At 40.5% G+C, this 225,530-nt stretch overlaps 8 protein-coding genes across 13 annotated transcripts; 5 read left to right on the forward strand and 3 right to left on the reverse strand.

Annotated features, from left to right (window-relative positions):
• The first annotated feature begins 72,266 nt into the window (after positions 1-72,266).
• Positions 72,267-76,798, forward strand: erlec1 (endoplasmic reticulum lectin 1). The gene is made up of 14 exons (XM_076077423.1): positions 72,267-72,587; positions 72,779-72,883; positions 73,319-73,399; positions 73,590-73,667; positions 73,767-73,830; positions 73,934-73,980; positions 74,087-74,310; positions 74,405-74,546; positions 74,626-74,787; positions 74,876-74,935; positions 75,187-75,311; positions 75,406-75,483; positions 75,618-75,693; positions 75,865-76,798. The coding sequence occupies exons 1-14, from the start codon at positions 72,450-72,452 to the stop codon at positions 75,934-75,936; spliced, it is 1,452 nt and encodes a 483-aa protein (XP_075933538.1). The 5' UTR covers positions 72,267-72,449; the 3' UTR covers positions 75,937-76,798.
• Positions 76,799-77,572: 774 nt separating this feature from the next.
• gpr75 (G protein-coupled receptor 75) lies at positions 77,573-81,542 on the reverse strand. The gene has a single exon (XM_076077422.1). The coding sequence runs from the start codon at positions 79,792-79,794 to the stop codon at positions 78,151-78,153; it is 1,644 nt and encodes a 547-aa protein (XP_075933537.1). The 5' UTR covers positions 79,795-81,542; the 3' UTR covers positions 77,573-78,150.
• Positions 81,543-81,679: 137 nt separating this feature from the next.
• psme4a (proteasome activator subunit 4a) lies at positions 81,680-104,151 on the reverse strand. Of its 2 annotated transcripts, XM_076077420.1 has the most exons (48): positions 103,494-104,151; positions 102,251-102,391; positions 101,920-102,036; positions 100,633-100,689; positions 99,149-99,193; positions 98,182-98,331; positions 97,647-97,710; positions 97,484-97,558; positions 96,972-97,094; positions 96,779-96,871; positions 95,511-95,776; positions 95,190-95,376; positions 95,008-95,097; positions 94,850-94,914; positions 94,503-94,653; positions 94,316-94,414; positions 94,160-94,229; positions 93,979-94,046; positions 93,656-93,871; positions 92,725-92,882; positions 92,533-92,628; positions 90,768-90,823; positions 90,600-90,656; positions 90,451-90,506; positions 89,908-90,006; positions 89,667-89,729; positions 89,491-89,586; positions 89,185-89,316; positions 88,871-89,080; positions 88,219-88,355; positions 87,929-87,982; positions 87,716-87,845; positions 87,515-87,596; positions 87,264-87,417; positions 87,076-87,145; positions 86,857-86,982; positions 86,615-86,767; positions 86,374-86,478; positions 86,183-86,274; positions 85,968-86,099; positions 85,654-85,862; positions 85,382-85,467; positions 85,156-85,284; positions 84,442-84,597; positions 83,328-83,490; positions 83,115-83,248; positions 82,861-83,001; positions 81,680-82,752 (listed from the first exon to the last, which is right to left on the reverse strand). In XM_076077420.1, exons 1-47 carry the CDS (start codon positions 103,691-103,693, stop codon positions 82,867-82,869), a joined length of 5,547 nt encoding a protein of 1,848 aa, XP_075933535.1. In that variant the 5' UTR covers positions 103,694-104,151; the 3' UTR covers positions 81,680-82,752; positions 82,861-82,866. The 2 variants fall into 2 exon arrangements, with proteins under 2 accessions (XP_075933535.1, XP_075933536.1); XM_076077421.1 differs by lacking the exon at positions 100,633-100,689.
• Positions 104,152-105,092: 941 nt separating this feature from the next.
• wdr27 (WD repeat domain 27) lies at positions 105,093-141,337 on the forward strand. The gene is made up of 24 exons (XM_076077240.1): positions 105,093-105,230; positions 105,516-105,657; positions 106,280-106,404; positions 106,723-106,836; positions 106,952-107,003; positions 107,261-107,331; positions 107,424-107,538; positions 107,707-107,809; positions 109,479-109,570; positions 109,773-109,837; positions 110,303-110,415; positions 111,424-111,497; positions 115,724-115,793; positions 116,002-116,070; positions 116,162-116,265; positions 116,842-116,931; positions 117,805-117,926; positions 119,410-119,543; positions 120,764-120,861; positions 121,765-121,886; positions 123,940-124,037; positions 128,966-129,068; positions 131,374-131,472; positions 141,165-141,337. The coding sequence occupies exons 1-24, from the start codon at positions 105,093-105,095 to the stop codon at positions 141,234-141,236; spliced, it is 2,385 nt and encodes a 794-aa protein (XP_075933355.1). The 3' UTR covers positions 141,237-141,337.
• A 13,792-nt stretch (positions 141,338-155,129) lies between these two features.
• On the forward strand, positions 155,130-169,986 carry thbs2a (thrombospondin 2a). 2 transcript variants are annotated; one of them, XM_076076895.1, is made up of 21 exons: positions 155,130-155,196; positions 155,499-156,052; positions 156,517-156,601; positions 158,856-159,055; positions 160,357-160,497; positions 160,583-160,680; positions 161,072-161,232; positions 161,963-162,139; positions 162,478-162,651; positions 163,100-163,227; positions 163,334-163,486; positions 164,764-164,982; positions 165,088-165,195; positions 165,283-165,442; positions 165,543-165,661; positions 165,745-165,979; positions 168,035-168,262; positions 168,386-168,657; positions 168,736-168,833; positions 169,071-169,210; positions 169,952-169,986. In XM_076076895.1, the coding sequence occupies exons 1-21, from the start codon at positions 155,130-155,132 to the stop codon at positions 169,984-169,986; spliced, it is 3,552 nt and encodes a 1,183-aa protein (XP_075933010.1). The 2 variants fall into 2 exon arrangements, with proteins under 2 accessions (XP_075933010.1, XP_075933009.1); XM_076076894.1 differs by having other exon boundaries at positions 160,583-160,676; positions 161,062-161,232.
• A 12,477-nt stretch (positions 169,987-182,463) lies between these two features.
• On the forward strand, positions 182,464-188,950 carry agpat4 (1-acylglycerol-3-phosphate O-acyltransferase 4 (lysophosphatidic acid acyltransferase, delta)). Its single transcript, XM_076076893.1, has 9 exons — positions 182,464-183,041; positions 183,706-183,887; positions 184,113-184,282; positions 184,878-185,039; positions 185,129-185,282; positions 185,412-185,514; positions 186,531-186,606; positions 186,871-187,069; positions 187,473-188,950. The coding sequence occupies exons 2-9, from the start codon at positions 183,710-183,712 to the stop codon at positions 187,553-187,555; spliced, it is 1,125 nt and encodes a 374-aa protein (XP_075933008.1). The 5' UTR covers positions 182,464-183,041; positions 183,706-183,709; the 3' UTR covers positions 187,556-188,950.
• A 244-nt stretch (positions 188,951-189,194) lies between these two features.
• Positions 189,195-206,159, reverse strand: map3k4 (mitogen-activated protein kinase kinase kinase 4). Of its 4 annotated transcripts, none has more exons than XM_076076891.1 (27): positions 205,956-206,159; positions 200,637-200,827; positions 199,065-200,506; positions 198,280-198,540; positions 197,859-198,011; positions 197,556-197,713; positions 197,219-197,335; positions 197,018-197,117; positions 196,784-196,867; positions 196,426-196,695; positions 196,185-196,334; positions 195,660-195,821; positions 195,331-195,464; positions 194,550-194,628; positions 194,356-194,434; positions 193,571-193,664; positions 193,101-193,223; positions 191,927-192,027; positions 191,753-191,833; positions 191,449-191,640; positions 191,304-191,374; positions 191,100-191,216; positions 190,852-191,011; positions 190,609-190,731; positions 190,197-190,303; positions 189,741-189,920; positions 189,195-189,582 (listed from the first exon to the last, which is right to left on the reverse strand). In XM_076076891.1, exons 1-27 carry the CDS (start codon positions 205,985-205,987, stop codon positions 189,562-189,564), a joined length of 4,782 nt encoding a protein of 1,593 aa, XP_075933006.1. In that variant the 5' UTR covers positions 205,988-206,159; the 3' UTR covers positions 189,195-189,561. The 4 variants fall into 4 exon arrangements, with proteins under 4 accessions (XP_075933006.1, XP_075933007.1, XP_075933004.1 ...); XM_076076892.1 differs by lacking the exon at positions 205,956-206,159 and adding an exon at positions 205,679-205,837; XM_076076889.1 differs by lacking the exon at positions 205,956-206,159 and adding an exon at positions 201,113-202,048.
• A 5,068-nt stretch (positions 206,160-211,227) lies between these two features.
• kcnk1b (potassium channel, subfamily K, member 1b) lies at positions 211,228-219,227 on the forward strand. Its single transcript, XM_076077173.1, has 3 exons — positions 211,228-211,738; positions 213,070-213,465; positions 215,945-219,227. Exons 1-3 carry the CDS (start codon positions 211,384-211,386, stop codon positions 216,202-216,204), a joined length of 1,011 nt encoding a protein of 336 aa, XP_075933288.1. The 5' UTR covers positions 211,228-211,383; the 3' UTR covers positions 216,205-219,227.
• The last annotated feature ends 6,303 nt before the right edge of the window (positions 219,228-225,530 follow it).

Raw genomic sequence — 225,530 nt, forward strand, 5'->3', positions numbered from 1 at the left:
AACAGCAGAGTGACTGAAAGGTCAGGCTGTCTGTTCATCTCACAGCATGAAAGAACAGCAGTCACAGCGTAATATCACGTGAACAAGCTGTGCTTCACACGTTACACAATAGACACACACACACACACACACACACATTAAAACATGTCAGGTCTTATCATTAATCGGTGAATGAATAGATAAGACTTAAGGGTCCTAAATGTTAGTCTACACTATCAAAACTGCTGAGCTTATGCATTGCTATACAGGTATAACAGGATACAATCTGAGAATATTCCTCCTGTTGCTGTGACATGCACTGAAGTAAACACGATTTTTTTTTTATTTGATAAGGAGTGTGTGATATCTTTATTATCTCTGACAGCTAAACGTGGTACGTTATTAAGAAATGCAGTTGCTCGGTTCACACATGCGTTGCTATTAAAGTGTCAGCATGTAACCTTTCATACTCAAAACCAGACGTGTCATTTTCATGCCACAGACAAAGAACCCTTTGCTCACTGATGGATCCTCTGTTTGCTGCTGGGAGAAAGGTTTAAAATAACAAAGCTATATTCACATGCTGTTCCGGCACACGTTGTAGACTTTGTTAAAAAAGCGGGCAATGAAAGCTCAGCCTTCCAGATCAATGCACAATGCAGTCAGATGGTGTTTGGAAAGTGAGGCATTTTTGTTGTTTGCAAATTGAATAATAAATGGTATTATTATGGTGATGAATCTGATTTTCCTCTTTAATTTCTGGGTGTTTACAAATACCTTTTGATTATCAATATTCAACACCTTAACATATATAGATGCCCAATTTAAGAGAACAGAAACTAATTTAAGAAATAAAGAAGGTAAATATAGACTTTAACGTGCAAATCCAGCCAGCGACAGATATCAGCAAACACCTGTCTTCCCTAGTGAGGCTCTAACAGGACTGTCCTCCAGCATTTTTTGCTTGTTTCATGTGATTATTGCTTTCAGTCTGGTCTGCAGCAAGTTGAATACATTCTCATCCTTTTTAAGAACGTTTCTCTGTTTTAAACCTTAAACTATCCCTTCCTCACCTTGTCTGTATGTTTAGGATCATTGTCCCACTGCATTACCTTAACATTAAGAAATGATGTTTAAAAGGGCTGCAGTTCCTACTCTGGTCACCCTATTTCGATGTGAGCTCCCTCAACAAACTGAGGTGAAACTTTCATGAGACGTATGAGTCATCAGTCTCGATGAGTCATTGCTGAACAATGCACCGTGTCTGTTTCAGCATCAAAAAGTCAGATAGGAGTACATCCTTAAGGCTAAACCTCTAGCACATGGAACTTCAGATGTTTGTTTAACGTTTAAACTACGAGTGCACAAAATAGTCCCAGATGGATTCATTTGTATTAAATGAAAACAATATATAATATATTATCTCTATTTTATAATAAAGAGTTTTTGTTCAGTTTAATCATCTTATTCTAAAAATAAATACCAAGAGTGATCTACTGTAGAGTACTGCTTGATTACAGTGGCTGTGGCACTGAAATCTATTAACATCACAAATTACATTAATCTCCATATCCACAATATTTATTCTTGTATAATGGATATTAAAAGACATAATAAACCAAGGATATCGATGTCTGTACTTTACCATTGTCCTATTCAAAGGATCTACGGGAGAACACAGAAGAACCGCATCAACCCTGAGAATAAATTGTCCCTGCCTCTCCATTTGCTCCTGACCAATTCCAAGAACTCAGAGAGAAGCGATGGCAATGCAGCGACATCAGAGTAAACCATTTACAGTTGAAGATTGGCTGATTCTCCTTGACAGAATCAAATTGCCATCTGAACAGTCTCTGACTGCAGCCATGCTCCTGTTACTTAGTTAAGGAGCTTCCCGTTTCTTTTTTGCTCACACAAACAGAACTCTTTACTGGCAGTGAATCCACTCAGCCTTCTTCTCCAGGGACAACCCGTTACTTTTAATGACAGCGGCTTGATATGAGCTGTGTATCAAGATATATTGGTCATTAAAGTAGGACAGAAGCGTGTGCCGAAGTAAGGTGATGTTTGTTCAAATTTACAGAAATGCATCTGCATGTACTCAGGGCAAAAGATGTACATTTTGTACGCAGTGGCATTCTCTTCTTTCTTTGTTCAGTTGGAATGGGGAAATTAAGCATTTGTAATTATTTTTAAAAAGTATCTCCTTGTGCTTTACATTCATTAAAACATGAATCACACTAATGAGTCTGAATTGACGCACACCCCTGTAATATAAAACATTCCATTTTTTACATTACTTCATTACTAAGGAGCGGGTTCCTTTCAGGTCATTAATAAAGCTATTAAACAAATTTCCATCAGCACCTCAGTGCGGGGATGATCTTATCAGAGCCTCACCAAGCTTGGTGGACAGAGATGTCTGTGTCTGTGTCTGCATGGGCCATGGTGAGGAGGGAAGGATATGAAAGAGGAAAAAGGAGTCGGTCAGAGAAACCTCCATTGTGCCTCGGGCTGTGCCCTCAGCTCTGTTCTGATGGCACCCTTTCTGCAACTATCACACACATTTCTTCTTCACACACTTCTCACACACTTCTCTTCAACAAATGTAAATAAACTTACATGGAATTTCAGATATCATGACTTTAAATACTATTGTATGCTTAATAAAAGTAGTTTATTAAAGACCTGCAGTCTTCCTTCCCACCATATACAGTGGGCAGTATATAGTTGTATATATAGTATATATAAGCATTAGATTGCTAACCTCTAAGTGAACCGGTGTGGTCCACACACAGACACACACATTTCCAAATTAATGTTAGCTAATTTTAGCTCTTAGAATGTACACTTCATCAGTAGTGGCTGAATTCATCTGCAAGTAAATGTTACATTAGCTAGCTCATGTGTCAAGCAAGTCAGAATAAGTGTGAATGAATGTGACGTAGATTCAAACAGTGATCGGACTGCAGAGCCTCTCTGCCGTGCTTATTGTGACAGGTGCTTGATAGAGTTAAATTAGACACATCATTTATATTAAATTATTTGGGATGACATGTTTCCCTGTCTCACCATAAAATTCCACTCTCATTAACAGGGCATGATTTATTCCTACTGATAAGGAAAAGCTGCTTAAAAGCAAAAGTTGCTGGAATATGATTTCCATACTCTCGTTGCACTTGTAAACAACACCTTTCTTAGACTTCCTGTCAATCTCCTATCAGCTTGTTGCTGAACAGCACTCCCCAGACCTATGAAACATCAGAGGAGACATATTTGTTTGTGCTCTTGCATCTGTTGGTTCTGTTACACGGTGCTGGATTTGGAATATTAACTAATGTTTTGGTATCGTTTCAGACATCAATTACTGAACATCTGTGCTAATGAGCTTCAGTTTCCTTCTGCTGAGAGAGTGTGCTGTGGAAGGTGTGATGAAAGAAAGAATTTATTGTATAAATGAACTAATATATCTGTTTATTTTGCCTAAAAGAATACTTAAAGCAGCCGTCTATAGGTAATCGCTGACTGATTTTGAAATGTGCCCTTTTCTACACCTACTCTGAAATCTAACATGCAGTGCGTTGGTACATTGACATGCTGGTGGACGATACTCTTAAGGTGTGTTTGTTCGGAATCCAGGTTTCGGATTTTCTGGCACTTTTCTGGCTGCTAGGTTAGCATATACTCGTAATGCATGCTGGGACACCATGGTCAAATTCGTCATTGTTTCATTTTCCTCTGGTATTCTGTCCAACATCAAACAAAAGCATTTTCTATTATATTTCACTTGACAGTAGGCTGGAGTCTTTCCCATAGACTTAATGTATTGGCATTGCTTTCTCCCACGTGTCATCTTTCCAAGGCTTTGATGGATCGCTCCTCTTGGTAAACAACAAAGTGTATCAAGGAGCAAAGAGAAGTAATAGATTGAATACAGTGGGAAGAGCTGATTACCTCTAATCTATCTCTTTCCGTGGCGTGAGAGGGCACCATTTGCCAAAGGCCCCTTAGACTCCTGTATTCCAAATCCCTAATAAAATTGCCACATTCTCAAAGGCTATCGAATATGGCGCCGGGTGGGTGCAATTACAACTTTACTCACCGTGACTGGAGCTTCCATGCCAGAAGTTGCAGTTGTAAGTTATATAAATGATGCCAATAAAAAATTTCCAGTGGTGAAAAGCAAAGAAAGCCTGAGCTCTGGAGATACGGCAGATTAATATATTAATATAGCAGAACCAAAAAACAACAACACACAGTGGAGACAATATGAGCTGAGGGAGGGTGTGTGCCAGCTGGTTTGGTGATCTTCATTTATTTCATTGTAAACACTTTTTTTCATGTATATCTTCACTGATCCATGCTCAGAAATAATGCAGATTACTGTCGATGTTAAAGTTGAACCCAATGGCATCACGTGACAGACCAGGAGGCTGTAATTCTACAGTTTGGCCACTATGTAGTATTTGCTTCAAAGCCCGGTGCTCTTCCTGGGGGCTTGGTTCAGTAACCTATTGTAGAACAAAGGGAGGTCTGTCTTTAATGGGTCCAGATGTGGTGATAGTAAATGAGCAGAGTGTCAAAGCTCATAGCAACAGGTAGTCCTGTAATAACAGCACTCTGTTTGATTACAAGAATCACAACACGTTAGTTACGTGCAGAGTAACGAAGGAAGTGCTCAGCCCGCAGATAGTTACCAGTGTGGCTGTTGGACTTAAAGTAAGATATGATACGAACAATACAGAGAAAATGCACAAATCAAATTATGAGTACTGATATGTTCAGTCAGTACCAAAAGTTCACATCCCCTGGAGAATACCAATGTAGTTGGTGGCCTAACTCACTAGGTAGCCCATCGCATGCAGAAAACATGTGGTTAAATTGTGAATTCAAACAAAAACACTTGCTTATAGGTTTAGTCTAATAATGACGCTAAAAAGGTTTACCTTGTAGATACTTGAACGCTTGGTGCGTCTCATACAGACGCTAAAGGGTTCCTTATGCATCGGTATCAAACGCCATGGCATGACAAAGTGTTGGTATTTGACTCCATGGGAATGAGAACGGGCTGATTAAATCAGTATACAATCGTTGACAGTCGCAAAAGTACAGTATTTATAAAAACAAAGACTGCTAAAAACGGAGTTACCATATGCATTGCTGTAATGTTTTTTGTCTTAGTGCATCCCTGTGCATTTAGTGGCTGACTCAGAAGATGGATTTCTTTCCACACAGCCAGAAAAAGTGATGTTACATTCACCAATGATGCGATTCTTTTGAACAGCTCTGTGGTACGAACAAATTTGGCGACCGAGTTTTATTTGAGAGCCGCTCTTTTTATTGCTGTGCCCAAATTTCACGGTCTGCCCGAGATCCGCAGCACCGGATTCCTTTCGGCGCCCATGTTAACCAACCGGGCTGTTCAGACAGAACGCAATCACAGAAAACAGTGATTTTTAAATCATGTACTTATTCCACATATTTGTCAGATGTGTCTAGAGCGGGAGAGTAGAACAGATATACACACACACACACACACACACACACACACACACACACACACACAAGCAGACAGAACAGTGAGGAAATGTGAGGAAATGTGAAATATCTACAGTGCAGATCATTGACATTAGGTCTGGCAATACGAGTAAGTTAGTGTACACATGCAATTATTTCACAGATACACTTAATAACCTCCCCAAAAAAATTATACTTGCTACAGATTCATATATACTGCATGACTAATTATAATACCTCCAGAGAGAGTACCAAGGATACATTTTATCAGCACTTCTGCAAAGAAAACCTTGCCCGATAATGTCGGATCCTCACCATGGCAGAGGTGTCTGCAGGTTTTATTCATACCTTGTATCACCTTTTACCACTACTTTGAAACCCCTTGTCAATACAGATTCCTAATGTATTTGGATACGTGCTATTACCAAAGGCTACCACAAAGAGAGAATAAAAAGATTATTTTTTTTTCCCCATTGCAAAAGAAAAATTAATCAAAGTGGATGATGTAATATCAAATCGTGACACAAACCCTGACACTTCTCTCAAAGTTTCCATTAATCATGATTAGTGGGGGAGTGAACCAATAGCCGCAGCTCTCTCTGCATGAGATGCCTATAAGGTGCCACAGGTCTGACCTGTTTACTGCCTTCACTGCGGCTCTGTCTGCCATGCCTAATGGAGTTATCCATCTCTCAGCCAGCATCCTGCACCCACTCTCCGATTTTCTTAATGATCGCCTCGCCTGAAGCGCTAACTCCCAATGGAGGGAGGTGGAAGTGGGAGCTGCCTCTTTCGTTTCTTTTTTTTTTCTCACTGCGTGACTTACAATTTTCACCTGCTCTATATGATACTATACGCAAAGGAAATTGTTCACATTTGCATTGACACAATAATGATATGTTAACCGAATTCCAGCTTCTGACCTGAAGCACATCAAATATCCTTGGTGACACAGATTAGGTTAAACTAAAGCTTTAAAAGAGCAGATACACACAGAGCATGTCTCTCTAACAGGCTTTATGTATTATAGCTCTTCTTTATTGGCTACATAGACTTTTTCCAAGCCCACTGCACAACTGCACGTCATCTGTGAGAACCCTTTTTGTTTGACGGTGTCATCTTATTGAATTGTGTGTCTCTCAGTCTCGTTCATTGACTTTTTTTCTTTTGCTCTTCTTTTGTGAATTCTACCTTTGTTGGTGGTAAGTCAATGTGACATGCGGGGTTCCTACGTGATGTCCTTCTGTGTTGAGGTGAGAGGCAAAGCCCAGAGCGGGCAGCGGTGCTGGTTGTCTAAGATTGCTTAGCTTTAAAGCTTTATCTGCATGAGGGAGAGTGGTTGTAGCTGTGAACTCAAAGTGCCAGTGCTGCCACAGTCACAATATAGATGAGAATTTTTGGCTCAAATCAATTTAATGACCATTACACTCTCAATTGCAGAGAAGAAAGTGTGTAGCTTAATGGACAAAGTATCCATTGGAGGACACAGATTTGTTCGTGCCATGCTGGTACCTTTTCCTGCAAGTATACTGAACTTGAATCATCGGTTAAATGCATAGTATAAATACTCCTGCTTGTGTCACATGGTCCACAGTGTGTGGCTTTCATTTGTGTACAGTTCACGGCAGAGGTGTTTTTTTCAGCCAGTATTCAGGTCCAGCATACATTTTTGGTTCAGTGATTTGCTGAGTGTGAAGAGGCTGAACAAGCAAGAAAACACAGTTACCAAAACACAGTTACCATGTTGGAAATTTGTTGGGGAATGCATCACTGATCATTTGTTTTATTTTTTTTGGAGTTGAATCAGCTTAGAAAACACCAATACAGCGTGGGAAGATTGTGGCAGCTTTTTGCAGCTTGACTCGTTGAGGAGTCGGATATGAGTCAGTCCTTAAGCCAGTAATGCTTTTCAGACTTGGTGCTGTTAAGCACAATATGTCCATAAAGCCCATCAAGATTCATGTTTTATGCCTAATTTTCTTTGTGATCATCTGTTTTGTAACAGCAGTCATTCCTCTTTGGAGCGACAAAGAGTGAGAAAAAGCCACTGTCGTAATAGTAAGTGTGGGCAATCATCTATTCCTAACACCAAACAATGTAATTGAAAATACGAATCATAATTACATGCTCAAGCTTTAAGAGTTTCTAATCATTACAGTGTATCATATGTGCATAAAAGTGCAAAACAGTTTGTGAACATTAACCCACCCGATCTATGCTACTGGAGGAGCAACGCTATTGTAAATAGCATGCAGCAGTTATGGTGACTTTGATTTGTTCACAACAGATGTTCACGCCTTGAACTGCCCCTTGATAATTCGTCCAACACTTACACACTACCATTCACCAGAGGCTTCGAGATACAGCCATGAAACCACAAATAGCTTCAGCTAAATAAACACCATGTTGAATGTCAACCTGAGTGTGTCTGAAACGTGTTTGCTCTGTAAATGGAATTTGGGAATTAGTGTGGCATTTACTGATTTGTAGCATGTTATTAGAGTTGTCTGAACAGTAAACTCTCACTTTGGATGGCACTAAACAGCAAGTTCTGAGGGGGATACAATTATATTTTGTCTTGCAAAAGATTACAATTGTGAATATGATTCATTCTCAGTTTGAAACTCTTGGATTTCTTCATGGATAAATCATAGGGTTGGTATAATGTTGCCCCACATTTAAATGCTGATGCAATCACAGTGGGGTTCAGAACATATCAAAAAAATACTAGATCCTGTATGGAGCTTCGTTTCGTCTTTGCAGCTTCAATGCTGTGTAATTGGGATCAGTCTTCAAAAAGGACCCATTGGGAGCGCCAGACATGAAGAAGCACACAGTCTGTGTTTGGCCAGGGGTCGGTGGGGTGGCAGATCCCCTGATCAAACCCTCTTTTAACCTAAAAAAGGGGCTATGAAGGGTGACCACAGGGGTGCCCATGCTGAGCTCTTGACCGCATGCCTTTGGAAGGCGGTTGTTATGGGATACAGGCCAGCGGAGTGCAATCTGCTCCAAAGGCACATCTTACACAAACTCTGCCTTGGTGATGACCTGATTTAAAGGCTGCCCTCCACTGTTTTTAACCTGGTAGAGTGCATGTTTTCCTTAACCCACTTTAGCCTCACAGTGTAAGACACAGAGAGGCTAATGAGCAAAATGGACCATATTAATGCAGTCTTTACATTTAAAGGGACAAATGGCTATCATTTGGATTTAAAAGGCTTTTGTCTCACACTGACAGACTACATAGAAAAAATACAACCATATAAGAATTTGGTCAATTCAAAACTATCTACCACAAACATACAAATAACTAGAGACTACTGACCGGTAGTCAGCAGTGTAATTCTGTTATTGGCCAAACAAAATAAAATAAAATAAATTGTGTCTCTGGGCGCAGAGTAGTGGCTAGTGGTCGTAGATGCTATCAGCTGAGTTATCACTATGCGGCCTCTACCAGCCGGGGCCAGGTTAAGAGTGGTGAGTGGGGTGTAAGCAGGCAGTCAATGGCTGTATAAAACCGGCTATAAAAGGTTTATGAGAAAGTGTGAGTGACTGTAACCATGAGAGGTCATTGAGCATGCAGGCAGCCATAACCAGCCACCCAAATGATTGTGCAGTTTGCTGCAGCAAAATGTGAGATTAGTTTTGGACAAAAACAGAGGTGCACACTCACTCAGTCACAGATGAACGGACTCTCGGCCTCACGGACGCACACAGTCAAACACACAACCTAACACATAACCTCTCCTCAGGCTTACGTCACGACAAGGTAAAAATGTATCTCCACACTGAAAAAAAATAGAAATGAGAACATTTACACATTCAGGTTGTTGTGGGAAGTAAAATGGAAATTATTGTGAGAAAATACATCTTAAACCTACACAGAAGCTCATCATGCAATACGTCGGTGCTGAGGGCGACATAGAAAACCATTTTTTGGAAGGGTGTTTTTTTGCCCTCAGGCAGGTTCCCAGGATCCAAAACCAATACAGATATTTTGTCATAGTTCGTAAAATTATAACGAAAATGATGGTATTCTGTTTACAGGGAGCCATTGAATTTTGCAATGCCAAGAAAGTGAGTATTGTCTTATTGAGTGATAAGATGAATACATTACATGATTATCTGGCTAGGAGTTTTTTAAATCTTTTGTTTATTTTGTAATCGCTTTTATAGTTTCTGTTTTTACCATGTAAAGTGCCGTTGAGTACCTTTTTGAAGCGCTATACAAAATAAAATTTGAATCTAATGTGTACACAGTAGGCCCTATATTATCCAGAAAGGCAATTGAAGCCAGTGACTGAACAATTTCACAATCACTGCTAAAGTCTGCTTATTTGCGAGTAGTTTGAGGTCTTTGGAAATACACTTATTGGAACTTCTTGCAAGTAAGTTATAGCCTGGTCTCTCTTCTATGGCATCATCTACCGACGCTTGGGCAGTAGACCACGGTGTCTTGATACCGATGCACAAGGCACCTTTTAGCGTCTGTATAATGTGCACTGGGCTTAAATTAACTCCTACGGTCGAAACTGTGACTGTTTCAGAATGTTAATCATGCGAGAACCTTTAGTGACAAGATACTACGCAAAAGTCTGCCCCCGCCAACGAGATGCCAGAAACTTCTGCCCAAACATTGTGAGTTGAATAAGATGAACAATACCTCTCTCATATTCTGTATGTCTGTTAAATTTGAAGCTAGAGGCAGCTAATGCTAAGTTAAGCAAACCAACCCTTGGCTTTAGCTTCATATTTACCACATGCGAGTGGTATTGATCTTCTTATCCATCTCTCAGTAAAAAAGTAATTTTGTCAATCATCCCTCCCTTTGGCATTGTCCCCTTTCTTTAATATAGAGATAGAGAGCAGGAATACAATGATCATACAACACCAGTGAGACTCTACTTCTAACTTCACGCAAAAACTCCCGCAAAAATGATCAGAACATGACGAGTAACCTTGGATGCCTTTAAAATCGTTTTCTCTTGATGCATGATAGATCGAAGTTAGATCAGTAGAAGAAAAACATAAATAGTGCCTTCCGTGTCCTTCCTTAGCATACAGCGGGCCTCTGGAGAAGGTGATCGTCTAGTTGCTCTCTCTCAGCTGTCATGAGGAAAGCATCGCTGCTGCTGCTGCTTTTGCTGCCTCCAGACTCCAGGCACGGCAGGCTGCCACCAAGTTGATAAAGTGAGCCATTTTGCACACAGGCAAGATTACTCTCAAGGACAGAGATTAAAGTGGCTTCTGTTTGAGTTCCAACCTCCCCAACACATGCATACACACACACACACACACACAGAGAGACAGAGAGAGAGAAGAGCACAAGCGCGTGCGTTGATACTGATACCCCTTTTGAAGTCATTGTTTGCACAATGATCACAGCATCAGAGCATACCAACTTCCAGCTCCAATGTGAGTTCCAAACAGTTGTCATGCTGGTGAAAACAGAAAACTTGCATTAAAGTAATTATTTGTAAAGAGCTTCTCTTTTTCGTACAGAAAACCCTGGTTTCAAGGGAATTTAGCGCCATGTGTGGCAACAGTTAGTGAGAGCATGGGTTACTGCTGTCGCAACTTTGGTCACTTCTATTAAATTATAATGTGTCAAGAGACACAAGGAGTAAGATGATGAGACAGCTCATAAATAAGCAGATTAGCTAGATTTTCTAATCCAATTTATGTAGAGGTAAAACAGCCAAAGTGTATCAAACAGGTCAAAGTAAAACCAAGACATAGGTGTGTAATGTTGTGTCTTTAAAGCTCTTCGGGTTAGAAAGAAGGTTACGATATTGTAACTATGCTATTCTACAGGTCTCTAACAGATATAAGCTACAAGCAAGTCTTCAGAATTTGTTACAGTTGCAATCAAACTGCATTATACTGAAATTCCCAATTCGGTGCATTCTGATCAGCCATGGCATGCATATTTTGCCTGAAGTTTAAGCTTTCTTGAGAGAGCCGACTTGATGAGTGAAATTTCCTTCAGCACAGAGTTAACAATTACACACTCTTAACCCTCTCTTCTTTGCTGGTACTTATCAGAGCAGAAAGCTTTAATTAATTCATGGCTGGCTTAGATTCTGCACATACTGGTTGAGTTTAAATTATTTTGCATTGTTGAATATGTAAACAGCTGGCAACCAGGCGTGTTTAGATACACTGAGAATCAAATGGAAGACCCTCTGGACTTTAAAAAATAAATTAATTGTCGTGCTGGAATTTATTTATTTTAGATTTTTTTAGATTCATATGATAAACCAAAACCACATAACTTTTAAATCAAAAAGTTGTCCATGGAAGAGGCATCTCTCTGTGAAATACCTCTATTAAAAATTCTCACATAAGATGCTGGCCCAAAAGGCCTATTGAGATATCGTAGTGTATGTGATATTGGTCACCACAAAAAAAGTTGACTTAAATCTGGACTTGTTTGCCACTTCTCACTGCATTACATTAAATTACAGTCATTTAGCAGACGCTTCTATCCAAAGCGACTTACAGTAAGTGTATTCAACACTCAACATTCAACATTCTCTGTATTTATATTGCCTTGAGATGCAGCAATGTGTTACTCTACATAGTTGGATGTAGCACACTAATTATAGAGCTTTTGCTGCACCATCCTCCAGCACTCTAAAGTATCTATAAGCGTTTGCCCGGTGGATGGCTGACGCCATTCAATGCATTCTATTCAAATCTTAAATTGGATGAATCTACTACGAATTCCCTTGACATTACTTCAGAATATCAAAGGACACCAGCCCACTCATCATCTGCAAACCTGAAAAGGAAATATTTAAATCAGTATGTCACATACATTCTTTCAAAATACAGATGTCACTTTGCTTTAAAAAACGGTTGCTACATGAAAGTTGAAATGATGTGACCTTTGTCAAATCTATAACATCAATGAGAGGGAAAATCGAGTCAGGGTTTTTCACATTAACCAGTCTTCCTGATGCTCATCAAATGTCATCGCTGCTAAAGAGGTCACCTTGTACCAAAATAACACTCTGTGCTCATTCCCTCTGAAAGAAGGAAGATGTAACCATGCATAATTGAGGCTTGAACCATATGCTTCAGCCTGAGTTCAAGACGGGGTCACTCTGAAATCTCTGTGGGAACTATGATCTCTTGTATGTAGGCAAAGTGCTGGAGGACACAATATACATCTCTACATACTTTAAAGATGTATATTGTACATACTATACTACATACTTCTACTGTATACAGTATGTAATAACCCCTTGTTTGTGCAGGCTGTCTGTGTTTGCATACGTTGCACACTTGATGATTGTCAGACCTGTTTTATAGCTGTCAAATGTAGTTTAGTTGGCAATAAGCCTAATATGATCCACCTTTGTAGCAGTGCTTGCAAGTGTGATTACATTACTTGAAAGCAAAATACCTTTCAGATTAAGTATGTAAGGCAATGTTATTTTGTCTACCCCCTGTATTTCATCACTGCAGGAGAAGGACAAAATCATAATGCATAGTGACAGAATGAGAAGATATTTTAGGCATACCATGGCAGGCTTGGTATTTTACAGGTTTTATCACAACTTGTGGCATGCCATTTAGTGTGGGTGTAATCATCAAACACTCTGCAATGACTTTAACATTCAGTGACGAGTAAATCATCAATATCAAAAATATATAGAGATTTGTGTAAAACTTGAATTTACTTGGAGCACCACGTTTTTACAGGAAACGCAATTTCTCATTCTATATTCTTCACTTGTCTGTAAACGTCCACCATAGAGAATGTATTATTAACATTGACAGTACAAGCCGTGGTGTGGGCATGTGTGTCCTGCTGAGAAGTATCTGACTCAATGTTTTGCATTTTCATATTCTATAAGAAATATCCAGCATAACTGGAAAAGCAGTTCCGTCACAAGAAGAGTAGAACTACTTATATACAGTACATACAATTTAATCTGATCACATCATTAACTGGTACTTCAGGATTTTGCTCACATTACCTGTGAGCCATTAAACCAGAACACATTGTCACACTAGCAATGATCAGTATTATGTCAAGAGTGGACGAGATTCACTCACACAGTGTGCAGTGCCCAGAAATAATCAGGGAGAGAGAAATAGAGTGAAGGTGTTATACTGTCATGGTTGGCGAGAAGTTGAAATGACGCATTTTCTTCAATTTTTTTTATTTATTTATTTTATCTTTTCTCATAGGGCAACAATTTATATGCAAGTCCATTCATTAAAATCAAATATTTATTTAAACTATAGAAACTTGTAACTTTTGGAAAACAAACAAAAAAAAAGGTCCCAGGAGACCATTAGTGTGCAGGCTTATTGTAACATGAGCACATTCAGTAATTAGGACAGAACATGCAGCATCTATATACATAATAAGATTTACTTCTTAATTTAGAAGGTAATTTGAATGTCCTCCTGCTGAAAGAATCCTGCAATAAACATGACATACTGTTGTTTTTGTGTTGTTGTAATACAGTGTGGCTGCTTGATACGTTGTACCAGCGTTGCAGTTTCACGGTATCAATTGAAACTTAAAATTAACATTTTATTACCCTCTCTGCTTATGTGCAAAGTCTATGTGAGCCAAACTTCATTTGTTAAAAAACTGTATTTTAGAGTCAACTATTTACCGCTGTGTCTTTGAGGCCTCTTTGCTGTTCGATACCAAACTAACCAAAACAAGGTCTTTCAAAGTACTGCGGCTGAGGGAGAATATCACAGTTTTTCTCCCTTCAGGACAAGTGTCTCTTGTGGAAACCTGTTATGTTCTGGGTAAGTGATAGAAAAACATTTTGAGGCCTTTTTAGAATTTGAGTGGATATCTCATAATGTGTGAGTTGCTCAAGGGGGATATTTCTTATTAGAGGCATGAATATTTATTTGCAATATACATGTGTCTATCAACAACATTCAGGTTGTTTCGGGCTTCTGGGAAATAATTGGATTCAGTAATGAACCCCAGCAACTCCCTCTGTTCTAGACATACACTGCAGTATGTGTCCTTTAAATTGAGGCACGTAACCAATATATCACTTTGTTATTGATTGTTACTAGTTATTGCTACATATTTGTGTGTATGAGTATATATTCTATTTTTAAAATTTTAACAAATCCCATGAAAACAACTAGCAATGCGTTCTTCTGTAATTGTTGAAGTCTCTACTGATTTGTTGTAGCCCATTAGTTCCTAATGAAGATGTATATCTTTAAAAACCAAGCACAAATACATAATTGTATTCTTCTTACATCAAATTCTTTTCCTATAACAGTTTGGCACTGTAGTTTTTGGGAAACTTTAAACAAAAAAAAATAATAAAAATGCAATAAAAATTGCTTTTGCCCAGTTCTATTTTCAGCTGTGGTTTGATACAATGCATAGAATTAGCGTAGTGCATTATTAAGCATTTATGGTACCAGGGCCGTGTCTATGGAATTGGCTCAAACAAAACTATAGTGTCCTGGTTCATCACAATGAAGGAACATATCACCTAGGACAACAGTGTGAATTATTGATGTGTTTTTAATATATTATTTGATATATATATATATATATATATTTTGGACAACAATGGAGCTCTATGGCACAGAGGAATACAATTTATTGGACTTTGGAAAGACAAAAAATAATAGTAGGATCAATTCATCGTCAGTATAGCTGGCCAATACAATAAACGTTAAATACCTGAAAGAAATGTCATCTTGTTGACGTGTGCTGACATGAATTGAATACGTTCACTAACAAAAGAAAGACAAATATTGATCGTAACCTTGTATGAATGCAGCCTTCAGAATCTGATTTAGTGAATGTGTTACTTACACCTGATAGATGGTCGCCAAGATAACAAAAACAAATCGAATGTTAAAAGGGTCGTGTTAAGGTTGCATTTAAGGAGCAATTGGAGGAGGAAAATTTGCACAGTCAGAATGCACTGACAGACGGTAAAGTTAAAGCCAAACTAGTGAATCGGGAGCTTGGAGAGACTTTATAGCATTCTGGATAAAGTGTGAGTGCCTGCAGAGTGATAAGAATCTCCAAACTCATTCAAGGTACCTCAAACTATTACATTATGCAAGTTATGTGCTATTTATACAGTTTATGTTCATTAGGCCTGTTTTGTCTTAAACTGAGATAAAACTAAGCTAATGACGGCGAGGATGATGATGTTGATGACTGCAACCAAAACATCCAATGAGCCCAAGTCTCATAGGCTGTTAACCAATGTGCAGAATGCAGATCTGTAGATGAGTCTGAGAAAACGTTTGAAATGTTCCACAAATGGCTTTTTAATGCTCTCAGTCAGTGTGTTATTGTATCAGCATCATGCAGATGCAAAAATAACGAGCTGCTCCTTTTTTTTTTTATCTCTCTTTCAAAATCACTGATTAAATGAACCCACCTCCAGGTGCAAGACAGGCACATCAACAAAAAACTTTAAATAGCAAGGTCATCTGGAGATGATTTTGGAGGAAAGTACCCTGCAATGCAGTGTCACAAAGATGGATGTGGTTCATTTACTATTCGGTCAGGTCCATTTAAAATATCATGGAGAATACTTTTCCATTAGTAATACAGAAATTAAAATTAGAGCGAGTTCAGGTCACCTGTGCTGCTCAGTGAACTGTAGAAGATGCTAAAGTAACTATCCATTTTCTGTGTTATGTAATTAATTACCTGAGTATTTATAAACATAAGCATCACATATATGTAATGCTCCAGAACATCTGAAGGATGATTGGGAAATGTGCAGTCTGTTGCAGATTCTGAACATGGCAACTGCTTTAAATGTAGACTAATTATGTAAGGGTGTTGTATGCAAAAGTGATACAAATATGTATAATCACAAATGCAAAAGGTGCTCAAGGGAGACCAAAATATTTTAGTTGTTTTCTTTCACAGGAACAGTTTACATATATTCTGTGTTTGGTTGGTAATAATAGAAGCATTATGCACTGACTTCTTGTGTGACAAAAGAAATTAGCATTCCTTTGTTTACCACAGTAAAATAGATATCTGTGTTCTTTATAGAGTTGTAAGGAGCGTTAGAGTAGATTACAGATGTAGAACTTCACTAGAATAAACATCATACACCTGCTACTGTCGAATGGCATTTTAATTTCCATTGGCTATTTTCTTTAATTCCACTATATTTCAAAGAGAAATATTGTACAGTTTTTCTTCACTACGTTTATCTGGCATCTACTAGTTAAATCATACATGAAAAACATGCTAAGCTTATTAATTACAACAGATATTTAAGGAATAAAAAAACCTTTTTGACTTGTCTCTCCTCGTAGATTATATACATTTTCAGATATGCGTTTTCAGCAGTCCCAAAGAGGTACATTTATCCAATATTTCAAAAAAATTTTAAAGATTTGGGAAAAATTCCAATGAATGAATGCAATTTCCTGGTAATATATTTTATTATTTGGGTAAGAGTTTGAATGCAGGGCTTTCACTTTTTTCACTTTGTTGCATTGCTACTTTTACATAAAAAAATGACTTAAATTCTTCTTCACCCCTGGCTTCCATAGACGGTGACATAACACTAATACTGAAAAAAGAATACATCAAATCAAGTCGCAATTTTCACAAAACAAACGACAGCCAGCAGTATTATATTATAGTTTGATATGAGGAGCTTTAATATTGTCCCTCAGGCACACAGAAGCAGCATTGTAGCTATTTCCTGACCAACTGTGAAAATCAAAAAGTGAAATTAGGTTACCAACATTTGGCTGCTATGGACTGGATGCTCACCCTCACACAAACGGCACATCAACACTGCCAATTCTTCAAACTAGGACACATACATCACGATGTGCTGTATTTGAACTACTCCTTTTACCACGAGACACTCAAACATGCATGCATGCATTACAGCGCTGTATGCATGTCATGACTGAAATTGGTTGAGATTTCTCTCCAGCACTGATCCTGTCTTCAAAGCTGTCACCTCTGGTTTCAATCTCCCGAAGAAGCAAAAGGGGTTATATCAACATCTTCCTGTAAAAAAAAGGACCTTGAAACTGTCCACATTGCCTCCTATATAATCATATGCAGCCTCTCAATCAAAAGAAACTGTTTTTGCATTCAGGTATCATTGTAGGAATAATCACAGATCCCAAAGGATACGCAGGGTCACACAAACCCAGGCACAGGCGTGGAAAATAAAAGTTATGGAAATGTGGACAAGTTCTGAGGAAGAGCCGTAATGTCCACATGGAATTCAGTGCAGGGTAGCCTTGATTGAAATCCATGCGGACAAAAGGACCCTCTGTCTTTCTTTCTCCATGTGTTCAAAAGGGAATATGTCTTATCACATGCAAGCTTAATCCACAAATGATCCTTCTACAGCAGTTTTAATTAGTAGCTGTCTGCTTCAGTGGAGAATCAGCATCTTCCCGTTACAGCAGTGAGGTGAACTCGACGAGGGTCAGTCATCAAAGCCACATTCCGGCAACTGACATGAAATATTTAGGCTGCAGATGAAGCACTAAATACACTTTTCCATTCTTGGATGTATAGCATGCGCAAACTGGGGTCATTACAGTATTCCTGTGCCAATGTTATCGCTTAATTACATAAAACAACATCTTGAGGACATTCCTTGCCGCCACATTTTATGTTTTTTTGTTAAGGCTGATCAGTGTGTAGCATTTAATTAAAGGAGAATCTTGCCGGACGCAAAAGGAAGGGAGAGACAAGGGAATGGGAAAAAAAAGGTAGGAGGTATGGCTCTAGGAAAGAGAGCAAGATCCACAGTGTTTTACCTTCAGCAGCATTTACGTAACAATACTGATGATTCAGGGCTGGATATTTTGGTGCTGGGTGAGGTAGTATTGCCTGGTGTTAATATTGTGACATCTAGTGGCAGCTACTGATGGACAGAGATGCAAACGTTGGTCATTTCTGACTCTGCAGTCTGCCTGTGAATATAAACACAATCCTAAAATGATGTAAGGACACGCATAGCCGATCCGCTAATCAAGCGGTACAATTTGTTATGTTTTTTCCCTGATCAAGCAGTGTGTGTGTGTGTGTGTGTGTGTGTGTGTGTGTTCTTGAAACAGAGGGGGGGGGGGGGGGGGGTATTTGTTGGAGATTAGCTGTGTAAAGGGTAAGTAGATTATTACTGTATTTGAATAGCCATCAAATTATCCATCCTCTAAACAAATTAAGAGGAAATTGCTGTCCATACACCTCCACCTGATGGAGCCCATTCACTAACTTTATTATTAGGCAATTAGAGCTCCCAGAGGCTATAGCATTTTTTATGACCACATACAGTTTAGTTGGTGGTTATTTTAAGCACCAGGTAACTGTTTTTGTTTTTTTTCCTTTTCCTGAGCACAAATGAACTTCACTTAAACACAACATGCTCATCTGCAGAATGAGGAGTATAAAATAGACAGGATCCTCCAGGGATCGTTTTTATAAGAGCGCCATCATTACTCACTATTCTAAGGCTTAAAGGATGCCAGTTCCCAAAGGATACTCTCGTGGAGATGTTTTGTTTTAATCACAAAAGCTTGCAGTTAAAATTTATGAAGGAGGGGGAAAAAATGAATAATTAACACTTAAATGGGCTTGTGTTATGGCCTCATAATCTGCTCTTCTCCTGGCATTTCCCTAGATTTATGGAGGCATTTCTGTTCTTTTCCGCTGCCAGACAGTGATGTCACACCGCACCAACTTCAAGTCAGATTTAAACTGTTCGCATAGTTCACCCTCTCTGCTCTGCTCTGGCTGCTTTTGTTCAGACAGCGATGACAAGAAGACCTACTATTGTGACACTCAATTTAAAGAAACAGTACCACATTTTGGAAAATATGTTTATTGGCTTTCTTTCCAAGATTTAGATGAGAGGGTCGATAACACTCTCATGTCTCATGAATGCTAAATACGGAGCTACAGCCAGCTGCTGATTAGTTTTGAATCAAAGTGCAAACATGGGGGAAACAACTGTATAGCTCTGTTTGATGTCAGCGATATGGCGGATGCTGATCCCAGCACTGCTAAAGCCTCAGTTATACTCCCAAATGGACATGTACACAGACAGCTGCAAATACCATGGATGTGTAGTAGTTCTGTTTATACTGGTCACTTGGAGGACGCGTTTCACATATGCGCAACACTATGCTACCACTTGTAGCATACTGGCCATACTGACTTCAATTGATGGTACGCGGATGTCCCCACAAAGTATACCCTCTGATGACAAAATTTAGGCTACACATGACCGGCCCCTTGCGTAGGCCTACTCCGGGACCCGGAAAGTATAACTTTGGCTTAAGACTCATTATATAAATATTTATATCTCGTTTGCTAAGCCAACTAAATATAGCTTTCATAACAGCCACAGTATTTGGACTCCTGGACTAGCTGTTTATCTGCAGAGAGCCACACTTGAGAAAAGAAACACCTGCTTTCATGGTCAAGCCCGCCAGCATACACAGCTCTTACACACCGATACAGTGCCAGGTCCTGTCTTTTAAAGCCTCTTCCAATGGAACAGACAGCAGAAGCACCTCGTAACTCCTCCATATTTCTCTGGCTTTAACTCACGCCGGTCTCTAAGCAATTCAGAGCCACAGGAATCATGCTCAGCTTTGTTGAGCTTGCCAGTCACACTTGTGCTTGTAGTTGTAAACACAGTGTTACACCCATTAAATAACTGTATGTTTGCCAGGAGGGACAACATTAAACCAGCTCAGTGATGATTACAGATCAAGATTGCGATTGGTCCTCTGTTGAATGTTGTCTATGTGACACTATCTTCAAATCTACGGTTCCAAACAAGTCAAATGAATGGGTTGCCTCAGAAACATTGTGTGCTTCAGGGACTATGAAGACTGATATTCCCTCATGTCCGTCATGTTTCTTATTTAAGAGACAGAAGACTGACAGAGGAGGAGAGAAAAAGAGAAGGGGGCAGTCTGGTTGTGTACTTAGTTTTCTGTTTAAATGAAGCCATTGCTCCAATGCTAACCTTTACACAAATGAAGTCAGACTTTCTAATTAATATCCTGAAATATAAAGTAGAAAGAGTGAAGACAATTAAAGCGATCGTATCCTTACCTCTCTTGCTGACAGTGAATAGATAACCCTCCCCACCCTCCGCAGGCAGGGATCCAGGGACAGCACAAGGTTGGTTGGACTAAGAACATTAAGAGGTTCGCAGAGAGAGGAAGACAGCGGGCTTCCATCGGTATGTCACAGGTCAATATGGGCCTAAATAACTTAGCCTATGGCGTATTAAAATGTGTGCAGGGAGGCAATTTAACAGAGTAGCGCAATTTATATTCCTTTCTTCTACATTACAGCCATAAATGACAGTGTACATATTTTGTTTAAGTTGTTAGTAATTACGGGGTACGAAAAGTATCATCCATTACCTTTAAATTCCTGCAGCCCTTTCTGCTAAAAATTACGTTCCCATACAACAAAATTGCATTATTAATTATATCCAAAGAAAACACATTTTGTTGTGGATTACGTTTGCTTATGACGTATCACAAATACATTTCAAATGAGTCTGCAGAACGCCCGCATAGGGAGGAGGTCAGGGTGGTGGATGGGCCACAAACACAGGGCTTTCACCCAGTCTACGGTTTGTATGCCATGGCACCCCCTTTGCCCATAAATAGCCTAATGACTGTTAATAACTGTAATGTTTTGTTCAGCAACATCAGTAAAACTATAAAAGAAATATATGAATTGAAAGAACTTTATATCAATATTTTTATGTAAGTATATCATTATTTTGAAATAAATGATACATAATGATAAATAATTTAATTTTAATCTTATCAAAACTCATTTTTCCTGCCTTGTTCATTTATTATTTGCAAATACTGTAAGTGTAACATATTTCCATTTCTCTCTCAAACACAAAGTTGTTACCCGCCTATTACCTCTCTTCTTCTCTTGTATAGGTACTCAAGTGATTTATTTATGTACAGTTGATAGTAAATCTTTACACTGTAAATTGTGGGCTTTAATCTAAAGAATTAGTGATATTTTCTCAAAAATACCGAAAGATTTGAGCATTTGACACTTTGATTTCTAATATACCAAGTCTGGCATTGTAAGGATTTAGTATGTAACATGCAGAGATAGGAAAAAGTGACAGGGACAGGATCTGATCCAGAATCCTACTGGGTCAGGAGGATGGAAGAGATCATAATGTGGAAAAGGAGTTTCCTCGGAGACAGGGTATGTACTGTATAGTATGGAAATAATAGGTGGCTTCGGGGTTCCAGAGTAAGATCTTTCCTTTGCCCCCAACAATCAGACCTGACACCTGTTTTCTGCAGGGAAACGCTGCACAGCAGACCCGCCAACGATAGTAGGTAGGGCGGGAGAGAATTGGGGCGAGATGGGCAAAGAGGTAATGTACTATACAGGTTTCAAAGTCTCATGAGACCAACGACTCCAAATATATATTGATAAGCTAATTGATAAGCTAATTGCCATCTCTGTGAGTGGTGGCAAGTATATTGGTCACGGTTGAGTTGTGAACGCAATCTAGTTTACAAAGCACTTTTTCCTTTATCGACAGAATTTTCATAACATCCAGATACTGTCACCGTTTCATGCTTTTAGTTGCTTAAGAGCAGAATCTGGCTTCTGCAGAGAAATCACGACTGAGTGGGGAAAGCCACTTCTCAACCTCTGCACCCCGACTTATCAGACGAAAATTACCATGTGAAAAAAGCTGCAGCAGCCTAAAAACTTAGATAATACTTGTAGAGTAACATCCATCATCTTCACTTTCCCTCCACAATTCTCTTTGTTTGGTTGACAGAATAAAAGTTCAGTGGTCGCATCAAAGAGGAGGGAGAGAACCACATCTCTTCTTTTGTATTTTACATCTTTAGTGCCTTTCTGTCAATACAAAAAGCTTTAAAATGGAAAAAGAAAATGAGCACCGTAGTAAATATGGCAATCTAATAAAAAGCACAACAAGTCAAGTGATATTAGTGATATTTTCTCAAAAATACCGAAAGATTTGAGCATTTGACACTTTGATTTCTAATATACCAAGTCTGGCATTGTAAGGATTTAGTATGTAACATGCAGAGATAGGAAAAAGTGACAGGGACAGGATCTGATCCAGAATCCTACTGGGTCAGGAGGATGGAAGAGATCATAATGTGGAAAAGGAGTTTCCTCGGAGACAGGGTATGTACTGTATAGTATGGAAATAATAGGTGGCTTCGGGGTTCCAGAGTAAGATCTTTCCTTTGCCCCCAACAATCAGACCTGACACCTGTTTTCTGCAGGGAAACGCTGCACAGCAGACCCGCCAACGATAGTAGGTAGGGCGGGAGAGAATTGGGGCGAGATGGGCAAAGAGGTAATGTACTATACAGGTTTCAAAGTCTCATGAGACCAACGACTCCAAATATATATTGATAAGCTAATTGATAAGCTAATTGCCATCTCTGTGAGTGGTGGCAAGTATATTGGTCACGGTTGAGTTGTGAACGCAATCTAGTTTACAAAGCACTTTTTCCTTTATCGACAGAATTTTCATAACATCCAGATACTGTCACCGTTTCATGCTTTTAGTTGCTTAAGAGCAGAATCTGGCTTCTGCAGAGAAATCACGACTGAGTGGGGAAAGCCACTTCTCAACCTCTGCACCCCGACTTATCAGACGAAAATTACCATGTGAAAAAAGCTGCAGCAGCCTAAAAACTTAGATAATACTTGTAGAGTAACATCCATCATCTTCACTTTCCCTCCACAATTCTCTTTGTTTGGTTGACAGAATAAAAGTTCAGTGGTCGCATCAAAGAGGAGGGAGAGAACCACATCTCTTCTTTTGTATTTTACATCTTTAGTGCCTTTCTGTCAATACAAAAAGCTTTAAAATGGAAAAAGAAAATGAGCACCGTAGTAAATATGGCAATCTAATAAAAAGCACAACAAGTCAAAAGGTAAAAGTAGTAGATGTACTAATACAATGCATGGTCAAAATAAATATGATTTTATACTATTTGCAGTATAAAAACACTTTGTTTAATAAATGAATAACTAACTTTAAACAGGGATGATATAAAAAATTGGGGGAAAGGAATAAGTACTGATTAAGAATGCTAAAAAAAATACTGATTTAAAGTGGATTCTTTCCTTGACACAAATTTCGGTAACAGATCATATGCTATTTGAAAATCAAGCCATGAAAGTTCATGCAACAGTTTTTGTTAAAATGGTGACAGATGCTCTCAGGTATCATCCACTCAGGTATCATTCCTCAGCCATGTACTAACTGCGCTGTTGCCCAAAGCCCAGGTATCAGTATCAGTATCAGGACTGTAAAAGTCAGAGCGGTGCACCCCTAATCATACTGTAGTAAATGAAAATGTGTTTTCTGCAGTTAACCAATTATGAGTTAAAAGTAGATGAAATGTGTGGTGTCTTTCTGCAGTTTATTATTTGGAAATTTTGGTTCTTCGAAAAACCAGAGAAGAGAGCACTGCAGGAATCAAACTTGCATATGGTAGAATCATGCATTAGCTTTTCAATATCTTCCTGTGAGAAAAGTGGCTGCCCTCTGGCAATATTGTTGAGAGTTATTTCTGGTGTTGGCTTCAAAGTTTCAGATTTGAAAAATACATCATATGATTCTTGGTGGTGGTTAAAGTTGGCCATAGATTTAAAGTGAGCAGTCAATCTTTTATTTGAGTCCCTGCACTTCAGTAATTTCAGCCCCCCTGCTATCTTTATCTTATCTGCACCAACTTGTATTAAAGGACGGTGTGATCATTTAACAGTGCTGGTAGTATTACAAGGTGAGTTAGAAATACAATTAGATATCTTTTGCAAATCTATGACAGTCAAACTCACGTTACCGATATTTGCCAGTAGCAGCATGTGAAAGCTGAACAGCACAAGTCCCAGAATGTAGCCTTGGGGAACCTCAAATATGAATGTTATGCAAGCCAAGAGATAGACTCCAAGGAAAACAGCAGTCTCTGCCAGAAAGTTAAGACCTAAACCACAAACACATCCAACACAGCTCGGCCGTTTGTGCCTCTTTAATTAAGTAATTGTTTAGAAAAACAAAACACTGTTTAGTGTTGGGGGATCAAGCAAGCAGGTGCTGCATTACTTCTATTGTATGCTCATAATAACATCCACATTGATTTGTCAGGCAGATAGGCTAACATCTTCCACTATACCTTGGTTTAAACCGCCTCTGATTTTTGTACTGATTGTCAGGAAAGGCCTTTTGGTATATTTTTAAGTGAGTTAATACAGAGAGCTTGAGAAGAATTCTGATTATTGGTTACCATTTGAGAAATAAGCTCATCGGGTATTTCTAATTACATTGTTAAAAAAAACGTGTGGTGCTATTTGATTGTAAGTTAACTAGCAGTTTTGTTTCTCAAATTACACTCTGCTTTCTTGCAGGTTCCCACTTTTCTCTTTCATAGAAATGACTACATTCAGAGCTCAGAGTGTGTACTGCAGGTCAGGCATAGCGCCCTGGGCCGTCGGTCCAGCCAAACTACTTTCACATAAATCTATAGAGAAAGATTACTGCATGATAGGAAATGACATCTTATACCTTTCACAGTTATCATTTTTTTTCTCTTCCACCTCACTCTATTATCTTTCCTCCCAAAAGAACCAGGGCTCTGTAAATAGTAAAGCCTTTGCAAGAGAGATTCATTGCCTTATATCCACAGAACCGGGCAGTGGTGCAAATAATATATGGATGTTCTCAAAACTATTACTAACCTTCTTGTATCTTTGTTTGGCTTTAGTGACCAAGTCAACCTCTCTAAAGCTATGCACGACAAAACATGTTTTACTTTCATTATCTATCAGTTACCCCGATATATAATTTGCAGCGCAGTTCTGGGAATCTGTCCCATCTAAAAAGCATCATCACTGACCTACAAAGAGCTTCCTGTCAGTGTAATGACGAGGTCAAAGCCACCTGGGCCATCAGTAGTTATATCAGCAACTCTTTTTTTACACAAGCAGTACAGGGTTGTTTTTTTTAGGGACGTTATAAAATCAAGTCAATAATAAATTAAGAGATAAGATCGTATCACCTTTGTTCTTGCCTCTCTAATCGCTGGTTACCAGTCAGTTTCAGAGTTTATTTTAAGATAAAATTCACAGCACTTCATGTGCTGGCTCTGATCTATATTGCAGATTTGATGGTCCCCTGGACTATCACGACCATAGGTGACTGCTTTTGAGTCAGACTTCCTCTGCTCTGGAACTTCCTGTCTGGGAATCAAAGGTTTGTAGACTCAGTAATGCTTGCACAGCTTTCTTGAATACTCTATTCTGAATGGTCAATTACGGCATTCTACTGTTATTTCTTTATAGCACACATACTGGTTTCTCAAGATTACCAACCCTAGCTATAAATAAAGTGTAAAATTATTAATTTAGTAAGTAGCCGTGTAATAAGTGGGATAATGTACAGCGAGGGTCAACAAATTCTCACACCAATTCATCAAATGACGTTAACTTTACTGACTAACAACTCACGTCACTACCAAGTGACTAATGACTCGAGTGTGTCACGTGACTAACGACACTGACCGCTAACTTTTTTTTATTCATCCAGTTCCTATTAGTCTTATATTTGATGTGGTATTATTCCTTTTTTCATCTCATTGTATTGTATTGTGTTTGTGTACTTCTTATTGCCCGGTTTTACTTGTCTCATTGGTACCATTTGTAGCCATGAAATCTTGATTTTAAAGCACTTTAAACTTAGTTCTGAAATGCTATGAATAGAAAAGATAATCATTATAATTCATAATACACATTATCACAGTTTCACAAAACATGCAGTAATGGCACCAGCTTCAAATACAATAGGAAATCATACTATGGTACAAAGGGATATAGAGGACAATGCATCATGTATGTACCAGGGGAATTTTGCGTAAACAAACAACAGATACATAAGGTATATACACTGCAAACAACTCTAGTAAATGTCAAGGACATGTGAGATGTGTATCAGGGTTTCTGGAAGAAGAATACAAAAACACGGATAATACAGTATACCAAAATGCAGTTATGCTTGAAAAAAAACAACGAAAGAAAGACACAGGATATAAATATATTAAAAAATGTATATAGGTGAACATAGGACATTGCAAGAAATGTAAACATTTGCTTTAATATTTAAACCATATTATGTCATGTTTTTTCAGATATGACATTATTGAGAGGTCAAAACTTTCACAAATGGTGCAGGTACAACATACAGTACTATAAGGAATCCATTGTAGAATGGCGTTCTTTATTTTTGGTTCTGATATTGTTTGTTTATTCCAAACAAACCACTGTTGTTACCTTCATTATCATAAAACACATAACTTTCGATATGCACGAGATATGTTCCATGCATCTTATCATTGGTGTTTTGAACATATAAAGGCTTTAATATCTTGGCTTAAACTATATAAACTATAGTCATCATTGTATGGAATTAAATGGTGATACAGAGTCAAAAACTATTTATTTAAAAGAGTTAGATCATAGAAATGTCATGCCCTCTAAAGTAAAGTGGATTTGCTTCGTTTGATTGAGTGTGGAATGGAAGATTTACTTAATGAGTGATCTCATGTCCAGGTCATGAGAAATCAAAGCCGTCCATACCTTTCAACCTGCTGCCACCATGATTAATGTTGATGACAACGGGTCACATGTCAATGCTAATTTGTTCAGTTAAATTTCTTAATGAACACTTTGAATGAATAAAGCCGGCAAATTAGCATTGATAAATTATCCATCAGCAATGTGGAGTGAAAAACTGGAGGTTGAAAATATGTTTTTTTTTAAAACTATCCTCTGAGCTTCTTCACCTGCACAGACGCTGCAGATTTTAAGAGCAAACCGGAAATCACCAAAACCAGAAAAATACCAGGTTCTATTAAACGCCTCGCACAGTCACATTGGTGTTCTTTTGTGGCAAAACAAACAGTTATTTAAATAGCAGTCATTAATCACAGTTACGTTCCCAGGGAGAGACCGAGCATACTGGCCCCGCTCTCCAGTGGTTATACTGAGCACCTAGAGGAAACTATTCTTTGCTGTTTCCAGATGCTTAGTTCTGCTCCATTTCACATCTCTCCAAGTTTTTGATCAAGTCTCGACTTCATTACACTCTGGTGTATGATTTTTGAGGAGCCGTGAAAAGTGAGGCACTGCATTCATGAGCTCTATCAACTTCCTTTTTTTTCCTTGTCCTTCATGATTTTGTACAAATAAATCAAATATTTTCACTGGATTAATGCCATTATGGTTATTATAGCTTTTCGGGAAAGCCTTAAACAATAAAGGACATCACGTCCTTCGTGTTTAGAGAGTGCGCATATCTTAGTTTCTGTTTGAAGAAAGGCACAATGTGTTAGCTCGAGTCTGGCTTTCTCTATTGTGTCTCTGATCGCTTTTGAGATGTGGCAAAAGTGACAGAAGTATGGATTGCCTAGTTGCATGAGCAATTTCTCTGTGGCCCATAATTGCACTATATTGATGCAAGAGAGGGGAGTTTTCATTTCAGATCTTACAATTCCACAGTTGGCTGAGGAAAATAGGGCACTCAGCTCTTTGTGAGCCATGACATTCTCTTTCCGCGGAACAGCCTGCCCTGCTTTGTGTATGTGTGGCAAAGGCTGAATTTAGTATCGTGTAGTGAAGATACACAATACCATTCTTGATTAGGTACAGCATGTTCCATTTTGCGTTCAGCTTTGATGGAAACACAGCTTGCTGTACGTCCTAGAAAGCTGCCTTCCGATAAAATATACAGGAATACATCAATCGTCGCTACATTATAGTATAGTAACGACTGTTAACAAATGCTCCCCTGTTACAAGAAGAACCATCAGATGAAATGTTGGGGGAAATGACAGCAACTCTAAACTGACAAAATAAGACACTGTGGAAATCCCAGAACTGCAAGACAGAACTAAAACACCCCATGTTTCATCAATTATTCACACACGTTATAAGCAGCGTTTTTAAATTTAGGGAAATAATGAACATGTATAGTTGTACTGCACATTATTCAGAGCCTGTGGTGTAAGTTTGACACTTGCTGTTTTTTTGACACCCTTTAACTGTCTGTTAGATAATGCCTCTGCTTTAATTCACATAGTTTTTGTTAAACAGGGGCAGCTCTCCAGCTGTGTTAATGGATGTCGCTCCTAATGAAACATGATGACATGGTAATTACTATTGTCATGTTACATTCAGTATTTCATGTCAATAATGGTCATCTTAGAGTGACATAATGAGGAAATGAAACCTTCATGCAGTCATATACTCTCATAGCATATTCAGGTGTAAATTATTGTAATGTTAGAGGAATTTGCCTCGTGGCAATCCATACCAGTGTTGAAGCATGTCGCTGTTTGAAGTGCCCATGACATAAAGCGAGAAATAAGGAATGGATTCCATTCACCATTTAAGTATGCTGCACCAAAGAGAGGAACGGCAGTTGAGGAGGAAAGTTTGATGATGGTTAGACTTTTGTGTTTTGCATATTTTCTGAACACTTAATTGTATAGCTACCATAAAGCAGTGCTATAGTTACGATAGCCCTGAGCTGTAAGAGCCACATGCGATCAGCAGTCATAGAGAGCAGCTGCTGTAAGCCATATGGCCCTTTGAGCTGTGGAGGGAGAATCCCCGAGTCCTCATTAAACAGCTCATGGACCATTGGCCCAAAGACCTGACTGCTTCTCTGATGGTCTGCATTATGCCTGATGTATTCCTACAAAGTGGCTGTTTAAGTGCCGCCCCATTTTGAGAAAATGGCTAACAATATTACATTTTTCTTGCATTTTTTCTGCTTAAGTAAAGCTGTAAAATCAACAGCAAAATAATCCATATGTGCTGGATTTTGTCTCACGGGCTAACTGCAGTTTGCACCAACCATTTGATTGTTGGAGCTGCACACAACCTGAGAGAAATATCTGCAGACACTACTCAGGGATGGAAACCACTGCTAGCTCCACTGCATGATTTTTTTTACCTCATGTTTTGTGCTTTACAGTTAGAAAATTAAAAACAGCTTTATCTCAGTCTGACTTGTACATCAATAACATTAACTTTGAATTGTTACATTTGTTCTATTGGACTTCTGAAAGCCAGAAAGACCATTGTCATTACAATGTGTTATTTGCCATTTATATATACTTCAATGTATGTAATGTGGGAGACTAATATTATTTTGGAAAGTATTGTGTCACAATAGTAGAGTTAAAAATAATGGTAGGGGAAAATCTCTACACTCCGGGAAACTGTCCAGATATTGAACCAGTCTTGGTAAAACATATTGCAAAAATGATGAAGACTCTGTACATTAGAAGAAAGAAGACATTAAACTGGACCAAATTTAACTCAATTTGTCAAGAATGGATTGTTACAAAACAAATTCCAAACCCAGATTCCAACCATCCTCAGTGTTATTTCCATTTAGCACACGTTAGAGCCTAATTTAGATTTTTGTGTCCTTGGAGCAACGTTGGGCAATTGCCTTTCCCTGCCTCAGACTGTTTAGCACAAACATCATTTATCAGGAGCTCATTGATATTCAGCGGCATGTTGACCAGTGAAGTGACAACGCATAACAATGAGTGCAATTAAATTTCCATGTTTTCGGTAATCAAACTGAATGCATCCTGAAAGTGTTGCATTCTCCCGTGATGTTGAGGACCAGACACTTTGACTGGAGCATCAGCGTTAAGTAACTTGAGGGCAAATGAATAGAAGAGACCACTCAGAACTACTTTAAACCAATTTTACTGTGAAAAATAGTAAACAAATATGTTAATATTTACGTGCGTGTTTATGATATGCAGTACATGGTACTTCATTTGTTCCATTGGTTGTTTTTTCTCATGAATGGCACTGTAAACATGGTTAATAGTGGAGAATGAACTGTGCATTTTGAGAGAGCGAGGCCATATCTGCAAGACATTCAAGAACTTTCAAATGCCTAGGCTGCTCAGTCAACCAAACCAATATGAGAATATAGCTAATACAAACTATTAATGACCATTACTGCTATTGATTAGCCATTACTCAAAGGAGTAGTATTGATAAATTGGATGAATTATGTAATGGCCATGAAGGGTAAACTTTCTTCATACAAGAAATGAAAATTAAATGAATGCATTCAGTCAGAGATGAAAATAAAATGTGAAATGTATTAAATTGCATTACTCATTGCAGAATGTCAGTTTGATGGAAAGTGATTTGATAGGTTTATTTGATATGAGAACATTTAAAGTCACCACTTTTGGGGTTTTAACCTCAGAATTCCCAAAAATGAAACACACATCATGGTATACAACTAAGAAATGGAGAGAGAGTGTATTGTGAACTTAGAATTGTTTACCAGTACAACTGAATACAGCAATTGGACAAATAAAGATTCAGTCAGAAACAACAGAGCAATCAACCAATCAGTAGCAACGGAACCATCATTGCTGAATTTTTGTTGTTTGTTATTTCTCCGTATTGACACTGCAATGGCATAATTAGGATGTCATTCTCTAATTACAGCTAATCGTCTTTTCAAGTGAGCAAACAACTGCCCTGAGACCAAAAGCTTTAACAGACACAGGCACGTTTCCCCCATCAAAGCACTGTCAATGACTGTGCTTGTTATATAATCCTTGATGTTAAACTTCACAAAGTATACTTTTATGTCAGCACTGTCCATTAACAGCATGTCTATGGAAATATTACTGCAAAGGTCATTGCCTCAAGGAGCGACGAGACAGAGGGGAGAGACATGTGCGTGAAATAGCTGTGGCAGAGCTCTCTGCTTTGCTTGCCATTTAAAAGCCAGTTAGCGTGGCTGATAATCCCTGTCAAAGGAGAGGGTCTGATCCCTGAGCTTCAGCCACTATTGATTCCCTGTTTTATTGTTCTTTGATTTCCATTTTAGTTATTTAACAAGCAGATGATGGATTCGTGACCTTCAGCTCTGCCCTGTCTGCCTTCTCTCCTATTCCCGAAACTTGTGTTTGTCTGTCCTGACCAAGAGTATTGCTCACCATCCTATTTTACCTCTCAGCTGGCATTTTAACTTCTCTGTTTGTCCTCTTTCTATTGAAAGCATTCATTTCAAAGGTAAATATTGCTACCTTTCTTATATAATTCCTGCATGTGTCCAGCTGAAAAATCTCCTAAAAATGGTGAGTTGCAAAGGCATCCATTTTGAAGAGCCCAAACGAGAAAGCTTGGCATGAATAGTAGAAATGAAATGAAGGTGATAAGAGATGTTTCATGCACCAATAGTCTCCACCATGATAGTGAGCTCAGGGGTGCAGGGGCCTAATCCGTTGGATTTTAGGGTGTGATGGAGAAGATTAGACAGAGAACTGGTTCTTTTTTTTTTTCTTAAGTCTTCCCCATGCTTGTTATTCCTCTCTTGTTTTCTCTGAGCTTATTGTGGTGTCAGAAAGATTGATTTGTTTTAATATACAAAAGATGAAGGAGAAATGAGCTCAGCGTAGCGTCACGGAAGCTACATGAACAGAAAAAAAAAATGTTTAGTATTCTACACCAGCTGGAGAAAATTCCCTTTTTAAAAGTAATGTCTGAACTTACAGCAAGCCGTATTGCACAGTCAGGATGAAACAGACAGTAATTAGTGGTAATCTGATTGATTTTGTTTGATTCTGATTCATGTTTACAGAGACGCTGGTGGTAGCAGACATAATTATGCATAAGGCTTCATTTGAGAGACAACTAATAACACATTAAAGGCATGCTGAGCACAAGTTTCCCAACATATGTATGGGATATTCATTGAGAGTGCTTCATGATTTATTCAAGCTGCCATTTCAAAATAACAGCCTTCTCTCTGTAGAAGGCTTTGACTCACCTGAAGGAAAGGTATTCTTTTGGGTTTAAGAGCTTGGAGGGGAAAGCCACAGGTGAAGTCAGAGGGAAAGTTTCATAGGTATTAAAATAATGACATGTGTGTATGAGCTCAAACGCATTGCACTTGTTGCCTTCAAAACAGCCTGCAGCGCAGCAGAAACAGAATATATTATATTTTACATAAAAACCTTCAAATTGAACTCTTGCAATGCCTGAATACAGACATTTTGTTGCCACATGTGACGCCTGTCGGTGAAACTGTGACCGTCTGACTCCTAGATATTGCCTGCAGACACGAGCATCATTCGGTTGGTGGTACTGCCAGATTTTTACAACCAAAATGAAAACATCTCATAATTCTTCGGGTGTCCCCACCCACAGCCTCCCCTGTCAACATCCTGCTGCTATACACCTCATTGCCTCCCCGTGGGAGCAGCAACAGGGCAGTCTCTGTCACATTTGATTACGGCCTTGAAGGCAAAGACCAGCAACATAATAGCCTTATCAGCACCAGATGATTGAGATCTTCAAAGCTCTGCCTCGGTGCCTGTTCATCTGACTGGCCAGGGACGCAGACTGATCAAAGGCCTCCAGAACATGGTGGTGCAGCAGCTCTCACAGTCCACGGCTTCTAGCCAGTCAGCTACTGACGCTGTTCATGCATTGCCACTGACAGGTGTCACATCTTAGCTTCCTGGGTGGTGCATTCTGCCTACTGATCAGGGAAAGTCATTGTTATTTGATCTAAAATGCCCTTTGTGTCAGATAAAAGTGGAGAAGTTCTGAGATGAAGGTATCACTGTTTGTATCTGTACATCTCACGAACCATGGTAAAACACAATGATGCATTTATTTTACTTCTATGTTTTATTACCTTAACAGTATCATTATTTCTCGACATATGAAGACACTTTGGTTAATGGTCAAATGGACTACATTATGTTTACACAATCAACAGTGATTTGCTACAGTGGACTGGCAACCTGTCAACTGGGGCTTTCCTTCCGTCTGCCCAATGCACAAAGGGATTTACTCCATTCCTACAGGACCATTAATAACAAGTAAAGTAATTATCAGGTAAAGACAGTGTGAATACATGAATAAATGAATGAGTAATGAACTGAAACCAAGTAATTAAAATTATTCGCACCACTGCGATTTGAAATAGTGTTTAAAGACATTCAAGGATTTTCTTTTTCTGTGCTATAATTGGAAAGACAACCATTCACTGGAAGTTGAAAGATGAAAACATTGACTCTAGATTGAGTCACAAGCCAGAAACTTCAAGATGGGGCAATTCAGTGATATGGTACAATAGCTGACTTAGACGACAGAAAAATTAGTTTAAATTGAAATTTAGAAATCATTGTAGATGTAGAAGCTACAAAGAAGTGGCATCGCGAACCAGCTTTCTTGCTCCTGGTTGCACATCAAAGAATACTTGTGTATGCTGATTTCAGATGTGAGAAATTGTAACTTCGTTTTTAAATAAAAAATGATCTAGAATTGATTTAAATGATGTATTACAAATGGTGTGAGAGCACATGCAAGTTGCTAATATAATAAACCAACTCATTTTACTGAATATTTTCTCACGTGTACCGAGCATGTAGGAGAACTACGGTGGCCAACGCAAAAACGTGAATGATATGATATGAAGGGCTCATTCTAAGGTAACACAAACACAATGATTCTTATTTTCAGGTGATTATACAAAAAAGAAAACATACTTTTTAATATAATATTCTATTTCTACCACTATATCCACCTAAACGCTACACACTGGCCCATTAAATTATTTGAAACTGTTAAAAGTCGCACAGTATATTTTACATTGCATACTATATAACTTAACAAAATATAAATATGTTTTTTAAAGAAAACTTGGCTCTCTAATTGCTGATAGTCACATGTGACCTATGACTATCTGATATGCAAGTAAAAGAGAGGAGTTGGAGTTGAGGATGACATTACTACAAGTACAGGGGCAAACATTTATTATACAAATAAAATCCCTTTATTTATGGAGTCTTTTAATTTTTTGCAAAGGATTATTGGCACTGTTCGGATGGTTACAGATTATTTTTTACACGGCTGCTAGATTTGTCATTTGATTGCCTGCCTAGTGCACCCTGTAATCCCTGTAATCTGCAGAAAAGGAAATCCTTTTATATTGAATTAGTAAATGAGCATCAGTGTCAGGATCCGGTGATCAAATTCAACATTCATTTTTTCCGACATGTCTTTATTACGCGTCACCGCACATGTAGCCATGTATTTGCTCTCTGCAGCCCACAATCCAGCAACTCTCTCCTTGCAAAAGCTGGTCTTTGCCAGCGGCTTCATCTCTCTGTGTCACTACACTTTACAGACATAAAGGTTAGTGCGCACGTTCGCATCCAAAAAGACAAATCCAGAGATCTACAGCTGCTCTGCCTAGCTGTTTGTACTTGTCTCTGTATCTCTCTGTATAAACACAAGTCAGTGGATTGATAGAGTTGCACTTTGCTACTTTGTGTATTGGTGGTAGCAAATAGCCAGAAGACGTAATTGTCGGTAGTTATTTTACTTTAGTCGTACTCAGTAATTGCGGCATGAAACTGAAATAGACTGAAACATGAAGATACATCAACACCATAGGGGTATACCTGTTTATACAAAAGGAGGACTCATCATTATTCTATTAACAAGGTAACAATAACATAAAAGAAATAAACAAACACTGGCATACATGAGTAACCCAACGTACAAGATGATAATCAATCATCACTGAAATCAATCAATGAAAAAGGATGCTTTAAAAAAATGTCAAATGTATGGAAAAACTGGAAACTCCTAATAAATAAAAATAAATAAAAAGCTTACATAAAAAGACTTTGTCTTAACCCCCACAAAACCAAAGTAAACCTAACATTTAACAAAACATTTGTCTTTAAAGTCTTTAAAGATGTGATTTATTGCTGTCTGATTCTCAGACGGACCTTCAAGCAGCCCTCCCAGCATCGAGCCCGCTCTTCCACAGTCATCTCACACGTCAGAGCTGCACTGATCTGAAGCTGTGAAAAGCAGTTATTGCTCTTCCATTGCCTGTGCGTCACTGGGGAGTTTCCAAGTCTCAAATAACAAAATACATGAAGAGATTCGGGCCCTCTGAGAGCCCATCAAACCATGAGCATTAATTAAGGTTATGCTAATTGTATTGAACCAAGCCTTCCATTCAAATTGAATTAATCATGATCTGTTGTTGTTGTCTCGCTGTTGTTTACAATTGCTTTTTGCATATGACACTACTACATTGTTCCTGTTTAGTCAGTTCAATTTGCACTTTGGGAAAACAAGAATGAATGTGCATGTGTATCTGTGTCTCCGTGCAACACATTTATATAAGATGTTTTCTATTTATAAGGAATTATTGGATATGGAGCTTCATGTCAGCTATACCTTTATGTTCTGGCAAATATGTGTGTCATCTGTGGCTATAAATCTGAGCCTACCACTGTATTTCAGCATCTGCTGTTTATTTCCCGTCTCAGCGTTTCATTGCTGGCTGCAGGGGACTAGCACGTTGGCCCCACACCCTCATGTTAACTGGAAGTCTTCTGCCCCCCCCTGTCTGCTCCTGAAACCTTGATCCAAACAGATGTGCCATGCTAAAGTGGTTGCATTAGCCAAGCCTGTGGACAGCATTTCTCTCATTCTTCTTGAAGCCCATTTCCTCAACCTGAACACTATGACCACAAGGAATGTGCAAAAGCTAAGATCTAGATTTAATTATGCAGAGTGCTTTGACTAAAAGTCAGAATCCCTCTAAATATATATATATATATATATATATATATATATATATATATATATATATATATATATATATATATATATATACATAAATGTTGGCATCGTCTACAAATAAATATTATTGAAGCTGCAATGACTGATTTTTTTTACCACTTGGGGGCAGCAGAAACAACTTGTGAACACAGCATTGACATATCGTCACCTTTTAAGCAAATAGCTTATTTACACAACTAGCAGCAGCTCTTTAGCTGCTAAAATACTCCACTACGTCCATCAGCTAGATGCTAACTGTGTCTGTCTGAATCATAAATATGTTAAAATATTTCTATATTTGAAAATATCACAAAAGTCACGAGTCTCACCAAACTCTATTTTCATTAAGTGGCAAGCAATTTCTTCATATCAAACATCAACTTAGTTTGTGAATCACAGCGGGGCCTTTTGATTGCTTATTTTTTATTTAATATCCCCTCAACATTATAACTGCAAAGCTGGTGTCTTTAAACTGTGGATTTAATTGGATGTAAAGTTTTCTCAAAGGTAAGTCACGGAGAACTTGACTGTCGAGGAGTATAATGACTTGTGACAACTTTCCTGAAAGTAAGAAAAAACTAAAACTACATTGGCAGTAATTGGACTTTCACCACTCCTGCATGATAACATTACTTTTCATTTTGACTTTTTCTATATTCATTTTGAATTTAATCTCTTACAATTTGCATAGAGCAGTCACATTTACCCTTTTGGACGGTTCACGACTAAATTACAAACTTTATCTATTGTAATCAAATGGAACTTCACCTTATGTAGAATTGAAGTGTGTTTTGAAGGAAGTTACAGTCTGTGTGTTGATTCTCTGTTGAGAATCAACACACAGACTGCGATCTAGTTCTTATGAATAAGACTTAGATAGAAAATCGTATTGGTGATTGAATGCATGTTGTTTATATGCAAGATGCTGCAGACCACCATCTTACTGTAAGCCTGTAAAAAAGACCCAATCCATCTGGGTGTTGCATGTTGCATAAGGTGCGTGATGCAGCATTGTTTCTCATTAGTATCGAGTGTGTTAAGATGCCAACTGACAGCAGTCCTGGGGGATAGCTTTGTGCTGCTCCCTTATTTATGTGCCCAGTGCAACTCAGGAACATCTCATCCTACATGCTCTCCACATCCCCCATCTTTATACATTAAGCTCAACCTCAGGAGCACCTCTGGCAATGCAGAGGTTGGGTATATTTGTCTACCCACTCAGAGAGGCGGCGGTGAGGTCGGAGAAGGTTTTCAGACATTTCAGTTTTATGTAAATGTAATTCATGACATGCAGAAACATTCATTTGAAGTTGTCTAAAAATAGCCGCAGACTCTATTTGAATAACACGTAAATCTACTTGAGCAGACGTGAACAAATTAGTAGTACATTCATCTGAAGGCTTTAGTCTCCTTGTAAGAAGAGGTGTTCCCAAACAGCTGGGTTGGTTCTGTTGCTGATTGCTGTGCCACTGGATGCTTGTATGTGATTGATGCTGATCAGGTATGCAGGTCGGTCGGCTTCATGGAGAGGGTAACAAATATGGTTGATTTATTCCTGATTGCCATCTGGGTTTCAGCTTCATTTCTTGCATTACCTTTGTATGTACCAAATGAAACTCTATGCTGCACAGTCAGTTGGCCTCTGCGTCCGCTGTCCTGTATTTTCTCTTTCAATGCTGCATTACTGATTTTCCTAATATTCCAGTGTTCCTTGTGGCTGTTGTACCAGCTACACAGCAGACAGGTGATTATACACATTCTATGTCAGCCTCGGGCCCATGGTATGGTAATTCCAGATGTCATGCACAGTAGTTTACTCATTCTGCTCTGCAAGCAACAAATGATACCAGAGATTGTAACTGTGATGGTTTGGCTTGTCTTAAAATTACATTATCAGCCAAGACCCACCTGAATCCTATTTATCATAAAAGATGGAGGCTATAATCCCAAACCATTATCAGCCAGTATGGGTTAAAAACACATAAACCCCCCTTGCACAAGTTAAGTAAGTAACGTTTTAGCAATGTTAGCAATGTTAACATTAAGGAAAATCCTGCTGTTTACCAATCAAAACATAGTAGGCATTGTATGCCAGATGTGTTGTATGCCATTGCTGCAAAACCTCATGTTGAATGACTGCAGTGTTTACAGTAAAAACTTGAAATCTTAATGAAATTGCTAGATGCTAATCGATAACTATGCATAGACGAAAGGGAATGTTTTCTTCCTGGGATATTGGTCATTTTCCAGCCGTTACTTTTCAAATATTTGTGCAGTTTAAGGAATGTTGATCATTCTGTAAGCTCTCAGTCATCCTGGTTTGTTTGTTTTATCACCCTGTGTGTGTGCGCATCTCACAATCACACACTCAAAATTTAGCGTCAAAGCGCGGCTCTCTTTCTGGGGCCTTGGACGGCGCAGATGCAGGGGACTCGGAAACACTGACTAATCAGAGCAGACTAGGCTTTTTTTTTTTGGAGGGTGGCTTAAAGAGGCAGCTGCTGAACTAGGGCCAGGATCTGTTCAGGCAAACAGTATGAGGAAACTATTGTGTTTGTGAACATTAAAGCATGTCAACCAGTTGTAGTAGAAATACGATTATGAACCTGAACCTAAAAAATGAGCATAATATGTTGTCTTAAATGTAGTTTTACAGTACAGTTGTGTGGCAGCCCTACCAGAACAGTGAAGGAGCCCATTTAAACAACTTCGTCAAGTATTTTTGTCCAGGGTCTCAGACAGACAAATACATATTTGATTCCAGTTCTTGATTGATCACTCTCTGTGAAACAGGTCAGGTTTCTGGTTCGTCGAGACTGCTCGTTGATCATTTTGATGTGGTGCGACTGGCTATCCAGATGCTCCGTGTTGAGACTGGGCACAGTCCATTGCTGCATTGTGGAGCTTTGAGGAAACTGCCAGTGCTGCTTGCTGGCCCTCTAAGCAGAGCAGATGATTGTACTCATTCTGTAATTCACTCAATTTAGCGTCTGTCAGAGGGCCTTCCACTCACCATTGGCTCTTCTCGGACTTTTAGAGACCCACTGTGGCAAGATAAATGTGACTACACACAGTCAACTATGGCTCATTAGAGTTTAAAGGGCACTCGTTTTACATAATGCTGTCCATGTACTATTATTATATAAGATATGAATACAATGTACAAAAAAGCATTCCCGTAATGTTTAAATGAAAGTAATTTAGCCTCCTGATATAATTAAGGCAAGGCAAGCATGCGCAAAAAAGGCTTGAATCATAGAGAATATAAATGTTGGTAAAGTTTTTGTGACATAGCATGTGTCCTAATTGTGACACCCAAATAAGCATTTGGGATGTTGAGTCTATTCTTTGCAGACTCCTCCTGTGCATTGCCGTAGGCCCTGTGTTTGGATCTGAAAGGGAGGTCCTAAGTTTATGTGGCGTGGCACCGGGGTAGACACACATCATTACTCTGAAGCCCCAGGTTCACGCATGAACATCACACACAGGCCTCATCCTGCCTCCCCAACTGATGGCCTCCTGGCTTGCCGAAGAGAGGGGCTGTCCTGCTTTCTTAGCCTCATTGATTCTGGAGGGTCTCCATCAATTAAATCGGAAAGACTTTCAACTCCACTGAACCCAGCACAGTGGCTATTTGCGAAAGCAAGAGAGTCAACCCGACCTGAGAAATTAGCGCACCGAAGGCTCCTTTACATGGATGTAGAGAGACAGATCATTGGCTATAAGCACATGCTGCCACAAGCAGGAGCAGGGCTCTTCATTTGATCTCACATAAATCATGAGCTGCAAATATAAAGGTGATATCCCCATGATTGCAAACAATAGGAATTGTTGTAAATTGCTGACAGCTATTTTTTATTTTTTTTAAATGAACTCTGCTGCCTGGAGGCCAGACAAGTCAAGATTCAGTTCACCGACTCTTCCTCATTTGAGATCAACAGGAATGTACAGCTCATGTGCTCATTTTTAATACCTACATTCTGCCATGTTGTTTTTCTCTGCATGTGTGCGTTTGCAAGTATCGACTGCCAATTAAAACTGTCATAGCGTTAAGGGCTGATGTTTGCTATCACCTACAGTGCTTGGTAACAGCTATAGATGTAATGTAGATTACAACACTGTTCCTCAAATAATTACTCTATATTTATAGCCATATTATTGCTAATTAACATACACAGTTCATGTACATTAGTGTTAATTAGGCCCTTATCAATTTACGCCCCACTGACACACAACATTCACTAAGTAATACTTTGTAGTAAGATCCCTAATAAAAAAGTGATTAATAGATTATTAACTACTTAATGCTTGTTTATATAATTTGATGCTTAACAGATAATTGAGGATTGGCTTATCCCATGATGTTAATATTTGATTATTAATCTATGATGTTAATATTTCATCACTTTGTCTTTTGATGTGTCAGAATCTTTGTCTAATGCATGATTTGTGGTTTCCTTAACTTGTTACTCTACTTACCAATGTATTCACTTTTAGATAGTTTGTACGTTTTTTTTATTATCAATAAATACCATCAAAAGCCTGAAAGCAATGAATTGATCCTGTGTTAGATCAATGCTTTATACATAGTGCTGTCTACGTATAAATGTCTGACGTAGCCAATTCCTCTTTGACATTGACCTCCACTGCTGTCCAAAAGCACATAAAGCCACATTGCTCTGAGTGACATGTTCCTTAATAGTTATAAACATGGGCACTGTAGTTTATTTTGAGTCTCAAACAAACACTATTCTGCTGCTGTAAATATGCACTAATGTGCTTCAATTCACAGCTGAAAATAGTCACCAATAAATCTCTCTTTACTCCTTTTTAGTGGCAACAGACAACGTTGCCCCCACTGGCGTTTCCAAGAAGCGTTATTTCCCCAGAACCTAGTACTGGGAATAGTTACTGTAAAGAACTTACATTGATGCTATTTGGTAAGTTGGGATGGCTACTGATACCTAGCAGAGAAAACAAAAGTGCTACCCTCTGCAGTGGTTGTGCCTTAAATTGAGCCTTCAATCTAGTGAAGCTATATGAAAACAATCTAAATGAATCGTTTTTTAAAGATGAATGTCTCAAGTAGGAACAAATGGGGTTGGGTCAGAGTACCACAAGTTGGAAAGCAAAATGGGCTAACACATTTCACGACATGTATGCCAAATATACACCAGCCTTATCCCTTAAGGATGCATGAATGACGAACAAAGTATTTATGAAAAAGGTAAATAAGTAGAAACAGTTAGAAAGTGGATTATTATTAAAGGCAAACAAAATAGATCAGGATGGAGCTGAACGGTGGGCTCAATTTCACATTGGTTGTATTTACGATATCCAAGCTTCACAGAATTAAGAGCGCTTCACTTTCCAGATGAGGAAAAACAGGTAGCAAATAACAGCAAAGGAACAACACAGTCTGCCTGAGGAGACACCAGACTCAGGCTAAGAAAAGAACAGAAAAAAACAACATCAGCCCAGGAATTTGCATATTAGCCAGTGGATGATTCATATCTAAGTCTAAAAAAATACTGTGGGACCAAAACAATAGAAAGCATTATACCTTACTGCAACATATTGTGACTCCTACTCATGTCATATGTGTAAGCAATGTATATATTATTATATTATATTATATTATAAAATAGCTCCATTAGCTGTTGTAGTTAAAACACCATTTGACAATGATTGATTTAAAATCACTTAATTTGTATGTTATTGGATTTTATAGAGTACCTGCTAGCAGTCAACTTGAATGAATGGACCATGTTGTTCAGACAGTATTCGTGCTTTTGTCTTTACTACTGTATAAATAAACAGTCTTTCCTGTATGCGGTATAACCTGTATGGTTCAATAGCCGGGGCTGTCGTCACTGACGTAGGGAACAGACATGTTAGTGATGGGTTATTCATGTGTAAACAAAACATGGCGTGTTTGCTCAGGGGCAATCTTTTGAGAGAAATGTCGTTCTGGATTGCAGCGACTGTAGATGACACGTGTATTCCCCTGGCAGCGGCAGACCACGGCTACGTTTTGATGCACGTATACTTAGAGGGAACCCTGTCATTCTGAGCTTCATGCAGGAGAGTGCAGAGAGTGGTTATGTGCTCAAAATAAGAAAGGCTGGAGGCTAAAACCAGCAGCTTACCAACACCTCACCAAAGCCATTCGTGACGGTTACAATTCAGATGAAGAAGCCTAGTTTCCCCCCCCTGGTGAGCTGAGGCAGGAGAAAAGATGGAAGGCGATCAAATAGGCATCGATCGGGTCTGCTGCTCCTGGAGCCCAGTGGAACGGAGCCTGCTTCTTCTCCGACCGTTCCCCAATGCTGGAATCGAGGCCAAGGCTCTCCTGACAATAAAACAACCGCAGTGGCTTCCAAATGTTCCCATATGGATTTATTAACCTTTCTTTAATTGATCATTGTTTTTTCTTCCCCTTAAGTTAGTCTTCGTTTGACAGAAAGTTCTTACAAATGAGTAAATTGCCCAACGACCTCTAATCAGTGCATGTTTAGAACTAATGTTTTGTTCAGTAGCTGTGCCACTGCTGCCTCACTCACAAGTTAGTGTCGCTGTAAGCCACATCAAACAGCTTTACGTTTAAACACATATTTTCTATATTAATATGAATATATGATGCTCTCACAAATTACTTTTCAGATCGTATAATGTGATTATATTTCCTGCATGGCTCATTAGTTTTCTCCATCTTGCGTTAGCACAGATAACAAAGCATCTTAGGAACGGGCCCTGGAGTACAAGGAGTTGCCAGGTGCGCTTGCACACTGCGAATTTTGAATTAAACAAATCACTACACATTGAATATCAAATTCTATCATTTAAACATTTCAAACGTGCATTTTTTCACATTAGATCAAAACATAGTGTATACTTTATTAGTATAGTTTAGAACTCTGGCTCACTGCTGGTGATTTATTTTTCTGGATGTTTAATTTATAGTTGTTTATTTGACTTTTTCAAAACTTCCCCTCATTCTTTGATCATGTTGTTGGATTTCAGCCTTTTTACCAACATTTGTGAGTTGTCTCAGTCTTTGAACTAGCCTGATTATGCACTTACTTACTGTATTTGTAGGTTAGAGAGTGAGAAGAGATTCTGAAGTAGAGGCTTTGTGAACATTTCATGCAATGTTGCTACTTTCTACCTCAGCAGCACAGTGAGTGACGATTGCTGTTACTGTTTGGGGCTTTGATCCTGGCAGCTTTTCAGCACAACAACAGACTGTTCTTCCGGGTAGCTGCATCTCAGCGAGCCTTCACATTTTCGGTGGAGCAGACAGCTTTCTCTGCTACAAATGCTGTCAAGTATGAAAATTGTAACACTTCCTCCAATATCAATCCTCAACCTGCCCAAGCAGATTGACTGATGAACCCTGTCTTAGGAAAGTTAAATTGTCATTCTTTATATTTTGCACATCGGCAGCCCTGCGGCAGCAACAAGTAAACATTTATTTCAGATTAAAATCCCTCCATGCTGCCTGTTACATAGATATAAATATTGTATCACTGATGTTGACCCCTAACAGGGTGTGAATGCAGTTATTTATCATTAAATCATTTCCAAACCCCTCTAAGCCAATTAATGAACTACGTTTCTTTTTTTAGATAATAACAGCAGCATAAATAATACTACTCAAAGTCTTTATTCATATTCATATATCCACGTATTTGTGATTTAGATGGATAAAAGATGTTTTTTAATTATCACTGATTCTTTAAGATAGTTCACAATTTGGAATATATGCTTTAGAAGTGCTGGTATGCATATTTTGTAAACTTTGGAAAGAGCCAAGCTTGTTGTTTCCCCCTGTTTGTCATTTTCATGCTGAGTTGTTTGCCCTGAGCGGAAAGAGCAAACCCTTTTAGGAAGGCCTCAGATACCTTGAGTTCAAAATAAAGAGGGGCGTTGCCTTTATTCGTACCAGTTCTAATCCGCATGATTGCAGTGTCTCATTTTTGGAGGAACAGCATATTTTGTGACATTTTACAATTGACATTTATTATCCCGTAGCACAAATATTTTGGGCCTCTTTGCACACTGAGGAAGGGTGTTTGTCTGAAATGTCTGTGGATTGTTAAATCTTTAGTGCTTTGTAAATGGATTCAGTTTTGGAGGATTCAGCACCCAGCTGTAATAAGTGGAGGTGAGTTTGATGATTCATTATCATTCAATGTTGCACTATTAACTTTTACTGTTGTCAATCTGTAAATTATTTAACTATATCTTGCAAAATAAGTTATTCAAGACACAAGACAGCTATTTTTCGTATTTAAAAACATGTCCTGTTGTTCTGTGAATTAATCCAATTTTGCAGGACATTCAGGTTACAGTGATTTTATGTGTTCCCTAAGTGTGTTATAAGTTCTGTAACTTCATACATTTTCAGCAAATAAAGTTTTATTTTTTTTATCTTATACCATATCATAAAATACTTACATCACTAAAACTCTGAGTTGGAAAGTTTTCAAAGTGACCTCAAAGCTCCTCTCAACCAGTGAGTCATTACAGATAAATAATGGAGAACTGCCTCTTTGTAGGGATTTGTTCACATCTTTTGTCAACTTTAATGTTAATGCTACTATCTGACTTATATCTTCCTCGTTCAATATGACATTGCAACAGCACTGAGAGCCATATCCTGTAGCGAATGATAAGATAACCGCCCTTTATGATGCGCCGTATGATTTTGGTCAGCGATTCACTTGTTGCATTTTTTGATAAAGATTAAATGGAAGAATGATGCAGTGTGACAGGAAAAAGCGGTCTCTCATCCGGTGTAGTTGAATGCACATCAAATGGAAGGATATGCTATCAAAAGCAGAAGCAAAGTTCATGAGACTATGGACGGGGATTTAAATGCCATGTCTTGGGGACTAAAAGAGCTTGTTTTGCCCCATATTAACTCATATTCATTCTTTCTGTCCAGCTCTATTTATGTTAAAGGTCAAATTGGAAACAGACGGAGTTAACATGTAGTCTACTGTATATGTTAACATAAAACAAAAAATGTCACTGATATTGAATGGGCAAGACAAAGTAACAAGGTTATATATAATATAGAACAACAATGATAAGTGATTTATGAAACATGTACATGTAACAGAAATATAGTCTGTTTAATGGGGCCAATCACACCCGACAGCTCCATGGACCTTGTGGGTTTCTTTCTTCTCCCCACATATTGGTTCATATTTCCCCTCACTCAACAATGATTAAAAAGAATTCTGAAGGCAAGTCATACCTCGGAGGATATGAGAAGTATCTATATTTGAAAATTGAAAAAGTTTTTCAAGGTTTAGTCCTTAAATTAACTTGCTCAGTAATGTGAGCTTCATCATTCTTTGTGTAAAGCAGCCACGCTGACCAAACTCATAACACCATTCGAAATGGTTGGCTCTTCTGTAGGAAATCTGTTTTCAAAGCAGCTGAGATGAAGGGACCTCTTTTCAGTCATTCCTTTTGTTGTACATAAAAGCTTTCTACATACATACATGTACATGATCCTCAATGGGCACAGGGGGTCTTTATGACATTTCTTGTGAGGGAGCTTTGACATCCGCAGTGCTTTGATTGGTGGCTGTGCAAATTACCAGACTTTTGCCATGATTTGACGGTCTCAGACACATTTAGTTAGACTGAAACCCTTATATATAGAGAGAGAAATATATATCTGATGTCTCAGTTAAACACTCAAGTAAATTCAGTTAGAATAAGAGTTCCGTTGCAGCCTGTGGTGATATTACTATTATTCAAGTTCAAATTTAAGTTAATCGCAACAAAAAAACAAAACTCCCCGCTATGTTTGCTTTTGCAGTTAAACTGAGCTCATTTAATATTATTTTTTTCTCTAATTATTTCTCAGAATCAGTTTTCAGTGTATCTTTATTTTCTTTACTTGATTTATTTGTTTTACATATCTTCATTAAAACATCTTTCATCATATGTACTCCAAATGTTTGGCTGCTCAAATATATTCTGTATTCTCTCTGTTAGCTGTCAGGGACAATGAAGTGTTATGGCTGTCAAAATTCCCCTTCCATCAGATCTGATGGAAGGGGAATTTTAGATATAGAGGTGCAATTTGACAGTGAGTTCAAATGTCAAAAGAAAATATTTCACTTAAGGCACCCTACTGATTTACAAGAGACATGCAGCTTTTGGGGACATCTCACTGTGATGCTGAATCACTACTGGGTCCCATTACCTTCACGTCATTAGAAGGAAAATAAAACACATTTAACATACTTTAAATTAACTGATTGCCTCATTCAATACAAAGGGGCACCACCCCTAAGGAACATATTAAGTGAGACACATTCCAATATCTTTTGTAAGCTATTTAATTCTGCACACTAATGGGAACATTTGTCGCAATGATTTATCTCCAAGCTTGATGATACAAATGTTGATTCTCTCCATTTTAGTGAGACTGAAGTCACGACAAATCTCCCATCTCATGTTGCAGAGTTAAAATGTTGAAATGCAATGCTACACTTAAGAACAAGGAGAATTTCAAGGATGCTGAGGTAGATGGGCGTCAATGAAAGTGCATACCTATATTGTGAACATGCCTTTCACTCTGCCCACCATCGTCCTTTGCAATAAGATCTGATGCTCTGTTTCTCATGTAAGAACATGCAAACCTGCAAAGCAGTCCCCCACAGTGCAAGAAGGAAACGGCAACAATCGTTAATTCATTAAATTGATCAAAAACACTTGATGTAGAGGTATTTTTTCTGCCCTGTTAGATGGAGCACATTCTTGCTGTGGGGTGAATGATAACTTTCTCCTACAAATCTGCCATGTCAGTGGAAATTGTTGAAAGGGAAGACAAAATCAAGCAAGTTCGAGACTTTCAGTAACACACATCTAGCAAAACAAGCTGCACCACTTCAAACCCCCCTGCACACCGTGGCCGCTGCTCTCTGTCACAGCAAATAATTGCATATTGTATCGATGTCTCTTTAATGATAATGTTGAAAATAGGCTATAATAAAGGGTACAAGGAGAGAAAAATCCTCAGAGCTCAGCCACGAAGAGAGGGATTTTCCAGTGTTGGGGGGGCAAATTGTGTCATGCTGGTAGAATTTACACTACTGTTCAAATAAGATTTATTATTTATTCTCCCCTTACAGTCAGAGCCCAATTCAATATAGAGAAAAGGCCCATCTTTGACCGGTGTGACTGCACTGGCATATCTTATTCATTAAAGTCCCTCTCATATTGTTTTGTTTTTAGGTCGTCGCAGCTCTTCATCGAGAACTGATCTTTGTTTGTCCTGGTGGATCGCCAGAGGTTTGCCTTCATAAAGCCTTTTGTAATGCACAGTGCTTCAGGGACATACAGTGTGTGACTCCTTATACCATGTGCAGCACTAAAAGCCCGAGCCTGAGTACCACAGTGAAAGTAAACCACAAGCAGTTCTTTCACAATATCCTTTACAGTAATAAATGTACATGTATATAATGTGCCTTTTTTTGCATTTAAATCACGTCTAATGCATAATTTATATACCTAAATGCAGTATAAAGATAGATTTCCTGCATTACTGTAGAAACCCACGACCTGCAGCTCCCATTCCTAGATCATCTTTACATTTGCAATGTATGTGCTCACAGATTTTGTGGACATCCTCATCTCCTTAGAGAAGCAAATTAGCAATTTTCCAAGTTGCGAGCCGCAGCATCTATGTGCAGAGTTTTCCTGACAGTTGCTTTCATGCAGCTGACACATGCTTAGGCTCCATACAACTGTGATCAAATTAGCACTTTAGAAACTATCCTTGGGGTCTTGGAAAGCTCAATAAACGGTTCCTGGGTGTATTTAACAATTCTGTTATTGATTCTTAGCTTCAGTGAGTTTTCGACATGCAGATGTTTCTAAGGAGATAACCGCTCATATTATATCAAACATAAAAACAGATCCTAAAATAAATAAATGTTGTGTGGTTCAACTTCGGTGCAGCTGTCATTTATTATTCACTGCATCCTATATCTCTATAAATACTATCCAAACACCTGAATAAATACATTTAAGTCTTTACTGTAAGTCTGAGTAAATTATCTTTGAATTGAAATATCAGCAGGACAACAATAAACACTTAATTTGGCAAACAAAGAACAAAGGTAGGCTGTCATTAAGGGAAACACTATTTTGGACTTATGAATCGATATTTGTGAAACGTAAAATTATTTTGCTGTTTTGCTTTTGTACCAATCAGCAGAGCACCAAAATACACTGATACATAATAGCAGTACTGTACTGGTTATCTGTCTAATTGTAACATGAGGAGTTTATAGATTAAAAACTATATGTGATAGAAAAATAAATGCTGGAGTCTGAAATGTGAAATAAATCTATGTATCCTGCTCAGAACTATGAAATAGAATATTCTATAATGTATCAGAACTAAGAACCTTCATCTTGTTCAGTATGCAGTGATTCATCTCAGACAACCTGCATTCATCGCAAGGTCACCACTGTTAGCCTTTAATACTTGTGTTTGCATTTATGTTGTATTTGGAGTGGAGGCTTTTGTATTATGTCCCCTTTAGTCAAGTTTTGTGACATTACTTTGCATCCCCCCCCCCCCCCCAGTACGAGCAGCAGACTATTATAAAGAGATTAAATTCCTGGGTCCCTGCTACGAGCCTGGACTGACAGCTCGAGCCAAAAAGGGATCCTTTCATCACCTTTTTGGCTTCACGTTAATGGCAGCCATTAAAGTAGAGTCGAAGGCAGCTTCTTCCTCCAAAGCTGCCAACTGTGAGCTAACGCTACTTAGCCAACCTCTAGACACGTGGCATTGTGTCTTACCCATCTTCTCAGCCAACGATTTTCCTGTCTACTTGGTAAAAAAGTTACAACTGGTGTCTCTTTGTTGTATTTTTGTGGACAACATATTTTCTGCTCAACCGTAATGGCACAAAAACTGTGCACCTGCAAGGGGGCAGGACACAGTTTTATATGCAAGGCAACAAACCCATAAGAGTGTTCCGTCAACCACAGTATTAGCAGCTATAAGACGCAATTTGCATCCCTTTCACCAACTGTGAAGAAGCCTTGTTCATTGGCGGAGGAGACGAGAGAGGCACAGTGCCACATGGCTTGCAGTTGGCTAAGTGAAGAGTGTCAGGCCACTGTCGGCAGCCTTGGAGGAGGCAGCTGTCTTCCAGTCACTCAGGGAACAAAAGTTCCTTCCAGATGTTCGCGTGCTCAGAGCTCAGTCTTAACTAAAGAAATTTAAATATGAATTGGGAAATGGACTGTAATTGTTGGTAAGCTGTTTGATTTCACTAATTGTCACATTAAATTTCAAGTATTTGCTTTCAATTTCAAATTGCTGTATTCAAGAAATTTGAATTCAGCTGCTCAGTGTAAGCTTGATGAATTCATATTTATGAAGCGCAAATTCAATCTGCGCACGCACTGATCTCTGTTCTCAAGTATCAAATCGCATCATAAAAACAGACCGTATATTATTCAAGCAGACAGCAGTTTAATACAGGAAGGGACTTTATGGCTGCTGAACAGAGCAGAGATTAATTTACATACACAGCACCAGCCAGGACACAAGCAGTGCAATACACTTGAGAAGTGTTAATTGGATTGACACTTTGAATACAATTCAATTACAATGTCAGATTCACTGTGTTTTCACACTATATGTGTTCATATAGTTTGAATACTTGAACAAAGGTGTTATTAGGATGTATGGATGTAGAATATGTTAAGGTCCATCTAGAACATTTATGGGTTGTGGCAAAGAGATAATGTCAAAATTCTAAACCATTGAGAAAATAACTTCTTCTTTAATCTTTCTCCTTTAAGACATTTTGTCTGACAGAAAGGGGATCTAGTCTTTGAGGACAGAAACAATTTAACATTTAAATACATAAACTTACACTGCTACTGTATGTAATCAGTCTGTGATCTGCAGTGTGACAACACATTTCTATTTGCTGTTTTTTAACCTTGAAACACAACATGACTTGTGACTAAATCATGAATTATGTTTTTGGCTAGTCTCTGAATACTCTTCCTCTTCAGCAATGGATTCTTGCCTGCATAATTACTTAAAATGTGCGCAAACATTGTGTTGTAAGTAGGCAATTGTTATCCTCTTTCATTCAGGTTTTCAAGCATTACATTAATCATTAATGTAAAACATTTTTTTTTGTATTGAACTCCATTGTACATGGTCAGAAATGAGAAAAATACACCAACAAACTACAAAAAAGCCCCTGGATTCTTTATTGTAGTTGATTCATATTGTATATTTCCAGGCCTGAATTGTATGTAACACACTTTGCAAATGCTACTACAACGAGAGAAAGCTTTGTTTCACTACATTGTACATTATACAGTATGTTTGTATAATGATGGGTGAATCACGAGCTAAAAGTATCCGCTCAGCAGGTCATCTGTCAGGGTTGCTGACAGTACCAGCTGGCCCATCCTGCCTGCCAGGGGTATAGGCAGGATAGAGGGTGGACCTCCCACAATCATGGTGCTCCTTTATATATAAGGGGCTGAAAACACAGCAAAGCCTGAAGTTGTGGTGTGCCATCCTCCAGAAACAACAGCATAATTGATCCAAAAAAACAACAGAAGGGAAGGACCAGATTGCCCACGCAGCCATTCATGTCCAGCATATTATTGCAGGTCCCGAGTTCAAAGTTGGTCAAGGATGAAATATCAGAATTACTGAGGCTACAAGATCAAAGGTGTACAGGCGTGTGTGTGTGTGTGTGTGTGTGTGTGTGTGTGTGTGTGTGTGTGTGTGTGTGTGTGTGTGTGTGTGTGTGTGTGTGTATTAGCGAGTGAAGGTATTTTGTGGTCAGTGAAAATGATGAAAGTGCAGAGATAATAAAAAATTGAAAGCCTTCTGGACATTACTGGCAGGCAGGAGACAGGTGGGTTTTACCTGGTTGGTTATCTGTAAATATGTCCTTAAATAGTCTCTGCTATCAGCATGTTTGACACCAACAGCAGGATGCAAAAAAAAGGAGTGCATGACCTAAACAAAGTTCACTGTTTAAGGAAGAAACAGGTCAAAGAGAAATATAACTTTTACAAGATGAAAATACATCACAAACAAAAGTCATTTTGCCGTCAGCTGTTCTGCACAGGTGTGACATGTGACAAGAAACTGAGATTTAACAGTAAACAAAGCATTTTAATTCTCCAGTGAGAGTCCAGTGTAGTCAACAACTATGTAATAAAAATGAAGATGGGAGACCGACAGATTAGCATAGCATAAAGACTGTAAGCAGGGGGAAACAGCTAGAAAAAAATACAAATAATAATTTTCAAAAAAGAAGAAAAAGTAAATATTATCATTTGAGGGTTTAGGAAGTACTGCATGCTATAATTTCTTGACAAACAATAGTTTATCCTTCCCTCTGCAGTGCTGATTGCTAGGCAACTGTGAGAACAAAACTCCTAAGTTTTTACTTTTACTGTTTTTACATTTCTATTTCTATGGAGGTTGTCTCACTGTTTCTCCTTGCTTCCAGTCTTGCTAAGCTAAGCTAATCATCTCCTGGCTCTAGCCTCATACTTAACACACGGACACTTTACTCTTGGAAATATATTTTCCACCGTCGCTTCACAGCTGTGTTATGCAGTATGTCCATCTGTTTAACCAGGCCCATGGGCAAACAATGAAAACAGTGATGTGCGAAAAGATTCTTCACTTCAGAAATTAAGTATCATTATAATGAGAGATGGAGGTTACCTAAAACCCTTTCAAGTCAAAATGACTTCTTAAAAGCAGAAGTCACAGTCAAAGAAGGGCATGATTAAGTGTATCTAAAAGTAAGGCTCTAATTTTTCAAGATAACTACCTGCCGTGAGACACTTTCTGGAAGATTTAAGGGCTGACAATTAACTTTTTGATGTAATGACTCCCTTCATTGGCTTTAGTATCTGAGGATTCTCTCAATAGATCATTTTTAGAAATAGAATAATCGTGTCAAGCACTTTCTAGGTAAAACCACTGGCAAGTGAAATCGGTGAGCCGATTGGGGAGGCTGGAGTTTATTTTGGCAGCGTACCTTTGTATCCCAGTAGGGCTGAGGGTGAGAAGCCGAGCAGTCAGCTGTGAGGGGAGCCCAGGTAAAAACTGCAGATGCGTCATTAATTTATCCCAGTTTACATTGTGGCAGAGAGTTCAAAGCTTGCTTTTTTGTTTCTCTGTGTATGTCCTCATTTTTCCCTTTGGCCCTGATCAGCCTGGCATTTTGGATACTGGAGGCAGGTAGAGTAGCAGGTCAGGACAGAAGAGAAAGCAGCATGGATCCTGCCAGTCACACGGGGCCCAGAAGACGGAGTAGCCAGGCCCTGCAGGACCAACTGGCAGATGGCTGCCTCAGGATAATGACCAGGTGACATCTGCCGAGTGAACAAGCCATCAGGCTAACAGACTCACCTTGACCCACCAGGGAAGCCAAGCTGCCCATTCCCAACCTCCTCCTCCTTCTATTCCCTCCGGTTACACCCACAAACCAAGAAGTGTAACAGAAGTTTATTGATTTACTAAGTTTCTCAACTTCCTGAAAAAAGAGGTGTGAGAAAGTCTTTCAAAAAACATTAACAGATTTTATGTGGGTGTTTGAATTGAGTTTTCTTTTATTGACTAGGGATTCATTCGCTGCCTCTATCAATGCCAGAGAACTGGGAGTAAATTATTATCTAGACCATTCTTCTTCTTTAAAAAAAAAAAAATGTGACTTTAACCAAAAATCATTAACACCAACATATTGTCAGACAAACCCTTCTCTGGATAAATTTTGGAATATGGTCAAATTATGTCTCTTTTTGTTATTATTTTGCTCACAATGTTGCTATTGACTAGCATGTGATTATGAAAAGGCGAGGTTTGTGCCGTGTCTAGAGACTAACTCATACACATTGACTACGTGCTGCTGTGCACAAAGGTCATCTGTTGACAGCGCTGAGATCAGGAAAAGGTCAGACTCATTGTGCCATTTGGAAGAGAGGCAGTGTGATACCAACCTGCCAATATAATTGCAGCATGTCTTTTTCATCGGAGTGTTAAGACCATACATTGTTTACTAAATAGTTTACTATGAGTCTAAAACTGCTGGCAAACTGATGTTAGAGATGCAGTTAGGAAAACTTTGGAGGCTGAAAAGAAAAAGGTGCAATGTTGAATGAAACCTAATAGAAGATATCATTGCAGCTGCAACACTACATGAAGATTAAAATAAGCAATTTCTGTTTTGTGTTCTGGTGTTGAACAGACATTAAGTAAAAACTGCAAAGGGTGAGACAGAAAGAAGATTCACCAAATATGTTTTGAGCCCTTGGGGGGGAGACCTTGAATACCTTAACATGGGCACAGTGCAAGACTGTATTCTTTTGTATTTTTACTTTTACAAAGTCAAATACACCTGGATGAATCTGATAAGTTACAGAATGATGTGCATTATGAAAATGTGTTTTGTCTATTTTTTGTCAGGATATGAGTCACTACAGTAACTTGCAGTAGATATAAAGAACATCAGAACAAAGTGTAACAGAGGGGAATGCCCTGCGTACTAAGTACAATGATTACTGGTTGCAAACTTAATTATGTGACATGCATACAAATAATCTAACTACAAAGCAAGGAATCTCTGGCTGTTTGTATGCTTGACGTGACCTCTTTCCAGCCTAGGCTATGATGTTGATGAACGTGATGTGCGAACATGGCGGCTTGACGCTCATTTGAAGAATGGACTAACTGACTTCCAAGTCAGCTTGTTTTTAAAAATAAAAGTTAGTGGGTTGATTTGTAAGAGTGTCAAAAGTTGTTTAATTAAATACGGGTTTTGTTAAATTGTACATTTACACCTATTTGTTCTCGAAGTTATGACTCACGTACAATCATTTTAAACCTTTGGCACGAGAGTTTAACATTTCCCCCGTGTATGACTTGATACTAACTTATAACACTAATAACGTTTCTAGCAAAATACCTCTGCTAATTAAATCCATGCTTTACTTTATAACAGCAGTGTTGTGAGTAACCACAACTTAGGTGTGTTTTTAAGGGGCTCTTTAGTGATTTGTGAAGTTGGTTCTGCTGGTTGTAATTTGCTTGATGTGCAGAGACTGTCAGAGGGACGGGGCTGCGGTGATGTTAGCTGTGTATGGGCTGCTCTTGCTGTTAGTGTGTTAGTGTGATTGTTAAATTCTGTACGGATCAGTTTGAGTTTTTTGTTCGGGCAGTCAAAGTTTAGTGATGGCCTCTGTGGAGGAATTCTTCGGAGGAGTTATTGGAGCACTGCTTGTTAAGTGTCAGATTTAAGATGCATGCTGTTGGTCCTAGGCTTTGCTGCTCTTGGCTTTACTGAGGGAAGCAGTAGTTTCTGGTGTTTCCTGCTAACTGCATGTTTTGCGGACTTTTTTTCAAACAAATATATTCTGTTTTTTGTGATCATGGTCATGTTCTAGAGGTTTCTGGGTAATTCTGGACTCAGTACAGAGATAATTGCACAGCCTGTTGGGTGTCTGGGTATTGGACCCAGTTACCTTACTGGTGTGTTTGTGCAGTGACATGCAAGTTGGTAGCTTTGCCTGTTACCTTTGGGAGCATAAGCGCTACAGCTCATGCCTTGGTTGGTGTGAGCTTGGTTGTAGTTCGGTTGCTTCGTTGTGCTGTGCGTCTGTGGACGACTTGGTTGGCTAGTGAGCCTTTGCCAGAGGAACCTTTTGGATGCTACTTCAGATTAGCGCTTATGGTAGTTCAGTTCAGCTCTGTGCGTTTTGGTAGCTGGTAATTATGGAAGTTCCCGTTCTGTGTGTTCACCACTCGTTCTTACATCTCCATGCATGAACTGGCCCCTTCAAAGAAGCCTTGTTTTTAAATCTTGTGCTGTTCCCTATTACTGTGTAATCTCTCTGGTCTTCCTTCCTTCTCAGCTCTCACTCTTAGATGCTTCTCCACATGTTGGAGTTGCCGAGTTGCAGCTTGTTTGGATGCACTACAACCAGTTGGTATGAAATCTATAAATTTGAAATCTGTATGTAGTTGGCAATAAATAAATGTAAGAGCTGTCGGTATTCCCGGTGGGAACACCATTTATATTGAGCGGGGTGTGACGACCCCTCCCTTCCACTTTGGGGTCTGTGTTCTATTTGCTGGCTCTAATTTGTCTTTCAGGTTGTTGCTCGTCAGCTGATGAGCAACAACCTGAGCCTGGTGGGAGTTCCAGCTATAAGGACTACCTGAACAGGGATGGCGGCTCTTCCTTGGCTGACACGGCTGCTGTTTGATTTTCTTTGTTTCAGACATTTTCAAACATCCACAGAGGCTCACTTTGGTTTCAGCTTAGCACCAGTTCGGCACCCGAGCCTCCCACATCCCAGGTCAAAACACGTGATTGCCGACTCACTTTCCCATTTCTCGTACAAGAAATTCAGACTATTGGCACCAGCCTCCGACCGTCTGTCGACTGCGGTCAAATGATGATAGATTGTGTCGTGTTTCTTTGCATCCATGACACCAGAGCAGCCAGTCGAATATAAATGACTTAGCAAATGCAATACATAGTGTACTTCTCATGGGCAAGATAAATAACTGTTTAGCAGTATCTAGCACCGGCCTTGACAGCGAGTGGCTAGTGTTGTTGTCATCATGGCAAAATGTGCTCCTGGAGACACCTACTGTAGCGGGAAGTTTCCTTTCTTCGCTCAGTCTATTAAGAGCCCTGGTACTTACTTTGCAATATTTCCCTCTCAAACTGTGAAGGACCATAAAATGACTTTCAATCTCAAAGTCTCCCTAGCTCCGTAAACACCTCTAGCTTATGCACACTGCTTAGGATGCATTTTCAAGTAGTTAACCCACTTACTGTTCTTGTTTATAGACAAAACATACTTCTGGGGTTTCAATTTTGTATCAGAGCGTAAAGACTCTGTGAAACAGCTTAAAGTCTCAGACAATGCAAATGCATTTACATAAACATCCATGGTCACCTTTGAGAACGGTCATGGACAGATGGGATGCTTTAGTTGTGATGAAACTGTAACTGGAGGTTTCCCAAAGCTCAGAGCGTTCTGGGGAAAAAGACAGACAATAAATACAAATGATCACATCCGAACAATCAAGCTTGTATTCTTGTCAGGATTAGTTCAACCCGTGACCACCTAAATATTATAACCTCATTGTTTGATTAATAGAAAACCTTTGCTTTGGTTAATACTGTATAAATGTAATTGTGGGCTCTGTGCAGTTATGATGCATTCAGGGACTTTGGAATGTTGTGTCTCCACTGACCCCTCTTTGATATTTTCATATAGAATATAAGAGCTAAGCCTCATTCAAAAGCAAATATAGCAGCTCTGCGAATATCTGGAGTCTATCCAGATCCATCGGAAAAAAAATACTCTCTCATTATCATCTCTGCAGGGATGTGGAGAGCAGCACTCTGATCCACTGGCATGGTTTAACTCCATTTCTCTCATGTTTCACCGAATTGTTGTTTTGCTTCTTTGCATCATTTATTCATCATTTACACGCCCCTTCTTCTTCTACGCTGCCACCTCTGAGCACAGTTTCCCGTGACTGCTCCCCCTCCTGGCCTTCCCTGTCATCAACTCCTTCAGCTGCAGCTCTCCCCATTCAGACTATTGTGACTGAGAGGCTGCCCCGTCCACACCGCATTCACAAAGCCATAAACAAAAACAACCTCAGCTATATCCCTCCCAGTGATGTTTATATCGGCTCCCAGCACAAGTTCATCATCTACAACCCCACTTCTGTCAATTCCATCCCGTCTCTGTGGACTCATCATCGGCGTACCACCACTCCCTCATTACGTCATCATAACAAACAGCACGTGAATGCAGCCAACCTCAGAACCCTCCCCAAAACCTCACAACCAACCACAAAACACTCCATGAAGCTTGCTCTGTTCAACACTCGGTCACTAAGCAACAAAGGCCCAATCATCAATGAATTCATCACCGACAACAACCTTGATATCCTCTGTCTCACTGAAACTTGGCAAAAACACCTGGATTACTACGCACTTAATCAAACCACCCCAACTGGATATCATTACCTGGATAAACCACGCCCTGATGGCCGCGGTGGAGGAATTGTCGCTCTTCACCGCCAACATATCAAGACCAGACTGACTAACATCGACAGTCCACCCTCCTTTGAACAGCTCACATTCAAACTCTCTGGTCCTAAACCCCTGGTCATTGCAATTATCTACCGCCCCCCCAAAGCCAACCCTGCCTTCCTCTCTGACCTATCAGAATTCCTCACCCAGCTCTGCTCCGTCTCACCTTCCATCCTGTTGCTTGGTGATTTCAACATCCACATCGACTCCTCAGACTGTAAAACTGCCACCGAATTTCTGGACCTGCTTAAATGCTTCAACTTCACTCAACACATAGACTTCCCCACCCACAACCGCGGGCACATCCTGGACCTGGTCTGCTCCACTGAAATCACCATCAACCACCTCTCCGGCTATGACCTCACCATCTCCGACCATCTAGCCATCATCATGGAGATCGACATCCCCATCCCAGAACCCAAACTCACGCGCACCATCACTCTCCGAAATATCAAGTCTGTCTGCCCTTCATCCCTGTCAGCCTGTCTCACTGAAAAATTCTCCACACTCTCCCCCTCCCTTAGCCCTTCCCCCTCAGACCTGGTCAACCTCTACAATAACACACTATCCTCCTGCCTTGATCAGCTTGCCCCTCTCAAAACCAGAACTGTCTCATTCACCCACACTGCTCCCTGGTTCACCCCTGAACTCCGCCTCATGAAATCCCGGAAACGCAGACTAGAGCGACTCTCCAAAAAAACCGGCCTCACAGTTCACACCCTGGCGTACAAGGAACACATACAGCAATACAAACTGGCTTTAAACTCTGCTCGCTCCACCTACTACTCTGGCATCATCCGCTCTGGTTCCACCAACCCCAAGGTCCTCTTCTCCACAATAAACAAACTCCTCAAACCTATGGACAATCTCTCCCACTCCTCCACAGCAGAGAAATGCAACTCCTTTCTGACGTTCTACAAAGCTAAAATCGACACCATCTACAACCAACTGGCCACTTCCAGCCCTGCTTTGTCCAACCCTGTATCTGCAAATCCTCCACTAACTGACCGGTCACTCTTCCGATTCTCTCTCATCTCCCCCTCGGATCTCAATAAATCACTCTCTGGCATGAAGACTCCGACCTGTGACCTCGACCCTATCCCTTCCACTTTAGTTATGGCCTGTCTCCCGGCCCTCCGCCCGCACCTCCTCTCTGTCATCAACTCCTCCCTGTCTACTGGCTCCGTCCCTCCCGCCCTCAAACTCGCCTCAGTCACACCCATCCTCAAAAAACCTGGCCTTGACCCCGACATTCACAACAATTACAGACCCATCTCCAATCTCCCTTTTCTGTCTAAAATACTGGAACGCATTGTTGCCCATCAACTGAAAACTCACCTGGACTCAAACCAACTATATGAACCATTTCAATCCGGATTCAGATCTCATCACAGCACAGAAACTGCCCTCATCAAAGTCACCAACGATCTCCTCCTCTCCTCTGACGAACACTCCCTCAACATCCTGATACTGCTCGACCTCAGCGCAGCCTTCGACACCATCAACCACTCCATCCTCCTTTCACGTCTCGAGTCCTCCCTCCACATCACTGGCACAGCCCTCTCCTGGTTTAAATCATACCTCTCCGACCGTGAACAGTTCATCAGCATCAACAAATTCAAGTCTGACACAGCCCCAGTCTCTCAAGGTGTCCCCCAAGGTTCAGTACTCGGTCCCCTCCTCTTCATCCTCTACCTGCTCCCCCTTGGTGACATCATACGCCACCATGGTCTCCAGTACCACTGCTATGCTGACGACACCCAGCTCTACATCTCCACCAAATCCATCACCCCCACCATCCACTCCACCATCACCAACTGCCTCACAGATATAAAAACCTGGATGCAAGCAAACTTCCTCAAACTCAACATCGACAAATCTGAAGTCCTCATCATCGGCCCCAAATCATTAAACAATTCCCACCACGACTTCTCCCTCTGCATCGATGGCATCACTGTTCCTGCCTCCACACATGTCCGTAACCTCGGGGTCATCTTCGATCAAACTCTCTCATATGAACGCCACGTCAATCACATCACAAAAACCGCCTTCTTTCATCTCAAAAACATCGCCCGTCTCCGTCCCTCCCTCTCCTCCGCAGCCGCTGAAACACTCATCCACGCCTTCATCACCTCTCGACTGGACTACTGCAACAGCATCCTGTACGGCTCACCCACCAAAATCATCAATAAACTACAATACATCCAGAACTCAGCTGCCCGTCTGCTCACCCACTCCCGCACCAGAGACCACATCACCCCAGTCCTTCAAAACCTCCACTGGCTCCCCATACAGCAAAGAATCCAGTTCAAGCTCCTCCTCATCACCTACAAAGCCCTCCACAACCTTGCCCCTTCATACCTTTCGGACCTCCTGTACCATCACATTCCCAACCGCAACCTCAGATCTGCTGACGCCAACCTCCTTACCCCCCCTACTCTGTCCAAGCATCGGACCTGGGGGGACAGGGCCTTCTCCGTTGCTGCCCCCTCCCTCTGGAACTCCCTGCCCCAACACCTCAGACATTCTTCGTCACTTGCCACTTTCAAAACTGCACTTAAAACTCACCTATTCAAATCTGCTTTTAACCTCTAAAGTCAGTCATGTATGTTTTCTTTCTTTCTTTTCATGTTTATTTTATTTTATTTATTTTTTCTTACTGTTATGTCGTATATTTTGTTCTTATTATAAATGCTTCTATTGTTTCTGTTTTTAACATGTAAAGTGTCTTTGAGTGCCTTTTAAAGCGCTATATAAATAAAATGTATTATTATTATTATTATTATTATTATTAATCTAGAAGCTTCTTACAATATCTGTTTATCCAATAACACAGTGTTTTATTTTGACTGAAAGACAACGAGCGCATGAGTGACAACTGTGTACACGCAGAGCAGACCGGATTAAGAGAGTTTTCTCAAGCGTGCTTTAAAATGAAAATGGGGAAGCATACCACATGTTCTGACACTTCAGTCCTTAAGCTGGTAAACACACCCACCGGTTTATTGAAGATTATTCAAAACGGCAAAATCAGTTTGAGCCTTTTGGTGTTTTCATCACGGCAACAAAATGTAGTTAGAAAAAGGGGCATAATATAATGTTAATAGGTTTGACAAGTGTGCAGAGTTAATGTGAACACTACAATGAACCATAATTGAATAATTAGACATGCTGTACGGACTTGGAGTCTAAAGGGAAATTTTAGGAAAAAAAGTATGGGAAACCTAAGGTATGTAAATTACAAAAGAAATACAGCATGTGCAAATGCTTTACCCAAATCAGTTTTGAATGTCATTAAGAAAATCCAGCACAAGTGACATTATTGATCTGACGTCTGACATACTTGTGAAGGTACTTACCTAGAAATGCATATGTGTATTTTTGGGTGACAGCTCAGGATATATCTTAATCTCCCTCAAGACCTTCAAATGCCAACATTCATTTCTCTCTGCTCCCTTTGGAATTATTATGGTTGGGGAGATGACAGTTGTATCAATTATGCATAAGGTGAGGGTGTGTGGAAGGCATCTATGCAAATCAAATTCACCCCATGGATGGCAGTGATATCAATGAAAATGTTCATTTCAAAGTGGTGAGTTCAGATAAGTTCCAGTGGCTCCAGAGAAGTCTGTGAACAACCTCAGAGGAAGAGACACTATAGAAGTTTTGACCCATTTCGGCTGGTTCTCTCTCAACTCGCAATTCTTTTCAAGTCTCCGGACACTCAGATTTGCCATTTTGAAGGACATTTGATTCATAAAAACAGACAAAGAAAACTGTGCTCTGTGTGCTTTGGAAAATACATAATTAGTTTGATCACATTCATCATACAGAGATGAAAGTGGTATGGATCTTTCCTAAGTCTCTGCAAGTGTATGCCTATATTCAGAAATGTTGAACTATTGCTTTAACAAGAAATTCTCAAGGCATGGCCCAATCACCAGCTTATTCCAGAGCTTTCAACAGCATTTTTTGGTGATCCTCTGGAAATGGAGTTTGCTCGGTTATTATGTCAACTGAACTAAACTCCATCTGCTGCATGTGGGAGACTGTGACTTCATCTATGATAAACACATACAGTACATATATGCGCACATATAGGCTATGTGCATTCGTGTGTTGTGTGTACATATAAGAGACGAGTGTGAGTAGAAGCTATGTAAGCAGAGCGGAGGGCTTGTGGAGGATGGATGATCTAGAGGGATGTTCTCTCGCTTGTAACCTTCCCTGTTCCTCCATATCCCTTTCTCCTCCTAATCCTCTCACTCTTTGTCTCAAAATCTCTGTAAAAATCTCCCTCCTGTCTCTCGCTGCCTGTGCTGCACATTCTCACATCAACAGCACCACCAACAGGTGTGAAAATGCCCATCTCAGGCTTAGGCTCCATCGGTCCAAGGCGCTCTCCACATTTCCCCCTGACGGTTAAATGCCACACCACATATTTTCAAGGTCCATGCTTTAAATTTCCTGTTAAATGAGAGCTGTTCCCATGTGAACTGCTGCAGTGGGGGGAAATTATTTATTGTCATTCAACACGCAGCACTGCTGAATCAACAGAGTCATGGGATAAAAGAGTGAGGACATTGCACATTGGCACACAGCTGCTCTCGTCATTGCCGGCGTATAATTCAACCAACATAATATGAAGGAAATGCTCCGTAAATCAGGTCTTCAACAGGATCTTTTATACTTCGTATGTTCATACTGCCTTTCATTTTCAGTTCTGCATGGAATGCTTATAATAATAACGGTGAGACGTACTAAAACATCAGCTCTGTGTATTCAGCACACAAGCTGACACAATTAAACTTCTAAATCCCTCCACTGGGAGGCAGAGATGAGGCAATCTGCCCTTGTTTTGTGCCCACATGATCTGGAAACCTCTCTCAGGGATTTCAACTCAAAAGGAGCCAACTGCTTCAGGCGAGATGTGTTCTGCGTTCGATAACAGCTTTATGAGTACTATTCTCAGCACAAGAGGCTGTGTGTTTTTTTGTTTCAAACCAAAAACGGAAAACTATGGGGAAAAACGCCATTGTATTTGTTCTATAAATGTCTTCATTTAAAAAAAACATAGATCAACAGTACACATAAAATGTTGCCACAGATTGATGCAGTTCTTGATACAAACAAAAAAAGGTATACATAGAGTGATGAAACAAATGACAGATTGCTTCTTTTTCTAGTTAAGAGAGAATGCAAAAATGTTCAATATCAATTCTAAATCTCTACTCATATTTGGCCAAGTTATGTCCACATTTAACATTTGGTTTTGGGTTGATCCAGAACAACTGGTTACCTTGAGCATATCTTAGAAAACCCGAACTTGTTCATCAATGTTTTTTTTCTCGAGGCTAAAGCCATGTTTACCTCTTTACAGCCAACTACGACGCATTATGACTTTCAAACAGTGGCATTGAATCCAGCCCAAAGCGGTCTTGCAAAAAATATATTTATTTTTTCGTGAGTGGCTGTGATGTAGTGCTCGCTTAGACAATCAGATGAGATCTCAGATTTGAGATGCAGCTTGATTATGTTTACGACGGACACAGAATTGTCAACGTACATTGACCTGCACCCACCATCCAACGGCAGAAATGTTTCAAGTTGTAAACCTGTTTTCTAGTTTGATGTCTGTAATTTTGAACGTAGTTTTACTTCATAGAGTTTGGTTAGATTAAAAGACAGATGACGGACATTTTAAGTATTTTAATGAACCGACTTTGTATTTGTTTTCAGTATCAGTAAGGGCGTCAAACTAGATGAGGAGGTCAGACTACCCCATTGATAATCTGAAATGGAAGGCCTATAATTTGAGTGGTTAATAAAGGTTGTGACCACTAGGGGGCATCATCAGTTAGAAGGCATTTCAGACAAGCTCTTCCTTTAAGTTAAATTTTGTATTGGAAGTAGATGAAGAAGTAGTGTGGTTCTGTGACAGAGATTAATGAGAATAATTAGTACAGTCTATATGTAATGTGACATATTTCAACAGGTCTTTCATTTTACAGGTCTACAGTGCAACAAATATTTAACCTGTTTGACATGACTTCGGTATAGTGGTATAATCGAGGCCTAATACAAACCAAATACAAACCCAGAAAATGAAAGTTCAAACATTGATTTGTAAATATGTAACATACGGCATCACGCTTAATCAGCTCAACATTTTCAACAGTATTTCTAAGCTACAGAATCCCTCTTTTCTGAATTAAAGGAACACTGTGTAACATTAAGGGGGGTTTATTGGTAGAAATGGAATTCAATATCCAACTATGTTTTCATTAGTATAAAATGACCCCAAACTAAGAATCATTGTGTTTTTGTTGGCTTAGAAAAGGCCATTTGTATATCTACAGGGGGAGCAGGTCCTCTTCCACAGAGTCCACCATCTTGCACCACTATGTTTCTACAACAGCCCAGAACGGACAAACCAAACACTGGCTGTAGCAAGCTAAATTATGTCAGACCAAAGTATTGATAAGCCCCAACGTTACTGTTGCTTTTTATCAGTGATGTTTTATGTTTTGGTGTAATTTATTATCTCACTGCAGCACACATATCCTCTGCTCTCTCTGTCAGGTTTGAGCTCCTCCAGCTACTAACACATACAGACACAAGCACAAACACAGAGTGAAGATATTCAGCAGTGAAGTGAAGATTAATGGCGTTGATTACAACTACGCTCGTTACTGCAGAGTAAAACACATAAAAATGTAATAAAAAGCTCCTAATATGGTATATCATAAAAATGTCGTAAAAACAGCATAGTATAGTATGCTATGAACAAATCATGTTTTATTATGTCATAAAAAAGTCATTGTATGGTATGTAATAAAAATAAATCTTAATGCCTTAAAACATTATGATATTAAATATCGTAAAAAGTGATAATATACTATACTATCAAATGGTCTTAAAAAAGACAGTATTGTATGTTATGAAAGGTCATTTTAAAGTATACCTTTATAAAATTCATAATTGCCATAGTATGCCATAAAAATACTATACTAACATGTAATTAAAAACTCATTATAAAGTCAAAGTATAGTATGGTATAAATATTCATGATTATTTATGTCATAAAAAAGTCAGTTTATGGTGTAATGTAAAACATCTTTGTAACCTTTGCAACAAAAATTACACATATAAATATAAATATATATATATATAGTATAGTGTAGTGTGTCATAGAAATGCCATAAAAATCAGATAATATATCATGCCATAAAATTATAAAAAATGTCACAGTATAATATGCCATTAAAATGTTATCGTATAGTATGTATTAGTAGTATTATAGTATGCCATAACGAATGTCATAGTATAGTATGCCTTAAAAATGCTAATAAAAATAGTATGTCATAGAAACGATCATAAATACATGACAAATATATAAAAATGTCATAGTTTATAATATGCCTTATAATGTCTTTAGAACAGACACAGTATGGTATATTATTAAAATATACTAAAATAATAACAACGTATAGCATAAGAATGGCATAAAAATGTTATTGTAATACAATGACACCACTGCATTGTATGTTATAACAATGTCATATAAATCAGTGATTCCACGATGGGGCCGCGAACGCCACCTAGAGGGCCGCAAAAAACTTTCAGTTTTGCACCTGTGGGCCGCGAGGGCCGCGGGACCGCATAGGTTATCAATTGAAGACACTAGAGATATTACTGTTCTCCATGAGACGCTCAGTTACAATATAGCTTCCCACCACCTGGTGGCGGTAATGCGTCAGTCAGTTGTTTAACAAGCTACAATAAGCAGAAGAAGACACTCAGCTAGCCGCTAGCCCAGGCATGGGCAAACTACGGCCGTTGGGCTTTTTAATCCGGCCCGTCAAATATTGGTACAAAATTGTCCAAACTATAATAAAGACTAGAGCTGGGCAGTATACCGGTTTTAATTTCCCGTATGATATGAATTCTTTACACACCATTATACCGGTACATAGCCAAAACAAATGCTGTCTGCTTTCAACAGGCAGCTAAATGTATTCTTTGCTACTAATGCACAGCGCTAGTTGTCTTATATGTATTGAGAGGGAACCCTAGTCATGGTCATAACTTTATAACACAACGATTAACAACCCACAACTAATGCTCTTTAACAGAGAAAAACACAACAGCACACAACAGTCTGACACATAAACAATTTGTAACACTAATAATTGTACATTTATAAAATTTCACCGCCGACCTGCATGCTGGGTACAGCTCGCGAGCGAGCCTGCTTGCTAGCACAACAGTCTGCTAACGGCTCCGTCGCTCCAGTAACATTACATTAAAGAACAGAACAGAGCGATGCAGGATGAACAAAGACAGACCGGAGCAGTGTTACATCAGTGTTACATCATTTAATGAATCATAAACATTATATGATTTAACCACTAGAGGGCAGCAGTGTTACATCATTGAATGAATCATAAACATTACACGATTTAACCACTAGAGGGCAGCAGTGTTAAATCATTTAATGAATCATAAACATTACACGATTTAACCACTAGAGGGCAGCAGTGTTAAATCATTTAATGAATCATAAACATTACACGATTTAACCACTAGAGGGCAGCAGTGTTAAATCATTTTATGAGTGATAAACATTACACGATTTAACCACTAGAGGGCAGCAGTGTTAAATCATTGAATGAATCATAAACATTATATGATTTAACCACTAGAGGGCAGCAGTGTTACACCATTTAATGAATCATAAACATTACATGATTTAACCACTAGAGGGCAGCAGTGTTAAATCATTTTATGAGTAATAAACATTACACGATTTAACCACTAGAGGGCAGCAGTGTTAAATCATTTAATGAATCATAAACATTACACGATTTAACCACTAGAGGGCAGCAGTGTTAAATCATTTCATGAATCATAAACATTACACGATTTAACCACTAGAGGGCAGCAGTGTTAAATCATTTCATGAATCATAAACATTACACGATTTAACCACTAGAGGGCAGCAGTGTTAAATCATTTAATGAATCATAAACTTTACACGATTTAACCACTAGAGGGCAGCAGTGTTAAATCATTGCATGAATCATAAACATTACATGATTTAACCACTAGAGGGCAGCAGTGTTACATAATTGAATGAATCATAAACATTACATGATTTAACCACTAGAGGGCAGCAGTGTTAAATCATTTAATGAATCATAAACATTACACGATTTAACCACTAGAGGGCAGCAGTGTTAAATCATTGAATGAATCATAAACATTACATGATTTAACCACTAGAGGGCAGCAGTGTTAAATCATTTAATGAATCATAAACATTACATGATTTAACCACTAGAGGACAGCAGTGTTAAATCATTGAATGAATCATAAACATTACACGATTTAACCACTAGAGGGAAGCAGTGTTAAATCATTTAATGAATCATAAACATTACACGATTTAACCACTAGAGGGCAGCAGTGTTAAATAATTTAATGAATCATAAACATTACATGATTTAACCACTAGAGGGCAGCAGTGTTAAATCATTTAATGAATCATAAACATTACACGATTTAACCACTAGAGGGCAGCAGTGTTACATAATTTAATGAATCATAAACATTACATGATTTAACCACTAGAGGGCAGCAGTGTTAAATCATTTAATGAATCATAAACATTACACGATTTAACCACTAGAGGGCAGCATTGTTAAATCATTGAATGAATCATAAACATTACATGATTTAACCACTAGAGGGCAGCAGTGTTACATCATTTAATGAATCATAAACATTACATGATTTAACCACTAGAGGACAGCAGTGTTAAATCATTTAATGAATCATAAACATTACACGATTTAACCACTAGAGGGCAGCAGTGTTAAATCATTTAATGAACCCCCCTCAAAAGTCTAAATGTGTGCGCAAGTACAATCCTGACTTTCTTAACACTTTCAGTGTGTGGAATGTGGGCTAATGCTATCAAACGAAGCACTGAAGCCTTCAAAAATAAAGCGACACCTAGCGACGAAACATCCAACGCTCGTGGGAAAGCCTGTTGGGCTTCTTGTTGTGTATGCAGGTTTACATACACATGATAAATAAATGTCTTTGTGATCATCACATTGTATCATCTCATTTATTTGACAAGGGTTTTGCGTCCTCGATCCCCTCCCCGTCCGTTCCGTTCCTACGGCTTGCTTGCGCAAACTACGTCACAAAACATGGCCGTGTTTGGTATCCCAGCATGCCCAAAACCCTCATCTTTGCAAAGAAATCATCGATTTTCTTTCATTTCTTATGGATTTTTCACAAAAGGAGCCCAAACACACACTGTCCAAAGTCGCCATAACCGCTGCAAGTCGGATCTTGCAGCATTTCGACGGAAAAAGACACATTACTGACCCAACAATGTGCTAGCGGATGTTACCATGGAGCTAGTAGCTTCAGAAAACACTAGTACTTAAGTACAAACCTTATCTTCCTCTTCTATAAGCCGTCAACCAACGTATAACCTTGCGTAACTGAGCAAGCCTCATACTTGATCGTGCGCTCAGTCGCAGCCATTACGCACAGTAAGTCCGCTACTTACATACCACGTCTTCGACCATATATATATAGTTCTTGCAAAGGCTAAAAATAAAAGGAAAATAATATAATATCAAAATATAAAGGGAGAAACACCTTTAGTGTGTCAGAATATCATTTGGTTACCATGTGTCCATTTGGGTCTCCAAATATCCTTTTAGAGCTCCGCCTGGATCTCTTCATGGAAGAAACACTGTAGAATCGTCATACTTTGTCCAATCTTCTTCAAATGTGAGGCAGTTGTTCACTGATAGTGTAGTTACAGCATTATACTGTCATTTACCTGTACAGATACAGCCACAGGCAGTTATTTATACTGAAAGATACTTTTTTATTTTATGCGGACAAAAATCTTCAATTTTTACTGACTCCAAAGGCCCACTGCTCTGTTTCTATATGACCTACAGGTTTTCTGACACTTTTGATGCATATAGTCACAGTGGTTCAGAAGCTACAGCCATTTTAATTTGAGTTGAACAGTTGAACAGGTTGAACAGGTAACAATATAGTTATTGAATACAAATCAAACCAAGAGTGAGATCAATTAGTTAAACTAATAGTGTTAATATTTGAATGGGCACCGGGACACTTTGTACTTGAAAAGTTGGGCCCCGAGGTCAAAAAGGTTAAGAACCCCTGATATAAATGTCTTAGTATAGTATGTGTTAACACGCCCGAGTGGCCATGGAGGCAAATGAGCAGATCAGTAGTCAAGAAGAGGTTTCAGATGAAACTTCATCTATTTTTACATTCTTACACCACACCAAAAGTTCGCCATCACCAACCACTTCCCACCAGTCTCCACCCGTCTCCTTACACAAACAAACTGAGCTCCTTATATACACCTTCTCACTCTGATAAGCCCAAACATACCATCTAGAGGTACGTATATATATCAACATAATGGGTGTTATTTGTTCCACAATAATGACAGTTAATAAATCATTAAGATGTGAAGCGTACCACCTTAACAGTAGTAACAACACAGGAGAGTCAGAAGATATAAAGAGAGCTCAGTCAGTATATCTACAAAGTTCTGACAAGAGGCCTAATTAGACAACAAATGAAAGTAGCTGTGTGGTTGAACCAGACTTCACTAAATAAACCAGAGGCTCATAAATAACAACAAATTACCAGTCTAAGAAGTTTAGAAGGCAGAAAAGGTTAAAAGGCCTTTTAAACCTCATCACACCTAAATTTAAGTGTCATGTTGCGCGATTGTCATAGAAATGTTGGAGACAAAAGTAGTCCCAAAACAGACACTTTTTAATTATTTTAATTTAGAAAATATGTCGGCATTGTGATCCACTTTTTAGCTACTTAGCTCACTGTCTTGTTATTAAGTGTCAGAACGAACCTAACCTCTTTATATTTCTAAATATAAGTTATTGTATCATGCAATCTGCAGACATTATGAAAAACATCAACTGCGCATGACTGTGGATGATAGTAAACTCATACTGAGCACACAGATGTTGAAAGATACGAGATGAATTGATCTTTATGGAAATAAGGTTTTAGGTCAATTGTACAAATGCTGATCAGCCTTCAACGTTGCAGCTGCAAGTTTTGTTTTCATCACGAGATTCCGCTTGATCACCCTAATGACGTCACGTTTGTAAAAGCCCAAACCTTTCTGAATGAATAGCTTTCTCGCCGGGTACGGTGGCGCGCGGCTGTAGTCCAAGTTACCGGGAGGCTGAGGCTGGCGCATCGTTTGACCTCAGGAGCTCTGAGCTGCAGCAGACTATGAAGATCGGGTGTCCGCACTAAGTTCGGTATCGATGGTGTTCCTGGGGGAGCCCGGGACCACCAGGTCGTCTAAGGAGGGGTGCACCGACCCAGGTCGGAGCAGGCGCCTGTGAATAGACGCTGTAGTGCAGCCTGAGTAACACAGTGGGGCCCATTCTTTCTACTGTTCAACAAACAGCTGGGACGTCTTTACAACGTGTTTACATGTTACAGCAGCTTCATCACTGCTTCTTTATATTCTAGTTCCCATGAAAACATTCAGAAACCAGTCGTGTTTGTTTGTCCTACAGCGCCTCCACCTGGAGGAGAGGAGCGATGAGCATCAATCACAGCAGTCAGTGCAGCGCCACAGATACAGCAAACTAACGGGGCTTTCTTTATGACATTCAATGCACTTGATGAAGAGGTGAATAGCCACAAACAAACACTTTACTCTTTGTGTTTCTGTTCAAATAACAAAAATCTGTCCAAAATAATTCTTCAAGGTATAAAAATCGCCATCAAAATCATTTAGAAATGTGTTTTTCTATCTTGTTGTAAATTTGTTGTTTTCATTGAGTTATTATTATATCATCCTTAAATATGAACAGTAGTTGTGAAACAATATAGACAACTCATGGTTCAGTAGCACAAGACGTGGTTTACAGTTTGAAGTGACTGAAGGTCAGCGGGATGAAGTAGTTACAGAGAAGTGGATATTATGGGATTAATCCCAGTGAGTAATAATGAATCCATTTCTGTGATGTATTGCTGAGCCGATTTAGCTGAAATGAAAGTTTGGAAAAAATGGCAAATGGGTCACAGTTGTTTGCTGATTTTGGAATTATCAGAAGCAAAGTGTCTGCATTTGTTTGAATTAAACGTTGAAGGAAAGTGTCTTTCCATCAAAGGAAAGAGTGCATTATGGGAAATTGCATATTAATAAAAAGAAGCAATGGACCTGAAATATTTAGCCCAATAATTAGAAGACCTTTTTCATTTCAATCATCTCATTTTCACAGTTCATCATGTTTTCCTCACATTATTTCATGGATTTCCTTATCTTTACCAGAGACAAGATTCCTGTTGTATTTTCAGTGTCAAACTATGTTTTGTAGTTGCTGTAATCTGGACTTAATCACATCAACAGGATCATAAATCAAGGATCATAATCAGAGGGACGTCTGTGATGTGGATTTTTGTAAGATGATGTTTTGTCCAAACTCTTGCATGAACATTTGTCTTCATCAGACACAATGTTAATAAAATAATAATATTACTATCAAGCCATAACATGTGTATATTTTTGCTTCATGTGGTTCATTTCCCATAATGTTGGAGTGTTACTCATATACCTCTCAATATGAAGCAACACTAAACAGAACAAGATAAGTTTTTTGGACCGTGAATGCAGCTTGTGGGTAAGAAACACCGAGTGGCCAGAAAGACTTAATGGTGTTTTTGAATTCTACCAGAAAGAGCTCTTCTTCCTCCCACAATGCTTTGCGGTTAAGGTACCATCTTCAGTGAGATGCACATCTACTGTGTCTGTGGTGTCTCAGTGTCTTTCCGTGTATTTTCAGCTCATCAGATGTTGTAATGATTGTTAGAAATGATAAAACCTGTAGAAGTGATGAAGTAAAAACAGGAATGTTTTATATCTTTGTGATAGAACATCTTAGAATAATATCTGAGGTGTGAACTGTTTGAAGCTCTGCTTCTCTTCTGAATGTAAATATTTTTGATGGAGGTTTTGAGCTGTATGATATATTCATACCAGACATTTTCTCTGTGGTTTTTTCCAGGCCCCTGGTGGAGATCCACCGGGAGCAGGTGCTTCTTCCTCCTCCTCATCCTCCACGTTCACCACCAACTCCTGCTCTTCTCAAAGTTAAATAAAGTCCATCAATCTCTGTATTACATACGACTTTATTATGACATACTATATGACCATTTTTGACTTTTTCCGACTTACTAACCTCTACTAAATCACGACTCTTTTGATATTCTATTCTATGCCTTCTTTTTACTTTTATCAACAAAATATACTATGCCTTTTTTTTTTTGCTTTTTTGGACATACTATACTGTGACTTGTTTTTCAACATACCATACTATGACTTCTTTTACTTTTTTTGACATACGATAAAATGACTCTTATGACAATAGCCAAAGTAAAAGTGTTTGCCATTTCTACCAGTAGATGATAGTATACGTGTGTAAATCATAGATTTAGTTATATTTACTTGTGTCTTTGTTAATTATCTAGGTTATTAATATAGATCTGTTGAATGATGTTTATATAATCTGATATTTGAAGTTCATGGTTAATTTGCAACCTAGTTGTAAATTTGTGTCATTTAAGAACCAAACATACCGACATGAAAGAGTGAGCATGTGCTGATCATGAGGCAATAAATAAAGACAATTGAAAAATAAAGAGACATTTGGTTTATTCTTATTTATTCTTATACGAGTCTAACCAGAAGTCGCCGCCAGAGGGCGCTGCTGTGATTCAAGCCCAGCGCACAGGCGGAACACGACGTGGCAAGTAAACGGTTCACTTCCTGTAATTCGTGCCGTATTGACATCCGTGTCTCTCAGCCCTCTCTCACCACTGTCAGAACCACACTCCCTCGGACTTTGTAGTAGACATCACCCGGGCCGCTGTCGCTGTGAGGTGAGCAGGCTGTTGTCTACATGAGGAGCGGGCTGTAGGAGCTCAGCAGCCGGAGAGGAGGGATCATGGTTGGGCTGCTGCTGGTGTTTCTCGGGGGGTTGCTGGAGGTCTGCGGCGGAGTCTCAGCTAACAGAGGAGGGTATCCCACTTTCACGGACGAAATCCCTTTCAAAATCACCTGGCCGGGCGCTGAATTCACGCTGGTATGTTTCCTCCGTTGGTAACACCGTTTTTAGGGGGACACTTTTATTATTAGAGGGCTGTGGAGACGTTACTGTCAACCGTGTAACGTTTGGCTGTGAAGTGAGCGTGCAAATATGTTAACTTACGTCTCCTCACTCTTTCATACGCCTCGTTACTTTTTACATAACGCGTGTTTGTCTGTGCATTCCAGCCTGCTACAGGGGGGCTGTACAAGGAGGACGACTTTGTCATCATGACAACAACAGAGAAGGAGAAGTATAAATGTCTCCTGCCCTCCCTGACATCTGGAGATGAGGTAAGCGGTTTAAGAGGTGAACTTTACTCTTTAAATGTATAAAGTAGCCTATATGGCTTCCATTAGCTGAATTAGCTGCAGTGTGTCATGTTTTATCTTTGGCCATCATTCATACCTTTAGAAACAGTTCATGCATGACAATGGAATTGAAAATAAAAACAACAATAACACAATAATAACTCTCATAAGATCGGACATGTTTGAAACAGTCCTCTGTTAGACTACATTATCTCAGCTATTCATTCTGAGGGTGGCAACAAACGTGAAACTGAGATTAAAATACTAATTTGTCAATTAAAAAAAGATATGACTGTCATTAAAAAGGATCTGCATGACATGCAGCAAGATTCCACATCGAACAGATGTTGTCCACTGACACCGCTCCCTTGGCCGCCTTATCTCCTAAACTCCTCATGCCTTTGTTTGTTGACTCAGGATGACGATAAGGGGTACGGTGGGCCCAGTCCGGGCGAACTGCTGGATCCACTATTCAAACGAAGCAGCTGCTCCTACAGGGTGAGACTTCTCAACTTTATCTTTTATTTGAATATCATTTCCCAACTGCCGTCAACAGAGAGACTGAAACTGTTCACAATTCACTAGCGGAGCATGACGAAAAACTCCACGTCATTTTCTCTGCTTCCTGTCGGTGTTTGGTGAGTTGAATAACTCTATGACTTGCTCTCGGTTTTGGCAACGTTTTCAGATCGAGTCATACTGGACGTATGAAGTGTGCCACGGAAAGCATGTGAGACAGTACCATGAAGAGAAGGAGACTGGCCAGGTCAGTGTTTGTAGAGGGTACAATCATTTCCTGATGACATGAATGAGAAGCCAGCACGTAGTGCGCCATGTAGTGAAGTAATCATGTGCGTTTCCACAGAAAATTAGTGTTCAGGAGTACTTCCTGGGGAATCTGGCACAGCAGAGCCCGTCAACAGAGACGGGTGAGTTCATTTGTGAATATGATTTAATCATATTTTTTAGGTTATTTAGTGTATTAGTCTTTGCCTTATTGTGCTAAAGCTAAATTATGATTTTTTTTTTCAGATAAAGTTGAAGAGGCAGAAACTGTCAAACCAGCAGCTGAATTTGAAGTAGGTATATTTATTAATGACACTGTGATAATCAACCATCTTTGCCTGGCTCTCAATACTCGCATGTATCTTTTCTGCTTCCTTCACTCTTCCCACTGGTGTCCAGGTGCCCACTAAGAACATAGAAGGTCAGCTGACTCCCTTCTTCTCGCTGGGGATGGGAAACGGGACTCCTTGTGTGCTGAAACAGAACGAGGCTCGCTCAACGTCTGTGCTGTACGTCTGTCATCCAGAGGCCAAGCATGAAATCTTGTCTATCGCCGAGGTCACGACCTGTGAATATGAGGTGGTGGTGTTGACGCCGCTGCTTTGCGCGCACCCAAAATACAGGTAGATCTGTCAAAATGTCCATATTGTGCTCAAAGGAATATACGCCTTGGTAGTAGAAGTACGGTTTCTAAACTTGGCATTAATTCCTTTGCAGGTTCAAGTCGTCCCCGGTGAACGCCATCTTCTGCCAGGCTCTGGCAGGCTCCCCTCTGCGGCCTCGGCGGCTCACCCAGCTGGATAAGGAGCGAGAGGAGCAGCTTAAACCGCCTTTCAGCGCCACCTCTGGGACCAGAGAGGTGAGACATGAAATGACTAGAGGAGGGGGGGGATGGTGCCGACGACGCCTGGCTCATGTATATCTTTCACGTGTTACAGGAGGACACGTCACCGGTCAGAGAGGAGGCCTTCTCCTCCACTCACAAACCCATCACTGTTGGAGGGCAAACTCAGGTCACTGTCGGCTCCACTCACATCTCTCGTTTGACGGATGATCAGCTGATCAAGGAGTTCCTTAGTGGCTCGTACTGTCTGCACGGGGTGAGGCGTGTTCCATCTGTATCACCTGAGCAGTGTTTGAATATAGAGTTCAGTGAGGTATAATCATCTTAATGTGTGTGTGTTCCAGGGGGTCGGGTGGTGGAAATATGAATTCTGTTACGGCAAGCACGTCCATCAGTACCATGAGGTAAATGCTTCTACTTGTGAGTGTGTCTGTGTGGAAGCAAATCTACTTCTAGTATCAATTCAATCTGTTACACATTACTGTAGGGCTGCAACTAAACACATATTTCATGAATTATCAGTTTGCAGATTAATCGTTTGGTCTATAAAATGTAAAAAACATGTTTCTGAAAGCGAAATGTAGCAGATTGTTTGGTTGATTTGGTAGATTAGATTGCTCTTGTACAGTGTTGAAAATGCTCCTTGGTGCTTCAGGATAAAGAGCAAGGAAAGAACACCGTGGTGGTCGGGAACTGGAATGCCGTGGAGCACAACGAGTGGGCCAAGAAGAACGTGGCCCGGTCCTACCAGCTCAAAGACGACGGAGTGCAGAAAATCAAGTAGGGCGTTCATATTTTGAAGCCTAACCTGGATGCAAAGTACAATGAGATTGTTGTTGATTCATATCGTATGAATTTCTCTGCTTCATGACAGGTTGGTGTCCCACTTTTATGGCCACGGGGATGTGTGCGATCTGACAGGGAAGCCCAGACAGGTCATTGTTAAGCTCAAGTGAGTGAACAGTCATGGGCTGGGGGGAGGAATCGGTGTCACTGCCGTGGGTCAACACATGAGTAAGACAATCCCCCCCCCTGATGTTTCCCCGTTGAGTCACTCATCTCATTTCTCTTCTCTCTCTCTGTCAGATGTAAGGAGTCTGAGTCTCCCCATGCTGTCACCGTCTATATGCTGGAGCCTCAGACTTGTCAGTACATCCTTGGGGTAAGTTCTCTAGTAACCAGTCACTGCAAACGAAACACATGCTTAGTAACAGTGTATCGGGTCATTATTCTGGTGCTGTGGTACTAATATCAAACCATACTGGGCGTGTGCAGATAGGTCAGCCTAGATGATTCCAGATGATTGACGTCCATTTGTTTGTTTTTCCCCCAGGTTGAGTCTCCGGTCATATGCAGGATTCTTGACACTGCTGATGAACAGGGACTTCTGTCAATCTTCAGCTAAATTAACAAAAGATCACATGATGGCAACAGCACATGAAGGACAAGGAGAGGACGGACAGATGCACTTGAAGAGAGCGGACATTTATCATAAAGCAGAAGCCTGTTTGGTGGAGGAAGAGAGATGCCCATGACACTGCGCTAAAAGCCAAGATGATGGTTTAAACTGAAGCCTTAAAGGAGCACAGCCTCAGACCATGTCCTGATCTGTGCACTGGGCAACACTACATCCAGAGAGGCTAGCTCAGACTTTGTGATAACACAGTGAATTGGTGCAGACGCCTCACTCCACACGGCAGTTTATTGCCTGTACTCCATATCTATGCTTCACTTTGTGTTGATTAATTGCAAGCAAAGGAGTATGAATCAGGGGAGTCGTTAACATCAGGGGAATCACATTTTTCATGGTTTTATTTTCTTTAAGATTTGTGTGTGTGTGATGTGAAATAGCTGCTTGACTGTGGCACTTTGTACTTGTAGATTGGGGGGGGGGAAGCAAGTGTGAAAGTGTTTTGCAGCAGTGAGAATGTGTATTGTGTTCATTTACGGGATGAGTGAGTGTAACTTATGCGTTAGCGGGTGCTGTGGAATAGCAACACAAGTGAATGGTTGATTAAAATTTCTTTTTAAGTTTGTCGGATGTACGGAATGTCTGTGGGTTTGAGGTGTTTTGTGGTTTTATGTAGATGCACACTGGAATCCTGATCAACGCTGTATCACGGGGATACAAGCCTTGCAGCAAAGAATACAACTAAAACATGGAATCTCTATTATAGACTTGCATTACCGAACAGGAACAAATAAATCATCTGACTTGACTGGGAGATATAAGGACATTGTGGTAATAAATGTCTTCTTAATAAGTATGTATGGCTGTCCAGTTAGTTGTCATTGTCTCTACAAAAATATTTTAATTTAGTTTTTCTTTTTATTACATTTTTTTTAAACATGGCATCTGAATGAACCATGATAAGCATGTGTAAATAATAACTACTTGATTTCCCTCTAGGAAAGAACAAAGTATTTGTATCCTCCATAGAAAGAGCTCTATTGTACGTTTTCATGGTACAGTAAAGGCCACCAGAGGGCGCTGACGCCCAGCATATATATAAAGAGAATAGCAGGTATGAATATATCAGGAGAAAATAATACAGCGACAAAATGCCAATTCAAACTGTTTTGTTGCTCGGAGTTGTCATCCCTTTATAGTTGTAAGATCTAAGATAAGTATGTTGCATTATTAACATGAGCACAATGACAGGTCAATCAACCAGCGTTACCATCATTTCTTTAGCCACTGTCATGGCTGCCAATAATAATACTAGGGCTGCAACTAACGATTATTTCCATTATTAATTAATCTTTATTCATTGTTTTCTCTCAAAAAATATCAGGAAATAGGGAAAAATGTCCAATATATTTTACAAAATCCAAACGTGACGACTTCAAAATGTTTTTGTCCGATCGACAGCGTCGTAGATAATAAGTGTACTATGACATGTGCCAAAGCAGAGCATCAGATGCTCACATTGGAAAAGCTGATTATGAAATCAATTATCAAACTTTGCAGTGTCATTTTCTGTCAATTGACAAATGAATTGTTTAGGCTCTAGTTAAAAAGTGAAAGCTGAGATCCTCTGTTCTTGCCAAACATTTATTGTGTTGAAAAGTGTACGAGGTTCACAAATACATTTCTCTTAATAAGCAAAGGTTCATCAAAGTAGCAACCACATGCCATCGACAGCCACGTGTGGGCCTGTGTGGATTCACAGCAGCCCGACACTACAGCAGTTTATATCAGCTTGCTCAGCAACTTCAGCCAGAGAGGAAACAGCAGTGATCTAGCAACTGCAGTCTTCGGCTGCAATGAAAACCAATAGAGTATCGGGTTATAATGGCACATGCGTGCGCAACACAGGGGCAGATTAATGTGGAAATGCAGTATCTGTAAAGGAAAAATAAGTGAATTCAATAACAGTAAAGAACTTCTGGATAAGACACTTTCATAACAACTCTATTGCTTGTTTTTTAGTTTCATGGCAAGGCTTATAATACTGGTTCTTTAATTCTTTCAATCAAGAAAACTTAACTTGTATTTCCAATGTAGAAGAGAACAAAAGGTTAATACAGAGTCCAAATACATCAAATGGGCTGTGTTCGTGTTCCTCTTCTGATTCAAAGCCACGGACAGATTGTCCACACCTCTTCTGATCTTCTATTAGACTGAGGGAATGGGAATCTGGTGCACTGAGGTGCTTTCAAAGTCTTGCAGTGCGTCTTGGTGAGTGTGGTAGTGCATGGCTACATAAGACTTGGCGAAGGCAAATGTCTGAGAGCTGACAGGTTGCAGGCTGGTTGGAGAGCTGGGTCCTGCAGAGGGACTGCTGTTGTATATACTGTAGTAGGGCTCAATGCGGGTGTTGATGGGCGTCGAGGTACTCGGGGGGCGAGGTTTGCGCCCACCCGTGGCCCTTGGACTACCAGCACAATCCCTGGAGTGACTGGGCCCGCAAGCCTGGTCAACCAGCCTCCTCTGCGGCTTGGGCGACAGTACATAGGCCGAGTTGGTCTCATGATGGGAGGATTTATTGCGATTGACTTCCAGGCTGCCCTTCCCCATCGCATGCAACCGAGTCTTTTGCTTGCAACAGAGAAAGCCCAGTGCCGCCCACTGAATGCACCATAGTACGCGGCGGCGGAGGCCCGCGCTGTTGCGTGAGTACACAAAGGGATTGATGCCCGACTTGAGGAAAATGAGCACAAAGCCGCACAGTTCAAACTGGTAATGTGCAAAGCTGCTTTCTGGGGACAAAACGTCCTGCGCCAGTGAAACTCCCATCGGCAAGCAGCAAAGCAGCACAGAGAACACGATGACTACGCAGGTGACGACTGCCTTCGAGTCTTTGGCTGTGGCCAAGTTGACTGTGGACACCAGCTGACAGCAGGTGGCTCCTTGGGCAGCCCCTGGAACCAGAGCCTGGCTGGTCTTGTTGACATAAGAGTGTGTCTGAACTTTGTGCAGTTTGTTGTACGTCTGGTTGCAGTACAGAGACGGGTCTTGAACAGCACACTGCATGCTCTCAAAGCCTGCTGCGATGAGGGGTGGTGGGGGTGGAGGGCATGTGGCGTCTACAGTGATGACCGGACATTTCCTCACCTGTGCATTCTTCCTCAGTGTCTGAGCAATCATCAGATAGGACACCGACACCACAGCCACACAAAAGGCAAAGTCTGCCAGGTAGACATACAACACCACCCTGGCCTGTCCACCTCCAAGGCCAAAGTGGGGCAAGCAGGGTCCATCTCTACGCGGGTACGCTCGCATGGTAAGGAGGGCCGCCATGGTGAAGCTGGACGTCCACAGCAGGGCGGTGAGGGCCAGCGTGCAGGGGAAGGAGGCGGTACGGTTGGGCTGCTGCCCCAAAACCATGCGCAGTCTATGCAAAGCAATGACCGCTACCGTCTCCAGGGACATGATGATGAAGCCCGAGCTGGTCAAGTGGAAGGCGAAGCAGAAACTCTTCGACACGCCATCCCCTCCACCTGCATCCAGGAAGAGCACCAGAGCAAACATGGGAGCGGTCACGCAACAAATGAACAAGTCACAGAAGGACAAGTTGAGGATCATGAAGTCAAAGTTGGTGCGGAACTTGCGAAACACAGGGTCGAAAAAGGACAGGAACACCACGAGGTTGCCATAAGAGCCCAGGCAGAAAATGAAGATGAGGAGGAGAGAGCAAAAGGTCAAGGTAGCAGTGTGGATCACAGCCCAACTCGATGGGGTCTGTGTGCCCAGGGTGCCATTGAAGTTCTGCGGTCTTGGCACATCCACCAGGTCTGATGGTGTAACAGAGGTGTTCATTGTATTATTAACAATTTATAAGGATCCCACAGTCATCAATGTCAGCATTATTCCTCTGTATGGAAGGAGTACATGATCATCACAGTAGCTGCTGCTTGCGCCATTGCTGCCACCTTGGGGGGAGTGCTACAAAAAGGATACAAAGTCATATATTAGCTATACTGTGCAGTAGATCACATTTGATTCATTCATGGTTAACACATTTAATACACTCATGATTGATGAAAGGGAGCAATTCACAGTTCATTTACCATTGACTATAAACAGGTACATTTCTTAATAAGCTGTGATACACTAGGGTACATGTTAGACACGAGCTACAGGGGGCTATTAACTATGCACCTCTGCATTTGGCCAATTATACCTCAACCCCCCCTCCTCCTCCCAACACACACGTCTGCTCAAATCCAAAGGAAAAATGTGTACATCACTGTATTGCTAATTTATCTAGATTTCAAGCCATTAAATGGTTTTAGATCATCCATAAAATGATACAATATAACCTACCATCTCTCATCGATCGTGGGTCCATCCTCAGCATCATTTGATACAGCCCATCTTGGCTTTTAAAGCAATACGATAGTAAGTGAACGCACCGCGGCTTCGAAAAAAAACCGTATTTCAACGACAGATCATCCAAAAAGCGGTCAATTGACAAAACAATGACATAAAACACGTTTCCTTACATGGCTGTGTTCATTTTTAACGCGTTTACAGCACAAACAGTTGATCGCGTATTCGTTTTCCTGGCGATATCTCCATTCTTACACCGGAACGACAGCCGCTGGACGTGCACTGAGAAATGAGTATGAAGTCACTGCCTACGTATCTGGGCATAAGCATAACCACTGCATTCAAGTAGCCCCTCTGCAAGAACGCGCCCCACATCCCCCCATCTATTATGATAATATAACAGGGACTAATGCTTGTTCTTAGGTTTACTTCAGGGTCACAAGATTTAAAAAAAAAAAAAAAAAGAGGCTGTTACGCCACATTCTGACTTCAGATCAGCCTATATCACCGACGCAAACGTCCCCCCCCCCACTCCCTCCTCCCAATGGCAACATACAGTACTGTTGCGTTTACCACTGGTGGTCCAATAGTATTTAAAATAGTCAAATACAGGGTACGCTTACACCCATTTTCATATATTCTTAGATGGGCTTGGCATGACCAAATATACAAATAATTTAATTAATATTTTTTTCCCGCTTTTCACTGCCGTCCTTGGGAACAGCGGCTTATACAACGTCGTTGCTAGGCGACACGCACAGTGATGATTCTGTGTGTGCAGTAATCGTGGCCCAATACTTCTCTTTACACATTTCTATTCATGTATACGTCTCTTTACACGTTTCTATTCATGTATACACGTTTCTATTCATGTATAAGTCTCTTTACACGTTTCTATTCATGTATACGTCTCTTTACACGTTTCTATTCATGTATACGTCTCTTTACACGTTTCTATTCATGTATACATCTCTTTACACGTCTCTATTCATGTATACGTCTCTTTACACGTTTCTATTCATGTATACGTCTCTTTACACATCTCTATTCATGTATACGTCTCTTTACACGTCTCTATTCATGTATACGTCTCTTTACACGTTTCCATTCATGTATACGTCTCTTTACACGTTTCCATTCATGTATACGTCTCTTTACACGTTTCTATTCATGTGGTCCGACTTACTGAAGTATATTTTTGGAAAGATAAAACAAATATTCACCATGTTGCAGTGCCATTGTTTACTGTAGACCAGTGTAACATAAGTTAAAGTTGAATTTTTTCAAAAACATCTTTAAAAATAGAAGGGTGAATCATGAGTTGCTCCATTTACTACATACAAATATTGAGACAACTTCAGTTAAGAAGAACTTCAGTTTTTTTTAACAAACAATTTATTGACACCTCATTCAATAAGCAAACAGCACATCTAAAAAAAAAAAAAAGACTGCAGTTTTGGCACTACACTATACATAAGTGAGGTACTAAATGTGTCAATGCTTAGACTGATTTCAAGTCATCAGGGGACAGCAAACCAAAAACTCAGTGGGGGTTTTAGAAAAAGGTAAATGACACCAGGGATCAGAGGCAAGAGGTCACAATCATGGACAGGCGGTGTGGTTATTTTCGAGACACACGACATGGTAATCAAACTGGTTTGCAGGTCTTCACAGCAAACGCATCACACAGCACAGCAGTGGGGAGCTTGCCCTCTCCCTTTCTTTGCAAGAGGAAATGACAACAGGCTCCGTCGCTAAAACCTCAGCCATCTACTTTATCTCACAAATATCTTCTATGAAAAAAATAATTAAAACTTAGCACTTCAAAAAAAAGTCAAATAAATAAATAAATATGTTTGTGCGTATTTGCTATACCATGATATATACATGCATGATGCATATCATCATATATAGATCAAACAGCTATACAAACATGGTGTGTTACAGGTTGTAGTCTAATCTGAAGAGACCGTGGCTAAATAGCCAGCTCTCTGTGGTTGTAACACGTCACACGTCACTATTGGGAGATCGCAAAGAGTGTGTCCCACACTGGACGTTGTGTCGGCTCAGAGTTGATACTTCGGATAGAATCCTGAGAAATGTCTGGGACACTGGCAGATGTCTTCAAGCATCCCGTAAAACGCACACACACGCATACACCCGTGCACATGCACACAAAGAAACGAAAGAAGAAATAAAATCTGTACAGTAATGTTACAAACTGCAGGTTTCATTCATCCCTGCTATGATTGATCCTTAAATATTAAGTATAGTAGAAATGTAAATGAGCTAAATACATGAATACACAACTTTTCGATCCTTCTGTGAGCCACAACTTTGTGTGTGTGTCACTCTTCTTCCAGGGTGATGCTGCGTCTCTCATCAAGAACGGGAGCCTCCTCCCAAATGCAGGGTGGCATCTGTGAAGTCTGGGGTTGTCCCAAACTGATCAAAAACAAACAGGACTGTAAAAAGGTGGCTCAAGGAGAATAAAATCACCCCTTCAGCAGCTTTTGTTCAGTAATATGTATGTTTCAAGTTAACATGCTTTACCTGGTTTTAGGCATAGTAACAGGGGGAGACCAGCAGGTCGGTCAGGACCAGCAGCTGGTCGTCTGTAAAATGTTGCTTATGTTGTTGCCAGTTGTCGTGATGAGTCCGTCGGAAGTTTGACAGCGTTTTCTTCACAGTCATCTAGAGGGCCACAAACACAAACGATGTAATCCAGTAAATAAGTGACATTGCACAGGTTATTCTTTGACAACAAGAGGCTGAAAAAGAATAGTAAAGTAGGTGACTACACATACTTCTATGGGTTGTGTGTCATTCAGGTGAGCACTCAGGTCCATCAACAGCTGGGGCATCCAGATGGGAACATCATATGGGCTGGAGAGAATACAAGCACTCAACCCGAGAACGCCCGCATGACGCCGCACCAGGTCTACGAAAACACAACAGGTCCATTAAGATGAGAACTTCATATTGAGTGCGTCATCACATATTCTAGACAAGTTACTCACCAGCAGACGGAATAGTGTCCACTGTAGAGCCGAGCTCCCGCTTCCTCTTCTTAGGCAGGCAAGTCTTGCAGAGAGCCTCAAAGTGTGTCTGCATGGGGGCGTCCATGGACAGGAAATTGCACTGAAGGAAGCCACTGAATGTAGTGGCGGCCATTACTCTTACCTAGAAGAGGAGATGGGAAGCTGAAGTTCAAAAAGTAGTGTGCTTACATCGTCTATCAATTGGATCCGGGTTGTCCCTGAGTCATCCAAAGATGACGGGGCTTGGATCCTCCATGTGTGAATCATACGGTCACAGAGTCTAAAAGTCATCCTGTATTCTGGCCATCATGGCCTAATCTAACTAGCGTAGCACCTCTGCCTGGTATATTTTACTGACACACTCTTTTTGCACTGTATGAGACATACCACAGCAACAATGTCATGAGGCAGGGTTTTCCACTAGTGTGTACACCGGCCAGCTGGCTGGAAATAGCAGCCAGCTGGGGACTGGGGGTGGATATACGTGTGTGGAGGGATGCTTCTCTATTGTGTACGTTTAAATAGTCTTTTGCACATTTTAGGTCTCTTTTCTCATGAGGTAAACCTGGTGTTTTGTGTGACATAGGTTGCTTGACTTCATGCATGAAATGTGTCTTGGCACCAGTGTGAGCTCATCAAACTGTGTGAACGTATGCATTTGTCTACTGAAGGTGATCCTGAAGAAATGAGAGCAATGAAACTGTCCGATAGCTCCGGCCTATAAAAACCAAGCTCAGTGTAAGAGGCCAAATAAAAATGGCTACTTCCATCCATCCCCCACTTCTCCTTTGTCTCCACACCATCCCTCTCATCCTCCTTCAATCTGAACATTATCTCCATAGCAACAGATTACTGCAGCCTGTGGTTTCCATAGCAACAGCTAGAGGACCAGTGGGAGGAGAGCGTGCTGAATCACTACAGTGAAGCTGAAAGACACGCTTGCATATACAAGCATGTATTGTATAATATCTATAATCAGTTTGCTCTCCTTCCGATCCTCTTGCAGTGAGCGACTACATGTTGGAGCGTTACATTTTTAAAGATTTGAAACGTCAAACAGTTGTAAATGAAAGGTTTGTTGTTGTTTTTTTACCTCCAGCTGTTCATCCTCAAGCAGTCGTACCACCAGAGCCCGGACGTCATTCACTGCTTTCTGTTCACTCATGAAGGTGAAGAGGTTGTAAAAGACCATAATCTGGAGGTATGTGAGCACCGTGTAACGAGCGTGCCAGGAGCTGCTGCCCGCAATCTGCAACACACAACAATAAACCCAACAATCAATAACATACCCTGAGAATAACCGAGCATGCCCTGGATGTAGTTTCTTTGGGGACCTTTTGTCATTTTGAAAATGTATACAATATCAAATGGGTTCGAACAAGTCGATATGTGCATGCGTGTCACACCCGTTCACAGCTGGGAACGGTTTAGTTTATAATCATTAGTTAATCGCCTTTACATATTATGTCGTTGTTGCCAATTGCACATCAGAAAATTGTGAGAAAAATCCTCCAGAATACTGTCACAGTTACATTCTTTCAGGTTCTCTCATGTATTCTCCAGCAGGGAGCTGTACACTACTGTACTGACACAATACATTATGTAACAGATGTATTTAAGAATGGATGTCAAACAGGGCTGAATCTAAAACCTCACTCGGCTTCCTTTGAGCCTTTCGTCATTTTGCTTATTAACCTCGTAGGTTATAAGATGTGAGGGTCTGTTAAAAAAAAAAGAAGAAAAAAGCCCAGTCATGTGTGATGCAGGTGAAAAGTGGAAAAACAGCCACATCTGCCTGATGACTCACCTCCTCCAGAGCACGGAGGACCATGGGGATTTGTTCTGTGTAAAGGAGTCCCTGAGACATCAGAGACAGACAGGTCTTTGCATCCCTCTTCAGTTCATCGTAACTGTCATCATTCTCAACCGGAGCAATCTGGAACAGAGGACAAAGACGGGCAGAGGGTCACTTTAAGTCCCGGGTACGGTGCATACACGAAGTCTCAAAAGTTAATAGTGACGAGTGCTTTTACCTTGAAGAGCAGGGGAAGCAACAGTAGATGTTCTGGGACAGCAGTGGAGAAGGAGCGACCAGCACTTGCAATAAGCCACTTCAGCACTGCAGACATTTGAAGACAGCGATCTTTATACTTAAAGAATGATGTTCTGCCTTGAATGCAGGCGTTTGTCAAAATAGATCAATGTTCTGCTTAAAAGTAACTCCAGACTGTTTCAAACCGTCCTCCAATAAACCAGCATTTATCGGGACATCGTTGGTAGTAACAATGACGGACTCGTGACCCACCTGTTTTGAGGAGCTTGATGGCTTGCGTTCTCTCATCTTGCTCGCCCCCCTCGTTCTCCTCGACCACGTGGTTCTGGATCTCCTCATCAACCTCGGTGAGAGGCTTCAGCTGCAACAGAATTCGCTCCGTGAACTCCGAGATGCGGGGGGAGGTCGTTGGCCGAGTGTTCGGCAAGTTCACGTCGATCATGAAGATGTACGTGAGCACACTGGAAGGGTCCCAAAACAGAGAGGATAAGATGAGACACCAACAAATAAACAAAAAGGTTAAACATGACAAATAGTACATTCACCGTTGTAAAAAGGGACCTCACCTGCCGATGCGTTCCCGTACATTCTTGTAGACCTGTGTGAGTTTGGGCTCCAGGTATTGCAGCAACCTGTTGAGGAGCTCTGGAACACGCCACTCCTGCTGAGCCAGGCCTCCCTGCAGCACATAGAGACGACTGGAAAGGAAAAAAAGAAGCACAATCACCACAGCTCTTCAATCACCTAAACATCTGCTTCAGGCAGCAACCTTTCTACTCACCAGGCATCGACAAAGGAGCCCCCCTCTCCGTTGACTGGAGACTCCATCAGCATCTCAAACAGCCAGTGGAGCTTGCGTGGATCTCTACTCTCCTACACGAGACCGAAACAACAGAGTCGAGCATGAGTGGCACACGTTTAATGAAAGGAAAGCTAAAAAGACATGACGGGAATAAACGACCAAAAGCTTACACAGGCTGTTGCAATGCAGGTGCCCCAGTCTGCATACGTTTCTATTGTGATGTTGGACAGGGCAGTACGGAGCAGTGGACACAACAACTCCCAAAGGCTCTCAACCTGTAAAGGAGCACAAGTGTAGGTACTGGTTTGTTCTCATTTTAAGTAGCATTTCTATGGAATTTTGTACAAATCCTGATGCATTTTCCAACGTGGACTATCTAGCCACCTTACTGACAGAGTTTCAAGTCCGTACCTTTGAGAAGCTCCAGTGCTTGCAACCTCTGATCAGTCCAGAGATGATCTCTGCAACACAACGCTGCTTGCTCTCATGGGAGTCGGCCACTAGGCGCTCCATGTGTGGCCGCAGCAGGGGAAGAAAGACGTCGCTGAAGTTGCGGAACAATCCCTGGAGAGAGAGCAGGAGAAGGGAATAAATGAATTTCTTCATAGGCTAACTTTAGTTGCTTTCTGAACACTATTCTCAGAGAATCCCACCTTGAACAGACAGAACCTGCGAGGGCTAAACTTGTCCTTGCCCTTACGGTCCTCAAGAGAGAGGAACTCGATGAACTGGTTGATGAACACTGGGTCTGAGAAGTGGTCAAAGATGATCTGTTCCCGCTGTTAGGAAGGGCACGAAAATGTTAACATGACTTCACATTATTGAATGGTTATATTTTTTTCCGAGGGGGATGTGCATGATTGTGCACAAACCTCCGTCATTTCCTCTCTGGTCAGGTTCTGTTTGGGTTGCTCCTCCATTGGTGCATACATCATCAGTTTTCTTGAGGAACAAGAATGAGGTGATGGTTAATAAAAACAAGGTTCAAGACGTTGTTTGACAGATGATAATACAAATATATATATATTTCAAAAGAGCAAATAAGGCATGGAATGTGAACCTTGGCCAACAGTAGTATCCCCAGTGGGTCTTCTCCACAAACACACAGCCATCCCATTCCTGCTGTGTGCGTGGCAGGCTGCTGCTGTCATACTGGAGCCACTTGTTGTCCAGACGGTCCCCTGCAACAAGACCGCTTAGCTCCTTCCCTCCACCTGCCAAAGAGGAGTTTTAGAAACTATAATTAGAAGCACAAAAACTATAATGTCCATACACAAGAAGACCAGACAAACAGAACCGTATGATGCTCACAAAGCTCAGAGGGGCTGACGGGGACTTTCTTATGCGGCCTCTTTATTTGTTTCATTATCCCTGCCACAGCTGATATCGCCACCTAGTGGAGAAAATAAGACATTTCAAACAAAATGCCATCAGCAAAGAGTGGAGTGCATCCATATGCGGTAGAAACACGGCACTGCTTCTATAATGTCGTATAATTCGTGTATGCCACACCTTGCGGACGTAGAGAGAGTCATGGTTGAGGCTTTTGACGAAGAACGTCACAGCAGGTGGTGGGAGTTCTTGGTCATCTCTCAGCAGCAATGACAGGAAGCCAATTGCAATGTGTTCGAACTTCCAAGGACTGGAATGTTAAACAAAGCAGGTGTTAAGACTAATAAATACATTAAAACGGGATTTGATGAAGTAAATATTAAATAAACCTACATGTTCCTGTTATTGAGGAAGTCCAGCAGATCACCAATGAGCTGTTTGTATTTCCTACGAAAATGTAAAGCAGTATTAATATTTGCACCGGTTATGTTATTATACCGATGCAGAGTAATCTTACATCAATTGCAAAGCAATCATCTTCACAGACGCATCAGTACTTTTATTATTCTGTGTGGCCAAAAGACTCAAAGTTAAGTCATGTTACATCAAAGTAGTTGCTCAAGTCAAGTCAAGGGTCCTTGGAGCGGTAACGATCGTTTGTCTCGTTCCTGACGTGAACTTACTCAACAGACTCGGAGTTCTTGAGCTCCTGTCTCTTCAAACCGTCTGCTGCTTCTTCCTCTGAAGGAACTGCCTCCTTGGGAACAGGATTTCCAGTAATCATAAGTTGTTTGGCCACAGCACAGCACTCACCGGGGATCTAAAGGGATGAAAAAGATTTTTTTTTTTGTTTTTAAATATAGTATCAGATGGACTTTGTCCAAACATGTGGAAGGGAATTAAACTTAAAGTAAGCTCAAATAGGAGGGAGTGATCTGTTAAACTCAGATGAGACGGACACGGTTCGGTAGAAAACTAATGAAATGTGCACGTCAAACGGTTGAATCATCTGTTGAATAACTCAGATGGGGCTTTGCAAGCTTTGACGTTTTCTTTGTTTTCTTTGCAGCTTTGCTCTAACTAGGCTGGTGGAGACGGGAATTAATAAACAGACTCCCCACATCAGAGGCTGTACAGAGCACAGCTTCCTGGTGCCAGAACATAAATAAATACATTCATTCAGGACATCAGAGACTGACCAGAGAGCGCGTCTTCATTCATCAAGCTTTTAAGGACCAGTTTTTATGAGCAATGGAGCAAGTGTGAGGTTTGAGAGGCCGTGTCAGTTAAAAACACTCTACGATCCAAAGAAAGTGATCTCGGCGTTGTTCTTACAGAGAAGTCGACACCGATGGTCTCGTACTGGCGATGGATTTTGTCTGCAAGGTCATCGAAGAGCCGCACAATGGAGGGCTTCTCTAGAGACATGGCCGAGCTGAGGCCAGAGCGTACAATGGCGGGCCATGTGACAGCAATGCAGTCCCAGTCGTGCAAATTGGCCAGGCACACTCCACTGTGAGTCCCCAGGAGACAGTACAAGGCACCCTGGAGACGTACAGAGAACGTTAATGAAAAGAAATGTGAAACTTAAAGTAAAGTGAAACTTTGTGCGTTTCTATGTTGTGAGATGCCGGAGAGGACCGTCGTACTTTGAACTGCTGCTGTGTGACACTGCTGTTGTCCGGGTTGAGAAATTCCAGGACATGGGGGATCAGATCTCTGCAGCAGAAATTGTAGGTTCCCAGTGCAGTGTACAACACACTTTGGGCTCTGCTGCGCACCTGGAAAGTCATAAGAAGACTCGGTTACAATATTATTTTCTTCAGGTGTATTAAGAACACTCGTCAAATGTATTTTTGATTCATGCTGTGTAATGGCTATTCTGTAATAAAAAACAAAAACACAACAACCTGGAAGCTAATAAATGCCTAAATATGATGTCCTGTGGAACTCACTTGACTGTAGGTGCTTGTGGAAAGCCTCAGAAGATCTTTCATGAGCTCCTGGTGAATGCTCCTGTACTGGCATCCTTCCACTGTCAGCTTACGCATCTGATAAAACAAGTTTCAAAGTTAAAATGCTAAAAAATACAATGATACCCAACAAGGTCATTTCTCTATTAAGGACTTACCTCATGCTGGAGCATGACTCTGTCTATCAGCAGGGCTCTGATGTGCTGCTTTCTGCCGTGAAGCTGCAAATACAACAGCATCACACACTTTGAATTGCCATTCAGTCTTAAAAATGGGTGGTAATATCAGTAACACTAACATAAGCTTTGAGGAGAGACTGCATGGCTTTCAACCCCTTTGTAGGATGAACAGCGGTACAAAAAGGTAACAAAAGCACAATAACATGTTTCTATTCCTCACTCTGTTCTCCATTGATTTCTTCACAAGGTTGAAGCTCTTCCAGCGGGAGTCAAACTCAGACTTGTTAGAACCTTTGAAGTGCATCAGGTCGCTGATAATCTGAAAGGTATCGCAGACAAAAATATTGATTAGTGTTGGGGCGATAGGATCAATACATTAGCTACTGGCAAAAGCCTGTGTAGAGACCTTGTGCGGCTCAAGATGTGAAACATGATTCAAAAGGGATGACCTATGCCTACACAACGTCCCACGCAGCATGTGAGAACATGCTGTGAGAACAGCATGTGAGAACTCGTTTAAATGAGAACTGCTCCACAAACGATATCATGGGAGTGTATGTTTTGTTTGAAGGATTTGTGATACAGTGGTACGCAGCAGTTTTTGTAGACGTGAGCCAATTATAACAGGAAATGCTGGTTGGGGGGGTGGCAAAGTGCAACAGTGCTAATTAGCTCTACAGCCTGAACCCCGTTACTTTATTGGCATATTATTCAACGCAAACAAATAAGAGTATACAGGCTATAATGTTACTGCCCAGCCTACCTTGATGATGGAGAAAAGAGACTTGGTGTCATCTTCGGAATGCTCCAGGATGTAATCTGTGAGAAGAGGAACAGGAAGGAGACCTTCAGTACATTGTGAGCTCGTCTGTTAAGATGAATGTGACCACAAGACGTAGAGAGAAGACTTACGCAGCAGCTGTCTCATCACTCCACAGACAGCATCTCTGTAGTTCTCCCTGGACTCATCTGCAGGTAGAGATATATATATATATATATATATATATATATATAATGATTTACATGCATTGTGAGCAAAACTGTTATCATCCAACAGTTCTGAAAAAGTGACTTGCGTACCATACTTCGCTCCAGTGTAGAGATTGGTCTCATCTAGATTCACCATACTGTTGACCCTGGGTGGAAAAAGCCGGTTTGAAGCAAAGTTAGCAACTTAAAAATGTTTTTTTTATTTTTTTTCAAATATTCTTCAAAACATCTGTCCAATAGTAAGTCCATCATACAGTGCTTTTTTTGTTTTCATTATCCAAATGTGCAAATCCAGTAGGCCTTCGATCCATGTATTTTAATGGAATGTGATCCAACACATACAGTGGGGCAAAAAAGTATTTAGTCAGCCACCAATTGTGCAAGTTCTCCCACTTAAAAAGATGAGAGGCCTGTAATTTTCATCATAGGTATACCTCAACTATGAGAGACAAAATGAGAAAAAAAAATATCCAGAAAATCACATGATTGAGATCTGGAGACTAGGCCACTCCAGGACCTTGAAATGCTTCTTACGAAGCCACTCCTTCGTTGCCCGGGCGGTGTGTTTGGGATCATTGTCATGCTGAAAGACCCAGCCACGTTTCATCTTCAATGCCTTTGCTGATGGAAGGAGGTTTCCACTCAAAATCTCACGATACATGGCCCCATTCATTCTTTCCTTTACACGGATCAGTTGTCCTGGTCCCCTTGCAGAAAAACAGCCCCAAAGCATGATGTTTCCACCCCCATGCTTCACAGTAGGTATGGTGTTCTTTGGATGCAACTCGGCATTCTTTCTCCTCCAAACACGACGAGTTGAGTTTTTAACCAAAAAGTTCTATTTTGGTTTCATCTGACCATATGACATTCTCTCAATCCTCTTCTGGATCATCCAAATGCTCTCTAGCAAACTTCAGACGGGCCTGGACATGTACTGGCTTAAGCAGGGGGACACGTCTGGCACTGCAGGATTTGAGTCCCTGGCGGCGTAGTGTGTTACTGATGGTAGCCTTTGTTACTTTGGTCCCAGCTCTCTGCAGGTCATTCACTAGGTCCCCCCCGTGTGGTTCTGGGATTTTTGTTCACCGTTCTTGTGATCATTTTGACCCCACGGGGTGAGATCTTGCGTGGAGCCCCAGATCGAGGGAGACTATCAGTGGTCTTGTATGTCTTTCATTTTCTAATAATTGCTCCCACAGTTGATTTCTTCACACCAAGATGCTTACCTATTGCAGATTCAGTCTTCCCAGCCTGGTGCAGGTCTACAATTTTGTTTCTGGTGTCCTTTGACAGCTCTTTGGTCTTGGCCATAGTAGAGTTTGGAGTGTGACTGTTTGAGGTTGTGGACAGGTGTCGTTTATACTGATAACGAGTTCAAACAGGTGCCATTAATACAGGTAACGAGTGGAGGACAGAGGAGCCTCTTAAAAAAGAAGTTACAGGTCTGTGAAAGCCAGAAATCTTGCTTGTTTGTAGGTGACCAAATACTTATTTTACCAATTAATTCATTAAAAATCCTACAATGTGATTTCCTGGATTCTTTCCCCCCATTCTGTCTCTCATAGTTGAAGTGTACCTATGATGAAAATTACAGGCATCTCTCATCTTTTTAAGTGGGAGAACTTGCACAATTGGTGGCTGACTAAATACTTTTTTGCCCCACTGTAAGTGCTTCTACTGAATAGACTTTCTTATGGAATATGAAATCAACAAACTCCTTGGTCACTCCCTTCAGAAGAACTGTTTTTCTAAAAGGACACGTAAACTAAACTTAAATTAAACTTGTTAAACAACAGTTTCTTTCTCTGTCTTGAGCAAGAAAACCAGAGTTTAGTAAGTAAGTAGAACCGCTCACAGTTCAGCGATGGGCTCTCCTTTCAGTGGAGGCATCAGACTCCCAGCTCCTAGGAGGCAGTGTTGAATAATGGTCAGGCTCTGGAGGACGTCATCTCTGAAAATAAAAATAAAAATCAACACACATCTAGTGACTTCAGTAGAAATAAGAATGTCCTTTTTGTAGGGAGCACGGGTAAACACTCCTCCATACCTGCTCATGTCCTTCTGTCCCTGTGCAAATCTCTGAAGGCGCTGAAGTTCAGGCTGGAGTATCAGGTCCAGCAGATAGAAAGCAAAGGAGGTCTCTTCAACACTGGGCACATGCCATCGGATATCCAAATTCCACAGGTCCCCAGGACGACCCCAGTCCTGCATGGGATAAAGACGATGAGCAATGCGTATACGTTTTATACATGGACTAGTTAGGTAAAAGGTCACGCTACATGAGTACCACATGCTGAATCGCCCCTCCGTAAAGGTGAACCCCAAATGTTTCCATTTTGTAGCAGGTTTTAGCAGCTAACTTTGTATCTGTACCCTGATATTTGTTGGTGGAAGTGATGTGCGGAGGGATACTAATGTGCAAAGGAATTAGATGCAATAGCAGCAGTATGTGGTTATTATATCAAGGCTATGACCCAATCAGATCACTTGATTTGAGCTACCCATTTTATAAACGCATATATGGCATTAATTAAAGACCACTTAAAAGACGGGCACAACGCATACCACATTCCCCCGGGCATGCGCTACTGCTGCCAACGGTGTTGACCACAAGTGACACATCTTATCTCTTGTTGTGCAGAAGACAGTAATGCAGCAACGTGATTGACTGTGTATGCCTCCACCAAGGAAGCGACTTAATGGGATCAAAGAACGAGCTGACTGACTGACTGTCGCAAGCGGGGATTGGACAATTAATCAAACCAGGTCACAATGAGTGCAACAGAGATATGGCAGAGAGACAAATGACTGCAACTGCAAGTGTTTGATTCTGAAACCTCACTCACTACAAAACCTCTCACTGGTTTAGGGGGGATAATAAGAGCAGTATGTGCCGTTACCAACACACGGGTTAAATCATCAAGTTTAACAGTGATTTGGTTAAGCTTCTGAAATGTACAACCAAACAATATTAGTACCTTGATGGGTAAGTAGTCACTGATTGGTTGGTTGAAGCCTCCTGGCATGCTGCAGTACTCTGTGGGGTAGAGGAGGGCTGAGGAGCGAAGGACGTGGTGCAGCAGGTTGCAAGCTAGAGTGTAGCCCCGCTTGCACTTGAGGTGGAGAGTCAACTGCAAAATCTGAACCAGTTCAGAGCGATAAGGTAGGACCTTGTCACCGTCCACCCGGGTCACCTGAGGTGCAAACGGCAAAGAGGAAATAGTGAATTACAGATAGGAGGCATTGATAAATACAGGAGCTCAGGGGTCAAGTTAGTAAATCCATGAGTGGTCTAAATCACCTCAGACAGCAGCTGGAGATTCCACAACAACTCCTTGTCAAGCTCCTCCTCATTCAACACTTCCTCATCTGTTTAAAAATAAGTGTGTGTCAGGCAAATGACAAAAGACTCATGGAAGAAAAACATGCCTTTGACAACCTCCTCTTATAGAAATGCTTATTCCCGTGTGGTGAGCACTTACTGACAGCGATTTGGTTTATGATGTTGCAGCAGTGTGGCACAAACACCTTGAGCGACTCTGCAGGGTGACACTGAAAGCAGACGCACAACGAGGATTAAGATTGTAAAGTAAAAAAGCGACAAGAAGTTGATGAGGAAGAAGTCTGAGTGCGCTCACCTTGGAAGCAGCTCTGCACATGTCGGCCACCATTCTCCCGGCTACACGTGTCTCGAAGATGTTGGTGGTTGCAAAGATGTACACCTTTTCCAGAGCCACCTGTTAAAACGATGCGATACATGTGTTAAACATTTTATATAAATGAGAGAATAAGAAAAAAATGGAGAATGAGACTAAAGCCTTTAACCTTAAAGATGTCCAGGGAGCACTGTGTGAGGATGGTGCTGAAGGTGGAAGACAGGCCGAGCTCCACCAGACTCTCCAAATGAGTCATTTTCTCCGTTTCCGTTTCCTCACGAGTTTGTTCCAGAGTGCTGCTGTCTATCAGGGCAAAGCATCTGTGCAGAAAACAACAAAAAATAGTTAAAATGGTCAGATATGGTTTCACTCAAATACTGTTTGTTATGATGCTTCATCTACTTAAACATGTCTCAACAATGCTGTGAAATCAATGTGTAAAATATTAATGATATCCTATCACAACTGCTGCTGAAGAACGACTTGTCTTTTAAAGTTCATCAAAACTCCACGTACCTGTCCATGAACAGAAGCACAAAGTCTTCAAACTCAGCTGAAGCCGAGCACATCTCTCTTTCCACCTGAAAGTCACAGAAAATATATGAAAAAGATCTACGCATTTACCACCTTGCATTCATTGATTGACAAGGCGACGAAGAATAATAGTGAGTCACCTCCGTCAAGTCAGTTCTTTCATGTAGGGCGGACGAACAGTCCACCAAAGGCACAAGAGTCACAAATGTAGCAATAAATTGGAATGTGATCTGTGGGGGAGAGGAAGGTTTGCTTTTACATTTACAAGTTTACCAATAAAGGGCGCTGTAAGAAGATAGACAGGAATAACACTGGAGCGCACCATGCACTTGCTGAAGTCATTGGGGTCAACACCCGGCAAAGCCCTCATGAGAAGGGGCAGCATGTGAGTGGGCCCCTCGGGAAAGCGCTGCCCACCTGACACGAGGCTCCGTGCCACACCGATCATGCAGCTCAGAGTGGCCGTCAGCTGGTGGGGCTCCGTTAGAGTCTCCAGAGCAGGGTATGTTCTGTGGTCGAGGAGGAGAACAATTAGCCATTTGTGCAAAAATGTCATAATGTGGCCTTAGCTAGCAACATTGCTCAAGAGTCTTAAGAAGCCAAACTTGGATCAAAGATTCATCCCTGAGATTCTCAGACTTACCGCTCCAGCACAGGGGGAATGACCAGCTCTGGCCTCATTAGCGCTAGGTTTTGCAGGGCCTGGGCTGCATCGAGACTGCCCGTCTTGCTGAACATGGCCAGCAGCACCGGCTGCATCATACTTTCCACAAAGCCCGTGATATCCTCCTCTGTGAGCTTGTGACTGTCTGGTATTGGCGTTAGCCACGTGGGCTTTTTGTAGCGCTCTCGGTGCAGCCGCCGCACCACGCTGGCTGGGAGACGCTGGAGCAGCTTCATGAGCTTCATCTGGACACGAGGACAGAAAGACAGACGCATGACAAAGGCGATCAGTGTGCATCCACGTAGACAAATGGTATAGTGTGTACAGAGCATCTGGATTTAACTTGTCTTGTATGCATGTACAAATTATGGGATCACTTTAGTCAAATCACTCGAGTTTAATGAAGGAAAGTTCATCAGGCAAAGAACGAATCTTGTTTTGTTACACAGTGACTTAAGAGTTATGATTTCCACTTTTCCTTTAGTGATTGGCTAAGCCGATGCTCTGAGAAGACATGAACAATATGTTATGAACAGACTTTAGTGGTACTTTTTACTCTTAGTCGATTGCAAAACACTGTTTACATGTAATTAAACCACAGCTAAGTGGCTGACCCTCTCACGTGTTCCCGAGCAACATCCTAGAATACACACAAACTCATCCAAAAATAAAAAGGTTTGTGCACGAGGACACGCTGTTGCTTCAAATAGAGTGGAGCGGGATCCTCACACAGAAAGGCATTTGGCCCTGCTCCCAGTGACCTTTAATAGCATTGCAGCCATATTACTCACGTGTCCTCTTGTTATTTCTGACGTTGATACAGAGATTCAGGAAGCTTCCCAGAAAAACTATGGCGAGTGACTGTGCACTGTCATTGACCTGCCACGGTATGCGCTCTCAACGTGGAATTAACGTTGGAGCAAGCTTAATGAGTGACGTATCTAAAGTCACGGCTAGCCGTCAAAGCATCATAACTCATGTTTCCTGTAGGTTTCAGTCGTTTATCATAATTCTCTTTCTACATTTTTTTAGTTTTCTCTGCGTACTACTCATCAGTTTGAAGTGGGCGGACCTCAATTGGGAAAAACATGTCATTCTATTGGGTCTCTAAAGAAAGATGCCGATGCTGAGCCATCACGTATATAGAATGGCTGCTGCAGAACACATATCTAATGGATCGTCTAATGAAGCAGTCCCCACCCTTTATCATTTCCACAGTAATCCAAAAGAAGAAAGAAGAGACTCACCAACCAGCGGCCATGGTTTGATGGGTGGAAGAAGGATGTTATGCTGTTGAAAAGGCCACTGAGCTGTGCTTGAGCTTGTTTGCTGGGTCCTCCCTGAAATTGACACATTAAGGGTCAATGTGACAATAATCTTTACGCCGACTGTGATTGCAAGTATTCACCAAACGCATCATGTTATTAACAATGAACTAACCAGAAGGGATGACACCCAAAGCACCACATGGCTTATGTCATAGGCATTGGTGACATATCGAGTTACCATCATCTGACTGGTTCCCACAGGGAGATTCAAACTCCTCAAAATTCTGGTGAAAATCTGAAATGTGAAAAACAAATCAATTGTCAAATATTCCCTGTCTGACTATTTTTGATGTGGACTTATGTGTTGTAAAAGCCCAGAACATTTAATTGGGCTTAACAGGTCAGGCGTTTATGTTTATCAGTAACTCAAGCGAGTGTTGTCAAAAGGCATGGATCAAAACAGTCAGTGAGATGAAGCGGAGGCATGATGCAAGTCACTTCCCATCTGTGACCAAGAGATTGAGCAACAAGGAAACGTGATAGCAGCAATGCTATGAAATACACACCATCAGTCAAATCATAAAAGGTCAGGCCGCACACGAGAGCATGTGGCACAATACTCAAAACAAAACAACAACTAAACTGCGTAGTGGGTGGTGGGAAAAAACAACAACAACAACAAACCTTAGGGATGTAAGGGTCCCAATCAATGTAGCCAATGTTGTCATTGGCCAAGCGGGCAAAGAGATTAACCAGATGCTGCAAAGATGAAGGAAAACATGTCACACTGGGTAGACAGAAACACGGACTACTGTACACTCAGGCATCTTTTAAACTAATGACTCACCATTTCCCAGCTTGGAAGATTTTGCACAGACAACCATAAGGTGATCAACTCATCAAACCACAATCTGTCAGACAAAGAAACGGTTACGAAAGTGCATACATGTGAAATTTAACATAAAAAGGGATGTTTGAGAATAATGCAGTTTTGTCTCATTTACACTCCATTAGTTTAATAGGTAGACCCGTGAAAACAAGTTGGGGTAGCACTATATTTATTCTATAATTGTGTACAAACAGGAATCTCAACAAGGCCAAAGAAGATGTTTTTATCATCTCTACACCCCTCACATATTCACAGAGGCACTTTTTTCATAATGCCAGCTGGCAGTCGTCCCGTCTGACTCAGGTCCCTCTTCCTTTATATACGGCCGACACAAAGTTGCACGTCATTCAATCATTCGTTCGTTCGTTCTCGCTTCAGAAGCCAAGCTATTCTTTACAGGCTCTCGCGGCTAACTAGCTGAACTGTCTTCAGACTGGAGCAATCCTGGAACTCAACCATACATACATAACATGGGAGACAGTGAGTTCCTTACTTGAACCCCTTGTTGTGCAGCTCAGGAGGCAGAGTCGTGGGTAGAAAGAGCTCAAAGTAGCTGATTGCTCTTTGCATGGTGACATCAAAGGGACAGAGGAACGGTCTCCATTCATCCAGCATCTCCTGAGTAGCAGACTCTGGGAAGTATCTGCACGAACAGAGAAAGCACTACAGTTAGTTCTTTTGTAAAAAATCGAGCAAATGATCGCAAGCACGCAGGAGTTTTCATTCATCAAGACCATCCGGATGAACCAGCAGCTACAGACATTTCCATTTTGGAGCGCAACAAACGTGAGATCACAAGTCATATACCGAGTACATATTTTAGCGGTTAGGATAAATCCTGTGCTTCCACTGGGGACAGTAGTACTACGAGGGGATGTTCATGGCTCATAATGCACTTGTGTAAACTCTGCAGTTTATTTCAGGTCACGCAATCACACATCCATTGAAAGCCTTGACAAAAAAAAAAAAAAAAGTGTAACTTCCAACGAAGGCTACACAGCTGATCCACAGAGTCTCAGCAGCTGACCACGCATCACTCTCCCTTCTCACAGAGAGGAAACTCTCACACAAGACAGAATTAGATGAAGTAATAGGATTATCTGCCTAAGTGGAAACTGAGGGACGAGTCCAAGGGCTCAGAAAGCTGCATGCGCACAACGAGGGTGAAACCAACCAGGGACTCTTCATCCACTACAGCGTCACAGATAGAATCAGCATTAAGGGGTTACTCTCCAATAAGCTCATCCTTACATTTTCAATATGTCACTTTTAAATTATTACATTTCTTGTCGCCTTAGACTTGTCGCCTAAGATCGATATTGATAAAAACAATGAATTCTCAGACTGATAAACTTCTAATTTTGAAAAAAAGGCAATTCCCAGAAACGTATTAATACCCTCCAGGAGCCTACATTCAAAAAGAAGACACGGTCATACATGAACGATTGAGATGTACTTACGGTCTGCAGCTTTTCACAAGTGTTTTCAGCACATTTTCCACTGAGCTGCAAAAAAAAACAAAAAAGGAAAAAGAGAGCTGTCATGGCATTTTAAAAACAACCACTGTACCACTGATGTTGAACACTCTTCACACCAATGCAACTTGACTTTGACTGCATGCAGACAGAAACTTCTTCAGACGCCTGACTGGTGGAGGGTGAACGAGAGAATCTTAGGATCCTGTGTGTACTGAGGAAGTTATAATTAAAATGTCATTAACGGATTATAATCAATTCACTGAAAATAAACACACTCGCTTTCGTCAATAGTCGTCGACCTTCCTTGCTGGCCTCATGCTAATATACAGATGCATACATACTTTCACTACCTGTTCATTCAGAACACTTTGAATTTAACTTTGCTTTAACACTTTGTTAATAGATGTGGTTTTGGGATTTATAAATAACTTACACATCACAAACTCCTGACATGATTCCCTTCACATATAGACTACAAACGCAGGACTGTGGTCACATAACAGTGTTGAAAGCTCAAGACCGATATAACCACAGCTTTTGAGCTCCCCTTCCACAATCCCACCGGTCTGCTCGCATGCAAGCTCAAGCCATGCCTTGTTGGAAAAGCCCCGCCAGTCCCACTCAACAACCGGTCGCCCGTCTCCAAATCATTCACGTCTTTTTGATGCCGGAAAACACTCAACATTTAATACTGCCGATTTATGGGCGACACTCAACTTCAACTACCCTAAATGCATGGGTGTAGCCCAGTGTTTAGCACTGTAAGCCCACAACACACAGAGCAGGGTCAAACTCATGCACTGTGACTCTTAACAACAAGAACTAGTCAAACCGAGTGTCCCATTACTCAGACAGACGGAAGCCCACACCGCACCTTTTTGACCTTTGCATCGGAGTCGAAGTGAACCCTCACATTCACTCCGACGCATTCCAGGAGAGGAGGAAACGGGACGAGAGCATGCGCTCCTCCATGACTCCTGAAAACGCGGTGTAGTCGTGCAGGTATGGCTAAGCAGGGATACGTAACAGCGGAAACTCCTCTGAACATGGGCCGAATGATAGAATATTGTTATAAGATCATTAACACCAAAACTAAAGCCGTTGCTTCGCCTATGTAGTAATTAATGTTCTATAGAGATTCTAAATTATTATTTCCTAATATGGTCAATGTGTTCTTGTTACTATATTGCTGCCACATAGTGAAGAAAAAAAAAAGAAACTACACACTATCATTCTCTCATGGTTTGTATGGGGGATACCAGAAGAGTAAAAAATAAATCTGTTAGCTGCAGTGCGACAGTCTCCAATATGAGTGAAATGTTAACATTGCTCAAGTCGTGATTTGTCATCCGTCACAATGTGGGGTGTCCAGTTTTTGTTTTCACATGCAATGTATAAAGAAACAAAAAAAACAAGTGCCTCAAAGGATGAATTCAAGGTAAAACACAAAGAAGTATTGTCCTTACCACCTCTGAACCAATTTTATCATTATGAGTTTAGAGGATGAACGAGGCCGTGGAGAACTGAATGTGAAAGGAGACAAAGGCATAAAGAACACATTCAGCACGCGGGAAGTGCCAATCACTCAAAAAAGATTAACATACTGTGCTTCACCTTATACAATTACTTAGTACCATGTTCCGTATGCATTAGTGTAGTTTGGAAAGAGGTGAGCTGGCAATCCGCCAAAGTGGCTTGTAACATACGAGTGACGTGCTTGCATGGCGTTGATGTGATAAATGTACAATGTTCCCATAGCACCATAATAGAGCACCTCGCACTGCTTGCTTGTTTCAGAGGGATTGATTAAGGATGTCGGATCGGGAAAAGTGACATTTAAGCTTCTCTCCAAAACTGCGCTACGTGTAAAAAGTAGTTATTAAAAAGGTAAGGGGCGCACAACAACTAGTCCAATTACACAAACACGATTATGTTCAAACTACAGAAACCCATAACCTAAAAGTAATCAAACTATGGAACTATTTCTCTTAATATACAACTATATCTATGATGACTAATGAAGAAGTTAAGTCGTCAAAGCACAAAGCCACCAAGTTAACAATGTATAACCTTCATTTTTAACAATGATTAGACTTGTAAAATATTCTAGTATCTTATTAACTAATTAGTTCAAGTCATTAGTGGTGGATTAATTACATCAAAACATTTGGTTAACTTGGAACAGGACTTTTTCATTTGAATGAAAAGGCAGCTAACCCAAGTTAAACTAAATGGGTGTTTGTGTTATATTAGGAAATAGTCATCAATGTATTGGTTAATAGTGTAGACGAGGTTCAGCTACAATAGTGAATAGAATTGTACCCACTACAATATTTCATTTTTAGTGATTTCAGTCTTACTCGTATCAACATAAGCTTTTCCAGTAACAGGAATTCAGTCACTTGATATGTTCCTTCTTCTGTGTAGGAAAGTACAGACATGCCTAAATGATTGTTCAGTTTTCTGCAGTATTTTTCTTCAATAATTAGTTAACTATCGTCAAAATTTGAGAAATTGAATTTGCAAAGGGGGGTGGGGAAAGAAAAAAAACACACTGCAGAGTTTCTGCTGGAGCTTGATGGCAACTGAGGGTGTAATTGAAGAAAATGAAAAAACACCAAATGTGTACACTTTAAAATGTAGTGAATGTGCCCTTCTCTTTGGATATATATCCAAAGCACTTCCTAAAGTGTATGATTAGGCATGCTTTTAAAAAAAACTCATAATATCAACAGTAAAGGACAGAGGCATACTTGGGAAACCAGTTGAGGCCCAGATGCTCTGTCTTGGAGAACAGAATCCTGTCATGGAGCTCATACAGTGGTCTCCACTGCAATTCAAGGTCCTCCCTCGACAGTAGTTCCCTTTTCCTGTTAGATGAATCAGACATGATGGATGAGAATAAACACACGGATGCGAGCTCATCATGTAGCCTTACACAGCAATGTTTAGTATGAGGATGCAGCATTTTCTAGCATCTAACTTAGGTCTTTGAGAAAAACAGAAACACTTAAGTTTACCTCTTACTGTGACATTTTTGATAACTGTGTGTTTGACATGCGTACAAGTTGCTGAAGTTCTTACTTGAGGAGGTTGATGAGAAGCCGTGCGAGGCACAGCATCATGCTGATCTCCAGCTCGGGGATCGACACTAGCTCGTAGAGCAGCTTGATGAACAGTACGTGGTCTTCTTTGCTGAACTTTCGTCCATACAGTCTCATGTACCTAAATAAGAAGTACAGATTTAGAGATAATAAAAAAAATGTTTCTTTTAAAAGGCATACAAGAAATAAAATACAATCCTAACAAACTCAAATTTTAAAAGCAAACATGTATTTTATTAGTGACAACCAACGCTGAAAAAAACAAACTTTGTTGAGACCTTTGAAATGAACCTTTTTGTTTATTTTAAACACCAGTGAACATTAGCTGGGTCAACCCCACAGTAAACTTTCCATCTGTCTGAGCCGGAAGTGACTCAAGAACAGAGCAATGAGCCAGCATTGGGAACTGAAACGGATTAAGGACAGCCCAGCAACAAAGTACAATCGAAATTAAACAGCACTTTAAGTAACCTACAGTCACATTGACTGTATTATTGCTGGCGCAATGTGACTCATTACGAAAACAATGTCACTGAAAGATGAATGCAAAAAGGGAGTAACATATCAAATACTATGATTTACTGTCTTTCGTAAAGTTAGAATAAACAGGGATGACTTGTCTTATCTAGCAGATAAAGGTAATGATTGAGATGATCTCTGCAAATCAAAAGCTGGTTGTAAACAAGAACTCCATGAAGCAACAACACAGGAAACCTCATAAGGAAGTCCATAACATTGAAATGTGTTATTTCTATTTTTATCAGGTGAGTTGTCAGGTGACTCAAAAATAAATGGTCAAAGCCACACAAGCACAACAGTGATGACAAAGGCCTGCTATTGAGCTGTCAGGTTATGTATCTGACACACTATTGCCCAGATTATGAAACCCAGACCATCACTAATCAGACACACTGGGCAGTTTGTAGTGTCGAGGCATAACGTCAGCTGACACTTAACGTCACCTTCATAAAAACATACCAGGCTGTACAACATTGCGACTTCCTGAGGTCGACATTGCGTATCTAACGTTACAGTTGCCACAAGAACAAACAGTAAATGTTGCCCCACAGACAATTACACAAAGTACACAGAGACATGTTGCACAACACGTTGTGTTACGCAAAAAGTTTGGTTACTTTAAAAGTCTCGTGATTGAAAACATTATAAAGTGAGCAACAACTGTTGAGGATACCAAAGATTATCTGACGTTTACTGTTACTTACGTGGAAAGTTTCCTCGTCCAGAACAGCACACCGGGCCATATCTCTCTGAGCTGCACAGCTCGGCACAAGTTTCCTTTTATTTTACTCAGAATGTCATTGGATTCTTCATCGAGCCTCTCCGCGTACGGCAGAAGTTTGTTGTATACGATGTCTTTTTGAGGAACAAACCCCAATGTGTCAGACTGCGCCTTCTTCATCATACTTATTCTAACTGGCTAGCTTCACTATGCTAGCAGATGTTACCCTGTTAAACTTGGTTCTGGTTCTCAGGGCACGTTGTTATGCTACTTGGCTAATATATCGCCTACAAATCCCCCGGCTCGCCCCCTTTTCTGATGAATCGGTAAAGGTCGTTATGGCCCACACAGTGACTAACAAGTCATGAGATTCACAAGTTGATCACACGCTAGCTAGCCATCTAGCTCAAGTTAAGTTAGCTTCCTTTAACAGAAAACATTACTAATGCCATCTTGAACAAATATTAAGGCTAACAAATAAACAGAACTTTGTCCAGATAGCGCGTTGGCGCTCGCGTCCTCCTGTCCGGGTAACGTAATCCTAAAAATGTGACAACAAGCTAACGGTAGCTCTCTACTACAAAAGCACAGTCATAGCCCAAAGGAGTGTCAACGTCGCCTGATTCATCCAACTACGGCAAAGCAGAGCAGAAGACACCCAGCTACAAGCTAGACAACGCACCCGTCATATCCGCTAGCCACCGGGAGGACTACACTTCCCAGCATGCTCCTCTCCATTCATGCTTTTTATAACTACTTATCCTTTAGCCACTCAAACAGGATGAGTTAAGATCCTCTAAAGACCTCGTGTCCTCTGATGTTTATTCTACTGCAGTAACGTCACCCGTTGCATTTTACTGGAGATTAATTATTCATGAACGCTATTATAACTTTTACAATTGCCAAATTAATCACAAAACACATACAAAACAATATTTAAAAAATAAAAATAAAAATATATAGCTTTATATATATATATATGTATATAATAAAAAAATATATAGCTTTATATATATATACAGTATATAAATAAAGCTGAGTAAGTGAGCTGTGATCGCCGTTGTGTGGTTAAACGCAGGTACAACAGACGAGAACTCATGAATATAATATAACAGAAGTCCCACTCTGACTCTACTCTGACTCTACTTCAAAGTACTACTGCGGTCAACTAATTTACAGGCACACCCAGAACATTGTAGTGTTCAGATATTCTAACATACTGGAAGCGTTGACGATGCCTATCGTATATAATAAACAAGAGTCAGTGCATATTTACCATGATGAGGTTACTTTTGTTTTGTTGTGTGTGAAACGTCGCTCTGCTATAGACCATCTTTTGTAACGAAAATTAGCGTCGTGTCCTAGCAACCTGCAACACGTGTCCACCTGTAAACTGAAGCGTCTGCGTCGTTAGCCCAACATAACTTAACTTCAATGTAACTGTTTATGAAACCAAAAGTCACTGAAGTAACGTTACCGCTTGTGGTTGAAAGATGAATTCTTGGCGACGTTTAAACGGGAACTAATTAGCGTTATATTCGGAACACACACTACACTGTGTGTGGCAAAGACAGGAGCAAAGATGGTGATTGAAAAGCTCAGTTTAACTTGTGATCGGCTTCTGTCTCACCGACAGCTCGCATGTTGTCACTCTTACTGTGGTGTACCACTGCATGGCAAGGACATGCTGATCTACAGCAATATGGACACAGAGCAGAAGGTTTGTTCACAAAGTTTGGTTAATTGTTGCACAAAACGACTGCTAATTGTTAGGCTATAACGTTACCCTCTGTAACAACATTTCAGGATTTAAACTGGAATACAACTTGGTGAGACAAATAACATCTAGTCATACCATTTCTATTGTTTTGTTTTTTAAGATGGAGAAAGATAAGGTTTATCTCTTAATGCCTTAATCCATCATCCAGGAGCCACAGAAAGAATTTGTCCAAATGCATTGTGTATTTTACAAACACTAGAGTCTAACTTGAATGTTTGTCCACAGCCCCTGCTGCTAACCGGCCACCATGGAGAGATCAGTGCCATGACTTTTGGAAAACGAAGCAGACCTGTTCTCCTCTGCTCCGCCTCTGCTGACTACATCATTGTCTGGGACATTGAATTGTGCCAGAAGAGAACACATGCGGGTGAGAACATATGTCTCTGTGTGTGTGTGTGTGTGCAATGCTTCGCTGATTATACAGTATTGTATCTTTGAGTGATGGTCCCATTTAATGCAGAAAGCTGATGTTACAGACATGAATAGATGACGGTGATGAGATGAACGTGAATGTGAAGTAATCCAGATTATTTGCTGTGAAACGGGGTTACATGATTAAGTTTACTATTCCAATGTCTGTTAAAATAAAAAAGAACCCTGAGTTCCCTCCACCTGTGCTCACCCATCTTCCTGTTCACCTGTAACCTTAGCACACCTGACTCACATCACCTGACCAGTGTTACCTCATAGACTAGTAGGTGCACACTACCATCTAGTGGTCAAAATGCTGTAGTCCATAAGTATACACAACTATATCTAGAACATATAAATATACACGCTAAATGGCTCCAACAACCTGCTTAGTTATGGAGCATCCCTGTCGCACATATATACATACACCTATATTCTGTACTGTAAGTATGATCTTTTTCCTGACTGAAAATCTCAACAAACCTGCCTTTTGGTGAAATATTACCAGATATGTCACTCACTATGGTCGTGAACTTCATTTGCTTTGAATACAAACAGACTAATTCATCTGTTTGCAGGTCGAGTTGCGGCTGGAACAGTGATCGGGACTTTACTGGGTGAAGTGGTCCATCTCTCCTTCTGTTTCTCTGATGAACGAGTGGCGGCGTGCTCAGGAGCAACTGTATATGTTCTCAGCTCAAAGGTACAAGATGATGCACGTTTTCTCAGTTTTCCCTAATAAATACTTACTGAATACATTTCAGTTCATTGGTTGGCACTATATGTTGACTCAGTATGTACAATATATCAAGAGATGTGCTCATAAGTTTCTTGGAAATCAGTCAGTCAGCATGAAAAAAGCATAAAAAAAGACCCAAATGACCGATTAGTCGACTAAGAGAGGGCGGCCCTACACATCTCTACTATGACATGTGTAATATTGTTTCTGCGTGATGGGTTAGTAGCCATCGTAGGTCATCACTTTGTCTTATCCAGGATTTGTTGTTGTTTTCCACATCAGAGACATGAAGTGATCTCCACTTTGACCTGCCACCTCGCACCTCTAACATCAGCAGAGTTCTGTCCCTGGAATAAAGACATTCTTGTCACCACATCAGAGGACCGAACTTTTAAAGTATTGAATTAAGATCTGCGTAAAAAATAATCACATTTTTGATTGATACCAAATATTACACACACTGTAATTGAGTTTTAATAACTAGAAAGTACTTTTCCATGTCTCTTTTCAGGTGTGGGATTTAAAAGCTGAAGCTGTTTGCTACCAATCTTTTGTGCTTTCAGGTATGATATTACTACTAGCGTAACTATTATCAGTGGAATCCATTGAAAATCATGATCTGTTAGTATATGACTTAGCTGCAAGTATCCAAATCAAGGCTTATCTTTAAGCACGGGTTAGGCTAGATTTCAAGCACTTTAAACTGTGCTAGTAAAATCAAAAATTGAAAATGGCATGTTGTGTAAAGTGTCTGCTGTAAAGGAGTCAGGGCTTGCAAAATGATTGAAACATACCTAAAGCCAATTCTTCCCTTCTTTAGCCTCTCCGCTGCTCAGTGTGTTCCTCTCAGAGCAGAACAGGCACATTATCACTGGCTCCACTGATGGACAGGTTAGTGACTGATGCACACAGCCCTTAACAGCTCATAATCACTATCAGGAGTGTTACATGCTGTGTAACACTCCTGTCTCTGTTTGGTTTAGCTGTGGTGCTTTTCTCTCCCTGATGACCACAAGTGTCACCTGGTGACCAAAATGGACCTTCAGAAGATGGAAAAGAGACATCAAACGCACCAAGGGACTGTGAGCGATCAATCAGGTGATGTTACTAATCTATCGAACAATCAGTGACAGAGAATATCTAGTACTGACTTTGATCAAACGCTTTTGCATGAATCCTACCTACCTCTTTTCAGCTACGTGACTGAAAGAGAAAATCAGTTAGAACGAGTTACTTATACACTGCTATTTTGATATTTTCTTGCAGGGTTCGCAGAACAATCAGCTGTAGATAATGTGGAGACTTCAAAACCAGTCCTCAGAATGGCTTTATGTAACTCATTCCCTGACACCAGTAGTGAGCATAAAAAGTAAGTGCACGATCTCCATACCATCGATAAACAGTGTGAGAAGTTTATAGTAGGTACGAGATTTCTGGGTCATGGTTAGCCCAGAAGACTCCTGACTCAGCGCTACTTGTGATTGGAGGAGAATGCTATCCATAGTGTCCAGTAGAGTGCTCCACCTGTGCTTATAGACCTACGGTTACAATATCGTAACCTTCATTACAGGATGGTTGGATGCATAGATAGAATGGAAATTTCCTAGTGTCAGCATAGAGACCAGTCTCAATATCAAGTGCTCAAAATGATGAATGGACTTTATTATTTGAAACTGTTTTACTTCATTTGTGACAAGGAATCTTAATGTTGAAACAAGACATGATGCTGTCAACACTGCTGCCATTCTCAAGGGCTCAATTTGTTCTTGTTTCCACGAGGTAGAAATTGTATGGGATCCAGGAAAATATCACGAAAGCAATGCAAACACAGTTAGCTGCACATTTCTGCCAGTAACACTTCGTAGCTGTCACATTGTCAGAGAAATCCTGGGGGGGAAAAAAGCCTGAACTGAATGGCACATCTTAATGGGCTGCTTGCTGCACGTGTCCATGCAGTCACAGAAAACGTCAAAGGAAACTTCTCACAACACAGGAAACTTTTGCAGGCTCGTGGCAGAATCTTGTTTCGCGCTGTTCAAACATTTGATGTTATGACAGGAAGCAGGCTCTTAAAAAGCACGGACACAACTCTCTGTTTATTATGTGAACCACTGGAATGAAATGGACGTTGATTCCTTATTGCCCAAAGGAAAGCATATGATCTCAGAGCAACATCTACATCATCTTTACGATTTAGCGTAAACTCTAGTTCATCAGCTGCTTGAAGTCTGTCTGCAACCCTGTTTTACTGGCTTCCATTTGATGGAATTCAACAAAACCATTTTGCTCAGGCGTATTATGTGATAAATATGCAGCTGGAGGAGTAACTTACTGTTTTTACTGTTGAAATGTAGTATAACAGTATCAGTGCAATTATTTCTTTGTATAATAGAACTACACTTCACAAACACTATCAAATAACAGGACACAGGTCTACTTTTGTGTGGGTCTTTATCATTCAAACATTTACAGCACATTAATCCAAAATACTAACAGGTCCAGTGCTAAGGTTACGTTGTAAAAGCAACTATGTGTACAATTTAGAATTTGATCTTTGGCGCCCCCCAGTGGTAGAATATAATAAATCCATTGTGCCTAAAGGCAATGAACGCTGCTGGACAAACACAACATTTTTATGGTCCAATTATCACATAAACATCCTCATACAATGGCTGTAATTGTCTCCATCCTGTACAGAAGCACAGGCTCAGCATGAACATAATGATGCATTAAAAATGCACAATTTTAGCCTCAGCACGTAGCTCAGGAAGTGGATGAAAAGGATCCTTCAAGCTAAGTTTCCACTCCTTTCTACTTGATGTGGCAGTAGTTTCCACCGTGCTGGGTGTACATAGTTTAGACTACATGACGTGAAAGGAAACTTAAATATAAACCTCAAGTCCTGCTACTCCATCGCAGTATGTTTTTCCTGAGTATATGGTTACATTGTCTTTCCCCAAATGATCTGAACAAGAAATGCTTATAAGGGGAATACTGTAACAGTGTTTTCCCATACTCTTCTGTGTGGGCTCCTGCAGGGACAACAGTTGGTTGTGTATTGGAAGCTCTGATGGCCTGTATGTGGTTGATCTGGCTACCTCAGAACTCCTAACAGCACTGAACTTCAAAGGTAGGCTGGTAGTGGTGTAAAGTCTCCTATTGCTACTGTACCACTGTGATATCTTTAAGCCTTTATGCACAACCAGTGCACCGTTACTCTACTTTAGCAGAGGTTATACAAGATTATCTTTCGAAGAAGAAGAACTGATTGATTTTATAATGTAAAGGTAATTTACAGACACCAAACTCATGACTGATGTTCGTTGTTCTAGACTACCCCAACGTAAGCATCACAATGGCCGGGTCGTGGGCCATCTCTCCAGGCGGGGATAACTCTGTGAGTAATGCCAATAATATCTTGATAAACCATTCAGACATTTTGCTGAATTGTCCTTTCAACTGGACTTTTATCATTCAATTGGCCCATGCTGTTGTGTGGACTAAAAGAGGATTGCAATTAAGTCCTTAACAATCTGATTAAGTCCTTAATCAGATTGTTCTCATGTTGCAATTGACCCTTTGAGTCAGAGCACTTGCGTGCAGCAGGCCTGGTTGCACCTTGTCACTATAGTATGAACCACTGAAGTCAGTCCCTTGTTAGTATCTTAAACTTTTTCACCATCCACTCTAGGATTATGTGAAATATTATTTTGACTGTTTTTGATAAACCCTCCTGACTTATCATTGTCTCTATTTTCCTCAACATTATTAATGAAGGTATAGTTTAATTTGATCATTTTAGAATAATAATGGAATGATACTGATTTAATATTAATTCATTCTCAAATTCCTTGTCCCACAGATGGTGTTTTTAGTGAGCTCTCTGTTTACTCCATGTGTGGTCCTGTTGGAGTTACATCCCTGGGACCTAAGGAGGACCTGGGCTAGTGGTGAAGGCTTTTTGGTATTCCCCAGGTAAACCTGGAGTTAAGGGCAAATATTTAGTGATGCTGCATTGGTATATATTGGTATGTTGACTCCCTAGAAGACAGCTCCCTTCAATTAAGAGATCGAAGCAACAAATCAGCTCTGTTCGTAAAAAGTCAGTGTTTCATGGACACGTGGTCCTTGCATCTACTGTACACAGGGGCTGGAACCCAGGTTTTCTTGATCAAGAACAACCTGCTAAATACCATTGTGTGTATTTCAGCTGCTTGTATTGTAAATAATACTCCGTTATTATGTCATTTGTTTATTCAGTGGCACTAGTACATGAGCACATTATTTAATGGCACTAGTACAAGAGAAAACAACTGCTTTCTGTAGCTCATGTAATCATTTGGCTCCAGCCTGGAACCGCTCTACTTAGTGAATGACTAAACTCTGTGAACATTTTTTTATACGTCTTAGCATTTAAATCTGCATGGGTTAATAAAGCCGTCTGTACTGTATGTACAAAATTAATCCAGAAATCATACTTATTACTCTCACAATAACATTGCTTTATAAAGACCAACAATTAAAGAAAATGTGCTCCGGGGAAGGAATGAAATTCATTCAGGTATTACCTGTACCTCCATAAAATCCAGCAGCACCAATACATACTGATAATTTCATCAACGTGATGTGTTTTTCTGCTTTAACATGAGCCAAAGAACAATCACGTCAGCTTGTTAAAATGTGCAAAAAACAGTGCAGTTGTAGGCTTTTGTTGCTCTCTCTCAGCCACTGGTCACCTGACCTCACCAGCAGTATATACAAAAGTGTGATATGTTTTTCAGTTGGCCTCCTGCCTGTAACTCCCACTGACTCTTCCATATTAACTTGGCATATTATGACCATTCTTGCCATCTGGTTTTTCATGAGTCAACGATATGGTACTGAGAATTAGAAGGACTAATAATCCACAATGCTGGAAAATGCTTTGCTCCTTCATTTCCAGTAACTCTATTCCCCATTCCACCCCTCCCTTTTTGTTTTCAGTTCTCCTCCACTGCTTGAATCTCCTCTGAATGCCGAGTTGAAGAAGAAGGAGCCTGAACATCCTAAAAAGAAAGGTCAGCATCTGAACCCTCAGTCCCCTCTCACTTATGCTCATGCACATGAAATAAAAAGGGAGCTACTGCTGTTTGACCACTCTTGGTTTTAAAAGTATGACCCATTTTATAGTTTACTCCATATCTGGCTCTTTGTCTGTTTTGCTTGGACACAGACAATTATCTTAAAATTAACTTATTGTAGGTTTATAGAAAGTGTGTTTGGCTATTACAAGAGCGCATGAGAACCTCTTCATTATCTGTAAATATGGAAGATGAAAAAGATTCCATGCTTTGCATTGTGGGTAGTGTAGATGTGGCATTCATAATTAGTTTTACTTCTGTTTTCATGTGCCACATAGGCAGGTGCTTCAAATTATGCAACAGCAAGAGTACAACACATTTAGCGCGATACGTTCTCTTTAATTAGCTCAGTTTGTTGTACGGTTGCTTCTTGCAGGAGTGGATTTCTTTTTAAAGTGGGCCTATTTGTGGTTCTTTGGTGTATCATTAGGATCTGGCAGCTTGAAAGTATTCTGCTGGAGACCTACAGTACAATATACTGTGGTTTACATGTTGCTGTTACAGAGAGCTACTGCTGAGAAAGCCAGTATTAGCCAGGCTCCCCACAGCTGAAGTGAAGGGAGCTGCCAGTGCCAGACGCTGTAGGGGATCTTCAGGGGAGTCCAGAGGTGCTGCATGAATGCAGTGTCAGACCAAAAACCGCAAACATTTACGGACCAGTGCAACCCACCACGCTGCGCTCATGCAACTCTATATTCTAAAATACATCTGCAGAATTGTATACAAATTACGCCATAAACCTCCGCGATTCCTGGAAAGGAAATCGTTTTTCAACTGAAAGTCTGGTGCAGCTTTTTCAAAAGAAATGTGAGTGCAGACTAGATATCTGTTGTCACATCTCACCGCCTCATTAGATAATCATGAAGTGAACCAGGACTCTTGCCTCACTTTTTGCATGATGTCACTTTTATGAAGTGTAATGCCTGAGTCTTGCCTGATTAAGTTGTTTTATAGTTAGGCTATCAGGGGCCTACTAAAGCAGCCATTGGCCTTGAATGGCCTCCATTGCCAGTTCAGAGCTGACTTTGAATGTATCTCAGTCTTCAGTAGAAAGTGATCAAAACAGTAATAACTGTTAGCATAAACTGTTACCATTTCAATGTTTTTCTTTATGAGGAACTTTTCTTTTGTCCTCAGACGTCACCAATGTCTACAATTTCAAAAGGAGAGCAGGCTTAGATTTATGTAAAAACACTGGGTGCTCATCTACAAAAGCATCTGAACGGCTGCTGCCAGGCATCGGCTTACCGTGACATGCCATAGAGCATCAAGCATTCCTTACTAGCTCTGGGTAGAGTGAGATGGAAAAAACAATCTGTGACACACATTGGACTGAGAGGCCATGACTCGTCCAGTATGAATTATAGAGGAGAGTGTTTCATGCTTCTGACTGCTATGCCATTAGTCACTGCTTTACAGCAACTACTGTATGGAGTGCCTTATTGTTTCATGAATGTAGTTCACAACTTCACATCTAGCTGTCTAATAAAGTTTGATATTGTGGTTAATAGTATATTCTTTGCCCTCTTTGAACATTTCCTCCCAGTATGCTACACATATGTTCCACATAAGCAGCATATTCTTCAGGCGCTTCATGATTTATCTAGCTGTCAGACCCTTAGTTTGGCTCCATATGTGTGATTCCTGTCAGTCTTCAGTTACTGTACCTCTGATACCTTTTACTTCTACTCCGTGACTCACTTTTTACAGGTCAGTAAGGCAATAACTCATACCAGAGACTCTTGTTACAGACAAAATAATATCTCAGAGACATATATATATATATATATATATATATATACCTGCTATGGTTTATTCCTTTTTAGAAGCTTGAATTATTTCTTTTTTCTTTTTCTTGGGCCACATTCAACAGCTAACTCAGAGGGAGGTCTGAGTTTTCCCTTCTCCTGAGAACCAGAGTTAGTGGTTTGTTTTAGAATAAACTCCAGGGCTGGCCGGAGCCATGTCCCTACCAATGCACACAAACCAAACTGTGAAACAAATCATTGTCACTTCTTAAAATCACAGAAACCAAACATGTGATATATATTTTAAATCATGTTAGTATTAACAACCACTAATGGTTTTTGGTCTGACAGATCAGATCAGAGAATCATTTGCTGCTCCTTTAGTCGTTGCATCCGTAGCTAAACGTCCTAATGTTTTGAGCTAGACTGATGAATGTCATTATTATGAAGCGTTGTTGCAGTAATGGTTAAGACAGCTCAGGCTAAGTCTAACATAATGAGTGCTGTAAAAATAGCACACAGCAAACCTCTGTGATTTTACGCAGGTATTACTCGACTTGGAAATTTGTCTGGAAGCCTCGCTTCAAATAGCGTCTAGCGTGAAGTCAGCGTAAATTATGGGATTTTTACTGCGCAATAAAACTAAATGACCGTTATATATCAACAGGGGGTTAATGGGGCTGTTAAGCAATGCCAAGTGATTGTGTTGCCAGGTAATTAGATTTGTGGCCTAAAATGTCCTGCATGTAATCTGTTCTGGATCAAAAGTTACTTCCAGTACCTCACCTTACACACATCATAGTGGAGGACGGTGCAACATGAGAGCAACCAGTGTCACAAGACCTTTCATTGACCAGCGGAAAAAGCATTTGTTATGTACTTTTTGCCTATTGTTTGACCCAAGTTAAATACCTGGTTCACGAAAGCCTCAACATTTGCTTTGTAAACACCTCGTGCAATGAAGACGTCTTCATGCAAAAATCTCAACTAAGGATTAAAATAAGACTTTCACAGAGGCAACACAGGGTGAATAGTATCAACAACGTTATCCTTCGAGGCTGGACAGACAAAAATAAAAAAAAACATATACCTAGACAAACTCACATTTCACTTCAAAATCCAAAGAAAAGGGAACATAGTAGTTGTTCAGAGGTTGTCAAGTGTACTTTACAGGGAAAAAAACGTGTAGTGAACATTGGCACTGCTGATCAAAGATGGAAAACACTCTGATAAGAGAGGGTTGAAAGGAGATCCAGATGTGCTTCCTTTTTGATTTTGACTGGTTGGTTTAACTTGTATTAATTGTCCGAGAGCTTGAGGACAACTAGCACTCAAACACTAGGTCAATGATTCACAGCCACACAAGCCTGTTAAGCTGTTCAGGGTTTGTGACTTTAATGATATACTGTATTAGCAAATTAAAACTACGGACATGTGGTATGTCCATTGCTAAGTTATTAACTGTAGGTTTGCTTGTTATCGACTCTCATCAGGGATTCTGTTATCAGGGTTCCTTTTCTAAAACCTTTAAAGGATAATTCAAATGCCATTAGACATTTTTAAACATAGTATATAAGCTACTACTGTACACATATACAGTGTGACATACAGTGTGACCAGATTATACTACAGTACCATCAATCTTTAATCATGTTCATGTTCAATTGCAATCTGTTACTAAACTGCAGCACGTTACACAATTAATTAATTACTGTCACTGAAAAAGACAATAGCTGTTTAAAATATATAATTGCATGGAGTGAAATTCAAGAGCTGTATCTTAAAAGCTCAAATACTCAGTTGACTTGTCCAGGTTTACTTAGTTTTGTTGATCAACTAAATTGATTAATGAATTAATAATGGATAAATCATTTGGACATTTCTGCTTAAGTGATAAACGAGTGTTGAATCAAGTCATATGTTTTTTTCTGATGCAATTTAAATCCTAAAATGTGACTTTTTCTTGCTTTGCCTGTATTTGACTGGAGAGCAGTTTTTGGAAAGCCTCACACATTTTAATGGTTGTGGAAAAAGTGAGCTCATTGTAATATAGTAAAGGCACTGACAGTGAACAGGGAGCAGAATGAACCATCCCACAGTTTGCGGCTGATGCACTTAATGCTCACAGCACGGAGTGGTCCCCCAATAATGTAGCTTCCTTTCCTAGTTTAATCCATGAAAAGCCACCACAATATCATGAGTAATTCTATCCTAATTATGGAAACTAATGAACAGAGGTCATCTTTTCCTTCAACTTTTGACTCACATTGTTATATCTACTCATTTGTAAATGGGACTCTTGTCTTTTTATTATCTTCCATTTTTGTTTTGAGCATTATATGATCATTTATACTCATGAACATACTTGTGTTTGTTAGTCTATGTGTAATAAACCACCTTGTTCTTTTTACAAAGGAGGAATAAAGGAGCAGCCTCTGGTTTTCCACTCAAAAGTGAAGTCTTCTGGATACAACAGTCCCCCAAGGTAGGTTCAGAGAGCAACTTGTTGCCTAATAGAAATTTGGATTCAGGTTAAAAAAAACTTGAATGTAAATTCAAGTGAGAGGAAGATTGAAATGAAAAATGAAGTTGAATGCACCATATCCAAAACATACAGTAAGAAATGAGGTTTGATGAATCAAATGATGCAGGAGACATCGCAGGAATATTTTGATTTTGTTTTTACTTTTCAGAAATATGATGTTTTCACCGAAAACAAATAGCCAGAAGAATCCCTCCTCTCAAAAGGCTAAGAAAAATAAGTAAGCAGTCCCATCATTTAAAATACAATGTTGAGAAAGTCTTCAAATGTTATAGTTGGTATTAACACTAAACCTTTTGTTTGTCATTTAGAGGTTCACTCCTCAGAGATTATCCAGCAGACAGTGCAGCACCTACTATTTCACACATTCACCTAAGCATTGGCAATAAGCCAGTCCACTGCCTTCAGTATTCAGGTGAGACAATTTAGCTGCTGCATACGGACATACTGATTAAACACAATATAATGATATATTTAAGTGAGTCTTAGATCTTGATTATATCTGTGTAAAGGTTAAGCTACTTGAGTTTCGTTTGAGCTCTCAGTTACACACTAAGAACTGTCCGATGATCATGATTCTGGACTGTAGGATGGTCCTCCATGATGCTACAACAACATGATGGCATTGAATGATGTCATTTGACATTTATTTGGATTGTGAAGATCCGTTGGATCCTGAATTCGTAGTATTCTGTCAGCAGTAACATCATTTTGGGCATTGCATTGCAAACAGAAAAGGGTTACATACTGCATCCAGTTTTGTCCATCCTCTACTGGAAGGCTGAATGTAGGTAAAACAATCATTTATGAAGTATAGTTGGCAGTTGTTGTCGTTAAAGAATTATATTACATTTTTAAGGATAAGTGTTCCTGTTTAAACTAACTTCCCCCCTACGTTTAAAGACAGAGTTCTTGGTTTCTGTTAATAATAAATCGTCTGTTGACTGAAAAATCCAAATAAAACGATCCTGTGTTTCCTCGTCTCTCCCAGGTGACGGAAAACAAATACTGTGTGGTCTTGCCGACAGCTCAGTGTTATTGTACAAGAACTCCCTGGCTGGCAATCCAACTGTCTACACAGGTGCATGAAGTGGTCATGAGTATCCATACTTAGCCAAACGTCAGGGTTATTCAGTATTTGCCCTCAGTCACCTCAGTGCTATTTTAAGCAGTGCATTTAAATGATTCCTGTTATGCATTATTCATGATATCTTTCATGATGGGGCTTTATTAACTGACACAGTCATCAAAGGTTAAGATCTTACCCCTGAAGATGCGGAGGATGACAATACTAAGAAGTATTTATTACTTGGATTTAGGTCAGCCTTATTTGGGATATTTTTAATGAACATACTTTGAAATGGATCCATGGCTTAAGATGAAAGACTCCACACATTTCCAAATATTGACTTTATCACCTATCACTGTCAAAGTAGTAGATAAAGAGTTCTCTTTTACCGGAAAAAGCGTGCTTTGGTTATATTCCAACGCAGGAATTTAGTACATGCCGTCTTTGTTTTTGCCAGACAGTAAAACCAAGGTGATGATAGAAAAAGAAAGATGAAAAGGGCACGGCTTTAGAGACCAACTAGGTTTGACATGATATAGTTTCTTACAATTTCACACAGTATCAGAAATTAAAACAATACTAAGAGCAGTCAATTCTGTCTGCCACCCAGTGATCCTAGGCAGTAAAGTAAACGCAGGCCAGCAAAGAAAGGATGGCCATCATTGTCTAGCATGTCTTTCGCACTTGAACGTTTAAGTGCATTTGGGAACACAGTCTCCACAAAGGGGCAGCAGAGATAAGAGGACAGAAGTTGAGGTGACCAGTAGGTCACCGTGTGCCTCTTCTCTGCACTCTGCCAGACTCCCTGAGCAGCACCATAAAAGTAAATGTTGCAGGCACACGCTGTTTTCAGGATAATTTCAAACCTCTCCGTTTTATAAGCAGGGCATGACAAGCCAGTGAGCAGTGTGAGCTGGAGCCTCAACAGACAGTGGTGGTTGAGTGCGTCAGAAGACCAGTCACTACGAATCTGGACCCATGGCAGCCCAGAGCCAGCCATTATCATGGTAAATGTTCCATGCATTCCCAAATACAACCTTGTATTTATTTTCTTTTTTTATGGATTTCATTCAGTCCCTATCACCCTAATCTTATACACCCTAATGTAAGTCCTTATCAAACATCCCCTTGCTCAAGTCCTATTCACAAAGAAACTGTGAAATGAAGACTAGCCAGAGTGACCTCATATTGTAAAAATGTCCGCTCTCTGAAGGTCTAAAACTCAAATTGATTTAGAAGTATAGAACAATTACTACAGACACAAGCTGTACGCATTTTTCACTCTCAGTAAAAATGTTTTCATTTGTTGTTCTCAAGAAAATGTTTTCAAAGTATAATGTCTCAGGTTTGGATTTTGTGATTAAGTTACATCCGGTATTAAGAGATGCATATTACGGGTGATGGAAAGGGTTAACTCTATTATATAGTGGTGAAATGCAGGTAAGAGATGTTATGATGAACATTCTCTAATCTTTTGGCACACTTTGGTAACAATTTCTGTGTAATGTTCAAAGTGTATCTTTGACATATTGATTAAAAAAAAACTTGCTTTATTCATGTTTTCCTTCTAATGTAGTTATACTTTTGGAAATAAAAAGAGAGAACAAAATTAATTGGGAGGATGAAATAGTGTGTTTCATGGCTCACGGATTGGGACTTTGTCATTCAAAGCATCTCCTGCATTCAGAGCATCCAAAACACTGATCATACGCAGACCCTCCTTACTTCATTGGGTATCACATTTAATGGGACAGTCAGAAGTGTGTCTATTTCCCCTTGCCAAGTGCAAACAAAATCCGGGGTCTCCCCATAGGTGATGCTTAGCAAACCTGCTTTGCTCCACTTAGTGAGATTGTTTTGAGCTTGGCCAGGTCTGCCGCCTTTGACTGGTTGGTGTTCTTGTGAAAGATCTTGGCAACAAATGTCTTTTCAGGGACAAGAGTTGTGTCGGGGTGAGCCAGAATCACTAATAGTTTTGCACAGTTATACTTGAACAACTCTAGAAAGAAATATGAACTGTAAAGGCAACAACAAAATGAAGATGGTGGTTGTTAGTGTTAGAGCAAACATTCACGTTTTATTCTCGTGGGTTTCTCTCTCTCCCCAATTGAGGGTGTTGCATGTGTCATTTTGAGCAATTAAACAGCTATAGTGGTGTACAGCACTTACTATTAAAGCTTTTTATTGCTTTAAGAATTCAGCCGTGGCTTTGCTTTGAATCCCCTTCAGGCAACCTGGAGTACAAAGTTAGACAAAACTATTTAGAACCTGAGTTTCTCGAGGTCTTTGATTTTTTTACTTCAGTGACGTTCAAAATAATTTAAAAAAAAAGAAAATGAGCAAAATAAAATGTATTCTTTTGAATTTTTCTTCTTATAAAATAAAATTGGAATATATTTATTTTTTAGTAATATATTTTGTTTTATCATTAATGTCTCAATAATTGTAAAAGACTTGTTTGATTTTTGTCTCGTGTCTCTTCTCCTTTAGGGCGACAGTATGTTCTCCAAACCCATTAGAGGTGCTCAGTTTTATTACCTCGACAAATTTCTGCTCCTGGCATCTGGACCCTCTCTATACTCGTACCTGTACAATGTGGACACCACACGAGACAACATCAAAAGGTAATTACAAGGGATCATTATGCAGAACACTTTAGTATGTATGCTTGATAGTGATGCATATACTAGCTATGGGATTTGGATTTGTCTTACCATGTCATTTATTGTTCCAATATAAAAATGTATTACGCTATTCAATAACAAATAAATAAATCAAAAAACACTGATTGAACTAGAGTCTAGTCTCTTTCGGTGTCCAAGCTGGATCCCACTGGTCACAGCTTGGTAGTCATATGATGCTATTGGTCTAATGCAGTTAACAGCAGAAATGCATGTTTTCTAGTGTTAAAGACAGTGTAGCAATGGGGAATCAACAATAACCATTACTGACAATTACAAGAAACAAGGGATTTTATTGTAATCAATAGTGTATAGTGTATTTACTGCTTGTGCTTCTTTTATTTGAGTATTTGTTAATCTATCTTTCCTGGAAGCCATTGGGAGAATACAGTTGAAAGAAATGTAGGGCATGGTACCGGCCTGGTAATGAAGTATCATACCATAATTCTATATCAATACACAATCACATTGGCGTACAATCAAACCTCAACGATGCATGTTATGACCACACTCTTGTTGGCCTCTAAACAGTAACACTGACACATTGGGGTTTAAGTGCCTTTCTCAAGAGCACATTAACAATAATTACAGGGCAATAAGGGCATTTTTCACGGATTTAAACTAATCATATGCCACTTTTCACTTCCAGTCACCCATGTATTGTAATAAAGATAAAAATATATTGATTGCAACAATATTGCAATGCAGGTAAAAGGGGAATATAGATGAAAGGATTGAGACATAAGTCTCTTTCCTGAGACTTATGTCCTCCGTGAAGGGCTTTGTTGCTTAAGCTAGCGTTGTTACTGATTTGACGAGGGTCTGGCTTTATTTAGCTTCTACCACACACTTCTCATTACCACCTAAAATGCTTGTCTGTGGACTGTAAGCTGTCAGGGCTTATGCTGGAGACCAGGGAAGTGTTGCACGTAAATGCTATATGTTTTAGCAGCGCATGTTGCTGATTCATCTTTATCTTCTTTAGGTAGTTATACATGTGATACATCTTGTGAATGGAAAAACTAAATCAAAAATCTGTGTTAAAGGGTAGCGAACACTCTTAAACAGCCGCATAGCTCAGACAGAGATGAAGCATGATAGATGTGCAGAGTGAATATGTTCTAATTTTGATCCTATAGTCACCTTCTTCTTTTTCTTGTTAGATATCACCAACGGAGTGTCGTCAAATTGACGAGCTGCTTCACGACGACATCAGCAACGAACATCACTACCTTCTCTGCAATCAATGACTTCTTCTCTTGTATCCTTTTTGTTGTTATGATTGTTCTTGCTGCAGGAAGTGTTTTAGTTTAGACTGCACTGATGCTGTGGAGGGCTTCCACTGCCAGCTTTACCTGTAAATCATTTAGGTCTTTTAATTTTTAAAGAATGTCTGCATTCCAGCCCCTTGTTAGGATTTACAATGCATTTCTTTTCCAATAAATCTACTAAGGTGCTGCGTTGGGATGAGCGAAATCCTGACTAGAGCTGCATTGTACCGCCACGCGGAGTGGAAAATGGATATACGCTACATGGATTACAGTAAAAAACGTTTTTGATTTTCTTTGTAAGTTAACAATTACTTTGCATATCATTAAAAAAGCAATTGTGATATATATATATATATATATATATATATATATATATATATTTAGAAGTAATCTGAAAGAGTGTAATAGGAGGCGTTTAACACAGCATTATATTTAATAAATACAAATTAGTTTTTGCAAATTATTTTAAAAAAATCAAGATTTTATTTTTATCATTTTATTCAAAATATCTGTTCTCCGTGTCGTCAGATATTGTGTAAAACCTGAGCATAAATGACTATTTTGAAGGCTAAATACTACAATTTACAATCTTGCTAGACAACTACTGATATTTAAAAGAAGATCACAAATATGTAAATAGATTTATATATATATACAGTATATATTTATACAGTGTATGTATATATATATATATATAAAAGCTGTATGCAAAAAAGCAAACTGATGTATGCAGCTGTGAAAAGTTGATATTCTTTATCCAAGTTATTATTTTTTGACCTAGAAAAGTGATTTTGAACTGAAACATCATAAAAACCTACACATCAAACATCTCTACAGCACGCCTATAGTTTGTAAATAATACATTTCATAACTTTTCTTAAAAGCTGTCTCAGACATTGTTCTGGTGTGTGGTTCAGATCGGTCCCTTCAGGTTTTTGATATGAACAAGGGTACAGTTGCCTCAACGCTCCCTGATGCCCACAGCAGAGCGGTCCACTGCATTACACAGAACAAGGTAAGACCATTTAAACGTTCCTGACTGCCCAAATAAGAATTAAACAAAGTTCAATCACCTATATATTAGATTATCTCTCTCTCTCTCTGTGTCAGATGACAGAATATGTGAGGTGGCATACAGTACAAGATCATTATTCTTACATTCTTCAGAGATAAGAAATTGTCAGACATGTACGTTTTTTTGTTAAATTTGCTTCAGAAACTTTTTTTCTATTTGTAGTTTGACTAAAGCTTACGACAACCTCTGACCTTTGTGAATGGATAAACTCAAAGACATCTCATCACTCCTAAGACTGACTAAGTAACATTTAGGCCTGATCCACACGGCAAAGATTTAGCTTGGCATCACTTGTTTGTATGAGCCCCATCTTCCATCTTACTCTTGAAGGGTCAACTATTTGGCAGATGTCACAGTCTTACGTAAGACTTCTATGAGTGCCGGCGAGTTACATAAGGCGCAGATCATCTTTGAGGGAATAAAAGTGTTAGTTTGTGGTGTGAATGAAGAAGGTCATGGTTGAAAAAAGAAAAGTAAAAAAATACCCAAATTTCCATGACAGAAAGACAGGACATGCTATCATCACTATCATTCATCTTGCTGAGTGTTTAATCGTAAATCCCTGGTGCCCCAGGATTAAGACTGCCATAGGAGATGGCAGGCGGAGAGCATGCTGGCCTTGGAGGAATGCTGTTCCATGATGCAGTTTGGGTTTATGTGGCCTTACTCCCACATCACTGTCTTGGACCAATGTGGGCCAAATTTGCTGGTGTCTAATAAGTAGACAACTTGGACTTGTATCGACATTTATCATAGTGCTATGAAGAATGAAGTACTGCATCAATCAAAATGAAACTCTAAATATCAGTAATAAATTCATGCAAGTCTGGGTTTTCTGCGTACTATTTACATTTCTGTGCAGCTATTAAATGAAGGTCCTGGTTTCTCTCCTTGTATAGTCATATTAATGTTTGCCAGCTTTGTAATAGCAACAACACGATTTATTTTGATCATTAAAATACTGAAATCGTACAGATGCTTATATAACTTATTGGAACACTGAAAAGTCTATATTTGTGAGAGAGAGAGGGGGGCTCGTACCCAGTGACCTTGGGGTGTTGACCTGTGCATACTTGACACTCAAGGCCAGCCTGGATTAGCTTGACACACTGCAGCTAGTGGCATGGATTAAATGCATCAACTCATTCAACTGTGATGCACTCTCACACACAGCTGTCTATACTCCTTTCGACCAAGAGGTGCCTGTTCGTTGTCACGCCAGCTATTGTGTGCCACATGCTATGGAAAGCCTGCAGTGTGTTGTTTCAGCTTGGCTATTGCGTCAATGTGGGGTCCTCTGCCCGGGTGCCCGAGGGCCTCTGGATGCTGTAGGATTAATACCTGCGGATCAGAGGGATTGCCCCTGCCTGGAGACTGCACACATAACATCAGTCCTCCCTCCACTCTTGCTTTCTTGTCGAGAGGTGGACCAAACGTCAGGAACTGCAGCATGTGAAGCAGCTTTTCCCACTTCAAATTTCCATCGCCTCTTCTGCAAAATTCAGCTGGAACTCATCAGAGCAGGGGACTTCTCGGAAAATGGAACTGGAAATGCCCTCTCAGACTCCCGTTCTCACACTCTTAATGGAAGTCTAAACAAAACACCCCTTTCTCTCTCTCTCTCTCTCTCTCTCTCTCTCTCTCTCTCTTTCTCTCTCTCTCTCTCTCTCGCTCAGCACTGGAAAGTCTATATGTCTATAGCTGAAGCATATCTCAGTGTGATGCATAAAAGATGGAAAATGACACAAAGACAAATTAACAACAATTTTGCTTTCATTCCAGTTTTCCTTGCAGCCTTATTGGGCTTATATTGTCTTAAATGTCACCTTCTACTTTTAGGTTCTAATAATGCAATAGTGACTCCAATAGTAATGTGAAAACTGTTTTCCAATATTGGATATACAGCGACAAACTTTTCCAGTACTGGACAATAATGGAAGATTTACAACCTATTTCACTCAAACAGTCTTTTTTTTGTGTGTGTATTTCACAGGGTTCCATGTTCAGCACACAAGCGCCGGATTCATACAACCTCTTCCTCACTAGTGCAGTCACGGATGGTGTGAAGATGTGGGACCTCCGTACTCTGAGGTTGGTTTTAATGTAGTCTATTCTATCGGATTTGTTTACAATGCAATTTTACATGGGAAAATAAGGCAAGAAAAGTGCAATTAAATGGCCATGTCCTGTACATTCACGTTTACTGCCTCAGAAAGGCATTTGTAATACCTGAATGAAACCTCTATAACAGGTAAACATTATGATAATATGTACTTTATGTATTTCTTTTTTCTGTTTCTGACAGAAAAATGAACCCATTACATTTACTATGATGAGTGACTTTAATGAAAGTGGCTTTACAGTCTTAATCGCGACTCACACTGGCTGAAGGGTTGCTTCATCACATCTGTCAAATTTTCCAAGGACAATACATGTTCGTACATTAAGGAAGAAACCGATATTGCTTTTTTCCCTTTGCTATTCCTGGGAGTGCAAAATGACCTTATATTTGAATTACATAAAACATTTCTTAAGCAAACATTCCTCAGTTGATGATTGAATCTGCAATTGTGCAGTTTCCAAAGTACATAGCTGAGAATTATTTTTTGCTCCATATAAGGTGGATAATTCAAGTAAGCTCTCTTGGATTTCAAAATGTTCTTTTTGGCCCGATAGAAGGCATTTTTGAGTGTTTCATTCTTTCATGTCTGAGACTGCTTTCATCCTTAACTCCTCTCCCCAGAATCAAATCCGTATTTCTATCTGATAAATATTTGTACCTGGCTTCCAGGTCAACTTCTGGTTCTTAGAGCTGTCATCAAGCATTCCTCAGCAGATGCAGGTCCTCTGAAGTGAAACTTATGGATGTATGGAAACAATATGTAGAAGCGGGTGTTTTTTCTTTTAATTTGGGTTGCCTCTTTGATGAACCTTACGTGTCTGTTTCTGTAGATGGTGCTAACCACAACATGAGTTACAGCTAACTTAAAGGTATTACTTTTGATGTATTAGGTTGCCGCTAATTGAAGTAGTTAAGTCATTTTTAGGTTTTATGTTCACCAGAATCTCCTCATGATAAGGCAAATAAAAAAGTTCTTGGAACAATGAATTGCATGAGTGAAACTTACATAAGGTAGTCATGTGGCTGCTCCTCATAATAATCAGATTATTTTATTGAGCGTAGCTTTTTCTTTTAATTGGAACAATGCAAAGTACTTATATTTGAGTACTTGCCGTATACCGATATAAATTCTTAATAATAACATTACAGTTGTAACAATGATATGAAAACGTGTTTCATTTTCATGAGATGTCCTTGTAACAAATTAGTTTAACTGCGCTATTATTTAAACAGTTAAAGAAGAATAGCTGGTCCACCTTTAAGGTCAACCCACCTCATGTTAGCCTGAGTCGGAGCTGTTGCTAACTTTGGGCTAATCCCCATCACTTTAATCATCAGCTGGTTGAAAAGCAAGACACGGTAAAAGCTTGTATCTCCTCACGGGTCTTGAGGAGTTGAATCATTTATTTACCGAGAAATAAATTATACGCACACTGTACTGCTACATTCACAGCTGTAACGTTACTGCTGACCTCATACTTACCGTCACTCACACCCTCACTTTTTCGACGGGACACTTGCTAACATTACACCGGGTTTGTAATTCAATTTTTGTAGGGGTTCATTGCCAAATTGTTTTGCAATCAGAGTCATTAACAGAGTTGTTGGTAGCACTTTATAATAACTACACACTATGAAGCATTAGTTAAGTATGAGTAAACACTTAATTCATCATTTATAAAGCATTGTTCCTACATTAATAATTCATTAGTATGCAGTTCATAACAACAGTTATAAATGTTTTATTCTTGATTAATAAGCCGGTCTATTATGTGTTTCATTATTGTGTTTTCATACTTTATAAATGATGGATTCCCCATTTGTAAATGAAGTATTATATATTTTACAAACCAATTATTAAGGAGTTGTAGATGATTAATAAGATAATTTATAAAGTGTTAGTAAATGATGAATAACTTATTTAGATGTACATTATTCATGCATTTATATATATAATGATTTAGATATGCACTAATGGTTAGGGACTATGTTAATATATGCTTTATAAGCGCATATTAATACTGCAATTCATGATTAATTCATGATTTATTAAAGTAGTTACTACTCGTTAGTAAAGTGTTTTGTGTGACCTCATCTAAAGTGAGGACTATTTATGCCTTACAAAGCATTTATAGATGACATTGAAGGGCCAGCAGTGCCTCAAGACACATAGTTTTTGAACAGAACAGGCAAATAGACACAACACAAAGTGATCAAGAACATATTAATATTTATTGCAAGATGCAAACAATATACTGTTAAATACAAACCTCTCAGCCATTAATTCATGTAAGAAACAAACAAAGACATTCTCCTTCAGGAGAACATGGCTGGATACAAAACATTTGTAAATATATATGACTGGAGCTAACCAGGAGCTTTGTATATTAGTTTACATTAGGAACAATGCTTTATAAATGATGAATTAAGTGTTTACTCATACTTAACTAATGCTTCATAGTGTGTAGTTATTATAAAGTGTTACCGAGTTGTTTTATGTCTTTATCATGCTTGTCCATAAACACTGCTGATGAATGACTGTGTGGGTTATTTTACCCAGCTACAGAACAGTTAATAGACTATTCGAGTCCCTTTCCTCTGGCAGGAGACCCCACGCCACAAAAATAGTTTCTTCCCATCTGCAGTTGGGTTCATCAATAATGCCCGGGACCTCCACTGACTCAGACACTTACATCCCCAGGACAATTTATTACAGTTACACCTTTGCACCTCTTTTCTCTGTTAATATACACATGACACTTTAATAGCATACTTGTTTTAACATACTCTCATTTGTTTGTTTGTTTAGTATATTCAATTGAAAATCTTCATATTTTCTATTTTCAAATTATTCTTGTATTATTGCTCTGTGTTTACTGTTACGCACCAATCACCTAGCCAAATTCCTTTGTGTCTTATTAGACACACAACTCCATTGACAAACTCTCAGTTGGGACAGAATTGGGGTTAATACTGTATTTTGTCTTCAATCATAAAAACCACAATGGGAAATACACATTTCACTCAGTGCTTCTGAAACTCAATCGTCATTTTGTTTTGCTCTCTCACATGGAAATCCCCAGCCCTTCTTGCGTCTTCCTTTTCGAACAAAAGCACAAACATGTATGATGCCCATGTGTATCTATAGAAGATTGAATGTAGATAATGGTTTATGAAAGTTTGCAACACTTAAAGAAAGAGTTTTATAAGTAATGTAAGCCACTGGATTGGTAACAGTTATTTTTCTCAAGCCTTCACTCGCCCTTTGCATTTCCAAATGTGTGCAAGGTTCAGGTTTAGGGGTCTACACGGCACTATTTAGGATAGTTTAAAATCAGTCCCCCACGGATACCAGTTCTAAAGACAAAGACAACAGATGTGTCTCTTTAGTCCAGTGATGTATTCCCTTTAAAGGAGGGAATTGCCATCAACTGATAAATTAACGTTGTGACTGAATGGATCAATAATGCCTTTGTATTAAATAATATCGAATAGTACAAGAAAAAGCAGCTTTCGCCTGATTTGTTCAGACACAGTTAAAATGGGTGAAATATATTGGCTGCAAATAAAGAGCTATGATTAGCCTGCTGATGACCTTAATGACTGACACTGAATACCCAGGTGGAGTCAGGAACCGTACAGGCTTCCACTCAAGAGAATCAGACCCTCCGATGCAGTCTGTGTAAGTCATCAGGAAAAAGTCATCATCACTCACACAACACAGAGAATTCTGACCTAGAAAACCTAGATAAGTGTTTATTTCTAACTTGTTAAACTGTTTCTTATCAGTTTGATGATGACAGGTTGTGCAGACCTGAATGTCCAGATGTACTAAAGTGGATTTAGAAACAGATGCTTCTCGTCCATCTTGCTATGCATCAAAATGAAAAGAGGTTTTCACTATATTTGTCATGAGTAGCTCTCAGATAATATAAACCTGTTGGGCATAGGTGTATCCTGTATATTCAAGCTGAACTGGACACATTGAAAAGCATTTACAAAATCTAAATGAAATTGTTCTCAGTATTTTTTTAGCACCAGTCAATCATCTCCACAGTCAAGGCTATGGGTTGCTCCAGCATTATAAGCGTCATAAAGTTAGTTTCTATTGCTTGCTTTTATTTGACTTGCTCACCGTACTGGGAATATCATATGTCTTTATGAACACCAGTGAATATGACCTACTTTTAGCCAAGCTTAATGACATTAGCATGTGAATGTCAAAGACATGCTCTCACCATATCCTGTCAAAGCCCTGCCAACATGCCAGCCCATACAGAGACCCTAGCTCAGCGAGCTAATAGTGGCATTGTAAAGAGATTACATGCTGTTCCAAAGCAAAAGAAACTGCACAGAAGTTGCACGAGGGGGCCGTTCATCATCTACCTTCTCTTTCCTTGGTTATGCTGGAGTCATGCTCAACTACTTGTCTTCTGCTGGTTCAGTTCTTTGTAAAACCGGAAGTCTGCAGGGTGGCATTCTGCTCCTTGGTAATTCCTGCCAGAATTCAGCATTCTATATAGACTTTGCATCTTCATCTAACATCACACCACATCACAAAAGATGGCTGCACTCGTGTGTGAAATGCTTTTCATTCCCAGTCCAAAGATGGCTCACTTTCAAGCAGTGTTTTATCGTTTATTCTACAGTTTTTCCTGGCACACAGAGTTCAGGGTAAAATAATTTCCAATGGATTAAAGGATGTTATTTTATATGAAGTATATATATTATGAGCTCCTAATATGACCATTGCGAGGAAACAAACCAGAAATTATATAGTTTTAATACCAATGGGACCCAGAGCAACTAAGATTGCAAATATTCATTCCTGCACATCAGGTTGGTTTGAGTTTGTGAACTTCACAATATCTCACCAATGTGTGCATCTCTTTCTCAGGTGTGTACGGCGTTATGAGAACCATCTAAATCGCTGCCATCCATGCTCTTCAGCCATATCACCATGTGGCCGGTTCATTGCCTCAGGCTCTGAGGACAACTGCGTAAGTTTGAATATCTGTCTCTCCCTTTACAGTGTGTGTGTAGACTTCTCTGTACATACTGTATCTCAGAAGGTCAGTTTTTTAAAGTACAATTTGACAAGAAAACTTTGATAATCAGCAATTGTTTTGTTTTTTTTCTTAATTTTTGTAAGATTGAATGTGGTTTAATTAAGACTTCTGCCCGTCAAAGCCACCTATAAACTGTGGTTGAGGCTTAAATGGCAAAGTATTCTGACTACAATACATTTTATGGGATATACTTTATATTGTTTATATCTTACTCTGCCTCGTAAAGCAGAAGGACAGCAGGAAAACAGCAGCATTTCTTTATCAGTTTCACCTCCATTTAAGGTGAAGACCGTTTTTGCTTGACTCAGAGATTTTTATTTGAACTCGAGGCTTTTTCCAAGTCAAATTCAACCTTCATGTTGAAGCAGAACTATTTAATTGCTTTTCCAGACTGTGACTTATACTTGCTTTCAAGAAGTTTTCAGAAGACTGCCTCCCTTTTCCTTATCCATCTCTCTTTTCTTCTGGTGTATGTGCTTATTGAAAGCAGTGGAATAATATATGCATGCTGCTGGTTATTATTAATTATGGGGACTCGGCACAGCACGGACATTTGAGAGCATCTCTGTCGAGATTGGACATTTCCAACGTTTCTTGGAAATCGGGAGAGTATATGGTAGTTAGCTACACCGTATTTATTTGTAGCTGCCCTGAGACTTCCATAAGCCAGACACATTTGTACTTGTCTTAATATATCAAAAAGCAATCATGGAAAAAAAGAACCCGAATACTTTAAAAAGACTCCCTAGATCATATTACACATTTTCCAAAAAACACAAGGCCAAAAACAATCTAAGTGGAATATTATCTCAATGTGGTCAATATTAACCTGTTATTCGTTCAGTGTTATCCCTGCTCTCAGCTTCAGTTACAGTTGATATAAGCTGATACATCTGGGGATCCATGTGATATTTAAGCATTCCTGAAAGAACTTCTTTCTTCCAAGTATCTAATACCCTGCATGTTACCACACACGTCATATACCTCAGACAGGAGACACTTTACCCACCGACTTTTGAAGCGTTTTTTTCAGGGAAACATAATACAAAACAGCTGCAGGAATCTGATGAGTCGTCGTCTGGTAACAAACATCCCTGCATCTGCTTTTATCTGTACTCATGGCACTGAAGCACACAAATGGCACTTAAAACTCACTGATTGTATTAAGTTTGTATGGTGCTAACAAGCTGATGAAACATTAGATATTTCAGGTATTCTAAGATTTCAAATTGAAGTGTTGATTCTAAGATGTCTACACAAGCGGTGTACAAATGTTTTATTGTGCACACAAGACCAAGTGTAAATTCAACACCCTGAAAAGAAGCCTAACACGTTCATGAGATAGAACCATATACAATATATATATATAACATATATAACATATATATACGGACAGGGCGTCAACCCCGCTGCCGTCATACATATGTCCTTGACTCACCCGAACAAAGCTGCCGACTCCGTCACGCTGCTTTTAGAGTGTGCGCGGACCACAGTGGGAGGGTCTTTTTCCGCCTGCTTATGGGCTTGGAAGATGCACTCAAAACGCCATCCCGCAAGGCGTTTCTTGAATAGGGCTTTACCGGCCACAGCATCCCGAAGCAAACATCCAGTGCGTTTGATGGGGGCTGTGCCTTTTAACATAATATGCCAACACACAAACTGGGCAAAGCAGATGCAATTTCCAACGCCTTCAGATAGTAGCACTCCAGAAGCTTAAAGGGATCCTTCACTAAGGCCTAGATGGCAAATGGCAGTTCCCATTGCAGGAAGGAGGCACACTTCACCGGGCACTAAAATATGATTTAAAGTAGAGGTGACAGAATACTCTATTATTCTCCCCAAACAACCAATGGATGTGACAGTATGGATGTTAGCTGTGCACACACTCACTGCATGCGTTTGAAGTGGGCTTTTGTATGTATGTGCTGCGGCTCAAACTCATGAAAACTTAAACCCTAAACTTTCCCTCGAAGTTGAAATGATCCCTAAAGTATATCCACATCTGTTCATGTCTGCTAGTGTCTTTCTGTTGACTTTGTCTGTAGTTAACCATATTTCATTTGTGCATCTTGTTCAGTCCAAACACGCTTGCATATTGTATGTATCATGTACATATATTGAGCTACTCTATGAGGCTCAATTGAACTACTTCTGTACATGTTCTATATTGGTTCATCACTGCATGGTTACAGTTCATACCTGCTTTTGCTCATGTAGTCTATCTCATTCATTTCAGGCATACATTTATGACATACGCAGCAGCAGCTACCTCCACAAGCTTCAAAAGCACTCAGACACGGTGCTCAGTGTGGCTTTCAACCCTGCCACACCAGAGGTAAGAACTTGTCTTCACTTTTTGTCTTTGCTGTTCTGTTATTCCCCGTCTCTTGTTACTCCTTAATCATTCATTTAATGCCCCATCTACCAGAACAGAAATACCTCATCTAAAATATAGGCTTGTTCTCTACATCCCAGTAAGCTATTGACCATAGTTTACGGAAACTGTCTAAATGTACTGACATCAGATATCAGACAGCTGAAGTAAAGCCAGAGATTGTTTTTTTACTTTCCAGATGTTGACCTATAGTACCGTATTTTCCGCACTATAAAGCGCACCGGATTATAAGGCGCACCTTCAATGAATGGCCTATTTTAGAACTGTTTTTATATATAGGGCGCACCGGATTATAAGGCGCATAGAATAGAATAGCGTCGTAAGCGTGTCTCTTCAAAGGTGCCGTTTTGGGGTCTTTATACACACAAGTGGTGTTGGACTAGGAGTAAGCACAGTACCGGTGTTTACCGCGGTGCGGCTTTGTAGTTTACCAGTCGTACTGAAACATTTTGACAGAGCGCCGTGTACAACCAGTATGGATCAACCAATTAACCAATTGATCCATATATAAGGCGCTCCGGATTACAAGGCGCACTGTCGTTTTTTGAGAAAATTAAAGGCTTTTAAGTGCGCCTTATAGTGCGGAAAATACGGTAGGTTCATTTTGCATAATCACCCCAGGGGACATGCAAGCCAAAAGTGTTAATGTGTGTTTACCCTCCATTCCTCCCCTGATTATGTTTGCACATCAGTTTAATCGTTATCTCAAACATCTCAAACAGGTATGAAAGGAAAATGTCCAAAAGCAAAGATAAGAGTTCACGGTGAAAAGCAGTATCATTCAGAGGTCATGTTTTCTTCAGTCCAAGAAATTGCTTCACCTCTTAAGTTTCCCTGAGGAAGTAAAGTAAAGTAAAGAAATCATAGAATCTCAGGATACAGTACGAATACGTAGAGCACTTTGTGATAGTTAACAAATAGAAATATTGGTATGTTTCTGAGCATTCTTCTTCTGATTCAAATTATAAAAAAATCACATATCATGGTTTAAAAGTCACTAATATTTAAAAGGGTCAGTTAGTTAAACAGGCCTGAACCAGCTCAACTAGCTCTGAACTCCAACTGTGTGTAAGTTTACTGGATTATGAAGGAATGATGTCCTCAGGCTGAGGTCACATAGCAGGGTTTTTTGAGACCATCCCAAAGTTCAGGGTGAGTGGACTTGTATGTCAGTGACCTCGCAGAATTTCTGCTGATATCTAATGAAGCTAAAAATAATAAAAAGCACAACTCAACTCTGAAACTCCAATATGGATCCATTGTAGTTTAATATTATGTCATTTTTGTTTTACTGTGTCTTAATGGATATTCAATATTGATAGCTCTGTGTGATTGCCAAATGTAGAAATGCTTTGAATGCTTCAGTTTGTGATCTCTTTACTTCAGGTTGTCCCTACTGTCTATAATTAAGTCAACGCTGTTGGCATAATATCAATCTAAACTGGTAGATATCCAGGCAAATTCAGGAACTGTATGGTCTCACCAAGGAAAACATAAAGTAAAGCTTAACACAAGGACAAACTTTTTTTTTATTTTTTATTGCCATTACAGGAAAATAACAAATCAAAATGTACAGCTCTATTTGTACCAACGTCCTTTCAAAATCTCCAGAGCATTTCTTACTTGGCAACATTGCCTTTGGAAATGTATTTATTGGTCACTTAATGATTTTCGTCTGTTCAAAGCAAATGGATTTCACAAAGAAGCGTTTTAGAATATAACATCACAACCTCTGCTAGATGTCCAATGAGACTTCTAGTTGACTGTCTGTTGGACTTGAGGCACATGTTTTAAATCTTCATGTCCATCTGTGTAACTCTATTCAGTTAAACCTTTGCAGCACAATGATGCATTCAGATTTCCAAGCTTGAAAGTGGAAAGTTTGATCCGTGGCCATTTACTGGCTGAATGCAATAATCTGCAGAGTTTGAAGACACACTTCATCATTCAGGGCTTGCTCATTGCCCATCAGCAATTCTGCATATTGTGTTTAGTTTGATAGGACATGCGGGCAAGGCAGGAACTATAAAAAAAATTTAAAAAAGGTTGAAAATGTATTTAATCCATTAGAACACAACTATGAAGACTTACTAAATTTGCAGTTTGCATTTGTGCAAATAATCAAAACCCTTCTTTTATTCAGTGTAATGTCCTTTATTTTCTGGGTAATATATATGAAATTGTATCAATCAGATCTTTTTCATGAGATCATCTCTTATTGGTTGTCTGTCTCATTTAATTATCATCACAGAAATAGTTGCTCATGAAATAAGCATGCCTTCTCGTACTAACCAATAACCGGTAATGCTGTAGTTTATTACATTAACTGTCTGCTCCAATGTTTCCCAAGCAACTTTCTGAATCCAATTAGCACACAGCTGCACAGTTATATGTATTCACCACTGCACAGCTACTTTTTTTTCTGTCCACCCGAAGGGAAAGGGCTGTTCTTGATCAGTAACTGACATCAACATTTACTGTGGCCCATCTTTCTCAGGACCTCTTAGAGGAGGGAAGACCTCTCAAATTCTTAGCAAATTGAGATAAAACTGCATGAAATTGAAAGATTCACAACCTGTGACCGAACTTTGTCATGTTTAATTTCAGGGAGGTTTGACAAAACAATCCCAACCTGCGGTCTTCTTATAGCTTTTAACCGTATCACATGAGTGGAGGGAGTTTGCTCAGTTGACATGGAGATGGATCTGTTGACACGTGCGCTCAGTAGATTTCATGATTCCACCCGTGGCACTTTTATGACAAGTTCGTTCTTCACTTCAATCTTTATTCTTGGCAAAAGTAGTCTAACAAAACAATCCCAACTCAAACTGTATGTTGCTGCAGCTTCATGTTCCTGCTAAAAGGTCCTGAAATACAGCTCTTAGATGAAGCACTCTGATGGCTCATACATACATACATAGTATTAGTTACAGAAAGCTCTCCTTCATATGAGCTGAAAAGTGTTTCTTCCCTATTTATCACACAGTTGATCTTCTACTTATATATTTAGTGCCTGGCTCCACTTTGTGAGGTTGCTTCTAGTTCAACTTAATGTGGTTGATCTAATGTCTTCCTGGAATTGATGCACACATATCTATATTTTCTTCTGTTGGCCAAAATAGAAACATGTAAAAAAAGTATTAGGAATTCAAGAAGTCCTGGGAAATGGCTGGTCAGTGTCAAAGTTAACTGTGACCAAAGCCAAGTGATATCATAATGGTAACATTACTTTCTCCTTACCAAAACATGAAAAAATACCAGCAAAAAGTGTCCCCAACCTGTGCTCGACTTGCTTTTTAGCCACATTTGAGATCCAGATGTTGCTGTGAGAACCCTCCGATGCAAGGCTCAGACAGATAATGCAATGCATATTTTCCACTCATTTTTCACTCATGTTTTCCATCCTCATACTTAAAAGACCATCAAGCAGGCAGATCTACCCCTGGGGTTCATTCCCTCAGGTTTATTCCTGTACTGAAGGCTGTAATGAAAGATCCCAACTTTTACTGTCTCTTCACTTTGTTGTCTTGTAAAATCTTGTGGGATTTCACATGGCATATCTGTAAAGTTGTGTAAGCTCTCCGGTGTTGGACCTACATGTGCTACCATAAATGTAGACTTGCAAATTCTACTTGCAAAGTATTTTATCACCTGCAACAGGGGTAATTTTGTCTCTGCTGGTTCAACACATCAGGTTGTTCCCTTTTTCATTTATTTTTAGATTAGAGTTGTGGAAGGCAAAAGAAGCTGTGTCTAATTTGAGTAGAGCCTGGAAACAAGGCAGTGGTAATACTAAATCTGTAGCTTCATCCAATGATTTTAGGACTGCTTCAGGATCATAAGTAAAGGCAAAGCAAAATGCTGTAGCCAAATGCTGTAGCCAGAATCAACAATGACTTCAGACAAACAGGTTACTAGGTCAGACTAGAAGAATAGATTTCAAAGGGCTGTGCTCTATTTGGGTTACGCAGAGTTCTGTATTTTCTCATCCCAAGCTGGATGGATAGCTCCAATTACATTGTTCCACATCGGCAGTGGAAATGTCTTGGTAGTATTTGCCTAAGGTCAGCATATTAGAAGTGGATTTATTTTATGGGACAGTGGAGTGTCCTCCCTTATTCCTTAATTTGTTTTCAGTGGACTGCCTTGAATGCTGATAAAACTATTGTTACATTTTTATTTATTATAAATAATAAAAAAAGTTGTTGAAACCACTGTTCAAAAAAATCAAAAATAGCCTCACAATGAAACAAGAACTATATAATGTTGTCCGTTTAAGTATTTTAATTAAGTGAAAAGTTTCAGAACTTTTTCCCTCATTTGCATTTCATGTGCTGGACTCACTGAGGTCTGTGACCACTTATTGACACAAGCAGCTGTCTCTAAAAGTTAACATGTTCCATCTTCCAAACTAGGAAGATGAACAAAGAGTGAATCATCTCACTGGCTTTCAAGCTCAGTGCTACTCTTGTCTCCATATGTCAGCATGTGTCATCTTTGCTCTTCGCGGGCAGGCATAACATGCAGCTGGCACTCCCACTAGACCTTTTTATTGTATCTTTTTATTTGTGGCCATTTGGCATTTGAAAAAGCTATACACACTCCTTCGGCCTTTTTAATATTTTATCTCTTTGTTTCCTTTTTTGCCGGGACCCAAGAGAGCAAAACGCGCTCTTCATACTGTAGCGGCCAGACAGCAAATACAGAGGTGGAATCTGCTGTCTGCTCCAGAATGTCACATTAGAGTGAGACACAGACTGAGCTGAGACAGCCTCTCTGAAATTAACTGGCCTGCGTTCAACACAGCTGGAAGGCAATGAACAGGAAGTGAGGAAATAAAGAGTTTGGGTCCAGTTGCAAGAGGAATTTTTAAGTATCAAGCCTTTGACTTGTGGTCGACAGCATTTTCTCAGTTGGTCATGGTTAGTTGGTTAGTTGGTGTTGGTTAATAGTGTTGTACAGTACTTCCTTTGCCTGACTACCCAAAATATGAGGGACACTGGGAATGAAATGAAATTGGAACGACAAACAGCATTTTGTCTGTGCAGCTTTAATGCATTGAGGTACATTTAGCTCAGATATGCACATATATAGTTGGCATGAACACAACATTATTAGATAGCGCATAGTATGTCTTTAATAACTGAAAATGGCATAACCTCATCTAACTGTGTAAAATAGCATAAGATTAGAATAAGAGCTAAGATTAGATTAATACAAATTTAATAAAACATTTCTCAATGAAAAATGTCATGTCTCTAATGTGATGGGATTTTTTTATTTCCCAGAAGATTCTCTTACAATTGGACATTTTTTTTATAAAAAAAAAAAAAAGTGTATTCTTTGGCAATATAGCATTGCCTTCATTTACCAATTTGGACTATTATCAGTTCCCTAATTGTTAATGGGGAAATAAGAGACATAACAAACAATAGAAAGGGAGTTCTAATGGCAACAAAAACAAAACTTAGCTGGAGTGTAGTATTATATAGACCTTTTTATATTAATACGCATGCATGCATGAAGATTTAAGGGAAGTTAGAAAGTGACTCCGTTCATAAGTCACCACCAAAACTATCACCACCAGCAACAGACTATACATTTCTTTCACTGACAGTGCATAAGCTTATCAAACTGGTGACCCTTGTGACCGTCTGCTCCTTTTTCCATCTCTCATGTGTTCTCCTTCCGCTCTCAGCATGTACACTACAGAACATCCTGGTATGCTGGCAGTTGTTAAGTCTGCACTGATGAATTATATCCTTTGGGAGGAAAAAACACATCGCTCCTCATATCTTCAAAGCCGCAGTTGTCACCAGTTTCTGCAGACGGTCACTTTCTGTTGTCCAGAATGCCAATATTTGACACAGTCTTCACCACTGGGAATCCAACCTAGACTGTATTCATAATCAGGATTTTTATTCCTGCTTTGAACTATTGATTTATGGTATTGAGTCCAGCACGCCTGACAATAACTTAGATTATGTAACATTTATGACACGCCATGAAAATTCGCAATCTGATTTATGATCCCAGAGTTGCTCAAATGTTTTGAATGATATTTTAAATATGCGTTGTTTCTCATGCATGACCTATGATTAAATTATCAAAAGTCAAATGATGCATAAGGACATCTGACATTGTGAATAAATCTTCAAAATAAAAACTGTGTTTCCAAGAAGTGGATGTTGAGGACAGACAAATAACTCACTTGTGATGGCCCAGCATGACCCCTTGCTGTTACAGCTACAGGGAATCAGCTCGCAAGAAGTATTGACTTCTGACCTTAAAGGTCACCCAAAACCCTCGGTCCTCATCAGCTTAGCTTGCCTCAGCCTCACTGAACAAAGGTCGAAGGTTGCAGAGATGGAATGTGTTGGATTACAGATGTTTGCTGCGAGCGTATGGCGTTAAAAATCCTTTCATGTTATCACTTTATTTAGAAAATCTGTAATTTAGCTTCAACTCTACATTGCATGTTTACATGGAGAAGGTAGTTGATGAATAGAGCTGTAGTTGCTAATGGAGCTGCTCTCCGACCCTCTTGTGTTTTAAGTAGCTATTTTAGAAGCCGGGGGGGGCAGGACCCAGACAGCTTGGCTATTGTTGGTTAAGGTCATTAAGCAGGAGGTCATGGAGAAAGAAGACTTCTTGAAAATAGAAGAGCAAGTGAAATGAGCTGTTTGTTTCATGGGAGAGCCTCAAACACTTTTATATGCTGAAAAAGACAAGTATAACACATGCTTATGTAGGTGTATTGTGTTCGTGCTTACTTGGCTACCTTTTTGCAGAAATCCTCATGTCTTTTAGGCTCCACACACACACACACACACACACACACACACACACACACACACCTGCAAATCCTCTGTGTGTCTATCGGAGAGTGGCTGCAACATTCACTCGTAAAAATAAGATTTAATCCACCCCAGTTTAATCTCTTCTATGGTTCAGTCATCCTCAGCCCTTAGCTATTGTGACTCCCTTTCCCAGCACAGGCATCTGCTTGTTGGTAAAAAAGGATTTCTTCTGCATAAAACAGCTTTAGTACGTTGGAAAAAATGTTAGACTATTGTTGTGCCAAATGGCAAATAGTTGCTGTTTTCCAAGATTCCCGCTGTTAGTATACTTAAGAAAGAAACCAGTTTTCTGAAAATCCACCTACAAATCACTATAAATGACATTGATGCTCCACGGCTGATCGTGACATTCAGCCAAGCATAGCCTTTAGTTTGCAACTTGTTGGGTTGTTTTCATCGTGATTTGTGAAGATTTGTGAAGTCCTTTCAGACTTAAAATGGGATTAAGTGTAGTACAAATAACCTTTGCTCAAAGTAGGATGGAATTGATTTGAAATGGTTTGTCACACTCTTACAAGACACGTAAGGTTGAAAATAAAGGGAAAATAGAGCCGTTTGTAAACAGCTGTCTTGCATAATGAGTGTTCCATCCTATCATATTCTCTACTTTGAGCAGCTGCCGATATGAATATGAGAATATCATGATCCTCATTTTGAACTCCAAATGGAGGGTTTCCTATTGTTATTGCTGCTGATTGGCTGTCAGATGTTTGAGGTAATGCTCCCTCATCCTCATTTTCTCTACTGGCTGATAGAAACAGATGAGATACTGCTCCCTTCTTGCAAAGAAATATAGTGAAGAAATGATTCTGTACATATGTGCTTGTTAGTGTATCGCATCCCCATGTTGGTTACAGTATGTGTGTGTGTGTGTTTGCACACGTGTTGCTTAAATAGCTGTGCAGGTTGTGGGTTAATGTTAGTTTATTGATGTGGGTGCCTTGTTAATGGATAAATAGTCTACCCACCATGACTATCACTGGCAGGAACCTCAAGATTAAACATTGTTATTTTACAAAGTTCAGGCCATGAGGCTTTATGTTTTCTTGTGATATATGGCAAGTATAGAAAATCAAGAATTTCCATGACAAACACAGTATGGATCTTGACCGTGGTGATGCTAGTCTTCTTTAAGGAAGCAAGTGCTGTTATGCAACTTGGTCCTCTAAATAGAAAGTCGTAAAAACGAGAGTGTCGTGTGCCAATGCAGTTCCTGGAAAATATTGAAGGTTACAATACTGTAACTCTAGTTCTATAAGCACAGGCGGAACCCTCGACTGGAAATTTGCATAAGCGTAGCCAGCCAATCAGGTTGTGACTACCCAAATACGTGCCGACCCCACAGTATATAAAGCCGCACACACCGCTGTTTTTCTTAAAGGAGCTGTGTTTAACATTCTATGTAAGTAAAGATATAGTGGAGTAATGTCCTGAGCAGAGAATCAAGCAGTGAAGGAAATCTCTCTTCCCCTGCCTGTGTTGTTATCCAAGCTTCTCCTTGCTTTGCTGACATAGCCGTGCCGTCCATGTGTGCTTTTAGTGCATGTAAGCACATATGAACGTGCCCCACTGGTTAGCTCAGGGCTGCTGCTCTGCACTGCTCTCATACGGCGGTTACAGCTGATGAAGCCGTCCTGACAGACACGTGCACGTAATGTATGCTACTATGATGTGTGAGGTGATTCACCACACTAACGCACTGTACATTCACCACATACCTGTGACAGAGGAAGAAAAGAAACAAGGGAGTGCTACTTCGTTTTGTTCAGGAGGACTTTCCATTCAATTTAATCTTACAAGTAAACAGAAATATCACAAAGCATGACAGCCAAAATATATTTTTTAAAAGTCAAATGCCCCCTGGTGGAACAGTGGTGAAGATGTGCCTTAGTGTGCTAAATTGTTTCACACCTCATTGTCGGAAAGTGTAGCACCTACCCTCCAGTTCCCCGTCATGTAAACACCGTTAGCTCTGTTAGCACTTTCGTTGTAGTTTGCACTGTAGGTGCTGTTAGTACCGTTAGCTATAAGCCGCCAGCTCAGCATTGACATGTCGAGAGCCCTTCAGAGGCAGTTGAAAGGTTTCCAATCTCAAATCTTGCACCTTTAAAGCAATATCAGTGGTGGAATTTCATTATCGTCTAAGCCCTCCCAGATCATTCTGGTCCTTCCCATAGACTATATAGGAAGTGGACGTAGTCATCGTGACATCCCCCATTGGTTTGTGGACTGCCGTTTTGAAGCCTCTAGTTTGGCGGTTTCACTGTCGCCATCTTGGAATACGGCTGTCGCCATGTTGGTTTTTGGAATTGATTATATTTGGAATGCGGAGGAGTGGCATACAGACGACGTATATGTCTCTGGTAGCAGCAGCGACCTGTCAATCACAGTAAGTCCGCCCTAAATGCTTTATGTTCTATTTGACTCTAAATGGACCATCGTTTACTAAATGAACATCATGCTGTTTTGAAGAAGACTTGAAACTAGAGATGGAGACCATAAACTCATGTTCACAATGTTTACTGAGGTAATAAATCAAGTGAGAAGTACAGTCATTTTTTTATACTCCATTCAATGTGACTTATTTTTGCAACCGGAGGAGTCGCCCCCTACTGGTCAGTAGAGAGAATGTAAGTTTAGAGACACCTCCGCATTGGCTTTACTCTGCAGAACCGGAGGCCCATACAGTAAGGGGTAAGGGGCGGAGCCTGTGTGAGTTTGAACCACAAGACTAAAAGCTCAACGTAATGTTTTTTTCTCTGTCTCTCTTAGCTGCTAACTGGAAGCCTGGATGGGAAGCTGAGACTGTTTCAGTCCAGCAGTGGGGCTCCGTCTGTCTCATGACACCAGTGCTGCTGTGCATAGTGTCCCCAACATGACTGTCTAATTACAGCAGGCTGCTGCAAAAACCATGCAGGTTTCATTAAAGCAGTTCCAAGCCCCTGACTCGGATTTTAATGGGATAGGAGAAATAAGGGATTTGCTTTTAGTTGTTGGTTCAATAAAGATCAAAAATATATACAAGTTTAAAGAGTTTTTGTTTTTCTTGTCATGTGTCTGTTGTGTTCTTTAAATTCTGTGCTTAATTTCAGCTCATCTTTGTAAAACTTCCAGTATGTACATCATTAGACCGCTGTACGTACTTTTGACTAAGATTCAAAGGGATATTAGTATCTTTCATCAGATTCATTACACCGCATTGTTGTCATGAGATGATGATGGTGATATGTACTCAATTACATATAATTACAGCTACATTTGCCAAAAACAATTTCATCAGCCGTTATTCCCCTCTGTCCGTCCACATTCTGGATGGCGGAGCTTCAGATTTTCTTTGTTCAGTATGTGGAACAGATGTACTGTACTATTTCACTGGCTGAGACGACTACTTAACAGATCAGTACACAGAGCTATGAGATCAACTAGGTGCAGCCTATTTGGCTGCCAGACACACAGATGCTACTACTGTTCATACTGACACACCCGTCCGCATTGTTTAACATGTACATTTGCTCTTCTCACCCACAATCGCAACACAATCCTAGCTAGAACTGACAACTATGCAACTGTAATAGAACAAAACTAGGACTCTGACACTGTTAAATGTAAGATTAAAAGGGCAACATTGGTAATATGTCAAGTATAAGTATCTTGGTATATCATAGTTACATTCTTGTGGAAATTCCATTTTGTAAAAATGTCTGTTGTTTTTTACACGGTACGTGGTTGTGTTACTTCATGTCTTTTTGTTTTAGAAACGTGTCAGGTTTGTTTCAGGTTCTACTTTAGGACCACTTCTGTTTTCTGTTTATATTTATGATCTCCGTTTGATTTTATTGTCTTCAACGTTTAGGGATCGGGGCACGATTCTTTCATGAACAGAAGAGAACTCCTACATTTTCCCACTATGCTGCCATTATCGGTGACGACATGTTCTAACCCACAGCTGTCTCAAAAGAGGCTGAAGGAAAACTTTACCTATCTGCAATGGAATGAAATTCCAGGCGTCACTCATCCCCCATCCATTAGGAAAAGATATTGTATTTGACGCATTATCCGAAGCTGAAGCTGACGATAGAATGATAAATCCACTGATATGCTGCCTTTACTCCCTCAGACGGATTTTCAGAAGACTGCTCATCTCTTTTTTTGTCCCCTGTCCAATAACCTGTGTTTGATTGACTCTGTCTTTTTGGACGGTGTGTTTTAATTAATACCGAGGCAGACTGCCTGTAAAGATTGTTCTCTGTGCACCACCAACCTCAGCTCGGCCAGATGAAATATAGCTTTGAAGTTGCACAATATCAGCTTCCAGTTTTCCTATCAAAAAAACTGATGTTACACAATAAAGAAAGCAGAGCTGAGGCTGCCTAGGATTAATGAGGTGACACAAAGGAATTTCCCCTTGCGGGATTGATAAAGTACCTATCTAGTCTAATCTAAATTCTTGGGTCATATACCACATTATGCATGGATGTATGAATGCATGTTTTTTATGCCACAAATATAGGTATATATTGGCATGGTTGAGTACGCCCTGTCATTATGAGCTTTAGTGTTCCTGCAAGCAGAAGAGACTATCTACTGGAACAAAACATAATAAATTGTCTTTGGAGTAAATTTATGTAGCCATGTTCCTCCTCCATTTTAGTGTGTGCGTGTGTGTGTGTGTGTGTGTGTGTGTGTGTGTGTGTGTGTGTGTGTGTATTGGTGTACACACACATTTCTTGTCTGTGTGAGGTCGCTTTTTGGGGCACTCCCTGCATTGATATCACCAGTAAAGAATTATGCTTGCAAATAAAGGGATTTCAAGGATAGCCCCACCCATACATCATAACGCAATCTGATCCAAAGTTTGATATTCATAATACTTTGTCATTCAATTTGACACAGAGAACTTTGTCTGCGTCCAACTTTGTAGAGTACTAGAAATCTGTATGTCAGCACTGAACAGAACAGAGCGTCCCGTTTGGTGAAGATATAGTGCAGAACTCTTAATTTTGCATCTGAAATACTGTCTGTATGGGTCTGAAAAGTGTTTTGGTAGGTCCCTGGCTCTCTGGTCTGTGGCCTGAGCTCTGAATGCTTCACTTTCCCTCTCTAAATAGAGAAAACCAAGATATACATCATGAAACACGTGCATTTTAATGATCCCCCAAAGACCTCTGAGGATCTCTGCTCTTTTGTTTTCATGAACTCAGTGCAACTCATAGTCTAGGGAGGCACATATTTGTGCACATATCAAGAACCGCTGTTTTATAGCTGTGACTCAGTCTTGTGCAAAGCATATAATTTAAAAGAAATAAGGCTATATTAATGGGATAATGGTTGATGTGACGAATGTTTGTTTTGCTAGGTTTTGTTGCTGACTGGTAGAACATACCAGTGATTCAGCTTATGGTCAATCTATTCGACGACAGCTTTCACTTGCTGCCTTAGACACCTCGTGTCATCCAATGCGGAACCACATGACGTCAGCCCTATAATGGCCTGTCAGGAATGATATGAAGCATCGGGAACAAAAATGAGCAATGGATGCAACAATTGCTAATTTTTTCCCATGTAGTGCGTTATAGTGGAAGTCAACAGAGGCGGCATCTGGGACACATCACATTGTTGATGCGTGCTTCCTCCCCTCAATGGGAACTGCCATTTGTTTTCAAGGCCTTGGTGAAGGATCCCTTTGAGCCTCTGGACCACTCCTCTCTGAAGGCGTTGTCATCTAACACTGCTTTGATGCTTGCACTGACCTCAGCTAAGAAAGACTGTGATATAACCACCCTGTTGATGCACACCAGTTGCAGTTACTCTCAAACCAAATTCCCTCTTTTGTTCCTAAGAACGTAAGAAGTTCTTTCAGGTCTAGGGTTATACAGCTGGATGCTTTTTGTCTCCCACCCCTTGAGGAGGACGTGGAGGCAAAATTGCATTGGCTTTGCCCAGTTCCTGCGTTGGCATGTTATATTGAACGCATATCCCCCATCAGATGCACTGAATGGCTGTTTGTGTGCTTCAGGGATGGTGTGGCCGGTGAAGTCCAAGAAACGCCTTGCGGGATGGCTTTGTGAGTGCATCTCCCAAGTATGTAGGCAGGCAGGAGGAGACCCTCCCGCTGTGGTTCATGCACACTCTACACGCAACGTCCGTACATACAGTTCCATCTCTTGGACATGTCAGGCTCCTCCTCAGGGTCTGTGCTTGATGTAGTAACCCGGAGAATGTAGCGTGCAGGGTGTTGATGGCAGACCAAAATACAACTTTATTGCTGTCAGTTTTTGTGCGATGTGTGATGGTGTCAGCCAAACATTGTTTATGAGGGAGGAGATGCTTCCCTTTGGAATGTTTTGTAGTCCCAACAACTCCATCAGAGTCCTACTTCTTCCATATCAAATCAGTCATTTTATCTTATCAACTATAGTTTCGAACCGGGATCTTCATTATTTAGGATAAGTAAAAAGATTAAGAGGGCTGCACGGTGTAGTGTCTAGCACTATCGCCTCACAGCAAGAGGGGCCGGGGTTAAATCCCGGGCTAGACATCCCTTCTGTGTGGAGTTTGCATGTTCTCCCTGTGTCAGCGTGGGTTTTCTCCAAGTCCTTAGGCTTAATTGAAGACTCTAAATTGCCCCATACTATAGCCCTGTGATCTGTCCCGGTTGTGTACCCCGCCTTTGCCCAATGTCAGCTGGGATCGGCTCTAGCCCCCTGGCAACCCTAAAAAAAGATAAGCGGAAAAAGATTAAGAGGTATTTATAGTATACACAAATATTTCCTGGATAGTAACCTTTTCCTTAAATGCTGCTGCTGATGCTGCGGTGTTGGTAATTCTACATGCAGTGGGCAATAGGGCACCTATAAAGGATCAAATGAGCCGAATCAATTATCGCTTTCAGTGGGTTTGTGCCTTTACAATTATCGTAACCTTCCTTTTAGCAGAGAAACAGTTTAGTTTATTGCTGTGCATCAATTTACATCAGTAACAGGGAAATAAAGGAACACTGAATATGAATACATGCTTCTTATACAGTATGTCTTCATGTAGAATAGTTTCCCTCTTACCATTCACATGGTCATGTTACTATTACATTTCTTTGTGAATATGTTTTTACGACTTGAAGAAACCACTCATGTATTAACCGGCCTGTGTTTCTCCTTATGTGGTCCTCAAATTACAGTCATATTTTGGGCTTAAATGATACAGCACATGTCCCTGTGTTCAGTAACTCTTTCAATTACTCTTTTTGAGTACGGCATACAAGGTAGCTGTAAAGGGTGAACATGGATGGTAAGTTGTTAGAGTGACTTTTGAAATATCCAGATGGAGCCACACGGGAAGAGCCAGAAGGGAAATCAGTGTCTTTGTACTTGACTCTGTCCCGAGCTGTTCTGGGCTTCTGTGTGCAGACAACAACAGAAATACAGATTAGCAGCAGATGGTGTCATCCAGGGTCCAAGGCATAAACATTTGAATGCTTAACACTTCGATAAATCAACATAAGACCCTCACGGAGTTAGCGAGGAAAAATGGAAAAACCAGGAGCAAGTAATATGATGTGGACGAACGCTGAACGAGTAGTGGCCAGGAACCCCGTTGAGCTTTTGAAATCCCTTCAAATAGTAACTCTTTAAATAAGAATCTTATATTTTTTTAAAATGTAAAAATAAAATACAGGAATAACTTTGCTCCATTCATTTTTCACTCTCTGTTAGTCATCTTTGGAAAATACCCATCCAGGCCATATTTTAGTCCAAACCAATGCAGCATGATGAGGTTTGTTGCTGCAGTAAAGGATATTCCAAGTTTTTATTTGAGTCAAAGAACCACTTTGCTAAGTGCACAGACTTTCTTCAAGGTCTTCATAAGGTTTAGACAATGCATCAGCTCCATTAAGCCAAGGTGCAAGGGTAGGATGAGATGATAGTTTGTCATCTGAGTATAAACCATCAAGTCACTGCACATTTCTCAGGTTCATCAACTCGCCCCATCAACCTAAACTCCAACCTCTCTCTGACACAAAGATAGCATTTCAACATCAACCTCAACCATTAGCAAATTCCTTTGTTTTTACAACTAACTTTATTTCCTCAAAGAGGTAATTTTATGTTTTCCTGTCTAATCATGTTTAACCAAGCTAGAGAATTAACAGCAGATGTGGTTGGGTTGAGCTTCACTTCAGTGCAATATTATGTAATATCGGTATGCATGTCGTATTGCTATTGTTACGTAAAATGTAACTTTGGTTCTTAATCTTTTACTTTTGTGATAAAACATGCAAATAAAAGAAGCTTTGAAGAGAACGATGTGTAAGTTTAGAGTGCTGGCAGCATTTGAAAATGCATCAAAGTGAGCAATATTATAGCCCAAATATATCAACTGTCATTCTGTACTTCAACTTAGTTTTCAGGTTTTGTAACCATGGCTATCACCTGCCTGTCTAACTTAAATTTGAAGAATAACTTAAAGTTGTGGCATTACTCTATTTCATATTGTGCCAGGTTTTCATAACCTCAAATGAACTCCAATTCAGCAGCAAGGAAAATGTCTCAAAATCTTATTTGCTTCAGCACTGAACGCGCTGGATATTGCAGGGATGAAGACAAATGTTATTCCTTCACCATGGCTGCATCACACTCATTTACCCTGAGTGCCTAAAAACCCTCAGTGTACAGAGAGAGGCAGGATGCCAGCCACAAAACCTGGACTTAATAATAAGCAGGAAATTCTCCTCTGGAACATTTGGTATTCTTCAACATATCATTCCTGCTAACTGCACCTATCCTCAGTGTGGTTTCAATGATTTTGTACTTGTATCAAAGTGCAGTACATTCTTTTGTCAACTTGACAATATACTGTATGTACAAGCAGGTGCTTCTTTTTATGAGCCAACAGTCTGTTAAAACTAAAAATGTATGCCAATATTGCTTGGATTCATGGTCAGAAATGACAATGAATGCCTCTAAAGGATAAGTCTGGTGACATGCAGTTTTTTTTCTTCTTGTCAACAAATCCCAGGAAAACACAAAAACAATGATTTGATGTTAATAATAAATATTGTCTTTGCAGTCAAAGTCTGATGTACTGCGTCTTATTCCTCTGTGCTACAGAGCTCCATTGTTCTATCCCAGTGAGCATTTTTCCGTTGAAAAGACATTTATTAAATGACAGGTCACCGCTGAAAAGACGTTCAAAATTGTTTTTTTACAGACAGAATGTACACTGCTCCCATTACAATGTCCTGTGAGCTTCTTGTAGGCAGCACACAGTCTATAGTTCCATATTTATGACATTTTTATATGAAACATTAAATGCGTTTAAATCACTTCTTCCTGTAGACCAAATTTCACCGGCCAGTGTAATATGACTTTGGAGAAATACATTCACAGTAACCAATATTGTCTCTCTTTCAACCTACAACTGAACAAATCATCAACATTTTAAAAATAAATTTCTGTTTTGCGACAACCGCATTTTAGCTGGTTTAAAAGATGGCGAAAATAGGTCTTAGACATTCACACCGAATATCACCCAGTTTTCAACGCTGAAATCCCGGTTGGTGCACACTGGGATTAATCAATAAGCCAAGCCATTGCATTTGTTGACATTTCCCTTCATTATGATGAACATGAGCACTGTAGTTTATACAATTCCCAACTTTCACTGTCCGGCTGCCTTACATAGCCTTCACTCAAATACCAAATGTCTATTTTTCTTCAACCTTTATTTATAAAGAAATTGCAAAAAAGTGACAAAGATGGTCAGGCATATCTCTAAAACAAAATCTGACAATATATAGTGTGCAGGCTCAGCGAAAGCAGTCACAGGCAGGAAGTGTGCTGGTACGGGCGTTTCCTGGAGCATCAACCGATCACTGGAGTGTGAAAAGTATGGGCCGTAGAGCCATAGCAGCAAGGATGTGAGGGTTCCGGGACAAGAGGATGTCAAATGTGTACATATTGTAAAGCCCTCTGAGGCTAATTTGTAATTTGTGATTTTGGGCTATACAAAAATAAATTGAATTGAATTGAAGATGCTTCAACAATCCTCTTTCTACACGTCCGGGGGAAGAGGGTCTATAAATTCATAAAATGCAGTTAGCTTGTCATTTGCCATAAATTCAAAGCATTTGGGAATTGAAGCGGCATGCAGTATTGTGACTGGAAAGTGTGATTTCTTATAAACTACTGCCCCACTTACCCTGCAAGTTCTGTCTATTTGATACACATCAAAGTCATCCATAGCCACCTCACAGTCCTTAATACCTTTCTTTAATCATGTTTCAGACAACACAATGATATCAGGGTCTACCTGGGACACCAACATATTTAGATGATCAAGCGTTTGATGAAGATAGTCAGACATGTGAGACAAATAGACCCCAGGCATTTCAAATGATGTGCATTATGTGCTTCAAGGAATGTGTAATAGAAGAGTGTAAGAGATGTAGTGATGTAAGGGAGAGAAGATTTAAATTGTTTAAGATGAGGGTGCTGGTGAATGATGTAAAATGTACATTACTTAAACCTTTATTAATTGATTTGTTGGCCACTTAGTGGCAGCGCAACAAGCAGTAAACACAATATTTACACCTTGTGAAGTTTATAAGTTTATAACTGTTGCTTTTTTAAATAATAGTCATATGGGTACTTCACCTATTTACTGTATTTAAAAAAACTGTTTTAAAATCTTAATTTGCATAGTCAACTGTCCAATAAGTGTAGTGGAGTAAAAAGTATAATATGTAGTCTCTGAAATATAGGGAAGTAAAAGTATAAAGCAGAGTAAATGTACCGTACTATTTATACCGTCACTGGTGCAGGGAGCTTTGATGTGAAACGTTTTACTTGAACATAGTTATTAACTTGAACATAAACTTGTTGAGTTCAGAGTTTGTCGGCAGTGGAGCTTCAGCTATAGTTGCAGCACCTTCTGTGCCCAGGGACCCAAGGCCAGAGCTCCTCCTCCTCCTCCTCTCCGCTACGCTGAAGAGGTCTCACTCTCACTTGGTACTCTCTCTCTCACACAACACTGTTCATGGTGCTTGCTTTCACTGTGCATACAAATCAATCTTTCCCTAATTCCCACGTTATTGTTCCCTCTAGATTTCTTAGTCATACTTGCACACGTTTTCGGGTAAAATGGGCCCAGAATTCTCCCAGTTCCTGAACTCTTATAAATTTGCTCAATAGATCTTACTGCTCTGCCATAACTCTACACATCTCATCAGCACAAGGAGGAAAAGGGGAATCTGGAAGTCATTACCAAATGATTGGATCTCAGAAATGAAAATGTAATTGTGAGAAAAGAGGGTGGAAGCAAAATGGTGATTAACGTTGAACCTAAATGTTGGTAAGTATGAGTCAAAGTCAATTTAGGGAAACACTATAGTACTTTCTTTCATTTCATATAGCATCTCACAATTATTTCAAGTTCACAACTCAACCCCAACTTCATTTTTCATACTTTTAATTTGGGGACATTTTGCTTCTGTCCAACAAGTTACAATTCCAACAGTTACATATCTAAACACACATCTGGGGATAAATCCTAGCCCACTGGATTGACTGGAGGCCTGATTGCATCACTATCACAAGCAATGTTGCATAAAGCTGGCAGCGTTTGACCCTCGCTAAACATAAACAGCCAGCAGGCAATTAATGGGGTTCTCACAGCCTGCCATCCTCCCACTGTCCTGCAGGCAACAAAGGAAGTAAGCAAGGTCCCCTCTGTTCATACTTCCGCTTAGGATATTGGCTAAGCACATAAACAAAGGTTTGGCAGGTCGACATTTTGAACAGCAGTGTCTGATTTTGTACTCTTTGTGGCAATAACATTGAAGTGTTCCCCTGATGCTGTTATGATCCCATGCTTAATATCACCCAGGAAATATTCTGTTGTGTTGAATTTACAAATCATGTTTCAAAACAAATCCCACTCACATAGGTCACATATATAAACCTTTGAGAGGAGAACAAGTCAAACACTGGTTATCTCACTTTGATGTCATGCCTGGTCTTAGCCAAGGTGTGTGAGCCATTTTCATATGAAAACTGGAATTAGATTATTTGAGAGCAAACAGGTGGTTTCCTGGAAACAAGTACTCTTTTTTGCAAGTTGTCATACTGTTATAGTGCACACTTTGATGATGCTGGTTCTCCAGATCACCGTAAAATCCTTGCAGACAGTAAAAGTTACCTTCTCATATTAGTCCCAGTTTGTTGAAGTGTAGAATGACTAGTGGACAGAGTTGTGTGTTCAATGCCCAGTTAGAACTTCCTTTGAAGCCAGAAAGTCAAACTGGAAGTCCTGCAGCGACGCGATTTTAATGATTAATAGTGCGTACGGATCAGCTTGAATGTTTTCCGTAGTTTTCTTGCTCCCCTGCTGACTTCTCTATTGCCTCACAAAACAATTCACGGAGCTCTGTTCTGTGAAATGAAGGCTGAAGTATTCAACAATGACAACAGGAGCCAATGAATGCACACATTTGGTGCTTATGTCATGCAATGTGACAGACAAAAACTCTGGTATAATTTTGCTATTCCTGCACAAGAATGGCCTCTGTATTTCTGCGGCCCAGAGGCTTTGATTGATGGTTGCTCTGATGTGGCTCCATACATCAGCTATAAAAATGACAATGTGTCATCGGGTCAAATGAACATGCATGGTAGGAAGATACATCTTGTCTAAAGTTTGCGGAAAGAAAATAAACACAAGTGTTTAAATTCAGGGAAGAGACAAAAACAAAGGAAGTCAGTGACTGAAATGTAAGTGACCTGTGTTTGGCGAAGGGAACACTATAATATTTTGACAGTGAACATTGCTGTTTGAAAAATTCACTCGAGACCGGTGTAAAAATCATTAATCATTGGACATTTATTCTTTGCAAAGAAGGAGACAGGGTTGATTCACATACAGAATGTACATCAAGACTACTCGAAGATCTGTCTCCGAGTCTCTGGTATTTATACTAAGTAAACAACATGCAGTGGGCTGGCACATGGTAACACACACACATTTTGCGTTTCACACAGGCGTCTACGTATCTGGACACTTTAACAATTTGTTCTAGTACAAAGGTCACTTTCTCGTAAGTCATGGTCGCAAATGAGCCCTGCGTAAGTATTGGCGCTTTCTACAAGTTTATTATCATTCTTATTCAGGACAAACAGCTGAAGTGTTCTTTCGGCAATCAACTGCTTCTTAATAGACTAAACATTTGCTGAAGACACCTGGTGTCAGTGAAAGTTCACACAAGGACACAGGCCTTAAACTCTACAGAGGACATGAGCCTATGTTAAATGTATAACATTCCTTAATCATTTAAACGCATACTAATTAGTCATTTAGATTTTTTCCCAACAATTGCTTTTCAACTCTTGAAGAAAACTTGTAAAACTCCAGTCTTTCTTTTTGAGGCAGTATCACTGAACAATTGTCTACATCCATGCTAGTAGCTTAGTGTGGCTGGACTCACTAGCTAAATACACACTTAAGCATGCTAACTTGCCCACAATGATAATGCTATCATGCTGATGTTTAGCAGGTATAATGTTTGCCATTGTTCATCTTCTTAGTTTAGTGTAAAAGCATGCTAACATTTGCTTATCAGCACATAATACAAACTGGAGCTGAGGCTGATGGTAATGGTATTATATTTTGTAGGTATTAAACATCATCATAAACCAAAGTATTGGACAGATTTAATGTTTGTCCTGGTGATGGCGCTAGATGATGGCGCTAAAGTCACTACAATTCATCCTGAGAGGAACATAATCGTGCGAACAAAGTTTCATGGAAATCCATTCAATAGTTCAACTTCACTAATAACGACAATTGTCAACCTCATGGTGGCACTAACGGAAAAGTCAGTTACTACAGTCTGTGATGGACCTACTGAACAACACTAGCATCCCCAAAGCTTGGTTTCCCAAGAGGAATGCATGCTTGTGCAATCTAATTTTCAGTACGAAAATATTGCACATATGGTGATTTGATTTAACAAGACTGACATTTTGAAAGACACAATAACAAACTGGATTATACCAACGATAAATCCAACTCCAGAGTAGGATATAGCGAAATGGAGAGGGGAACAGTCACATTGGCTTTGGAGCACAGAGATTCATATGATACCATTGCCATAACCACAAGCAAACAAGCTTGTGGTCTCTAACTACTAAGATACACAGTAGATGAGTAATGAGAGCAGTAACATCCAAAGATTATGCAGTAGCTCTCCAGATATCAAATGCATACTTTACATTACCGTGCAATTGTCGTGCAAAAGGAGATGTCATTCCATTTGGGAGATTATGATATTTTACAATGCCAGCCATTCTGGCCAAATTTGTTTCATTGCCATTACTCAAATTTTGCATGATCAATTTAAATTGGCTATTTGAAGTAAATCCTAACTAGAAAGGCCAACCTCTGTATTTTTGTCATTCCCAGAACTATTGTATTTTACAGAGGACGTGAAATTTGCATGTTACATGTGTCCCTCTCTCCAGTTCTCAGTACTATAAACATTTAAGTTGCCAGATTTCCTTTTTGGATTGTGCTCCTGAGTCACACTGAACCCATTTTTTTTTTGTTAAAAACACATAAACCTCCACGGTGAAGTCGCAGCTTGGAGAAGAGAGCTGGAAACTATAGTTGTTTATCAACCCAACAGACATTCATCATCTGAATTTCATGACTCATCCAGATCTCTGGTGTTTGTAGCATTAAAAGAAGAGTCCACGTGTATGTGTGGATCTCTGCATGCGTACTAAGCATTGGATTGTGGTGTGGTTCAGTTCAAATGATCCAGAAAGTTTTCAGAAATATCATAAAAGCAATGGAAACCTCGACTGTGCGGATTCTGTGTTTTGAGCAAGATGTTAGAGCAGGGTGTGCTTTACTCCCACTTTATGGCACAGTTTGGTGTCAACAAGTCTGACATGGATTTGTTGCTACCTGTTATTCCTTTCCTCCCATAATAAATACTGCTTGAATTTGCATGGATAAAAGTGGGTGAATGCAGATTTTAGAAATTAAAGGTATTCGTGGGGACTCTGTGAGCTTTATAGTAAAACAGCCATTGAAGAAGTTTTCCTCCAATAGCCCACAATATGACTTTGATTATTAATGACTCAAGAGGAACATATCTAAACCCTGATTAAAAATCAGATTAAAGCACATCTTGAGAAATTACAACTGACAGCTGCACTACCTCATTCAATGAGTGCAAGTCTTTGGAGCGTTTAATCTTTTTCCACCCCTGACAGTTTTAATCTGATGTTCTCTGGTCAGTGCAGAATGCTTTTATCATCAGCGAGCATTTCTAATTTCTGTCAGGTTAATGATCCATGTTGTTGATAGACGTTCTTCCCATTTGGTAAGTAGCTGTCTGTTCTTCACCCCCTTTTTTCCTCAAAATGGAATTTATTCAATTGACGCAAACCATCCCTGTGACGATCCTATTGGTACACAAAAGCCTACCCACTGCCAAAGCTGTGATCCCTCTACAGGGCTCCAAGAATGACAGTTTGTGTCAGCTTTTCTTTCCCTGACACCGCAGAGGGAAGCCTTGGCAAAAACCTGACTATCTTCAGGCATAAGACACTGCTTGCCAGCAAAGTGAAAGCATCCAAAGTATCTATTGTAGAAGTCATTTTCATGTTCTTTTTTTGCGTCACATTGCAGACATAACTGGGAGGCTCACTTTGATTTTCGGTTTTGCAAGTTTTGAATTATAACAGTTTTAGTCAAAATGCTGTTATCCAAATGTAAAAAATATGTATGCGTGTGTAGAATAATTTGTTTTAGAAAAACAATAACATTCAAGGGAAGGGGGGGGTGGGTAAAGCTATAAAATCTATTGAAAACATTTTTGGTTTCTTTATCATCATAACTTTGTCCCTCCAGTGTAAAACAACCCACTTCCCTCTATCTCTCTTCCCCAAGGTGAATAAGCCCCCCCCTCCGCCCCCCCCCCCCCCCCCCCCCCCCGCCCGCCCCCATAGCAGCCTCTGTGTGCGAGCGCGGATAAGACAATTACGCCATCGGAAGATAATTATATAACTCTGTCTCTAAACAAACTGGCTGCAAACGGTTCATAACCAAAATAGTTTGATTGACAGGCTCTCTATATAAGAGGAGGGAGCTGGATGCCTCAGTCACTGTTGTGCCTAAAGTCCTGCGGACTGTGGATGCAGTGAACCAAAGTGGACTTTACGCTTTTTACGCACGAGGTGTACAGGAGATACCACTTCTCTTTCATTTAATCATCGGCTTTTTATTCTGATTTCATTGTTTTTATTTTATTGTTGTCGGATATCTGATTGTTTTGAAAAATATACACAGCATTCGTCAGGTAAGTTACACGGCACCATAGCCTATTTATCGTTGAACTTGTCTGTGTGGAGATATGCTAGCAGGTATAAGGTACGAGAGAAATGTAGCTCAGCACTTTAAGTAATTCATTATCGGATGACTGAAAACACTTTTCAAAGCATTTAAGCGATTAACACGCATTAAAACAGAATCTGCATGTGATGCTGTAAGCAGCGTATTGTAGCTGAAAAGCTGGATTTTTTCGGTTCGTCTGTTGTGTCATTATTTGAATTATTCACTGTGAGGATCACGTGAAAAAAATCAAATCAATTTGAGATGGATTGATGATGTCGAAAAAAGACTAGAGGGACATAAAAACGAATTTAAAAAACATTCCTGTTATTTTTTTTTTAAGGAGATATGATACTCAGGAGAAGTCTCTTCTTGCTGCTCTTATCTTGTACTTTTCTCCACGCATTACCTCAAGGTAAGTGGAAAACTTGTAAATGATTCTAATGCTGACTAATATTAAAATAAATGAATAATAAAGGTTATTGACTAGATTTGTATTATTGATACTGAAACTAAATGCTAGAAGCCCCACTAACTTCACGTGCAATCAGTGAAGTTTTTAAAATCCTCTAAACATTTTGCTAATTGTTTGCTGTTTGCCCTTGTTCTTTTTTTTTTAAATACCTATTTTATTTAAAGAAAAATAGAGCTCATGGACTCTTATTCTTTTGCCCTGAAGTAATTGTCCATTTGCATTTCCTCTGGTTTGATTTTTAGATGGTGAGCAAGAGGATGAGACGTCATTCGACTTGTTTGAAATCACCCACATCACTCGCAAGACTCTGGGGGCCAAACTGTTTCGGGGCCAAAACTCAGATGCCCCTGCTTACCGCTTCATCCGCTTTGACCACCTGCCCCCAGTGAGCTCCCCCATATTAAAACAAATACTACGTCAGATCCAAAACAATGAGGGCTTTGTGTTTGTGGCCAGCATGCGCCAGGACCGCGCCTCACGGGGCACCCTGATTGGTTTGGAGGGTCCCGATGGCCGGCGGCAGTTTGAGATTGTGTCCAATGGGCGGGCCAATACTCTGGACCTGGTATACTGGGTGGACGGCACCCAAAATGTGGTTTCCTTTGAGGATGTGGACCTGTCTGACTCCCAGTGGAAGAATATCACACTTCATGTTCATGGGGAAAATGCAAACCTGTTTGTGGGCTGCAACCTGATAGACAGCTTCATCCTGGATGAGCCTTTCTATGAGCACCTGAAGGCTGAGGGGAGCCGCATGTATGTTGCAAAGGGATCCATTCGGGAGAGCCACTTCAGGGTAAGACAGAGACTATGGATTATGGGTAGGACAAGGATTTACCAGATTCCGGAAACTTAAGTCTTTCACCTTCAGTCCTTTTGTGACTTTTGTGAGTTTAAAGGCCCTACAATATTTATTCACCTCTGATATTTTACAAGAAACTGTGGTCTTAACTAAGCTTACAATAAAAGCTCATTTTAAACAACAGTTTCCAGAATCAGAGACGAGCATACTTCCTCTTCAAAGTGAGGCAGAGTGGCTCAGTGTTTCCCTGGTCTTCCTGTGTGGAGAGGACACATTTAGACTCTAAATTGCCCCTTGTGTGTAAAATTGAGTGTGACAAGGTCAAGAGTGAAGTATCTGTCTGTGTCCCAATGCATGCTTGAATAGGAGTAAGTGGGTATAGACAAAGGATGTGTGTCTGTTCTAAAATATACCAAAGTAGCCAACATACGTAATAGACACATTTTCTTACCAATCAGGGCCTTCTGCAGAACGTGCGTTTTATCTTCGACACCACAGTGGAAGACGTCCTGCTGAGCAGAGACTGTGATGTCCCTAAACAAGGTAGGGAGCGGAGTTTTTTGTGGCTGTCTCTAAGGTGTTTAAACCAGCATTCTCCCAATGTTTCCCACCATACTCAAGCAGTAGGAACCATTTCTATTTGTGTGATTTTCATGAGCCAAACAATGAGTCAAAGTAATTATATTTGCTAACTGTTCAAGCCCCGATACCTTACAGATGTGATTTGGAAACTCTTTCACATGCGATCCTCCAAAGCCTGGTATCTGTGTTTTGTTAAGTATCAACCACAGCAACTTTCCAAACCATTCTCAGTTGAGCTTTTTTAAGTGGGTAAAGAAACTTGCTGAATTGGTATGTGGCAGGATGTCCCCCTATAACTTCACGTTTACGGAAATAGCAGTGTCGATGCAGTGGCTTAAGGTCGAGCAGTGTGTCTGCGTGGTGAACAAAAGGAGATACACATGCTTACATTTATTTCCATTGGCAGTAGGCTCGGGATAATGCCCTGGGAAAGAAAAGAGAAAGTGAATGCTATACTGCAGAGCTGGAAGCATCCACATCCAGCTGCACACACAAACACACACACACACACACACACACACACACACACAAACACACACAAAATGAAGTCATGAATTGGCTGATTGGGTTGCTTTTCTCAGCTGAAGCTGAAGCTGTACATCAAAGCTAAAGGGTCACCAGATCTGGAAACAGTGTCTTTCGTTTACTGTGACAAAGCAAATATATTTGCGGTGTGCATGTTTGTGTGTGACAGAGGGGTTTCTGAGCATTTCCATTGCCTCAAGCAGTGTTAAAGTCCAGATGAATGAGTTTATTTGTTTTACAGATGTAACTAAGACCTGGACGTTTTCTGCATGCTGGATGGTACTCGTCAAGGTTCTGCCCTGGTAGCAATTCTAATGCCAGAAAAGTCACTCATATACCCACACAACCCACGCTCAAAAGAACTGTCATGTTGGACATTAATGAGCAGCATTAAAACTACCCAAGCTTTTTGCTCTTTTTTAATTGTCTTCTATCTGCTTTGAGAAAATAAGAGAACGTCTATCAGGGAGAGAAGAATGTGTAAATGCTTTTACAGACGAGCTTGCGCGCATCCACACACAGCATGAAGCCCTCCTGAGATTTGAATGAATCCAGCAGACTGAAAGGGAAAGAAAACATAACACTGGCTACAGTGGGACATCATTTGGACAACTTGATTTAGAGTCCCTCAGTCTGCTATTAATCTTCATCAATTTACATAGCAAGATCCAAACCTGTTGCAGATATGTGCTATGCTTTGGCTGAGTGACAGGCATTCCATGAAGCTTTGATAAGTATCTTGTGTGTTTTGTTTTTCGGCATCACACATCCATAAGCTCATCATCATATCACAGAAGGTTAGTGAGTTTAGATACAAACTGGGGAAATAAACTGAGGGAGTGCTCAGGATTTCATACTGTATAAGATGTAGAAAGATGCTCTTTTCTGCTCTGTGAATATATTTTTGCCTGTCTATTTTGTACAAAGATCGCACCTGGCACACACGTTACTCTTGGCGCACGCAGGACTTCCTGCTTCAGATTTTCAGATTGTACAAAGAAGACTCAACATTTAGCCCTTCAGACAACTCTGGGGTTGAGAATAGCATTCCCTTTCATACTATGCACCGAAGGAGAAGAATTTCTAGCGTTAGTAATGACTAAGAAATGCTGTGACTCAAGGGATTTTCCCGCACTTTGGACTCTAGTGTGCTGACATCTAGACGAGGGTATCTTTAGTGCCTGTGCTCCAGATCCGATGGAAGGACAAGACCATGAGCTTCACAGGCTGCTTGTAAATCCATCTGTGTGATCACTCTGGTCTGTTAAGTTCATATTGGAAGTGTCCACATATCTAAAAGGTTGTGGAAATGAATGACTACGGTGTGATTTCTCATTCATCGCTCCAGAAACACCTTGTTTTCTGTCATACCTTCCCTTCCCATTCTCCCACAGCCAAACCGGCTGTCATCTCTGGTGGAAAGATTTACCGTCACCATTTCAAACATAGATTTCTCAAATCAAACAAACACAATGACTGAACATCTGTTTTTGGTACACAATAAACATTGTAATCACTGCATTTATGTGATTGTTTTGCCTGCAACAGGAAAACAGGAAATCACTCTGTATCCTGAACAGAGTATCCTGAATCATCATATCTCTCAAATGTGTTTTCCATCACCAGTGTCGCTTGTTCGTTTTTGCTCGCTTGCTCATTCACCCTGATGTATCTTCTTTTGTCCCTCCAGATGATGCCAATATTGTGAGCGAGAGCACAGAAATTGTGGACGTGAGTCCCTCGATCACTACAAACATTATCGGTCAGCAGACACACGATGCGAGCGCAGACTTGTGTGAGCGCTCCTGCGAGGACCTCAGCACCATGTTCCAAGAGCTCAACGGCCTGCGTGTTGTCGTTAGCAACCTTATTGATGGCTTGCAAAAAGTGGTAAGTAGTAGAAGTGACCTGGTGTAAATCATTGTGTTTGTTTCAGACATGCTACTGTTTTGCTGTGCTCTACAGGCAAATTTTCAGTGGTGAATGTGAAATTGTCAAAATCAGCTGTTCAAATTCAATCCCGGGTGTGGCAGCCGGAATGTTAGAGGTTTGAATTAGGTTACTATGTTTCCTACATTGCTTTGAAATCAAATAGCAAGTAGCTTCAGGACTGTTTATGGAGTCGCCAGTGATGGCTGAACCCGTTTGACTCCTGCTATCTGTGGCAGCGTGAGTCAGACAGATTTTATGACATGTTACACGGGGATATAGGAAGTGTTCCCCTGGCAGCGATGGGGTCCAGTCTAATGTCTGGCTGTGTTTAAAAAGCTCATGTGTTTCCTCTGGGAGCCTCCCAGCAATAATAGTCTGGGCATGAACCTTGGGAACAAAAAAAAAGACCGTCTGGGATGAGAAGGGTCCCTGAGGCTCTTCCAGACCGAGTGGTGTCTTAGATTCTAGTGCTGCACACGGCTGCCTCCCTTTTCCAACGGGAGGATTTACACACACTCTTACACACGAACCTTTGGCAGTAGTCTGACAGCTCCCAAGTGTTCAGGAATCCAGCCAGAGGTCCCCTGGTCTCCAATTGGGTTGGAGTTTACAATGTGCATAACTAAGCATTCTTTTTCAATGGGCTATTTTCCTAGAAGCATTATACATATACAGAGATGCAGTTTGCCATTTGAAGTAATGAGAATCACATTGTGAAATTAACATTGTACCGTTAATAGCTTTTTTGTGTCGATGTACTTTTTTGAGTTAATTTAAAAATCAATCATTCTTCCTCCTGGTCCATTTAAGTTTTGTCTGAGACTCTTTTCTTTCATGAGGCGATCTGAAAGAAAAATGTCTCATAATGATATGAAAGTTTCCACCTCAGAGCTGTACTGAACTGGAGAGGGACAGATAGGTTCATGGAAAGAATGCCAGGAGGCTATATTTGGCCCTTCATTATTATAATAAAGTATTTTGTGGTTGTGTTTCTCAGAGAGTGATTTTTGTGATCCACATAAGTAGTCTTACTTCTTTAAAAGTGAGAAACAGTTCTTCTACTGGAGCAGCGTGTACTATTCTTCTTTCCAGCTGGTGAAAATAATCTCACATGTGCTCTCTTACTAGAATCAGCTTGTCAGCAGGTGTATAGCTTCACATGCTTCCTGGAATGCAGTCTACCTTTATCATGAGTGTGACCTAATCATTTCTGACTGATCTCCTTTCTGACTCAAATCTGTCTGTTGTTGTATGTTAAGACAGAGGAGAACACAGTCATGAAGGAGGCCCTTGGGAGAATGAAGAACACTAAAGAGAAAAACATGTGCTGGCAGGATGGCCGCCTGTTTGACGATAAGGAAGACTGGGTTGTAGACAGCTGCACCAAATGTACCTGCCAGGTAGTGCCAAATCAAATGGAGATATGGACATCTTTACTGTGGATGTGAATTACCCTGATACATGTCTAATATTCATTGATGGCAGGAGTCCAAGATTGTTTGTCACCAAATTACATGCCCTCCAGTGGCCTGTGCCATCCCGTCATTTATCGACGGCGAGTGCTGCCCCGTGTGTATGCGTAAGTAGTTGGAACCTTTGATCAGCCAATGCACCCAGCCAATAAACACAATTAAAAACACATGCAGTTTTATGTACTCATGCTATTTTTAATTAATAGTTCAATATGCCGTAAAAACAATATTCCACGCATATTAGATTTAAATACCAAAGGAATATTGCAGTCAATTTGTCTTTGTGAGTGACCCGCATATTTATTGGTCTAAATACGTATATGACATTCAGAGTGGCTATTGTGGGTTTTTCAGATGAGGTCATGCGATAAACAGGCTTACATAAAGCATAAAAACAGTGCAGTGATCCTTTGTTAGTACTTTTATTATTCTGTTTTAACATGAGGAGAAATAAGGAATAAAATGTTGACTTTGTGCTTTTACTTCTTTCAGCTACACACAGTGAGGACGGCTGGTCCCCCTGGTCAGAGTGGACAGAGTGCACTGTCACCTGCGGGACAGGAACTCAGCAGAGGGGTCGGTCATGTGATGCAACGAGCAACCCCTGCACCGGACCTTCCATCCAGACCCGCAAGTGCAGCCTGGGCAAATGCGACAGCCGTGGTGAGGATATTTATTCCAGTAGTAACCCCCTTAGTGCAGTGATGATAGTGCAGTGATCTTGATCAACTATGCATCTGTCATTGAATCAACTACACAATAATCTAAAACAAATAGAAGTATGACATATGGCAGGGAGGTACATGATGCAGCTGTGGAGTTCATGCCTCTATGAATCTGGATCCATCTGAGTGAGGCTGAATCCCAGTGAAAAGCAGTATTGCATGGTCTGGTTGCAGGGTGTGCCCAGTCACATTTTTTTCCAAATAAATCACTGGTTGAGAGGGTGTTCCACAGTACAATGACTCACCACCGCCTGCCATGCAAAAATATAAAATATTAATGAGTTTGATCATTAGATATACTTTAAATGAGGTTGATGCCAAAACTGAAGAATTGTTTGTTTGATCAATTGTGGGATTGGCATGTGCTATTGCTTGCAGCTCACGTTACACTGCATCTGTGTGAGTGACTGAATCAGTCTAACCACTGGAGGATAGTTTACCCACAATGACATAAATACTGACGCAGGCGTCTCAGAACATCTTTGAAAGTGAGCCATCGTCGCCAGCATCACATAATGTTTACTTGTAGAAAATGTGGTAGCCATTTTTCTTTGCTTTTGCAAATTGTACATGTCTGTAACTATTTGATTGGGTGGAAATCTAGAGGATAATACGTGACATGTGTTTTTGTGATCTCTGCCTGATATGTTTTGATGTTGGATTCCCAGTTCGCCAGGACGGAGGTTGGAGTTTGTGGTCGCCGTGGTCGTCCTGCTCAGTGACCTGTGGAGAAGGACAGATCACCAGGATACGACACTGCAATGCTCCCATGCCACAACTGGGGGGTAAAGAGTGCGAGGGAAGTGGGAGAGAAACTCAGCGCTGCACTGCCAAACCCTGTCCCAGTGAGTATTCCAGCCTGTTAGGGGAACACTCAAAAGCAGCATCTCCATTACAGCAGCATCCATGTGGAATAACCAGACTTTCTTGTGCCTCATGGCTTCCCTGAGGCAACATTCCCCATATGTTCGAGACTGGCCTCCTGTCTGTCTTTCAGGAAATGTTGACTCAAATCAGCTCAGTATGTTTTCACTTGTAGTATTAAGTTCCAGGCTTCTGACTCTCTGGCTTCTTTTCAGATTTCAGACTTTAAATGTTAGAAACAAAGAGTTGAAATACTTGTGGAATGAAATGCTTTTTGTCAAAAATGAAGTACTGAAGATCTATCTCTGTGTCTTTTTAGTTGATGGCGGTTGGGGTCCTTGGTCTCCATGGGCAACCTGTTCAGCAACATGCGGAGGGGGAGGCAAAAGTCGAGCGAGGGTATGCAACAGCCCTCAACCTCAGTACAGCGGCAAAAATTGTATCGGGGAGGCCAACGACAGTGACAGCTGTAACACAAAAGACTGTCCTATGGGTGAGCACAAGTCACTCTACATCATGTTTTTAACCATGCAAGCAACAAGCTCTAGGAATGTCGGTCGGTCGGTTGGTTAGTTGGTCGGTCGACAAGTTTAGCCCGGAATAGAATATCTAAAAAACAAACATTCATGCTCCCAAGAGGGTGAATCCTACTGACTTTAGTGAACCTTGGTGACTTTTCCTCTAGTGGCATTTGTGGTTTTCCTCAAAAGCTTTGACCAAAAGTAATGATACTCCCATCATCGTCAGCGGTTCTTTGTGCTAAGAGCAAATCTTAACATGCTAAAGAAAGAATACATATTTTATCTTTAAGTATCAAGTTGAGATAAATACCAATACGAATTGAAGTGGAATCATTTGGAGGCACACCATACAGATATCTCCAGCAATGTTTCAATCAACTTTCCTTGTTTCCCTATACTTGTCATCTAAATCCCTTGCAGATGGCTGTCTGTCTAACCCATGCTTTGGGGGAGTGGATTGCAACAGCTCTCCAGATGGATCCTGGGAGTGTGGCCCATGCCCTGCTGGTTTCCGTGGAAACGGTAGCCACTGTGAAGACATCAATGAGGTGAAAGTTCCTGTTTTTCTCATGTGCATGAACCAGACGTGTGTTTAAGACCTCAAACGTGTCATTTGTCTGCATTGATACTGATACTTTTCATTCCCTCCTCCAGTGTGACATGGTGTCTGACGTTTGCTACAAAGTGAGTGGAATGCAGCGCTGCGTCAACACCGATCCAGGTTTCCACTGCCTGCCCTGTCCGAAGCGCTACAAGGGCAACCAGCCTTTCGGTATGGGTGTGGAGTCTGCCAAAAAGAACAAACAGGTGCGTTAAAGTTACTCTCATTGCCAATAACAGACCATTGTTTGGATGCCATTCAAACAGAGGTAGCTTTTAAGTGAGAACAAAATGCAGCAAAGAAAAGGATACAATGTGGGAATTTAGCTCCCTGCTAGGTTTTCAAAAGCAGTGGTGTGGATTGATCAAAATTTATGAATGATGGAAGCAGCAGCTTGGGGGATATATAAGCCTTACTCATGCTGTCAGAGTGTTTTCACAGCGTTGGAGGGGAGGCCACCATATATGAATGTGCCTCACCTTGACCCAGTATTAGCAACTAGAGGTAGAGGGAGGAGAGTTGGGCAACTCTTAACAACAAACATATGTTACACATCTCTGTTACATTCATTGGAAGATCAGAGGCAGACTGAAACTGTATTTTACTTTATATGTTGAACGGATCAGTGCTTCTATTCAAGCTAAGAGATGTGGAGCTTTTTACCCTGGCTCTGCGTACGAGATCTTTAAAACAGCTCAGTATTTCCACTCCTGTCATAACTGCTCAATTGTAGCTGTATCACAGGTAATACGACATGTCATTTATGACACATTAGTCATTTGATTAGTATACGTTTTTCTGCTCCCTTGAGATCACTGAATTTACAGACTCCCTGGAAAACTGAAAAACCTGCCGTGCCACTCTGCCTGGCCCTTGCATAACATCCCTCGTGGACCATTTTTTTCTTTGGCCTTTTGCAGCTGCTTGTCTTTGATATGATGCCCCAATTTCCATAATTGATTTGGGGGAAAAAGGGAATTGTCTCATCGCTGGCATTAAGGCGGCACCATTTCACAGTTTTGATCAAAGGCCTGTTCTTGCTGTCACTCTCTCCTCTATGAGCTCATGGAGTGGCATCCACACTGCAGTTATGTTCATCCTCTGGTAATGAGTGGCAGCTGTGAATACCTTGCGCTGCAAAAGAGGAAACAGTGGGTTGTTGTGGGAGGTATGATGCATTAGGTAGGATTTCATAAAATCAACTCTGCCCAGAAGTGCCCTGCACTTTGGCTTTGGAGAAGCCCTCAGTTTGGGGTGGCCTTCTAAAGAGGAAGCTACAAGGACTAGTGGTAAGATAACTACTCTTAACTTTAACATGTCATCAAAAGCTGACAACAAAAGAAGCATATACAAAGACTGATGACAAGGGCATGGAGGGCCATCTTTTCTTTTCTGGCAGATCACATCCAGTACCCTTGATGTTGGATGTGGTCAGTGACAAAATCTCATAATACAGTTCCACCTGCCCTTTATTTTTCTTTAGGTGTGTGAGCCAGAGAACCCATGCAAGGACAAGACCCACAATTGCCACAAATATGCTGAATGTATCTACATCAGCCACTTCAGTGACCCTATGTACAAGTGTGAGTGCAGGACCGGTTACGCTGGAGATGGCTTCATTTGTGGAGAAGACTCTGACCTGGATGGTTGGCCCAATCAGAACCTTGTGTGTGGTGCCAATGCCACATATCACTGCAAGAAGGTATTTTGTTAAACTCTGTCACCCTATTTGATGAAGCCTATCCGCAGTGAAAATAAACTATTGTATTACTATTGTATCTGTAAAAATGTCCCACGACTTTTTCAGGATAACTGCCCCAGCCTTCCCAACTCTGGACAAGAAGACTTTGACAAGGACGGCCAAGGAGATGCTTGTGACAAGGATGATGACAACGATGGAATTCTAGATGAGAGGGTAGGAGAGTTTTTAACACGTTTCATTCTATGATCAGATTGATGATACACGAAGAATTCCCTAACAACTACATACTTTCTGTCACAGGACAACTGTCCCCTCCAATACAATCCTCGCCAGTTTGACTTTGACAAGGATGAAGTTGGCGACCGCTGCGACAACTGTCCCTATGAACACAACCCTGCTCAAATAGACACCGACCACAACGGAGAAGGGGACGCCTGCGCAGTGGATATTGACGGAGATGGTAAAATAGCTAAACAGATAAATGACTGTAATCAATCCATCTCGGACAGCTAGCTGTTATATTAAACATTAAATTCTCATCAACTGCCCTTTGTCCTTAGACATTATGAATGAGAGCGACAACTGCCCCTATGTGTACAACACTGATCAGAAGGACACTGACATGGATGGAGTTGGTGACCATTGTGACAACTGTCCATTGTTACACAACCCTGACCAGGTGACCACAGTGCATTTCATGACACATTCCAGTGCAACAGGGAGTGCAGGAAGTGTTAACCTCTGTCTGTATTCATCCAACAGACCGACGTAGACAATGACCTGGTTGGAGATCAGTGCGACAATAACCACGACATTGATGAAGACGGCCATCAGAACAACCTGGACAACTGTCCCTATGTGGCCAACTCCAACCAGGCTGACCACGACAAGGACGGCAAAGGAGACGCATGTGACTATGATGATGATGATGATGGTGTCCCTGACGACAAGGACAACTGCAGGCTGACACCCAATGCAGACCAGATAGACGCTGATGGTGAGAATAAAACACTCAAAAGGTTGCAGGGTCTGGTGCGTGCCTTGTACTTTCTATCCGTGTGTAAATCCAGCTGATTATGTTTTGTGTGTTTGTCCAGTGGTATACTTAGTTTAATGCAGAAATGGCAGTACAAAGGGTCGTGAAATGTTCCTACTCAACTACAAATTACTTGTGTTTGTATTTGCCTGAGTCAAAGGTAGATCAAAATTCTCAGACCAAAGTTACAAAGTTGCACTTGTATCATTGGGCTGTGTGCTATCATAAGACTGGCGAAGTAACTAGATGGTGTTTGATGCAGCTATAACTTTTTTATTGCCAATTTCTAATGCAATGTTTATGGATAACCAAAACATTTTTTACTATGTTATGAATGTGTAATATGTAGTTTTTGGCCTTTGGTCAAAATATAAAGTACACAAAAACAACTTTTACATAAAGATAGAGTATGACATATTGAGATTCAAAGTTCTTTTAACAAAATAATCTCACCACAAGGTCCACTCAGTAGCCGTTGGAGCTTTCGACTGTATCTTGAGCTTCCTCAGCAAATTGGATTACCTAGACGCTCAGATTGTCCATTTTTCTGAGCACTGAAAGGACTTCTTGTTTGCGTTGCCTTAAAATCTGAGATGAAGAGTTCATTCTTCACCTTGGAAACAGCAGTTGACAAAATGTACAACATTAATTAATAAGTTACCATTGAATTACCATTAGTTCAGTATCACAATTCATCTCACATGACCAGTTTATGACACCTGCCGGCTCACATTAAGTCATGTGAGAGACCTATTGAGACTGTAACTGAATTTAACACTCTGGGGATTACTCATCTAGAGTTTACAGATTTATAGCTTGTATTTCATTTTGTTACATTAGTTTTATAGCCATTATATTCTGTCTTTCTGCCGTGGACTCCATGCACTCAGACTTTGTACTCATTACTCAGTGACATTTAGCTTCAGTATACTGTCTCCCACATGTTTTCACAGTCAGCAATTAGCTCCACTGCTGCAGGTGTGAAATATGGTGGCTTTGGAAAACGGCCGGCTTGGCAAAAGCGATGTCATTCTGCATGACTTCAGTTAGCCGCCCAGGAGGTCACACTCCAGGCTGTGAAGTTTTTATTACCTTTAGGCTTTGCTCGTGATTAATCCACAGTACCATATTTGAGCAGGGTTTCCTGGAGTTTGTACAGCTGTTTGTAAATGAAAACAGACTGCGAAGCAGGTAGGCCCTGGACACCGACGCTTTCACAGCTCGTCAGATAGTGTTTATTTGATAGGATCGTTTTAGCCCCTTGTGCAAAAACAAAGATGACAATAAAGCAGCTAGCTACTTCCACACAGTGGCCATCATTAGTCCTTTCCACTGTGAGCTCCTGGCCTGCAGTCTGGCTTTAATAGACGTCAGGCTTCAGATGGTTACAAATTAGTGGAAGTTGTCATAGCATGAAAAGATAGCTGTTTTGCCTTAGTAGACCTGGCAAATGTATTAAAGTCAGTTTTCTGTGAGGAACCGCTATTTTCCCCATTCATTTTTTATATTATCTTGGAAGAGCTCCTCAGTACTCCCTTCAGTGGGATTTTTATTATAATTTCTAATATTAGCTGCCATCTGTGGAAAAATAGGAAAAATTAAGCTGGGGCAGCACGGTGGTGTAGTGGCTAGCACTGTCACCTCACAGCAAGAGGGACCCGGGTTCGACCCCCGATCCCGGGTGGTCCTTCTGTGTGGAGTTTGCACGTTCTCCCCGTTGCAGCGTGGGTTCCCTCCGGCTTCCTCCCACAGTCCAAAGACATGCAGCTTAGGTTATTTGGAGACTCGAAATTGCCCGTAGGTGTGAGCGTGAATGTTTGTCTGTCTCTATATGTGCCCTGCGATGAACTGGCGACCTGTCCAGGGTGTACCCTGCCTTCGCCCAATGTTAGCTGGGATCGGCTCCAGTGCCCCGCGACCCTCAACAGGATAAGCGGTTTGGATAATGGATGGATGGATATTCAAGTCTGATTTAAATTAGGTCAAACCAATGTATTTTATATCTTTTTTTCACAGGCGATGGAAGAGGGGATGCCTGCAAAGATGACTTTGATAATGACAATATCCCAGATATTCTTGATGTGTGTCCGGAGAACAATGCCATCAGTATCACAGACTTCAGGAAGTTCCAGATGGTCCACTTGGATCCTAAAGGAACCACTCAAATTGATCCCAACTGGGTGGTCCGACACCAGGGCAAAGAGCTGGTTCAGACCGCCAATTCTGACCCAGGCATTGCAGTAGGTGAGTAACACAAAAATGTTTACACTTGAACAACTGTTTCAAATTAATTTTAAAGATTTGAAACTCCATTTGATTGCGCAGAGCCCTGAGATTTAGAATCCCCTTTCTTTAACACCATCACAGGTTTTGATCAGTTCAATGCTGTGGACTTCAGTGGAACGATGTACGTGAACACAGACAGAGACGATGACTATGCAGGCTTTGTGTTCGGCTACCAGTCGAGTGGGCGCTTTTATGTAGTGATGTGGAAGCAGATCACACAGACTTACTGGGAGGACAAGCCCTCCAAGGCCTTCGGCATCTCTGGCGTTTCACTCAAAGTCGTCAACTCGACTACTGGCACTGGAGAAAACCTCAGGAATGCTTTGTGGCACACGGGCAACACTGCTGGACAGGTGGGCTGCAATCTAAATGCTATTTGGTCTGTTTTAAGGCCTGAAGCAGTATTAAGTGTTGCTAACTGTTTCACATAGGTGCGGACTCTGTGGCATGACCCCAAAAACATTGGTTGGAAGGATTACACAGCTTACAGGTGGCATCTCATGCACAGACCGAAGACTGGTTTTATAAGGTAATAAATTAAGCTTGTAATAACAGGAACACCTGTTGTTTTTCTGTCTCAATGACAGGAAACTTTGATCGCAGTCCTCCAAAGACCTACATTATTTTGGTCATTTTATAAAATCACTCATATTTCTCAACTGCAGCTTTTCTGTAGTTTGTGTAGTGACGGATAGTGAAACTGTACATTAGTAAGCATCTTAATCTCAACACACTAAGAGGTTTATGTCTGTCCTGTCATTTTCAGGGTTGTGGTCTATGAAGGTAAACAAATCATGGCCGACTCAGGACCAGTTTATGACAAGACGTTTGCCGGAGGAAGGTTAGGCTTGTTTGTCTTCTCGCAAGAGCTGGTGTTTTTCTCCGACCTCAAGTATGAATGCAGAGGTTAGTACAAACACTTTGATTACTACTAAGTTCTGACATTAGATGTGTCTGTGTCCTTGGAGAAATAATGACGTATATGTGTGCATGTATGATTTTAACAGAAACTTTGACCACCACATGGGACAGCCTCATGCGCCTACGTTAATGCATTACAGGATACCTTATACCAAAAGATTCACGTGAAAATAGTTCATCAATCTAGGAAAGATTTATTTTGACCCCAACCTTCGCAGAATGATAGGAATAAGAATATATGTTTAGAATAGGTAAAAGTCAATGTAGAATTATTTTTGATTTGTTTGATTGCTGTTATGCAACTGTAGGATATTGCAACCAAATCAGAGAAAAATGCACTGAATGCTTTTGGTTCAACGGTCAGATCAAAATGATTCTTAATTAATAACATGGAATGATTCACACTGTAATATACACATTCGTCCTTTGTCCTCTGTTCACGACTCAATTTATTCCTTAGAGTATGAGTCAATTATAGATTAGGACTGCGATGAAGCAATTTAGGCATTATACGTAAATATAAGCAATTGTACCTGTAGACGTTTAGAATGGGGATTGACGTGTATGTGTATTTAATGTGTGTATGTGTATTTAATGTGGGCATGTATATGATCCACATATGTCGATGAATATAGTACAAATATCAGAAAAGGGGAGAAAACCTTCTCCATCTTTGAATAATGTGGGTAAAGTATTTAAACCTTCAACATCTTTTTCAAACCTCAGATAAGATGGAGTTTCCAACTGTGTTCATAAGGTAATGATGAGAAGGGTTGTGTGTTCTGTGTTGTTTGAAGCAAAAAACGATTGTCACGCTATGTTTCTGCTTGTCAGCTTGCCCATCTACAATGCCTCAGATGCATTGTGAAAGACCTTGTGTTGGTCCAAGGACTTCTGATCTTCTGTTGAGTGCTAAACAGTGGAAAATGAGCCTGCAGCCTTTTCACAATCACAGCCGCAGACACTAAAGACACGCTTTTTTTCTGACGCACACAGTGCACATGTTGTTGCTGCACGTTGGCACTTTGACTGTGTGAATCTCGTTGAGTGTCCTAGTTTTGATTATAAATGTGGCGGTAATGGAAGCTGTTTTCTCAATCTTTCCACAGATAACTGAATCGAGTCTGACAGAAAGAAAAACATCAGAGGGCAAAAGACAAGAGTCTCTCAAAGTAAACATCACGTCATCACTAAATCCATTTCAAAGTAAATGAGGATTTCCATACTTCTCCACGCTTTGCCTTGATCCATCCAATGGAGAGGAAACCACGGCCGATTTCAGTTTTCCTGTTGACTTATACATTTCTTGAGATGGTAATGAAATAAATTATGAGAGTTTTTTTGTTTTTTTGAAAAGCAGATTACCTAATTATACCAAGTGTACCTACATTTTAAAGGATTAATTGTACAACCACTTACACGCTGTATGCTTTCCTACCTGTCGTTCTCTATCTTTAATCATTTCGGCTTTGGGATTAAGATCCTCATTTGTGGCCAATCATACAGTGTCTGACAAACATAAACTGTAACAAAAGCATAATCATTTAGCTGTCAAGTCCATTATTATTTCTCCTCATTATTTTCATCCTGAATGTGTGTGTTTGTATTTTTTATGGAGAACAATTTAAATAAGCCATTTTAGTAAATGCCAAAGATGTTTATACTAAGTCTGTATCATAATTCCTTTTTGTAAATTATTTATGCTCCGCTTGTTTTGTTTGTTTGCATCTTTTGCTAGAGTTTGTAAATAATTATTTATTTGTTTACACTGACAAAGCGCATAATTGTATATCACAAACATCAAGATAACACATTATAGTATTGCAAGATTTTTAATGTTGACATGCATATCCTAAAGTTGTTGGTTTTTTAAATATTACACATAAACTGTAGCGAAAAGCTTTGGAGAGGATAAACATCAGCTGCTTTTAAGTAATCACATACATACTGTAATTACAGCACGTGTTTATGTATGTGATAGTAGCTGCCAGAGGGAGTTAGTTCTGGTAGTATGTGTATGTTACAAAAAGCCACTGTTCATTTTCTTTGCTGTCCAGACAGAGCCTCGCTGTCCTCAAAGTGATATATCACTTTGGTACACGTGGAACATTTTTCAGTGCTTTTACTCTACGAGGAGCTTATGACTGGTCAGCCAAAGTGGCTACAAGTTACTGTCACTGCAGCAAACACCCTTTCCTTACATGATATTGAAACACTTTCTATCTGCGACACGTCTACAAAAAAAGAGGATAGATCAAGGTTTTAGCATAAGTTAAGGTAGTTAAAGGTGGTTAAGTACATACAATTGCAGTTTAAGTGGCTGATAAGGTCTAATGTTGTGTACCAAGCACCAAATTAATTTCACATCAACAGCAGAGAGTCTGAGGTTCAAAAGTCAGTCATCGTGTGTGATGGAGTCGTGAAGATCAAATACTGTAAAAATATTTTAAAGAAATTACTTTTTCATTCATATGTTAGTCACAAATATCACTTATGGATGTTGTGAAACTTAACAGTGTTGGTTAAAATGGAATCAGGTGAAGGTCTCTAAAAACAAAGTGTGACTGTGTGACTGTATAGTGTGGATCGAGGACGTATTACTGTACACCTTGTTGTCGTTAGTCTGTATAGCAGCCATGTGCTTCCGTGTTTGGTTTCCATCTTGTTCATTTTTCTGAACGTTTGCAATGCACAAAATGTACATTTATTTTATACTTGTGTTGTTAGATTTACATTTTCTACAAACAGTGTAAGATTGTTCTGTTTCATAAATAAATCTCTTCTACACCATTTTGTTGATTATATACACATGGACTGACAGTTATCCCATAATAATTACTGTCATATTGAAATAATGCTGTTTAACCAACACGAACAGTATGAAATATGAGCTAAATACATTTTAAGGTTACGGCTAGTTTTCATTTGAATTTGTAATTGTCAAAAAATAACATAAAAAAGACCAAATCCAGGTTATGTGTGATACAGTTTCACAATACTTTCTGACGTCCTTATTTTGTATCTGGCCGTCAGCCCCAAACTAAGTTGTTAACTACTGACGATGTAAATCTTTCAGGTTTTTTTTCTTCTATTTAAAACATTTTAAAAGTTGAATAATCTTGTTAAACAGCTGGTCACCGTAGTGTTTAGCAAATGTTATTCAAACAGGAGAACATTATACATTTGTCAGGGCCTATTTTCAGTGGTGGACTGATCCACGTTTGGTGCTCTAGTAAGTATTAACGGCAGCAGGACGGTATTTTTGTGGACTGAAGATAAACCACAGTACCACATTCATGATAATGAGGTAACATGTCACCCATTACAACTGTGGTTGATGTGTTTTTAATAATTTTTGGACAACGATGAAACTCTATGGCACAGAGGAATATGATCAGGCTTTGGATATGCATACCATACTTGTTCGTAGAATCAATTCATTGTTTTGTTTTTTATATAATTTTTTGACAATAACAAAAGCAAAAATACCACCACATTCACCCTTTAAATCTGATTCCAAAAATATCCATTTTTATCCATAATTTTTAGTTGCAAATCTGCTGCACTCAGCGACAATCTTCGTTCATCTTGCTGACATGACCTTTACAGATCTCCGCACTAAATATATGTGAAAACATAACCTGTTGGTTTATCGACTGTTATCTTATCTGTGTCTGGGATGGACTTTATCTAGGAAAACTTCTACATCTTTTTTTATTTAAAATGAAGTCTGTCTCCCACCACTACAAGTCCACTTCCTCAAATACTCTTCATAATCAAACATAATGTGGAAAATTGCATTACCTCAGCTGAGGTCTATGTACCATTGTGTTTGCAGAATTCTATGGTTAAGGGAGAGAAATTTGACTGGGGTTTTACACCAGGCCATCTGTCTCACAGTGTGGCAACCAAGGAGTGAAGGGGTTAAGTAAATGATGGTGAGGCCAGGAAAAAAATGTGCTACTAGGGAAAATGGGGAAGTCAAAACCTTGCTCTCAGTGGCAGATTTGGGTTGAGGATCTTGGAATAGTCCACGTGGCGCACACCAAAGATTGTCTATGTGGGTTTGGCACTGGTGGCTGGTTTCAAGCCCAGAGCACGTTCCAGGGTGGTTCATACTACTTTGCCAGAGTATGTCAATGTGTGACACAGTAAACCAGCATTTTCTGCTGAGGCTTTTATTTAGCAACCAGCAAGCATTTCAAAAGGATGAATAACCTCAAGCAAAGTGGCTGCAATGACCTGAAAGCGCATCAAGAAAAGTTTACTTTCAGTAGTGGTTTTGAACAAAAGGTGTCACAAGGTGAGTGGTTTGGAATGACACAATGAACAAGTCAAAGATCAGATAGATTGGTGTTGATATGTATTTATTTTGGAGGTAGGGATGTGGAGCTCGGCACCAGATTGTCAGTTTTAACAGAACAGAGAGACACACAGAAAGCTGAGGGTAGATAGGGAAGCCTCTTATTCAAATACAAGTGCAAAAGGAGAAAAGCTCTGGGAGTGATGTTCTCCTTCAGTCACAGAGGTGTGAAATACCAGCTTCAATGCTGGGCTCCTTTAAATGTACACAATAGCCTATTCACCGACCTATGCTAACCTGCTGCTGGCTGTAGCATATTTATCTAAATATAAAAATATATGAAATATAAAAATGTGTTTCAAGTCAATGGAGATTATATGACTTACATGACATTTCTGATATATTATTAAAAAGGGCTTTAAAGGGCCACTTAAGTATTGCACACTAAAAAGTGAAGCATTTTTTTTTTCAGCCTTTAGACGGGTCCCCATTGAGCCACAAAATACTTTATACAACTGCTTTCACAATCGGTGGAGTGACCATTTCAAAACAGAAAATCAAACCATAACATATACTTAAACTCCAGCCACCCAGTCTGGTGCATCAATGGAAACATGTTTTTCATCAAAGAGCAATAGTAGCTATGACACCCTGGAAGCATGATTTCTTTTCTTCTTCTGCTTCCTGGATTCCAAGTAAAATCAGCAGTCAGTGTTCCCACTGGCTTCTTTAATGAGTGGACCTATGTTGCTGCTCACTTGCCCAAGGTGACTAAGGGCAAGTGAGGTAGTAAAAAAGTAGGTCTGTCATTTAAAATAAAGTAAGTCATTTATTTCAGGGTATGAGTTCCTCCTAGTCATTGGAAAAACATCCATTGTCCTTCTCTCTGCCAACCTTAGGGGCGCAAACTCGTTGCTCCCACAAAACAGAGGTGCCAGAAGTGTTGGGCTGCAAGCTGAAGTCCTGCAGCACAGGGGCTCCAAGCTGTCTGCATGAGCCCAGCTCTTTGATATCATGCGTTTGAGATGCTTCACTTCAGATGCTTTAAATGACTGACATTAGAGAGTGGTACAAGAATCAAGAACTAAGGAAAGGAGAAAGTTTCCCCATGCACAAGTAATTATACGTATGGATATTTACTCAAATCAAGACTGAAACGGGGCACTCATCCTTGGGAAAACCAAATAGAACTGCAGTTTTCACAGAGAGTGCACAAGTATGATTCCTAAAAAATGTCCATGGTGTCAGAGCAAGGCTTGTTTCCACTTAGGTCTTGATGGCATCGGTGTGAAACTGGGAACAGATGCATTCATCTCATTAAATCAGGTTGTGAAGTCTTGGCCTGGCAGTAACCTTGAACAAAACAAAGCCAGACTTTGCAGATAGCTGCAGTCTGATTTATTGAACTTACAAAAATAAACTCAGATCAAATAAGTCCTCATATCTTTAAGAAAGCAGAAGCAATCAAGATATCCCTTACTTTCCTTTGCTTTGAGGTAAATCACCTGTCTGTTGTTTTTCATGATGTCATCCAAGAATGCAAATGTCCATGAAAATTATGACTTCCAACTATTTCAACTTCTTAAAATAACTCGAAATGTGCTTAAATCCCCAGAAAATCTGAATGGTGAGTCAATCTGATGTCTCCTTGAGCAAGTCCGAGTCACATAAAGGTCAAACTGATCTAATCTGCTGCAAATTCAAATATCACTCCGTTTACTGAATGTCCAGCTGCAACACTACATCTACATGAGAGTATGTAAGAGTTTGTGACAGAGTCATAAGTTCCAGCTGGAAACCAGGCGTGTGCTCTGCCATGCTGCTCACTGATGGGTGCTGCAGTGCGTGCTGTCCACAGGAGGCATGGGGAGGAGTGTCAAAGCTTTTAGGCGCACATAAACACCTTTACACAGTCCAGACATCACGTTACGCTCCACCTGCACCTGGAATAACAACGAACAAATTTGCATGTTGTTGTGTTATAACAAGACTGCGCCTCTGTTAGCTGACAGAAACTGCAAACCAATTAAAGTGAGGAAATTCAATTAACAGTGAATTTAACCGGCTACACTATAGTTTGCTATGTGGTATTCATAATCCGTATATGAACACTTGATAAATGGTTTATAATAATATAGTTGTAAGCATAAGACATGTTTAAGTCAACTAATTTAAAATCATACTTATTAAGCATTGTAACTTGTGAAAGGCCCTTATATCTGCTTACAGCATTAGGTAATACTCAGTGCATGGCGGTGTATTATGTACTCTATGTTAGTGACAAGGCAGCAGAGGAAGCGCAGGCAGGCCTGACGGAACGACACGACAGTGGACGAAGGCAGCGTCTGCTCTTTATGAGCGTGACTACAATGCTACAAGCTCCCCTTTTTTCACCAGTGGAAACAAGTGATCACACCATATCCTGTTACATCTCTGATGGGTTTGTCAGCCATGTTGCGCTGTGCTGTAATGGAACATCCACTCGTGAAAACACACATGGCAAGCTGTTTGAAGTTATCAGCCATTGTCTCCTGTTTTTCTTCTTTTTTTTTTGTCATTTTTTGCATCACAGAGCTGCTGGAAAATCTGTCAGAACGTCTTGGTGCCAAAGTAGTTTATTTCAATAATATTTGAAGATATGCAAATTATGTTTCTTACACATTTCCTGATTGTCTTTACCTAACTGCTAAATCTTTAAACTGGTGAAAAGACATAGAAAAACATTTATAATAACCATAAATGACAGGTTTGTAATATTATTGTCAATGAAAGTTTTGTTTATTAAAGACAACTGAATTTCAACGATACCCAATTATAACCAATTAGGCAACATTGCTATAAAAATCAATAAATAAAAACGTAATAAGTTTTGCCTTTTAGTGATAAGAACACAGACATTAATGAAACTGACATTAACGTTATTCATGTGTCCTCAATAGACCATCATTTTAATGCCAACACTTCGGGGTACTGTGTGTTGATTGGTTCAAATTGATTTATCTTAAAAGTGTGAAAATTGTAGCAGCTTTCAACTTAAATAATGTGCTGAATTCATTGACTGCATTTGCTGCTGTACCAGCATGCACCGCCTCCTAGACTAATGATACAGCTGGATGTCTGAATGGTTATGAAGCCAAGTCAAGTTTTTTTAAATGTCAACATTCTTTTGACTCTTTTGTGGGAGGGCTGTTGACCGCACACAGCTGTTGGCATTGTCTAAAACAATGTCAGTGTGCGTGGGATGAAAATCTTTGGAGGCAATCCCCTCCCCACCAAACAGGCAAAGTCTTCACAAGCTGCTTGGAAAAAACATGATGGTCTTTTTATGCTTGTCGGAGCAGTAAAAATGGTCCTGATGACCTCAGTCATTTGTCATGATGCTGACACAGAACTACAGAACTGATCTGGTGGTCCAGCATACTTTAGTAGTGCTTGTGAGGAAGTAGTTACCGAGTTTTATTTTTGGGTGAACCTTCATCTCTTTGCTAGTCAGTGTTTTATTTACCTTTTACTTTTTATTATTTCGCCACTTTTGACCTGTGTAGTTTTGATGTAGGGTTTTGCTTTGTAGGACTTTTAAAAAATCAGTTTAATTCCACTTTTGTCATGTCTGACGTAACTGCAATTGTATGTATTTGCAATCAATGTGTGAGATCCTTTTTAGGGTTGCACAATTTCTCATTTTAGTTGACACCGTCTCTGAACAATGGATCAACACAGATATAAAGTCCAACAAGTCCAACAAGCTGTAAACACAATATTGTCATACCTAAAAGAGTAACCCGGCTGAAAAGCTGTGTTTTGATGCCCTCTCTGGTTGAATGTGTTAAGCCTGTTTGACCAGAGCCAGCGTCACTGATGAAAGTGTTTTGGTGTGGTCACATGGTGCTGTGTTGCACCTGTAGTGGCACCCAGCAATGATATCACAGAGTCCTGGTGTACATCTGTACATCACTGCAGCAATTCAGACGTTAAAGATGTTCAAGGGGGTGTTAAGTTACTATTTATTAAGTTATTAAAGGTAACATGTTAGCAAACAGTTTCCACATTTAGCAGATACAAAGCAACAGTTTTCATTTGAATCTATGTTTCTGGCCACCTGATGATATGTTATATATTCACTCTCCTTTAAATTCTGTTTTAGTCTTTGATAACCCTTGAGAAAAATAACATGTTCTTTAGCTTCTAAATGCTCAACCATGTTGACCAGCTAGTCGCCAACTTTGTCTGTCTGTAAAAGACGGACAACCAAGACCATGAGCTGAGAGATGCTAATGTACTCTGTAGAGCTGAGGGGAACTGCACAGTTGGTGATCATTTTCTGTGGGTTCAACACTGTGATTGACCCCTTTCACATCATACATTGTCATTTTATCTGTTGTTGGTATGAAAAGGTTTATTAGAACCTTTATAGTTTCTGTCTGGATAGGCTTGAGTGTATATTTTCTTTTACAATATTGTCTCTTTGCACAATATTGATCCTTTTAACAAGGAGAAACTTCTCCTGCTCCTCCATTACCTTTTGCACTGCTGCAACTGTCACATTCTGAGACAATAACTGTGAAAACATTAGAAATATCATGTTATTCTCATTTGAATACACTAACAGCACAAACTATAGCTCTCACACATGTGCTGTAAACCAACATCCACCGTTTTGCACATGTGAACTCATGTTGAATCACTTTTTCATCCCCGAGCATTCAAATCCCAATTCTGACATCTGTCAAAGGAGGCCGGAGTAAAAGTTGAAAGAGAGGACATGTGATTGCATAACCATGCAGTATTTAAATCTTCTTCACCTCTGTGATGGCATTCCATCAAGTGACTTCACTCAGGCCAGTGCTTTTTGGCACTTCAGTCCGGCCTCATGCGCAGAGCAGGTGTCTCCAGAAAACCTCCCAGGGTTTCACTGACAGTCGGATGTGTCGGTGGGGGCCCACAGATACTTTGCCTGATGGAGGAGGCTGCAGAGCCGAGTCCTCGGAGAAACAGACACTGCATACATCAGGATCTCATTACTGGCTTACTGCACATATACACTGTGTCATATCAAGTTTTTCTGATTTGCACTTTTTCCCTATACGTCAAAGAGCCTAATGCATGCATTCAGAACATCTGGGCGCATTATCTCCTTTCGTGACATTTCAACATGCAGTCATCCAGAATGACTTAATCAGATTTAGCGCCTTATTTACTAAAGCCTGCACACAACCTAAATGAATGCAACATTTTCCACGTCAGAGTTCTTCCTGATTTATTCAGACCATTTGCACAAATGTTGTCAGTCACAGTTTCCGAGTGAGAATACCAACAAAAGTTGCTGACTGTGCCGTGTGGTCAAATCATTTGCCTCAGACTTAATTGTGCAGCTGCATTTTGTGTTACAAACATGCCTATACTCTCCTCATCACTCTTTCAAAGCCGTTTTTGCGATCACTTCCATATCTTTTACTGAGCAACGATTTGTACTACAGTGAGTAAATTCATTACATTGTGAGGAATATACAGTTTTCTCACAGTGAGAATCAAAACACTCGATGTTGAGAAACGTCTTCTGAGCTATTAGCTTAAAGAGTTGTGTAAGTGGGTGGAATGAGTGTTAATTTGTTTTGGGTAAAAGGAGCGAAAGCCGGTCAGGCGGTCACAGTCTATTGATGCTGAAAGGCGCATAAATCACACTTATGCAGTGATTTCACTTAATCCACGGTGCATTCTTTATACAGCATGTTCATCCAAAGGGCTGCTGTGTTGCTGAGCCAAAAGTATACTTCTTCCTGGCTGAAAGCTGTTGGGTTTGGCCCGCTACATCAACCTGATTCAGTCTTGACTGAAAAACGTCAGCTGCAGCCACTGATTTCTGAAAGAGTACCTGATTAAATTCAAAATAAAGGAAAAAGCATCAGCTATTGAGAATTAGTTTTGCACCCCAAGGGTGAGAGATTTTCCAGATTAAAGCAAATGTTTTGGTGCCGAGTTGACTGGCTTTCACACATGTCAAAGAAGCATGAAGTCCAGCTTCATTACAGCTGGTCTTTAGTTTGATCTAGCAAGGAATCTTTTCAACATTATTTTTACAGCCTCTCCACTTGATTTAACAGTGGACGATAAATAAGAGTAGGGGGGATGTCATGCAACAAATCTGTCAAGAGCCGCACTCAAGCTCACAACATTACTCTGATATGGTGGCCAATTGCCTGCTGTACAAAAGAAGGGTCCCAGACGGGCAACTTAAACAGTAACACAACTCATTTGATGAAAGCTGACATTTCTTGGAAAAGGGTTACTTCTTGTGGTAAGCCCCCCCCCCCCCCCCCCCCAAACACATATCTCTAAATCCAGTAACCTCATATCAACTGCACTTTTCCATTAAAGAGTCAGTGAAATGTGAATGAGACTCTCCTTCCTGGCTACCCACATTGTGTGTGTGTGTGTGGGGGGGAGCTACATATTTAAGACAGTCCGTTATTGCAGTTGATTTGGATTGAATGCATCTATTACTCTTTTTTACATTTAGGGTACCAAACTGTTCATGCTTACGCAATAACATGTTCCCTTAAAAACAAAGACTTGAGACACACAATGTCCTCCGAAATTGCTTATTTTTACTTCACTTAGTGTTTGATCTTCACTGTGCACAATGAGAGCTTGACACTAATGTTGTTTTGACATCCATCTGCTGGAGGAGGAAAGTTTCTGCATATTCAACTTGAAACTCAGTTGAACACACCATGCACGGGCATTATTGTGTGACATCACAAATTGGAAATAAATCATAGCCCAATATGCAACTTTAAGTAATTGTATTTGTATATTTACAGATTTGTGTTTTTTTAATGAGGGAAAAGGTATAGATCCACCTTTTTTGTTGAAAACCCAAAATAAGAAAATTAGTATTCAAAGCCGATTATTTCTATCAAACGTGTCTGGAGGGGATCTTTCGGTGCCATACTTTCATTATTCAGTAATGGAATCACTTGATGCAGCGCAAAGTGTCCTCTGTTATCCTATTAAACTGTAGTGCATATAATGCATTGATACTTTTGAATGCATTATTAAACTCTGTCCTACTTCGTGTCATGATGACATGTTCTTGACCTTTTTAGAAGGCATTTAAAACATTAGGATGTAACAAATAATGTAACCTGGCTTTAATAAACTAAATGTTCATCGTTTTGTTTGTGAAGCATCACAACAATTATACTCACAGTAGACTTCATCGCACATAATGACCAAGAAAAGAAAATCCTTAAATTGTCTCCACTTTCTATCAAATCAGGTAACAAAGACAACCAGTAAACCTGGTTTACTGGTTGTGAACTTGGCCAAATAAAGCAGTTAGACAAATGCTTGCATGAAAGTGAGTTGGACATACATCAATGTTGACTTTGGCTACTTTGTAAATGTGCTGTGGGATTTGCAAATAGTTAACACATGTATTCAAACTACAGTATGTGTGATTCTTTCTCAGTTCAGCTAAGAGTGCTTCACCACTTCTGAAGCTCCAAAGTGACTGGCACATTACTGAACACCATTCCCTTGAGCCCCTTTACACATAAAAGTCTTCCTGTACTTTACTGTATGTTTGGACCTCTGCAGACAGGCATGTCCTCTCTTCAAGGTGATTTGGTCGTTAAAGGACATGAGGGTTGAAGAATTATGGGACCTGTAAAACAAGAGCCAACCCCCCAATAGAGGAACAGTCGCAGGACCCCATCAACCTCCTTTCAGCGTTCTCTGGGTTGCAAAGGAAAATAATCAAATACTGTTTGGTTTGAGATGGAGGTTCCATATAGATAACATATCAAAACTTGATTTTTGCAGACAAAACAGAAAATAAATGTGTGCACAGTAAAAAGTCACACAGATGTGTTATTTACAGTATGTGCCACAGGGATATGTGTTCTGTTTTTTCTCATCGAAGGGAGCAGTGTATCTTTCCCTCTAGAGTTAGCAAGAGGAAATAGTTTGAGATGTTCTATTCGGTCAAATTGAAGTGAGCGATAAAAGTGAATGTCTTGGGTTGAAAGGTGACGAGTGTAGCTGCTCCCCCCTATCTTACTGTTTAGCTGAGGAATGATACTTCTGTGGGAGGAGAACAATAAAAGTAAGTCTTTCTATGACCTCATACAGATGTAATTATTAACTGTGAAAATCCTGACTCATGCCCAAGTGCTTGACTCACTGGAGTGTGGCGTTTGTCATGCCTGTTGGAGAACCTTTCATTTTTGGATGTGGAAAATGATTTATTGTGGTGAAGTCAATTCATATGTTTTTAAGTTTTGTACATATACCTCCATAGAAGTACCAATCTCTACCAACTTTTAATTTAATTTCAGTTCAAATTTACTCAACAATGCTGACTAGATACTGACGGAATTCAATTTGGGTTAAACTAAGTCACTTTTTATTATGCATGTACGATACATTACCAGCAGGGTGTGCTGTTCACCAAGACGCAGTTCTGTAGAGTCCATGACTACATGTTAAGCAGCACAAAGCTGCCCTGGAAAAGCATCCTAAATATATAAGAAACTGCACAGGAGCGATGCTGGTCTACCACACATTGGTGGTTAGAGTGGTGGCATGCTGTCAAGATATTTCTGTCATAGAAACAGGAAAACAAGTCAAAATAAAAGAAGGAAGTGACTTTGTTGCTCAGACATTATTTAGCTTCATTTTATTGGGTTCATGATACTATGTTACATTTTTGAAGAATGTGCTTCATGAATGTGCTTCGGAGTCACATTCCTCGTATGTGTACCATCGGCGTGGACACATACTTTACTGTACAAGTTGATTCTGATTCTGAGTCACTTCCAGTTTGACAGCCTCCTCGTGCGTTTCCTGTTACCAAATAAAGGCAACGCAGAGAGGAGGGAAAAACCAACAGAGGGCTCACTCAGTCCCAGTTGGTGGCACCTAGAAACGACAGTGTAAATGAAAATGTTGCAAGATTTTGGGGTACTGATAAAAAGTAGTTTGTGTTTTAAAGGTTTACTTTGGTCTAATCACCCACAAGCTAAATCTGTTTCTACTATCATCGGATTAAGTGAATGCTTTAGTGGCTAATTGGTGACAAAGACGCTACTGTGGTGCAGATGTGATGTCTATGCATTCGCCTATGGGCCAGTTCACATATTGCGGCTTTTTTTTGTGCACACACATGCATTCTTTTTTTTTTTAAAGTGACGCGCAAAATAGAATAAAATGCCGTGAAGAACTGATGGTTTCTCCGTAATATTTTGATTTATCTCGCAAAGTACACACCATCACATCCTCCGGTGCAGGCGTGATTTTCAGATGGGTGCGGTTCCTTGTGCGGGGAAGTTTTCTGCCAACTTTAGGTCGGCTGGCGAGTCCACATGTTGAATGAATCTTCACTGAAATCTGAAAAAAAGAAGAGGAAAAGTTGAACTCGGTGGCATGGACATACATTGAAGACTGGATATTTCTTATTTGCCATTGTTAAAAGGTTGAAGGTCTCTGAGGCGGCACAGCTGTCTGATCAAGGTAAATGTCACGTGTTTCAGAAGAAGTTAAGGTGTGTTTCTGTTCAACTTTGGGTGAGTAATAACTTGACCTTTATCAAATAGAGTTCTGGGTTTTTTCCACCTCATCTCACAACCTTCATGTAAATGCTGCTGGAAGATTTTAAATGTTATTGGATGAGAAATAATAAGAGAGTGCTTCTCCGTGTGTGTGTGTGTGTGTGTGTGTGTGTGTGTTTGAGATAATACTTATAAGATAAGATACGATTGGCCTGACCTTTCAGAACACATTGATCCAACAACACGGAGCATGTATATAAATTGATATTGCCATGACTTTTAGGAAGTGCTGTAACATAACAACAGCTCTGGGTTGGGCTAAGAATAGTTGATGATACAGTGCTCCATATCCCTGAAAAGGTCACTGATTTTTTTTTTGCCCTGAGATGGGCCGTTTATGCACAGTCCAGCTCAAAGGCTCCATTCAGCCGTTGAACCGAGAAAGTCCAGTCAAAGGGAACCTTTATGCCAGAGTGGGCTGGGTGCTGTGAGAACAGTTGCTGTCACAGCCTGGGACAGATCTAGCTGATATCTCTGTCTGACAGAGCTGGATGATGAAATGAGTCTGATGTGTCCCATGAGGAAGTGGTTGTATTTTAATTCTTGAAGTCGGGTCATTTTTACAGAACAATGGGCCTCCTGAAGCTGCTGAAATCCCAGTTCTTGTGCCACCTGATCATCTGCTATGTGTTCCTGGTCAGCGGCCTCATTGTCAACCTGTTGCAGATCTGCACTTCACCTCTGTGGCTGGTCAGTAAGCAGCTGGCACGCAGGGTCAACATCAGACTGTGTTACTGCATCAGCAGCCGTAAGTACCGTTCCTACTCTCTACCACACACAGATGATGCCGATGTCAGCTGTTTTGTTCTGCTGCTGGAAGGAAGAAATCTGTCTTTTAAGTGGTAACTTTGTTGCAATTATTGATACTGTGTTGCATTTACGCAGTGGAATTATTAATCACATCACAAATGTAATGTATCCTTATTCACATAATATGGACTTTACCACATCATTGTGTCCTAATGATCCTCAGAGATGGTAGCTGTCCTGGATTGGTGGTCTGGGACAGAATGCACACTCTACACAGACCCGAAGAGTTATCCACTGTATGGAAAGGAGAATGCAATTGTGGTTCTCAATCACAGCTATGATATTGACTTCCTGTGTGGCTGGACCTTCTGTGACAGATTCGGACTTCTTGGGGTAAGAGAAAGTATCCCCAAAATTTGTGTTTTCTTTTCTTTTTCAGAGCTACTCTTCAATTCCTTCGGGGAGAAGTTTACATTTTTCGAAGTGGGGTTGTATAATGTACTTATCCATAGTCATCATTGTATTACCTATGGTGGTATGGCGGTCGGAAAGGCCCACCTATAACAATCAATATCAGCTTTAGTGTATGCTATATTTAGAATATTTCCAATGCTTCACCTCGCTGCCAGAGAGCCCTTTCCCACGTGTGTTCTGACGTGTACTCTCTTGTGGTTTTGAAAAGAGCACACAAAACGGCTTCAGTTCCCCATCAGAAAGGGCTGTCTGATGGCAAGGTAAAGTGGTGAAAATATTCTATATATGGCGTACCCTTCAACTGATATCGATTTTTTTAGGTGGTTACAATATGTTTTGCTGCAGCCCCTGTCCACAGCAGTACATTGCTTAGGTACTCATGCCTGCTTCTTCAGATCCCATCTGGAGGCAATGCCAGTAGGCACTGACCATCGATATGCAAGTCATACAACCCCACTTCAAAAAACATCCGAACTATCCTTTTAACAGGCTTTACCTTTTCATCTTTTTCCAGAGCTCAAAAGTGTTAGCCAAAAAAGAGTTGAGTTATGTACCTGTTATTGGCTGGATGTGGTACTTCCTGGAGATAGTTTTCTGCAAGAGGAAGTGGGAGGAGGACCGAAGGACGGTGGCTCAGAGCCTTCAGAACTTGCGGGATTACCCAGAAAACTTCTGGGTATGTTTCGGTCTGTGGAAATGATTATGTTGATATTACAGAGATATTTTGAGTAATGGTATTAATAACAACTTTCCTCGGGGGGGTAGTTCTTGCTTTTCTGTGAAGGAACACGCTTCACACCAAAGAAACACCAGATCAGCATGCATGTGGCTGAGAGCAAAGGTTTACCCAAACTGAAGTATCATCTCCTGCCCAGGACCAAAGGATTCGGGATAACTGTCCAAAACCTCAGAGGAACCGGTGAGTGTACATCGTTAATGAAGTGTTTAAATACGGCCACCAGTAAATCTCAGATACTATGTGTTGATGTTTTGGATTTCTAAATTAAATGAGTTGTACAGTTAACTGTTGCTGTTTTGTCTCCTGTAGCTGCAGCTCTTTATGATTCCACACTGAACTTCAGAAACAATGAAGTGCCAACCTTGCTTGGAATTCTTAATGGGAAGAAATATCACGCAGATTTATATGTGAGGTACAGAGAAAGGCTTTGCTACATTTCATTTCCTATTTATTGGTGTAATCATTTGTCGTGGACGGATTATCATGACCACTGGACCCAGGACACAAATTTACCACGGGGCCCACTGCACAAGAAAATATTACACGGAAAAGCAACCCAAAACCACACGCCGTTACGGCAATACTGAATAGCTCGAAGCTTCATTCATAACGTTTGCATTCAAGTTATTATTATTATTTATAACTTACAAAAAATTGCGTGTTATAGCCTCAATCTTTCTCACGTACACGGTGAGCGATGCGGCGCTCAGTCAGTTAACTCAATCTAAAAGTCCAAATTTATTGAGAAAAAGATAGATGTAATCATTTCCAAAATTCACAACATATTTCATCTAATGAAATATTCAGCTTCAGGCCATATTTTGTTGGTGTTTAGCTTTTCAAAAACAACAGTTTCAGAAGCATGCAAAGGGGCAGTCTAGCAGCAATAACCGCTTCATAAATTACATTTATATCACCACAGTAATAAAAAATCACATTTGTCCAATTTGTCCGATTCAATTACCATGAGTGTCGGCATGTTGAGGCGTTTCTATGTCATCCTTATAGTTCATTTTTGATCCTGGACATTTGTGAAAAATACTGTTCTCCCTCGCAGTTGCTGTGAAAATGTGAAACAGAGGGTATTTGTTGTACCAAAGCGACATCTTTCTCTTCTTTTCCTTTTTTTGCGTTTAGGCTCGCTCCTCCATGTGGACAGCATGATTTACATTTGACCTACGGCCCTACGTCACTAGGCCTACGGCATTTGTTATTTAATCAGCTAATTTATAAAACATTCAAACATTTTCAAAATCACATTTACTTGATTTTCTTATAAAAATACTTTACATAAAACATTTTAAAAAAATCTTAAGGACAAGGGCCCCCCATTGGCTCAGGGCCATGGGCACGTGCCCACTTTGCCCATGCGGTGATCCGTCGATGATCATTGTTAACCTGAATGATCTGACTTCCTGTTCTTTGCAGGAGAATCCCTCTGGAGTTGATCCCAGAAGATGAGGTAGAGTGTGCATCTTGGCTCCACAAACTCTACCAGGAAAAGGTAAGAGTGTGTTGAAGGTGGAAGTTCAGCCTTAGACTTTTAGCCACTGTTACATTTTGGCTTCTACCACTTTCTAGAGAAAGCAACATTTAGTTAAATCGATTGAATTCAATTCATTTATATAACGTCATCTTGGCAATTATCACTACTAATAGTAGTAATAATGGCAGAGATAATAAAATTGGCTTTCAAAGAACAAACTTAACCATGTTCTTCTGTTAAGGACTTTGGTACTGAGTTGAGTTTGCATTAATGTGTCAACAGGACAGCTTTCAGGAGCACTACACCCAAACAGGGCGATTCCCTGGCCCCATAGTGAGCACTCCACGCCGACCCTGGGCCTTGATCAACTGGCTGTTCTGGGCCTGCTTGCTCCTCTACCCACTAGGCCTGCTACTCGCTGAACTGATCAGCTCTGGATCGGTGATGACCATCATAGCCTCCGTGGCTCTCTGCTCCTCAGGTTGGTTATATGCATTCATGTCCAAGGTGAAGTCATCCTGAAATGGTCATAAAGGTCCTTCCCTCAATTTAATCAGCTCATTTTTGTCCATAAGTTCCCCTAAAGCAGCAGATTTGACACTTCTAATGTAAGTCCCCTCAGCAAAGTTAAGCATTCATCTATCTGAATAAGTCTGAGATGTTAAATAGAGATATGATTTCACAATAAATAAGTGCTCATGTTTGTGGGTGGAATGACTAATTTAGATTTCTGGAAAGACACTTGCCCAATCTTATACATTCATTTTTTTAAAAGTGGATTTAATCTGGACATTGGTTATTAATAACCCTTAGCTTCAACAACTTATTTTTGACTCGCTCATATAATATTCTAAATGTAACCTTTCTAAATCTTTCCTTCACAGCTTCACTGGCAGTTCGCTGGATGATTGGCCAGACTGAGATTGACAGAGGCTCAAACTATGGGAATAATTCCTCTGAACACTAACTAAACACTCCTGTCCTACTAAGAGCTGCTACTTTGCACAGTTACTTATTTGCAAGTTGCAGGCAGCCGAACGTTTGACAGGTCTGACGGGACCTGCTCTTCAAAGCACAATGCAGACAGCATAGTTTCGTCTTAACGCATTATCCTCAATTTTGAGTGTGAATATTTGAATACAGTCAAGACAAAAATCTTTTTCCCTGGTCACTCAAACTGGAATTAATATTCAACCGAGTTTAAAATGGACTACCACTGTGTAAAGCATAAATGGTATTTTCATGTTAAAAGATAATACACATTTCACTTGTCTACCCTCCTGTCATTTTAGGACATTGGTTAATGGACTTCCATTGTAAAAAGGGGTCAAATATTGACCTCTGCTGATGCAAAGATTTTCAAAGTTGTATTCATCCATCTGACATTTGACTCATCTCTTGGCCTTTATTATGTGGGCCATCTATGAATATTTGTATAATTAAAGACATTTTGTTTGTTTCTCAAAACATTGGTGCAATCAAATCAATTGTATACTGGGCAGCACAACATTTAGTAAAATGAAATATGCAATAATCTATTTTACAAGACTTAACCTGCTGTTGAGTGAACACTATTCAACTGCATGCTATTGCATGTACTCTTACATTAAATGACGGTGACAAAATAAAACTGAAAATAGAATCTATCGGTCCTCAGTGACCAACAAATTGCCAGGCAGCACAATTTGGAGGAACAAATGTCATTTAATGCAAAATTTAAAGAAATGTTATCTGGAGGTATATGTTTTGAAACATTAAATAACACTTTCAAAGAGAAATAGTTAACTAATTTGATTTAAGAAAAAGATAACATTTGGAATACCTTTCATATGTATTTGATTTAATGGGTGGAATTACATTTTTGCTAAAATGTGATTACAAATTGATAAATGACCTGTAAAGTTAGCAAACTTTCATAATTACTTACCTGCTCAGATGTCAGATCATGAAACTGGACAGTAAGAGTTCCAATGCAGTGAGGAACGATTGTTACTGTTGTATCAAAGTGGAACTACCTTCCTGTGTGGTAGTAGTGTGTAATACCAATAATACAATGGTTTTTTTTTATGGTGGAAGAACACAAACAAATTTCATTAAAAAAACAAAACGATTGGTTTAATATTGTTTGTACATAGCAAACACTGACAGAGCAGCAGAGGACCAGAAGTTGTGGCGAGTGTCAGTGTCTGTTTTGTGTTCAGCAGCAGGGAGGTAGAGAGAGAGCAGGCCCTCCAGGTTCTCCTCTGTTGGCTACGCTCCAGTCACATGAACAGCTCTTTACCGGCAACCAGTAGACTTGAACATCGCTCCAACTTGACATCGACTCCTCAGCAAAGAAAACTACATTTAAAAAAATAAAAATCCTTCCTAGTGCCCGCGCTTGCCAAATAACAAGGGATAAATTAATTTGGATATTTGGATGGTGTTCATTTCATAAAAAGGTAAACCAGCCTCTCTTTCCATTCAGTGAGACTTACCACGCCTTCAGCCTCAAAGGGCTACGATTCCTCCCTCCTCCACTCAACAGTCCCTCGGGTAAACAGTTTAAAAGTGCCATAGATATTGCCCCCCCCCCCCCCCCCCCACACCCATCCCCATTTGTTTAAAAAAAAAAAAAAGGTATCCCTCATTGCTTTTTGAGAGGTCTTTTCACCAGTGAGGACAACAAATGTGGTAATAGTTACTTTAACTTTACAATATTGTTTATACAAGAATTAAAGCCAATCCTATTCTTACAGTATGTACAGTCCCATCCCTCCCCCCCTCAGTCCATGGGTACATGAAGACAACCCTAAACTCCATAGGTCCAGTCGTCTTCTGAAATGATATTGTATTAGTTCCTCAGTTTAACTCCATGTGCCTTCAGCCGTAACTTCCTCTTCTCCGCGTCCACGGTTCTTTTTTTGTCTTTTGCCAACAGCATGTACAGTAGTGCTTTAATTTGTAAACGTAAAAGACGCAGAGGAGGTCCGTTCACTCTTCATCAGTACAAACCTGAAACGGACAAAAGATAAAAGCTGTAATGGGCCCTTGTGGATGACAAGCCACGACAGTTCACTTGTTAGGTGTTTTGTGATTACATTGGGTTTCAGTCCGGCAGTTGCAACATGAAGCAGGACTCCTTTAAAATGTATGCCCTCGTAGCGTCTCACCTTGACAAACGGGTGGTCTAGCAGCATGCTAGCTGTCCAGCGGCGTTTGGGTTCGCTCTCCAGACAGTGACCGAGATAGTCCTTCCCTTCTGTGCTCAGCTTCTCCGGGATGGGGGGTTTATGGCCCATGCCCACTTTGTACATGATCTGGAAGTTGTGCTCATACTCGTGCCAGGGCCTCTGCAGGTTGAGACAAAAGGGAGAACATGACATCATCTCCTCTGGTTGTTTTTGGTTCAGTGAATTTCTTGTAGTGGTAAGAAAGGGGGAAATAAATTAAAGCATGTGGACGAAACTTGTTGTGGGTGAGCCGAGTAACAGAGTCTAACAGCCAAAATAATACAAGTATTTCCGCCCCTCTTACTTACATCATGGTATACTTTGAAAATTACAAGCCGGTGTGATTTAACGGATTTATGACTAGGTCAAAATACATGATACACTATCACTCCTTACCTTTCCAGTCACCATCTCAATGAGAACGCAGCCCAAACTCCAGATGTCCGCCGCTCGTCCATGACCTTCCCCCTTTGCTCTGGTGATGACTTCAGGGGCCATGTATGCTGATTTAGACATAAAACAAGTTATTAAACACTAGAATTTATTCATCAGAGACACACTATGCAGGTTTAAGAAATATGATTACATGTGATCAATGGGAAATAAGTTTGATTTAAATATGCACATCAAACAAATATATTAAAATGAAGATCATTGTATCCACTACACAAGTTAAGGAACGGGTTACACACACCACGCCCATATATGAACACACTTTTGTAATAAATCACAGCATGTGGGTCAAATTAAATATCACGCCACAGTGACCCCTGGTGGTGGCATCCAGACACACAATATCATTTCTTACCTGCTGTTCCCAGTGTGCTGTTCACCTCCCCTGGCATGGTGTGAGTGTTGTTCCTCAACTTGACTGAACAGCCAAAGTCACCGAGCTTAATAAGGCCAGATGATGTCAAAAAGATGTTGGCTCCTGTTATCATAATAATAATACAAAAAAACAGAATCAACAGCGGGAAAAGGGATGCCGAGTTCACTCACAATCTCCTGCATATCCAATAAGAAAAAGAAACTAAGAGCGTGTGAAACGGACCCTTGATATCCCGGTGGACAATGCCGTGTTCATGGAGGACATTGATGGCTGTAGTGATTTGTTTACTGTAGAGCCTGATGACATGTTCCTGCAGCCCCAGTCTCGACACCTCCTCCAGAGTGCCCTCGTCACAGTACTCCATGAAGATGTACATCTCCTCCTACGGGCGAGCGCGTGAAAAGTTAGCCCAAACTGCGTCAGTGTGCACCATGTGATGCCCCGATCAAAAATAAACGTGTGCATCTTACCCGATGGAGCTCCACTCCAAAGTATCGCACCAAGTTAGGGTGTTTAATGCCTTCGAATATTTTCAGCTCGTCTGCAGTCTCCTTGATTGTTTTGTGATCGTTTGGCTGGAATCGGATCTGGTTTAAAAAAAGAAAAAGAAGACTTACCTGCAGATCATAGTTTTATTTTGTTTTTTAAAGTATTGAATTAGTTGCTGTACATACCTCCTTCATAGCCATTAGTTCACCCGTGTCAACGTTGATGCAGGTGTATACCTTCCCATACTGGCCCTCACCTGTTATACAAACAAAACATCACTGCCTGTACGTGCGTTACATGACACACTTCATAACCAGTAGGTAGCCGTACCGATTTTGTTGCCCCTCTGCCACTTGAAGGTCACCTTTCGGAGCCCGACGTGCATGACGTTGTCGTAGGACTTGGGCGTGTGACACACTTGGCCGATGATGTTGCGCTGCTTCATCACAGCGTACCGTTTGTCCTCAAACTTGCGAATGGAGCGACGGACAGCCTCCATGGGGCTTTGCCGTGCTGCGGTGTCTGAGGTGGGGTGACAGCAAAAAGGATTTAGCATTTATTATTTTCATGTTGGAAAGTTTCCCTTTTGTATGTTTTGGTCAATCCAACATGCGTCATCACTTAAAAAGCTCACCCTTGGACTGGCTGATGAAAGTGCGGAGCTCCCAGCTTCGACGAGCAGCGCTGTTGGGGTCTCCCTTAGGATAGGACGGCTCTGGGGAAAGAAACCAAAAGAGAAAATTCAGCCAATCAGAACATTTATACGCACATGTGGATTCAAATAATGCATAGCGCTGAATGCACCCACCTTCTCTGTCCTCTGTGGGGCTGGAGTGGCGACTCAGAGATTTGAAATGCAACTCTGCTGCAACCGACGACAGGCGGTCATTTTCATGGTAACTGGATCCCCTGCAAAAAAACACGGTGGTCCAATCAACCGACTGATTCAGACAGCAGGTTTCAGACCCATCAAATGCTACACGATTATAAGCTGCACAGCCAGTATTAGGGTTTCAAGACAATATACAAAAGATGATGAAACCATTATGACCTTTTAGGAGAAAAAGAAGAAGATTGAGCTGATTCTTAGTCTGCGTTTGGAAACCCATTAACAGCTCAGGATGCACCAGTCATTATACAGCTCAAACACACGTAAAGGTTAGATCTCCAGAGTGCATGTTCCGATTTCAAAAGCACACACAAAAAGCCCAAAATCTAATGGCAGTGAATCACCAGCATCAAAGCAAGACTAATGTTAATAGCACTAAAAAGCAGAATACCATAGCCCACTCTGTCATTGAAGCGTGTGGTTTTTTTTCCCCCCATCTTCACACCATGCACAACAATCACATTCTCTTCCTTTGATCAGTAGCAAGACTTATATAAAGCCATTCATCTGATTTGTTCAAATTTAGCGGGGTCGTAAAAGCTACATTAACACTTCTAATGCTCAAAAAACTGCTTCTCCTCATAAGCAGTAATCTGAGGTTTTTCTTGAATTAAAACTACTAAAGATTGATGCTAAATATTAAAGAAAGCCAGGAAATGCTCAATTTACAGAGAATGGGAGACTGACTTTGTGGACATGGCAGTTAATCCAATATGTCTGAATATCAAATGTAATGTAGAGTGCTCGTTTAGATGCAATAAGAAGGCTAAAAGCAGAAAATCTGCATTCTTTCAATAAAAAATATAAATCAAATCTGTAAAACCTAATAATGGAATAAAAACAAGTATAATATAAAATATATCACTTCATTAAAGCGCGATCATAACCACAGTGTTTCATTCTTTATACCTTTTGAAGTTCACTATTATAGGGCCTGCAAATAAAATATTACAAAACTTGAACACAAAGTATTTCCTCCTTTCCTGTTTCCAGCAGCCTTATGTTAAAAATCAGTGACGATGGCTTTGGTTTTTGCAACTGAGGCGGTGTTTTGACCGCAGTTTCTACCAGTTGACTTTGGGGGCAAAGCTACCTGACGTCATTGGGGCTGCTGCTGGGTGCTTTGGTGTGGCTGTGTTCCCCCGGGCCCTGAGGGACTGGGCGAGGGCCGTTGGGGAACAGCTGGTTCCGGAGGTCGCAGGGGAGACTTCGAGAGCTGTGTGGTGAAAAAGCAAACTGAGGAGGGTCTGCCTGGGGAAAGTACGGTGGCTGGAGTGGGAAGTGTGGAGATATGTTTGTGTGTGACTGGGTGGCTGGTTGAGGGACAGACACACACACACACACACACACACACTCAGACACTCTACAGACTAAAAGGACCACAGAGCTCACAAACACAAAACACAGAGAAGCCTGCGTCACACATAAGCTCACCAACTACAGTGCAAAGACACATACACATACAAAGCAGAGCTGATAAGGCATAATGAGCCATGCAGGAAAGAGTATTAAAACACAGTGCGCACACAGACTCTTGTAAAAACCTGAACTAAAACCACCTACCTGAAACCTTCGTTATTAGGGATAAACAGATTGGGGTTTGGTGGGTCACTGTGGCAGCGAGGGACCTTTACAGGACGAGGACTATTCCTGGGAGCTGAAAAGAAAAACAGTTTGGTCACCCCGCCCACAAAAGGAAACTTTGTTTATGGGTTGGGAGAAATCTACAACAAATTAAAGATCACAAGTACCGCCATTAATTCTGCTGTAGGTGGGCGAAGTGATGTTTTTACAACCGCGGTGGTCCGGTTCTGTCACCACTACATTGTGTTGCTTTACTCCGTCCACGCCAAAGAAGGACATTTAGTTCTAGTAGCAGTTGGTTGCCTACATATCTTAGTTTGCTCAGACTGTAGACCTTTTCCGTCACCTGTTGTAGCATTATATTTCTATAAACAGTACTTTAGTAATGTATTAAATAGCAGGAACAAGGCTGTGACATTCTGCAGTTGGCCTGTTTTTATTATGCATAGTTTATTTTTCCCCCCATCTTTATTTCATCAGTAAATGTTTGCTGAGCAAACATCCTCTTTTTTCACTCACATCCTACTTCTACTGTTGGCCACCGAGCGTCACATTGCTCAAAAAAGTCGGAGTAATCAGGGCTCAGACTAACAACCTTCAGGTCACGTCTGTGCTTCGTTGGTATGTTACAGTTGTGCCTGTTTTATGTAACAGCTTGTTCCCATGACACCCAAGTTATAAACTTGCAACAGAATGTAAACGCTGAAATAAATCCTGAACGACAGAGACGCACGTCACCAACGTATCACAGAGGAGCATCTTACCAATGTACAGGCCAGTGACTGGGCTATGAGGTTTTCCAATCACGTGTCCAATACATTCATTCATCAGAGCTTGTAGATTCTGCAGAAAGACAGATAAGTTCACAGTCAATAGATAACAAACACAACATATTCAAACCAGGCTTGTTGTGCAATTTTTTAGAAAACGACATATAGAAGAAAACGGGCAATATTACCAGGAAGTCATCCTCTGGCAATGCTGATATAAAGGCCGGTTCGATAGCCTGAAGAAAGTCAAAACCCTGAGTCGCCCACCTGTAGGTTAAACATGGCAGTCAATCAGTGTGTCCCCAAACTTCAGTCTGTACCGTGCTGATACACTGTGGGACTGTATCAGCACGTCTTCTACAACATTCAGGTAATCATCAAAACTTTAGGTTGATACACAAATATGAAATTAATCCGATGCATGTTTTTGTTTGAGAATCATGTCAGTTGATTTTATTTGATTGTATTAATCACACGTCTAACAGTTGTGATTATATTTTGGAATATGTTTCAGTATCTTCATCCTTGAAGACTTGTAAGTAGCTCCTTGTGTTCTCATCACACGCTGCTCAGTAACAGTAGGTAATATGGTGGAATAGCTTTAAATATATAACAAAGATGACTCGTGCTCACTGCCAAGTGGGCCTATTTTTGTTTATGTCTCCAAAATGTTAGTGTTGCAGTTGAATTCCATAAAATAACCTTAAGGCTTTACTCTGTACAATGTTGCCACGATAGCGTGTTCTGGCTAAAAGCAGAAGCGTGTCTTTTTGATCAATAAGGTTAATGCCAAATCAGAGGGCCTGACTTTAACTCTCTTGCTACAATACGCCTCACTGAGCACCAAACTCAATCCCTTAAATGCTGCCTCAGGAACGCCACACTAGCTGGCAGACTCTGTGCCGAACCAGAGGGCAAAATAAAAGAGACAGAAGTGAACTGCTTAATTGATAGAAGGTAAGGCCTTACCTGGGCTTGGTGCCTCTGCCACTCTCACATTTGGTCAAGACATAGGTCATCCATTTGCGGGCGAAAGTTATGTAGCGTTCCCCAATCCTCTGCCTGAACTCCCCCGACATCAGGCGCACCACCTCCTTGTGGTACTGCAAATTTGTGGAGAAAAAAAAACGGCACACATTAAATACTACTGCCTCAACTTCCCTCGATCTGATGACTTCACAATTAATTCAGTCCTTATGTAGCTTTATTGTCCCATTGCAAAATATAACCCATAACTATAGATGTGTGATGATCTAAAGCATGTGCTTCTGTGGAAATATACACTGTGTTACAGTTACCTCAAAGGCAAAGTTGTAGCCCTGTATCATTGCCTCTCTGTAGTACTGATGCAGAGTGGCCGACTCGGATTCCTCCACCTCTGCCTCGAACTCTGTGGTGAACATGTACTCCACTCGGTCGATGGCAGTGCTGATCTTAATGCACAGCTGTAGCGCCTCATCCTGTGGTAGGAGAAGAGAGTTTTATTAGCATTTTCTAATAATAAAAAAGGTTATGTTGAAAACGTAAACGTCGAAGTGATCAGAGGAAGCATTCAAATCTTAAAACTGACAGCACCATTGTGGGAACTTGTGGTCTCATGCCTCTGAATGTAACGGATATGAAAACGTAGCAACTTCCCTTTTGAGTAATATTTCAAAAAATCTGGTCTCATAGTGGCCTGGTGTCTTTTTCACGTAATGTTAATAAAGCAGAAATTCAGGGTAAAGTAGGGCACCAACATGCACCTGTAGTTACAACAACACATTAAAGAAAACAAGTGTTTATAACAGGTTAGAACTCATAGCATGTGGTTACGCAAGTACCTTGAGCTCCTCCAGAGCACTCGCGATGAGAGGCTGACTAGATGTCTGCTCCCGGCTAAGAGTGAGCACATCCTCCATGGATTGCTGAAAGACCTTTCGCTGGGCCACCAGATGAGCCGACTGCATCACTATCAAGAGTATGTTCTCCACCTGAAAGCACATCGGACCAATGGGAGGCTTGTAAACACTGGGGACACACACATGTATATACACAGAGATTTAAATAAAAAATGTCACAAACCGTCATGGCTCTTAAAGTGTCAACGGTTTCCATCTGGGGGACCAGCTTGAGCAGCTCTCCGTCCCACTGAGCCCAGTCAGAATCAGTCGTGGGGTCTCCAGCTCCGTGTTTACTCATGAGCAGGTAGGCGTCCTCGTCTGCAATTTCCTCGGGCTCTTTGGAGCAGTCTTTACCGACAGCGGCGTTGAGAAGCTGCAGGATGAGAGGCCGCTGGTCCATCAAGCCACAGGGGACAAACACTTGCAGCTCCTCCAAGCCTGGAATCTGAACCTGGAGAAAAGAAGAAGAAGGAGGTTTAACGTAGAACAGAAAAGAAAGATATCAGATAAGTGTAAACGTAACAGAGAAGCAACCGCACCTTGACATAGTTTCCCTTCTTCAGTGCCTCCAGGAGACAAGTCACCCCGTTAGTGAAACTGAAAACTGCAGCGACTTCCAAGTCCTGCACAGAGGTAATCAAACAAAGTGCGTGTCAGAACAAACAGTCCCAGTTCTCTGGTGAGCAAGATTAGGTCACAGATTAACTGTAAAGTCAGTTCTGTTGTAGCGTTCTATTTCAAGGGAGTGAAAACTCTTCACTCCTTTCTCTCACCTTGCGAAGCATTTTGGCAAAGCCCAGAGCCTTCGACGCTCGCTCCCTGGCCTCGTGAAACAGCTCTTTAAGTGACCGACTCGTCTCGATAACTGACCGCCTTGAAGAATCAAAAAGGTTAAAAAATTAAAACACCTCCACTGGGCCAAAAAATTAATAGAAAATGAACACACTGACTGAAACAGAAATCATCCCCCTTACCTGATCTCATCGGAGGCGGTGCTGTCATCTGCACATTCCCAGAATTCATTACCACTCTTTTGCAAACCGGCCTCAAGGAACTCTCCAGTGGATTTAAGCAGCATCCCGGCAATATCACTGCAACGAGCAGAAGAGTCCTCCGTTTCACATACATCATGAGCAACACTCTCAAAAGGATAAGTTCACAGTCTTAAAACAATAACCAAGTGCCCGTATCATCATTGAAACAGGTTTCATCATTCCTCCTTAACTCAAATACAAACTTGTGAAACTATCATTTAAGTGAAAAAACAACAATTACATTTATCCTAGTTTGCTTTGCAGGTATGTGACTGACCAGAAAAGCTTCCCAGACTGGGCCTCCCCTCCACGGATGTAAGGAGTGATGACTTTGGTGAAGTTCCACTCCTCCTCCAACAGGTTCTTTAAGCTGTGAGATGCCTGAGGCAGCTGCTGCAACATCTGGATCCAACTGTGCATGTAGTCAAAGTAGACCTACAAAAACAGCGACAGACATCAGATAACCACAACTCACATTTCAACAACGCATAAAAAATTCACAGGTTTTTCTTGCCGATGATTGTACACATTTAAACTCTGTAATTTGAAGAAGCGAAGGGGGAAATTTCAGGAGTCTTACCATAAGCATCTTGTGAAGGTCCTCTTCAAACTCATCAATATTGGCATTTGTCTGCAAGCCCTGAGCATCAGTCACCACGCCGCGCAGCATGAACTGATAATACTGCTTCATCAGAAGACCACCTTTAAGAACCTCCTTACACTCACGCACCAACTGTAGAGCACAAATAACATGTAAAAACATTAAGATGAGCTCTAATATATACGACGTACCTGTGAAGTACGACCGTCTTCAAGGATAGTTCTGGATATTCTCACTATTTCTTTATTTAAGACCAAATGAACTAAGCTTAATCATTGATTTGATAATCTATACAGAGGAAGATATATGTTCATTAGACGTGTGCAGTCATTCAGCATGGCCTGGGAAGGGCGACTTCAAAACTCCAACACAAAAAGTGAGTGTTTCAGCAGCTGCTTGCCTGTTTGATACTGAGCAGCGAGGGCTCTCCAGCAGGCCTCTGTTCAAGTCGCAGTTTAAGGCATTCGTGGATGACGTTGAGAAGGACTCGGCACAGCACGAGGAACGCCGGCCGGAAGGACGGGAGGTCCATGTCCAGCAAATCCTCCCAGGAAACCTGGTCCGCTCCGAGCTCCGGGTGAGCCGGACAACTGCAGGACACATGGCGGGAAAGCTCTGGCAGGTAATCACTGTACAGCATGGGGTCTGGGAAGTCTGCAAACTGAGGGCGGAAGATCCCGTGAAGGGAATTCAGCATGTATTACAGAGCGCCATGGTTAGTGTTTTAACAGTTGGCTAAATAATACTGCATTTTGAAATTTCAAATTCACATTCCTCTTTGTAAGTTTGCAAGTGGAGGACAGTATGTGAACCTCCACAAACTCAATGGCAGTACTCTCCTCTCCACTCTGTTTTTCTTTTACTAGCTTGTGTTTAAACACCTTCTGTTGTTTATGGCCCGGGCTTCTCTAAGCTCCAAATGCAGTTTCCTCAAGTGCCTAATTAAATAACTTAACATTTGCACTACAAACATTACAATTAGCTGCTTGACTGCTTTTGCTCTCCACTTAAGTGTGCATGTGAGAAAGAGAAGTCTACCTGTTCACTTATATAGAAGTATAGATGTATGAACATTTACTGAATTAGCTGTAATAATGATTTATTTAATGATTTGATTTATAGAGGATAAATAAATTATGGTAACTATCACGTGTGCAGATAAAAAAAAAAAAACGAAAGCCTTACCTCCAGTTCAGGAGTGTGGCGGAGCAGCGCTGCTCTGGACCTCTGCAGAGAGCGGTCCATCAGTTTGTGCAGTCGGAGGATCAGTTTACGCAGCCCCATCTGTTTCAGAGCTTTATCCACAAACGGCCTGTAAATGGCTGTCGGGCGGAATACTCCTCCTCCCGCAATTGCCTCTGCACTTCCTGCCGTTGCAGCGGGGAGAAACTCCTCTTCTGACAACAAGCGGGCAAATTTAGGAGTAAAGGAGGGAGACAACTCTCCCTCTGCTACACGTCCAAACTCCTCCTCCTCCTCCTCCTCATCATCATCCTCCTCAGCATCCCTGTCCTCTACATCGCTTTCCGCCGTAAAAGTGGCTGTCGAGTCATCCTCCTCATCTTCCTCATCTTCTTCGTTGCCGCGGGAGCTGCGAGGCGAAAGGATCTCAAAGACGGGCCACCCGATGCGGGATAGATCGTGGAGGCCCAGAACGGTGGCCATGACGCGCAGCTTCTGGTTGAGGTCCTGGGTGATGTTGAGCCACAGGCAGAGCGCCTGCACCCTGCCCTGGAAGTCTCGCGCTGCATACTTTTGATATTCCTTCTGCAGGGCCTGCAAAGAGGGGTACAACGCTTCCACGGACTCCAGCAACTCAATAACACGCTTGACCTGCTCAAACGCAAGCCGCTGACGCTGAAGATGCTCCCTGCAATCGGCGCCGGAGCCCAGAGGCTCTGCTGCGTTCATCGCCGGTGAGGGGTAGGCGCTGAAGCCCCAGGGGTCTACTCCACAGTGGTTGGTCACCGCTACAGCAGGCTCCCGCTCCTCTCCACAGACTAGATCTGGGACAATCTGATAGTCCTCATGGATTGCTTGAGACCCTGAACACTGGGCCCCTCTCAGGCTGGCATAGTTGACCTTAAATTGCAGCACCTCCTTGATGATGTCGGGGATGGCCTGGCGGGCAGTGAAAAGAAAAAGGTCCTGGTCGCCGGTGGAGCGTCGGGCGTGCCACGCCTGCAGCTCCAACCAGATGACCTCGTTGTTGTGGCCCATGAAGGCCATGTTCTCCAGGCCTCTCTGCTCTTTCTCCTTCCTCTTGGAGGACATAGACGTGAGCTTGAGCAGCAGACGCAGAGTTTCAAAGAACTTGAGGCGGTCGGCGGGACAGTCTGTCCTCGAGGTTTGGCGGTGGGTCCGGGCAATGTGGGGCATAGACACGGGAAGTTTGCAACTGCTGCAGCCCAGGCTCAAGTAATGCTTCCTGGGATCCATGTTGAGGGCACCAAACGGGCTCGACTTTGAGAGCGGGTCCAGCATGAAGGAGCCTTCAAAAGTCTTCTTGTGGTCTCTCTCCGTGGAGCGTAGCGTGGCCCTCTGCTTCTTGCCCTGCTTGTAGCTGTGCTCCTCAGGGGTCTCCGCCGGCTTGGGACTCTCTTTAGGGACAGGTGGGGTAACGTCCACTGAAATAAAACACAGAAATAACATCCCAGTCAGCACAATGAAGTTAAAACTACATGTAAAACAAGGTCAAATATATATTTTTTTATTATTTTACATATCTACGGGTGTCAAATAGATGATTTAACTTACCCTTGTTGGGAGACCGACCAGCACTCTTCAGCTGGCTGTTTCGTTGATGTTTGCCCGACATGCGTTTCATCTGGCGGGAGGTATAAGGAGGTGTAGTGCCATACAGAGCCTCCTCTTCCTCGCTGGGAGAGTCCCAGGAGCCATCCAATCCAGAGTTCTGTTGGGATGCATCTTCCACTGGCTTCGCCTGCCTGTCGGCATTCAACGACGACGTGTCAAAAACAGACAAACTATAGACACGAGGTAGCTCAGCATCTTTACAATACGCACTGTAACCTGGTGGTGTTAACAGCAAGCCTGATGGTTTGCATTGCGAAACTATTTCAGTCGTATCACGACGAAAGCAAACAGAATGTGTGTGCAAGGTCAAACAGCGCTGGGTTGTTTGTATTCATAACAGAGAGTGCAGCAAATCTCCTCTAATGCCCCGGTAAACAGGTCGCTAAACTGCAACCAGACTGAATGTCTGCCACTACCTTCCGCAGACTGACGAGTTGTCTGTCCTCTGGAGCCTGGCTGGCTGCCTCCCAAACGTGCGGCAGCAGCAATGCTCTGTGCACGACCACGGCCGCCCAGACGCAGGATAATAAGCTGTGGGTTGCCTGCTGGCACCCTCTCTTGGTCTAGGTAAACATACTGGCTCAGCCGCAGAGGGAGGAATAGTAGCCCTCATTAACTCTGAGGGTGAAAGTCTGCCAAGTCATCAACCATGCTGCACAAGTCAAGATTCATGGAGCCCCGAGACTCACTCATCAGTATGTAGAATGTGTTAGACCGTATGCACACACGGCGCTAAAGCAAAACAGCATGTGTTTACAGTAAATCTGGAGCAACAATGAAGACGGTCGCTTAACAACATTCCCACTGTGAATTTGAGGTCATGAAAGACTACAGTAGAATATGTTGCACCTAGTTCTGCAGAGAGGAAACACTATAATCACTTGAAACACTTCCTTCTGGGCAGAAAAGAAAAGAAAAAAAGAAAAGAAACCGAGAGTGCGAGCAAACACGCCTTTCCAGATTAAAATGTCACCGCTTTGTTCCCTAATGCCTTTCTGAGGGGATTTTAACAGGATTAGAGAGACGGGTTGAAAGGTCTAACCCCGCCAACGAAAACAAAAAGAATAAGAAGAGGAGGGGGCATGCTATATGCTTTTCGCCATGTGTCCCTTCCATCGACCATCTGGGTGAAAGGCATTCCCCAGCACGCGCCTGTTTGCATCTGTGCAGACGGAGTTGAAAGGGGCACACTCGCTGGGGGAGTGAGTGTCAAGGGAGGTGGGCTGATCTGGAAATCACTTGCTTCAGCTTTTCAAGCAGCCCACATAGAGAAGAGTCCTGACTTCTATTGCCCATCTGCAGGATCTGTCTCTATGCACACACACACACACACACACACACACACACACACACACACACACACACACACACACACACACACACACACACACACACACACACACACACACACACACACACACACACACACACACACACACACACACACACACACACACACAGCTGTGTGACAATGCGAGGCACACAGACACCTGCTGCAAATCCTGCCACTTCAAATGCACTAAAAACTCAGATGCAATGACGACTTCAGGAACATACACACTGCAATAACACAAACAGACTAACTCTTGCTTGAAAAAAGAAAACTGGTGTCTTAATGAGTGTGTTGTATGGGTAACTCTCAGTATGCAGGCACAAGAAAGCACAGTAAGCAATCGTGTGTGTGTGTTGCAAAAAGGCATTTAGCACAACCACAACAGACAGATTGCGTTGCTTTTGCGATGCAAAAATCGAGACAGGCATCAAGAACCTGCATAGAGAAAGAAGATTGCGCCATCAACATCCTACTGTGTCAATCTAAAGGTATGATCAGATTGTGCACACATTTGTAAACTACCCATCCGGTGTCTGCAGACAGAAATAGCACATGCATGCGAGAGCGAATGAGACCAGGTTTTAAAAAGACTCTACGCAGAACAGCATGACTGGATCACTCAGGAATGACAGCGGAACCGATGACGCCATCATTGCCGGTTGTTTTGTTTGGTTACCATGAGACACTTCGTGCACAGATTGTGTTTTGCCGCAGTAAAGACTGCGCAAATTCCTCTTTTTGAATTATTTCCCCTAAAAACAGACTCGCAGGCCACACAGAGAAAGTTACAGGCCTGCAATGCCCTGCAGTTATCCATAGCAGCGGCACTACGGTCTTCAAGCTGTCCCCGGTGAATAATCACTGCAGATGGTGTCTGGCTGGACTCAATGGCTCATCTGATGGCTCATTGGGGGGGCCAATAAAGGCCAATGGAATGCTACGGCCCCCAGGCAGAAACACTGAGTGCATAATAAACAGCACAAAATCGAGAGTCTTTTCTGTACGCAGTTATATGAAGGGCTGCCAGAGTCAGGGGGGGGGGGGCCTGACCTTTGACACAGCCATCCACACCATTGTACCAGAAGGGGGGCACTCTATTGTGTAGTTGTGACACGTGGCCCGTGAGGCCCACAGCTGAATAGCACACAGCTGGTTGGTGAGCACACTTGCTCACAATGGCCAAACTAAAAGGGGATTTTTTTTTCAGAAAGAGGAAAAGGAGGAGACGGAGGCCGGTTTTTTTTTTTAGAGCACACACTCTACCAATTAGGTCATGCTGGCATGACTGATGCTCGGTAGGCTGAATCCAGATTTTGATTACCCCCCCACACTTGCACGGGTATGCACCTCTGAGCGCTGCCTGTCTATACCTGCTAAACACGCAGGATGCAGCTATCCAAATTTGCATCAAAGGCAGAATTGATGACAGGATTCAGACAATGAACACAATGTACTTGACCCCACCCTTCTCTGGAACAGATTATGATAACAGGAGTGGACCTCTCAACCTCTCCTACATGCAACGAGGCAAAGCACACTGTGCATGCACAACCGAGCTTCTGCAAGGCATGATACTAGATGAAACAGCCACGTAATAATTCATAAGATTCAGAAAAACTGTGCACTTCTAATACACTGCTGTGCTTTCTTTTTTTATATCTGGCCTTATAAATCACTTGACACCAGGGAAAACTCTCAGTCTAAGAAAAGACAGACCGTACAGTACCAGTGGAAGCTCATGGCATTAACCGAAGCAAGTCACATGATGTAGTGTATCTAAATGAAGACACTGGTTGCAGAGTGTGGGCAGCAGCGTGAGGTAAATGGTGTAATGGCATGTTCTCACCTAATGACACTTGCATCGTAAGTGCTGTGCAGACAGCAGTCTGCTCCACCTATGAAATGTAATCTGAAACTGGAGAGTCTTAAGTAACACCTTTGTCAGTTTCAACTTGAGTTTCAGTTTCTTGCAGTTGCGCCGCGCGCATCATAAATGTACGATCGAAGAGACGAGCATGATGTTACTCTGCAGAACTTAGCCATCTTTTCTTTCCTTCTCTGTGATGATGAGGTTACTCCAGTAGCACATAAGTGACACCAAGTGCCTTAGCTTTAGTAGCGACAAAGAATCCTTTTGTTTAAAATGTGAAATGGCAGATGAGAGTGGCAGAATGTGAGAGCAGCACTACTTTCTCTAAAAGCAGGTGTGGGCAGAGACAGGACGCAGTTGGGAAATGCTAGAGGACGGTCCATCTGTATTCTACCGCCTGTGCTCCTGGCAGATGAAGGCATTAATGAGTTTTACCCATGAGCGGCTCCAGGCAGCTATCCACTGCCTTCTGTTCACCACATCCTGAAATCCCTGGAATGCTTGGAAGCCACAATGTCTTCAGACCGGCTTTGAGAATAAGACATTATAGACAAAGGACCTCTGTACTTGCTAGTGATAGGCCTCAATTGCCAAGCAAGCACATAACTCAGATATACTGTAATGATCCCTCCGTTACAAAGACTAAAGGCCTCTCCTTTACTTTACATTTAAGCTCATTGGCGGTTCATGCTAACTAGTACAACACTGCCAAGGAAGGCACAGAGTCGGGCTCTCCGGAGCATGCTTTACCTTTAACCCAAAACTTTGTGAACACAGTACACACGGATATAAACATGAAAATAAATCTCTCTTGTAATCACAAGAACTTGTGACACACATTTCCAGCAACAGCATGACTCAGTCTTTTTCTTTATGCAACAATGCCTGACAGTAACTGCTTTACCAGGACAAGTATTGCACAATCACGCAAGCTGTTTGTGTGTCCATTTCGGACTGAGGCTGCAAGGAAGTAACAACCGGCTGCGACTCAATCGTTACTCAAAACGAGAAATTACAGGAGATAACAGAGCTGATCCAACGTGATAAATGGCCTCAAATACACTCTGCAGACAGACCATTGCATGTTGAGGAGAAGGGAGGAGAGGGGAAGACATAACAGCAGATTCCTGGGGGTCTGTCGCCAGCGCCCAGGGGCAAACAACGCCGCATTTCGATTAGGAGATGCGCACATATGACAAAAAAAAACCTGTATGCATGCATTCCCCAGCGAGATTGCAGAAAAGTATCCTTCAGTAACCTTGTCATCTAAACAATAAGAATTCATGCAGCATGATGAGACATTTGCTGCTGCACATCTATTTTGCACAACAGATTTGACAACAAAGTTAAAGACCTCTACGAGGGACAATCATCCAAGTATTTAATTCGCTTTTTCTAAATGCAGTAAGTGTTTACTGAACCGACCGACCGACCACCCGATATCACAAGTAGGGGGTGCGAGACAACAACACGAGCGCAAAACCATGCTAGATGATTAACGTGAACAATAACAGTGGAGCAACATGCTAGCTAAAGCCAGCGAAGTTTGCGCTTCGGTGTTATTATGAAATGCATGGTCTGGCACACTCAAATAATCGAAAACACACTTCCAAGTCGACCATACAAGCCCACATTGCAAAACGTATCTAGCATCAGCGCGGTCAGTTTCTGTTAGTGAACTTGCGGGTGAACAATAAAGTGAAAGCGACAGCTAAAGTAGCTAGACGTTAGCTAGCTTGTTTGACATGTTGCACGGTGGATAATTGTTCGTTATGTTACCTTATCATTTGGTGAGCATTTTTTTCTTTTCTGGCAAGCAACTGAGAATCAGACTATAAGATAATATCTGCAACAGAGTACGCCTAAAAATGTTCCTCCAAAAAGTTTGCAACTCCAGTGTTGCAGTAACTGCACGCGTATCACTATTTGACAGGAAGTGGATTTCTAAGCGATGCGCAAGCGCTCCCATAGCGCCCGCTGCAGTGTCACGCTCAGCTCCCTATTTGGCAAGTGCGAGGTCCTGATGGTGTAGTGTCTGTTCAACAAATTCGCATACCTGCTGGGCTTGTTACGATCCGGAGGCTCCATAGCAAAGCAGTGGCTTCTTGTTCCTTGCCGTGCATGGACTAAACCATGTCTAAGCAATATCAGACCGACTTTGCACCGTTAAATCTTTGCAAAAGAGGAAGGTTTTTGTCTCTTTAGAGCACTTTCTATCCGCCGGCACAGTTGACTCTCGCTTGTGCGTATGCCGTCGCCATCTTTCCAACGTTCATTGAGGAGGAGTGCTACGGTCTTGCATTACTACGGCAGCCCGGATAGGTCATATACGGTCATTAACTTTGCAGGGGCCCCAGTGCTTAGAGTCACAGGGAATCAGTTATCATATTATCACCTCTTGGCCGATATTATGAATTATCATTCTGTAAATCACATAGTGCATGGAAAATCCAATATGCTACCAATGACTGCTGGGGATAATTTGAGTTAATTATTCATGACAACCTAGTTTGTAGTGGGAACTAATTTCAGATGGCCTTTCACCAATACATGTGCTTTAAATAGTACTGCAGTACTGGGGGCCCAGTGTGACATGATGTCATGGGCCCATTGTCATGTTCAGCAGAACCCTGTCTATGGTCTGATGAATGTAACCACCAGCAGCCCATTGCCAGATGTATCTGCGAGTGAGCTGCTGGGCCCCTATGACCCCCCTTGTTTCTAACTGTATGCAGGATTCCTTCCTGTAACATTACAACAGCCCATGCATTTCTGGTTCTGGGGTCCCCTTGTGGTCTTTTGCCTGACATTATACAAATATTGACATTTATAAATTTAACAACTTATGTGAAATGTTTCTACAGATATCATGTGGTGACACTCAAATATACCTATACAATATGTGTTACAATCTAATTATATGAGTAATAATAAACCACTTTAATCTTTAGTTGGTGTTTCCCTGTGAAGACTAAAACACACCTTTGAATAAGGTACAATAAAATACAACAATTAGTGCTGTCAATTATTGGATCTCTTAATTTCCTTAAAGAAACGTATTATAATCCAAATATAATCTAACACACAACATGTTATTTTCGCTATTAATCAATAGCCTTCTGAACCAAATAACTATTCATGGTGGAAACATTACATCCACTCAAAATTCAACTCAGCCTACCGTTTCCTTTTGAGTCATATCACAATTAAAAAAAAATCAAGAATAACACCTCAAAGCTCTTCCTTCAGTTGCTGCAAAAATGAGCATGGAAGAAGTATTCAGTAAGTAAAAGTGAAGTTCGGTAAAAGTACCAAGACTACAGTCTAAAACAGGGGTCACCAACCTTTTTTAAACTGAGAGCTACTTCAAGGGTACCGAGTAGTACGAAGGGCTACTTGTTTGATACAAACTCCCTGAATAACAAAGTGGCACAGATCACCTTAATAATAATAATATATGTGAAGAGACTGTTTGATCACATGTCAGTTAATTATTCCTCACAATAATTATTAATTATGATTTCCACAACAATGATGGTATAGCTACACATACATATTTAAACATGCAACTTTTATTTCTGTTAATCTGTTTCAACATTTGAAAGTCAGAGGTATCACATCTCTGATATTTTTGTATCATCACATGATTAAAGCCGGTTACTTTTGCACATAGCGCCTGCTGGTGAATGATCCAGTGGTAATGTAGACATTTTGCGAAGTCTGGGTCACCGTTGCATTGCGCAATGAAGCCTGCATGCCGGCCCGTCATCGCGGGAGCCTCGTCCTGGCTGTCCGCCGTGCGCCTCCGGGTACCCAACTCTCTTAACTCTCTGCAAGCGTTTTTGATTAAAAAAGAACAGCAACTACAATTTTAGACGGAGCTCCATAATGACTAGTGCTATTTTTAGAAACATGTCTTGCGGGCGACTCACGTGGTCCCTGCGGGCGACAGGGTGCCCGCGGGCACCGTGTTGGCTACCTCTGGTCTAAAACTACTCTGTTACAAGTAAAAGTCTTGGATTAAAAAACTTATAATTAAAAAAGATATATATTACATTACTGGTTTATAATTAGTGACGCATTAATGTACATCATTTGGTTGGCCCTAATTAGTAAAGTACAAATACCTCAAAATATATTTAAGTAGGCTCGCCCATGTCCACCAAAGCGTTTTTTTCACCCCAGCTGAAAACACCAGCTCTCCTCTGGGAGCCCATTTTCGAAACTGTGATGAAAAAATAAGGATCCTGTAAGTCATTATGATGAGAAAGTTTCTCAAAATAATGACTTAGTATCTCATACTCTAGATACTAAGTCATATTGCTATCTCATAATTATGATATATGAGATATTACTCATAATTATGATACATAAGTCATAATTATGAGATACTAAGTCATTATTTTGAGAAATGTTCTCATTATAAGGATTTAAAGGATCTTACATTTTTTCATCGCAGTGGCAGAAATGGGCTTCCATAGAAGAGGGCGCTTTGGAGTTTTCCTTTTTTTCAGCTGAGAGCCTTTGTTTGCGTCTGGTTTCCATGATACGGAATATCTGAGGAAGTGAAAATGTCTACACAAACTGTGGTCAACTCAGCAGACACTTAAATTTTAGTGCGCCTATATGCTGAAATTCACGGTAAACGTATTGAAACGGCACAGATCGGTTGTGAGCGAAGGACTTTGCAAAGTTAGCGGAAAGATTAACGTGAGACAACATCCGGTTTTCAAAATAAAATGTCAAATAAGCGGGAAAGATTACCGTCAGGCAACATCTGGTTTCCGAAATTTCTACCAAGAAAATATCTAATAACTGAATATTTGAAGTTTACCTCAAATTTTAGATCAAAATGAAAAGCAAATTGTCCACAGTTCAAAAACTAATTTCACCTCAGATTAATAGTAAAACACCTCAGATTGTCAATTATGGATAATCAGAACATTTTGATGCAGTATTTAAAATTAAAGCCCTTCAAAATGTCATGCATGAGCCAACTTCCTTATAATTTCAGATTAACTTTTAAAGAAATGGTATATTGTTACAAAGTAGTTTCACTTTAGATTAATAGTACACTACCTCAAAGTGTCACTCAGAGATAATCAGGACATTCTGATGTAGCATTTCAAACTTAAAACCTATTGAAATCTCATTCATAAAACAACTTCCTTCTAATTTCAGATTAAATTTGAAAGGAAATGGTCCATAATTTCACTTTAGATTAATAGTAGACCACGTCAGAGTGTCACTTAAGGATAATCAGGTCATTCTGATGTAGCATTTCAAAATTAAAGCCCTTCAAATTCTCATTCATGAGCTAACTTCAAATCCCATTCATGAGACAATTTGTCTAATTTCAGATTAGATTTTAGAGGAAATGGTGCATAGTTACAAAATCATTTCACTTCAGGTTAATAGCAGACCACCTCAAGGTGTCACTCAGACAGAATCAGGACATTCTGATGTAGCATTTCAAAATTAAAGCCCTTCAAAATCTCATTCATGAGCTAACTTCAAATCATCTAATAACTGAATTATTTTCTCAATAATTCCAGACAGTGACTGATGTATATGTGTCCAGGGTATTGTTGACTCCACCCATACTGAAAATCAGACATTTTTACTGTACCAATTAGATGGTTCAATGTAAAATCATACATTTGTACTGAGAAACAGGTACATTTCTGAATATTTGAAGTGTTATAAATAATATTTTCTCAATAATTCCATACAGTGACTGATAGATATGTGTTCAGGACATCGTTGACTCCAACCATACTGAAAATCAGACATATTTACTTTACATTGTAAATATAATTAATTTCATCTTATTTCCACATAATGAAATTTGTATATAGGCCTACGCTTAGTTGACATCTTATTATGGAAACCGGATGTTGTATCACTTAAATCGTTCCCGTTTAGTTGACATCTTATTTTGAAAGCCGGATGTTGTCTCACGTTAATCCCTCCGCTAACTTTGCAAAATCCTTCGCTCGCTCCCGATCTGTTCCGTTTGAATGCGTTTACCGATAATTTCAGCATATAGTCGCACTACAATTCAAGTGTCTGCTGAGTTGACCACGGAGATGTGTGCATGCTGAGTTCACTGCGGTCTACACAAGGAAGAGTACTTGCTCTGGATGAAGCACGTTGGGAGAGACGACAGGCTGCATATCAATGCGACTAATAAGATGTTGGAGGGATTGTTCATATTCACATCAATTTTATTATCCCACATGGGGAAATTCGTTTGGCTTCCAATGCTCCAGACATGAGGGCACAATGAAGTCCAAAGTAAAAGCAATAGCATAACATACACAATAAGGCCCTTCTTATATACAGTCTATGATAAGGCCACAACATGGTACACATTCGGTGTTTGTCCCGGCCCTACTCCACTGTGATTGGACGCGCAGCGTTTTAACAAAAGTTGAACATTTTTCAACTTTCGGCAACCAGATAAAAACGCGAAAATAATTGAAAATAATGTTTAAAAAATAAAGATAAAAATACACTGCCCTCAGGGGGAAAAACCGCTCTGGTGGACTCGGCCCCTTAGTTAAATGTCAATACGGACACACATATGCTGCTAGATTTGTAGTCCTATTTCATTGATTATTCTAAAAGCTTATTTCAAGGAAAGGCTATTCTAAGCCAAACCTGTCTCTCCTCCACACCCCACATGCAACAGCACTCAACCTGCTGATGTTCTTTGTATGTCATGTTGGGCGTGTCATGTTCACTCTTCCTTGTCACTATGTTAAGTTACAAAAACAATGGGCGAGGAGACAGTGCGATAGCTGTCTGGCGTTTTCGATTGGCTTTGAATTGAAACTGAAAGATGTCAAAACACAACCGGGCCTCAGCGACCTGGGAGGAGAGAAGAGGAAACTCTTACGTCACACGGCCTTTGTCGCCACATCACTTGCTGCCTTCAGGTGCCCTTTTAAGCTCGGAAACACGAAAACTACATGTAGGAACCTTTGACTTTGTGTTTATTTTTCTGAAATAAATATATATAGGGTGTAAATGGTAGAAGTTGTTGAGTTGTATCATTTAAAAAATCAGACTCAAATGTTTTTTATTTTGCAGCCTAAGATAGCATTAGAGAGAAAGGAGCGTAAACGAGGGTTGCACCCGTTCCACGTGCTTCTATAAATTTAAATGATCTTTTATCCACCCATGACGACCACAACCATAAGAGCCTATCACGTGGGGGAATCTCAGCATCTCAAGCCAAAATAGGCTAGTTCTCATCCAACAACATGGATATTTCCGACTGCACCTGAAAGCCTCAAGTGCCACCGCAGGTTTCGCGGAGGGGGGAAGAGATCTCATTGAGCTTTGTCTGTAACAACATCCCTCTTTAGGCTACATTGCGCTCATACAACGCGCGGGGCGATTACATTAATACCATTAGTTTAGAAGGCTATTGATTTATATCAACCCGGAGCGTAACACCGAGGGGATACCTCTTGAAAATGCTTCCGTCTCTAGCCAGCAATTCGTGTGTGCGGTTGATACAGAGTCACAAATCGACGTGGTGTTTTGTGTCTCTAGTCTTGGGGTACATCCTTTATCTCGTATTCGGCGCTGTTGTCTTTTCCTCGGTTGAGCTGCCTTATGAAGACCTCCTGCGCCAGGAGCTGAGGGCCATTAAGAAACAGTTCCTCCAGGAGAATGAATGTCTATCGGAGGAGCGACTGGAGCGGTTCCTGAAGAAAGCCCTGGATGCCAGTAATTATGGGGTTTCCATCCTCAACAACGCCTCGGCTAACTGGAACTGGGACTTCACTTCTGCCCTGTTTTTTGCGAGCACCGTGCTGTCCACCACAGGTAAGCGTTGATGAGAGTATTACAGGTGATGCTGCAGCCGATCAGGTGCCCACAATAAGACAAGACTATGTTTAAGTCTATGCCTTAAGCGGGCCCCTGTTTGTCTGCCCTGTAAGGTACCTGAGCCACTACTAGGAACACAAACCTTTGGCCGACTGAATGTAACTAGGCCGGTTGAGGGAACTAAACATGGGTCATGGTAATTGTAACTTAATTACTTATCCCGGTAGGTCAATCAGGTCTGTTTGTATTTGTTGCTCTGGTTATTTAGATACAGACGCTTCAGACATGCGTGTTTACATCTCGCATGTGTGTTGCCACAATAAACATCGCCTTGCAGTCGGTAGGATCCAATTTGATAAACATTGCTGTATGTGAACAGCCCTCTTGCAAAACATTACAGTACACAAACATGAGACATTGTCTATGTCAACATCATCGTATTGCTAGTTTAGCTTGCAGATGATCTGTGAGGATACCTGAAGAACTGCAGCCTGACCACATGGCAGCCGATACCATGAACAGCAGTTCCTGCCTGGCTGCATAAAAGCTTTCCTATTCAAGCCTGGACTTGACTGACATGTAGTTGATCACATGGAGCTCTGACTCTTTCTGATTAATTGTGCTTTCTTCGTCTCAAACCTTTTGCATTTACGCTATGGTATTTTCTAAATGAGTTTGTTCCTCATTTTGTCTCACCAACTATATATCAAACACCTGCTGCTTTTGTTACTCAGAAGTTCAGACAGAAATACTAGTACACGATACTGAATTAGACACGTTGAAACTACCTTTAATTCTCATCAGAGAAAAAGAGGAAGGGAACCAGCGTGAAAACAGAAGCAGTTGTATTGAATGAATACCAAGCGGAAGCTGAAAGTTGATTGTTTAATATTTTTAACAACACATCACCTACTGCAATTTCTTCACACACCCGTGTTAGTGACCCATGGTATATTTAACACTCTTGTTTGGTACACTTCATGAGAGCATGTTAGGTTTTTACTGCAAACCCTTTTTTCACATTAACATGACATCAAAACTCATCCTCTACCTGCCAGTAATTGCTTTAATTGAGCCTGTACATGTTTTACTGTCTGTTCCTCTGTTATTGACTCTTATACTCAGTTAGTGACACTGCCTGTTATTTTATTTCTCAGTAAAAAAGATAACAGGTTGTTGCTTTAAAAGAGCACGTATGCTCATGAACCTGCCCTGTATTAAATTAAGTTTAGATAAGTTGAAATAAACCAGAAACGGGCTGAATTCCAAAACCCGTTGGGCGAACGTTTACATATATTGATTTTCTGTCCCGTTTGTTTTTTCTACAGGATACGGTCACACAGCACCACTGTCGGATGGCGGGAAGGCCTTCTGCATCATCTACTCAGTGATTGGCATCCCCTTCACCCTCCTCTTCCTCACTGCGGTGGTGCAAAGGATCATGGTGTTCAGCACGCGGAGGCCGGTCATGTACATCCACAGGCGCTGGGGCCTGTCCAAGCCACTGGTGGCCATCGTTCACGCCACTGTGCTCGCCACGGTGGCCGTCTCTTGCTTCTTTCTCATCCCCGCCGCCATCTTCTCAGCGCTGGAGGAGAACTGGAACTTCCTGGAGTCCTTCTACTTCTGCTTCATTTCCCTCAGCACCATCGGCCTGGGTGACTACGTACCCGGAGAGGCGTCCAATCAGAGGTTCAGGGAGCTCTACAAAGTTGGCATCACTGGTGAGTGCCGACGATTCTTCTTATTTTCGTGGCCAAGCGGGGGCAGCGGTAACGTCTCAAATTGATTCCGCCTGCTGTCCACTGTCATTCTCATTGAGGTGTTTGTAATGGTACTGTATGAATCATTTTAAACAGCATATCATTTTAATATAATATGTGCTGTGAGCAAAAAAACATGTTACGGATGAGACGACTGGCACACAGCTGTGGCATTGTTTATGAAACAAACCCCTAAAGATGATTTATAATGTGTGCACTATAACTGTAACATGTAGTGTAATGTAAATTTGCTCAAGTTAAATAGTTCCAATATCTCAGAATAAGTTATGAACTTATATGAGAAGATCTCATATGACATGTTTTATGATGGTGAACTTTGTACTACCTGGGTGTGACACAATCAGCTGGGTCAATTGTTTTACCTGTACGACAACATATTGTTAAAACATAAGGAAGAAATGTCTTATTTAGTGTGCAATATGGTGAACGCTTGCTTTAAAATGACAAACACACAGACGGGAATCAGATATACGTGGTTGATCCTGAAACCTTAATCCTGACGCACAGGTTCCTGTTTCAGATCCAGCTTTTATTATTATCGTGGCTTTATCTCAGTTTGACTGATTGCACTTTACAGCTTTGGGTTATAGACAAAATGACATGTGATTTATAGTTTTACCTGACAGATACAGTAGTAATTATATTGCTTCGATATTAAAATAGGCTTCTGTTACAAAACAAAACAAGAAACAAAACAAAACAAATAGAAATGAAACAGTGCACATATAATTAGGGGTAATAATTAGCCTGTCCTACTCACACAGAGTGTAATGGAACAGGAAGCATATATTCTGCAAGAGAACTTTTCACTGCAAACTTCTAAACAATGCGTCGCTCTTTAAAAAGGGTTCACTTGCAATAGCTGTGGCCTTTTCCACCCGATTCCACACTATGTTTTTAACTTGCTGGATGCTGCTGATAAAGCAAAAATGTTGACATATTCATTGCTTTTTCCAGCCTGTTTTACATAAGCAGTCAGGCAACACAGCACAGTGCAGTGTGGAAGAAACATTGAGCCATGGCCTAATGGAGATCAGCAAGGCATTGATTGCATTTCCTGGTTGATCGTGCAGCTTCCTGTCAGCGCCACTGTCGGGGCTAATAGTGACGAGAATTAGAAAAAAGAAAAAGCCTAATTTCATTTGATCCGATGCACTCTTGACAAGCTGTGGGTGGGCATAAACGTTGAACGCTGCTCAAGTGAACTGTCGCCTGCATGTGTGGGTGTTTGTTACGCACCAGCCAGAGAGACGTCATTCAATAGGAGCAGAGTGTCAGTCTGTAGGAGGAGGGAAGGCTGTGACACAATGTATTCGTTAGCTCAAATAACAACAGACACATTTGAGCAACGTCCTATGTGAAGAATTACATGTCAGTGTCGTAAGTGACATTTGCAATCTGCAATAACATTCGGTTGTTTGCAACAGTTTGCGACAAATGATGAACAACTCATGCCGTTTGCTGAATCTTTTAATTTTTGCCAGTGCCTTTGGTGATAAGCAGTCACTGCTTTTGTGCTTTTGCATTTGAAGTGCAGCACTATTTTGTGTACATAGAGTATGTTCTGCCTTCTTAGTGAATCCAAACAACAGGGATCTCAAGTGTATTTTAAATAGTTGCTAATTCAGAAACAACAGACTTGTTAACATGCCACTTATAGTGCTGTAGTAGTCCTATTTATATCAGTGAATAAATGACAGTAGTGCTTATGCAGTAGTTTTATTACGGTTCATATAGTTCATACACCGGTCTAGAAATACCGTGAGTTGCTCGGGAGTTTCAGGGGGATTGTTCATAGATACTGACAAAGATGGTTTGCTAGTGAAAGCCAATCAGGGAAAGATTTTACTGCAGGCACCGATTAACAAACATTTATGTGTAAACAGTGAATTTGTCTGTTTCTCACTTCATCTCATCATTCAACAAAGCACACACACTCTGTTCTTATCATGGTTAGCGAGCCACTGCCCTCTTCTGTCTGTGCATACAAACAACAGTTTTTTGTGAAAAAATATATTAATACTTGAGTTTTACAGAAATCATAAAATATGTTTTTGTAGGTTGGAAAATGAGGATTTGAATTTCATCTGTAATTTATGTATATTGTGTATCATCTTCCCTGGTGGGATAAAAACTGTGAAAAGCAATAAAAGATATTTACAAAAGAAAAAAGAAAATAATATATATATATATATATATATATATATATATATGACAAATATTATTATATATAATAATATATATTATACAAAAAGACAATAAAAAGTATAAACAGTATTAAGTCCTTTAAAAAAGAAATACTAAGGTAATTTATTGTCAGCGTTGAAAATGTGTGGCTATTGTTTGTTTTTGATGTGAAATGGAATGATCCTACTCACTGCAGCTAGTTACTCATCCCTCTGTGTGTTTGTCTCGTCAGTCTACCTGATCCTGGGTCTGATCGTCATGCTGGTGGTGCTGGAGACCTTCTGCGAGCTGCAGCAACTGAAGCAGCTGAGGAAGATGTTCTACCTGAAGAAGGAGAAGCCGCAGGACCGCCTCGCCATTTTGGAGCATGACCACCTGTCCTTCACTACTGTGTCGAACAGAGCCACGGTTTACTCCGAGGGCAAGATCCAGTCGTTTATCAGTGTCCCGACTCAACTGTCCTCTCCCAATGATGATCCCATGATTCAGTAAACACCGAAGGATGACAGTATGAAAGTAGGGGGTAATGCACACCAGACTAGAAGTAGACAGAATGAGTAGATCATGAGTCTCAGCTGTAGGCATTCTGCAAACGTTAGTAGTATAACTATACAGCTCAAGCAAATAATCTCCTTCATCGCACCAAAATACTGACAATATAGTGCTATGCAGGAGAGATTAAATGTATGCACATTAATAAGGGATTAACAGTGACTATAAAGACATAGACAATGATAAAAGAAAAGCCTTCTGCTGTATTTATGACTCACAGGAGACAAGCTCCTTTATGAGCCGCGCTATTTATTGCATATTTAGGAACATTTTACAAAATAATTGGTCTCTTAAATCTTGCTGAAATATAGGACAAATCTCTGTAGTCTGTCACAAAATAAAGCATAAACATGTGTGCATCTTATAATTAGAGATAGGTATGTGGAATTGACATATTCCGGTGAGTGTTTTAAGATGTACAGTATAGTGCCATCTAGAATAATCACTCCTGTTAAAGATGAGCCAAAGTGTAGCCAAAACGTAAGAACAACTCAACTGGAAGCCAGAAGCATTATGTCTTCGGGTTGTCCCTCTATCCGTCCGTTCTTCCGCCCTTCCTTCCTTCCTGCCGTCCTCCCTATTCTTGTGGATGTGATATCACAGGAACGCCTTGAGGGGAATTTCTTCAATTTTGGCACAATCGTCCACTTGGACTCAAGGATGAACTGATTCGAATTTATTGGTCAAAAGTCGCTGTAACCTTACAAAACGTGTTTTTGGCCATAACTCCAGAATATATATAGGATAAAGTGAGGACATTTTGGACGGACATGGATGTAAACTGGTTGGTAGAGGCATACAACCACGAGGCAGTTATTCTAGTTTTACATGGAACTTTGAGACGATGTTTTCTGGCAGTGTTTGTTGCAAACTGATCAAATTTTATTAGTGCGTAAATTCTGACATGCTTTACTGGATTATTTTCAGTTGGATTGGCTGAAGATTCAGGGGCCTGTTATTCCATTGCATCATGTGTGTCACACATGCAGTCAATCCTGAGCAAAGCGTCTGAGAGAAGAGACAGTATATTGTATGAACTACAAGTAGTCTGAGCTCAGAAGAAGATATCCTGTAAGTGTGAATATAAAGTTTGCAAACAACAGGCTTTTTTTAACATAACTGCCAAGAAGAAACACAATTTAACAGTTTATGTTTTGTAGCATTTCTGGCTCATCTTTATGGGGGTGTTAACTATTCTTTTTGGACATCATGGTTTCACACATTTCATTGTGAGGGATAGTATTTGTCTGCAAGTATGGGCATTTTCTCAAATTGTTGCAGTCCTATTTCAAAGTTGTCATTGTGAGATGATACGCACTATAATTTATTGATTTGTCTGACTTAATGTCTTAATGTGTGCTTGACTGAAATAGAGGTTAGCCTATAGCTTAAAAAGGGAAGCACAGCTTGCTGGCTGGCCCGTTGCATTCTACCGTAAAGAGAGCTCAGTTTGCACATGGAGCCAGGCAGTAATACAGAAAACACTGTTTGGGATTTCTCAGAAAGAAAAGGGACATGGTTCTAAAGATTTTATCTGTAAAAACAAAAAACGGAAAAAAATCAAATGATAGAAATAATCAAAAGCTATTGGTACTTTTGATGTGGATGATCTGTAAAGGCTCGATGATTGCTCGAAGCTAGAAAAGAGCGAGCTGTCAGACAGAAACTATTTTATTGTATTTACATAATTTGAATGTAGAAATGTATATTTTTTTGGACTTGAGGAAGGTTTTTAATTGATAGAAAAGTAATTCTGTACTAGAAAACAGTTCTATCACATCTACCACATCAGTCTTTGATCTGCTCCTCAACCAAGGAGGGAACTGTCCATGATTGGAATTCAAACCAGTGGATATACACTATTACAATTTTGTATGAAATTGACATTGCACTCCTCTGTGTATTTAAAAAAACAACATGTGTATCTGGAGGAAGAATTATGTGACAAAGTACTTCATTTCATGCCATTATCCATCCTGTAATATTCTGTTTGGCGTAAATAGACACCCACACGTACAGTGTAGCTGTGTACTGCTGCAACGCAGACTTATTAGTCATATATACCTTTTAGTACATTTAATAGAAAGACGTGCATTTGTTATGCATTTTAAGTATGTCTCAGTCTCTGTGTGGAGCTGAAGTTCTGACCTCATCTCTCTCTGCTACATTGAAAAATCATGACACGGTCACAGCCTTTTATGAAGTCTTGAATGTAATGTTTTTTATGCCGTTTGTTAGTGAGATTCAAGGCCTGACCAGAGCGCAGCATTACTCCTTGCTGCTCTGCTGGCTCTGTTAGTTTAGTGACGAGTTTATTTGAATCGGTAAACTGTGGCACGGTAGCATGACCGCTTGCGAAATTAGCTATGATGAGTGTGTCATCATCTGAGTTACTCACTGATCTTTAATTTAGTGTTTTATAGATCAGTGGGGTTTCAGTCGTTTTTTTCCCACCAACTGGGCCTTCGTGTAAACTGTGATGCATTGAAACCGTTCATATTGTCTGCTGAGAAAAAAACAGAACTTGAATTTTGCTAAGGTGGGGTTTCTCATTTACTGTAAGATGTTTCACTGTTTTGTAGATACATTAAATAGATTGATGTCAAGGCTTTTACCCTTCAGCGTTATTGTGTTGTTGTTGTTTGTCATGCACATGCCGTTTGTCTTGAGGGTGAGGGCTGTCAGGTGAAGTAGTTCTGTTCAGGGAGTAAAACATTGTGTCAAGGATTCCAAATGGGAGCACACTGACATTATTTATTGATACTATCAAAAGTAACACATTGAAAGAATTTGGGATCACAGATTTCTGTACATATCTCTCCAGTTGTTGTAGAGTCATGTGCACCGGTGAGTATTGTAGGATTGCCATGAAGCACCGACGTTTTCAGTCAAATTTAGCATAAGAAGTGAATCCGTGAACTGTAAAATATCAGTGTCTTAAATAAAGTGTTGCTTTAATCTGACTTTTTTGCTCTGATTTCGTTTTTCCTCTGGTGTATTATTCAGAACTACGACTACTGTACATATGCTCAATGCCAATCGAAACCAGCTGATCCAGTGGTAGGTCATGAGTTTTGTGCTAAGCTGTCTCCCTGCAGCAACACGTGTGACTTTATAACATGTATTTAGCATAAAAGTGAACAATTAGGGTAAGAGTTGTGGACAATCATTACGTTTTTCTGCACACAAAACCACCTGGGTGAATTGGAAAAAAGAGCAGAGCAAATGGCAATGATTATGATTATCTGTTGGCTCTTGGGTAGTCTTGGGTTACTTTAACACTATGTGGACTCCATCATTGTCTCCATCATAGAAGAGCAGTAATTAAAGTTGGAGGTGAACAAGAGGCTCACTGATATCCCAGCTAGTGATGAACAGGAAATGCTTTCTTAATTGAGCATAAGAAGCAATTGTTTGCTCATCAGACTCGATATATGGGGCATTTCATAAAGGAGGGAACATAGTTAGCTGTTGAAGGACAGTGATTCATGATGAGAAGCTGTAAAGACAACAACAACTCTAAAATGTGCAGTGTATATTCGTGGCTTTGGTATTAATATCCGGCACACAAAAATACATGTAAAAAAATGGAAGAAATTTAGAAAGTAGGCGTATTCAGTCTGAATTGTCTGATTCCTTTCCACCTCAGCATTCGTCACAGTACCACAGAATATATTGTGTTTTATTGCCGTGAGCAGAATATGTCTCTCTGAGGAGAGTGAATTTTATTGGAAATTCTGAGGGTGCTAAAAGTAAATACAACACTTGTTTTATTCAACAGCCGACATTCATGTTATCAAGTTGAACTACCAGAATGAAGATGAGGAGAAGGCAGCTCCTGGCAAAGTATTTATTGGATGCATGTTATGAGAAAACAATAAGCTAGGGGCTTACAGTTACAGCAAATAACTACTGAGGATGTCAGGAAATCCGCCATATTCAGAATCTGCACTGAAAAGCAATTGTCTGATGACAATCTGCTTGAATTTGTATTATGCATTGTGCATTTCTGCAAGTTCAATTTTAGAAAAACATATAAGAGAACAGGCTCAAAACCCAAACCTCATTTGATTTGTGCACTGCAAATAAATCACATGAGCTCCACTTGTAGGATATTTAAGCAGTAGCATTTGAAGCAGGGACACGGTACAATGGTCAGTGGTCACCATGAAACTGCACCTTTCTATATAGAAAACAAACGATTAACTTCCCACAGCCCTGCTTCTGTACAAAATAAAGTAAGCTTCATCAAAAACATCGTATAAATAAATCAGCTGGCCCTCAAATAGACGACCATCACATTTACAATGCATACAAAAGAATAACATAATACATTATTGTTTGGAAATAATGAGAAAATAATGAAAACAATGCAAAAGCAAAATAACAGCGCATTTACTGTATTAGTAAGAGGGTCGGTCCACACACACCTACACTTAAGGACTTCACATCTTCTAACGCCCCAACCTTTTTCTCTCCTTTATTCGCCTTTCATTTGTTGCTACACACAAACGCGTACATACAGCACAACTGTCAGCAGACGCAGCCAGGTTGTCAGTCATGATGGTATCAGAGCAGAACAGGACTATCCCCCGAAGACCCATTTCTACACACCACCGAACTGAAATGCACCCACAGGTCCTTGTCATTAATATTGCTATTTGATCTTTTTGCATCATTCATATGCACACAGGAAACTACCTGAGCCGGAGCTGTGACGATAAAAAGAGTTCAGCCCCACGTTGAGAAATACATCATTACACTGAATCTAAAGCGATGTTTAAAGGAACCTGCATGTGCCTTTAGCTCTATAAGTGTACAAATAATGCATGTGTTTCAGCTTGATGCTCTTGTGCAAGCCCAAGAGTAACACACACTGCAGCAAAATGTGTGATGCTAGACATTTTATCAGTCAGGTTTTACAACAAGTCCATTGTTGCGACTTCGGCTCATATGCTAGTGGTCCAGAGACTCAGGGGTCACAAGGGACAGAGGGTGGGTGGGTTCTTCTGGACTGAGGCAACTGCTGGCATCTAACCTATAGCACCGCTTTCTGGTGGTGGAGCAAATCTATTTATATCCTGACACACAAACTGGGACTATGGGAATGCAGGAGGCCTTGGGCACAAACATTACCCTCTAACTCTGTAACTGCTCTGCTTAGCTACTGCAAACACAATTCTTTCATTTTGCTGCAGTGAAGGGAGTGCTGATTACATGTTCTAAATTATAGTATGGATTGGGTTTTATTAATGTACACAAGGAATAACCAAAATGAAATACGGAATTGGGCATTTGAGGTTGTGGTAGTGCACAACAGTCCTATTTTCTTGGCATAAAAAACCTCAATCGCTGCAGTGGGTGATGTTTAGAGAACATCACGACTCACAGTCGGCTCCCTTCATGTTTCATATAAAGACGGCACAGGCATATTTATTAGATGCGGAATGATAAACATGAATAAATGAAAAGGGTACCAGGAGAAACAAAATCTGCACTGTGCTGTTCTCAGGAGTTCTGACGTCTGACGAAAGCCATCACAGGTCGAAACATCATCAGTCATGCTTTATACTTTATTATCACACTATAATTAATCAGATCTGAGTTTGGTATCCAGCTGTGAAAATGCTGCGAGAATGTCCACTAATTGGATGACAAAAGGCAAATAGCCACGTGGCCTTTGACCAAACCGATTATAATCATGAGCGCATGAAGGAACAACACTGACAATTGCCATGTCAGTTATCTAACGCTCTCAGAGTGCCGTCACAATAACCTCAAAATGGCCTGATTCGCGAAATCTCTTCCATGCCAAGTCTTCACACCCCACAACTCACCAAAAATAATTGGTTATAAATATTCAGAGGAAGCAATCACTTGTTTTCGAGTGGTGAATGTCAGACTCGGGACTTGGAGAAGCATGGTGCTATGTTTTCCCCTCGTCAACATTGGGGTGACCAATTACTCCAAATCCCTTTTGGCAAATTGGGCAAAAGATATGCAGCACAGACATTTATGACAGGAGAGGTGAACTTTGACTAAGACACCAAAAGCAGGAGGATTTATATGTCAAGAAAGGTGGACAGATTTTCAGTGTAATTAGGGATAATGCTTCAATATTGTATAAATATGCCTATGGAAAAGAAACAGCTAGTTTGCCTTTTACACCCAGTGCATTTGTTCAATGCATAATATCATGGTTTATTAAACGATATAGCTGTGAATGTCTAAAGGTCAAAAGTGATGTGTGTTTCAATTGGAGGGGACCCCAGTTTAGTCAATGACTACATATATTTGATGTCTATGAGCTGAGCAGAGTTTATCATCTTTACGTATTTTCCACAACACATTCTGTATGAACTATTGTGAAGCTGAAAAGCACCTCTGAAGTGCCATTTCCCTGCTATTTCAGAGGTGTCTTTTAATATTAATAGCAGCGCATCAGAGAAGGGACTAGTCATGGATACTTCCAGAACTTTAGTCATATATTTTTTTTATCTTGTTTTCATTTGTCAGCAGAACTAAAATGGGAACATCTAAGAATGGAAATCAGTTAAGTAAGTCTGGCCAGAAAGGAAGACAGAAGATGCCATTTTTTTTCTCCCACTGGAGCCGTTTGCCTCGGCAGCTAACTGGTTCCCAATGTTGACACATAATAGCATCAGCGGGTCCTCTGACTCCTCTCATCCACAGAGATTGTGGCTGCCCTCCAGCTGTGTGTCAACCGCACCAATAATGGCAGCTGAATAACAAATGTACCCTAAAGAAATCACAGAGGCCCTTGGGACTACAGGGTGCCGATTCCATAAAGGTTGTTTCCTCCTGGCTGAAATAGCATGTCTTCTTCAGCAACAGAGGAACAGATGTGTCCCTTTGGATTATAACAATAAATACAAAAGTCACTAATTAAATGCAGAGTAATGACTTTAAAATGTTTACAAAACCTCGAATTACTTAAATACATACACAGTGATGAATGTGACTTTTTTTTACTGGCTTAGAGTTTCACTTCTCCCCCTGCATCGGCCAATCAGCAGAGGCCTGTTGTACTGTTTCCAGGCTGAGGGCTGCATTAAATATTGATGGTGAGAAGAGAAAGGATTTACACCACACTTATTTAAAGTGTATGAAACTGGACACAGGAGGTTAAGAGAAATAATGGAAGTGAGGTTAATAAAACACAGGCTTTTGGCTAAGCACTGAAGTGTATACATGTTGTTGAGAATACAGGAAAGAGCTAAAGGGGAGGTTGTGATGAAGGATAACATCTCGATTCCCACTCTTTCACCGATTTTGCCACGACTATGATTTCCATAAGTAACCTGGAGCCTTTGCAGTTTAAATTCCCTTTACATTCTAGAAATGTATGAACCATCATATGCTGAGGGGAAAACTGTCGACTTTTGTGTATTATTGTTTTTCCAATTTCACAGCATGAGAGCTCCCTTGAGAAATGTGCCTCATGAAAATGGACCATTTTCACAGAGGACATTTTGTTATGTTGGTAGGGAAAGCACAGACAAGTATTTCTATGCCCTTTATCAGGACCACAGGCTGGTAATATTACCATCAAGATATGCTCATTTTTTCTCATTATAAAATTACACTATTCATTTATACTGTGGAACAAATAATGCATTTCATTTTATTTTACTTTTCATTAAAAAGTAACATATACATTATCATTACCAATAGACATTCAACATGCCAGTGAGCCAGCTTACACCATTCCAAAGACCTAACATATTACTATTATTAGTGACTCCTGTGTTTGACAGGTCACCATATCTTGCTGTGAGAAACGTCTGAAGTTCTTTTTCACAACAGCAATGTTGACGTGTCGCAGCAGTAACAGCACCGGTGTAACTAGTAACTTTAATAACAGCTGCATTCTATTCAGGTGAGCCAGTTCCACGAACCAAGTGGTGCATGCTGACTCACTGGAATGACTGGGACACGGGATGGAACTGAGTCACTGTTAACCTCACACTGTTTGCTTTGAAAAAGAACCATTGGACCCGTATTCATTGAAATTTACCGATCATTTGAAAACGTTAACGGCTGGCCACTCAGTTGTTATTTTCGTCAGTTTCTTGTGTATTGTGTGTGAAGCCTCTCCACGGTGTTCATTTTATGTTTCTTGGCCTTGAGCATTGACTTTCACCTCATCTCTGATTCTAATTTAGAAAGGAGAGCAGTGCCCCGTAGATTGGGCCACCAATTAAATCGCTATTAGAGGACTGCTGAGGTGGAAGATGGTGTGCTGGACGGCAGTGGAAGACTTCGATATATCAGCACTCCTTTTATATTAACTGTTTTGATATTCATGGGCTGTGTCTCAGAGGGAAGGTGTGCACATTATTTAATCTAAAGCAGAAGGTCGAACAGTGAGAATTGATTTGGCTGAGCTGTTCAAGTTGAGAGGTGCATTATGCAAAATGAACCTGATCCTCTCTTCGCTATGGCTGCCGATAGGAGGTGTTGACCCGTCTATTGATAACTAGACTTCACTTTTTTTTTGCGTGAGTAAGCACAGACCCCACCACCACCACTCACACCTAGACACAAACACTGTGTGGACGTGAAAGCTGTGGCTGGTCATTGATCCATGCGAAACCTGTCTACCAAAAACAATCACTGTACTTTTGCTGCTCTCTGCAGTCAGGAGCTCACAGAATGTTGACGCAATGCAGCCAGTGGACCATGGACCTGGGACCTTTGGGCAACACTACCCCATCCATCTAAGGTAGAGCCCCACTATTCCTCATTGTTATAATTGCATGTACCGTTTCGGTTAATCTAGGGGCAGGAGTTCATCTAAACTTTTCCAAATTTAAGGAAACATTTGCATGCAATTTAGCGCATCTTAAGCTCCATTGGTTTTACGATCAATAGTTCTTTGTATTATCTCAGAGACTTTTAAAAACCTATTACTTGTTATGTTATTGTTGCACAGTTCACAACGCTCAAGACAAAGACACTTACTTAATTTTATTTTCCAGGTAGATATAATCACGACCAGTGAACATAATTCCCTCATTACTGGAAGCATTGCTCTGATTGGATGCAATCAACCATATCCCTGTAATTGTCTTTGATTCTGAGGAATTAAATAGAAACAACATGTCTACTGTTTCATTTCTACCTCTGTTCACCCAGACTTTTGAAATACAGGCCCTACTATCATCTCAAAATGTTGGTGGACTCCTTAGGTAGTAGACTGTGAATAATAGATCGAAGGAGAACCCAGTGGGCTGTGAATTTAA

Source organism: Anarhichas minor, unplaced genomic scaffold, assembly GCF_050575085.1.
Source record: "Anarhichas minor isolate MPS153535 unplaced genomic scaffold, ASM5057508v1 ptg000058l, whole genome shotgun sequence".
In the NCBI taxonomy this organism is placed as follows: Eukaryota; Metazoa; Chordata; class Actinopteri; order Perciformes; family Anarhichadidae; genus Anarhichas; species Anarhichas minor.

Coding starts and splice junctions, on each gene's coding strand:
- erlec1 (XM_076077423.1), top strand. CDS start 72,450: ATGGTTGGGCTGCTGCTGGTGTTTCTCGGGGGGTTGCTGGAGGTCTGC. Junction 72,588..72,778: donor CGGGCGCTGAATTCACGCTG/GTATGTTTCCTC, acceptor TGTGCATTCCAG/CCTGCTACAGGGGGGCTGTA. Junction 75,484..75,617: donor CAGGTCATTGTTAAGCTCAA/GTGAGTGAACAG, acceptor TCTCTCTGTCAG/ATGTAAGGAGTCTGAGTCTC.
- gpr75 (XM_076077422.1), bottom strand. CDS start 79,794: ATGAACACCTCTGTTACACCATCAGACCTGGTGGATGTGCCAAGACCG.
- psme4a (XM_076077420.1), bottom strand. CDS start 103,693: ATGATGAAGAAGGCGCAGTCTGACACATTGGGGTTTGTTCCTCAAAAA. Junction 89,081..89,184: donor TCACACAGCAGCAGTTCAAA/GTACGACGGTCC, acceptor GTACGTCTCCAG/GGTGCCTTGTACTGTCTCCT. Junction 87,418..87,514: donor CGTCAGCCCCTCTGAGCTTT/GTGAGCATCATA, acceptor CCTCTTTGGCAG/GTGGAGGGAAGGAGCTAAGC.
- wdr27 (XM_076077240.1), top strand. CDS start 105,093: ATGGTGATTGAAAAGCTCAGTTTAACTTGTGATCGGCTTCTGTCTCAC. Junction 106,837..106,951: donor CAGAGGACCGAACTTTTAAA/GTATTGAATTAA, acceptor GTCTCTTTTCAG/GTGTGGGATTTAAAAGCTGA. Junction 107,332..107,423: donor CTGGCTCCACTGATGGACAG/GTTAGTGACTGA, acceptor TGTTTGGTTTAG/CTGTGGTGCTTTTCTCTCCC.
- thbs2a (XM_076076894.1), top strand. CDS start 155,130: ATGATACTCAGGAGAAGTCTCTTCTTGCTGCTCTTATCTTGTACTTTT. Junction 156,053..156,516: donor TTCGGGAGAGCCACTTCAGG/GTAAGACAGAGA, acceptor CTTACCAATCAG/GGCCTTCTGCAGAACGTGCG. Junction 165,443..165,542: donor AGTGGATATTGACGGAGATG/GTAAAATAGCTA, acceptor CTTTGTCCTTAG/ACATTATGAATGAGAGCGAC.
- agpat4 (XM_076076893.1), top strand. CDS start 183,710: ATGGGCCTCCTGAAGCTGCTGAAATCCCAGTTCTTGTGCCACCTGATC. Junction 183,888..184,112: donor GTGTTACTGCATCAGCAGCC/GTAAGTACCGTT, acceptor AATGATCCTCAG/AGATGGTAGCTGTCCTGGAT. Junction 185,040..185,128: donor ATTACCCAGAAAACTTCTGG/GTATGTTTCGGT, acceptor TCGGGGGGGTAG/TTCTTGCTTTTCTGTGAAGG.
- map3k4 (XM_076076889.1), bottom strand. CDS start 201,309: ATGAGGGCTACTATTCCTCCCTCTGCGGCTGAGCCAGTATGTTTACCT. Junction 195,822..196,184: donor GTGCTCTGGAGGAGCTCAAG/GTACTTGCGTAA, acceptor CTCCTACCACAG/GATGAGGCGCTACAGCTGTG. Junction 190,732..190,851: donor TGTCCACCGGGATATCAAGG/GTCCGTTTCACA, acceptor TTATGATAACAG/GAGCCAACATCTTTTTGACA.
- kcnk1b (XM_076077173.1), top strand. CDS start 211,384: ATGCTTCCGTCTCTAGCCAGCAATTCGTGTGTGCGGTTGATACAGAGT. Junction 211,739..213,069: donor CACCGTGCTGTCCACCACAG/GTAAGCGTTGAT, acceptor TTTTTTCTACAG/GATACGGTCACACAGCACCA. Junction 213,466..215,944: donor CTACAAAGTTGGCATCACTG/GTGAGTGCCGAC, acceptor TTGTCTCGTCAG/TCTACCTGATCCTGGGTCTG.